Source organism: Vicugna pacos, chromosome 25, assembly GCF_048564905.1.
Source record: "Vicugna pacos chromosome 25, VicPac4, whole genome shotgun sequence".
Classification (NCBI taxonomy): Eukaryota; Metazoa; Chordata; class Mammalia; order Artiodactyla; family Camelidae; genus Vicugna; species Vicugna pacos.
The window spans coordinates 38,589,262-38,850,142 of NC_133011.1; the positions used below are offsets into that span (position 1 = coordinate 38,589,262).

General features: G+C 61.3%; 11 protein-coding genes and 3 long non-coding RNA genes across 27 annotated transcripts; 6 read left to right on the plus strand and 8 right to left on the minus strand.

The window, feature by feature from the left end:
• The first annotated feature begins 35,109 nt into the window (after window positions 1-35,109).
• Window positions 35,110-99,898, plus strand: ADGRB1 (adhesion G protein-coupled receptor B1). Of its 2 annotated transcripts, XM_072949834.1 has the most exons (30): window positions 35,110-35,920; window positions 44,759-44,920; window positions 45,839-45,952; window positions 46,430-46,594; window positions 46,694-46,858; window positions 47,194-47,358; window positions 47,685-47,849; window positions 48,056-48,157; window positions 49,507-49,613; window positions 49,821-50,015; window positions 50,188-50,256; window positions 50,962-51,070; window positions 54,031-54,174; window positions 54,651-54,726; window positions 54,833-54,935; window positions 55,828-55,871; window positions 70,868-71,009; window positions 77,042-77,145; window positions 79,059-79,161; window positions 79,749-79,899; window positions 80,384-80,453; window positions 81,800-81,866; window positions 84,115-84,200; window positions 89,321-89,492; window positions 92,676-92,771; window positions 94,297-94,336; window positions 96,405-97,120; window positions 98,216-98,251; window positions 98,434-98,538; window positions 99,102-99,898. In XM_072949834.1, exons 1-30 carry the CDS (start codon window positions 35,146-35,148, stop codon window positions 99,297-99,299), a joined length of 4,746 nt encoding a protein of 1,581 aa, XP_072805935.1. In that variant the 5' UTR covers window positions 35,110-35,145; the 3' UTR covers window positions 99,300-99,898. The 2 variants fall into 2 exon arrangements, with proteins under 2 accessions (XP_072805935.1, XP_072805934.1); XM_072949833.1 differs by lacking the exons at window positions 35,110-35,920; window positions 44,759-44,920; window positions 45,839-45,952; ... (11 more) ...; window positions 54,833-54,935; window positions 55,828-55,871 and adding an exon at window positions 70,610-70,772.
• An 11,661-nt stretch (window positions 99,899-111,559) lies between these two features.
• LOC107034264 (maestro heat-like repeat family member 5) lies at window positions 111,560-147,775 on the minus strand. 11 transcript variants are annotated; one of them, XM_072949837.1, is made up of 30 exons: window positions 147,634-147,773; window positions 146,873-146,963; window positions 146,229-146,315; window positions 143,732-143,983; window positions 141,518-141,666; window positions 140,422-140,496; window positions 139,725-139,841; window positions 139,228-139,347; window positions 138,627-138,773; window positions 137,811-137,933; window positions 137,646-137,722; window positions 136,882-137,017; window positions 131,207-131,302; window positions 130,474-130,578; window positions 126,987-127,122; window positions 126,717-126,814; window positions 125,301-125,450; window positions 124,458-124,612; window positions 123,276-123,420; window positions 122,881-123,065; window positions 122,408-122,545; window positions 122,091-122,202; window positions 121,703-121,846; window positions 121,002-121,178; window positions 119,606-119,761; window positions 117,409-117,531; window positions 112,423-112,704; window positions 112,204-112,306; window positions 111,981-112,055; window positions 111,560-111,729 (listed from the first exon to the last, which is right to left on the minus strand). In XM_072949837.1, exons 4-30 carry the CDS (start codon window positions 143,814-143,816, stop codon window positions 111,632-111,634), a joined length of 3,507 nt encoding a protein of 1,168 aa, XP_072805938.1. In that variant the 5' UTR covers window positions 143,817-143,983; window positions 146,229-146,315; window positions 146,873-146,963; window positions 147,634-147,773; the 3' UTR covers window positions 111,560-111,631. The 11 variants fall into 11 exon arrangements, with proteins under 11 accessions (XP_072805938.1, XP_072805940.1, XP_072805944.1 ...); XM_072949839.1 differs by having other exon boundaries at window positions 143,732-143,846; window positions 146,229-146,654; XM_072949843.1 differs by having other exon boundaries at window positions 140,422-140,490; window positions 146,229-146,654.
• LOC140689332 (uncharacterized) lies at window positions 113,135-114,310 on the plus strand. Its single transcript, XR_012064258.1, has 2 exons — window positions 113,135-113,306; window positions 113,556-114,310. It is a non-coding gene; the product is annotated as an uncharacterized lncRNA (long non-coding RNA).
• On the plus strand, window positions 147,720-153,757 carry LOC140689331 (uncharacterized). The gene is made up of 3 exons (XR_012064257.1): window positions 147,720-147,859; window positions 152,112-152,225; window positions 153,514-153,757. It is a non-coding gene; the product is annotated as an uncharacterized lncRNA (long non-coding RNA).
• A 10,607-nt stretch (window positions 153,758-164,364) lies between these two features.
• ARC (activity regulated cytoskeleton associated protein) lies at window positions 164,365-167,866 on the minus strand. Its single transcript, XM_072949403.1, has 3 exons — window positions 165,824-167,866; window positions 165,421-165,556; window positions 164,365-165,196 (listed from the first exon to the last, which is right to left on the minus strand). Exon 1 carries the CDS (start codon window positions 167,698-167,700, stop codon window positions 166,510-166,512), a length of 1,191 nt encoding a protein of 396 aa, XP_072805504.1. The 5' UTR covers window positions 167,701-167,866; the 3' UTR covers window positions 164,365-165,196; window positions 165,421-165,556; window positions 165,824-166,509.
• Window positions 167,867-189,113: 21,247 nt separating this feature from the next.
• Window positions 189,114-194,860, minus strand: JRK (Jrk helix-turn-helix protein). The gene is made up of 2 exons (XM_072949848.1): window positions 194,609-194,860; window positions 189,114-191,726 (listed from the first exon to the last, which is right to left on the minus strand). Exon 2 carries the CDS (start codon window positions 191,392-191,394, stop codon window positions 189,772-189,774), a length of 1,623 nt encoding a protein of 540 aa, XP_072805949.1. The 5' UTR covers window positions 191,395-191,726; window positions 194,609-194,860; the 3' UTR covers window positions 189,114-189,771.
• Window positions 194,861-201,379: 6,519 nt separating this feature from the next.
• PSCA (prostate stem cell antigen) lies at window positions 201,380-203,732 on the plus strand. Its single transcript, XM_031690360.2, is given in 4 exon segments — window positions 201,380-201,434; window positions 202,339-202,450; window positions 202,976-203,100; window positions 203,103-203,732. Coding segments are annotated over 4 exon segments (699 nt in total). The 3' UTR covers window positions 203,510-203,732.
• A 5,812-nt stretch (window positions 203,733-209,544) lies between these two features.
• On the plus strand, window positions 209,545-213,862 carry THEM6 (thioesterase superfamily member 6). The gene is made up of 2 exons (XM_006211219.4): window positions 209,545-210,294; window positions 212,347-213,862. The coding sequence occupies exons 1-2, from the start codon at window positions 209,782-209,784 to the stop codon at window positions 212,458-212,460; spliced, it is 627 nt and encodes a 208-aa protein (XP_006211281.2). The 5' UTR covers window positions 209,545-209,781; the 3' UTR covers window positions 212,461-213,862.
• A 1,656-nt stretch (window positions 213,863-215,518) lies between these two features.
• SLURP1 (secreted LY6/PLAUR domain containing 1) lies at window positions 215,519-217,460 on the minus strand. Its single transcript, XM_031690430.2, has 3 exons — window positions 216,947-217,460; window positions 216,424-216,543; window positions 215,519-216,146 (listed from the first exon to the last, which is right to left on the minus strand). Exons 1-3 carry the CDS (start codon window positions 217,008-217,010, stop codon window positions 215,947-215,949), a joined length of 384 nt encoding a protein of 127 aa, XP_031546290.1. The 5' UTR covers window positions 217,011-217,460; the 3' UTR covers window positions 215,519-215,946.
• Window positions 217,461-220,353: 2,893 nt separating this feature from the next.
• LYPD2 (LY6/PLAUR domain containing 2) lies at window positions 220,354-223,638 on the minus strand. Its single transcript, XM_072949851.1, is given in 3 exon segments — window positions 220,354-220,627; window positions 221,076-221,195; window positions 222,345-223,638. Coding segments are annotated over 3 exon segments (378 nt in total). The 5' UTR covers window positions 222,397-223,638; the 3' UTR covers window positions 220,354-220,421.
• A 3,130-nt stretch (window positions 223,639-226,768) lies between these two features.
• On the minus strand, window positions 226,769-230,259 carry SLURP2 (secreted LY6/PLAUR domain containing 2). Its single transcript, XM_031690432.2, has 3 exons — window positions 230,145-230,259; window positions 227,790-227,888; window positions 226,769-227,525 (listed from the first exon to the last, which is right to left on the minus strand). Exons 1-3 carry the CDS (start codon window positions 230,194-230,196, stop codon window positions 227,389-227,391), a joined length of 288 nt encoding a protein of 95 aa, XP_031546292.1. The 5' UTR covers window positions 230,197-230,259; the 3' UTR covers window positions 226,769-227,388.
• Window positions 230,260-231,878: 1,619 nt separating this feature from the next.
• Window positions 231,879-237,830, minus strand: LYNX1 (Ly6/neurotoxin 1). Of its 3 annotated transcripts, none has more exons than XM_072949849.1 (4): window positions 237,657-237,830; window positions 236,108-236,303; window positions 235,813-235,909; window positions 231,879-235,601 (listed from the first exon to the last, which is right to left on the minus strand). In XM_072949849.1, the coding sequence occupies exons 1-4, from the start codon at window positions 237,794-237,796 to the stop codon at window positions 235,405-235,407; spliced, it is 630 nt and encodes a 209-aa protein (XP_072805950.1). In that variant the 5' UTR covers window positions 237,797-237,830; the 3' UTR covers window positions 231,879-235,404. The 3 variants fall into 3 exon arrangements, with proteins under 3 accessions (XP_072805950.1, XP_072805951.1, XP_006211233.1); XM_072949850.1 differs by having other exon boundaries at window positions 237,554-237,676; XM_006211171.4 differs by lacking the exon at window positions 237,657-237,830 and adding an exon at window positions 237,324-237,476 and having other exon boundaries at window positions 235,813-235,914.
• Window positions 237,554-250,474, plus strand: LOC140689334 (uncharacterized). The gene is made up of 3 exons (XR_012064259.1): window positions 237,554-237,698; window positions 243,879-244,018; window positions 248,566-250,474. It is a non-coding gene; the product is annotated as an uncharacterized lncRNA (long non-coding RNA).
• Window positions 250,475-253,112: 2,638 nt separating this feature from the next.
• On the minus strand, window positions 253,113-254,879 carry LY6D (lymphocyte antigen 6 family member D). Its single transcript, XM_006211221.4, has 3 exons — window positions 254,740-254,879; window positions 253,879-253,977; window positions 253,113-253,661 (listed from the first exon to the last, which is right to left on the minus strand). The coding sequence occupies exons 1-3, from the start codon at window positions 254,789-254,791 to the stop codon at window positions 253,426-253,428; spliced, it is 387 nt and encodes a 128-aa protein (XP_006211283.1). The 5' UTR covers window positions 254,792-254,879; the 3' UTR covers window positions 253,113-253,425.
• Between the last annotated feature and the right edge of the window lie 6,002 nt (window positions 254,880-260,881).

Sequence of the window (260,881 nt, forward strand, 5' to 3'; positions counted from 1 at the left end):
TCACCGCCTTCCTGGAGCCTCCGGGGCCTCTCCGGGCCTCTGTCCTGTGAGGGTGAGAGTTCCTGGCCCCCGGCCTTCAGCCGGGCTCCGCACACTCAGTGCTGCCCGGCTGGGCTCCAGGAGCCTCCAGCTCTTGTCCCTCACTCGTCCCCTCCAGCATCCTGGGTTCCCACAACCCCCCGCAACACAGGAGCACACCCACCCCTCACAAGGCCCTGCTGGTGTCCGGGCACCGCTCCCTCCCCTGGAGGGGCTCCAGCCTGCCAGCCTCCCCTCCGAATGGGCCCAGGCACCTGGATCGGTGGGAGGTGCTCAGCCCGCTCACGCCATCTCCCCAGGCCCCCAAGGATGTGCAGAGCCCCCGCCCCAGACCAGGAGGAGCGGTGCAGATTGACGATGAGGCCCAGCCTCCGGGGGATGGGTCCCGCCTTGGCCTCAGCTCATCTTGGTGCCTCCTGACGCCGTCCGCCCCCCGGGCTGGCCCCGTAGCTCAAGCCCTGCCACGTGAGGCTGGTGGACTCCTGTCCACGGCTCTTCAGTGCAGAGGTCAGGGGAGGCTCGTGGGCCAGGCTGCAGGGCCCCACCCCCACACCGTCGCCCCAGCAAGGGGCTCTGCACCAATCACTCGCCTTCTCTGAGGTGTTTCCTCATGTAACGTGGGACCCAAAACCCAGCGCTTGGTCCTGGGCCTGCCTGAGCTGAGGGATCAGACTTTGGTGCTCTGGTGGGCTGCGCACAGCCAGGACCTCGGCTGCTGACCGCCTCGTCCCCGTCCCCAACCCAGACTGCGGAGGGGTCTCCCTGGGGAACTCCTGCGTCAGGGGGAGCCAGGAGGGGACGCAGGGAACAGAAGTCTTCACCTTCTAAGCGACAGCCCCGGGCGGCTTTAGGCCAAACTCCTGTCGGGTTCCCACACGCTAGACATGGCCACCGTCCAGCCTCCGCCATCAGACATCAGGTCGGGCTCACGCCCCAGGTGTGCAGTGACCGCGGGGACTCCTGCTGCGGGGCAGGTCCGAATGGTCACACCACTGTCAGCCATCGCCTTGGCTTCACCACTGGGCCACCATCCCTGCTGTCACCACTGGACCAGCGACACCTCCAACGTCACCTCCGGGCATGGCGCCAGTGCCACATCACTGTACGGTCACCCACACTCACCTCATCGCAGCCCCGTCCACCCCACCCTGGGGAGGCCCCACCAGCTCTCAGTCCTGGGAATTCTGTCCTTTACCTGATGGATGCTTTGATGACGAAAAAGGATGCAAAACTTTGGAATAAACATCTAATAGCACAGAGGCCAGCATCCCGTGGGAAGGTTAAGCTTTTTCTTTGGGGTCAAGGAGAGAGGTTTAGTCTTGGGCAGTGCAGGGAGAGTCCGGGGGCCTTCAGGAGGTCAGACAAGGATGCTCCACTCCACCCACCATTCCTGAATTCCAGATGATTCGGGAGACTGAGAGCAATGCTCAGACTGCGTTGCCAGCAATGGCTTTGGGGGAGGCCCAGCCCTCGCCTGCCCCATCACGGGGCTGGTTCACTTCGCTTGCCTTTGCACATGGGATGATGCTCTGCCTTGCGGGTCAAGTCTAGACCCTCCAGTGCCCCAGATAACTAAATGAGGGAACCCGACCCCTTTTGCCTTCTCCTCCCACTGGGAGACAGGTGGTGCCCCAGTGGTTGAAGCCATGTGGGGGGGAGGTTTGTCCCCTGGGGATCCGGCTCTAGGCAGGATGGTGCAGGCACACCCCCCCAACTTGCCGTGGCTGTGAAACCCGGCCAGAGCACACGGAGCAGCCACGTGAGGCCCCTGGCTAGTAAATGTTAGCAGGTGCCTGGGAGGAAGACTGGGCTTTGAAGCACCCTCAAATCACTGGCAAGTTTCCCCCTTTTCCCTCGCATCCTCCAGCTTGGACTCGGCAGCCTGAGGCCTGGAGTGGGCATTGGTGCCCCTAGAGAGAGTTAAAGGTAATCCCTCTAGTTCTGGCTCAAAGAAGAGGACTCCTAGCCCTGGAAGAGAGCGGGAGAAATGCCCGGTTTATGTTCCCTTTTCTCTGTTATCCCACACGCAGCCCCAGGCAGTCCTTGCAGTGGCCGTGAGCGCTCAGTCTGCTAAGGCGGGACAGACGCCCCTCTGATGGGGAGCTGTGCTCTCAAGGAGGCCAGGCGGAGGCGGACCTGCATTCCTTCTCTCTAACTCTGTCCTTACTCCACCTGGTCCTGGGTGTGGACACAGGCGTGGGAAGCACACAGCAGAGTGTCCTAGTGAGTACCCCAGCCTCTGGCGGAAGACCAAAGGGAGGCATCCCAGGAAACAGGAGGCATCAGGAGAGCACAGAGAGGGGCCTCGGGGAACAGATCCCTGACTTGCTCATGATTGCCAAACGTCAGCCCCCAGCTCAGCAGGCAGGGACCCTGAACAGTGGGCCAGAAATTCTGAGAGATTAGCCTCAGGGCAGTTACTGCCCAGTCCCAGAGTGCCCACTGCACCCTCACACAGCACGGACCTGACTGGCACTGAAAGGCTCTAAACTCCGACCTGACGTAGGACTCACAACCTGTGAGGACTACTAGAACTTGCAGCCAGGACCCAGCTGGGCTGATCACCTGCTAAGGTGTAAGCACGGACATCTCTGTAGGGCTGAGAACACATCCAGAGCCTTATGAAATAGGAGTCAAGATTTCTAGGGTCTCAAAGGGAGACAACACAGTGGGGAGGAGAAGAAAATATCTGAAGAAAGAATGGCTGACAATGTCCCAAATTTGATAAAATACGTAGACCTACAGATTCAGGAAGATCAGTGAACCAGAGAAATTCATTCTCAGATGCATTAGAATCAAATTGCTAAAAACTGAAGACAAAGAATTAACTCTCGGGAGCAGAAAGAAAAATAACGAATTGTTTATAAGGGGAAGGTTATCCAAATGACTTCGGTTGCCTCGTCAGAGACCACGGAGGCCAGACGGAAGCCGAACAAAGTTTCCCAAGCTCTGAGAGACAAGAGCTGCAGCCCGGACCTCTGCGTCCAGGGAGAGCAGCCTTCAGGAGCGACGAGACACTCCCAGACGAAGGGAGACTGAGCCAAGTCTGCGACCTCCTGTGAGCCTCTCACTGTTTTGAAATTAAAAGTTAAGGGAAAAAATGGCAAAAGACTTGAAAAGACACTTCACCGAAGAGGATGTTCAGATCATAAATGAGCACGTGGAAAAACATTCAACATCCTTAGTCATTAGGGAAATGCACATCCAGGCCATAATGAGATATCACTTCATGCCTATTAGAACCACAGAAATAAAGAATATCGACCGGGAATAAAAATAAAATTTAAAATACAAAAAATTAAAAATTACAAGAGAATTTTTTTAGGTTAAAAAATCAAAAAACAAAAACATTTTTTAAAACAAGAGTGTTGACCACACCGAGTGCTCTGACCCGGTGGAGCAGCAGGGGCTCTCGCCACTGTGAGAAGGCAAGACAGGGCGCGGTCCGACAGTTGCTTGTGAAGTGAGACGGCCGCGTACCCTGGGGCCCGTGAGACTCCCGGCAAACGGGCATCCGTCCTAGGCGCTTGCCCACGTGAAACAAAGACCTGTGTCCACAAAGCCCGCACACAAGTGTTCGTGCACCATTACTTGTAACAGCCCCGACAGGGGAAGCCCAGACGCCCGTCAAGGGGTGCTGGTTAAACAAGCCATGTGCCTCCGCGCAGGGGGCAGCCCGGCCTGAGAGACGCAACGGTGTGGGCGGGTTCCAACAGCCTCGTGCCGAGCAGAGGAGGCCAGCCTCAAAATGAGGCCTGCCGCATGATTCCACTGGCGTGCCATCTTTAAAAAGACGAAGCTGTGCTGATGGAGGACACACGCGTGGTGGCCGGGGCGAGGGCCAGGGGAGCGTGTGCCCACACGGGCGGCCTGGGGGAGTTTTCCGTGGGTGGGGAATGAGACTGTCCGTGTCCTGGTTGTAGTGGCGGACAAACAAGTACAAAATACATTAAAATTCACAGAGCTCATGTGTTAACTAGTTTCAATGCCTGGGATGAGGACCCAGGATGGTGGGGGATGGGGGGCAGCTCACAGGCTGGTGTTCTCATCAGGACCCCAGGACCAGTGGTGGCCCTGGGCCCCCAGCCCTGCCCTGCACACTGGCAACCGTCACCCCTCCATCTCTCACCTTTCCACCGCCTCCCTCTGGGTGTTCAGTTCCCCCCACTTCTAGCTCTCTGAGAGCAGCGACTCTCCCCCCCTCATCTGACTGGCAGCTCTCCGAAGGACACAAGATGTGGACACTGGTGTTAATCGGGTGCCTACCATGCGCTGGCCCCTGCCGGGTGCCGTGCACCCTGCACCCTTGAGATGGAGATGTTTGTCCCACTTTACAGGGAAGCATCGGGGGCCCAGCCGGAGGGCGGCGGTGGGTACGGGAGGCACTGGAATTTGAACCCAGGTCCACCTGAAACCAGTGGCCACCCCTCCCAGCACACAGCTGGTCTCGCCTCTGCTTCTGCCTTGCCCCCAGGCCAGTCTGCATCAACTCAGTTCACCATCAAAGGGCATCTGCAGAGTCTGGGCGGGGGCTGGAAACCGGTGCAGGAATTCCCATGGGCTCAGCAGGGCCCCACCACCACCACCACGCCACGCAGGGACTACAGGGGGCGGGGGTGGGGCGGCAGGGCAGCTGCAGGCCTCTGGGGTGGCGGCTGGGCCTGGGGTGGCGACCAGGCCTCCGGCGGCAGCTGCCAACCCCTCCAATTGCAGCAGTCAAACTGCGTTGTGCTAAAAACTGCCTCCTGCTGCCAGAGAGGACTTGTTAATTAATTAAATGACACTCTGGCTCCCAGCATGGCCAGTGAGTGAGAGCGGCCCACGGCTGGAGGGTCTGGGGTGAGGTGGGAGGGCAGGAGGCAGGCAGCGTGGGCGGCAGGCCAGGCTGCCGGGGGTTCACTGGGCGGGGGGGCCAGGAGGCCCAGCCTCCTCTGCGGGCCCTGTGGCCATGTCCAACCCACGGGCACCAGGCAGGAACAGGCACAGACACGGGGGACAAGCGCCCCACCCTGACCCTCCGCCTGCTCTCTCCTCTCTGCGGCAGCCCAACCCGTTTCAGCATCTGGACAGCACACCTCTGGGCTGCCGCTGCAGTGTGGCCATCAGATGGTCTGCCTAGTGCCCAGCCATGGGGGTCTTCTCGCCTTGACCCACCCCACCTCCTCCCTGCCCAGAACGTGCAAAGGGATCTCTTCCTCTGCACCTGACTGACCATCCCTTGTGCCCCTTGCCACCTCTGCTCTGAGTCCAAGGCTTGTCCCCCACTGGTCTATAGGTGGCCAAGGGGAGGTCAGTGTCTGGGTCACCCCCAAGTCCGTGGCCCCTGGAACAGGACGCGACTCTGCTGGCTGATGGGCGCTGAGGCCTGGGCCATGAGAGCAGCCCCCGTGCTGGGATCACCCCAGCGCTCCCAGTCCGTGGCGTGTGCGGCCACCTGCCCGAGGCCCCCGTTACCCGGGGCCCCTTCTTCCTTGGGGCTAGACCCCCGGGTCTTTAGCTGGGGGAGCAGCTTCACCACAAGGCAGTCTGCCTTCAGTCCGCACTCTGGCCAACGGGGTTCATGGGAAGGGATGTGAGCAACTTCTGGTAAGTGCCCGTACAGACCTTTCATCTCCCTTTCTCCTTCCTGCTGCCCAGAAGGCAGATGTGACAGCTGGAGCTCAGGCCGTTACCTTGGGCTATGAGGTATAAGACACACGATGAGGAAGGACTGTGTAGGGTGCAGGGGAGAGTGAGGGTGCGGAATTATCCTGCGCTGTGAAGGGAGCCATTGTGCAGACAAAGTCAACACCTGAGGACAAAGTGAAAGAGAGAATGACAGAGGAGCAGAGCTGGAGCCCTGATCACGCTTTGCCTGAATCTTGCTCCGTCCAGACTTTCTATTTACATGAATCAATCTATTCCCTTAATGGTTTAAGCCAGCTTAAGTTGGGGTTTCTAAGCCACTGAAGTCTTCCTGAAAGATACTGTGGGGGAGACGTGTGCTGTGAGAGAGGCACAGGGCTCAGTCGTCCTGTGTGGAGAGGGTCCTGAGGCACACAGGGCATGCTTCCTGGAGGAGGGGCACTGGAGGGGAGGGGATAAGGACACACATGGTGGGGCGAGGACGTGGGGGGCTGGGACATGGTGGGAGCCGTCCCTCAGACACTGCGGAGGGGCTGGTGTCCCCTGGACACAGCAGGCCTGGAGCTGAGAACCTGGCGACCCCTGCGTACCCACCGAGGACACTGTCAGTCTCCATTTGGCCCAATTTAAAATTCGCAGGTAGCACCTCACACCTTTGCTGGGACTGTGACAAGCACAGCATGACCTTTATACCATCCAAGTGCTTTATTCCTCGGGCCACCCAGAGGCTCCAGGGCAGAGGGATTTGCCGCTCCTCCCCCCTCCAGCCACACGCACACGCCAGGCTGGCATCACACACGTGAGAAACGCACGTGCCCATGCGCTCTACTGTGAGGGCTGTGCACACCTCGTGTGTTTGTGGTTACGTCCACATGCTTGAGCCCCCACCACGTGTGACAGCTTTGTGCATGCACCGTGCACGTGTCCCTGACCTGTGCGCATCCACGTGGTGCACACACATGCGCATGTGCGGTGGGCCTGGGCGTTTTTGTGCCTATGTGCCTGCATGCACACACATAGGATGAACCTGCACTGCACTATGTGTGTGCACACGAGATGTAGGTGCGCGTGTGTGCACATGTGCACACCAGCAGACACGTGTGCACGCACAGGTACATGCCAGTCACCTGCTTTCCCTCCAGATTTGGCAGTGACAGAAGCAGTAGGGGTGGCACGGGGGGAGTCTGGGCCCAGCCAAACCAGATGGGTGTCCTGCCCACCCCCAGACCTGCCACTGTGGCAGAGCTCAGGCCAGATCCTCAGACCGCATCACCACACCTAACTCATCTGCAAAATGGGCGTCCCTCCTCCCTCGCGGGCCCTTAGGAAGGCAGGAGACTCGGGGCAGTGGAGCCCTGGGGTCAGGGCCGACCCTGCCCCACCTCACCCGGTGCTGGGAAGCTGTCTGCTCCCCGCCTTCCTGATTTCTGAAGTGAGGCTTCCAGGGCCATGCAGACTTCCAGGACCTCGTGGTGCTGCAGCCCCCAGGGGAGCTCTGCCGTGGCCGCCCGGGGCCCCACCTGGGCTCTGGAGGAGGCCAGGCGGCTCCTCCCCAGGAGCCAGGGGACCGCAGGGAGCCCCGCCACCCCCCTTGCAGGAAGTCCGATTCAGCTCTTGGCCAGGGTGGGGCCGGGCCCCGCAGGCCGCACGGGGGTCGGGGCGTCTCACTTTAGGGGCCCACAGGCTGATGGTGAGGGAGCCGCCCGCCGCCTGCAGAGCTGCTCTCAGGCCAAAGGTGGGGGGAGGGGCGTCTTTTCTCTCTCTTTTTATTTGTTGGGAAATAGCCTCTCCACCTTCTCAGGTTTGGGGAGCTGCTGTTCTTCACGCATCTAAATCTGGGGCCAGCAGGTCGCCAATGCCACGGGCACTAAGGAGGTCAGCCTGGGAGGGACAGGTTCTACAGCCTTGGCCCCACTTGTGACGCACATCACCTGCCATCCCACTCAGAGCACCATGGGAGCGCACGCTGGGGTGTGATTCTAGGGTGAGGGCGGGTGCGTGCTGAGACCATCACCTCCTCACGCGCACACGTGCACACACACCCTGGGCTGCTGTCCTTGTAGAGGCCCTCCAGGGCATGCCCCTCAGCCCCCCCCACACACCCCATCTGAGAAGGTGGGCTCTGGGCCTGTCCTGGGCAGGAACCTGACCTGGGGTGACTGGCCCAGCACGGAGCCGCCAATTCATTACCTCTGCTGCCCTCTGCCCTCCAAGTCCACCAGCGACCCTGCCCCGCCTGCCACTTTCCCTCCCACCCCGAGGCCTGCAGGGAGCAATCTGACTGCATGAACAGGACCACAGCCAAGAGCACAGACGACAGAGACAGGAAGTGATTGACCTCAGGCCCCTTGGCCTGGAGGGGCCAGAGTTGGGATTGGAGCCTGCCCTACCCGGCAGAAGATGCGAACCAGGAACTCCCATCACCTGCCGGACATCAGCGCCATCCCAGCCCCCAAATGCCACCCTGTCCCCACCTCCAGCCTCCTTCCTTATCTGCAACGCGCCACCATCTCCCCAACACCATGCCTTCCCGCTCGTAACCAGTGCCCCGTCCCGGCCAGCCCCAGCACCACCTGCTTTACTTCTGCCTCATCGCTCGTCAGGGCACCGGGGAGAAGAGCACATGCCGCCAGAGGCTCACCTCTCCTGCCAGCTCTGCCCTCACCAGGGCCGCTGACGGCACCACACGCCCTAGCCGCTCGCTGTCTGCTGTGCACCCTCCCCGGGGACCTCAAGCTCTCCCTTGGAGAGCCCAGCCCTCAAGTACAGGATCACGCTCTTCGGAGCCAGGGGCCAGGTGAGCCTCATCCAGTCGCTGGCCGACTCCCACTGGTCCCCGCACAGTGCCCGGACCCCACTCAGGCCTGCTCGTCAGGCCGCCATGCCCCTTCCCAGAAGGAGCACTCACAGAACCCTCGGCTGGCTGGTTTGGGTCTTTGTTGTCTGTCTGTTTATTCTTCTCCTCTTTGCGTCTAACTCCTTTTTCCTCCCTGTAAATTGGCGCAGCGCGGGGAGCTCACAATCCACCCTCCCAGTTCCCATTCCTGCACACGCTCCTCTCTGCGGCCCTAATTATCTAATTTGTAATATTTCATCTCCCCTCCCTTTCATCTCGCTCCGAACACCCCAACCAGTTAAAATAAATATGTATTTTTAATTCTGAGGCGCCTAATTTAATCTGGCGGGCAACGTTCCGCCACTCACTGGCACACAGCTCCGGCTTAGTCACGTGTCAGACCGCCAGGCCCCCTGGCCCCCCACCCGTCTTGCCAGGGGGCTGTGTAGGAGAGGGCTCGGGGCGGTGTGCCCCAGGAGGCTGGTCCGGGTCGGATGCACTGTGCACTGGCCACAGTGGTGTCCTTTCCTGGAGAGGCCAGAGGACACCACAGTGGAATTCCATAGGAGGCTCCTGGCCCCAAGCACTGGAACTGAAAAGCCAGCCCGAGGCCTCCAGCGTCACCCATGTTCCTCTCTTCAGGACCTGGCCAGGAACACAGAGAGCGCCTGTCCGCGGGTGAGGAGGTGGAGGCCCCCTTCTTGCTCTCCATGGGTGTATTTCCAGCCCCTCCTCCCCTTTGCTGGAATCGGTCAGCAGAGTGGACCCTCACCCTAGGTGGCTCCTCTCAGACCACTCAAGGCCATGGTCACCTCCCTGGAGACCACCAAACCCCCCACGGCATCACCAACCTTGCACCTGGCCTGATGCTGGGTCTGCTTGGGGCAAGGGTGTCTGAGAGACCAGAGAGGCAGAGCCCAGGGGGACCTCAGACCGCCCCCTCGCCCAAAGATTTGTCAAAGCCTGTTACCTCTAACACCTGGAGGTGATTTGACATCCTTATGTCGGTAGACGTCTTGCCTCCTAAGTGAAGTCTTCCCCGGCTGTTGGTTTGTCTGTTCATTCATTCGTTCACTCATTCATTCGTTGGGTCATTTGCTCATTCATTAATCCAAAGTGTGTCTTGTTGGCCAGGTAGGAGGGACTCTGGGGATTCAGAAATGAGGAGTGTTGGAAGACGGGGTTCCAGAGTCTGGAAGGCTGTGTGCTGAGGGCTGGAGGCAGTAGGGTGAAGACAAGCCCCTCGTCCCCGGGGTCTCTCTCACAAGTCACAGCTGCCCCTCCCACCGATGCTCAGAGCGGGAACCAGAACCAGGGTTACGCCTGGACCAGGGCCTGTCCTGCACTGCCCTGGGCCTCTCTGCCACTCCCGAGGCCTCTGGGCAGCGGGTCTGAGGCCTCTCCTGGCCCTCTCCGATGGCCTGCTCCAGCGCCCCCATCCCTCGTCTCTGCCAGCTCAGCTTCCAGGCCAATGGGACACCAAAGGAGCAGAGGAAGATGAACAGAAACCATAGGACCTGCTCCCGTGCCCCCGACGCACGACCCGCTACGAGGTCAGGTAAAGTGACATCCAGCACCCCCGAGGGTGTGTGCGCCCCCACGGAGCATCCACGTGGAACAGCTCAAGCTGCACGTGCCCCTTGACCCGGGGCTTCTGTTCCTAGAGACGCGTCCTGGAGAAGACCGCCCCACGCGCCCCAGGACAGCCTGTGCAGCTTGCTGTGGAGAGAGCGGCCAGGCCCTGCTCAACGCCTGCCCCCGCGACGGCACCTGGGGAAGTGGGAGCTCCGGGAACGGGGTCGGGGACGGAGGACAGATGAAAGGGCTTGGCCCAGTCCACAGCAGAGCACCACACAGCCAGGAGGACTAGTGCGCTCAGCGCTACCAGTGTCACGCGAAGTCACCGCACAAACAGAGCCGCCTGCTGGAAGCGCACCCGGGATGCCGTTCACCTGCGCCTCGGGAACCCGCGGACCCGCCCGGTGGCCTCAAGAGAGAGGCACAGGAATGGCGGGCGCAAACACGGGCGGGGCCGCGTGTGGCCCGGGAGCGCCACGGAGAGCTCTCCCACGTGTGAGAGGCTTTCTCCCCTTGAAACCGGAAGAGATCTGAGGCAAAGCACGAAGCTCTGTTGAAACCGGGTCCTGGGCGGGGGTCCCGCGGTACATGACCGCCCCCCCAGCATGCTTGAAGAGTTATATAAGTTTTAAAAGAGAAAAATGCCTCCATTGACTTGGCACCAGAAAGATGTGAAATACTGACAAGCCAGCAGCCCTGCAGGCACAGGGCAGGCACAGCGTCCCCAAAAGGATCGGGTACATGGGGTACAGGGGCACCTCGGACATCTGGGGTAGCCAGCTCGGGGTGGAGCTCCTCCTGGACCCTCTGCAGACGTCCCAGCTGGCTGCTTCCCAGGGAGGCAGGGTCTCCACACCTAAGCCCCTCTTAAGAGGTCAGGAAACCAGCCTGCCGGGGAGAATGGGGCCCCTTCTCTCTCCCTGCAGCACCGACACCGCCGCTCCTGGGGGCTCTCCAGTTGGTCAGTTCTCAGAAAGGATCCTTCTGCAGCCATAGCTCCCTCCCTGGAGATGTCACTGGCTGGGTGACACCCATCAGGGGTCCTTGTGGAGGCTCAGGGGTGGCATTCAAGGCCACATGGGGTGCAGCTGGGTGAGCAGGACCCTGGGCTCAGAAGACCAGACCCCCCAGGCTGGGTCTGCCCTGCCTGGCTGTGCAATCCAGGCCTGTGTGCCAGGCCGTGTGCATGTGTGAGTGTGTGTTGGGGGGGGGGAAGTGGGCTTGGTGTCTGCATGTTTGTGTGCCAGTGTGTGTGCACCCAGGGCTGAGACCAGCAGAGACCCTGGGACACACGGAGCCCTAGCACGGGGGTGGAGAGGGACAAGAGCAGGTGCCTGCCTGGCCCGGGACATGGTGGTGGGCATGTGTGGAGAAGAAGGCCGCAGGGTGATGAGGGTTCTTGGGGTCTAAGGAGTGGCTCACCTGTCTTACTACATCTCCACATCTGGACTCGTTCGGGCATCCACTCTTCAGACATCAGCCGAGTAAGGCAGCTTCCAAGCTTGGGGCTGCGATGGACCCAGAAATAAGGATGCCAGGCCACGCCACCCGAGTGCTGAGAGACAGATGGCACAGCCAGCAGGGGGCTGCCTGGGAGAGCAGGCTGTGGGGAGAGCACCGAGGAGAGAGCATCCCCTCACCCTCCCAGAGCTCCAGATGAGGAGGGATGGTGGCCAAGCCACAGGCAGAAGGACGGAGGCATTAAAGAAGCCGCTGGCTCTGGAAACATTGAGGAAAGAGCCACACAGATTCCTGACCTTAGATTCCTGCGTCATCCACACCAGGCAGATCCATCCTCTTCAACATCATCAGAATCACTGTTGTCCTGACCACAGCCATCACCATCTTCATCACTGTCACCATCATCACTGTCACCATCACCACCATCTTTACCACCATCACCAACATCGTCATTGCCGCCACAACCATGGCCATCACCACCGCCATCACCATCACCACCGCCATTGCTGCCACCACCGCCACTGCCATCACCACTGCCACCGCCATCACCACCGCCATCACCATCACCACCGCCATTGCCATCACCACCACCATGGCCATCTCCACCACCATGGCCATCACCATTGCCATCGCCACTGCCATTGCCATCGCCACTGCCATCGCCATCGCCACCACCATCACCATCACCACCGCCACCACTACGACCACTGTCTTCTGCTGTGAGGTTCTGGGTAGAGGACCACATAAGTCAGGCCAGCAGGTGAACAGCCAAGTCTGCTGAACAGTGAGCTGGGAAGAGCAAGGAAGGCCTTGCAGGATCCAGACCCTGTGGGACTACTTCCTTGTCATGTGACCTTGCGCCACTGACTTACTGTCTCTCAGCCTTGGTTTCCCTCCTTTAAGAGTGGAATTGTGCTCCCTGACCTCTCTACTTTTCAGTGTTGTTTTGAGTGAAGTCATTTGAAATATTCGAAGGTGTTCTGTAAATTTTAAAGTGCTGAGCCAATGTTATGCATTCTTCTCAGCGTGTCAAGCCCGTTCCCAGTCAAGCCCCGCTCAGGGGCAAGGTCTTGGGAGAGCCGCAGTTCCAGGGGCCAACCCCAGGGGCTGATTCCACCTTTGACTGGAAAGCAGACAACATGCAAGTCAACGTGGGAATTCCCTCCGCTCCTTCCAGAGAGCTCTGCCTGGTCCTGGTCAGGCCGCCCCAGCCCGCCTCTGGGTCAGGACAGGCGGTGGAGGGCAGGACTGCCCAGGAGGGAGAGGAAGGCCTGGGAGCATCAGCACCAGACAGAGGCCCCAGCGGTCGCTGTGCTCACCGCGGCTCCGCGCTGCACGTTACCCACATGTCTCACAGAGCCACACGCCCCCGCCCTCATCTCCCGTGTGGCCTCTGTCCCGGTCATGCCCCTCCCGTCTCTCCTTCCCTGACTTGGACAGGAACGGGCAGGGAGGGGTGGGGAGAGATGAGCTCAGAATGAGGCAGGAGAGACAGTCAACTGAGCCAGGACAGGCGTCCAGGCTGGGATGGGGTTAGAGCTCCTTTGGGAGGAAGCAGGGAGACACTGAAGGCTTTGAAGCCCAAGTCAGACGCAGCCACGTCCGCTCTGCAGGATCTCAGCCCTGGCTGGAGGACAGGCTGGGGGAGGGCCAGACGGAGTCTGCCTCTCAGCCATGAGGATCTGACCCAACTTTCACTGAACCTTCAGGGAAACCGAGGCCCGGGCAGGGAAGGGACCTGCCCACAGCTGTGCTGCCAGTTCCCAGGTCCCTCCCGAGGCTGTCTGCCCATCCCCGAGGCTGAGGGTGCCTCCTAGGGGTGGGTGGGCTGTACCATTGGGCTCATTGCACAGAGAGATGGATGTGAAGACCCCTACTCGCTCTGTCCCTGTGGGGGCAGGGTTTGGTGTGTATGCCCCAGACCCGGGCCCTGTGCGGGACTCCAGTGTCCCACCTGCTGTGGCAGGCACAGGAGCAAAGAGGCCAAAGTTGGCGCCGCATCATCACCTGGGCCCCAAGCGAGGCTCCCTCTGTCACTATGGTGACAGCTCTACCAGCTACAGGAGCCCAGCCTCCGCTCGTGGGCGAGGGAGGCCCATGGAGGTGCCCTCACCCGTCCCAGGCCAGAGCTGCCCACCTACTGGGCAGCCCAGAAGGACCCCAAGCCTTGGAAGCCTCAGTCCCAGTCCGGATGGGGAGGGGCCCATCCCACACTCTCAGGGGTGGAATCTGTCAAACGCCACTGGTTCTCCCTAAAAATCTGTAGCTGTGGGGGGGAGCAGGACAGGCGGACCTTCAGTTACTCTAGGGCCAGGTCTGCTCTGCTGGGCTCCGGGCAGGGCGCCAGTGGGAGAGCTCAGGCCCCCTCCCTCAGACCAGCAAGTCTTGTGGGCTGAGAAAGGCGGGGCACACATGCGCACGTGCACACAAGCGTGTAACACGCCCTCACACGCATGCACACGGGCACTCTCGCAGCCACATGCTCACAATCGCACACTTGCACCCGCACGCCCTCACACTCACATGGGCACGCATGCTCCTCTTGTTGCCTGAATGTGAGCTGCTCGGCCTCCCCTTCTCCTCTGGGCCGCTGCATCCGTCCCTCTGTCCGTCTGTCTGGGTGGGCCCAGGTGCTGTAACAAGGGGCACAGCAGATGGGACCTGAGTTCCAGGGGTCGTCACCTGGGACCTGGGACCAGGTCCTCCTCCATGGGCCGCCAGCCCCCCTGGCCCCCACCTGGCCCCCACGGCCCGCTCTCCATCCGCTGGAGCCAGTCACATGGCACGGCTCACGCGGGGGCGCTGGGGCAGGCAGGCGCCCCGTTGGGTGCTGCTGCAGCGAGGCCAGCACCGCCGGCGCACACAGGACTGCCGCGGCCGAGGCCCTGCTGGGACGGGGTAGGTGGGATGGAGTGGCCCCCAGGGCGGGAGGGGTGGCCATGGAGGCTCAGGGCATGGAGTGGAGGATCCGTCTTCTGGTCCAGGCCCAGGCCCTGTTCTCCCCACGTGGACCCCTGGGACCCATCCCTGGAGTGTCACCCCATGGACCACTAGGGGTCTGAGGCTGCCCCTTTAGAAACCCTGGTCTGCAGTTGTGTCTGCTGCCCTCTGCGGGTCTGTCTGGTCACCCACCACCCAGGCCGGGCTGTGTCCTGGGTGCTCAGACCAGGCCCCCCACCCAACAACAGCTGGAGACAATGAGGCCACCTGGAGGGGCCGTGAGGATAGGACATCAGGGCCCTGGTGGGGTGGACAAGACCCACGGGGAGGCCACGTGGTGTCCAGGATCTCTGTGGACACCTGGAGCCTCTTTTGGTGGTGGAAGTGTGGGAGCATGTCTGTCTCGGGGGGCCTGGGCGAGGCGCCAGGTCTCGGGGAGATTTCCCCTGCACCCGTGAGGGGCCGGGGGCCACCTGGCCACGGTGCACCGGGCGCGGCAAGGGAGCCCACGGAGCCGGCGAGGCACCTCCGGCCCCGCTCCTGTTGGCGCCTTGGTCTCCCAGTCGGTGTTGGTGTCAGTTTTCACTGCGCTGTTGATTAAATGCTTAATCTCCCTGCGCTGACAGCTCCCAGAGCTCGCAGCGCCCGCACTCCTGAGGGCTCGCTGAGCCCAGGGAAGGCCTGGGGGCTGCTGGGCAGCTGTTCACACAGGCCCTGTGTTGGCACAGCCTCTGCTCGGGGAACCAGGGCAGTGAGGGTGGGATTGGCCTGGTGTGGGCAGGTGTCAGGCCCGCAGGAGGGGTGAAGGAAATGGGTCAAATGTCTGCAGCGGACGCCCAGCCTCAGGGTGTGAGCAGGCTGTGACGAGGGTCAGGGACCAGGGTATGTCCAGGATCAGGGCTCAGTCAGGATGTTGTGAGAACTGGAAAAGGTGCTTCGGAAGCATCTTGTGCGATTCCTGGCCCGAAGTAGGAACTACACCCAACCACCCAACTTCTTCCCTTTCTGCCCCGTCAATCTTGAAGACCCCCTCTGAAGAACAAGCCTGTGACTCTGGGTCCCACCTGCTGAGAGTGAAGGCTGTGTGAGCTCAGGCAAGTCACACCACCTCTCTGAGCTACAATATCTCTAGCTTCAGAATGGCCTCTGGTCGATGCCACGAGGGCAGAGTGAGTTGGGAATGGAGTCGGCCTGGCCGGCATGGCTGCTGTGGACACATCAGGGGGCTGCACCACTCTCGGGGGCCTCAAAGGTCCTGGGGCCCCGCAGTCAGCCCGCTCAGGACCCTGCAGCAGCAGCGGCCTTGCCGTGTGGGCTGGTGCCATCGGGCCTCTCCCCGACCTGCATTTCCTCTGCCCGGCCCCCAAGGGGTGTTAGGAAAACCCGCCAATCGCGCCCGGTTCTCACCCGGAGAGCTGTGAGAACAAGCGGTTGAAAATAGCCTGAAACTACCTGGCCTCCTCCTCCTCCTCCTCCGCAGGGCGGGCAGGGCCGCCCGGGTTACGGAGGCTCGCTGCCGCCCGCGCCCCGGGCTCCTCGGGAGAAGGCGGAGGCCTCGCAGCTCGTGGCCGGGAAGCCAGGTGTCCTGGGCGGCCACGGGTGGGCCGGGTGGTGCGGGCAGGGCCCATGGAAGGCAGTCAGCTTTGCAGACTCCCCCCGAGCCCAGGAGGAAGAACCTCCTTAAGCACCTGATCCTGCGTGCCCCGGAAAAGTGCCCCACTCCTCCTCTTCCTCCCAGAAGCCTGCTCGGGTCCTGCCCGACAGAGACTGGCTGTGTGGCCCCGGCCAGCGCCTTCCCCTCTCTGAGCCTTTCCCACAGAGCACAGAGAAAGCACGCTGCCAGGCAGGCGGAGCAGACACGGCCACAGCGTCCGGAGCAGGGCTGGCCACACTCCCCCTGCCTCTGCCTGTCTGCGCCCCCTCCAGCCTGCGGGCCAGCTCTCAGGGGGCGCGTCTCCCTCCTGGGTGCCCACATCCCACCCCGGTACCCCCACGGCTTCAGCCCCATCCATGGAGGCAAGCGCCCTGCAGAGTCGAAGGGACCTGAGTCGTTCCAAGCCTGGTGTCCTCCCCAGTGACCCCCTCAATCTGTGAGGTGAGGCGTTGCCCTGGGCAGGCTGGCACTCTCCAGGGCCTTAGGCAGAGGTGGTGAGAGGGAGCAGTGGAGGCCCCGGCGGAGGCTGCAGCAAGGGGGCTTAAGGTCAGGCGTAGGAGGAACTTCCAAGGGGCAAGGGTTGTAATTGCTGGAATCGTGTGAGAGCTCTTCCCTCCCGTTTCCTACCCTGCCAGCCCTGAGGCCATCACTCAGCCAGCCCGCCCAGGCGTGGGTGGTGGCAGGAGGGCCCACGGGGCCAGTGGGTCTGCAGGAAACTCGCTCCATGGCACTGGAGGAGCTCGTGGCCTTGGGGCCAGAAGAGGGACAGAGCCGTGAGTGGCTGACTGCCATCCGCTGCAGTCCTGCCTGCTGACCCAGAGGGGCTGGAGGAAGGGGATCCTGTCCTGTGGGCTGGGCTGAGTCAGTGCAGGGAGGCAGGAGTGGGGGCAGGAGCTGGGCCCCAGCCAGGTAGCTTGGCACGTGGCCTCAGGAGCACGGGGGCTGACGTGGAGCCCACATCTCCGCTGGTATTTGCCATCTGTGCCAGGCCTGCCTTGATTTACTCATTTAATCCTGACAAAGGCCTCATAGGTGGGTACTATTATTGTCTTCATTTACAGATGAAGCAGGCACCGAGCGGGTAAGTAAGTTGCCTGAGGTCACACGGATAGAAAGTGGAGCTGTCAGGACACGACCCAGCCTGTGGTCTGACTGCAGCCACTACATCAGTGCACCCTGAGGTCTCCCCACTCTCTCCTGGAGCCCCGAAGTGGGGAGGAGGCAGGTGCTGGGCGGCTCAGCAGCTCTGTGAACGAGCCTGGAGGCAGAGTCGAGTTAATGACAAGTCTTGGGCACACTCTGGGCTGAAGTCCCCCCACAGGAGGCCAGGACTTATGAAGCCTGGACCCCGGCTGGGATGTCGCCACAGCGGTACGCTGCAGTACTGCGAGGGGTCCAGCAGCCACGCGTGGCCCGCGGTGGCTGCGCTGGGCGGTGCAAACAAGGACCACGGCCACGTGCACTCCATCAGACAGCTCTGGGGAGCCATCTACAGCCTCTGTGGCCCTGGGCCTGAGGCTCAGGTCCTCTCTGCCCTTGGTCACCTCTGCTCCCTGCCCCAGGGGTGGGCAGCCTGAGAAGGGCGGCAGGGGAGGTTGGCCTTCCTAGGCCTTCTCACTGCTGCCTGTGCCCTCCTGGTCCTTCCTCCCCAGCCATCCCTCCCCTGTCCCCTCTCTTCACAGCTGCACATCCTGGAGGGACCAAGGGCCGAGGGGGCTGGGGGTGGGGGGTGGGGCGGAAGGCAGAGTGGGAACGGGGTGGGGGTCTCACTCCTGCAGGCTCTGTGTGCCCTGACTGGGAGGCTAATTGTGGCATGTTGCATCCACAATTAATTATGGTGCATGTGAATCAGCTAATTACTCACTGTGCTCAGCCCCCACCCCTCACCCTTCTGCCTCTGGCTTGCAAAGTTCACCAAGTGGTTGGAAGAGAACCCCACACATCCCCAGGCAGAGAATCCTGCGCTGTCCCCTTCTGCCAGCCCCCAGGTGGCCTCTGAAGTCCCTGAGAAGAGTTCCCAGATGCCAAGGGTTCTCACTCCACCTTGGTCCCAGGAGGCAGAATGGGAGACCAGGAGCCAGGAGGCCAGGAGTTTGGTTCCAAACCACCCAGCTCCCCATAGGACCTCAGATAACCCTCATTTCTCCCTCTGAGGATGGAATGGTCTTATGAAAATGGTTGGAAATAGGCAGGACTCTGAGGTATGCTGTTCCACTGGGGGGCTGGGATTCTCCTAGCCCCCCACCACAAAGTTCCTCTGTTTCTCACCTCTCAGGGATGCTTTAGAGGGTACACTCAGGCTTGGGACTAAAGAGCTGGACGTGCAAAACTGCCATGAGGTCAGGGCTCAGAGTGGGAGCAGGGTCAGGGCTCAGTAAGTCAACAGCTATGGTCAGGGATTGTTTCATGACCTTGAAGAGGACTTTCAGGGTGCCAAGTGCCACACTGCCTCTGGGGCTGGGTGAAGAGGCTCTAGGACTGTGCCCAGCTGGATAGGGTTGGCCCAGCAGGGGACCAACAGTTTCATCCTCCCGCGCTGAGCCCACCCTGGGGTGCTTCGAGCTGGGGCCCCGCCCCGAGGCGGCTGTGAGTGTGAGGTGGTCAGGGATTTGCACAAGCGTTCGTGGAGGTGCCTGGTGTAAGCTGGTACCCAAGCTCGGGGAAAGTGGCTGTTGGCTCAGAGCTCTAGAACCCTGGAATGTCTGAGCTGTAAGGAAGCCTCAAAAGCCTTCTGTCTTGGTACTCAGGCACCCATAGGGACACGGAGGGTGCAGCGTGCCAGTGCGAGTCTTCATTCCAAAACGGTCAGTCAGGCGCGGTCTGTAGGGGCGGGGGGCAGAATTCCCTGCATGGGAATTGCAGGGGCACTGTTGACTCTGCTCCCTTCTCCAGGAGGGGCTTGGTGGGGGGTGGGCCCTCTCTGCCCCAGGAGGGGAACTGTCTAGAGTCCGCACCAGGAACTGAGGTGAGGTCCACTGTTCTCAAGGGGGTGAGACTGGGAGGGAGGCAAGGAGTCCTTGGAGCAGGAAGGGGGAGGCGCTGGCCCTGCTGAGAAGCCCCTTCGGCGGGGACAGCACCTTGTGTGGGACGGCCTGGTTGTCCTGGGAACCCCAGGTGGGGTCCCAAAGCAGAGGAGCGGGATGGCTGCTACCCTCCCACGTTAGCAGGAGAAGGGCTGGCGGCAAAGCAGCAGCTGCAAGCAGCCTGCATGCTAGTAGCGGCCTTGGTGGCCTGATATCAGAGGCCCCCTGGTGGCCATGGGCTGCTAGTGCAGTGAGCAGATGGAAGCCAGGGCAGCTGCAGTAAGGACCTTGGCTAGGAAAGGTGGGCGGCCACCCAGGGGCACCACGTCCACCTCTTTCCCCAGTTCAAGGACTTCAGGAAGAAGGTCCTGTCCCCAGGAGGGATGGGGAGCAATAAGGCTGCACTGGAGGCTGACTGGGGAAAGGGCCCTTCCTGTCCTCTGGACTGCCTTGCGGTCTGGGTCTCCCTAGCTTCCCTGATCAGCCCCTCAGGACACCCCTAGGTTTTGGCCACAGGTTGGCCTAGTGAGAGGTACTGGTTTGGTTGGAGCTCTACCTGAAGAGGTGAGCAACGTGCCTGGGCACTCAGTCAACCTGAGGTGCCCTCCCCCTCCCCACTCCTCCCCCCCATGACTGGTGCTGGTGGTGGAGGTGCTGACCATGATGGTGATGTAGTGGCACTGTTTGGGTTATGGTGATGGTCATGGGGAGACTAGTGTGGAGGTGGATGCTGGCATTCGAGTTGAGAATGGTGACAATGATTGTGAATTAGTGTTTGATGGTGACAGTGATGCCCCTGCCAATGGAGCCTCCTGGGAAGAAACTGAGAAAAGCAGACAGTTGGATCAGATGTTGGGCTTGGGCAGCAAAGGCATTAGTGGACTGCTAAAATGATAAATGTGTACACTGTTGGATATTCAGGCAGAGCCAAGAAGGATCTTGCATTCAGAGTGGACCACAAGTTGTGAAAAAAGAAGCAAGGAACTGGGAGGCAGAAGCATCCTACTAGAAAAGGACCCTGAATTAATTTCCCTAAGGTCATTCCTCCAAGATTCTATACTTCATTCTAAAGAGGCCCCTTGTGGGTATCTGGCCAAAGGTCTCAGAAGAAGAGAGACTGTGGCTACTTTAAGATGAAGCAGCCAAAGAGGCCATCTCCATCAGCTTATGGAAAACAAAATCCAAATATGTGGCTGGAATCTCCCCACTGTCACCAAGTCAAAGGAGGATCAGTGGAAGATGTGAATGGGGAGAGAATGACTGAGGACAGCCCCACAGGGGACGGTCTGGACCTCACTTTCAAACCCTTTTGGCTCTTCTCCCAAGCCCTCCCTCAACATCTCTCAGAACAGGTGTCCCCCTGAGGAGAGACTGGACAAACCCAACTGTGCAGTTCGTGCTGGCTCTCCCTACCTCTGCCAACCTCTGGTCCTCTTGGATGGGGTCCAGAGTCTGTGCCTCTGACTCTGTCACCCATCACTCATTCCCTCTTCCATCCCACCTGCCCACCCACTCTTATCAACCTAACCACTCATCATCCTTCCAACTGCACAGCCCACCCAGTCTCTTCAGCCCTCCACTCGTGTGCCATCCGTCCATTTATGCACCCACCTATCCTGTCCATCTTCACCCGCCTCTTTCCTCCATCCATCCACCCACCCTCCACCCTTCCATCCAACATCCCACCCATCTCTCCAGGCATCTGTCCATTCATCCATCCTCCCGTGCCCCTCCTGGATCTACACCCACTTACCTCATCCATCCTTCCACCCATCCCATCCTCTCGTGCACCTTTGTTCATTGTCTATGCACAACCCCGTATAACTTACTTCCCTTCATCATTCTGCCCTCAGTCTGTCCATCCATCCACCCATCCACCCATCCATCAATTATCCAGCTAGCCAGCCGGCAGCCACTCCTTGGCTCTTGGAAGAGGCAGAGAGCTGAGGACCCAACTCTTGGTTTTCCTGCTGCATGGGGCAGGAGCTGGGCTTTCCTCGGTGTGGGCGCCCGTGTGCATTTTATCCGTACCCCCCCCACCCCGTTATCTCTCTCCCATCCCCCACACCCCTCCCCCCGCTCGCGCTCCCCTCTAATGTGTGATCTGGAAGCTCTATAAAGCCTGATGTAATCCGTAATGCAGTCTCTGGCTCCCGATTCGGGATCCAGTTTCAGAGAGCGAGAGATTGGGGAGCGCCGGCAGCCCGGTGGGGGGGAGCAGCTCGCCTCTCTCCTCCTCCTTCTCCCCGTCCTCGGCCTCCTCCTCCTCCTCCCCGCACCGCCCCGCCCCCGGCTCGGCTCGCCCCCCCCCCCCACCTCAGGAAGGGGAAAAAAGGCGAGAGGAGCGGGGCAGGCGAGAGGAGCGGAGCGGCGGCGGCGGCCGGAGAGGCAGCGGCGGGCGCAGGCGGCGGCGGGCGCGGCGTTGGCGGCGGCCCCGGCGGAGCGAGCGCGGAGCCGGCGAGCCGGGAGCACAGGCGGCCGCGCCGCGTCCTGGCCGAGCCGGGCCGCGCGCCCCGCATCGCCCGCAGCCCGGGCATCCGGACCTCCCCGGCGTCCGGGGGACGCCGTCAGGCGGGGGGGAGGGGAGGGGGCCTGCGTGCGCCGGCGGGTAGCTCCCGGGGGCGTCCCGGCTAGGCCTGGAGCGGGCCGGGGGCGGCGACGACAGGAGGAGCCCCCCCTCCGGTCGGGCGCCCGGCTCGGCCGCCGGCGACGTGGGGAGCTCCTGGCGATTTGCAACTCGCCGGATCAAGTCTTCGCCAGCGGGGCCGCTGCTGCTGGGGAAGGTAAGGAAGGCTCCGGCGGGGGGCTGGGGGAGCCGCGAGAGGGGGTGCGGCGAGGGTGGGAGGGGGTCGGGGGAGGGGCGGACGCCCGGACTTCCTAACTTCGCCGTTTGGGGCTTCGCAGCTCCGAGGTTTGCGCTCGGAGCTCGGGAGTTTGGACCCCCCCCCCACCGCCCCGGCCCCCTGCCTCCTCCAGCAGCGGCGACGGAATCTGCCAGCTCTCCGCGCGCCCGCTCCGGGCGCGCTGAGGAGGGGGCGACCTGGACGTGGGAGAGGCTCCTCGGCGCTGCTCACCTTCCCCTAATCCACACACACGCAGCCTGGCCAGGGTGGCAGGCTGGGCTGGGGAAGATACCCCCTCCCCATCACATGCACAGACCCAGGGCAGGCTGGGGAAGGCGTTCCCGTTGTGTCCCCAACACATACAGGCACTGTCAGGGGTCCTAGGGAGCCCCAGATGTGCCCCACAGCCACACACAGGCTCAGGTAGGTTCAGGAGAGACACCTCGGCGTGTCCCCTTACCCTCATCACACCCAGAGCCCCTACGGACCTTGTAGGGGCCGAGATGTGCCCCCCCCCCCACCCCCACGCACAGCTTCTCGCTTGCAGCCTCGCCGTGGACCCAGCCCTGGCGGTGGACGCTCCTCCGGGGTTGTTTTCGCCCAGACCGGGCGGAGGGCCGCCCCAGCGCTAGTCCGCCCCCTCCTCACACATGATCGCCCTGGCTCGTTCTGTTCTGCTCTTCTTTTCCGCTCGCTTGGACAGGCCGCGCGGATAAGCCGCTCCGAACTTTGCGTCGGCTCTGCGCCCTCTCGGCGCCAAGCACCGAGGCCAGGCGCTGGGCACTCCTCGGTCTCCACCCCCAGTGGGCAGAGGCCGCCGTCCCTCCGCGGCCGCCGCGCTCGCTTGGAGCCGCACAGAGCTGCCTCGAGGAATGAGCGTGTCCCTCGCCCCCTCCTGGGCAGGCTGGGACCCTGGGCCCGGCCAGGCGTCCTCTCCTCCTAGTCCCCGGCCCCCTGGGCAGGGCTGAGCGCGCCTCGGGCCTGCCTCGGGAGGGAGCGGCAGAGCTGAAAATCGCCGCGAAGCGAGGTGTCTGGGAGGGCTTGTCAGAGGCTGCGGCTTCCAGCCCCGGCACCTCTGCCGGGCCGCGGTGGTGCCTGCTGGGTCACTTCTCAGGCAGCCCAGAGGGAGCAACCAGTCAGACACCCAAACCCCGGCCCGCTAGTCACCTTACCCTTCCCACTTTTATTTTCAGCTTCCAAGTTTCTTGGAGCGCAGGGAGCCAGGATGGGACCGGACCAGTCCTAATCCACCCCTCCTTCAGCACCTTTTCCCTCCGCGCGCTCCCCATCACGTCCCATTCCCCCGGGTCTGGGCCGGCGATTCCTTAGCTGCAATTTCCGATTAGTGGAAAGGTGTGCCAGGTGTGTGGGTGGGCAGGGGGCGCGCACCCCCGCCCCAGAGGAGCTGCTTGGAGAACGTGCTGAGGAGGGGACTGGAAGGTCTGTGCTTCCCAACCCACCCTCGGGACCCAAGGAGACCCTCCGCCTGTGTCTTCCCCCAAGACAAACACACGCCCCCTCCGAGCAGCGGCCGCGCGGGTGGGGGCAGGGGGGACCTGGAGGCTAGGGTCCCTTTTCAGATCCGGGAGGTGGTGTATTATGCTTGGGGTCCGAAGAGGCAGCCATAGCGTCTGGTAGAACCAGAAGCCTTCCGTTCCTTGGAGGACCCCGCCGCCACAGAGGCCGCGAGGGAGGTCGAGGGAGGGGGCCGCTCCCTCCTCACCGCAGGCGGCAGCGAAACTCTGCCTCCGGACTCCCGGGTGCCGCCGGGTCCGGCTTTGAGCACCCAAGCAAGGTCAAGCAGGCGAAGGAAGGGGGCGGGAGCTCCTGGGCTCGCCCCTGCCCGCGCAGAGCCGGAACCTTGGGAGGGCGTGTGGGCTGCCCGCCGAGTCAGCCCCCAGCGCCCGCCGCCCGCGCCCCGTCCCCGGAGGCGGACGTTGCGCGCGTTCCGGGATCCCGGAGCGCCCTGCGCCCGGCCCCTCGCCCTTCCTCCCGGCTCGCTCGCTGTTGCTGGGCGCCGCTTTCAGACTTGTTGCGCCCGAACCTGGGGGGCAGCGGGCCGTCCTGGCACCTCCGGAGCCCGGGCGGCCGGGAGCCGAGCGTGAGGCCGGAGGGAATGCGCCAGGGCAGCGCGCGGCTCTGCAGGCGGGCGCGGCCCGGAGGCTGGAGCGGGGAGTTTGCCGCCTCCGATCCCGGAGAAGGGCGCTTGTTTCCGCCGCGCTCCCGCGCGGGGGCGGAAAAGACAATCGTCGCCCCTGGCATCACGCCGCACTCCTGGACCACGGGCCGGGAGGAGACACATTCAAGTTATCGAACCCTCCCTTGTCCGCAGGCTCCGGCCCCTCTCGGGCCTCGGTGGCCGCGTCCGTGAAATGGGGGCGAGGGTGAGGCTCTCGGAGCCTTTCCGGCTCAGGCCCTCGGCGCTCGTCCCGACATCCAAAGTGCTGGGCCCGCAGCGTGCTGGATCTGCAGCGTCCAGGCCGCCCGGGTCCGGAGGCAGCTGGGCGCCTGCGGACGCACGGCCGCAGGGGCCCGGCACAAGGCGGCCGCGGCAGGGCCCGCAGAGCTGCGGGGCGCGGGCAGCCTCCCCTGGCGTCCTCGCCCCCTGGCTGGCCCGCCCGGCCCGGCCCGGCCCGGCCCGGCCCCGCCTCCGGAGCGGGTCCTGGGGCCCGAGCCCGCCCCCTGGGGAAGCCTCCGGCTCCGGCCCGGGCCACGGGCGCCGGGCTGCGGCGGCGGTGGCGGAAGGCGGCGCGCTGCCTCGTTCAGCCGAGAGAGGGCGCCGGCGCCACCGGCCGCCTGCCCGCCCCTTCCGCCTCCTCGGCGGCCCAGGCGCCCGCCCCATCCTGGGCAGCCCCAGGCCCCCACCCTCTTGCCCGTCCCTGAGCTCCCCCGCCAGGGCCCAAGCGCCGTCCCAGTCTCTCCCCACACTCGCCTGCACCCGGGCCCCTGAGCCCCATGAATAGGCGAGAGCAAGCGCATTTGTGTACATGTGTGCCACGCGTGCACGTGCGTGTCCGCTGGCAGGTTGCGGGCATGTGTGGGCAGGCAAGCAAACTGCCACATATGTGTGCGTGGCATGGCTCAGGGCTTGTGTCAATGTGCGCCCTTGAAGGCAGTATTTAATCCAACCACGTTTTACCTGTGGCATGTCTGTGTCTGGCTGTGTGCAAGACTTGAAGACCTGGGAGCAAAGCTCTAACCCTCCCCAACCAAGGCCCTAAACCTGGAGGGTTTTGTCAACCCCATCCAACAGCAAACCCACACTATCCCATTGTCCTCTGGAACCCTTGGCCTCCAGCCTCTGTGGCTGCAGCTGTGCCATCGGACAGAGCTGTGATTTCTGGGCAAATACACGGCCTGATACCCTTGTGCACAGCCAGTGTGCACAGACTGAACATGTGGGTGCGTGTGTATACACACTGACCTGGGATGCAGCGTGGGAGAGGCAGAGGGCATGCCTCACCCAGTGTGAAGGCTGGTGGGAATTCAAGAGGAAAGAGACCCTGATTGGCTCAGTGAATGGGCCCTGGAGGTGGAAGACAGTGGCCTGAAGGAGTCCAGAGGTGGGGCTCCGTGAGAGTCCTGCACAGGGAAATGATAGCTAAGCCAGGACCCTCCAAAGAAGGATTGTGGTGAGGGTGAGGAGGGTCTCTGGAGTGAGCAGCCAAGCAAAGGCCCTGTGGCAGGTGAGATTACAGGTGTAAGGCGTAGACAGGAGCTGGAGAGGAGGTGAATGGCAGGACCATCCAGGGCTTCAGAGGGAGCCAGGCCAGACTACAGAGCCCTGTAGGCCTCTGGCTATGTCCTGGGAGTGGTGGGGGGCATGGACGGGGTGGTCTTAAACAGAGGTAGTGATTTAGCCTGATGGACATACCAAAGAGATGGTGGGGGCCCCCACAGTGGGGTGCACACCGAGTGGCCCAGGGCTGCCCTGACCCACACCTGCACTGGACTCCAGATTTCATTCACCACCACAGAATGGCCCCCGCCTTTCACCACCCACGACCCCCATCAGTGTGCACTGTGAACAGACGCACAACACAGCACACGTATCCCACAAAGGCAAGGATGCGTAGAACAGAACGCAGGTGTGCACTACCCTGGAATCTGGGCCCCATGGTGGATGCTCATGACCCAGGATGTGAGGTCTCTCCAAGGACACTGGGGCTGCAGGGCACTGAGAGAGCCCCTCTTCCCACCCACCGCCCATTTACAGTTGGAAAAGCAAGGCCTGAGGGGGGAAGAGCTTCAGCTGGATCTCCAGGTCCCCACCTCATCCTCAGCACAGCTGCAGGGGACAGAGGCACAAGCCCCTCTCCCCACAGGGAGACCCTAGGGCCCGTGGACGCAGCTGGATGTAAGCCCCTGGTTTCACATCTCCTTCTGCCACGGGACCACGCGGAACCTTCCCTGCGCCGCCCTCTGCTCCTGCCTCACAGGGGAGGGGCTCCCCAACAGAGCCTGGAGCACGCTAGGGGGCTCCTGGTGGCCTGCCCCGCCCCTACCCCTCCTTTGCTTTCCTATTTCACCTCTGCTAACTGAAAAGTGACAAGTGATGAGAGCAGCAGCAAGGGGCTTGAGTGCAAAGGGGGTCTCCTTCCCAGCCCAGACCCCAGGTCCTCCTGTAAATGGGTCCCGTTGTCTTTCCAGAATGTTCTGTGCCTCCGCAAGCAAACTGCGTTTGTTTTATAAGTGCTTTAGACGAATGGACGCGTTCTGTATGCAGCAGGGGTACCTGGCTCACCCCCCACCCCACCATTGCCCTACCCCCACACCCTCTCACCCCCAACACCATCTCACCCCCCACCATCTCATCCCCACCCCATTCCCCACTGTTGCCCTGTCCCCGACTCCCACCATTGCCCACCATCACCCACCCCCCACCAACTCACCCCCCACTGCCCCCACACCACCTCACCCTCACCTCCCATCTCCCCCAGCACCCTCACTCACCTCTGGCTCTCCATTATGTTCCTGCTGATCCCACCACCCACCTCCCTGCCCACGGGGTCTGTGGGCATCCTCGAGGGCTCACCTGGAGGGGGCACAGATGGGGTCCCCAAGGCCCACGGGGCCCTGCTGGGTGACTGTGGGTCCCAGAGAAGCCTCCAGGGCCTGTGATTTCCAGAGGCTCAGAGGCTCTGGCAGACGGTGCGCTGGGACCCCGGCTGCCCCCGTCCCCTCCCAGCCGTGGCAGCTCTGGGCTTACGGACTCTCAGTTGAGACTGGATGGGAAAAGAGCTGCAGTCAGGAGACCCGAGGCGCTGGCGAGCGGGGGCCTAGGAGCCCCGTGGCCATCCTGGCGGCCTGGCCGAGCCACCCATCCAAGCCTGGCCGGGGTGGAGGGGGCCCGCCGAGCCCCGGGCCCACCCCGTGGAGCCAGTGCCCCGAGCCCTCCCGAACCCCCTCCCGTTTGGCGCGGGGACTTGGGGCAGAGCTTCTCGGTGCCCAGAGGCTCGGAGGCGCAGGCCAGGGAGCGCTGCCGCCCTGCCGCAGAGTGCCGTGCTGGGAGCTGTTGGGGCCACCCGGGCCAGGTGCTGGTGATGCCCAGTTGTCCCAGTTGTCCCAGAGGAACGACAGGGGTTTCAGGACGTGAGAGAGAGCCCTCCACCACCTGCTGTCCCTGCTCCCGGCCCGAGCCCTGACTGTCCCAGTCCCCCCTGACGGGGGTCACCTTTAGAATGGTTTCCTCTCAACATCAGCACGCGCACACACTCACACACACACACACACACACCCTGCAATGCACTCTGCCGCCTGTGCACACACTCCCTCACTCCCACGCCGCCACACTCACACGCACACTCACACATACGTGTGCAGATGTGCACCAGCTCACTTACACGTGTCCCTCTGTCCCAGCCGAAGGCCCCCAGCTTTGCCCCTGGCTGCTGGGTGGGCCTCCACCCCCGAGCCCAGCCTGGGCTGTGGGTCCAGCTTGTCCTGTCTCCACCCTGCCCGGACTGGCACTTGGGACACAGCTGGTGGTGGCCCTGAGGCCCAGCTGGCCCACACTCTCTCTGCCAACCTCCCTCACCCCAGCTGTCCCGGGGAGAGGGGAGAGGGCACCCTACAGGTGTTGGGGAGGCCCAGGTCCGGAGCCTTGGTGCCTCTGGGTACCAGGGACTGGGGCCTTCCCTGCCTCTCTTGGGACGGGCAGTCCTAATGCAGCCACTGGTGCGGATGGGGCGGGTACAGGGGGCGGCGGGAGCCCAGAGACCTGGGCTCCATGAAGCACGTCCAGGCGAAATGCCTCCTTACTCCACGCTCACCCCGCCTCTACTGTCAGGCGCTCTGCCGTCTCCACCTGGCCAGGCCTGCACAGCTTCCCCGGGGCCTCAGTGCTGTCTGCTCAGCTGCCGGGCCCCTACCTGACCTCTGCTTCTCATCTTGCCACCGTCCTCACACCCTCCCCATGTGACCTTGGATGAGCCCCTCTTCCTGGGGACCTCAGGGACAGATCTAGGCATGGGGGGTAGCATCACTTATAGGCCAGGGGCTGGGCAGGCGTGGAAGCTGCATCTCCCTCTCAGGGCTCAAGGGCTTGACCTGGGAGCAGGGGGACACGGAGAGGAGGGCAGTGACCTATGTCACACCCAGAATTTCAGGAGCCTCCTGTCCTCATGAGAGTGCCCTGCTCCCACGGGATGCCCCAGCGGATGGGACAGACGCTCTCACTGTCCCCACCTGGGGCTCTCTCCCGAGAGCGTGTTGTGTGCATGCATGTGTGTGCACGCTCGGGGACACAGGACACCATGGGAGCTTGGAGGAGGAGAGCACGTCTGCTCTTGGGAGGCCCCGGCAGGCTCAGATAGGACTTTCTAGGGCAGCCCTGAGTCCTGAAGGACAGGTAGGTGTTTGCCAGGCAGAGGGTGGGGGAAGCCCAAGATGGGGCGTGGCCTGAGCAAAAGCCTGAGCGCATGGGTATCTTCAAGGCCTGCAGGTGTTTGGGGTGACAGGACCCTGAGCAAACAAAGGTGTGAGGAGGGTGAGGGTCTGTACGGGGGGCCTGGAGCAGAGCCAGCACAGGAAGAGGCCCCTCCCTCCACCCTCCAGCAGCTGACCTTCCGGGGTCCTTTCTCTCTCCTCCTGCACAGCTCCACCTGACTTCCAGCCAGATTCCCCTGAGGGCCCCTGTGCCCAGGCAGGCAGGCAGGGGAAGGGCGGGCAGGCATGGTGGGTGTGGTGGGCTTCTTGGGGGGCCTGGCCCTGCTGGCAACCTAGCCCTGCCAAGTGCCCTCTCCCTGCCTGCTGGGGATACCTCACTGGTCTGCCCCCACCTCTCTGTTGTGAGTGGAATATGGCCGGGGCCTCCTTAGGGCAGGCCTGGGACACCCCACAGTCAGCCAGGGGGTCAGGGGCCTGGTCGGCTGGCACAGGCTGGGAGTAGGGGCAGGTGGCGGCTGTGGAGATGGGGGCAGGCTGGTCTGGCGCCCCACCGGGCTCCGCGCTCATGAAGGGAGGCCTGCCTGGGCTTCCCGGCTCCTCCTCGCTACCGCAAGCCCCTTAGACAACTTAGACAGGTTGTGCTGGGCCTGTGATGGGTCTCTGGCCAGGGCTGCCTTTGCCTCCCGGAGATAAGCTGCCTCCCCTGTTACCGCCCAGGGAGGCTACCAAGCAGGGAGGGCAGGCTGCAGCGGGCAGGGTGGCCAGGGACCCCTGGGCCGCCTCTCCTGCTGGCTCTCCCAGCCCTGAGCACCCGCCAGCCCCCTGGGCCACCCTCAGGGCCGCGAGCGCCCACCCACCCCTCCCCCAGTGCAGCCTTCCCCAGACACACAGGCGGGTACTGTTCAGAGAGCCAGGCAGGACAACAGAGTGCCTTTTGTGGCTGGTGTCTGGGGATGCCATTGGCGGCCTGGGGTGGGTGGGGAGGGGACGGAGTCAGGGACTGGGTAGGGTCTGTGCTCTGGGCCAGGCCAGGGAAGGGTCCGACAAACTGAGGTGAGGCTGGAAAATCCTGGAGCCCAAGGGGCCAGTGTCCAGCCCACACCCTTGTTGTCCAGTGGAGAAACCGAGGCAGGGGGCACTGATTGTGTGCACGTGCATGGGTACATCTGGGATGGTGGTAGGAGGTGGGTGTGGCCTCCTGCTGCAGACGAGGCTCCTGCCAGCTGCAGCGTGGGGCCGATACGGCTCCTACTCCGCAGGAGCCCTGTGAGATCGGAGACCCGTCCTGGTGTGCAGTCTGCGCTCAGTAAACCAGTCATCGCCTCCCTCCCTCGTCGCTGTGGCTCCAGCTCCTTGTCCCCTCCTGGCAAGGCCGGCTTTCTGAGGTCCCCCACCCCACACCCTGCAGATTCTGGGAGGCTGTGTGGCAGGTTTGGGGCAGAGGCTGACCAAAGAGGGGGCTGGACACCTGGAGAGCCTCCTGGCTGCAGGACATTTTGGTCCTGAGAATGTGATGGGAGAGGCAAGGACCTGGGTGGGGGTGCTTGGGTGCTCATTGGTCACTGTCCTTGGGCACACAAGAGGGGCAGTGGGTGATGGACACTGCAGTGACCTATGTTGGCATATGGGAAACCAGGGACCAGACAAGGGGCCTGCGGCCTGCGGGGGGACAGCCACCCAGTGAGCAACTCTGGAGGGGAGTGCCCCGTGACCACGCTGAGCCCCGACCCCCAGTCAGAGCCCATGAGCCTCCTCCACCCCTCACCTTTGGTCAACAGGCTGGCAGAGTTTTGACCCCAGCAGGGGCCTGGGTGCTCGGTGTGGCTGAGGGGAGGGGGTGTGAGCCAGCTCGGGGAACCCAGCGCAGAGGACGCCACAGGGCAGATGCTGCGGGAGCTGCCGGAGGTCCCCCGCGCCGGGTGTGGAGCCAGCCAACCGCTGGCCTGGCCCTCCTTCTCTGAGGCCCTGCCTTGGGCTCCTTGGGGCTCCATCCTGGACATTGGGATCCCCCTAAACAGTCTTCTGCAGGCAAGCCCTCCTCTCCTGGGCCTGCTCCCTGTCCCACTGCCCCATACGTCCCAGTGAGCACACGCTGAGCCCAGCTCTCCTCCTGCCGTGAGCCTTGTACGGGTGTGCTGCACCTGTACACAGCACGTGCATACACAGAGACACGTACACCTACACATATGTGCTTGCACACGCAGTACACACATGTCTGCAGCTCAGCAAGGGTCCCCACCACCCATCGCCCACCTGCCTCATCCGAGTCAGAGGGATCCCCCAGTGAAGACCAGGTCCTGCCCTCCTCATCCTAGGATCCTGCCCAAGGAGTCAGGTGGGAGCAGGGGCTCCCCAACACGCCCTCACCCCATGCTAGCTCTGATTACCCAGGCCTGGGATGGACTCGACTTGTTAGCCTCCAGCACTGCTGTGTGGCCTGGGGCCTCACAGGGGTGTACCCTGGCCCAAGCCTTGGAGGGGCCTCTGAGGCGTTTATCCAAGGCCCTGCTGCGTGTTTCAGGAAGGCAGTTAATGGGGACGGAGAAGCTCAGCCCCTGGAAAGTGCTGTGGGTCTTTTTGGGGCGGGGCAGAGGGTGGGGTGTGGCAGGTGGAGGGTGAGTGACCGCTGGCAGGCACAGAAGGTGCAGGAGCTGTCCGTGCTGGCAGCTTGGGCCCCTGCCCAGCTCTGCCCCAAGATCCAGCCAGAAGGGGCAGGGCGGGCCAGTTCCGTGGCGCTCAGACTCACAGTGGGACACCTTCTGGCCAGCAGAGCCTGCCCCAGTGCCCAGGGCGTGGAGCGGCCCACGTTCTAGAGGACGGTCCCCGCTGGGGAGTCCCAGGGCTCCAAGGAACCCTGTTTGAGAACCTCACGGGTGGGCTATTCCGGGCTGTCCTCTGGTCCCAAGAGCAGCTGAAGTCTCACTCCAGAGCCTCAGTTCTGGGGGTGCGGCTGCCTGGCGGGGCTGTGCCCTGACCTGCCCCTAAACCCCCTCCCCATTGGAACCTCCCACCTCCTCAGGGTCCAGGCCAGAAATGCCCCCGCCAGGCCCCATGGCCCAGCGGGGCCTGGAGGTTCTCTCTTCTGTGTCCTGAGCGTCCCCCCGCTGCCTCCTTCCCACCCACAGGCCTGCCCCCGTGCGGCCAGGGCGGTCCCTCCGAGGGGCAGCTCTGACCGGGGTGCTGCCCTGCTTCTGATGCACACCGCCACCTCTTGTCCTCTGTGCAGGACAGAGAGGGGGCGCCTGGCTCCCCCGACAGGCGCTTGAGGAGCGGAGGGAGCTGGCGCAGACGAGGCCAGCCCCAGGGATGCCGGGAGGGCCTCGACTCGGCCTGGCTCCTACGGGCCCTGGGACAGGGGTGGGATTCAGGTCCGTTCCGCTTGGCCTGGGGCAGTGCCAGGCCGTGCATTGGGCAGGGACTTTGTCCAGCAGGCCTGGGCTTGGATCCTGGCCCTGGCGACCAGGACCTACAAACCCCCACCAGGCCATGTGCCCATCTGCAAAGTGGAGCTGCAGCAGGTGCCCCCCGGGACTGCTGCTGCGGGGGACCCAGTGCCCGGCACAGGATGGAGCCCAGCGGTGGTCCCCTCCTGTCGTGAGCCCTGCTCTTCCCTCCAGGCCCACAAGACCACAGCATGGTGGAGGCGGCCTGCTAGCACCTGCCTCCACCACCTTCTCACCCCCAGCACACGATCCTGAGCGTCTACTTTGGACAGGAGGGCTGTGGGGTGGGCTGCCGGGGCTGGGATTGGGGGGGAGCATGTGGGCCTAGCCTGGGCCATCTCAGACTGTGCAGGCCCCTCTGGGGGAAGGTGCTGGGCTTTGGGGTGGCCTTGACCCTGGGTCAACGGGGATAGGACAGAACGATGCGGCTGTCTTGTGGAGGGTGGTGGGGAGTGTGCAGGGAGGCACTGGACTGCGATCAGACGTTCCACTGGGGCTCTTCAGGACATCAGAGAGGGTCTGTCCCGGGGCTGGGACCCCAGGTTGGGGGCTGGCAGCTGCATTAGGTCCCAACTTGGGTGCAGGAGAGGGGGTGCTGCAGCTGGGGCGGGGGCTCAGGTGAGATTTCAGATCCCACCGCCACCCTGCAGTGAGGCCGGACGGGCAGCCTCCCAGATCTGGGGTTGGCGGTAGGACCTTGGCCTCGGTCTCTGTCCCCATATGTGAGGATGGGTGGCCAGGGCAGGTGGCTGTGCTACACCCACGTCCAAGACCACCCCTAGAATGGTCTAGAGGCAGGGCAAGACAAGGGGCCAAGCGCAGGTCTGCCCAGTTCTGCCTGGAGGGCCAGCATGAGGAGTTTGCGAGCTCCCTCCTCAGGGGACCTGAACGTTTGCCACTAAAGGGCCCCCACAGGGCCGCCCCTGGTGACCCAGCGTCCCCACCTGGCCTCTCTCCCTACTGCGGTCTCCTCCTGCCCCGCCTCCGGGTAAACCAGCAGGCCCAGCACTTAGCCTCACACTGAGAGCATGAGCCCCACCCTCACCTTGCAGGGGGGGTCTCTGAGGCTGGGAGGTGAGGGACGGGCCAGAGCCCACACAGCCATGAGAGGGGCAGCCCGAGTCCAGCTGTCCTGGCCCGGGCGGCCCAGAGCTGGAGGCCGCCCACACCCAGTGCTTGCTGTGCCTACAAGGCCCATCAGGAAGGACACCAGGAGGGGACTGCAGAGCAGTGACTGACCTTGTGTCCTGCCATCTGGGCCCAGGCAGCAAGAAGCAACGAGTCCCTGAGGGCAGGCGGCCGGCATGTGCACGGTCAGCAGAGCGGAGGTGCCGGCACCAGGAGGCCGGGCGGGCTCTGGGGCGCGGGCTGCAGTCTCCCTCCTCCACCCGCTGGCCCAGCTGCTGCGTGGGGCGATGGCCGGCCAGGGGCTGTGGGAAGGGTGGAAAACTGAGGCTTGGAGGCAGAAGGAACTTCCCAGGGTTCACGTGGGGGCGGGTCCAGGAATAGGCAGTGCTGGCTTCCTGAGCCCAGGACAGCTCTGCTGCGTCCCCCCTCACTCCAGCCGGGAGCTGCTCCCCTCCCCTGGGTGTGAGCGGGTGGCACACAGCCAGCACCCTCTCCTAGAGCAGGGCAGGTCTCCCCAGGGTCACGAGATTGGGGTCAATCTGGGAGGTTCAGGTGGGGGTACTCCCACCTCCTCACTTTGACCCTGTCTGAGCCATCGTTTCCTCACCATGAAAAGCGCGAGGGCAACAGTGCTGGCCTGGCCAAAGCGGGAGGCAGGGGTCAGTCCAGGCTGAAGCCTGGACACAGTGGCTCCAGGAGACTCCAGGGGAGAGGGGAAGGGGGGCTTCCTGGCAGGAGCACAGGTGGGAGGCTGAAGGGGGCACCTGGGGGACCATGTGACAGGCAGCAGGGTGAGTGGGGCAGAGAGAAAGCAGATGAATGTCAAGGTCACAGCCAGAGACCTGGGTCTGACTCCACCCTCATTCCCCAAAGAACTGGACACTCTTGCTGTGAGGAGGCAGAGGTGGGAGGGGTCTCTGCACCCACAGGGCTGAGGCTCAGAAGGCAGGGCTGCAGGGAGGCTGGGGGATGGCTGGGATGACCTTTCTCCTCCGCTCCCTCATCCTGCCTCCCCTCTTGCTGGGTTTGCAGATCCTTCCCTGAAAGATGGGGTTGGGGAGGGGTGAGGTCAGAGAGGCCCACAGAGGGAATGGCCCACAGAGGGAATAACCCCCATGGCCACCGTGGGCATGAGAGCAGGCCCGGAGCTCAGGGGCCGTGTCAGGCTGTCTGGCCAGATGGGCACAGCCGAGGCCCCTGTGGCCTGGGGCCCTGGCCAGCACTGCCCACTGCTCCTGCCGAGGCCTGGTTTGGGGAGGAGGTGCCCGAGTCCCTGGATCCCTACCCCTGCAGGTGGACACAATGGCAGGGGACAGACAGACAGGTGGACAGAACAGGTGCCTGAGAGCAGGGCCAGGGCCTGTGTCAGGGCCCCAAGCCCGAGATGGGCACTGCCCCCAGCGAGCCTGAGTCCCAGCCTCCCCAGGGGTGCTCACAGTCCCCTCTTCTGCTTTCTCTTCCAGCCGCTGCTGGCAGCCCCAGGCCGGCGTCGGGGCCCCTGAGGTTGGCAGCCACCGCTGCCCCCTCGATTGCCTGAAGCCCTTTCCTCCCCCTGCCCCCACTCAGAGCCCCTGCCCCCTGGCCCCAGCCCGGCCGGGCCCCGCTTGCCGCCGGACCCTGGCATGTCAAGGCCTGGCCCGCGCCTGCCTGCCCAGCCCGCGGAACCCCGGCGGCCCCGCGAGCTAGGATGAGGGGCCAGGCCGCCGCCCCGGGCGCCCTCTGGATCCTCGGTCCGCTGCTGCTGCTGCTGCTGGGGACCCAGGCGCGTGTGGCCGCGGGGGCCGACGTGGGGCCTGGGGCCGAACCGTGCGCCACGCTGGTGCAGGGCAAGTTCTTCGGGTACTTCTCGGCAGCCGCCGTCTTCCCCGCCAACGCCTCGCGCTGCTCCTGGACCCTGCGCAACCCGGACCCGCGCCGCTACACGCTCTACATGAAGGTGGCCAAGGCGCCCGCCTGCAGCAGCCCCGCCCGCGTCCACACCTACCAGTTCGACTCCTTCCTGGAGTCCACGCGCACCTACCTGGGTGTGGAGAGCTTTGACGAGGTGCTGCGGCTCTGCGACCCCTCTGCGCCCCTGGCCTTCCTGCAGGCCAGCAAGCAGTTCCTGCAGATGAAGAGACAGCAGCCGCCCCAGGACGGCCACCCCGGGCCCCAGGTCCAGCCCCTGGGACCCAGCGACGACTTCTCCGTGGAGTACCTGGTTGTGGGCAACCGTAACCCCAGCCGGGCCGCCTGCCAGATGCTGTGCCGCTGGCTGGATGCCTGTCTGGCCGGCAGCCGCAGCTCGCACCCCTGCGGCATCATGCAGACCCCCTGTGCCTGCCTGGGTGGGGACGCCAGCGACCCTGCCTCCAGCTCCCTGGTCCCCCGCGGGGATGTCTGCCTGAGGGACGGCGTTCCTGGTGGCCCTGAGAACTGCCTCACCAGCCTGACCCAGGACCGGGGCGGGGATGGCGCTCCAGGTGAGTGACCAGCGGGGAGAGGCCCTGGGGGTGGCTCTCTGGGCAGAGGGCAGGTGGGAGAGGGTGTCCTCTGCAGGGCCGCCCTGGCCACGCATCCCTGAGTACTCCCTTGGGAAGCCAGGTGCATTAAGAGAAGTTCTCTGCAGGCTCACTGAGATTAGGCAGCCTGGGGTGCTTGCCTCTGGCCCCCAGGGCCGGGTGGAGGTGCTTGCTGAGTGTTCAGGGAAGGATGGAGGGAAGGGGGGAGGGAAGGAGGCAAGGATGGATCTGGTTTCTCCCGGGATGGGGGAGTTTTTCATTTCTGGCTGGGGGGAGGCCCCTCCTCCTTTGCAGGTAGGATGATTCTGATGGGCCAGCAGGTGCCATGGCCTGTGGCCAGGGTCTGCAGGGGTTTCCTGGGACACGGGAGAAAAAGTGAGGAGAGCGGGCTGTCGGGCGATGTGGTCAGGAGATGCAGTTTGGGGTTTGCACGTGGTGTGGCCATATAAATCCTTATCCAGCCGCTAGTTACCCAGCGCCTGCCAGCTGTTCTGGCGGCAGGGAGGAGGCGCAGTGAAGAGGCACAGGAAGTTCTCCGTCTTGTAGAGCTGCCTTCTGGGTTGGGGGAGGGAGGAGGCGTCAGGTACGGGTGTCCCTGCTGTCGGGGTTGCGTGTCTCCCAGAGTGAGGGGCTCACTTGGTCAGGGGGCTGTGTTTGAGTCTCGGGGAGAGGTGCCGGCGAGCCCTGTGGGCATCAGAGGCAAAGGCGGGGGTGCATGTGTACTAGGCAGGTCCCAGCAGGGAGGGGCTGGGGCACCATCCACCTTCTTAGCAGTTTGGTTTCCTTGGTGAGAGGGGCACCTGCACAGGAGGGCATGATCAGTGAGCTGGGACACTGGTCGGGGCTCCGTGGCGGTGGGGCAGGCGAGGGTGGATGCAAAGGATGTGGGCATGGAGGAAGGAGGCGGCTGGACCTCTCCCAGATTTCTGGCCGGGACTGAGGACGTCAGCCAAGGTGGGGAAGCAGCGGGAGAAACAGGCTGGGAAGCAAGATCCAGAGGTCAGAGTGGGACTTGGGTGTGAGAGGCCCGTGCGTCATCCAGTGGGAATGTCGTTGGAGGAGGGAGTTTTGGGACCCGGCGCCCCGGGATAGGACCAGGTCAGGTTCAAATCCCAGCCTGACCCACACGCATTGAGTGTCCCCGAGCCCATCCCATCTGCTCTTCCATCCCCTCGGACCCCTTGTCTTTAAAATGGAAAGAGTAAAATCACCTTCTTCCTTGATTGTCATGAGGGTTGAGAACTAGGGGGAAAGTGTTTCTAAGCTGAAGCGATGTTACTGACGAATCGTCGGAACGTCGGTACCTTTGTTTGTTATCAGGTAGGGATCTGGAGAGCTGGGGCAGAGAGACAGATCAGAGGAGGGAGGTTGGGAGATGGGACTGGGCACCTTGGACGTGCACAGAGAATCTGAGAATGGGAACGTTTAGGGGTGGTGCCGGAAGGGGGCGGGCAGACCCATGCCTGTGTGTATGTACTGTGTGTTGTGCAAGCATGCCTGTGATCACGCATCCACGTGCACAGGTACTGTGCATGCATGTGTACATGGTATGTGTGCGTGTCCATACATGCGTTGCCAGCATGTGCTGTGCGCACATGAAGTGTGTGCATGTGTGCAGTGCACAGGGCACGTGTACGCACATGTTCATGCCTGCACGTGTCAGTATGTGCATGTGTGCATTGGGTTCCTGTGTGCATGGGAGTATGGTAGGTCCTCGCGTCCACCGTGTGTGAGTGTGTGTGTGTGAGTGGGTGTGTCGGATGGCTCCGTGCAGGCCGCTTTCAGCAGCTGTGACAAAGCGCATGTCGAGGCTGTGTGGCAGGGCTGGGGGCCTTCGGGGAAGGCAGCTTGCAGGGCCTGTGGGCAGGGGCAGCCACGATGTGAAGCGGGGAGCTTGGCTACGGGGCAGGAGGGGCAGGGCATGGTCACCCAGGCCCAGCAGCAGTGCAGACCCCGTGCACGTGCCTGGGACTCAGAAGGCCTTGATGCTCTGAGACCTTGGGAGTAGAAGTCATCTGGGTGGTGGTGACAGCAACCGCGTCTGAGTGTCTCTTTGTGCCGGGAGCACTGCCTAGTTTACTCCTCCCAGCAGCCCAGGAGATGGCTCCCCAGCGAGGTACCTGCCTGCACAGGGCCTTTGCATGAGCTGTTCCCTGGGCTGGAACACTCTTCCCCACACACCCACAGGACACCCTCCCTCAGCTTGCTCTTGCCCTGGCCCCCTGGCCCCCGACCACACTGCTTCAAGTGGCAGCAGCCCCCAGCTGTGCTCTCCCTGCACTCTGTCTCTTTTTCTCTTCCCACATGGCATCGCTTGTGAACACTGGATAATTTCCTGTGTCCTTACTCCCTGTCCTGCCAACAGGGCAGGGAAGTTGGCTGATGAAGCCCAATGTGTGTGACAGTGCCTGGCACACAGCAGGCCCTGGATCAATCCTTACTGAGTGGCATGAGGCACAGAGAGGTTAGGCAGTGGCCAGGGTCACACAGCTTGTAAGAGAGAGACAGAGGGCTGAGCCAGGTCTTGTCACCTGGTGGTCCCTAGGGCTTCTCCGCAAGGAGCTCTACTGGGAGGGTGTGCATGTGTGTATGCACGTGTGTCGGCGTGGGGTGGCACGTGGACCAGAGATCTAGCAGTCATTCAGAAGACACACAGCTGAGCCAGGCAGGTGCCGGGCCCCAGATCTCGCTGGCTGAGCATGTGCCCAAGGAGGTTCGCCCCTCACACTGGCCAGGCGAGGCTGGGTCACACGTGTCCCTCCATCCGCAGCCCAGCTGGGGGCCGGCAGGAGGCCCAGGCCAGCCCAGGGCCCACTTTCAGCCCCGCCCCCACCCGGCCTGTCCAAATGCCGCATGCCACACGGCCGCATCACGCGGCCGGCCGGCAAGTGTTCCTTGGGCCAAAGAAGCTGTCCCCTCTCCTCCATCCCCGCCTGGTCACCCCTCTGTGGCCACCTGCCCACTCTCCCGGCCTTTCAGCGCCGCCTCCCTGTCCCTGTTCCCGTGGTCTCTCTGCGTTTTCCTGCTTCTGGTGAGATGGGGCCATTTGTCTCAAGGGTTGTTTTAAATATTCATGTTTTAATTAAAGAATTTTATTGCAGCAGCGACATGTAAGATAATGAAAAAGTGGCATCCTGGGGGCTGGGGTTGCGCCTGTGTGTGTCCGTGTCTGTGTGTGTGAGTGCTGTATGTGGGAATCCCCTGTGCATATGTGTGTGTTCCTGTGTGTGTGTGCATGTGTGCCCCCCATGTGCCTGCACGGGGGTGGGGAGCTGGGCCGGAGCCTGACTGTGTGACATCCCGGGCACATGGGTCAGGAGGGGCGTGTGAGGCTGTGATGCTGGGCTGAGAGGCTGTGACCTGACCCAGGCTACACAGCTCATCTCAGGGCTCAGGGCCCCACCCTCGCCTCCAGATCTGTCACCACTCATCTGGGACGCCCCCTGCTGTGACACAGGGCTTGGAGTCCGACCCTAAGAACCCCACAACTTTCCTGGGGGAGGCCCCAGAGCCCCTCCCTGGGGCATCTGGGTGAGGAGAGAGGCTGGGCTTGGCATGGGGAGAGGGGAGCGGGGAATTCCAGGGGATGGGCGTGCCTCTGGAGTTTGGGGGTGACCAGAAGCAGCAGGGCAAGGGGAGTAGGAAAGGCCAGGGCCTCCTCGCCAGGACTGGCTTTGTCATCCCGGCCAGGGGGCCGCTCTTTTGCACAAGGGCCAGTTTGGAAAAATCTGGAAAACCAAACTTCGGGCTCCATGGTAGATAAGTCCCATCCCAGATGGAAATAGCAGGGTGGGACCCCGTAAAAACTGATAAGCGCGTGTGGGCCGTCGCCCCGCCCATAGAGGACTGCCCATGAGAGGCCAGAGCCCACCCCAGCCCTGCCCGGGGCCCTGGGAGGCTGGGAGCGGCGGTCCTACTGGGGTCCCACCTCCCAGAAAGATGGGGAGAAGGGCTATCGGTCGCACAGTTGAGGCCCGGGGTGGGGAAGAGACCTGTCCAGGTCACCCGGCACCAGGGGGCAGAGGCAGGTGGGGCCCCAGCCTTCACGGGCTTATCACAAGCCTCCTTCTTAGGACAGGAGCACTGGCCTGACTGGGAAAGAAGCACTGGGAAAGTGAATAGCCCTGCAGACAGGGCCAAGTCGGCTGGCTGGCCGAGCCTCAGTTTACCTTCTGTGAAACGGGGATGGGACGGTGCCTGCTCACAGGGTCTTTGCGAAGCTAGAGATGGCACCTCTGTGGTGCTGGGAGGAGCCCTCCTGGTCCTCCTCACCTGGGAAGTGGCCGGTGGACAGTCGGCGCGGCTCTCAGCCCTGTCCTGAGGGCCAATGGTACCTGTCGCAGCTGGGCGGGCTGCTCGTCCCTGGGGCCTTGAGAGTGGGGCTGCAGGCCTTGGTGAAGGATGGGCCAAGTCAGGACATGTGGGGTGGGGGCTAGGGGGGCACTTGAGGATTGGGGGCTGCTTCAGGGAGCAGTCCTGTCCCCTGTGGTCCTCATTTGCACATCCGTGCAGGAGGCTCAGAGGAGGAACCTGGATGCCCCAGGGTGGGCCCTAACTTCAGAGACGCTGGACCATGCCCTGGATGCCTGGGGAACCTGGCCTGGTGGGCAGGGCCGGGGCAGGAATGGGCAGGGGCTGACCACCCCACCCCCGCCCCCGCCGCCCCCACCTGCTGGACTGGGGAGACCTCTGCTGGAGGAGACATGAAGTGCACTGCTCACTCCCCTCCTCCAAAGGGGACCCAGGAAGCGGGAAGGCCCAGCAGGATGAGGACCTCTCCCAGCGCCCTCATCCTAGCCAACTGGGGCCACAGGGGCCAGGGAGGCCACAGCCTCCAAGCTGGAGCGCCAGGGTGGGAAGGAGGCTGGGGGCCCCCTCACCCTGTGCCCTCTCTCCTGGGTGGCCAAGGCTGCCTGGCCGCCATTAATTGGCTCTATTCATCTCGTAATGAGATGGAAATGAGGCTTCCAGACAGAGGGGGCATTGAGCCCCGGAAGAATGGCGGCTTCTTTCCGGGCCTGGAGGGGCAGCCCACCCCCCAGCCTTGCCCACTCCTCCGCTGCCCCCGCAAAGCCTACCCAGCCCAGGAGCCCTGTGGCCACCCAGCAAAGGGGGTCCTGAGAGCCTCTGCCCCGCACTGCGGGCCCCAGGCATCCTTGCGGGGAGTCCCCAGTCGTGGATACGTTGGCTTGACTGACATTTACCAGGTGTCATCTGTGTGTGGGACACATGTTAAATGTAACAGTGATAGCAGAAATAGCGCCACCACTAGCTGAGGGTCCCTCCGTGGTGGGAGCGTGGCCAAGGTCCAGGGGCAGCCTGTGACCGGGATCAGGGCTCGTCTGTGATGGGGGCCAGGCACCCTGTGTCCAGGATCAGAGGTTGCTCTGTGATGAAGATCAAGGCTCTGTGTGCTCAGGGTCAGGAATCGCCATGTGACCAGGGTCTGTCTAGGCCTGGGGGGCAGACTGTCCTCTGAACTGGCGGCCGCCTGCCTGACCTCTCCTGATCTGACCCCTTCTCTCCGCCCCCTCCGCCCACCACAGCCTCACCACCTGGTCACCAAGGTAACCAGCCCTGAAGTAGCGGGTGTTTTGGCAGCTGAGGCCTAACCTGAGTCTATCCTGAAAGACTTAGCTCTGCAGCAGTTGCCATGGGAACCAAGTGGCATCCTCCGATTAGCCTGGCTTGGACACCCTCTCTCTCCCACCCACTGCCAGTTTCCACGTCACTCGGGCTTCCGCGTTGGGGCTGGGCTGGGGCAGCAAGGGGGATGGGCAGGACATGCCCACCCTGGCCCGGCTGCCAGGCCTGTCTCCTGGACCCCAGGCTTCCGTCCCTTTGTCTCAGTGTGATGGGGTGGGATGGCTGAGCAGGGGAGACCACTGAAGCCTAGAGTGCCAGGCGGGGGGGCCCTGTGGTCGGTTTTGGCAGGCAGCCTTAGTCCGGGGGCCAGCGAGTGGAGCACTTGGAATCTGATCATGGGTTTCATCCCGGCTCCTCTCCTGCTCAACCTGGTGGATAACTTGGCCTCTCTGTCTGCATCCGCCACACGGGCGTGGTCACGGGGCTGTTGAGGTCACCCGAGCGAAGTGGCAGCAATGAAGGCCCCCTGTCTGGGCAGCCTCGGCTGTCATACCTTCAGAGCTGCTCACATGCCCTGTCCCAAGGGCATGGAGGCAGTCCTGGGGCTCCCCGCCTTCCCCCAGGCCCTGGTCTGCTCCCCTTCTCCTGGGCCCAGCCCCCAGGGTCCTTCCATGATGTTCCCGGTTCAGAGTGAAGTCTTATTTGTGCAGTATCCTTGAGACCCTGGCTTCACCTGCCTTCTGAGACTTGGGCCTCCACGCCGTCCCCCAGGGCAGACCCTCCTGGCTGTGTGGACCACGCCTCCTCGAGCCTCAGTTGTCTCTGCTGTACAGGGGGTGAACATTTGCCTCCTGGGTAGGCTGGGACTCAAGGCTTCTGTGTGCTGAGGTGACCAGCACAGAGCAGGAGCAGGGGGAGTCAGGACTCCCTTGCCCTTGCCCAGAGAGCCGACCTTGCAGGGAGCAGACCGCCTTGAAGAGAGTGAGGTCCAGTCCCACTTGGCCCCTCCCCCATGGGGGAAGCACAGCATGGCTTCATGTGGGCAGGCTCGCGGCTTCCCATCTGAACAGTGGGAGCAGAGAGGCCTCCCTTGTGGGAGCACAGGGCATCGTGCCCAGACCCAGGCCCCCCGGACCCCCAGAGTCAGGGTCCATGCAGAGCTCAGCCCTGCCCCCGCCCATGGCCCTCCCTGGCAAGTCCTCCCTGGGCCCCTGCTGCACAGCTGGGAGCTCCAGGGTTGAGCAGGGTCCACTCCCACCCCAGTAAGGTCGGAGCCACCCTTCCTACTGGTCCCTTTCCTGGCCGAGGTGCTCTGCCTCTCTGGGTTCAGGGGACAGTGGTACCCATGGGAGGGTGGGCTCAGTGAGGGGGCAGAAGTTTCTGCAAGGGCGTGGGGGTGTGGAATTCCTGGTTGCTACATACTCAGCAGGGGGAAGGAGCCCTGCCTCCCAAACTGGGGAGTTGGTGATTGAGGGTGTCCTCGTCCCCACCTCCAGTTCGTTTGCTTCTGGCGCCCCCTGCTGGCCAGCTCCTGGCACAGGGACCATTGGGAGGGGGCTCCGCACCTCTCCAGCCGCCCTCCCCAGAACAGAGCACCTGGACACCCAACCTGCTGTACATCAAAGCGGGTTCCCTGGGATCAGCTCCCACCCCAGTGACACGCCCACCCTGTTGTCTCCCAGCCGCCTCAGGCATCAGGCCGTCCTCAGATGAGGGGCACAGGCTAGGGCGGGATGTACTTGACCAGCCCACAGCAGTGGGTGGCGGGGCACCTGAGTGCACACTTCGGCCCTGGAGCCCACCCCCCAGAGTCCGCGCCGTCCTCACTCTCACCCCAGGAGGTGGGCCCGCTCCCCCAGGCCACAGAGAAGCCAGGCTCCGAGAGGCACTGGGGACCCTCTTGCCGGGCCAGGTGTCACCTGCTCTCGGTCCGCCCAGCTTCCCTGCTCCAGCCCCGGGGGAGTAGGTGGTGTGGGGCAGTGGCCCAGGTCTAGCATGGGTCCCACTGCTGGGCCTTGGCAGTGTCATCTCCAGGGTTCCTGGTACGCAGGTGTCATGTCACTGCATGCAGAGTGCCCAGACCAGCCTGAACCTGGCCCACAGTAGGTGCTTGGTGAGGCTGCCTGCCCTTGTTGAGTTCACCCTGACCCTGCTTTGCTGGGGGGCAGGGGCCTCAGGGAGACCTTGAGGATAAATGGGATGGCGGCACCAGGGTCCCTCGCAGAGGGAGTGATCTGGGCACCTTAAGTGTGGCCTTTGGACGGAAAGCCTGAGTGAAGCAGCTCCTTCCTGAGCCCATCACTGCGGCCACGAGTGCTGGCCCCAGACATGTGGGCTCTCCATTCCTCACCCCTCAGTGTCTCTGTACTTAGAGGCTGTCCCCGTAGTGTCCTTGCTGGCACTGGGGCTACCAAGGGGCTCAGGTCTTTGGGGGCATGAGGTCGTGACTGCTGGGGCGACAGGGCCAGGATGGAGGAGGCCCAGGAGAGGGCTGGAGGGTGGCTGGAGGGGCGTGGAGGCCCTCGGCAGCCAGTCTGTCGGGTTTGGGGGAGGCTCAGCCTGGTGCTCAGCCACCAGGTGTGAGACCTTGATCACTCCTGGTGTCCCTCCATGGGGTGGGAGAAAGAGCTCACAGGTCATGGCTGGGGAGGAGCAGGATGAGGAGGAGACTGACGCTCAGAGGAAACTGGACTGAGGACCACGGGGAGAGGGCAGCAGGGTGTGAGGACCTGTGCCCAGGAAAAGAGAGCCCGAGCAAGAGAACTACCCCCATCCTCAGCCCCATCACTGGGCCCCTGCGGTGCAAGACAGCGCTACGGTGGGCACGGGGCCTTCACTCATTCACTCATTCTTCAGATCCACCTGGGACTCCAGCTCTGTGTCCAGCCCCCACACTGGGGACCTAGATGCAAAGACAGAGCTGGAGGGCACTGAGCCTCCAGGGGGAAGTGGGGAGCACACCGGGCCCCACTTCCCCCGCATCTCTGCCCCTCCCTGCCCGGCTGGCCTTTGCATCACATTCCCTTACTAACCCCGTCTAGGCCCACACTCGCCTCCTAACTGACCCTCCAGGACTCTGTGCTGGTTCAGATGCGGGGGGGCCGCTGTGTCTCAGATCTCTGCTTGGCAGACCCCTAGAGGGCACCCTCTGAAAGACACCTCAGCCCTTTGCCCCCGCCCCGGGCCTGACCCCTGGCCTCTCGTTGCCACCAGGCGGCTGGAAGCTGTGGTCCCTGTGGGGCGAGTGCACGCGGGACTGCGGGGGAGGCCTGCAGACGCGGACGCGCACCTGCCTGCCGGCGCCGGGCATCGAGGGCGGTGGCTGCGAAGGGGTGCTGGAGGAGGGCCGCCTGTGCAACCGCAAGGCCTGCGGCCGTGAGTGCGCGGACCAGCGGGCCGGGGGCGCCCGGGGAAAAGCGGGGCCTGGGGCGAGCCCACATGGGAAAGAGCTGGGGGGTCAGGGCCTGCCCAGAGGAGGGGCTCCGGGCGGGGCCAGGCACAGTGGGGCCTGGGCCATAACGGGCGGGCGGGACCTGAGGGGGCGGGGTCAGGGATGGAGCCTGGCCAGGGGCGGGGCCGAGTCCTCGTCCCGCCGGTGGGGATCAGTAGAAGGAAGGGCCCAGGAGCGGGACGGGACCCAGCGTTAGGTGGAACTGGATGGGGGCTTTCTTCGCACTTGTGGATTGGGAACTTTTGCATGTGGACGGCTGGCTGCGGGGCTTGTGCTTCTACCCCCACCGCCTGCCGTGGCCAGACCCATCTGCCCCCAGCCCGAGCCTGCCTCCAGGATGTATTTCTCTAATAAGGCTCTCTAATGACCTCATGCATATTTTAGCTGCTTCCATAAAGTTAAATTAAGTTATAATGAGACTGTCATTCTTCGGATTGTTTTTTCCCTGATGAAACTTTCCTGGGGAGAGGCGCTCATCTCAGGAGCCTGGGGAGGGCCCTGGGGTGTCGGGCTGCGTGGTGGAAGGCACGGGCGCTGGTGGGATGCTGAGCAGAGGAGGGCAGCTGCCGTTCAGTCGTGCTGCCCTGCAGGTGACGCCTGCGGGCCCTGGAGGAAGAGAGAGGGCCCGCACAGGGGAGACTGGACCCACAGGACCCACAGGACCCACAGGGGTTGGTACAAGGCCAGGGCACCTGGTCCCAGGTTTCCCAACTGTCCAGTGGGGCCAAGCTGCCCTAGTGCTGGCAAGCCTGTCCCCACTGCGGCTGGGGACTGTAGGACCAAGGGCCAAGAGCGCCCCTCTTGAGCTGCAGGGTGGGAGCTTACCTGAACCCGCCCTGCAGCCGCTGCCGGGCGCACCAACTCCCGGAGCCAGTCCCTGCGGTCCACGGATGCCCGGCGGCGCGAGGAGCTGGGGGACGAGCTACAGCAGTTTGGGTTCCCCGCCCCGCAGACAGGTGAGTGGCCACAGCCGGGCGGGGTTGACAAGCAAACGCACTTAAGCCCCAGAAAGTGGGAAAAGTTGGTTCCAGGGGACTAGGTCTTTGGGCAAATATTATACGTTATCTATCGCTGTTGACTATAAGTAATGAGTGTAATAATTTACCACAATTAGACTAACCTCTTAGGTGCCAGGCGCTTGTCTCCAGCCACACTGGATTTAGGAGAACTAGTGTGAGGCAAAGAGGTCTGAGCCCAGGGACCCAGAAATGGCATAGACCACCCACAGGGGAAACCACAAGTCTCTGGGGTCAGCTCACAGTCAAATGCTTTTCAAACTCAAACAAGGAAAAAAAAAAGCCTCAAGGGCCTCCCTGCGGCCGCCCGTTGCCCAGCATGTCAGGCTCCTCCTGGGGAGTTCCTGAGGGTCTGAGTGGAGCCCCCGGTACAGGCACGGGCAGCAGGCCTGTGATGCTGCAGGTCTGGGCCCACAGGTGACCCTGCGGCCGAGGAGTGGTCCCCGTGGAGCGTGTGCTCCAGCACCTGCGGCGAGGGCTGGCAGACGCGCACGCGCTTCTGCGTGTCCTCCTCCTACAGCACGCAGTGCAGCGGGCCCCTGCGCGAGCAGCGCCTGTGCAACAACTCCGCCGTGTGTCCAGGTGGGCGGCGCGCGGGGCAGGAGCGGGGATGGGGCGGCAGGGGCGGGAGACTGGTCTGCTGCCGGGCAGGGGTCGCAGAGTGCTCTGTTCCCTCCGCAGTGCATGGCGCCTGGGATGAGTGGTCGCCTTGGAGCCTGTGCTCCAGCACCTGTGGCCGAGGCTTCCGGGACCGCACACGCACCTGCCGGCCGCCGCAGTTTGGAGGCAACCCCTGTGAGGGTCCTGAGAAACAAACCAAGTTCTGCAACATCGCCCTGTGCCCTGGTAGGTGAGGGGGAGGGCGCTGGGTGGGGTGCGGGCACTGGGGAGGGAAAAGAAGGGCCCAGCCGGTCCCTGGCCAGCCCCAGGGGCCCAGGTTTGCCACGCAGCCCCACCTGCTAGGGTGCTCAGAGGCGAGAACCTCAGGCTGTGATCAGGCTAGAGACCGGAGACTCTGGGGCATGCTACTCGTGCACCATGTGTGTTGAGATGGCGGGCCTGAGGCAAGAGTGTGGCACGTCCCCAGGGGTGCTGACGCCCGTGCCCCAGGCTGGGTGGTGGGGCAGCCTTGGGCGTTCACGCTGGCTTCCTGTCCCCTTCCTTCCCCCCGGGCCGGGCAGTGGACGGAAACTGGAACGAGTGGTCCAGCTGGAGCACGTGCTCTGCCAGCTGCTCCCAGGGCCGGCAGCAGCGCACGAGGGAGTGCAACGGGCCTTCGTACGGGGGTGCTGAATGCCAGGGCCACTGGGTGGAAACTCGAGACTGCTTCCTGCAGCAGTGCCCAGGTCAGGGCCGTGCCAGGACCTGTGGGTGGGGGACCTGGTGGGCATGAGTCATGAGGGAGGAGCGAGACCCCATGGGGGCTCACCACGGGACCTTGCAGTGTCCCTGGGGATGCAGGGGACAGTGAGGTGATGGTGGGGGACCCGTGCATGTGAGGCATGTGTTTTATCCTGTATCAAGCTGAGCTCTGGCTTCCCCTCCCGAGGTCTCAATTTCTTTCTTCTCATGGCTTCCTGCCCCTACGTCTCTGTGTCTGCACCCTGTGGCTCCTGTACCTGCACCCTCCTCATCCCGCCCCTTGGCCTCTGTGTGTGGCGGCATCCCACAGTGGATGGGAAGTGGCAGGCCTGGGCGTCGTGGGGCGGATGCAGTGTCACGTGTGGGGGTGGCACACAGCGGCGGGAGCGTGCCTGCTTGGGGCCCTTCTTTGGGGGAGCAGCCTGCCAGGGCCCCCAAGATGAGTACCGGCAATGCAGTGCCCAGCGGTGTCCTGGTGAGTGTCCCCCCACCCCACAACTGGACTCTGGGGAGGGGCACACTGAGAGACTGGGTGGGCTTGGCGCTTCACTCTCCTGGGGGAATGACTTCCCCTTGTGACGGTGGATTTCCTGGAGGGGTCTTGGCCTTCCTGGCCCTGCTGCCAGCTGTCCATCCCCCTTCCTGTCCCTACCCCCACTCATGTCCCCGGCCCCCTGGCAGAGCCCCATGAGATCTGTGGCGAGGACAGCTTCGGTGCTGTGCTCTGGAAGGAGACCCCGGCTGGAGAGGTGGCCGCAGTCCGGTGTCCTCGCAATGCCACAGGTGAGGACTGAGGGGCAGGTGTCGTGGGGGACTCCTGTCCTTGAGATGCCCATCCAAGGAGCTGTCGGCTCAGGGCACGCGCCCCAGACCGTGTTCAGGCAGTCCGTGCCCTAAAGCCAGGGCCACCGTGTCCTGAGCATTCAGCAGGAGCCAGCGCCTGCGTGAAGCCCTTTAGTGCGATGCCCCATGAAGCTGCCCATTGACACATGGGAAACTGAGGTGCGGAGAAGTTAGCACACTAGCCCTGACAGGGCCAGTGAGTGGGAAGTCAGCTTTGAACGTGGTGGCCTTAGTCCCCATGCAGCCCCGTGGAGTTACAGGGGCATGGCAAAGGCAGAGAGGGCTCCCAGAAGGGGCTTGGCGCCTCGGAGGGTTGGCTTCCTCTGCACCTCTTACTTGAGGAGTGCGTGCGGTTTTGGACGTTGGTTTGCTGTGCAACATTCGGGAAGTGGCCCTCTCTGAGCCTTTGTTTTCTTTCTGTAAAACAAGCATATTGTGGGCTCCCTGCCCCCCAGGGCCCCTGCCCCTGGTGGGGGCTGTGTGTTTGCAGCTGTGGACGCAGCACCCCTGCCATGTCTTGTTTATAAAGCAACCCATGTTCCAGGTAGCATTTTGCAAATCCCGGGAAGTAAAATGAAGGAAACCCGGGTCACAGGATGGTGTGACTTCTCTGGCCTTTTGTCGGATGTACCGTATTTTCCCTCGTTTTGATTCTACACCATGCGGTGGAGCAGGTGTCCTATCCTGCCCTGTGGCTCCTGTTGGGTGACAGGGTTGTGGCAGTCCCTTGGGGTCATCGCTGCCGTGTGTGTGCGCAGCTGTGCCTGGTTCCCTGGGAGTAAGTTCTGGGACACAGGCTGTGCCCATGTTTAAGGCAGTCGACACCTGACGTCAGTCGGCCCCGAGCTGCCCAGCGTCTGCGACACACCCAGGCCAGCGGGTCCCCTGTCCCCATGGGTGGAGCTGGGCACAGCCCGCCCGGCTGTTGGTTTTCCCCAGGGCTCTGAATAGGAAGGGGCTCCAGGAGAGGCCCTGGACTGAGTGCTGGAGCCCCTCACTTGGCCAAGGGCTCTGCCTCCACGCAGGCGTGTCCCTGAAGGTTTGGTTCCTGCCGGGTCCCAGGACCCGGCACAGTGCCTGACCTGGAGCATCTGCTCAGAAATGTTTCGAATGAAAGAAACCAAGGGAGGCCTGTCCCCTGGGCCGGCTCAGTTTAGAATGAGGCCACGGGCAACTTCCTGCTCCTGAGGCTGGAGGGTTCCATCCTGGGAGCCCTGGGTGGGACTCCTGTGCTGGAGGTGGGCACCACCTGAGAGTCGGGAGACAGAGCTGACCTTCCATCTCCCTAGGCCTCATCTTGCGACGTTGTGAGCTGGATGAGGAGGGTATTGCGTACTGGGAGCCCCCAACCTACATCCGCTGTGTCTCCATCGACTACCGAAACATCCAGATGATGGTGAGGCCGGGCCTGGAGTCTCCTACCCCGCCCCCGCCCATCTCTCCCTCCTCTGTCCCACGTCCCCGATAGAACCCTGTGTCCCCAGCGGCACACTCTGTGGACATGAGTCAGCCATGGCCATGACTGGGGGCTGCAGAGGACCTTCTGGGGGTGGGAGGTCCTTGATACCTGCAAGTCAGGCACCCACCCCCTCCATCTTCCCAGACCCGGGAGCACCTAGCAAAGGCTCAGCGCGGACTGCCCGGGGAGGGGGTCTCCGAGGTCATCCAGACGCTGGTGGAGATCTCCCAGGACGGGACCAGCTACAGTGGGGACTTGCTCTCCACCATCGATGTCCTGAGGAACATGACCGAGATCTTCCGGAGAGCGTACTACAGCCCCACCCCTGGGGACGTGCAGGTGGGCGCTCAGGAGGGCGGTCCTCCACCCCAGCCTTAGACTGAGCTCTGACCTTGGTCACACACTGAGCCCTGACGCTGCTCACGCTCTGAGACCCAACCCTGCCACACACTGAGCCCTGATTCTGGTGACTTATCCTTTGCCCACTGGCCCTCCTTCCTCTTCTTTCCAGAACTTTGTCCAGATCATCAGCAACCTGCTGGCGGAGGAGAACCGGGACAAGTGGGAGGAGGCCCAGCTGGTACGGACCCCAGCCTGGGGCCCTTGGAGTCGGAGTAGCAGGATGAAGACAGGCGTCCCTGGTGCTGCCCTGAGCCCCAGGCCAGACCAGAGTGGGATCTTGGGTGCAAATCCCAGCACGGCCTCGGCCAGTCTTGTGACTCTGAGGAAGTTCTTTGTCCTTCTGAGTCCCAGTGTCCCCATCTGTCTGAGGACAGTGGCTCACTGCGTGAGGCTCAGGGCAGGGTGTGAGAAAACATGTTGGCCATGTGGTGTGCATTGGGGTGACCGGGACGTGGCGGTTCCTTCTCATCTGGAGAGAGCCATCCACCTCCCTTCCTCCCAGACTGACCTGAAAGCTGCCATTGCTCCGGTGCCCAGGGCAGCACCCAGGGTGAGGGCTGTGGAGCCCAGAGACCTCCCCTCCCCTCCCCTCCCCGCCCCTCTGGGCTCCATGTTCTTGTCTGCAAAATGCCGATTGAGTCTCAGAGGTCCCGACTCTGCTCCCTGAGTCAGGTCCAGAGGCTTGCGACGCTAGGGAGGGAGCGACAGGACCCTGACAAAGAGGGACCAGATGAGAGGAGGAGGCAGGAGGAGGCAGGAGGAATGAGAGCATGTGTCTCCGCTGGGGTGCAGGCACCTCCAGTGGCACTCAGCTCTGGTGGTTGGCATTCTCGGTGGGGCTCCCCACTGTCTCCGAGGCTCCCTGACCCCCTCCTCTCCCCAGATGGGCCCCAACGCCAAGGAGCTGTTCCGGCTGGTGGAGGACTTCGTGGATGTCATCGGCTTCCGCATGAAGGACTTGCGGGACGCATACCAGGTGACAGACAACCTGGGTAAGCCCACCCCTCGCTCCACCAACCCCCACGCCCCTGTTTCGCAGCCCTGGGCAGGGCCCTTGGGCCTGTTTCCTCATCTTTAAACAGGCAGTGGCCAGACACCCTCTGCGGGCCCCCTGGACACAGTTCTAAGATGATCTCAGTGTTCTCAGGTGCACAGACCTGAGTCTCCTGACAGTGGTCCCATGTGACCCTCAGAGGGGTTGGTGTGGGGGCTCTTAGACTAAGAGAAGGTCCTGGAGACCTTGAATCATGGGGCGCACCAGGACCCCAGGCCACAGCCAGCCCCTTGCTTGCACCTCCCTGGGGCGGGACCCCACTTCCACGAGTCACCCCCAGTGCCCTCTCTGTGCTGGGCCGGCCGTGGAAATTTGAGGGCAGGACTGTGTCGCCCTCCACTCCCAGGGCACCTTGCCAGAGGAGCCTGGTCTCCACCCAGCTCTGGGGCACTGACCGTGTCTCTCACACGGGAAGGCGGCAGTGCTGGCCTCATGGTGGGTAGAGAGCAGGGCACGGGCTGGGGCCTGGGAGGTAAGCAGGGCGCGCGAGCACCTGCAACAACTGTATTTAATGGTGACCACCAGTGTCCCCTTAAATAGCTCTCTTGAGCCACATTTGTCAAGTCCTCCCTGTTTCAGGGCACCTCCCCAGGCTCCCTCCGTTGTCAGGGCTCCTCCTCATAGTGGGGAACCCAGTAGTGGGCACTGGACTGACTGTGGTCCACATGGCACCCAGGAGGGAGATGGCCACCTCCCTTGTAGAGACTCTTGGACCTCTAGTGACACGCCCTGTGTCAGCTGTGCTGTGTTAGCACACCCCTGGGGACGGGCCTGGGACGGGTCGGGGGTTTGCTAAGCTGGAGGTTCCCAGAGCCCTGGCCACTGCCTTTCTGCCTTAGCGCTCAGGAGCCCAGAGCTGGGTGAGAGCAGGGGAGGCCCCTGAGGCCAGGGGGTGGGCACAGCCGTCATCCCACAGCTGGGAGACTCGGACCGGGAGGTGTGGTGCTGTTGGAGGCCACCTGGCAAGTGGGGTCAGCGGTGGCTCCAGGCTGGCTTGGGGAGGCTTGCCCGCCCTTCCCTTCCCACTGGGCTGACTGGGCCCTTTTTCTAGGTGAGGTGGGGGTGGCCCAGAGAGGGGAGGGCTTTGTGCGGCTGCACAGGAGTGGCTGCTGCAGGCTCTCACTGTGGAGGTCGGCTCCCAGGACACCCGGCATCACCTACCGGCCCTGGAGGGGTGCTCAGGCCTGGGCTGCGTGCCCCCCACTGACCTCCTGCCTCCAGGGAACCTGTCCTGAACTGATTGTCATTCAGGGCCAGCTCTTTGTCACCAAAGGAAGCCCTGGACTCCTCCCCATCACCCCTCATGACCCATCCAACCCAGTACACCCCATACACCCCCTGCACCCCATACACTCCACATGCCCTCATGCCCCCACACACTGTGCACCCCACACACCCACACACTTCCTACATCCTGCTGCTGGAACACTTACGCCAGGAGTCCAAGCAGCCTGACCTCCAGGTCTGCCTCCAGAGGCCACCTCCTCAGGGCAGACTTCCTGACCATCTGTTTGGAAGTACGCCTCCCTAGGGGTCATCGCTGCCCCACAGACCACCTATTTTCTCCTCTGCTTGGGTCACTGTCTCCCCAGCTGCACATCAGCTCCGGGAGAGGGCCTGTCTCCCTCTCCTGCATCCACAGCATTAGAACCATCCCGGGCACACGGTCGGTGCTCGGAGACCTGCGGCGTGATGAATTTGCTCACCTGTTCTGTCACTGGTGAGGTGCTCAGCGACAGAGGGCCAGCCTCCTGCTGGGCTGGGCACCCAGAGAGGGGGCCCATCCCTGTCCCCAAGGCCTCTTGCAGGGAAGATGCCCTGGGCCCCAGCGCTGAGTACACGGGTGCGGGGGGGGCGTGGTCCGCAGGAGAAGGAGGGCGCCGCCAGGAGGCCAGGCCTGGAGGGGTGAGAAGGTGTGGGCCAGGCACTGCGTGAGCAAAGGCACCAAGGTGGGAGTCTGCTGGGGGATGGGATTTTGTCGAGGAGAGGCCCCAACGACGGGGGAGGGCCAGGTGACAGCGGGGCAGGTGAGGCTGGTTCCCGTGGTCTGCCCCCTTCACCCCACACCTGAGGCACCCACTGTGCGGACCTGGCCCCAGGCCGTGGGTTCTGGGTGAAGGGAGCAGAGTCTGCCTGGAGTGAAGGGGCTCAGAAACATTGAGGCCCCCACCGCATCTGTCTCCCCAGGCCGGTCTGCCACTTCGCCCTGGGGATGCCTCGGTCAGGGCCAGAGAGAGCCCACTGGGGCTGGGGTCTTCAGGAGGCCAGCCGGGCCCCCTCAGCGAGAGGGTGGGAGGAAGGACTGCGGACGCCGCTCGCTGTCTCTGCTCTGGCTGGTCCCCAAGCATGCTATGTCCCCACCAGCCCCTTCTCCACAGCCAGCACCTTCCTTCCCAGGTCCCCCTCGCATCCCCATCCCTCTGTTGTCCCCTTACAGTCCCCAGCCCTGTAAAGGGGGGGTCGTATCTGTCCCTTTTACAGATCAGAGCCGGGGGGACGGCTGGACTCCAGCTTCCCAGGGAGGGGCACTGAGGTGGACACCACTCCCTGTGGATGCGGACCTGATGGCAGAACCCGCCTCTGGCACCTTCTGGGGCTGAGTCCAGGCCTGGGTCCTCGCAGGGGCTGGGGACTCCTGCTTGGTTGGGGGAGTGTCATTTGAGGGCTTGGAAGGTACCAGGAAGTCTCTGTGGCCTTGGGCCTCGTAGGGAGGTTGGTGTCGGGCAGCCACATGACCGGGTGCCCCCAGGCCCCCTGCACTTGCTCTGAGCCACGAGCACACACGCATGATGGTTCTGGACTCCTGGGCCGCTCCCAGGCTCCTTGTCACCAAACCTCTTTCTGTCTCTGTCTCCCTCTCTCTGTCTGTCTCTCTGTCGCCCACTGCCCACCCACTAGTCCTCAGCATCCATAAGCTCCCGGCCAGTGGAGCCACAGACATCAGCTTCCCCATGAAGGGCTGGCGAGCCACGGGTGACTGGGCCAAAGTGCCAGAGGACAGGGTCACTGTGTCCAAGAGCGTCTTCTCCACGGGGCTGGCAGGTGAGGGACCTCGGGGTGTGGGAGGGGCCCCCCAGGGCTTGAGGCCCACTCCCCTGGGGTGTTTCTTCTGGAGTCTGGCCTGCTGCTTCAAGGGCTAGGGCGGCATCCATTTCTTCTCAGTAAAGAAGAGCTTGCCCCCTCCTCCAGGAAGCCCTCCCTGCCCTCCCTGTGTTGGGAGGCTCCCAGGCAACCCTGGCTGAATGGCCAGTGGACCAACTCATTGCAGGGAGCACAAGGGTCTCACCTGGAGTCACACAGCAGGTGACTCTGGTTCCCAAGAAGAGAAACTGTCCCCTCAGGAGTCACTGAGGGCACCCAGGCAGTCTCCCTAGCTCCACTGCAGGCTGCATCCACTGTCGGGGTGGATGTGACCCGGAGCCCGGGCCTCCTCTGGAGGACACGCACTGCCCTCACCGGAGCAGGGTCCTGGCCTAGGGGCAGGCTGGGAGGGGGCGACCAGCGGTGCTCTCTTCCAGAGGCTGACGACTCGTCCGTGTTCGTGGTGGGCACCGTGCTCTACCGGAACCTGGGCAGCTTCCTGGCCCTGCAGAGGTGGGCACCATGGGCACGTGGGGTGGGGGGACGCCAGGCCAGGGGGAGGTGGGGGGTTCATGCAGGGGTCCCCAGCCCCGACACAGCCCTCTGGCTCCCCCTCCAGGAACACGACTGTCCTGAACTCCAAGGTCATTTCCGTGACCGTGAAGCCCCCACCTCGCTCCCTGCTCACACCCCTGGAGATCGAGTTCGCCCACATGTACAACGTGAGTGCCCTCGTCTGCACGTCCACGTGCACGTGTCCCCTCCGCCTGATCCCACGTGTGGTGTGCATGCTCACGTGTCTCAGCCTCACGTCAGCCTTCAGAGAGAGTTCCTTTTACCCCCGGGTGACGGGTGGGGGACACTGAGGCTGGCGGAGGACTTGTCCAGGGTCACACAGCAGGGCCGCGTCCGATGCCACTGCTGCCCTGGCCCCGTCGGCCTGGCTGTTCCCTGGGAAAGAGGGAACCATCCTCTGCTGAGAAATGAGCCCGCCCCCGCCGTACGAGCCCCCCGCCCTGCTCCTGGGCAGCAGGCAGACAGATACTCCTGGGGCCAGGTGAGAGCCAGCAGCTGCCCGGCTGCCCGGCTGCCCGGCTGCCCGGCCGAGACTGGGCAGCGCCAGGCCTCGAGTCCTGGGACAGGGCTGTGGGAAGAGCCAGGCCTGCTCTTCCCCGCTCTGTGGCCTTGGGCCTTGCTCAACCTCCCTGTGCCTTGGCTCCCTCGCGTACCAAGTGGGAACCCCCACTGTTGTCACACCACAGCCTGAAGAACAGGGGCATTCTCTGAGGCCCTCCCTGTGCCCCCAGCCAGGCTCTCCCTGTTACCCCATTTTGCGTTAAGCTGGACCGGCCATTTGGGAATCTAGAACTGGGCTTCAGCCCCTGCTCCCCAGCCTGGCTCAGAGAGAGGACAGCAGCTGCCCAAGGCCGCACAGTAGGGCTTGGGGGTCTGAGCCAGTCCCTTCCCCGCACTGGGTCTCAGTTCCTCCTCCTCCAGCTCTGTCTCTGCGGGAATGGGGTAGGCAGAGCACCTGGCACAGGGTGGGCCCCGCAGTGATGGTCGGGTGTGGCTCACAGGGTGGCAGGTGGTCTGACTGCTCCCCCTTCCTTCCAGGGCACCACCAACCAGACCTGTATCCTCTGGGACGAGACTGATCTGTGAGTTCACCTGCGCTTTGTGGCCCCAGGGCCTCGGGCTTGGGGGAGGCCGACCCAGCAGGGGAGGGGTGCGGGCTTCAGGTCCGGGGGCCGCCGACTCCCCTGCTCCGTCTGTCCTGCACGGTCTCTCCCTGCCCAGGTCAGGCTCTGAGGCAACAGGGGGCCCACCCAGCCGGCCTCCCACCCCTCCCAGGGAAGTCCACGGTGCCCCCCAACTCCCACGCCAGACAGGTGACAGGCAGATGGTTTGGCTTTGCAGGAGCACCGCCAAGGACTGGGGCAGCGGGGTGAGACCCTGAGTGATCAGATGGGAAGCAGACATGGGGGCTCCCAGGGTCCTGTGCCCAGTCCCTTGTCCAGCGGTAGCACCAGCACGTCAGGTGCTGCAGCAGCAGGAACCAGTGGGCCCAGGGCACTGGGCTGGACTGGCCGGGCTGTGACTGGGAGTCACAGGGCCTGGCATGGGTGCCCAGAGCCAGGTGTCCTCCTGGACAAAGGGAGGCGAAGGGACAGGTGGGGTGCTCACATAGTCACAGGGCAGAGTTTGTGCAAAGGCCCCAAAGTGGGGGCAGCATCTAGATGTGAGGAAGTCAGAACTTGAGGCGACAGGGTGAGGAAAGCCTGGCGAACTGGTCCCATTGGGCCAGATGGGCCTGGTGGGGCCTGGGCCTTCCCCGCAGAGGTTTGGTGGGTGTCCTTTGGTGCGGGTGTGGTCAGAGAGCTGTGTCACTGTCACCACCTGCCTCCCTCAGCCCTGGCTCCGCCAGTCCCCAGGCCAGCCTGCAGGCCTGGGGGTTCTTGTGGCAAGTCCCTCATGCTGGGGGCGGTGCAGTGACAGAGGTGTGTCAGGGAGATCGGGGGGGCCCCCGCAGTGGCTGACCCTAGAGGAGGAGGTGGTTTTCTGGCAGAGAACGGGAGGGAGCAGTTTAGGCAGATGCACACTTTGAGCAAAAGTGTGGAAGTTGGAAGGTACAGGAGGAACGCCAGGCCAGGACGAGTAGGCAGCCGGAGAGGAGGCTGGTTGGGTGCAGGGGCGCTGGGGGAGGTGCGCGGGGCGTGGGGCCAGTCTGTAGGGCTGTGTCGGGCACTGCGGGAGCTGTCGGGGAGAGAAATGACTATCACCCATCCATCCTCCGTCCACCTGTCCATCCCCCATGCGTCTACCCACCCACTCAGCCATCCATCCACCCACCTTCTATCCATCCAGCCACTTGGCTATCCACCCATCCACTCACTCATCCACCTACCCACCCATCCATCCTTCTATCCTTCCATCCACCCACCATCCGGGCATCAGTGATTAGTGACCACCCACAAGGCATTGCTCTAGGAGGACTGCCTTGTCCGTGGTCAGTAATCACTCAAGACCTCAGCCTCCTCCAATCCCCAGGGAGGAGGAACAGGAAAGTGGGTGCATATGGATCCCTGTAAAACTGGCAGGTCATGCCACAGGCCGGGAAGTGGAGCCAGCGGACTACACGGCAGGTGGGGTGAGGAGCCTTGCAGGGGAGGTCACGGCAGCCTCTCTGGGGTGGTGCTTGAGCAGAGGCCTGACAGCACTGTGCATGTGGGTGTCTGGGGACAAGCATCTTGGCAGAAGGAACAGGCAGTGCAAGGGTTCTGTGGTGGGAGCATCCAGGGCCATGTGGCAGACTCCACGGCCCTTTCCAACTCTGGGGCTGGGGCTGGGGCTGGGGAAGAGCTGGGCGGACCCCAGTGCCTTGGAAAACTGGCCCTCTGGCTTTGTTTGCTGTCAACTGCCTTTCTCTGGGCTTTGCAAATGACCCAAGCTCTTTGTACAAAGTGGAGTATCAAAAAAGGATGAAAAAATAAAAAACAAGAAAGAGGGCCCGTGTGCTCTCAGGACCCAGGATGGCCCCTGTGGCCACCATGGGAAGTTACGCTGCAGCTACAGGTCCATCTTATCTGGCCCCTGATGTAGACACAAGCCTCTCCCCACAGCCCAGAAGCCCTCCCAGGGGCTGTACGGAGGCTTCCCACAGCCTCCCGAGGATGCCCGTTCACCCAGCAGCCCAGCACCCTTGCTTGGACAGCTCTGCCCACATTTCTGATTGTTTCTTTGGCATTGAGTCCCCTGGACAGTTTCAAGATCTTAGTGGTAAATTGCTTTCCAGAAAGGTGGACCCATCCCCTTGGACCCCCCACAAGGCAGCAGGCTGTGAGCGGTCTGGTCAGCCGAGTGAGTGTCAAGTTCGCGGTCCCAGGGCTGTGTGACCTGGGGCAGAGTCCACCCTCTGGGAGCCTCAGCCTCCCATCCTTGGGACCAGAGTCGGCCTGCTTGTGGGTGGGGACAGAGTCGGGGGCAGGGAGTGGTCTGCAACCAGGTCCAGGGGGTGCTCACCACTGGCCATAGCCTCCGCCTCAAGAGTAGGCGGCCCACCCGCTGCCCACCCCTGGTCACCCCTGAATGGATGGGACTGTTAGGGTCCCTATGCCTGGGCCCAGGGCTCTGAGGAGAGCGGGAAGGTGCCCTAGAACACATTTTGCCTGCAAACTCCCTGTTCAGTCCTAGGAGCCCAGCTAACTGTGCCTGTTACCTCTGGGGAAACTGAGGCTCCGAAAGGACTGTGGTCCAGTTCAGGATGGGGACTGTAGTATCTGATCCAGAACTGGGCAGCCTGAGGAAGGGCCAGAGGCCGAAAGCCGGGGCCAGGGAAGGGGCAGTGGAAGGGGAGGGAGGGGCTGTCTCTGCCTGTCCCCCACCATTCCCCCCTCTGCTCCTCCCTGTGCTGGACAGAACCTCCATCCATGCCCAGGTGGGGCCACTTCTCTCATAAGTGGGCTCAGAGGAGCCAAGCATTTCCTGAAATGGGGACCAGGGACAAGGCCCCAGGTCTGCTTCCACCAGTGAGCCCAGAGATTGGGTCTGTGCTGTCGTGTGCCTATGTTTGTGTGTGTTTGGATGAGAAACGTTCTCACATGTCTGCAGAATTCTGTGTTTGGGGGGCCACTGGGGGCTGAGAGCCATCAGTGACGTGACCATCATCTGAGTAGTAGTTGATCTTTTGATCTGTGACTGTGATCCATGACTCTGTCCCTGGTCACTGATGGAGCCTGGATTCCAGACTCAGACTGAGCCCTGGTCCTGGTCACTGGTCAGACTCTTGAGCCCTGACCCTGGTCACACATTGAGCCCTGATGCCGTGTCTCATTGGAGTCACTTGTGCACATTTGTGTGTAATTATGCACATGGTATGTGCTTGGAGGGCCACCCCCTCTTCCAGCCACATGCAGCCGTCTGCCATGTGACATGCTCGTCTTGGAAAGTGTGAGTCAGAGGTTTCCGCCCACAGCACAGACCCTCCACCTGCCTCGCCCCCAGTTGTATGCACACATTTGCACACATGCGCTCAACGTGTACACTTGGGGTGACTGCTCCCATCAGGGCCCAGGGCCCCATCCCCCACCCCACAGCCCTGCACCAGCCTGGTCAGCGGCAGTGAGGGCCTTGGGAGCGGGGCTGTCGGGGAGGGAAGGGGGTCTTTGCAGAGTTCCTGGGTGTTTGGGTTGGGGGGTGGAGGACGGGCCCAGGAGGGATGGGCTGGTGCCGGGGTCGAGGAGGGCCAGGGGCACACCCAGGGAGTTCCGTCCTGTGGTTCTGATCAGACAGCTCCCTGGGTCTTTCGCTCATGGCAGCTGCACGTGCTTTGCAGTTTCCATTTTAAAAATAAATAAAACAGAGTTACCTGGAGCGCAAAAGTCAGAGCTGGCGAGACCCTTAGAAGTCGCCTGCTCTTGCCCTCACTTGAACACGGTGGAGGTGAGGCCCAGCGTAGGGACCTCAGTACAGGCCAGGCCTGGGCCAGACACCCTCCACGGTGCTCCTCCTGCTGTGCCAGCGTCTCAGGGGGTGTTCTGCCTGACGCCAACCCCACGTGGGCTCCAGGAAACGCAGAGTTTCATACCCACCATGTCTGTGCTCCTGAGTCCATGTGCACAGCAACTATTAAGGCTCTGAGAAGTCCTGCACAGGCTCCTGTTCAGTCGGGTTAGGGTTTCCCTAATTAGTGGGCACTTGGCACCCTGACTGAGCTGGGAGAGCAGACACTGGGACTGGCTGGTGGAGGGTGTGATGTTCCCGCACAGTCTGTTGGGTCCTTTTCAAAGCCTGACCTCACTCCAGGCACCTTTAGACATGCCTGGTTTACTCACAGGCCCTGGGTCACCCCGTGGGTCATGCCAGTCTGTGCTCTCTCCCTGCCCAGGGAAGACCCCAGCCCTGCGGGGTGCAGCTGTCCTGGGGGACGCTCAGAACCCAGGCCCAGCCCCCTCCCTGGGATCCTTGCCCAAGTGCGTGTCCTGGTCCCTTTAAGAGCCTTGCCCCACCCCATCCCTGGTTTCCTTGGAGAGGCCAGTGAGGGGGCAGGCCAAGGGGGGCAAGCGGAAGGGAGAACTTGGCAGGGTCCCCAGGTCGCTGTCAGTGCCCGGATCCCAGCCGGATTTCTCCCACGCCTGCTAGTTCCTGATGGGGACAGAGGAGGCAAGCTGAGCTGCGGATGAGGAGGGGGATGGGGTGGGAGATGGATTTAACACAGAAGGCCTCTTTGGTGGGCTGGGAAGAGTCTCAGGACCCACCCCACCGGTGAGCATGGTTGGGGAGGAAGGTGGTCTTTTCCCCTCCGTCTGGATGGGGGGCTGGGACTGGGGGAGGGGCACAGTGCTGCTCTCAGAGGGGAGACCACCTAGATTCCTAGATTCCACTTCCCCTGTGCCCCTCCCTTCTCTGAGTTCCCCCCACTTTGTCCTTGGGGAACAGCAGGGCTGGCAGAGGCCCACCGTGGACCTGCCCTCCCCTCAAGGGGCGTCTGAGCCCAGACCTGCCTGTCCCCTGCCAGGTTTGGGTGGGAGCTGGAGAGGACAGTGAGTTTATGCCTTAGGGACAGCCTCTGTGCTCTGAGCCTGGGGCAGTGAGCGTCCCCCCTGCCCTGGCTGGCAGCCCTGCTCTTCCAGCCACTGCCCTCCGACCCATGGGGCCCCTTGCCACTTTCCTCCTAGTGTCAGCTGGAATGCTTGGTGCCTTTGTCCCTGGCCCCCATGCCCTCTTCTTCTCCAGCCTCAAAAGCCACCTGCTCTTGGAGGCCTTTCGGCCCAGTTTCCTACATCCCTGCCCTGTCCGATTTGCAGGAAGTCTGTGTATCCTCAAGTTTGCCCCTCCCCCCCAGCAGAGTGTGAGCCCCGTGTTCCCCCGCCAGGTACACAGCAAGCCCTCAAGAGATGAACAGAAGCCATTATAATGCGCCCCATGTGAAGGGAGTCTCTCATCCTCCAGGGACTGGGGACTTACCCATTCATTCATTCATTCATTAACTCACTCATTCATTCCCGGAACACACCGTTCCTGCATCCAGTCTGCCCATTGTGGTCTGACCATGATGACACTGTCCTGCCTCCAAGGTGCCCTCACACACCGCCCACCCAGCAGGACATCCACCACGGTGCCTGGCCCTGGTGAGCCCACACCCCCGACTCTCAGACGCAGGGTGAGGGCCCTTCTCAGGAGGCTGGAGACCAGGGAGCCTGGACTGGAGTGCCTACTTAAGTCTGTACATCCAAGGGCTTGGGCTCTGTGGGGTCCTTGGGTGGCTAGTCAGGTTGGTCCCTTCCTCCAGCTCAGGAGTCCTTGGCCCTGACCACTGATTGCACTGGCCTCACAAGCCCTGGCCTCAGTTTCCTTGACTGTACAATGGGACTAAGAAGGTGCGGCCCAGCCCCCTGGCCCACACCCGGCCTCCACCAGGAGTCTCCCAGGCAGCTGCAGAGAATGGCTGGCCAGTGCTGGCCTGGAGCTGCCCCTCCCGCCTGTTCCCCCTCTTCCTCATTCTGCAGGGGAGGAGCACAGCCGGCTGCTGCTTGGCCAGTGGTGGCCCTAGTGACGTGTGTCGGCGGGGTGGGGCGGGGTCCTGTGTGGTAGGACCATCACAGACATGTGCGTGAGGGTCAGGGTGCACTGATGTGACTGGGGCAGGGGGGCATCTGGGTGTGGGGAGCTTTCCCCGGGTGGAGTCGGGATGCAGGGGTCTCCCTTGGGACTGCGTCTCCTCCTTGTGTTTCCCCACCTCTGCAGGTGCCCGTGTGTTGGTGGTGGGGATGTGCAGTTCTAAGAGCATAGGGGCCGGGGCCAACAGTCAAGGGAGGCAGCAAGTGTGGACAACCCTGAGCTCACGGAATCTGCTGGACGAGATAAGGGTGTGGGGCTCAGGGCAGCCGCATGGTGGGGGCAGGTTGAGTCAGGTGCTGAGTGGTCCGGGGAGTGAGGCACCAGCAGGGGCCTGGGGCTTAGCGGAGCACCTCGAGGCCTCCTTTTCTCCCTGCCTCCTGGCCTCTGCCATCACCAAGCCAGAATCTGTGCAGCACTGATTTGGGGGGCGGGGTGGGACAAGAAGGAGGAGCCTGGAGTTGCCCTCAGCGAGGAGGGGGCACCCACTGGGGAGGTCAGTGCTGTGCCCTGAGTTCACTGGGCAGTGCCTGGAAGAGGGGAGGGCTCAGCCAGTGCTCACTCCCCGCCACCGTGAGACCTGAGGGCTTCATGAAGGGCTGCCTGAGGGCGGGGGCAGCTGCCTTACTGGGTGGGTCGCTTGGTGCAGGGAGGGTGCATGTGAGGACAGAGCAGGGGCCTCTCTGAGAAGGGCCTGGCCTGGCTGGAAGCAGGTACTCCAGGGCACTCCCGGCAAAGATTTCATCTGTCCATCTGTCCTGCTGTTTGCAATGTGCCTGAGCTCTGTGTCTTTGTAGTAACACTCGCCCCTGTTGAGTGCTCACCCATGCCCAGCACTTGGGCCCTCCTCACCCTCCCAGGAGGAGGGGGCAGTGTGGGGGCTGCCCCCTGTCCAGACCCTACCTGTTGCCTCCCACGGGGCCCTGTCTCTGACGATAACAGGGATGCTGTTTGTAACCTACCAGCGGTGTTGGTGTTGATGGTGGTGCTGGCGGTGGCAGTGGCAGTGAGGTAGCGGTGATGGTTTGATGATGTGGACGGCACTGGCGGTGAGGGTGATGGTAATGATTGTGGTGGTGGTGGTGGTGATGGTGGTGACATGGGAATCGTGCTGACGGTGATGTTGATGGTGTGGGTGGTGCTGATGATGGTGTTGGTAGTGGGGACGGTGGGGACGAAGTGGAAGTGGTAGTGGTGCCAGTGGTGGCAATGGCGGTGCTGTGGCAGGTAGGGATGGTCTGATGATGCTGACGGTGTCGGAAGCAGTGAAGGTGGTATTAATGACTGCGTTGCTGGCGTTAGCAGCCGTGGTGCTAACTGATGTAGCTGATGGCGGTGACTTGGCGGTGGCGGCGGCGGCAGCGGTGTGGTTGTGTCACTCTTGATGCTGGTGGTGGTGCCGGGGTGCCATTGATAATGTAATGCTGGTACTGATGGTGGTGGTGGCGGCGATGGTGCCGGCAGTGGTAACGATTGTGTCGTTGATGGTTTTGATGGTGTTGGTGGTGGTGGTGGTGGTTTCTGTGAGAGTGGAAGTTGTGGTGACAGTGAAGGTGGTGTTGAGGGTGGGCTCAGCTCTTCGGGGGATATGAAGCCCCCCTCCGCATGGGAGCCAGCGCACACCCGGGGCAGTGCGTGAGGCCGAGTAGGTGAGGGGGCTGGGTGGGAGGGCAGAGGGGAGCGCTCACAGGGCCAGTCAGTCCAGGAAGGTGTCTTGGAGGAGACCGAGCTGCGCTGGCGGGGGCGGGGAGGTTTGGGATCTGCTGGAGCCCATGGGCGTGCCCAGCACCCAGCATGGAGCCTGACCAGGCCTGCCAGGGGCGCACTTGCTGAGTGAGTGACCTATCAGCCTGACCTCCAGCTGCACCGGTGGCTGGAGCGTGAAGGATGTGGGTGCCAAGGGGCTGGCACCTCAGCTGACACAAGGAGGTGACAGGCCAGCAGAGCTGGGCCACAGGTGCCCCAGGTGAAGGTCTGAGTGAGGGGCAAAGGGCTCAGGCGGGGGTGCAAGCCTCTGAGCTAGGCGGAGTCGGCATGTGTCCGGGGGTTGGCAGGACCCTGGCCCTCCTAGTCCAGACCACTTCCTTGCGGGGCTGGAGAGCTCAGGGGCCCACCTTCTCCGGGGGCCCTGTTCCGCCTGGCAGGCTGCCCTGGGCCTCTGTGGCCCTGCAGGTGGGCGGGGTGGGTCAGGCAAAGAGCCACCAGATCCTGAGGATGGTCAGATTTCCAGCCTTGGGGTAGGCCTGCGCTGGAAGCTCTGACTCAGAGCCTGGCCAATGCCAGGTGTGATCCAGGAGACTGGCATCCTGGGGGAGCGCGAGAAGCCCCGGAGGCCCTGGGCACAGACGCGCAGATGCTAAGTGAGCCTTGGACTTTGTCAGTGCCTGGAGAGCCCGCCCTCCACGGGCAGGGACACAGGCCTGAGGAGGCCTGGGTCTCCCCTGGCCGCTCACTCAGCAAGACCCAGGTCAGGCAGGTCTCCACCCCCCAGGGTCCCCTCGGGTCGCAAGCATTGCCCCCAGACCCTCAAGAGAGGACATGGCCCTGATCTGGGGAAGCCGACATGGGCCTGCCCGGGGAGGGGGGTTCCCACAGGCTAGTGGTCAGAGGGGAGCTGGGCACAGAGTGGGAGGTTCCGGAGGCTTCCAGGAGATGCTAGGGCCTCGGGAGATCCCTGAAGGACAAAGCTGAGTCAGCCAGGGGACGGGGGGATGTGGTCAGAGGGAACAGCCAAGATCAATGCCTGGAGGCAGAAGAGGGCGCCTGTGTTCTGAGTCCCCGAGCGGCTCCATCCCAGGTGGCCTGTGTGGGCAGGGCCGCCGGGGCGGGGGACCTGAAAGCCCTGATGAGCTCCAGATGCTGGGCGAGGTGGGGCCCAGGCAGGGAGCCCCAGCACAGCAGCCGGGCAGGACCTGTAGGAGGAGCCAGGTGGCAGTGCTCAGGAACTCACAGCTGATCCGGGTGTGTTCCCTGGAGGAGGCAGCCCAGCACAAGCCTTGGTCTGTGGGTCAGAAGTCAATAGGCAGAAGCGGGAGGTCAGCATTCTGGACCTGTGAAGCGTAATTCAGTGGGGCTTGGACCTGGGATGAGGGGTTTGGCTTTCGGAGCACAAAGGCCCAGTTGAGGAGTTTTGAGGGGCTCCTAGAAGCCCCTGCCTGCAGAGACACCTTGCCCACTCCCTGTTCCCTCACCGAGGCGAGCTGTGCCCACTCTGGCTTCTTTTTTCTGTGTGGGAGGACACCTATGAGTCATTCTCACTCCAGTGTGAATTAGCCCATCAAACCCCAGGGGACCCTGATGCACACAGTCCCATAATAGCACCTGCGTCGTGGGCCGGCAGGAGGCATCCTGAATGCCATGAAGGCCTAGGCTCAGTGGGCGGGCAGGCAGGTGGGTGCTCTCCCTGCACCCTCTGTGTTACTGTCCCCTGATGTCCCACAAGCATGCCGGGCCCTGTGCTGGGGTCTGGGGCCCTGTGGTCTCCCTGAACAGTGTGTGGGGTGAGGATCTGTGTCCGCTTCACGGGGGAGGCAGCTCGGCCCTGTGGGGCCAGCAGTGGCCTTGGCTGCCCAGTTCACCCTCCTGGGGCTGGGCTGGACCAGCAATACCCCAGCTCTGCCGGGAGCAGGACGGCAGGGGAGCCACCGGCTGAGACTCCTTCCAGGGCCTCCAACAGACCTGGGCCCCAGGGCAGGTCCCCTGGGGAGGTGTTCTAAGCTGGGTGGGGCCAGGCTACTCCCCTCTGGCAGCTGGTGACAGGAACCAGGCTGCCTTCTCTGAGCCGCCTCACCTGGGACACCATGACAAGGCTGTGGCCCCGCACAGGGGCTGAAGTCGGGCTGAGGCAGGTCTCCCCAGGCGGGGTTGCAGGGAGCTGGGGTTCCCGTTTTGAGTGTGGCTGGAAGGGTGGGCTCATAAGGAGGGTCAGGGAAGGTGGGCCAGTCCCTGGGGCCTGTGGGGTCCCTGAGGGCAGCGTGACCTTTGCTCTGAGCGAAGAGGGGGCAGTGGGAAGGTTTTCAGCAGAGCGTGTGTCCTGGCATGTTTCAGATGACAGCGCTGTGCTGGGGACGGGCAGGGGCAGGCAGGGCGGAGGCCGGCAGTGGGTCCCGCCACGGTGGTGGCCGCGGGATGGAAGCAGCGGTGAGAGTCGCGGTGCATTTTGACAGGACGGCTGGTTGCTGATGGGCGTGTGGGTATGAGAGGGAGGGAGGAGGGAGGGGTCCTGGAGGTTGCTGCCAGGTTGAAGGACCTGCCATGCTGCTCAGCCACAGGGCCTCGCTTGTCCATCCATAGCAAGTCTTGGCTGGGCACTGCACCCCTACGGGGCGCAAGCAGCGGGGTGAGCAAGCCAGGTCCCAGTCCCACCCTCCCAGGGGAAGGTGCCAGCAGGAGCATAAGGTCATCACACGTGGTGGGAGAACCGGGCAGAGATGGGAGGACCCGCAGGTGGTATGCAGCCAGCAGGTGTGCAGGCCACAGACAGCCACCAGAGATGGCAGCTCACTGTGGCAGTGACTGGCCTAACACCCTCTCAAGGACCACCTGGGGCGGGGTGACGTGGGAGCAGGAGGCCAGCTGTCCAGGGAGCGAGGTGGGTGGATGGGGGTGGCTTGGGGTGGAAAGAGGTTGCCGGCTGTATGCAGGAGTGACCAAGGGGTCCAAAGGCTGGGGAGCGGCAGAGGAATCTTGGGTCCCAGCTCGGGGTCAGGCCCTGGGAGCCAGTACGCAGTGGGTGCTGACTCAAGGCAGCAGAGGAGCTCAGAAGTGGAGCAAAAGGGACAGGTGGTTGTCCCTGCGGTTTGGCGACATGAGGGCTTTGGCAGGAGCGGGGTGGGAGAAGCCCATGGTGAGGAACCTGTGGCCTACAGAGAGGTGGGCAGTGGCTGGGCCTTCCTGGAGACCCTGGTCTGACGGGGGAGGCACAGCCTCTTCTCTGGGAGCTCTGATTTGAGGGGCCCAGGGCCCCCTGCAACCGCCCTTCAACTCAGGCAGGGAGGGGCTCCCGGCTCCTGGTGCTGGAAAGGGCTACTGCCCCAGCTCCTTCTGTCACCCTGGACTTGGGGAGTGGGGAGGAGCAGGTGTCACTGACCCAGATTCCTCAGACCTGAGCCCAGGAGTGGGGGCCTGGCTCCGTGACCCAGATCTTCCAAGTTTCTGAAGCTCAGACAAGAGGCCGCAAATGGTCTCCCACGGGTGGGAGCGGTCGCTGTGTGCGCCAGGAAGGCAGGACCTGCTTGTGTTGCAGAGATGGTAACAGGTGTCCCCTGCAGCAGGAAGGATTTCAGTCAGACATGGGGAAGAACCTCCAGATGTTGTGGGTATAAGAAGATGCGTCCTAGAGATCTTACTGAGAGAAGGAGGGCCGAGGGACCCCTGCCCTTTGCCAGGTCAGGGTGTGCCTGAGATACAAGTGAGGGGCGTCGGGTTAGAGACCACCGCCCACCCGTCCTGCTTGGGGCCAGTCCTTGGCTGATGCCCAGCGCAGCCCAGAAGGCTCCGTCAACAACCTGGGAAACCTCCATTGACCGGGCTCTGCCCTGGTGTGGGATGGGCCTTCAGCAGACCCCCCCCTCCTCCTGATCTGAGTCTTAGGCCATCCTGGAAGGTCCCTTTCAGGTCTGTGTTTCAGATCCAGTGGCTCAGATGTAGGCCTTGTCGGGGGCGCCAGGTGGTCAGACAGATAAAAACTGGCATCCTGGCCCTCCTGCTGTCTTGCTGTGTGGTGTTGGGCAATCTTACCACCTCTCTGAGCCTCAGTTTCTATATCTACACAGCTGAGTTGAGGATTATTTCCGAGATGAAATGATAAAATGCACAGGAAGCTGTTAATGTTGAGATGGGGGAGGGGCAGGAGACGCTTCCTGTCCATGTGCTGGAGACCAGGAGCCCCCACATGCTCCCCTGCTCCCGGCTGCCAGGGCCTGCCAGACACTGGATGGGAGGAGAGGCCGAGGCCAAGGAGCCTGCACTGCAGTCCTGCAGGGTCTGGGTGAGCCCAGCAGCTGCCTGCGTCCTAGGCTGCCAGCCTGAGCAGCTGGTTCAATGGACCAGGGGCAGAGGCCTCCTGGTGCCCTCCGTGGCCTTAAGCTGCAGTGGTAGACCCTGGCCGAATCCCTCAGCAGAGTGCTCCTCGCCCTCCCCTCCACTGGGAGGCTGATAAGCTAATTAGTGCCCATAGCAGGAGCCCTGCGGGGCCAGCCACCAGCCTGGGCTGGCCTTCTCCCAGGAGGTGGCCGGCAGCTGTCAGCCTGGCGCCCGGCAGACCCGCCAGCGCTGCCTGGGAACCTGCCAGGCTGCTGGCCCCAGCCAGCCCGGCTCCCCTCACCCCAGGCCTTGGGGTGCCTTCCCCTCCCAACCCTCCCAGCAGCTTTCAGCAGGGAGAAAATCTGGGTTCTGTGTGCCTCCCTCCACTCAGAGGAGGAAAGCTGAGACAGTGTCCAGGCCTGGACCGTGAGAAGTTGAGCTGGGATTTGAACCTAGGACCGGCCGGCCACAGACTCCTGCTCTTGGGAGCAGGCATGTGGCTGATGTTGTGGACAAGCTGGTCAGCTTGAGAGAGGTACTGTCTCCAGACTGGAGTGGCCTGTATGACTCCTGGGGGCGCACCGGGTGTTGGTGACTTCTGGCCTGCACTGCGTCGGCTGTCTTGGTGTCCGGTCGGTGGCTTGCATGTGCGCCCCCAGGCATGAGGACAGGGCACTCCAGGGATGGAGGACAGAGGGCAGCTGGGCTCTGGGCTCCGTGCCCCGTCCTGTGGGGTGCTGGAGATGAAGGGAGGTGTGAGTGTGATGTGCCCTGGGCAGCCCAGGGAGGCCTTGATGGACCTCTGCTGAGGGTGCAGGAGGACCAGGCTGGAACTGGGTGTCACTGGGCACTCTGGAACTCTCTAGAGCCCCGCACTCCCTTTCCTGTTCCTTCCATCACCCAGGTCGTGTTTCTGGTTCTGTGGTGAGTGGAGTCTTCTTTCCCAGACAAAGAAAGGGGAAAAGGGGCCTCTACCAGGGCCTTAGGTTTTGACTTTGGTTCTGCTCCATGCCAGGGACTTGGGGCCTGCAGGGTGGTGGGCCAGGAGGGGGTGGGCCATGCCGGCAGCCGAGCCCCTGGCCTCTATCCCAGGAGCTGTGGTCAAGGCTGTAGCCTCAGCCCTAGCCCAGCCTGGGCTCTGCCATGCTGTGGAGCCAGGCACACCTCAGCTCTTCCTGGGCCCCCAGGGGTTCAGGTGGGCTGAGGATGGAAGGCACAGGTAGAGGAGTGTCCAGGAGCCAAAGAGGCTGAAGCCCTTGGGCCCTCCTGTGGCATTCTTTACGGCGGGTCCCTAAGAAGGATGAGCTTCGGGCCCCCCAAGCCCTGGCCCCCATGGGCTCAGGGCACAACGCCCATGGGGTGGACATCCCCCTCCCCTCGCTGCACTTCAGAGGGGACCGGGGTAGGGGGGAGGGTCTTCTGGGGCCACAGAGCCCTGATGTGCCCCGTGGAGCCAGGGCCTGGTCTCAACGCTCTGCCTCAGTATTACCCTGGGCCTCAGTTTTCCTCCCCTGTAAAACGGGACAGTCCTTCCCCATGGAGGAGAATGAAGAGAGAAAAGCAGATTCGAAGGAACTAGCCGGCCCAGAGTGTGTCCCTTCTCCCCTGGGGCCTGAAGCTCAGAAAGGAGGCTGTGTAACATCTCAAATTCAACAGAAGCCGCTCTGGGCTCTGGAATGCCTGCATCGGAGACCCTAAGCATCCCTAAGGATGCTAACACGTTCGTGCAGGCACTGTAGGGGGGCTTAACAGGTGTCCCATGTCATCCTCTGGACTGTCCTCTCTCCCCACTTTAGACAGGAGGAGACGGAAGCTAGGGCCAGTAGCTGACTTCCCAGGTGACACAGCCAGGAAGTAGCCAAGGCTGGTCGTTTGCAAATCCAGGTGTTGAACAGGGGCCTCCCAGTGTGTGCAGGTCACAGCTCCTCTGGGAAGGCACAGGGTGGGAATGGCTCAGCCCCCAGTCCACCTTCGATGCAGAGGAGCTGGGGTGAAGGAGGAGAGCTGAGGGCTCTGAAAGGCACCTGGCAGCTCCCTGGTGCTGGGGCTGGGGCTGGGGCTGTGTGAAGCTGCAGCTCGAGGGATCTAAGGTGGGAGTGGGCAGACCCTTGCCTCTAAGACCTGGAATTCTCCCCTGAAAGCCTGGGGCAGGTGCTGGGTCTGAGTTACTTGGTGGGGGGCTTTTCTGGCTTGGGGTGCAGAAGGAGACCCCACCACCACCACCACCGCCATGGCTCCTGGATTGCAGTTTCAGTCTTAAAGTCTTCAGGAGGCCTGCAGGCCCCCGGCCCTGCGGCAGACACTCCATGGCCACCTTCTACCTGGTGCCCGGCTGGACCCTGCCGGACATGCGGGCTGGCACGAAGTTGGGAGGGACTTGGATCAACAGTGGCCGGTTTGCAGAATACTTCAGGCCGGTGCACTGAGGCCCTAGCAAGTGCTTGTTTAAAGAGAACCAGAGCAAGCCCAGGCCGACAGACAGCGGAATGGACCTGGGTCAGACCGCAGGGGGCGCCTCTGGCTGCTTCCCCACCCCGCGGGAAGGCGGCTGCGGCCCCAGGCCCCCGGGGAGGGGGCTGTGGGGGCGGGGCGGCCCCAAGGTCACCAGCGCGGCGCGGGGGCTGGAGAGGCGGAGGCGCGGGGGCGCCCCTCACCCCGCCCCCGGCCCCGCAAGCGCACCGCAGGCTGCCGCGCCCACCGCCTGGCACCCCGCTCCACGTGCGCCCACGCGCCCCTCCCGGCCGGGCGCTGGGGCGGGGCGCTCTCCGGGCGCGGGGCCAGGGCTCGGCGCCCCGCCGGCCCCGCCGGCCCGCGCTCCCGCGAGTCGCTCTCCCGTGGCTCGGCGGCGGCGGCGGCGGCGGCGGCGGCCATGGGGCGCCGGGCTCCGGGGGCCGGCGGGGCGCGCGCGGCGGCGGGCGCAGGTGCGGGCGCGGGCCGGGGCCGCGGGGCCGGGGCGCGGCCGGCCGCCGCTCACGCCGCCCCTGTCTCCCCTCCCCCCGCGTGTGTCCCCCCGCAGACCCTCCTCCCCCGCCCCCCCGCAGCTCGGGCCCTGGTCGTGGCGCGGCTGCCGCACGGTGCCCCTCGACGCCCTCCGGACGCGCTGCCTCTGTGACCGGCTCTCCACCTTCGCCATCTTAGCCCAGCTCAGCGCTGACGCGGTGAGACCCCGGCCGGCCGGGCGCGCGGCGGGCGGGCGGGCGGGGGGCTCCCGGGGCGGACGGTCGCCTCCCGGGCCGGCGCGGGGAGGCCCGGACGATTCCCCGGCCCGAGGGGGTCGCTCTGCCCGGCAGCCCCACGGCGGCCTGGCCGGCGGGGCCCGGACCCCTGGAGAGGGCGGGTGGGAGCTGAGTGGGTGGTGGTGTGGAGTTGGGGACCGGCCTGGGAGGAGCCAGGCTGGGGTCCCCCGGAAGTGACTGATGGGTGAGTCTCCCCCACTCTCCTTGGGGGCCTAGGACCTTGGGGGCAGCCAGCCCTCAGGGGAGCCGGGCAGACTTGGCCTCAGGCACTAGGGGGCTGGAGGAGGGCTTGGCCTGGTGCAGCCTCGTGTACCCCTTCACTTGGTGGGGGGGTCCTTCCCCCAGCGCGTGGCAAGGGTCTAGCCCACGCGGGAGAGGGAGGGGGAGGAGCTGCAACCCCTCTTGGAGTCCTTCCCCACCCATCCCAAGTAGATCCTGGTCTTTGGAGGCAGCTGTGTCCCCAGGTAGGGGTCCTGGGGTGGTAAGGGTGCTGGGCTTGGCCCAGGTCGGCTGCAGCCTTCCCCAAAAAGGCCCCATCATCTCAGGGGCCTCCTTTTTGTTCTCGTTATTCTTGTGGGGGCTGCCTGTTCCTATGGCGACGGCATCTGGGGCCAGCTTGCTGGCTGGGGCCCTGGGTGCTGGGCCCAGCCAACTGGGGCTGGCGGGAGTTCTTGCCCAGGGCCAAGCTGCACTCACCAGACCCAGGAAGGCCTCGGCCCCTGGTGGGGTCACTGGGCCCCCTGAGGAGGGAAGGGCTAGGGGTCTTTGCTCACTGAGCCCCCAACCTGGGCCTAGTGTGGAAGCATCCTCAGGCAGCAGATACGGAGCACAGACTGGGAGCGGGGTGCTACTTTGGGGGTGTTCAAGATGGCTGGCCCTCATCGGGTGGGGACGGCACAGCTCTCCCCTCACGGAACCCCAGTTTCCCTGTGGAAGATGGCTCCAGGCCTCTCTAAGAACAGTCTGCCTTTTCTCCTTTGTCCTCTGGGACGTGGGTAGGGAGGGCGATGTTGTCAGCCAGGATCCCCCAGAGGCTCAGAGCTGCACCTTAGAGGTCATTGCTACTAGACCCTTCCGTTAACAGGCAGAGAAACCGAGGCTGGGGAAGGGGCTTTGCTCAAGGTCTTGGGGTGAGTCTGCTGGACAGGGGTCTGTGTTCTTGGCCCTGATCCCAGCACACCCTCCCCATCAGGCTGTCCCTGGGACTGGAGTGTTAGTGTTGCTGGTTCTGAGGGCAGGGCCCGAAGGCAGTAGCCCAGGGCCGTGCTGGGGACTCCCTGGAAGAGGTGGCCTACTACACAGGGGGAGTGACCAGTGGAGCTGGAGCTTCCTGGGTCCCCTTTGAGACTGGAGCAAACAGGGCAGGGCCCAGGTGGCTGCTCTCCCTTGGGTGGCGGGGGGTTTTGGAGTGGGGCTCCTTCCAGCTGAGGGTCTGTCCTGTAGGAGGTCAGCACTGGTTGAGTCTTGAAACACAGGCTTGTCCCTCACACGTGGTGGCCCTAGACTGGCTTTCCATCCCCCTGAGCCTCAGTTTCTTCACCTGTAAAATGGAAGCAATCCCCCGGGCTACTCAGGGTGGCTGCTCAGGGTTGGGCAGGAGCGTGGCAGCACTGGTGCAAGTCCGGGGGTGGAGGAGCTCCATGCCGAGGGGGCCCTTCCAGGAAGAGCTGACCTGTGCTGGTGCCTGCGAGGGCGAGCGGAGGGGGGCCCTGCGCCGGGCTGGGCAGACGGAGCACGAAGCTTCGGTCTGTGAAGGATTTGAGGCTTTGTTTGTTCGGGGGGTCAGAGCTGCAGTCAGGGGCTTCTGGTGTCTGCCTGACCCGACGTGTGAGTGCACAAAGGGCGGGGCACAGGCCGGCAGGTCAGAGCACCCCGTCCACATAGCCCAGGAGATGCAGCTGAGACCAGGAGTATGGGAGCGCTCAGGGGCCACATTCACCCACTGGCCATGGGACAAAGAGCTGGCTGCCTGGCTGCTGTGAGCCTCAGTTTTCACATCTGTAGGATGGAATAGTCATCAGCTCTGCCTGATTCTGCACCCCTCTGCAGGCCCGGGTGTGAGCTCAGAGGAGTTGCTGGAGGGCAGCATGCTAGGCTTGGCCTCCTCCCTTGTGCTCACCTGCCATCAGAGCCCATCTCCGCCTTCCTCTCCTTTCCTGGTCAGCTCTGACCTCAGTGAGGGGCGACCCCAGAGGTGCTGAGTAGGGACGGGCTGAGAGCGAGAGGGACACTGCTGTCCTGCAGCCTGTCACACTGTGCTGACTCCTCTGAATGCCTGGGGCTGGGACCTCAAGGGACATGGGGTCTGATGGGGAGACAGGCCTGGGGAAGCCTGGACTGGACGGAGGGGGTCCTCTGGGGCTTGGCAACAGCCCCCCACCCTCCCAAGTATGGTTTGGGAGACGTGCACGAGGAGGAGGTTTGGGGTAGGGCCTTGAGGGGTAAGCAGGAGTTTGAAGCCTAGCTTGGTGGGGAGGAGTGATGGTCACCCCAGGGAGGCTGACAAAGGTGAGAAGCGAGTGGGAGATAGGGTGGGGCTTGGAGGGTAGTCAGGGCAGGGGCGGGTGCTACGGCCAGGCCGGGGCCGGAGAAGGCTGGAGCTTCATCCCGAGGTCAGCAGAGCCAGGCAGCTAGGAGATCAGAGAGAATGGTGGTGGGGCTGGGGTCCTGGAGGCATCCCAGCAGGAGTAAGGGCAGAGTAACCCACCCAGCAGGTGGGGTGGTGGCAGAGGTGAGCTGGGCTGGGTGTGGGGAGACAGGTGCTGCCTGCCTCCCCTTGTGGGCTGGGTATGTGCCTTGGGCATGGGGTTTGGGTCTGAGGAGGCACAGGCGGCTGGCATTCTGGGGTATGGAGTGGTTTTGGGGGACTGGAGTTCCAGAACAAGGGCCCAAGAGAGGGCAGTAGACAAGGGATGCTGTGGTCGCACCCCAGGAGCCAGGGAGGGGCTAGATCCCCAGAGGCATGAAGTGAAGGGAGATGAGACTCAGATGTCCCCGCCCCCCCAGCCCTACGTGCAGCCAGAGTCAGGTCCCGGCGGTGCCACTGCGGGGCTGTGACCGCCGGAAGGTTGAGTAACTGCTCTGAGTCACGTCTGTGAGGGGGCGATGCCGCCTGCCTCGGAGCCGTGGGGGTACCGAACCTGGTGAGGTATTTGCAGCATCGGCATAGCCTGGCATGTAGTAAACAGTCTGAAGTCACAGTTGCTGTGGCGTTGTTTCTGCAATGTGCCCGAAGCTGTGTTACTAGTGTGACCAGGGTCACGGCTCAGAGTGGGACCAGGACCAGGAATCAGCCTCCGTTGGAGTCAGGACTAGTTTTTTGTGGGTAGCTGGGAACCATGTGTGGTGTTGGAGCAGGGGCAGGTTAAAGACAGTACTTCAAGGAAGAAAATTAGTGTTTAGGACACATAAGATGTGTGAAGGTTTGGGAGAAGGTTGGAAGTAGGGAATTCATGTGGTAGAAACTGACAATAACTATTTAAAAAAGAAACCAGTAAAGCCCTGGGTGGGTGAGGTGGGAGGGACAGGTACCCTGGAGAGCCTCAAGACAAGGTGATGGGCAAAGAGGTAAGGGGCTGGTTCAGACTGAATGTTCAGTGAGGACCTCTGCGAGATGACAGCTAAGCAGAGAGAAGAGCCAGCCATATGAAGGTCAGGGGAAGAGCACTGGATGGCGGGACCGGCATGTGCAAAGGCCCTGGGGCCGTGTGGAGCTTGGCTGGAGAGCCAGTCTCTTGCAGGAGGCTGGCCTGGTTCTGCCTGCTCTCCAGGTGGGTTGGGGCCAGTCCCTCGCCCTTGAGGGCTCTAGTCCAGCCCTCTCAGCGAGAGACCTGGAGTTCCTTGACACCTCTGCCCACCATTCTGTCACCTGTCCCCTCCCCACATTGTTCAGAATGTGGGTTGTCAGAAGTGACGGATGAGCACTTCAGAGGCAGAGAGGAGGAGGGAGCAGGCGGGCAGGTGGGCTAGCTGGCAGGCATGTGGCTGCCAGGCCTAATGAGGGCAGATGGAGGCAGATGGCCACAGAGGTCAGGGCCAGAGCCAGCCACGGAGCTGGCGTGAGCCAGTTACTCGGCCACCCGTGACTTTGTGTGGCTTGCCGGGGCTCTGAGGTTACCTAGTGAAGTTCAAGGGTGCAGACCGCAGCCCAGAGCCCCCTTCCCTGAGCCCCTCCCACTCCCCACAGGGAAACACAGAAATCTGTGTTGGAGCCTCACCACGCCATGCCCCCCGGGGCCACTGAATGCCTGGGTGACCTTGGACGGCTTCCTGGATTTTCCCAGAGCCTGCCTTCCCAGTCGCTGTTCATCCAGCCAGTCACATCCGCACCGGGCCTGGCCCAAGGGGGCTCCAGACTGTGAGAACCCTGAGCTGCAGGGACAGGCAGGCGTCCCCAGTAGTGGGGAAAGGCTGGGCAGAGTGACCGCAGAGGGGCCTGGGGGCAGGAGGTGGTGCTTCCGGTGTGGGGACGGACCGGAGGGAACAGCATGCTTGCGGAGAGCGCCGCAGCTGCCTGGGTGGGTGGCGGCAGTGGTGGCCGGTGGAGCGGGCCCTGGGTGCCCTGTGCAGGAGATCTGGGACTTGGGGGTCTGAGGGAGAGAAGGCCCCGTTCCAGGGCGGGAAGGGCTGGCGTGGCCTCAGGAGCCTGTGGGCGGGAGAATCTCACTCTGCAGCATGCCGGGGTCAGCACAGGTCAGCAAGAGTTGGGACAGGGTCAGGAGGGGGTCAGCTTCAGATGAGGGAGCCTACAAGAAGCCCCTCATCACCTGGCCTTGCTTTCTCTGTCATCTCCCAGACTCACCTCCTCCCTCCCTCCTGGAGGCGGCCGACGGGGGAGGGGCTGCGGACTAGTTCTCTCCAATCCCCTGATTTGTCTTTGGGTTCTGGACACAGAGGGGCCCTGACCACTCCCCAGTGGGTACACGTCGCCCACCTGCCGTGTGCTCTGGGCACTGGAGTGTCATGTGGCTGTGGGTCACGCAGTCACATGGGGGCACACATGTGTATTCATAAGCAAGGACCAACCAGTGCTCAGCGCTGTACTGGGTGGCATGGCGGGGAGCAGTGGGATCGGTTAGCCGGCCCCAGGTCCCTCTGAGAGGGGGCGAGCTGAGATGAGAACGGCCCGAGGCCCTGCCATGTGGCATCCAGGCACTGTGTCGCAGACAGACAGAAGGGCTGAGCCGGGCCCTGGGTGGGAGCAAGGGTGGTGGTCTTACCAGCTGGCGCGGCGGGGCCCGGCTCAGTGGCCTTTGGGCATTCGGACACAGCTTGGGCCGCAGTAGGGGCAGCATGGGGGACTCTGAGAGTGGCCAGGAATGCATTTTACAAAGTCCTCCGGGCCTCTGGGTGGGGTGAGGAGTGGCGGGCAGAGAACCGAGTGAGACATGGAGGGTGGCAGAAGGGACCTGGCGGAGGGAAGGGGTGGCGGAGCACGTGGTGCGGGCTGGGGCGGAGCAGGTGTCAGGGAGGGAGCACAGGTTTGGGTGGGTGAGGCTTCAGGTGCCCGTCAGATGCAGCTGGAGCTGTGGGGGCCTTGCAGAGAGTGGGGCTCTGCCCTCGGCTGGAATGCCAGAGCCACAGGGCCTAGGAGAGCTGTGTGGGCGCTGGGGCGCTGGGCCTGGTGCTTCCGTGACCTCACCTCCCACTTGGCGTGGGGGGCCCTTCCCCGGAATTGGGAGGGGGCGTTGCCAGGCTTGGCACCCGTGCAGCCAAGGGGTAGGGAGTGCAAAGACCTCCCCCTCAGCAAGAGATGAGACCCCTCCCAAGGGACAGCCAGACCCAAGATGCGTGGGGAGGGCAGGGGCACAGAGACTTGGAGCGCTGCAGGAGGGTGGCCGAGGGATGCTGGGCAGGAGGAGGCTCGTGGCGGGTGCTGGGGGCGGAGGGGAAAGGCTCACCCTCTGCACATCTGCCCGGCTGCCTCACTCGCCTCTCTGCCCCGAACCCGCCAGAACATGGAGAAGGTGATGGTGCCGTCGGTGACGCTCATCGTGGGCTGCGGCGTGTCGTCCCTCACCCTCCTACTGCTGATCATCATCTACGTCTCCGTGTGGAGGTGCTTCCCAGCGGTGCTGCGGGTGCAGGCGGGCTGCCGCGCCAGGAGCCTGGCCATGCTGGTTCCCAGGAGAGGGTGGCCGGGGTCACCTTCTCCCCTCGAGGCTGCCGTGCGGGTCAGGGGAGGCTGAGGAGACCCAGAGCGAGAACCTTCCTTCTCTCCTTCCACGTTAGCAGCAGCCAGCACCTCCATCGTCACCACCACCACCCCTAGCTCGGCCACCCCCGACCCCTGACCCCCCTCCCTCTCCCTGACTGCTGTTCCGTGGGGGCCAGGCCTTCCTACTCCTGCCTGGTGCTGTGCCCTCGCTGCCCACACAGGTGCAGCCCCCCACCCTCTGAGCATGATTCCTGGCTGGCGTGCCCTGAGCCCGCACCCCAGCCAAGCACCCTGCGCATGACCACAGAAGCCCCAAGGCCCTGATGCCTGTGGTCTGTTTTGTTACCTGGACGGGCAAGGCCACCGCCCTCCCAGAGCCCAGGGTCAGATGTCAGGATGGGAACCTCCGCTCACTGCCGGCCCCACACTCCCCTCCCCCAGGCCACAGGCCACGGGCAGTGTGGGGACAACCCCGTCCCAGCTGGCCAGCAGCCCTGGGTGAGGGCCATGTGTGCACTGAGGGGCCTGAGCCAAGTGCGGGTAGCCACAGGTGTGCCGGTGGGCTGGTCCTGACCCCCTTCTCCCAGCGCCCCTCTTTGGGCCCCCGAGAGCAGGAATTTGGGACAGTGGGGCAGGGAGGGTCAAGCCAAGGTCACCCGTCACCCACCTGGCAGCCAACTGCCTGATTCCCATTGTGTCAGCTCCACAGCAGTGAAATGTCAGCCCGAGGCCAGCAAAGAGGGGTCGATGTGGCCAGCAGGGGAGGGGCAGCCTGTGCTCTCCAGGGCCCCCTTCTCTGTCCTCTCCAAGGGCAGAGGCACTGGGAGGGTCAGTGACCCTGAAACACCAATATGCAGCGCCCCTCCCACCAGCCGCCCCTCAGACCACCTGTCCTGAATCCCCCAGGGGACTGTTTGGCCACTGACCCAGCCCCTCCCCCAAGGGCACCAGGGTTCTGAGGTCTTGGCCCATGGTTTTCAAAGCATCTCCTTCCTGAGCTCCTGGCAATCACTGCCCTGTGAGCTGTAGTCAGGACCCTATCCTGATGGTCCCCATAAGGAACTGGAGCCCCAGAGAGGGAATCTGACCCACCCAGGGTCACATGCCACATCGGCCGCAACACGGCCTCCCGAGGTTTGATCCTAAACCCTCTGCTGGACGCCTGCCTGGGTCTCAGCTCCCGTGGGCTGTTGGGGACACTGCCCTGGGAAGCGAAGGAGCAGGCATAATGACGGATGAGACCTCCTGCATCCTGACTCGGCAATCTCAGGTGCAGCTCCCCCCACCCCTCCTCACAGGTGGAGAGACCGGGACACAGCAGGCTGAGTCCCTGCCTGGGATGGTGCCACTGGGCCGCACTGAGCCATGGCAGGCACAGGCTCTGCACCCCGCTTGGAGCCTCTCCACCTTCTTGTCTCAAAGTTAGGATCAGGCAGGGTGGGTGGGGCAGGAGGAGCCAGGGGCTGTGCCTGAGGGACAGAGGGACAGGAGAGGGTCTTGCACAGCAAAGGAGGCATTTCTAAGAACAAACCATCCCCAGGAGAGCTCCCCAGGGCTCTCCCTGGCACCTGACTAGGTGCTGGAATTTGGTATGTGGTGGTGGTGGTGGTGGTGGTGATGATGGTGGTGATGGTGGTGGTGATGATGGTGGTGGTGGTGGTCGTGGTGGTCATGGTGGTGGTGGTCATGGTGGTCATGGTGGTGGTGGCGGCAGCGGCAGTGCCTGCAGGGAGGAGATGGTGCCCATGTCTTGGTGGCCACAGCACCCCGGTTCTGTTGGGCCCTGACCGTGGGCCTCCTGCCTTCTCCCACAGGTACATCCGCTCGGAGCGGTCCGTCATCCTCATCAACTTCTGCTTGTCCATCATCTCCTCCAACGCCCTCATCCTCATCGGGCAGACCCAGACTCGCAACAAGGTGGGTAGTGGTGGTGGTGACAGTGCCCAGCAGGGGCCTGGACCCTGGGGAAGTCAGGAGGGTGCCAGAGCCATGCAGAGCCCTTTGCCGTGCTCTGGCCGTGGAAGCCACGTGGGTCTGGCCCGAGGGAGCTGTCAGCTGGCCTGGCACTTTGAGATGGGCCAGCTCAGGCGCAGGCGCTGGCCCTGGCCCACTGTCGGGCACCCAGCTGACAGCTCGTCTGTGCCTTGCCCAGTGGCCTCTGGTGACCTGCCCTCTCTGGGCCTCGGGTTCACCAGCTCCAAGCTGGTGGGCTCAAACAGGGACTTTCGGATGGGCTCCAGCGGGTTTGGTGCATGAATGAGCGGGTGAGGAGGCTGGGGAGAGGGGTGTCTGTCCCTGGCGGTTTGTGGGCAGGGTCGTGCCAGCCCCTACCAGGGCCTCCGGGTTTAGCAGCTCATCTCCAGGCAGTGGAGCAGGTCAGCCCTCCGTGGCTCCCTGCCTGGGGCTCTGCCCTGGTCACCACCATGGATGCCGGGCTTGGGCCTCTCACGGGGGCAGGTGTGGGGCCAGCGAGCCAGCGCCTGCCCGGCCTCCACTTGGCGCAGGTGGTGTGCACGCTGGTGGCCGCCTTCCTGCACTTCTTCTTCCTGTCATCCTTCTGCTGGGTGCTCACCGAGGCCTGGCAGTCCTACATGGCTGTGACCGGCCGCCTCCGGAACCGGCTCATCCGCAAGCGCTTCCTGTGCCTGGGCTGGGGTGAGCACTGCGGGGTGGGCCTCGGGGTGGGGTGCTGTCCCTGTACCCCGCTGCTGTCCCTGGCCCTCACAGCCTGCCCTCCTCCCCGAGATTCCCTGCATGCCTCCACCCGCCATGGGGTTGCCAGAGAAAATACTGGTTTCAATTTCAGTTCAGAATGACTTTGTGGTATGAGTACGTCCCAGTCAATGTTTGGGGTATACTTATGATAGAAAATGTCTTCTTTTGTGCCTGTAATTCAGATGTGACCAGACATCCTGTTTTATTTGCTGATCTGGCAGCCCTCCCCCATCCCCAGTTCTGTGGGTCCTCATCCTTGTCCCCCTCCTGTCCCCCCTCTCACAGGCTCGGTGTCACCCTCTGTTCAGAGACTTCAAAGGTGCATTCTGCCCTCCCCCCCCCAGCCTGCAGGGCTGGAAGGAGGCGGAGGCAGTCAGGGCATGGAAGGTGGGGGCACCAACGTTCTTTTCTGCTCCTCCCTTAGGGCTCCCTGCACTGGTCGTGGCCATCTCTGTGGGATTTACCAAGGCCAGAGGGTACAGCACCATGAACTAGTGAGTCAGGGCGGGGTGGGATGTGGTGGAGGCCACGTGGCTCCCCCAGACCCTCCCACCGCCCTAGAAGGTGAGGGCTGGCTGGGCCCCCATCTCACAGATGAGAAAGCCAAGGCTGGGAGAGAGGGGGGCCCCAGGAGCTGGAGGGGCCATTGGAGCCCCTCACCTCCTCTTTCCATGGCCATGGACAGGTTCATTGGCCTCTGAGAGCCTCAGTTTCCCCATCTGCGTGACAGGGTACCCACTGCCTGCACAAGTGTAGGATAGGGGGACCGTGTTGCCCCCAGGGGGGCAGGTGGGGGGCCTGTTTTCACAGATGACGTCACTGAGGCCCTGAAGGGTCGGCTGGGCCAGGTCAGGAACCTTGAGTGCCAGGCCAGGAGGCTCAGGGCTGTCCTAGAGGCCATGTGGCTTCCCAAGCCTGGGGGAGAAGAACCGAGGCCGAGGGGCTGTGGCTGTGGGGGAGCACTGGGCCGAGAAAGGCAGAAGCAGGGACTGACAGGACTGTGCAGGCCTGGCTCACCGCAGAGCCCAGGGGCACCCCCATCCTGCACTCGAATGAGGACCCAGTTACTCAAAGTCCCCTGGGAGTGAGTACTGGAAGGAAAAATGGACACCATCCCCAGAACTGAGAGGAAGGAATACCCGGCCTGCTGGAGTCAGGGGTGGACCAGAAGGAAATGGGATGTTGCAGCGGGGTTCTGAAGGATGAAGAGTTTGTATGGCAGCCAGCATAACATAGATTCCTCGGGGTGAAGGAAACAGCACGTGCAGAAAGCAGCGTGGTCCTCACTGGGCTCAAGGCTCCCGTGAGCCTCCAGGGGTGGTGTCGAGGAGATATGGGGAAGTAAGTGTGGGGCTGGTGACCGAGGGTGGGGGTGGGGAGGGCCCAGCTCAGGTATGTGAGCAGAGGCCCTGATGCCCAGCCCGTGGGCCTGTGTTGAGTGGGCAGGTGGAAATCCAGGCCAGGGACCCAGCCCCCAATTTTGGCATTATATCAAGGAAGACGGTCTGCACATGAGATTGGAGAGGCTCTATGAGGAGAGCTGGATGCCCAGGCCTGGAGGGGCGAGTCAGGGAGGGGACAGTCAGCACACCTTCATCTGGCAGCCCGGCCTGTGCTGTGTGGTCCCCTGTGCTGGGCCTGCTCCTTCATCCATGAACTTCGTCTGTAAGCTGCCTGGGGGCTCCCATGGGTTCTAAAGGGAAAGAATCCATCGTGGGAGACTCCTGGCTCCCCTCTGCCACTTCTCAGAGTCCCGCCTGCCCTCCGGGGCAGTGGCGGTGCCCGCTCGGCCTGGGTGGGGCTCACCCCTGGCCACTAACCAGCCTGTCTCCTTCCCCAGCTGCTGGCTCTCCCTGGAGGGGGGGCTGCTGTACGCCTTCGTGGGACCCGCTGCGGCCGTGGTGCTGGTATTTACCCCTACTCCGTCGTCCTGGCCTGAGCCCCTCGCCTTCCCCTGAGCTGGGCCTCTGGCTGTCCCATCAGAGTCACCTTGGTCACCAGTGGGTGGGTGGTATCCGCAGGGGTGCAGAGGCTGGGCTGGGCTGGGCAGGGCTGGGCAGGGCTGGGCTGGTGGCCCTTTATTTCTCTGAGCACAGCTTACTGTCATCGGCTATGTACCTGCCAGATATGTGCGGGTTGGATGAGTGAGTGACCTTAGGGTGGGGACAGGTGAAGAGATGGATGCCTGGGACAGCGAGGGCGAGGGTCGGCCTGGACACGGGGCTTTTCCCTCCCCCGGGACGGCCCCTCCCCCACCGGGGGGAGGAAGCACCTCCCCGTACCCGGCCCTCAGTGCTTTCCTTTCTGCTGTTTCCTCCTCTGTTTGGTGAGGGATGAGAGTCAGGGCCATGTGCTCGTAGGGTTCTTGTTCCCGGGTTAGGGATGGGCAGGGGGAGGCTGCAGGGGAGGGGTCTGCCAAGGCCATTGGCCTCCGCCGGGCCTGGCTCTGAGCCCATCTCACCCTCCCCTCCCTCCTGCCCCCAGGAAAGGGCGCCACATCCGCAGAGTCCTGCTGTCTGGGCAGGACCACACTGCCTAGTTGTCAGGCCTGAGCGAGGCCTGGGCACAGGCTGGATGTGTAAAGTAAAGTGGAGCCCAGGGCACCCGGGGGGAGGCTGTGCCTGCAGGGGAGGAAGTGGGGGAGCTGGTGGGTGGGTGGAGTTGGTGGACAGAATCTGTGGGCAGCCCCAGACCCCTCCCCACACCCCCAGCCAGAACCAGCTCCTTTATTCCTAGAAGATGGGCAGGCAGGCGGCAGGCAGGGTGCGGTGCATTTCAACGTGGGGCCTTCTAAGGGCAGGCGCCCTAGGAGGGGCAGGAGGAGGGATGTCAGAGGCAGGACCCCTTCCTCCCATGTTCTTTCCCACAATGCATCTGGAGGGCAGGGGCCCCACACTCCTGCCTGGGGCCCTTCCTGCACCAGGGGGACACGCAGGTACAGGCAGGGCACAGAGCCTACTGCAGGCAGAGTGGTGGCAACCAGCGTCCTGCCCTTCCCTGCCCCGGCCACATCAGAAAAGGAGGTCACCCAGGAAAGCCGCTTCCACCCAGTGAGCAGGAGGCAGGGCCAGGCCAGCCTCTGGGTGTGTGGCCATGAGCGCTGAGAGCTGTGGGGCCACGGGGAGTTGGCTTCCTGGGCCTCTGGGCCCAGGGTCCCCTAGATGCAGGAGTGAGGCCAGGGGTCAGTAGTCTCTCTGTAGTGTAGAAGCCCAAGGGCAGGGCATTCAGGGAAGTGAGAATGTGAGCTGGGAGCCCCTTCGCCAGCAGGAAAGGGGAGACCAGGGTCTGCAGGGCCGCAGAGGAGGTGGATGGCGGGGACACCTGAGGACAGCTCCTCTTCGTTGTAGGTGGCAAGTCAAGCAGCAGATTTGCCTTAAGCCCTAGAAGCTCCTCCTGGGGGGCAGGTGCCCGGTGGGGGGGGGGGTTCAGGGAAGACCCCTGTAGGGTGGTGGCCCTGAGTTTAGGTCTCTGAAGGGCTGCCCGGTGAAGAGAAGAGTGTGGCCCTGGGCAGCACCAGGACACGGGGTGTCCCAAGATGGCACCAGGTCGGATTCAGGTTGGGAGACAGCTCCCTGTGTGGGAGGCATCCGAGGAACAGGGCTGCGGAGAAGGGAGCGCAGGGGCAGCCTGGGCCTGGGCGGCCCTGGACTGAGGGTCACCTGAGGTCCCTTCTGTGGTCTGAGCAGGGCATGTTCGCCAGCAGTGTGGTGGGCCAGCCTGCTCGTGCACTTGGGTGTTCTAGTCGGCCCCACTCTGGGCAGGGACAGGCCCGTTCTGACCCCAACCTGACCTCTGACCTCTGGACTCTGTCCCGGAGTCCCAGCTTCACAAACTGCTGCCAACCACAGCGGGCATGGTGAGGGGCCTCTGGGCTGTTCAGTGCCGCCCACCCCGGGGACCCTTCACTTGGGAGGCTGGAGCTTCATTGCCCAGCCTGTGGTGGACAGGCAGGCAGTGGGGACCATGTGGCTCGGAGAACCCCACCCAACAGCTGGGGCTCTAGAAGGAGATAGCGGGGTAGACGAGAGTTTGGACAGAGCCGGCAGAGGACCCGCCCAGCCCAGCCCCCGAGTGGCTTTGTCTCCTCCTCGAAGCCCCACCTCCTGGCCCCTTGGGCCGGCGCCCTGCCCACACCCACCCCTCCCTGCCCCGCAGGTGAACATGGTCATCGGGATCCTGGTGTTCAACAAGCTCGTGTCCAAAGACGGCATCACGGACAAGAAGTTGAAGGAGCGGGCAGGGTAGGACCGGGACAGCCGCGGCTCTCCCTACCTTGAGTTGGAAAGACCCGAGCCCGCCACCCCTGAGCCCCTGCCCCGCCAAGCAGGTGGGGAGACTGAGGCACAGAGGGTTGTGGGGCCAGCTCCAGCCTGGCCCTGTGTCTCAGTTTCTCTGTCTGGCCCATAACAGAGCAGGGAGCCCGTAAGTTCTCAGAAATGATGAAACTGATTGCTTTCAGAGACCCTGCCCCACTGGACCCACCTGAGTGGTGGGAGGGTGCCCCTGGCCTCGCCCTTCCCCTCCATGGGGTTGGGTGACCTCAAGCCAAGATGTGGCCTGCCTGTCCTGGTGATGCCTTCAGCTTCAGGACAGTGCAGGGGCTAGGGCCCGATGTTGCTCCTGCCTGGGGAATCTGAGCTCAGAGAGGGCAGGGTATGGCCAGAGAGCACACAGCCTGCAGGTGGGTGGTCCCGAGTGGCCGCGATGCCCGGCCCCAATGGAGGGTGTGCGTGGGAGAGCGCTGCTTCTCCCGCTGTCAGGGGCCTGGGGCTCCCAGGGCACGGGAGCCCTGAGATCTCAGACGAGGGCCGCCTGTGGGCCGGGACAGGCCCCCTCTCTCCTGCCCCAGCACTCTGAGCCCTCCTCACCCGCCTCTGCCTGCCATTCTGCTCTGTCTGTCTGTCTTCCCTGGCTGGTGTCTGCTGGGGTCCCCCCCCCTGCTCTGCCTCCCCCCGCGCCAGTCCTGCTCGGTCTCTGTCTCTCTTTCTCTCTGTGTCCCTCCCCCTCCCCCTCTTCCTGCTCTTGCTTCTCACCATGAACGAAAGCTCCAGGAAACCTTCCCCTTGGATCCCTGGTGGGTTCTGTCCTGGCTAGAAACTTGCTTTGGGGGAGGCATGTGACCCTGGAGAGCCCACAGTGGCTGGCAGCCTGGCCTGGCCATCTGTGGGCCTGGGTCCCCTGCGCCCTGGGCCTGTTCTCTGAGTCTGTGAAGTGGGGATTGGCAGGCCTCGCCCCAGCCAGTGCCAGAACACACTGTCACCCACACTGTCCCAGAGTAGTGTGTCACACACCAAGGAGTGCACGTGTGGTCGAGGCAGCAGGGAGGCGCGGTGCACCCACCTGGCTGTCCCTGTCTTGTCTGCTTCCTGTGGTGACCCCTGAGGCAGGGTCTGAGGCAGGGGCGTGGCTGGCAGAGCAGAGCCGGAGCTGGGCAGGTGCGGGCCGGAGCCCAGCAGGGCGGGGCGGCCGCCTGCTTCGAGGGGCCCACCCCTGAGCGCAGCAGTGCCACCACTGAGAAGCATACCCCGGACTCAGCCGTGTGACTGCACACAGCCTTGCGCGCGCGCGCGCACACACACGCAGTGGCGGGAGGCCCCAGCCCAGGTAGCTGGCAGATGCCCCCACTGACCGTCGGGCGAAGCCCTCACTCCGTGGCTGGGGCAGTGCGTGGTGAGACCAGACGTGGGGGAACCAGAGGGAAGAGACAGTGGCCTCATCCATGTGTCTTGCTGCTTCGTGTGAATGTGGGCAGATAGCACGGCCCTCAGCTGAGCGTGGAAGCACTCGGGGACCGGCCCTGCCCTCCCCTCAGGCCAGCCGCATCCAGCCCGGAGACCCGCCCCGGCTCTACCCCCAGGCCCTGGGTGCGGCAGGTGGAAAGGGGCCTGAGGACCCTGAGCCCCACCAGCAGCCCCTCAGGACCCGGGCCTCCCATCAGCGCCCCCACCCCTGGAGCCTGACCGCACCTGCCCTCCCCCTCGGACCCCACCCCGCCCGGGGAGGCTCGGGCTGGACCCTCCGGTTGGTTTTGCTGTCACCCGTCCTCCCCACCCTCCCCACACCGGTTTCTGCCAGAACAATTTTGCTTTTGTTTCAGTCTTTTGATTTCGCTTGCAGTCAGCTGCCCCCGGCCCGCCTCGGGCGCGCCCTCACACGTGCCGAGCGTGCAGTCGTCTCTGCGGCCGACGCCACCTCCGAAGCCGCCAGTAACGCCATGTTAGTGCCTCTCCCCACCCGCCCGCCCACCCGCCCGCCGGGCTCTGCTCTCCTGAGTTACATTTTGTTTGTTTTAAGCTTTTTCTTTCATTTCCGTCACCTTCGCCATCCACTCTGGGGTCCTAGACAGCCCCTGCCCGGCCTCCCCAAGCTCTGGCCACCTCGCTTCCTGTCCTGCCCCCTCCCCGGCCAGGCTCCCCACCCGTGCTCCAGGCCTCGGGCTGTGGGCGTGTGTGGCTGCAAGAACACGGTCAGCTGGTGGCCGTGGTCAGTGGTTGTGCTGGGGTCACAACGCTCTGAGTGTACAAGTGTGTGCGTGTGTCAGGACCATGAGTATGAGCGCAGGAGGCTGGGGAGTGTGTGCTGCTCATGACTGGACGTGAGTGTGAGAGAGGCAGGCCATGTGCTCAGGGCAGTGGCTCATTTGCTGACCCTGGGCTGCCACCAGGGGGCTGGGAGCAGGGCAGGGACAGCGCAGCTGGGGCCCAGGATGGGTGCTAAATCCCGAGGGACCTCGGCTCAGCTGACCTGAGTGTCCGTTGTCTTGTCCCGAGACACATGGGTCCCCCTCCTGTGTTTATGTCCCGATCTGGGCCCCAGGCCAGGACTTCAGAGGCCCCATGTAGAGGGTCCTCCTGGCCGTGGGGAGCGCGTGGGCAGAGGCGGACTTGCTTCCTGGGCAGAAATTTGTCCAGTGAACCCAGAAACCTCTGGGGAGAGGGTGAGCTGCTCCTTCAGTGCAGGGTCCGTGGGCCAGACGCCCCCGGGTCTCAGCTCAGCCCTTTCTTTGTTTCACAGGCAGGCTCTGTTGGGTGCACGCATGGCCTCACCTTGATGGGGGGTGCCAAGCCGAGAGCCTTGCGGGAACGTTACCTGTGAGGTCACACAGAAAGTTAGTCAGTGGCCCTGCCCCCGTCCCCATCCACACTCAAAGCCCCTCCCCCGGGGGCATCTGCTTTTCCAAAGGGGGCGGTTGGGGCAGCTGCCTCTGGCCTGTACCCCCCGCCCCCTAGCCTCCTCTCCTTCGGACAGTCATGCCTGGACCTGCACGGAGGTCCTTCCACGGGGCCCTCTGCAGAAATGTTTCAGAAGCTGCAGAGGCTGGGCTGCAGGAATTCGAGTAATTTAAGCGTCCCCAAGCCCCGGCCTTCTGCCAGCCGGCTGCAGCATCAGGCTGTAAATGCCAGGCCTCAGGCCCGAGGGAGAATGACTCACGGCAGGATGAGAAGTTTCGGTGGGGAGGCTCTGCCCCCTCCTGCTCAGAACATGGGTTGGTGGGGGCTGTGTCTGGGGATCCGGCTAGAGAAGACCTGCTTCAGACAGGAGAGACTACAGGGCCCCACCCATCACAGCGGGGAGACTGAGCCCCAGGCTGGGAGGGGACCACCATCGTGGGAGTATGAAGTTCTTGCGTGCCCCCCTCTTCCAGGCCCTTTGCCAGGCACAGGCATTACTGCTGCTGAGGGAAGGCAGCCTGCAGGGGCAGGCGCCCAGCCCCGGGGGCCTCTGCCTCGCCCGCTTGCCCGCAGTGCCAAGGGGCAGTGGGGCAAGGCTGGGGGGGCCCTGGGTGTGGAGGCGACGGGGTGGGGGGTGGTCCGTGAGCCCCTGTTCTGGACCCTTTGCTAAGCCCAGGGGAAGAGGGGTGGGCGCTTCAGGGCGACTCTTGGCTCTGGCCTGAGCCGCCAGGAAGGGGACCTGGGAGCCGTCCCCTGGCCTGGGCAAGGTCTTGGGTGGGAGCAGAATTAGAGGCTCCATCCTGGAGGAGACACAGGCTGGGGCTGGGATGGGGGACCTGGGTCCTAGAGAGGTCCTAGAGACAGGCTGAGGAGGAGATGGAGGAGGCAGGTGTGGCCTCTGTGCCAGGCCACGGAGAGCTGTCTAAGAGATGAGGACAGAGCTGTCTCTGCGGGGCTGGGCCCCTTACAGGTCGTCCACCGCGTGGGTGAAGTGGCTTCAGTGGGTGAGCCAGGCTGAAGGGAGTGGAGGAGCAAAGTGGGGTGAGCTCTGGCCCCCTGGCCAAGGCCCCGCTGTCTCCCTCCGGCCCTGGTGCCCTGCCCCACCTGCTCCCGCCTCTCCTTTCGACTCGGGTGACCAGTCAGGGAGGAGGGGAGCAGGGTACTAGTGCGTGGGGCAGGAAGCCCAGCAGCCTCCGGGGCCCTGCAGGCAGTCCCCGGCCCAGGGGCGGAGCTCGCCCTGGCTGCGGTCCTCGGGCCACGGTGGCCCTAAAAGTGGTGTAGTGTGTGGGGGTGGTCAGTCACATTTCCCAACACCTATCTCACTCCAGGCATCCTGCTGGCACTTTTTCTGCTGCCACAACAGCCTCTTGCTGTGGCATAGTGTCCCCACTGGGGATGGGGCGACAGGCTCACAGTGACCATACATGTAGCCTGTGGTGGTGCAGGGAGGGGCTGGGCTGCAGGGGGTGATGCCTGCCTCAGGGGTGCTCCTGGAGGACTCCCTGGAGGAGGGGGCGAGGGCTGCAGGCCGGAGGTAGCTCGTCCCCTGGGGAGAGCAGAGCAGGGCCCACCAGGAGGAAGAAGCACCTATCGTCTGTTCCTGTCTGTCTGTCTGTCTCCTCCCCTCACAGACCTCCTTACCTCTCCTGAAGAGTTCTCTGGTTCCCCACCTCCCTCTTTCTCTCTTTCTCTCTGTCCAGAGCTCAGAGGCCTGGTCAAACGCCCTCCCTGTGGCCATCTTGCAGTTCGAGCCCTGGACCCCTGGCTGGGGGCCTGAGGGACCTGGGAGGAGGGGCCTCCTCCCCAGCAGCCGTCCCTCTCCCTCCAGTGCGCCCCCCCTCCCCGGGGCCTCCTGGACAGCCAGGAACCTGCGTCTTCCAGAGACGTCCCGCCCTGACTGCTGCCCGGCCCCTCGGGACCGCCCTCCTGAGTCCCCGTTGCCCTGGAAGCCCTTGGGCTGGGGGTGTTGCTGGCCGAGCTCCGCGCCCCAGGAGAGGAGGCAGCAGGGCCGGGCAGGAGAGGTCTCTCAGAGGATGCGGCCCAGGGTCGGCGGGCCCAGGCTCCCCAGGTGGGATGGACAGGCGGCCAGGCCCCAGCCCCGGGGAGGGAGACGGGCTGAGGCCAGGCCCCGGCCCGGGCAGCAGGGCCTGGGACTGCGCTGACGCCGCCGCCCGCCGCGCTGTCCGCAGGGCCTCTCTGTGGAGCTCCTGCGTGGTGCTGCCGCTGCTGGCGCTCACCTGGATGTCGGCCGTGCTCGCTGTCACCGACCGCCGCTCCGCCCTCTTCCAGATCCTCTTCGCCGTCTTCGACTCACTGGAGGGCTTCGTCATCGTGATGGTGCACTGCATCCTGCGGAGAGAGGTGGGCCCCGGGTGGGCAGCTGGGCGGGCGCCGACCCTCACCGGGGCCCTCCGTCAGGGCCGGGGCCTGCAGTGTGCTCGGGCCGCGGGCGCTCAGCCTGCTCCAGGCGCCGAGACACCGCCTCCCCACGTGCCCTTGGTGGGCAGGTTCTGGGATGAGGCCAGGAAGTGGGGAAGGGTGGCCTCTTTGCCCTGGACGCCTCTATGAGTCTGGACTTGTGTCCAGCACACAGCAAGGGCTGTTGAGAACAGTCAGCTCTTCCCAGATGCATCCTGGTGCCCCATGCTGGCTCGGACCCGGGTCGGGGTGGGCCCGTGCCTCCAGGGCCCACGGGAAGGAGAGTCACTGGAGGTAGTGACGTGGCTGCATGGCAGCCGAGACTCCCGTTGTGGCACTTTCTGGACTTCTCCAAAGGTACAAGAGCAGGGTTTTTGCCAGATTGTCCCAACTGCCCCCTGGCTGGTAGCAGTGGTACAGGGGATGCGCTCCTGGCTTAGGGGGTGGAAATGGGAAAAACGTGCATCTGGACATAGGCAGACAGGCGCCCACTTTGAGGTTGTGTGGGGAGTGGCGAAGGGACCTGAGGGGCACGAGGCTGCAGCCTCCTTTGGCACCGGGACATCCCTGGGGCTGAAGGGGCAGAGTGGGTAGGCAGGTGTGGCGTCACCTCCACTCCCCCGGTACCTCCTGGAAAGAGGGCAGAGAGGATTTTAAAGCAGAGCAGTTCAAAAGGATGGAATGGGAGAGGAGGCAGCAGCAACAGAACCTGGGCGTTTGGAGGCAGAAGGACGCGTGGGCATGAACTGGGCCCACCAGGAAGCTTCTGGAAGTGGGGTCAGTGGGGCCCTGGACACCGGGGGCGGGGTCTGCAGTGGACGATCCGTCACCTGTCTGCTTTGGCAGTGCTGCCCACCCACCCTCCGCCACCTGGAGCACCCCCATCCAGGGGGCTGCACAGCTGAAGATGGGGGTGCCCCACTGGGAACAGCTGAGGCCCCCCAGCTTATACCTGGGGGAGATGTGAACACCCCTCTCCAGGGGCTCCAACCACAGGAAAGAGGAGGGTGAAGACTTAACGTTTCTGGTGTGGAAACAGCCCCCCACGGCCTGCAAACCAGAGCAGTCCAGTCGGTCCCGAGCGACCGCTCAAGCCCTAAGGACCTGGGGACAGTTTCCGCCAGAAGAGCCACAGGTCCACCAGCAGTGAAGCCACAGTGACAGCCCAGGAAGAGGCAGCTTTGCAGACCCCACATCGACACCCCGGAAGGAAAGCTGCGCTCCCTGGGCCCCCAGCGTACTTGCGTTAGAGATTCTCACGACAGCCCCACAGAGTAGCTGCTGCTTGCTCCCTGCTCCAGGCCAGCACAGAGCCAGACACCAAGGGGGTGTGACCCAGGCTCCTGGCCCTGGGCTGCCTGGCTTTTGTGAAGCGAGCATCGACTAGGACAAAGGAATGTCCTGAGAACAAAACAGAGAGGCTGTAGACACCAGAGGGGAAGCTGCAGGGCTCGGTGGGCGGGAAAACAGAGGCTGTGTCCCTGAAGGGCCAGAAGGCGGACCCTGGAAAACAGTTAGCAAGTGGGCTCTGACGGACCCCTTACTGAGAACAGGAGGCGCAGGGTGCGGGCAGGGATGGCAGGAAGGTCTGGGACACCACTCTACCGGAGCCAGGCGCCCTGAGGGCCCGCTCTTTCAGGAAACTAGAATGTGGGGTTAGACCCAGATCCCACGCACGTCCTTGGTGGCCAGGCCAGGCAGTCTCCGTCTGCCTCCCTCCATGAGCCCCGGGGTCCCACATGTGGGGTCCGGGCTGCAGGGGCCCTGCCACCGGGGGCAGGTCACGGCCGGGGGTGCTGTGCATGTGGAAGACGGGCCGGGGGGGCAGAGGCCAGGCCTTGGGCATGGACCACTCCAGCGGGTGGACGAGCAGGGTCTTCCTCTGTGCCGGTGTGGAGAGCGGAGTGGGTGAGGCAGGCCCCAACGGCCGTCCTGAAGAAGGGAACCCAAGGCATCTGGGAGTCCCAGCTCCTGTGCCGATGGAGAATGTACTTTCGTGTCTGCCGTCTCCTGGACCGTGGCCTGCCTCTGATGGGCACGCAGTAGGGCTTAGCAAACGTTTGCCGCCCGGGTCAGCAAGCGCAAGGGTGGAGGGAAGGTGCACCTGCAGGGGGAGGCCCAGGGGGCTGCCTGGTGTCAGTGGCTCTGAGGCCAGCAAGACCCTGACCTGCCTCTGCCCGGCTGTGTGGCCGTGGTGCACTGGACTTGGGCAGCCCCTCACAGCAGCACAAGCTCTGTGGCCAGGGTGGGTGGGGATGGGTCCATGCCCTCCTCCCAGCTCTCCCCGCCTCTGCTCGGGACACCTCCAGGAAGCCCTCTGTGCTTGTGCAGCCTGCACCACCGTTAACTTCCTTTGCTCGTCCTGGCCTGGAGGTGTCTGTTCCACGAGAACGGCACTCCGCTCACTGCTGCCCCCAGTGCCCAGCGCGTGGAGGTGCCAGCCAGGCTCCTCGCTCGCACTGACCAGCAGCGCCTCTGGACCAGTGGGTCCCCCCATCCTCCAGCACCTCCTCCTGTCTCCCGGAGCCATCCTCACCGTCCCTCCGCCGGGTCCGAGGCCGTGGTGGTCCAGTTCCCCTCAGCCGAACACGCTGCTCTCAGTAATGTGACACGGCACCCCGTCCCCCACCCAGGGGCCTCCCGGACACTCGGGCAGGGCCTCTTTGAAGGGAGTGAGGGCCTGACCCCAGCTTGCTCTGGGAATTCGAGGACATGGAGGTTGTGGCTCAGGACAAGTCTGGGCACCAAGTGACCCTTCTTAGCCTGACAGTGGGTTCTTACCGACAGATTCTAGCCAGGAGGGCCTGCAGCCTGTTCTCAGGGGCCCAGAGCGCCATGTTTTTACGTTTTCACCCCTAAAAGGCCATAGAGAGAATCTCGGGGTTCAGAGGGCCGGCTGCTGGCGAGGCCCCCTCCCCCAGGTCGCTGTCCCTTCTCCACCCCGCAGACAAGCCTGTGCCCTTGGGAGCAGGGCCCCAGCTGCTGCAGGCCCCTCCCCACCGCTCGGGGCCTGTGTGGGTCCGGGCGGGGCGTCCCTCACTGGGAGGCCGCTCTCGGCCTCGCCTTTCTGGCGGCACGACCGCGGGTGCTGGCTGGCCGCTGACCGCCTGTGCTCTCCCTCCCCAGGTCCAGGACGCTGTGAAGTGCCGCGTGGTGGATCGCCAGGAGGAGGGCAACGGGGACTCGGGGGGCTCCTTCCAGAACGGCCACGCCCAGCTCATGGTAGGGCTCGGGGCTGGGGCACAGGCTGCCCGCACTTGGCGCCCACACTGGTCGTCTCCACTAGGCCCCAGCAGCCCACTCGGAGGACCTCTGAGCCCCCTTTGAGGTTGGGAAAACTGAGGCCCGCTGAGGTGAAATCCTCACTCCAGGGTTTGGGGATGGGCAGGGTCAAACTGACCAGAAGTCTGGGTAGGGCTAGTGTCCCCCCCAAGCCCACCTCCTAGTACCAGCAGTGCCCTTTGGCCAGACCCCATTCCCTGGCTGGCTGATCCTCATCCTGGCACCTTCCGCACCTCTCTTTGCCCTCGAGCTCAGCCAGGAACGGAACTTGGCTCACTCGCCCTCCCCCTGGGACCAACCCCCCACCCCACCTTGGCCTTGTCCTCAACCAGCTCCTCTCAGGATCTGACTGCCTGGTCCTCTGGCATTATGCACACCATTCAGCCCCAAACACTGCACACCTCTGTCTGCTCCTGCTGCCACCTTGCAAGTGGCACCTCCTCCAAGGAGCCCTCCCTGACCCCCATCAGGCTGCCTTGCCTGTTCGGGCTCTGGTAGTGTCCTTGGTGAATTCTCCCTGCTGTCACTTGGTGCCTGCTGCCCGCTGGGTGCCCCTGGCAGGCAGGAGGTGCTCATTCAGTCTTTGGTGAGCCTGGCCACTTCACGGTGGTTGTGAGGGTCACAGACAGGGCCTCAGCAGAAGCAGGGGTGAGGCAGGGGCCCACAGTGGGAGGAAGCCACTCCTTGACACTTCTTCTGGCCTGATCTCTGATCCCTAGGGGAAGACTGTGTAGACTTCTTGCCAAGCTGATCTCTGCATTTGCCGGGAAGGAACTTCCAGGCTTGATTAAGGGCCTGGCCATCCCCTGGGGCCCCATAGTCCCTGGGGAAGGCCACAGCCCACCCTCGGGTGGCCTGAGCCGGGTTCTCCAACAGGCTGAGCTACCCGAGGACAGGGCCAAAGCCACCCTCCCGCCTCCCCCAGCTCCTAGCCTAGGACGGGGCGGGTGCTGCGGCAGAGACCACGGCCACTGCTCCAGGGGCAGCTGGTCCTGCCCTGGCACCAGACATCTGCCTCCCAACCCCGCTCTGCTCTCCTGGGCCAGCTGGCCTCCATTTCCTGGTCCCCTGGGCTGTGGTGAGGACTAAAGAGGTGACATGGGGCAGGCCCCCACTCCGGCACATCAGCGGTGGCGGCCTGGGCAGCGGGGGGCTCAGGTGTGAGGCCCTCCGTGTGTCCTCTCCTGTTGGAGGGACGGAGCAGGGGGGTTCTGGTACTGGGGGCCCAGGAGGCCGGGGTTGGGGGAACTGAGTCCAGAGGGACCAAGAGCGTGAGTGAGCTGTGGCTGATCTGCAGACGCCTTGGAGGAAGAAGGTACTCACGTGTGCATACGCACACCAACACACACGCCAGCACGCACACGGGAGCAGCTCCAGCACAGCCCCTTCCTCCCGGCGCTCAGGCAGCAGCCTGGCCCCGCCCACCCGCCCTTGGGCCCTCACTCTGCCCCTCCTCTCTCTGCAGACTGACTTTGAGAAGGACGTGGATCTGGCCTGTAGATCAGGTGAGCGCCTGACAGGTGAGAGCGACAGGTGGCCCTCGCCTGGGCCCACTTCCTTTTCTTTTTTCCGTGCATCTGCCCGCTCATTCGTCTGTCCTCATCCCACCCGCACACCATGAGGCTTGACCACAGGCCCTGGCCTGCGCTGGCCACCTCCATGCCTCCCATCCCCCACCCACTCCCTCAAGGCTGCCGGCAGGGTCTGCGGGGCATAAGCAGAAGCCTCCAGAAACCTGTCCTTGGGCTCAGTACCCAGCAGGTGCTGGTGGAGCTTTTAGCACTGGAGGGAACCGTGCGGGCCTCCGCTGCCCCGGCCCTGGCCCACTTCTCTCCCTCAGCACACGCCCAGTCCTCTGCATCCATGCATCTTTCTGATCTCTGCCCTCCATCCTTCTTGTAGGGGCCATGAGGCTGGGCCAGCTCAGGGAGACCCACTCCCGCCACCCTGCCTGCCCTCCCTCAAGGGCCCACGTTGTGTGTTGCCTTCATTTTTTCACTATTGGTCCAGCCGTGGAGTAGGGCCTGGTCGGGCTTTCAGACTTGGGGGACATTAGTGGGAGCAGGAGGAAAATGGTGAAAAGAACCAACTGTTGAGCCCTGGGTTAGCAGTGAGCTTCCTGGAAGCAAGTGCAAAAAGGGAACCAATTGCCCAGTAAAAGGAAGCTGTTCAAATGTCGTTGCTGAGAGCCAGGTGTTTGGGGCCAGTGGTAAGCAGTGGCTCTCTGGGCTGTGGAGGACCAACTAGTCTTGCTCCCTCTGGTCTGTAGATATTTGAGGAGCATCTTCTCTAGAGATAGCCATGCAGAGGGAATGGGAGAGCCCCAAGTCAGGAGTGTCAGCTGCTGCTGGGTAGACCCCAGGAGGGCTTCCTGAAGGGGGCAACCTCTGGGTTGGGCTAGACTGGAGGTGAACAGAGCAACCTTCCTGCCCTGTCTTAGCCTCATGTGCTCTAGCCAACCACTGGAGAGATGATTCCAAGACTTCAGGGCTTTTGGGCACTTGAGCTTAGCCCTATTTGTGTGGTGCTGGCCTCTCTGAGCCCGAAGTTCCTTCCTCAAAAAAAAAAGGAAAAAAAAAAAGCAGGGGTTCTGTGTGAACACATCAGCTCATGGACTGATGTGTTAAAAAAAAAAGTTTTTATTATTCATTAGTAGTGCAGCCTGATCTGTGGCCTCCAGAGCAGTGGAGTGGCTGATGCCTGGGGGTGGGACCAGAGACAGAGTCCCAGGCGCTGAGTGTAGGGAGGGCAGGGACCAGCCCAGGGTAGGTGGGAGCCCTGGCGAATGCAGGGGGGCCTGCTGCTGGATCTGTGCAAGGGAGGCCCACAGTTCTGTCCACGGGACTCGATACTGGCTCTGAGGTGGACAGCCAGGGGGAGGGACCTGCAAGGGAGGGGGGCTTTTCCTGACCACGGGGGCGGGCAGGTTTGGCCGGAAAGATGGCAGGTCTGTTGGGCCGCGTGGGGCAGGGGCAGGGCAGGACTGCAGACTTGGGTGTTGGTGTTGGCATCCAGAGTAGGGAAGAGAAGGGGTGCCGACCTGAGACTGTCAGGAGGGCAGAGGAGGACCGGGGTTGGGTGAGTGATGATCGGCCCGGGCAGCTGGGGGCTGGGCAAGGGTGTGGCATGGGAGCCTGATCACCTGGCCAGCGCCTGCGTGGGGAGGGCCCCGTGGTCAGATCTTGTTTCCAGAGGATGGGCTCCAAGTGGGCTGTGGGCAGCTGGGCCTGCAGCTTCGGGCTCTCTGTGGGCCTAAAGAGGCTAAGCGGACAGGCAGGAGCAAGGCAGGCAGTGGGCAAGCGGGAGCCCAGCGAGAGGCTGTGTCCCAGCACCTCCAGGCAGCACAGGCCACCCCTCACTTGCCCTTTCCAGCTGCTGTGGGTGGAGGTCATTTGTCCTCTTGTAGGGAGGAGAGGTACCCCTGCATCCCAGCCTTGTCTGAAAGGACAGAGGAGCCCCAGCAGCGGTAGCACCAAACCCGAAGGAGGCTGCCGAGACCAGCCAGCAGGTTGTTCCCAAGCGGGACCCAGCACCCCTCTCTGCCCTGACCGACCCCCTGGCCTGTCCCTGCAGTGCTGAACAAGGACATTGCAGCCTGCCGCACGGCCACCATCACAGGGACGCTCAAGCGGCCATCGCTGCCCGAGGAGGAGAAGCTGAAGCTGGCCCACGCCAAGGCGCCCCCCAACTTCAACAGCCTGCCAGCCAACGTGTCCAAGCTGCACCTGCATGGCTCGCCCCGCTGCCCGGGCGGCCCCCTGCCCGACTTCCCCAACCACTCGCTGACCCTCAAGAAAGACCGGGCGCCCAAGTCGTCCTTTGTCGGCGATGGGGACATCTTCAAGAAGCTGGACACGGAGCTGAGCCGGGCCCAGGAGAAGGCCCTGGACACGAGCTACGTGATCCTGCCCACGGCCACAGCCACGCTGCGGCCCAAGCCCCAGGAGGAACCCAAGTACAGCATCCACATCGACCAGATGCCCCAGACCCGCCTCATCCACCTCAGCATGGCGCCTGACGCTGGCCTCCCCGCCCGCAGCCCACCCTCCCGCCAGACCCCCGGAGGTGGGCCCCCCGAGGCGCCCCCCACCCAGCCCCCGCCGCCCCCACCTCCGCCCCCCCCACCCCCCCAGCAGCCCCTGCCTCCACCGCCCACCCTGGAGCCGGCACCCCCTAGCCTGAAAGAGCCCGGGGAGCCTGCTGCCCACCCGGGGCCCAGCACGGGGCCCAGCACGGGGCCCGGGACCAAGAATGAGAATGTCACCACCTTATCCGTGAGCTCCTTGGAGGTAAGGGCAGCCCAGGGGCAGGGAGGCAGGGGCCAGGTGGGCCCTAGCCGGCAATGGACAGGCACATTGTGGGCACTGTGGGTTTGGGCCGGGGCTCAGCAGATGGGACTGAGGGTGTAGGGCGTCCCAGGTGAGGCTGGCGGCCAGCTTCAGGGAGCCCAGGAGTGGGGTGCCTGGAGGCCAGCATCTTGGCTCACCCCTGCCGGAAGGAGTCCCATTGTTAAGAAGAGAGACTGAGAACTTGCCTTCGCCTGCTGGCAAGAGATAGGGCTTTCTGGGCCCTCATAACTGGGAGCTGGCGCCTGTGCTTAAACGGCCTCTTGTACCCTTGGTGGTGGTCTCACCCACTGCACAGGGGTTCAAGAGCCCACAGCCAGGACGCTGAGCTGGACTTGAACCAGCTTGAATCTAGCCCCTTCCGTGGTTGGGCGCTCATGCCAGCCAGTCCCTCCTTAGACCAGTCCAAAACCTGGAGTTGACCCCCAGGCCTTGGTCAGCCTGTGGAATGGGGACTCAGAGACAGGAAGGGTGGGGAGCAGTCAGGCCCAGCCCCCTTGAGGAGCCCCACCCTCCCCAGGCTGGGCTCCCACCTCCTGGATTATGGCCTCTGGTTATGCAGCCCTGGGTCCTGGTTCTGTGGCCACCCAGTCATGCCACGGCCCTGTGTCCAGACCTCTTTGTCCTGGGAGTGTGTCCTGGGCAGCCTGAGCTGGACACCCTTGCCCAGCCCTGGCACTGTCCTCGAGGTGGGACAGAAAGTAAGTCAGGGCTCATCACAGCCTGCCCTGCCTTCTAGGGCTTCTGGCTTCTGTTTCCTTAGGCCCAGTGACCCCTCATTCTGCCCACCGTCTTCCCCTAGAGCCCCCCGTCTGGGCTTCCTGTGTCTCCGGGCAGGGGTGACCTCCAAGGGGCCTGGGCACTGAGAGCCATAGCTTCAGTGCAACTAGAGGCGTGTCTCCCAGGACTTGGCTGGGACCGAGGGCAGGCATCCAGGTGAGGGGGTCCCTGGCCTCCTTTGTCCTCCGGCAAGGACTTGTGGTTGGGGGATTTGGGGGAATCTGGTTGTGAATGTGCGCAAACCCCTTCTCCCCACAGCGGCGGAAATCCCGATATGCGGAACTGGACTTTGAGGTGGGTCCTGGTTTCCCCTGCCCCAAACGCCTGGGCCCAGGCCTTCCAAAAGGCAGGGAGGGGTCTGGGGAGGAGGACCCAGCCCTGACCGGGAGGCCAGGCTCCAGGAGCCTGCCTTGGGCTGGGGCAGGGCAGGGCAGCCCCCTCCTGGCTCAGGACTTGCTCCCCTTCTGCCCCTGCAGAAAATCATGCACACTCGGAAGCGGCACCAGGACATGTTCCAGGACCTGAACAGGAAGCTGCAGCACTCGGAGAAGGACAAGGAGGTGCTGGGCCCTGACAGCAAGGTCTGGAGGAAGCGGGGCGGGGTGTGGGGTGGGCGGGGCTGAGGGCAGGGGCGGGGTGAGGCTGTGGGAAGCCCTGTAGGTAAGGCTGCCTTCTCTCCTTCCTTCCACCCTACTTCATTCATTCATTCGTTCAACCTTTTGGGAGGGCTGGCCTGACCCAGCCCATTCTACATACCCAGAGGAACAGGGCAGGCAGAGGGGTCTGTCCCAGGGGCCCCGTCTGGAAGGACAGGCGGTGCACTGGGCTGGGGAAGCCTGGGCAAGACTGCCTCCCAGAGGAGGGCGACAGCCAAGCGAGAGGCCCTGAGTGGGCAGGGGCTTCCAGCTGCCCTTCCCTGCAGCCCCCCACCACTCTTACCCAGTGGTGGGGGGCCTTAACCCTCGTGCGGTCTGGGAAGGGCTCTGCTCCTGCACTTCCCTGTCTGGGCTGGGGTCTCCCTGCCGCCCACACCTGCCTTTCTCACTGTCTGCCTCCTTGTCTCCACTCCCCACCTGCTCGGCATCTCCGTCTCTCGGTCTCTCCGTCTCGGGCCCCACCGCCTCCACCGCCCGCCGGCCAGCAGCCAGAAAAGCAGCAGACGCCCAACAAGCGGCCCTGGGAGAGCCTCCGGAAAGCCCACGGGACGCCCGCGTGGGCGAGGAAGGAGCTGGAGCCGCCGCCGCCGTCGCCGTTGGAGCTGCGGAGCGTGGAGTGGGAGAAGTCGGGAGCCACCATCCCGCTGGTGGGCCAGGACATCATCGACCTCCAGACCGAGGTCTGAGCGGCCGGGCAGCGGCCACGCACCGGGCTACAGAGGAGGGACGCTGCTCTGCCCGCTCCTGCCGGACGGGCACAGACACACTCGCGGGCGGCGGGCGAGGCCCGCGCCCCGGCCTCAGGGCGCTCGGACGGCGGCCAGGCAGAGGCCCGCAGTGCTGGGACCAGAGCCAGACGGGACAGGAGGCGGTGGCCCCCGTGGGCACAGGGCTCCTGAGGCCTGAAGGTGCCTCAGACTCTGCCCTCCTCGGGCCCGGCCCCGGTGGGCGGGCAGGCGGGCCGGTGGCCGTGGACAATGGCCAGGCCGGTGCGGCCAGCTTCCCCAGGATGCCCACCTGAGCTGCTGCAGCGGCGGACCAGCCTGCTCAGCCTGGCCGGCCTGGCACCGTTTTTTAGACACCCCCATCCCTCGGGAAGCAGCCAGCCCCACGTACCTTTCCAGGGCCCTGGGGCCGCTCCCCAGACCCAGGCGGAGAGCACGGCCCTCTCCCCTACGCCACCCCAGGGGCAGGACCAGAAGCCCACTCCGGGAAGAAGCAGGGGTGGGGAATCTATTTTTTCTCTCCTTTTCTTTTCTTCAATAAAAAGAATTAAAAACCCACATCCTCTCTGCGTGGCCATCCTCTGTGCAGCATGCAAGCCCGGATCCTGTGGGCTGGGGGTGGGCTTTGCTGGCCTTGGCCCCTCCACCCAGGTCAGGGACAGGAATTTGACCTCCCCGTGTGCCCAGAGTCATTGCTGGACAAAGACCAGAGGGTGCTTTTAAAAACAGTCTGAGACAGGAGAAAGAAACGTGGGGCAGAGGATCTGGAAAGGGGAGGAGCCTTGAGAACTTGGGACCCCCGTCCTTCCGCTGGCCTCAGTGGGCCTCCCCCAGGACCCCACCCTCTTCTGTATCATCCCTGTCCCACCTGCCTCCCCCCGTTGCTGGGCTGGACTGGCTGGACTTGGAACCAGGTGCCTGTTGCCCCCAGGCCTTGGTGGTCTCAGCTGTCAAGGCATGGGGATGACGGACAGATGTGAACACACCCAGAGCCGCCCCCATGCCTGCGGGTGCTGGGTACATGCCAGGACCCTTCCCCATCTCTCCAGCTCTCTGCCTCCTTCCAGCTCGGCCTGGCCCATGGCCCCTGCTGGTTTCTGGGTCTGAGCTGTGAAGTGCTCACCCAGCGAGTGGAAGTGCCGGGGCCTGTGTCTCCTCCATGCTTCCAGCAGGGGGCAGCCTGAGCCTCCCCACGGCGCTGGCTGGGGAGCCAGGAGCCTGGGAGAGGCGGTTAAGCAGGTTCCCTCCCCACCAAGCTGTGTTCCCCACCCCGGGAAGCCCCAGGGCCTCAGCCAGCCAGGAGGGCTGCGCTGGGCCCCAAGAGGCAGCAGAGGGGCCACCTGCCCAAGGAGGAGGTATACAGGTGGGTCATTTGGAGACCCACACCCGGAGATCATGGGCCCCCAACCAAGTCATGCAGAATGAAAACAATGCCAGCCCCAGCTGAGGGGCGGGGGGCTGCCCGGCTCGGGGTCCCCATGGCAGCCTTGCTCCCCAAGTCGGGGCTCAGCTTGTGGGAATCTTGCTGATGTGCCTGTGACCACCACTCCCCAACTCCAGGGTCCTCAGCAGCATGTGGAGATGGGCCTGGAGAGGGGCTTGGCAGGGGCTGCCACATATGTGAGTGACCGCAGTGACCACTGGTGACCACGAGTGACCGTGGATGGAGAGGGATCCTGGTGACCATGCATGGCTGGGAGGGGCTGAGTGACCACGACTGGCCTGAGTGAGTGGACACCAGCAAGGGAGGGGAGCGTGGCCACCAAGAGGACGCGCTGCAAATCCCCCCCAGTCGCACACAGCAGGGAGCCGGCGCCTCACGAGGGCGCGGTCGCCGAGCCCAATTCTGAACCCCTCAAAAAGCCAGCATTTGGGGTGAGATTTGGCGGCAAAACCGGACCCAGACTGAAGCTTGATACAGCTCACTTGTTACAGATCATTAACCACTAAATACACGTTTGCAGGTTTGAGAAGCCCCTGCCCTGGGGTCTCAGTGAAATCCCACACGTGCTCAGTGCTGGCTCTCTACACCCAGAGAGGCTTGAATTCCAAGCCCACCTGGCCCAGGGCGTTCAGATGAGGGCCATGTCCTGTGCTGGTCTCCGCTTCCTCTGGCTGTTACAGAAGGAAGCTGGAGGGCGCCTAGGAGCAGGGGGGTCCAAGTGGAGAAAGTCCTGAGCCCCCAGCAACTGTCCCCCACTTCCCCCGGCCGGCCCCCTCCGTGAAGGCAGCACAGGGCACTGGGCCAGGGTCTGGGAGGCTGGACTTCTGCAGAGGGCTCACCAGCATCTTCCTGGAGTGACCAGGCAGGGTCTTGCCAGCTCCCTGACCTCCCGTCCCATTCATGCCCAGGACCTCATGCGAAAGAAAACCTGAAAGAAAAAATTAAAAAGACAAGATGGACCCAAGCCACCCACTCCCTGTACGCAAGAGGAGTGCCTCAGATGGTGTGGGCCGCTGATGTCAGGGCTTGGTGTGGCACCAGGGTCCAGGCTCAGAGTGACCAGAGTTAGGGTCAGCCTGTGAACAGACTCCAGTTTTCCTCTGATCCTGGTTCTTCTGTCCAAGAAGGCTCTGTCTTTCTGGGAGAGGCCACACCTTCTGTTCTGCTTGGACCTGGTGTTCACTGCGCAGGCAGTGACTAGTCATAGAAATTTCTCTCTGCTCCCTTGCTTTCCATGCAAGAAGCCTGCCAGGGGTGTCCCTGCAAGACTCGTCAAAACCCTTGGGCCCTGCCCGGGTCTACCCTCCATCACCTTCTTGTGGTGAGCCCTGTCCCGAGCAGTGCTCCGGGCCACGGACCCCGAGGTGCTCAGCGCTGGGGCAGGACCTCTGCACTCATCCAGCGGTTTAGACTGCTGTGCTGCCAGCACGGGACAAGGCAGGGGTCCTGATGCCACCTGCAGAAGAGGAGACCAAGACTCAGAGTGGCGAAGGGATGCTGCCAGCGTCCCACGTGTAGTGAGGGAGGAGCTGAGTCTGCCCTTGGCTCTCCTGGCTCTGGTTCCTGGACCCTCCCCTCAGTGGGTCAGCTATGCAAGGGCAGCCTTGGCGTCTCCATCTCCATCAGCTCCCTCCACTAGAAGCCACTCCTTTCCAGAGCTGGCCAGGCCACTAGAAAGATCTTCCTGGACCTGTGGTCTCTTCGTTGTCTTGGCGTCTTTGCACACGTGCCATCTTCCCCTGCGGCCTGTCGCTGGCGAGGCTAAGAATGCCGCCTCTGCCGCCTTCATCTGCCGTCGGCGGCACCACCAAGCCCGACGGAGAGGACGGCGGTGGTCATGGTGGGCAGGGGTGTGCAGCCAAGGCTGTTGGTGACAGTTTTGTGGATGGAGCTGGAGGTCTCGGTGATGATGGCGGTGCTGCTGACAGTGGTGGAGCTGGTGGTGATGGTGGTGGTGATGGTGGTGGTGATGGTGGTGGAGGTGACGGTGATGATGGTGATGGTGCTGACGGTGGACGTGACAGTGATGATGGTGATGGTGCTGACGGTGGAGGTGACAGTGATGATGGTGATGGTGCTGACGGTGGTGGAGGTGGTGGTGATGGTGGTGGAGGTGACGGTGGTGGTGGTGATGGTGGTGATGGAGGTGGTGGTGATGGTGGAGGTGGTAGAGCTGGAGATGGAGACAGTGGCAGCAGTGGGGAGTGATTCTGGTGCTGGTGATGCCTAAGGTGGCAGCCACCATGATCCATGTTGCTGATGGCGGTACTTCTGGGATTGAAAATCAGAATCTGACCAGGTCACCTTGTCCCCCACTCCCACAGACGGGGAGCATCTGGAGGATGGACGGGTGGACAGGCAGAAAGAGGGAGGCATGAGGATGGTGACTGGAGCCTCTGAGTCACCTGGGGTTGGAGCTGCCAGGAGTGGCAGCCGCCAGGAGCTGTGTGTGTCACCAGCACCCACACCCCTGAGACTGGAGGCAGCTCCTCCTCACCTGGCTCCCACCTGTTTGTTCTCTTCCCTGTCACCTGCTCCAGCAGTGCAGGAGGCAAGGAGACCCAAGAAGCCCCCACTCTTACCCTGGGCGGCCCTGCCTCTGAGCGGTGGAGGCTTTTCTGGCAAGGTCTTCTCAACCACCTTTCCCACCTCGCTTCCTGGCCCCAACCCAGCCATAAACACACGCACTGTCAGGAAGTCCTTCCTCTGGTCTAACCTCATGCTGCAGCAGGAAGGGCTCCTGCCCCCATCAGCAGACCTGCTCTCAGTCCTTACGCGCCCCGAGCCTGGTAGACCACTCCCTCCACCGCTATCGGGGCTGCTTCTTGACCACCAGTTGGACACCTCCCAACCTCCTTCAGGTCTCATTCAAGGTGAAGGACAGACCCTCCCTAGGCTCTCACAGCAAATCCACTGTGTGCTTCATGCTCCAGAACTTGTTCCAGAACCTTCCAGACTGCTCTTCCCAACTCTGCTCCACCCACCCCCAGCTCACTGCAACCTCCTAAAACCAGGGCATGTGTCGCCGGAACACAGGCCTGGAGAGCTGCCACCTCCCTGTCCCATCCCCACGTGGCTCCCCAAGGTGACAGGACAGCTGGGGTCCCATGTAAGAAGCCCAGAAACTGCCACCCACCCCCATCTTGGCCATTCCACTGCCCTGGGAGATGACCAGGCCACCCTTTCTGACAGATGTAAAAACCTGGGGGCCTGGGCCGCTGTCCTCGGCAGGGCCCTGTTGGCATTTTGGCTCAAGGCCACCAAGGCCTGCCTGGAGCTGCCCGCAGACCTCAGAGTGCATGGGTCAGGGACGGGAAGGGAGGGGTCACAAGGACCCCCCTACAGTCCAGCTCTGCCATTGTTGCCTGTGGCCGGGGGAGGTCTCTGACCCCCCAGCAGAGTGGGGATCCCACAGTCCCCTCCCTGCAGACACCTGGGAGTTGGTGCAGGTGATTCTGGCCCCTGCAGGACCTCCTCCATGTCCCTGCCTGGTGTGCCCCTGCCCAGTTCTGCTTAGAGAGGCCCACAGCGGGGCCCCAAGGCAGTGAGAACCCCTCACAGGGTGAGACCCCCTCACAGGGTGAGCCAGTGGTGGCCCCGACCCCCGCTCCCTGGCCTCAGGGCTGGCTGGGGCAGGAGGCCTTGACCGCTCTGGGCCTCGGTCCCCCTGGGCGCCGGGGGAGCAGGACCTGGGGACTAAGATCGCTTCCAGGCCGGTCGTCTGACTCCACACCTCTCCAGGCGTGGGGAGCAGCGGGCTCCCCAGGTTACTTTGTCAGGCCCTAAAAATAACCAGGAGCGGAGGGGCGTCTCTGAATAGCTCTCAGACGTGCCAGGCACTGCCCCCCCGGAGCGGAAGGGCCTCCCAATAAGGCCTTGGCAGAGGCGGAAGCGAGCCAGACGGCACTGCTCACGTCAGCTCCCGGCTGTGCAGCCGGAGCCTCCCTCCCAGGGACGCCAGCCCCGGGCGGTGGGCCTGGGGCAGCGCACGGCCGGGGGCCTGGCAAGGTGGGCTCAGGCTGGATGCCCAGAGCCTGCCTGGGCTGGGGACAGCTTTTGACAAAAGAGCACTGGGGTTCCAGAATTTAGAAATACAGAACCTAAGATTTACTGGTCTGGAAACCTACATTTATACATATGGAATCTTAGGACAATCAAATTCAGAAGACCTCCTCCTCCAAGCTCAGGGGACCAGAGGGAAGGGCCTCCCCACCCCCTGCACCCCAAGCCTGGCCTCGGAACGAGGCAACACCCCGACTGGGGATGGGGCCAGCCAGCTGCAGTGGCGGCGGGGGGGGGGGCTGCCATCCCAGGAAGGCGGAGGAGGTGTTGCCAGGCTCAGATGGCTCCCTGGGAACACCATATGGACCCCACCCCAGAAGGGGAGTTGGGAGGGGAGGGAGGCCCCCTCCTCCCTCTGTCCCTGGGAGCTCCCTGGGAGGCAGATGGTGGGCGGGGATGGCCTGGAGGCCAGGGTTCCAGGACAGCTCTGCTGCCAGGACCTCGGGCCCTGTCCCCTGCTGGTTTTCCTGCCCCACCAGCCCCTGATCCCACCCCACCCCCACCCCCGTCTGTGTTCTTTGTACTCACTCTCAGATCATTTCCAGGCCCTGGGTCCCCCAGTCCTTAGAGGGGAAGCAGCTGACAGGCTTCTCCCCGGTCCCTCCTAAGGGCGACCTCCTGGATGGAGGAGGGTGGCCTGGAAGGAAAGGGACGGTCCTTACTTAGGCCTCACCCAGAAGGAATGAGGGGGCTTCTGAGGCCCAGAGAGGGCTCTGTGCCATCCCAGGGCACCACTGAGCTGCTAGGAGCAGGTGTGGCCAGGTCACAGGGCTGGGTCTGGACTGCTGCTGGCTCAGCCCCAGAAATCCCATGTCCCAGCCCTCACCGGGCCCTCGTCGGCCTCTCTCCTTCGGTCTCTGCCTTTGGCTGTCAGAGGCTCTCCTGGACCCAGTCTCACTGGAGTTTCCCGTCCTTGCCCCTCCTGGTCTCTTCAGAGTCACTGTGTCTTGCTTGCTTCAGGCTTTGGCCTGGGGGTCTGGTCCCCCTCAGGACAGGGGCCACCCCGAACCCCACAGTGCGCGTAAGGTCTGCTCTTCTGACAGCTGGGCGGGCCGAGAGGGACCCTGGGGAACAGGCCCAGCAGCACGCTGGGGAGGGCCACAGACTGCCTTCCCTGGCCTCCAGGTGCATGCAGGAATGTGGCCACTGCTGGAGGAGTGGGACAGAGGAGTGAGCAGGACGGGCAGAGGCCAGGGAGGAGGCCAGGCTGGGGCCCCGGCTGCAGAGTGGAAGTATGTGCCAAGGGCAGCAGGCCACTCGGACACTTGAGGCTGAGGCGGCCTCAGTCCAGTCTCATCGGTCTTGTTGGTCTCAGTGGCCCATCACTGCACACCCCCCAGGCATGCCAGGCCTGCAGGGACAGCGGTGGTGGGCCCCCAGGCTCCCGGCAGAGGCTCCCAGGGCAGGTGGACTTCAGTGAGGACCAGACCCATGGCAGGACCACCTGTGAGGACCCAGGGGGTGACGGCAGGCCTCTGCCCCGCCTTTATCATCATCACCTATCACAGAGGGGGCACTGGCGGACGAGAGGGGGCACGACCCGCCCAAAGCCGCGGAAGTCAGCCAGCCGAAGTCAGGCCCCCGGGCGCCGCAGCTGCGTTCCCACCACCACACTGGTCACCTGTGCACACGAGTTTTAGAAGTGACTGCATTTTCTACATATTTCCTTTACTCCACTTTTGTCATGCACTGGCCTATCAACTACACGGATTCCTCCTGCTCCTTTCCAGCTTGCCTTTGAAATGTAACCAGCTATTTCACTTAACAAGCACTAAAGTGTATCAGTGTATTGAGCCCCCTTCCAAACCAGCCATGGACCTCGGAACATGCTGACATTTTTCTTGGGGCTCACAGGGTGGTGTTCTCTATTATTTTAGTTACTTTTTACTGCCACTAATCAGACATTATCATCTTTTTTTAAAAATAGACAACATTTGGTTATATTCACTTATGTGTAACAGTTTCTTTGCTCACCGTTTAATTGGGTTCTGTGCCCAGCTCCACTTCGTGGGAGTGTAGGGGGGCTCCCCCCACCAACAGGCACTGCTCCAGACACCAGCTGGGTGCCCCACAGTTCACCTCAGTTCCGACTGTCTGCCTGGGACAGCAGACCCACGGGGTTAGGGGCTCAGTCCCACAAGACTCCCCCTAGCCCACATTTCAGACACCAGTCTCAAGGCCAGGTTGTCACCTGTGCTTTTGACCAAACTGTGACAGACCCGAGGCTCCCGGAGCCCCCACCGCAGGTTTGATTAATTTGCTCACAGAACTCAGAGAACCATTTTGCTTGCCGGATCACTGGTCTACCACGAAAGAACACAGCTCAGGAACACGGGGCAAGGATCGTGGGAAAAGAACTGGCGTTTCACGGTCTCTCTGAACACTTCTGTCTCCTTGAACCTCCACGTGGCCATCAATGCGGAAGCTCTCCGAACCCCGTCTTCTGGGGTCTATGGAGGGTTCATTACATAGACATAACTGATTAAGTCACTGGCCATTGACAGCTGATTCAGCCTGCAGCCCCGCTCCCCTCCAGGGAGGTCCGAGGGTGGGGCTGAAAGTTGCAACCCTCTAATCACATGGTTGGTTCTCCTGGCCACCAGCCCCAACCTACTTCTGGGTCCAAAAGTCACCTCCTTAACATAACAAAAGGCCCCTTTAAACTCTCACCACTTAGGACCTTACAAGGATTTCGGGGCTCTGTGCCAAGAAAAGGGAGGAAGATCAGAAATACACTTCGCATTGTAAATCACTGTCTCACGCCCTGCCACCTTAGGCTTCACACCTCCTTCCTTCCTCCTCCAAGTACGTTGCTCCTAAGTCCCCCAGCCTGTCGAGGGCGACACTGTCTTGAAGGTGGAGGTCTCCTACCCGCCTTGACCCAGGAGAGTCTAGTTCTGGTCTACTGACTTGTTTATTTATTCCCTCGTATCCGCATGACCCTCCCCACAACCTGTAAACAACCATTTTAATTTAGTCAATGTGCCTTTTTCTGCTTGTAAGTGCTCCTGGGGGGAAGAGGTGGGTTTTTTTAATCTTTTTATTCCGAAATCATCTTAGGCTTACAGAAGAGTTGTAGAGAGTGCAGAGAGGTTCTGTATACCCTCCACATGTTCCACCAACGTTAACATCTTCTTTGGCTACATTTAAACATGACTAATATTTCTTCCTACTACAGTATCTTTTTTATTTCCATTTTTTGTTATTGTTATTGGCATGTAGCTAATTTACCAAGCTGTGTTAGTTGCAGGTGCACGGCATAGTGATTCAGTTATGCATGTGTGTATTTCCTTTTCAGATTCTTTTCCATTATAGGTCATTACAAGATGTTTGATACAGCTCCCTGCACTGTACAGCAGGACCTTATCACCTACTTTATATATAGAGTAGAATGTATACGCCAACCCCAAACTCCTAGTTTACACACTCCTCTCTGCTTTCCCCTTTGGCAACCCTGAGTTTGTTTTCTACGTCTGTGAGTCTGTCTTATAAATAAGTTCGTTTGTACCATTTTTTTAGAGTCCACACATAAGCGATGCCACATGACATTGTCTTTCTCTGACTTCCCGCACTTAACATGATCATCTCTAGGGCCATCTATATTGTCCAAATGGCCTTATTTCGTTATTTTTTATGGCTGAGTAGTATTCCATTGTGTATTTATACCACATCATTTTTATCCATTCATCTGTCAATGGACATTTGGGTTGCTTCTGTGTCCCGGACATTGTAAATAGAGCTGCTATGAACATCGGGGTGCATGTATCTTTTCAAATTAGAGTTTTCTCTGGATAAATGCCTGGGAGTTGGGTTGCTGGATCATATGGTGACTATTTTTAGGTCTTTTTTTAAATGGAGATACTGGGGATTGAACCCAGGACCTCGTACATGCTACAACCGAGCTATACCCACCCCACTCCCCCATTTTTAGTTTTCTAAGGAAACTTTCTACTGTTTTCCATAGTGACTGCATCAACTTACGTTCCCGCCAGCAGTGTTGGAGGGTTCCTTTTTCTCCACACCTTCTCCAGCATTTATTCGTAGACTTTTTGATGATGGCTATTTTGACTAGTGTGAGGTGATACCTCATTGTAGCTTTGATTTGCATTTCTCTGATAGTGATGCTGAGCATCTTTCCATGTGCCTGTGGGCCATCTGTGTGTCTTCTTTGGAGAAATGTCTATTTAGGTCTCCTGCCTAATGGTAACATTTCACATAACTGTGGTATGACGATCAAAGTGTACGTATTTTAAATTTATTTAAATCATATCATTAGATATCTCGTTCGCTTTACTTTCTTCCATTAAGCACTTCTTTAAAAAAAAAGATCTATCTGGTTTGCTACGTGCGCATCTGATCTGTTATGTCTTTTTCTTTTTTCTTGACATGGTTTATTTTAATAAAAAGCACTGCTGAAGGTGTATCACAGGCTACACGAAGGCATACACAACACGCTCTCTGTGCGTCACAGCGCACACCAGTGCGCACCCTTGGATTTTACTTTTTCAGTCAGCGTTACTGCGGTACAATTTATACACAACAAGCTCCAGCCGGCGTGAGTGCTCGGTGAGTCTGACGGCGTCTAAGCCGCACAGCTGGGGGCGCCGGGCGCGGCCCGGGCTGGGCTCCCTGAGCCTCCCAGCAAGAGGGACAAGGCGCTGCTGCTTGTCTCGCGGCTGAGTTTGTGCAGAGCCCTGCGTATGTGGAGCAGCAGCCCTTTACCAGGTGTGTGTGAGGGCTTTTCCCCGGCCCCTCGCTGGCCTCTCAGTCTTCCAGGAGTACCTTTTGCACAGAAGGACTTTTCAAATTGAAAAACAGAACTCTAACCTCGTTTTTTCCTTCACGGGTTGTGCTTTTGTGCTGGTTCTTCCCCGAAAACCCACTGTGACTTCCAAGGTCGTCCGGATCTTCTCTTCCAGGAGTCTTGGAGGTTTGCATTTTACAGGTAACTACAAGCCCATTTGAAGTCACGTTGCGAACGGTGTAAGGACGGCGTCTGGGTTCTGTTTCTTTTTTGGCCACGGATTCTGATTGCTCCTGCACTATTTATTGAGAAGACTTTCATTTCTCTGTCAACTGACTCTTCTCCTTTGCCAAAGATCAGGTGACTCCGACTGGGCGGGTCTACTTCTGGGCCGGCCTTCCCATTCTATTGCCCTATTTGCGTATTCTTTTGCCAACGGCACACGGTCTTGGCATTTTATTCCATTTCTCTGTCCAGCTGTTCCAGCTTTCCATTCACTGCACTGCTTCTCAGACCATAATGACAACAGTTGCTTTAAAGCCTGACGATTTCGATGTCTGTGCCATCTCTTGGCTGGTATCTGTTGAATGCCTTTTCCCTTGCAACTGCGGTTTTCCTGATTTTTCATGTCCAGTGATTCGGGACTGCGTCCTGGACAGTGTGAACACCTGGTTGTGAGCCTCTGCCTCCTGTTTAAATCCCACAAAGACTGCTGACTGGGCTGCTTGTTCTGGCAGACAGTCAGCTGGGCCGGGCTCCCACCGCCGTCCCACCACCTGTGAGCCGTGGTTCTGGCGCCAGGCCGGTCTGAGGGCTTTCCCAGTGCGGCTCAGGCGTGTCTTGCATGGGCATCAAAAGACCCACGGACAAGTCTGGGGCCGGGCAGTGGTCTGCCCTTCAGACGACTTCTGAAAGCTTATGCTCTGCTGTTTAGGGTGGATGCTAACATACACAGGCTGCTCCCCTAAACATCCTCCTCTGCACGCTTTCCCTACTCTTTCCAGCTCTTAGGGGGCCCCCCATTCTGGCCTTCTGATTAGAAAGTTGGGCCTTTAGCCTCCCACCCTGCTGTACACCTTTGGTAAGTGGTTCTGTCTTGCACGCCAGGTGCCAAGACAATAGAAACAGAAAAACAAAAAAAGCAGTGGGCATCCTGTCCTCCTGCTCAGCTTGGTTTCAGGTGCCTTCTCCCGAAGCCCCTTCACTTCCCTGGCTGCAGGGGGGCGTCTCCAGGGCTCCTGGGCCGTGTCCGCCTGCGCCCGCACAGCTGTCTGTGTGCTCCTGTGCTCCTCCCAGGGGCCCTGGTGTTTCGCGAGGGCTTCAGCCGCATCCCGACACCGTTCTCATGCGTTCATTTGATTCACAGTGGCTCAGGGTTTACCACGTGCCTGGAGCTTTATAGATGCCACCCCCCGACCAGCCGTCTGGGCCCAGGGCAGGAGGGCAGGCCTGTCTGGAAAGGGCCAGGCGCCGCCCCCCAGGCCCAGGGAGGGTGAGGCAGGTGGGGAGGCAGAGCCGAGACCCCGGGCTGGAAAGCAGAGGAAGGTGGGGACCAGATGGCCAAGGGTCCCAGGGCCACAATCCAGATTCAGACACCATCCTGAGGGCAGGCCAGACGTGGGTGAGGTGTGCGTTATAAGTGGGCAGGGCAAAGGAGGGAGGTGGGGTCCTGGGCCAGGGTGGGGCACGTGGGAAGATTCTAGATGTTGGCGGGAAGCATCACAGATCTGGTCAGGCCTGGGAGGGCAGGGAGTAGGCGTCAAGGATGGCCCCCAGGCTCTGGGCCCAGCACCCTCCGGGGAGTTCTCAGCTCACAAGGCCACAGGAAACACCCGGCAGAGCCGCCGAGCACCTCGAGTTGCGAGGCTCTCTGGGCCCCGGGGCCGGTTAGCGTCGGGGTCTGAGGGGGCGGCCGCAGGGCCCAGCTGAGGAAGGGGCGGGGGAGGGGCGCGCGAGGCAAGGCCCGGGGGCCAGCGGGAATGCATCACTTTTAATAGGGAACTAAAAAAGCACAACACAACACAACACAATCAACTGCAGCTGTCAGGTGACATACTGGGACAGTTCGACGACGTCTTCAAAGAAGCTCTTGTAGAACTTCCGGCTCTCGGAGTCGGGGTCCTGCTCGAGAAGCTCCAAGTCTGCAGCAGAGACCGGGGCCTGACCGCGCGGCCCCTGGGGGGGGGGCGGCCTGCGCGGCGCTGCGGGCAGGCGCTCGGTGGGGTGGGGGGGAACGGGACCCTGCCCCGGGGAACACCGGTCTGTGGGAGACGCTGCCCTGCTGGGGGCTCCATCCGAGGGGTGGGCCCCAGGGGACCTGGCCCTGTCCCCCAAGCCCACGTGGGGTGCATGTGGGGAGGCCCAACCGGGCACAGGGCGGCCCTGTGCTCACACTTCCTGAGGGTGCTCACGTCGCCCTTCTTCAGGCAGAAGCAGAGGTCGGCGAAGTAGTCCTGCAGGAGTCCCCCTGCGCGGGAAGGAGGTGGGGCCGTGGGTGCCCGGCCACAGAGGGAGGCGGGGGTCTGGCTGAGGGGCCAGTGCTCCCAGCCGGAGGCCAGCACCACTGCCCCTTCTGGAGCGGACCTCAGGGTCGGGGCTGGCGGGCTGGCACCTACCAATGAACTTCATGGCCACGAGCTTCAGGTGCCTGTCAGGACTGACCAGATAAACCAGCGCCCGCATGAGAAACTGGTGGTAGTTGCCAAAGTTGCTCTCCACCTGGGGTGGAGAAGAGCTGAGTTGGTGGCAGGCTGGGGTCCATGTGGCCCTCCGGTCCTGCCTGAGGCCCCACGCTGCTCAGCGTTCCCAGCCTGGAAAGAGGAGGGCCACCACACCTGGGTCCAGGGCCAGGAAGCCGGGCCCCGGCACGGACGAGGCGGGGAGGGGCAGAGCCGTGGCTTTGCAGGACCAGCTCTCCTTCCACCCGTCAGGACGGGAGCCTGTGCGAAAGGACCTGGGACTTTGCAGACCAGCTGACTCTCCCTCCAGGGAGTCCTCCAGGAAGTCATCTCTGCCCCTCCCAGGATGGCTTCAGCAATGGGTCCAGGCCTGTCAGAGCCAATGGGATGTGGGCAGTCCGTGGGCTCCTCCATGCAGAGGGCGAGGAGACGGGGCACCTGCACCAGGGTTGGGGCACCATGCTTTTCTGCCACATGCACAACCACGAGTCCCGATGAATACATCCCAGTGCCTCGGGCCCCAAGGTCACCCCATTCCCCACACCTCCCAGAGAGACCAACCATGGGCCCACTGCCCGCTCCTGCCCCAGCCACGCTCTCCCCGGGTGAGGGGCACTCCTGCAGCAGGGGGCACCTTCCTTGCTCTGGCTCCTCGCTGGCCAGGATGACCCACAGGGCTGCCTTTCTACCCCTAGGACCTCACAATGGGACTTTACTGGGAGAGAAGGCCTTTAAAGGGGCAGTCAGCTCAGTGAGATCATACAGGTGGGCCCGGATCCAACACGCCTGGCACCCTCATACAAAGGGGTGGGCGTGGAGCAGGGGAGAGGCTTCCCTGAGGAGCTTCCCTGAGGAGCCTCTCCCCTGCTCCATGCCCCCGCTTTGTATGAGGGCAGGCCACAGTGATGCTGCTGCTGCTGCTGAGACCCAAGGGGCTACAGGAGCTGGAGAGGCACAGGACAGAGCTGTCCCCAGTGCCTTCGCAGGGAGCGCGGCCCTGCCAACGCCTCCACCTCGGACTCCAGATTCCAGACAGCGAGGTAACACACTTCCGCTGTGTAAGTCAGTTTGTGGCACTTTGTCACATGGCCCAGGAAACCAATACAGGCCAGAAATTCCTAAAGCTGCTCCAGAGAGAGGCGCTAATGCAGGGAAAACAGAAAGAGGGTTACGGCGTGAGAGCTGGGAAAGTGGAATTTAATGGGCTTCATTGGTGCTTGGTATTTAAACGTGGGGAAATGTTTAAATGTGGACATTTTGTTTCTTCTGTTCATGACTTTTGAAAATAGGGTGCTGACGTGCACCTGCTACCACACGTGGTGTCAGGAAACAATCGGGGAACCCACCTGGCCCCCGTGCGGGTCACAGGAGGCCATGGCCCGGGCGAGCCGGTGGGGAGAGGCTCAGCCCCGGCGCTGCGCGTTCGCAGGAGGACAGCTGCCCAGCGTGGAGCTGTGGACTTCCTGCATCAGACACCAGCGATGAACACGCAGCCCACAGGCCTCCACTGTGACAAAACCCCAGATTGAAGCAGCTTTCAGAAACGCTTACAGATTGGGTCGATGTGTGAGAACTCGACAGTGCGGCAGGAAAGGATGCTGGCCGTGCCGCTGAGAGACGGTGAGGGAGAGTTCTGGAAAGGGGCTGCCTTTTGCGGGCAGGGCCCCTGTCGTCGGCAGCACCCGGCAGAGTCCAGCCCGCGGCGCAAGGCAGCCTGCGGAGACCTGGTCCCGCAACCCTGGCCGACGGACGGCAACTGTTTCCCTTTGAATAAAACTGCAGAAATCCTAGGAAGCTGTGACAATGGCAAAACCACTGAAGCCCGGGGGTGTCTGGGTGGGGAGGGAAGATTCGTAAGAAAGGAAGGCGGTGAAGACTTAACGTTCAAACCTTCACCTTCTCGTCCTGGTGATGCTGGGTCTTCTCCACAGAGCGTGAAACAGGCAGGAGATAGACCTTCGCAGCTAACTAGGATTTTATTCCACATTCAGAGGTGTGTCAATAGTTTGTGACTGGTTTGTAAATAAACGTTCGGGGAAATGTTCTTTGTGAAATCCAGACGCTGCTGTCGGTGATGGGCGGACGTAATGGCAGTAATGCTGACCGCTGAACGTTTCCCAGGCGGACTGTGTAACAAGTCAACGAGATGAATGCACTGGGCACTAAACAGGCTGCAAATGGTAGTGCACGGACCTCCTCGTGGAGGAGGGGAGACCAGCTACCCCAGGGCAGAGGCGGCCAGGACACACCCTGAACGGCGGGCTCGGGGCTGGTGCTCTGGCGTCTCCCGTGGTGGGGGGGCGTCGGCCCGGGGAGCCTGGTGCAGCTCCCCAGGAGAAGAAGACTGACCCGCAGACCCAGGCAAGCAGGGATAGAAGGGGAGCCCTGGCCCCAAACAGGCACCTTGAGGACCTAGGGCAGGAGGACTCTGCAAGCAGGCAGAGTCAGACTGAGAGTCTCTCTCTATCTCGGCCCCAGTTAGGAGCAAGAGAAAAGGAACATTTCTTGAGAAACAGTAACCACGGCCCAGAGAAAGCCTCGTGAGGACCTGGGATTGGATTATGGTGTGGGCATCCTGGGACCCCAGCGCAGAGAAATGCAGGCGGAACCACCCCGGGCGGGGAGGACCTGGGACGCCCCGCAGCCCCAGACACCCCAGAGCAGGCCATCTCCAGCCCGACCCGACGGGACGCCTGTGGAGAAAGGGCCACAGTGCAAACGGCAAGCCCACGGAGGGGAGGCCACCGCAGCAGGAGTCAGGAAAGGCCTGGAGCCGCGGAGCTCCCGAGAAGCCGGCCACCAAGCAGAGGTCACACAGGGGTTCTTTAAACAATTACATTACTCATAAGAGAGAACAAGACTGAAGGAAGAGCAGGCAGGCTCGTGGAAGAGGCAACAGAGACAGCAAAGGGAACCCGTGGCCCCCGTGGGGGCGACGCGGACGGGCGTGTGAAGAGGCAGGGAGGCGGGGTGCGCGAGCTGGGAGACGACCTGGAAGAAAAACGGCCCGAACACAGCGTCAAGAGGAAAAGATGCAGACCGGGGGTGAGGTTCAGACAGCGGACAACAGGACCGTCCGACAGCAATCGAGTGTGGGAGGTTCACCACATTGTCCCCGTTACTGATTCCTTTTTGCCTCTCAGCTCCAGATCCACCCATGTTGGCTGCTCTGGAAAGCCGGACCTGGGCCCTCGGGCCCCAGAGTGCTGGCGGCAGGCACCACGGAGAGACCCGAGACGCTGCAGGTGGAAGGGACTTGCGCCCTGACTCTGGGTCCTCACTCGCCAGCTGTGGGGGGCGCCAGGCTCCCGGGTGGGCGGCGTCCACGCACCAGGGCATGGTGCACGTCGGCCCCTGCACGTGGGGTGCGGTGGCCAGCTCCTCGACGGGGCAGCACCTTCCTCTGGGCCCCTCTCCGGCAGCTTTGCGGTGAAGGTCCCGTGCCAGCTCCTGAGGCTCTTCCTGGGATCTCCGAGGGCTCATCTTCTGCACCACGTGGAGATGAACCTCTTCTCTGACACGGAGCAAGTCACGCGCATTCGAGGCCCGGCGCTCAGCCCATGGCAGGGGGGGCTCCCTTGGGTGCTCCCATCAGCCCTCAGGCAGCAGCCATTGCAGTGTCACCACGGCAAGGCGCGTGCCGCGCAGGAGGGTCCCTGCTGTCCCTGCGCCCTTCCCGCTCCCCTTGCCCTCCCTCCCAGCCTCCCCCTTGTCGCGCCGGGCCCCTGCTGCAGTTGGTGATCCTTCACATTACCCTCTCCCTGCTCAAATCGCCGTATGGAGTCTATCTCCCAAGTGGATCTGGACACAGAGCATTCACAGTCGTGATCGAGGCCAGAAGGGGCAAGTGTGGCAGCCCCTGGGCCTCCGAGGCCTGAGCCGCAGCCGGCACGTCACCATGGTGAACCCCAGGCGGCAGCCAGGAGCATGAACTGGGCCACCAGGGTCCCATCGCCCAGGGGCAAGGGGCCAGGCCCTGCACTAGAGCTGAAAGGCACTCCCAAGCCAGTCCCCGAGCCCCCTCTTGCTGGTCCTCCTGGACCCGTCGCAGTACCAGCGCTGTTCCACAGAGCGGGGAGGAACTTCTCAATCAGACCCAAAAGCACAAACCGTGGGAAAGTAATACACTCGGCTACATTAAAACTCCAAACTTCTGCCTAAGCAGAGACGCCGTTAGCAGAGTACAAGGCCGAGTCACACACTGGGCAGAATTAACAGCAATACAGGCAACTGGCCCAGGCCCCGCCCCCAGAGCTCAGAGAAGTCACACCTGACACGCATTTCTGAGCAAAAGACAAACAACGCCACGCGCGGTGGGTGAGGATCTGAGCAGGTGAGTCGGGTGGAGGCGCCCTGGCTGGCGGGCTCCCGACGGGGTCTGGCCCCACAAGACCCCTGTCACCCTGGGAGGGCGGTGCCCACTTGGAGCCCTGGCCCAGCCTCTCTCTCCCAGCCTCAGCAGGGTCCCCAGGTCGCCTCGGACACCTGGATGAGGTCCGGCATGGCCCAGGTGTGAGGCCCACAGGAGCCCTCGGCCAAGCTGTTCCCCTGGCAGCCAGGGGAGCCCCAGCAGGGCGGGCGCTGAGGGTCCGCTCGTCTCCCACTCTTAGGGCACAGAGAGCGACTGCAGTCAGAAATACACTGACCGCCAGGACACGGAGCTCTCCTCAGCCCGTTCACGCCCACCTCCGCACAGAGCTCCTCAGCAAGGGATGGGGTCCCAGGAACGTCTGCAGGGTCAAGGGTCTGGGAGCTAAAGCGCCCTCCCCACGTCTGCCCAGGGCCCCTTGATGGCAAAGCGGGGCGTGCCGCCAGGCGGGGCTCCCTGTCCCGGTCCAGGTGCACGGTGTGGGTGTGGCCTCCCACGCGGCCCACCTTGGAGGCCCCGAGCTCCATCACCGAGGAACCACACTTTCCTCCCAGAGGCTGAAGTCTCCGGCTCAGCATGCAGCAGGCACTAATAAACATGCCCAGGACCAAGTCAGACAGCACTGAGGGGGCCTCGGCATCTACACACCCCCACCTGGGTGCCCCTGAGAGGGGCTGGCGGTGAGCCGAGGACCAGAGGGCCCTGCCTGCACACAGCCGGTCTCCACCCTCCGGGCCTCCTGCTCCCCCTCCAGCAGGGCGCTGGCATCTTACCATGTAGATTAAAATGTCGTTCTCGGCGCCCAGGCCACGGCCCCAGGCCAATTTGCCAAACAGCTCCTTCCGAAACTCCCACTTCAGCAAGATGGCGCAACGCAGAAAGGTGAGCTTGGTCTTCTGCAGGCACCGAGAGAGATGTGTCACCACCCGCCCATCACGATGCCCCGCTCCGGGCAGACCCCTGAGGGTCCCCTGCCCAGCAAGCACCCCACTCACAGCTGCGCGGGCCAGAGGGGAGATGCACCGTGGGAGGAAGGGGCGCCCCCACAACACGGCCGTTACTCCAGGCCCCACGAGTGTCCTGCTCTCATTCACAGGAAGATCCCAGAAAGGCCAGTGGTAGCCTGGCCACTCAGTCCTTTCTCTGAGGGTCCAGGGGATGGGCACCCAAGGCAAGAGCACTGGCTCTTTGCTCAGCAGCCCCAGCACCACGGCCCCTGGGCTCACAGCTCCTTTAGAGGGTCCCTGTGTCCCTGTGGTGGGCAGAACCCATCGCCACACCCGCTCCGAGGCACATGGGTTGGAGCCCTGACCCCCAGGACTCCAGGACATGGACATACTTGGAGAAAAGGTCTTTAAAGGGGTGATTAAATTAAAACGAAGTCATGACAGTGGGCCCTAAGCCAGTATGGCCAGTGTCCTTATAAGAAGAGGAGATCCAGAATCAGACAGCCACAGAGAGACGACCAAGCGAGGACACAAGGAGAAGACAGCCGTCCACATGCCAAAGAGAGGCCTCAGGAGGAACCAGCCCTGCGACGCTCAGTCGCAGCCTCCCCACCTGCGGCAGTTTATCAAGGCAGCCCAAGCTGACTAGGACAGGCCCCGCTCCAGGCCTGGCCTCTCCTCCTTGCTGCGTCGGGAATGGCCTTCCTGGTATTCACTCCCCAAATCCCTTCGCCTCCCCTCCTGAGTACACACCGCAGGGGGCTCTGCGGCTCACACCTCTGTCCCTGGGGGGCTGGGCAACCTTCTTTCCGGCACCTCCTGACCACAAAGGAGGACCCTCTGTTCCTTCCTCCTCGACTCCCCCGCCCCCACTGGCCAGGCCATGCCTACCCTCGACTTCTTGTGCACCAGGCTCTCAGAGAACGAACCACGCTCCCTCAACTGGAGACCCTGGCCCCTGGGCAGCTTACCCTAAGATTATATCGCTTCAGAAGCCTGCTTAGAAGCCTGCCTCCCCCAGGGAGCCTCCCTGGTTATCTTAGCCCTCTTTTCCTTCTTAATTTATTGGCCGTGCCCCTCAGTCTCCCGCCCAGCCACATCGCTCCTTACACTCTTCACACACCGTGCCCATCCACCTTTCCTCTATCCACCTGTTGACCCTTCCATCCATCCATCCATCCATTTAGCTGAGCATTCACTCAGCTGCTGCCTCGCGTCAGGCTCTGGGCTGGGGGCTGACCTTAAAGATCCACCTCTGAGGCAGACCCTCTCCCTCACTTGAGGGGTTCCCAGCCCATCAGGGCCATCAGCAATGGGTCCAGAGGGCTCTTGGGTCTGATGGATCTGGGGCACGGGCAGAAAGAAGGCATGGAACTAGTTTGTAGTGAAGAGGCGGGAATTCAGGCAGCTCCCTGAGAGCTCAAGAGAGGGCTGGGAAGAAGGAGGAGGAGGCCCAAGCAGGCCCTGCCCACTGCCTTGCTGCTCAAGGCATGACCCACAGAGCTGGGTCCCTGTGGAATGGCTGGTAGCTTTGGGGCTGCCCCATGGATCTTTCGTGGGAGTTAAACATGGTGCCTCTTCCTAGGGCAGGTGCCCTTGAGCAGGGCATGGTCTAGACCAGCAGCCCCTCGGGGAGGGGGAGTGCGAAGGGCCCCGAATGCCAGGCTCCTGAGGCTGGTTTTATGTATGTGTGTGCTGGCAGGAGGCCTCTGAAGCCAGAGGAGGTTCACAGAGCCCTGGATCAGGGGAGAACCTGGGGGCAGGTGGAGCCCGGGAACGGCCACCCTGGATGGGTCTTTTCCTTTTTTCCGTCTGCATGTTAACCTACAGGGCCAGGCCTGGCCCTCCCTGTCTGGCCACCGTGGCCTCTCCAGGATGGCAGCCTTGCCCTGGCCCCACTTACTGAGGCTGAGTCCTGAGGTGCCCGATCTATCTGCAGGCAGATGGGTCCTCCCAGTCCTGCTCCCCAGGCTGCCCCCAGCTGGAGGATGCTGTCCAGCCAGAGGCACGCCGGGTCACTTACCATGACCACATCAGGGCAGGAGTCCGCCAGGTGGAAGAGCAGCGGCACCAGGGCCTGGAAGGCGTGGCTCTTGAGCGCCTGCCGAAACTTCTTGCCGCCACTGTAGATAACATCTCCGTACAGGAAGATGGCTCCTCCACGCACGCCTTCCTTTTCCTGGCAAGGCAGGCAGGCCTTCCCCTCAGTCAGGAAATATCCTGGAACCCTGGGCCCAGGACAGCCCCAGCCCCACAAGCCACGTGCCCAGCTAGCTGCCACCCATTCTCACCTTCCTTTCCACCCCAGTGACTTGCAGAGGCCAGTATCTGCCATCACATCTGCCCCTTGTCAGCACAGCACTAGCCAACTTTACCCCTCTACTCCACTGACCCTGCTGTCCAGGCCGCCCCTGATGCGCCAGCCGCCCCCGCCACACCAGCTGCACGGCCTTCTCTCCCGGCCGACCCTCTTCTCGCGTCTCCCCTCCGACGGCTGCAGCCTGACCTGCACTGACGTCTTCTCCTGCTTTCTTTCTTTGTTGTCTAGGGACCTCAGGCTGATAGGAGCCACCCCTCCGCTCCCAGGCAGACCAGGATGGGGGTTAGAGCACAGACCCTGGTGTCAGACCTGTCACCTTCTAACTCTGTGACCCTGAGTAAGGCTCCTTCTGTGTGTGACTCAGTTTCCCCTTTCGCAGGAAGGGATGGACAACAGTGCCTTTGTCCTTGGCCTGTGGTGAGGACTGAATCCAGCTGTCCTTTTATTCCTCCCGCCCCACCTCCTCTAGCCTTATCTGACCACCTCAGACAACAGCAGCTGAGGTCTCCAGGACACCGTCATGGAGGGCAGTGCCATCTGCCTTCCCGGCAGGCTCCATCTTCCTCTTCCTCACCTCCAGGAATGGCAGCATCAACTTCCCACCTGCCACCCCCAACTGGGGCTCAGCCCTAAGCCCTCATTCTGCCCTCTCCCCACAGTATGCCCTCAGTCCCTGAGGGCTGCCTTGCAGCCTGGCTGCCCTGCCTTGGTTTAAGCCTCACCACATTTACCTCACCTGATTTATTCAGAACCCCCGAAACCATGTACCCTGGCTCTACCTACTCATTTTCCACGTGGCGAACTTACGCTCGCCCTGCCCTCCACCCCGCCCGCAGCCTCTGGGTGGGGAAGGCACCTGGGTGGTTTGGGAGCACATAGTTATCTCTGAGGCAGCCTCGAGGCCGGGCGGAACCTTCCTTCCCTGGGGCCAGGTTCCCGCCGGAGCGCCAGCCCTGGACTCTACCCACAAGCCCGAGGGAAGCAGCTTAGGCTGCTCTGATTGGCGGGGGCAGGGGGGCGGGGTAGCCTCGGCTGCTCGGGGTGGGGGGGAGTTGGCGAGGGGCTGCGCAGGCGCAGGGGTTCGGAGCATTTGGCTCACATTCTCGAACAGCGGCAGCAGGTGCTGGGCCATTTTGAGGCTGATGGCGCCGACGCCCTGGGTACCCAGACGGTGCAGGATGTCGCCCAGGATCTCCATCAAGCCCAGGAGGTCTTTGGGCTCGGGCTTCAGGAAGCTGTCCAGCAGCACGGCCAGCCGGTTCCGGAGCAGGACCACCTGCAGGGAGATGCAGCCGCCCCCTGGCCTGCGCCGCTCCCTCCTAAACAGGCTTCCTGGCCCAGCCTCAGAGACTGCCTCTCCTCTCACTTACTGCCCCTCTTTAAGCTCAGCTGGGGACCTCGGTTCCAGCCCTTGACCGCATCTTGGGAGCACGGAGGCCCAAGAGGCAGGAGGAGGAAGGATGCCCCCGTGGAGTGAGGTGTGAGTTCTCCGTAGCCGGGTGCAGCATGAATTGGACCACCTGGCAGGAGTGCCTCAGGTAAGAAATCCCTGCCTGGGCAGGGGGCCAAAGTCGCTGACCTCAAAGTCACTGAGTTTACTCCAGTTCAGAAAGTGTCGGGTTCTCAGCGCTATGCAGTGCAGCAGGGTCTCCCAACATTCCTGCCCTCCCCTGTCCCGGGCCTTGGCTTGCCTTCCTCATCCAACCCTTGAGGTTTCACCTACCCTGGAGGCCCTTTTCAAGTGCACCCTCCTCCTCCCTAAAGCCTCCTCGAACAGGAGTGGGCGCACCTTCCTCTCACCTTCTTAGGCTGCAGGAGGATACTGCTGAGGCCCTTCAGGCTCATGGCCCTCACCAGCTGGTTGGGGTTGTTGAGGCCCAGGCTCAGGAAGTTGTCCATGGTTTTCCGAGACATGTACTGGGTGAGCTCTTGGCCATTGAGAAACTAGGTAGGGTTGGCACAGTCAGCCCCCCAGTTAATTATGGCTGTCAGGGGAAATCGACCTATAACCTAGCATGAGAGTGGGGTTAGACATAAGGAAGCACTTCCAGACAGCAGGTAGGTCTGATGTGGAAGGTGAAAGTTAGGATGCCTTTATATCGGGTAGGAATGGGGCTGCAGTTCTCTGACCTTCCTGAGGGCCAGAGGGCACCTGGAGGAGCAGAGGTGGGGGCCAGGAGGGACTGACCTCTGTTATGATGAGGATGGCCACGATGTTGTCCCGTTCTTCCGGGCTCTTCAGGAAGATGACTGCCTGCCCCAAGACAGCTTTGACCTCACAGTTGTAGTGGGCCATGGCCCTGTCAGATGGAAGAGGCAGACAGGGGGGCACTGAGGGCTCCATCCTTGGCCAGGAGGACCCCTCTCCCCCGGCAGACCTTGCTCACCAAGGGCGATGGCCCAGGCCACTCAGTCTGGAGCTCAGGGTCTGAATACGGGGTGCGGGAGGGGAGTCCCATCAGGGATGCAGTCTGGAGCCGGGCCCCTCCCAGGCTTGGTCCTTACCTGGCCAAGAGGGCCACCCCCTCTGTGTAGGTTTCCAGGCGCTCAAAGAGCTCCCAGCCCCTCAGCAGCTTGAGGTAGGCAAACACCTCCCAGTAATTGGTGGTCCAGAAGAGACCCTTCAGGGCCTCCAGGCATGTCCTAGGGGCAAGTGGGGGTATGTAGAGGGGTGAGTGAGGGCCTGGTTCTCCACCTGGAGCATGAGGTTGGCTTCTCCACCACAACCCACAGTCTCCCATCTGGGCCTGGGTGAGCTGCCTGCTGCCCTCTGAGCTTCCCCTCTGGCAGGAATTCCCTCCTAACAGGGGTTGGCTGTTCTGCCCCCTGCCCCCAACCCTGGTGGGACGAGAGTTCCTCCTTTTTGGGTCCCCAGCACTTAGCCCAAGGCTTGGTGCCTACCAGGGCTTCTGGGCATGTGTAGGAGGAACCAGAAAGAAGGTGTGGGCTGGGGGCCTCGGGCCCGTCGTACGTCTCACCTGCAGGGGCTGAGGGCCTGCGTCTCCAGGCTCTCCTCCTGGTGGTCTGCGATGCCCTCTACCACGTCCAGCTCAAACAGGTAGTGGAGCTGTGTCAGCAGGCCCAGGAGGATCCCCGCAAAGGCCCAGCGCACCGTGGCCTTGTACTCCCGGACGTAGAGGAGCTCATAAATGGCGCCCAGGGCCTGCAGCAGGACAGGGCACCACCCTTGGTCCCCACCTAGGACCTGGCACCGGTGAGCAGAGGAGCGGGGAGCAGCCACCACAGAGCTGCCCTGCCTGGAGCCAGCCCCACCCTGGGACTCAGCATCTGGGGAGCCCCTCTGCCAGGCCACGCTGGCGTCCCAGGGCCCTTGGATATTGATAGCCTTGTAGAGGGTGGCAGAGGGGCTCACCAGCAGGGACATGAGCTCAGCCTGCACAGGGAACCTGATGAGCTCGCGGTGGGGCCGCAGCTTCAGCTTCACATAGAGCAGCGTGACGACCTTGCGGGCCAGCCGGCTGTTGGCGGCCAGGGCCTTCCACAGGGGCATGACGTGCCTGGGGAGGCAGGGGCCAGTCCCACCAGCTGGCTGGCCACACAGGGTGAAAGGCCAGTGGGACATGACCCCAGGGCAGCAGGATGGCCTGCTGCATATGGGGCAGTGAAGGTGGCCAGGCCCCTTGGGAACAGCGGAGCTCTCCATCTGGGCGCGCCCAGGCGGCTGTATTGTGATGACCAGCGGGGCTGGGGCCCTGCTCAGAGCTCTGTACACAGGCAAGCCTTCCCTGCCGTTTGTGCTCAGCCCCACCTTGCACCCCATGGCCTGTGACGCAAGCAAACCCTGTCCTTCCCCAGCCTGTCTCCTCACTCACAAAGTGGGGGTCATACGCAGCAGGGCTTGCCCCTCAGGCAGCCTGGGGAACAAGTGAGCCCTGGGGTTGGAGGGTGCTCCCGCCTCCGCAGCCCCGGGAGCTCCCTGCTCCCTGTCAGAGGTGCCGTGGCCCCGTGGCAGGCTGCTGCTCCCTGAGGTGCTCCGGGAGGCACCATGGCCTCCAGCACCCCCCGGGCTTCAAAGGGCACACACACCACTCAGTTCTGGTTGGAATGCAGCTTCTGACTCGACTGGGCTGGGCCAGGCCTGAGGCTGTATTTCTAACGAGCTCTCAGATGTTGCTGTTCCTGCGTCTGCAGTCAGAATGGTGCAGCTTGGAGACGCCACAGTAGGGGCGACTGGGACTGTGAGCTTAGGGCCCAGAGGCAGCTGGCAGGAACTGTCTGGGGCTGTCCTGTAACCCCGCCGGCTGTTCTGCCGGTTGCCTCTGGGAGCTCTGAGTCCGAGGGACACTCCCACACCGAAAGCCCTCCTTCTGGGACTTCTGGAGCCTCCACCTTAACCCCTCAGCCAGCGGCATCTTCAGAGATCCCCCGGCCCTGGTCCTGGCATCTAGGAAGGAGGGCGGAATTGGGCCGGAGCTCCTGTACCCTTCTGCGTTCCCTAGAGTGGAGTCTGTCCAGAAAGGGTCCGTGGACTGGAGGGTGGACCACGGGGAACAGACAGGTATTCATGTCTGGGCCATGGGCGCAGGTGCCCTACCTCTCTGAGGGGTGGCACAGGGACAGCATCACCTCGACAGTCTGCTGCGTGTGCTGGGTCCCCAGCAGTGTCACAGCCTTCATCATGGTCTGCAGGACATCCCTGAAGATGATGCAGGGCAGCTCCTGGAACAGGCCCTGCAGGATCTCAGCCACCTGTGCCGGGAAGGGCGGGCCATGGGAGCCTCAGAGCAGTCCTCCAGCTTCAGCCTCCCTCCCCCACCGGGCCAGGGTCCACCTCCTCTGAGAGGGCATCTGTGGCCTCCTCAGCCCACAGTCTGACCCCTGTGTGGTCCCTGTGGCACGATGGGGCGTCTGGACATGTGCTCACAGCTGGTGCGGCCACTGACACTGACACTGCAACAGTTCCCCCCTAAACCTGTCCTGGTGGAAATGGGAATCAACTCAAGGGGCCAGTGGACCTGGCAGCCCCTGCAGAACGGTGCTTTCTGAGTGGGCTGCAGACTAGGTTGGCCAAGCCAGACCGAGGGCAGTTAAACCCTAGTGAGGCGACAGCGGTGCGGGTAGTGATTTCTCTCTTTCCTACTGAACGAGACTGTGATGGAGGCAGGGTGTCCCTCTGATTGCCCAGGGCAAGGCCTTAGGACCTTGAGAGGTCTGGCTCGACAGGGACCCTGGGCATCACAGGACGCAGCCCTGCTGACAGCCAGGGCCATGCTGTTTCAGGCAGCTGCAGGCATGCTGTCTACCACCAGTGGCCAGGAGCAGCCTCGGGACCTACTGCCTCCTGGGGCTCCACACACGCACGTGGCTGTCCTACACCCTGCACCCCACGCCCTCCCTGGCGGACCCTTGTGCTGCCGGGCCAGCACGCAGCGCCCACCTGCTCCGGCTTGACGCTCCAACCCTCGACGATCATCAGGAGCAGCTCCGCGGCCAGGTTGCAGCGCAGAATGTCGCGGCTGCAGAGCCCTTGCAGGAGCGTGAGGACCAGCTGTGTGTGCTGGGCCACCGTCAGGTTCCCATCCAAGGCCTGTGCCAGAGGGGCTGTGCTGAGGGGCCGTAGGGGGCCCTCCCGGGTCCTGTGGGCTGGGAGACAGGACTGCGGGGCACTGCTCTTCCCCAGGGACAGAACGAGCACCAGGTGCACAGACTTGCAGAGACCCCGGAAGGGCCCAGATTGAACCCCTGCCCCAGGAGGCTGTTGGAGCCTCACCCAGCTTGCCTCTGTGGGCAGCTGGAAGTGTAGCTGCTGCAGGCTCAGAGCAGCCCCTTCTCTGGAGAGTCGCTCTGGGGACAGTGGGAATGAGCAGCCTTGCCCAGGAGGTCGGAAGTCCCCACCCCCAGCCTGCAACCAGTGACTGACTTGGGGTACGGAGGGTGAGACCAACTCCATGGTGCAGTTCCCACTGCAGCACCGGGGGTCAGGCTGAGCCCGTGCCCCTGCTCAGCTCTTCTGGCCCTGTCTTGCTCTCTTCACTCCTTCCTCCTGAGAACACAGCCTGGTCCTCCGTAAACTGCACTGAAATTCCTGTCCCAGGGGCTGTCTCTAGGAGCCTCCACACCCCTCCCCTTCACCCCGAGACAACAGGCTTTAAAGCCCTGGGCTCTCTGGGAGGGATTCCCAAGGGACGTCCACGTGCCCAGGGGTGTTGTTGCTCCTGTTACAGCCTGTCCTGAGAGCAGGCTGCAGAAGATGATGAAACAGGCCGCAGAAGATGATGAAACAGGCATAGAAATTTTCAGTGAGCTACCAAGGGCCACTCAGCCCGTTAGGGGCAGAGCTTGGACTCAAACCTAAACCTTTGACCCCCAGTCTAACTCGAAGGGAGCACGCAGCCTGAGAAGAAGGTGTGCCTGGGGAGGGGGGAGCAGAGGGGATGGGAGAAGGGCGTCTGGCCATCCCGCTGCCAGAACAGTGGGGAAGTGCTAAGGCCTAGTGAGGGGCTGAAGGGGCCCGGGGGAGGGGGTTCTGAGAAGGGAGATTCCAAAGGTGTTCCCATTGGGGAACCTTAGACTCTGTGGTTCCAAATTGGCCCAATTGCAGAGTCAGAGGTGGGAGGGTGTGGGGGCAGGGTGCTAAAGGGAAGAAAAGCAGGTGCTTTCCCTGAAAGGAACTTCAAGGTTCTGGCTCTTCCTAACCTGCTCCCATGCACAGGTTGCCTGGGGCCTCCATTGGCCCATCTGTAAAATGGGCAGGGAGGTGGATAGAGTCCACGCTCTTGGGCAGTTGGGGGATTCTGTGTGAGCACAGAGCAGCTGTCGGCCCCTCCCTGCCTTCAACTCTGACAGGTCCCACCTTCACCAAATTGTAGAACTTCATCTCCGACTCCCTGCGGACCCTTGCTTCGAAATTCTTCATCTTATTCAAATTTATGAACTCCGCCGTGTTCCCTGCTGTGGGACACTTAGCCAGTCAGGAGGCCTGCCGCAGCCTGAGAAGGGACACCCTCCTCTCCAGACCACAAGGGAGGCGCAGAGAAGCCAAGCAGCCAGGCCAGTGCCCCAGGAGACGTGGGCCATATGGCCCCTGCTGGCCTCTCCCACCCCATCCCTGCTCACCACTCACTCTTCTGCTGGATCAGAAGCTGGAGGAGGAGGTAGACACACTGGCTGGAGTGGCTCTGGGTGATTTTGTCCTTGTCCCTCCACAGCAATGTCAGCAGGCCTACTTGGCGGCCCAGCATGGAGGGCAGGGCCTCTTCCTGGGGAGGGTGTGCAGTGAGCAAAGCCAAGCCCGGCCTCCTGGTGTCACGTCCGCTGTCCCTCCCAGCTTTCCAGCTCTCAACCTCTTCCTGTCTCGGCATCTTGTGGGCAAGGCACCGGCTCAGCCTCTGACAAGGGGCTCCCGTTCCAGGTCTGGGAAAGCCCTTCACCTCCCTGACCCTGGTCCCCTCATCTGTAAAAGCCAGTGGTCCTTTGCCTCTGACAGGAAGTTAGCGGCACTCCTACCATCACTTCCCTGTGTGCACGCCTGTATGTATGTGCTTATTCTAGGTGCTTCAAGACTTTTCCTGCTTACCGTTGTGTTTCAGCAGTTTTGGTTGTGATTTGCTTTGCTGTAATTTTCTTTGTGTCTGTCCTGTTTGGGGTCCGTTGATGTTCCTAAAGCCATGGGCTTGCATTTTTCATCAAATATGAAATATTTCAGCTTTTTATCTCCAATATCTCTGCCCGAATCCTGTCACTCTCCTTCCAGGCCTCAGGTACTCCCGACAGTGTCCCAGCAGTCGCTGGGGCTTTGCTCGTTTCTCCTCCAGCCTCCCTTGCTCCTGTGGATGCTTCAGTTTCAGTAGGTTCTGTCATCCTGTCTTCTAGTTCGCTGACACTTTCTTCTGCAGTGTTTGATCTTCTGTTAACCAACACAGTGAGGTTTTCATAGCAGATACTGTATTTTGCAATTTCTAGAATTTCCATTGGTTCTTTTTTCTAGTTATCATTTATCTATTGACACTTTATGTATATTCTTTCATTATGTTCATTTTTCCTTTAAGTTCTTGGACATTTATGATAGCTGTCTTAAAATTTCATCTTCTCGTTCCGTCATCTGTGTCATTTCTGGATCTGCTTGTAGCGACTGATTTCCACGGGTGGGCGTTCCCGTTTCTTCACCATCACGTGTGTGTTCTTTGCGTTTTGTTTTGGCAGGCATTTAATTGATCTTTTGGAGGCTTGGGGTTAATTTTTTCATCTGAGCACCTTGAGAGCAGCCTTTGCTCTAGGACTGAAATAAGCCTACTCATAAGGTGTGGCCTTTACGGGAGGTTCCAGGCGGCCATTTGTTCCTGGAATGGTCGGGAAGCGGTGTTGCCCAGCTCCTGTGAATTCCAGGAGTTTCCCTTTGCTTGGCCTCCATGTGCAGCTTCATATTCAGCTGAAGACCCAAGAGTACCCTCCAGATTCCTGGAGCTCCTTCTCTGCACAGCTGCCCCCTCTCTGGAGCTCGCCTGGGGGACCCAGCCCCTCTGTGTCCCTGAAGTCCCGTCTCTGTCTCCTCAGCGCAGCGGCATTAGGGAGCCGCCTCCTGGGGCTTCAGAGCAGAAGACGCCTTCAGGCAGGAACCTGGCACGGCTGTGGGGCCCTCCCCACCTGTTGTCCACCTCTCAGTGTTTTGTCCTGGGCCGCCTCTCGGCACCGTGTGGACCGGCTGTCTGTGTGTTCTGACCCACGTGACGGCGGTGCGCGATGGAAGGGCGGAGCTAGCGCCCGTTACCAGGCAGCGTCGGGGCGGTGCAGGGTGCCGGGAGGGCTTCCTGCAGGAGCTGTCTGAGATGCTGGAAATGCTGTAAATCTTGATGCCCGTATTTTTTAGAAGTCACTGAGCTGCATATGTACTATTTTCGCATTTTACTTCAGTAAAGTAGGGTAAAAATTTTACGTGTTCTTCACGCCCAAAGCAGGGGGTGGGGGGTTGCCCCTGCAGTGCTTCCTCTGAACCTTTGGCCTCAGAGACCCAGCGGGTGGATGGGGCTGGGCTTGGCTGGACGAGGACTGCCCCGAGGCTCAGATAGTTTAGGCTTGTAATTGGATGTGTTTTTGAAGTGTTAAACCGGCCCCACAGGCAAATTCGTGTGTCCAGTCTGGACCTCTCCACTCACCTCCCGGCGGGACTGTCCCCCTGCCTGCTCCCGTTTCTCTCGTCCAAAAGCTCAGGCCCTTACAAGGGCCTGCAAAACGTCCTCTGCAGCCGCAGCTGGCCCGCCGCCCCTCCTCCTCGGAGGCCACCCACGCCTCCCAGCCTTGTCTCTGCCAGATGCCACCTTCTCAGTGAGGACCGCCCCTACTCTGACCCCTTACCTTTTTTTTGGATAACTAAATTTTATTATGATTTTAAACTCAGAAAAATTGCAAGAATAGTTCAGAGAATTCCCATGTATCCTGTATGCAGGTTTTCTCATTATTTATATTCCCCACCCTCCATCCCTCCGTCTCCATCTCTCCCCAACTGGAGACGTTGGGGATTTGACCCCTAAATACTTCAGTGTGCGTTTCCTAAGAACAAGGACGTTTACTTAATGCAATCACAGTGCAGTTATCAAAGCCAGAAAATTTAACTCTGCTGCAGTGATGCACGTCTGCCCCCACCCCGAGGTCCAATTTGAAATCTCATCAGCAGTCCCAGTACCTCACACATGCGCACACAGACGTGTTTTCCCCCTGGCTTGGGGCTGTATATTACTTCTATTTTCCACACTAACTTTTCTTTAACATATCACGTGTAGTTGACATGTTTCTTTAATCTGAACTCATTCCTCAGCATTTGTCTTTCTCAGCTGTGACTGTTTGAAAAATGCGGACAGGTTATTTGGGTTTATCTGCTGCTTCCTCAGGACTAGATTTTGTATCCCCGTCTCCGGCTCTCAGTGGAAGTTTCTAGTTTTGATGAAGTCCTTTTTACCAGTATTTTATTTGTAGTTACTGCCATCCACACTCTGTCTAGAAGGTCTCTGTGTATCCCTAGTTCATGGAGAGATTCTGTTTTCCGCTTGTTTTTGACCTTGGCCCTGAGCCCGCGCTGCGTCTGGACCGACTGCTGTGCTGTGACGGGGGCTGGGCTTTGTCCCCACGCCGGGGGGCCTCTGCCTGCTGGAGCGCTCGTGTGGAAAGCGCTTTCCTCTCCCCCTTCAAGAGCTTCAGAGCCTCTGCTGACGATGGATTGGCTGTACAAGGGGGGGCCTGATTCTTGACCTCCTGTTCTTTTCCATCCATCTGGTCATCTGTCTTTTCTCCCGCACCACACTGGCTTGGTTCCGAGAGCTTCTTACTGTCCTGAAACTGGCAGTAGGTCCTCCAGCTGGTCCTTTTCTGAGCTCGTTCCGGCTGCCCGGGTCCTGCCAGCCCCGCCCGGGTGCTCTGGGCGGTCGCCTGGCCCCCTCCTTTCTTTCCAGTCTCCTGCTTCTCCCCACCCTATCTGAATTGCGACCTCCTCCCCAGGGCGTGGCCTTGTCCCCCGCACCTGCCAACCATCCAGGTGCTCAGTGGACACTGACTGCCCTAGCCAAGAGGGAGGCAGGGCAGCTGGTCCAGCATGGGCCGGGGCCCAGGCAGCCACTCACGGTGAGTCTCACGTAGTCCAGCACGTACTTCAGGAGCAGGAAGATGGACTGCACCACCCGCCTGCACTCGTGGCTCTTGTTTGACTTCAGCCAGGGTTCTGCGTGCTAGGGCGGAGAGAGGGACCCGTCAGCCCGTGGACCCACCCTTGCCCTCCAGCTCAGACCAGCCCTAGGTGGCTACGCGAAGTGGGCGGTGGGAGGGGTGGCTGTAGCCGGTCCCTCCCCACCAGACGGTTCAGCTTTCCCTGCCCATCCGCCAGCCCAGCAGCCTTGGGTGAGACTGGGTCTGCAGCCATGTGACAGCCTCCCTGGGCCATCGGAGCTCTGGGGGTGAGTGCTGTCCCACCAGGCTCTGAGTTGGCCTCTGTGGCCTGGGGGCAATGAAGGGGGAGCAGAGGGAGGCCCGCATTTGAAGGAGTCCCACAAACCACTCCTCAGACCTGTCCTCCTTGCCCCTGGGTACCCCAGGCGGTAAGGTCAGTGGGCCGCCCCGGGGTGCTCCTTGCAGGGCCCCTGGCCCCCAAGATGCCCACTGCAGCCCTTACAGCAGGTGAAAGCCCCGGCACTCGGGTCAGCGGTGTAGTGCACGCCTGCCGACCTGCCCCTCTTGGCGCCTCCTTTATGTGGGGGGCCTGCCCTGGGCGGGCCCTGGGGAATCTGAGTATGGGCGGGTGGGGGGCGGCCACTAGGAGCCCTCACGTCTGCACCCCGCGGCGCCCTCCCCAGGCCTCACCTGCAGGAGGAAGCAGATCTCATCCATGCTCTCGTTCTCCGAGACGAAGTTCTGAAGGAGCAGGTCCAGCGCCTGCGCGGACTTCTGGTACAGCACCTGACAGGGCAGACAGTGCCTGGTCCACCCCGGCCGGCCCCAGCGTCCCGGCCCTGGTGGGTGAGCACGGACTATGCGGGCTCCTCGGGGCAGACCTGCCCACAAGACCCCGCCAGGCGCGGGGCTCCGCGCACGCCGCCCACCCCTCCGGATCCGCGCCTTTGCCGAGCGGCTCCGTGGTCTGCCTCGAACGCCTCCCTCAGGGTTGGTCCTGCTCTATGTCCTTTCCCCTCCTGGGCTCTCCCAGGGACACATTTTGTGGGTATCGCCAGGTATTTGGCTCTCAGGCCCGAAGCCGCACGCAGAGCAGCTGCCCAGTACTCGCCCTGGTGGCGGATGGCAGACCAGCGCAGCGCTTGGCGCTGGGAGTCGCTGGGTTGAGTAGGTGGCTGTGTTACTGTGGTGCGGCGCCACACAGGCACTCGCAGGGCGTGGAGTGGCTGTGGCGTGTGTGCAGTAAGTCCTGGCTGTCTCTGCACGGCAGTGCTGTCACCTGCCCCCCTTGGCCTAGCTGAGGGTGGAAGCTTTCTCATATTCCAAGGAGACGGTGCGTGCTGTAAATGCAAATGAGAAGTGACTGCAGCCGGCGCCTCTCAGTGATGGCTCGCTAGCTGCACGGCCCTTCTCCTTCCGTGGATGTGTGCTGAGCCCGCGGTCTGCACCCCCTGTAGGAGCTGACGGTAGGAAGCAGGCCTGGCTCCCGATCACAAGAATCTCCCATCCAGTTGGAGAGAGGCAGGAAGAATATGTTGTAAAAATCTCAGAAGAATACGAATAAACATCTAAACAAGTTTGAGGTCATGTTGCTGCTGCTTGAAGTGCTGTAGAAGAGGACAGTCCCCTCGGACCCAGGGGACCCTGGGCCCAGCCCAGGCGGGCACGCCTGCCCTCTGCCCCGCCCTCCCATCCGTGGAATGTCGCTGAAGGCCAGGTGGCTGGCGCGCCCAGGACAGAGCTGCAGAGGAGAGGGGTGCAGGAGTGCTGCTCTGGCCCCACTGACAGTTCTCTGTAAGAAAGATCTGAAAAGGCTCCAGATGTTCACGAGTAATTTGACTGTGTTCCATAGCAAAGCCAGGAATAAGTGCAGGATACAGAAGTACATAGCACATGACAACGTTCACGTGTAGTCAATGTAAGAATTACCCGATGTGCAGAGAAGCAAGAGAGCATGGCCCGTGCCGAGAGGGAAGTGCCAGTCAGCCCAGACCAGCCCGTGTGTGACAGAGAGGAGGGTCAGTAGACAGGGGTGTGGAAGAGTCCCTGTCACTGTTGTCCATATGCTGATAAGCTGGAGGGAAGACTGAGTGTGAGACACAGAAGATACAACAAAATGATCCAACTGATGTTTGTTTGTACAGCACAGGGAACGATGTTCAATATCTTGTAATAACCTTTAATGAAAAAATGTGTAAATGAATAGATGTCTGTGTGTGCGGGGACATTGTGCTGTGCATCAGAGACGGACATACTGTGATTCACTGCACTTCAGTTTCAAACAGTGACCCAGCTAGAACTTCTAGAGATGGAGACCACAGGGTATAAACAGAAAGTACACAAAGGAATGAACGGCAGATTAGACTTCGAAGGAAGAAGGGATTAGTGAAGTTTACAGTACAGCCCCCGCCACGTGCGTCTCGCTCCAAAATGAAATGTAGAAGGAGGTGGGCAGAACGTTAGTGCCCTGTGGGACAACTGCAAGCAGCCTCACGCACTGGTACTGGAGTCCCCAGGGAGCTGGGAGCGGGGATGCGACAAAAAGTATGGAAATAATGGCCAGAATGTTTCCAAATTTGATGAAAAGTACAAACTCACAGTTCCAAGAAGTTCAACAAACTCCTAGCACTAGAAACATGAAGAAAATTACATGAAGGCATATCATACTGAATTCCTGAAACCAGTCTTAAAGAGAAATTATAAAAAAAAAGCAAAACCAAAAAGCCAAAAAAAAAAAAAAAAGCCAAAGGGAGGAAAGCTGTTGGTAGAGGAGCAAAAGTAAGGGTGGCAGTAGATTATTTTGAATGAAGCTGTGCAAGCGAGGAGTCCGTGGGTCCCGCACTTCTGGCACAAGAACAGAGTCTGTCAACTTAGGATTCTATTCGCAGTAACAGTGTCTTTCACTAACAAAAACTCAATAAAGACTCTTTCAGACGTCTGAAAACCGAGCTGCTAGAATGGTAAGGTCTGAAAGGACCATCTCCGGACAAAGGGCTAATATATACAAAAGTTGAGTGTATTTGGTTTACCAGAAATGAACAATTGGAAATTAAAATTTTTAAATGTCATTGGCAATGCCAAAAAAAAAGAAGAAATATATGGGAAAGGACCTGATAAAAGATATGTGAGAAGCTCGAGAAGCATCGAGGAAGCCTGGGTGACTGGAGAGAGAGGCTGTGCTCACAGGTCACAGGTAAAACAGTGTGGAGGCATCAGTCATCCCCAGACTGACCCAGAGACTGAACGTAATCCCAGCCAAAATTCCTGTGTGCTGTTCAGTAGAGGTTGACCTGCTGATTCTATGACCCATGAGGGGAAATTCAAAGAGCCTGGAATCGCATAAGCAACATTAAAAAGAGGAACAAAGTTGAAGGACTTCCACTACTCAACTTCAAGACTTGCTACCAAGCTATCAGAAGCAGTGTGGTGGTGACGTAAAGACAGATACACTGCTCAGTGGGGCAGAATAAAGAGATCAGAAATAGACCCAGATACATGGTCCACTGATTTCTGACACAGGTGCAGAGGTACTGCACTAGAGGAGGTGGTCTTTCAACAAGCGGTCCTAGAACAAAGAAACTTCAGCCCACACCATATGCCATATAAAAGCTAAAAACATGTTCAGAGCAGATCACAGGCCTGTGTATAAAACCTCAAACATAAAACTTCTAGGAGAAAATGTAGCATAGAAAACAGGGGAAATTGAGAAACACGTTTCTTCTGTACATTCAATATCTGGTAGTAACCTATAATGAAAAAGAATATGAAGATGAATACAGGTATGACTGAAGCATTATGCTGACCACTAGAAATTGACACATTATAAACTGACTATACTTCAATTAAAAAAATAAAAATAAAACATGGGAAAAATCTTCAAGGGCTTGGGTTGAGCAGAGATTTCCCAGAGAGTCGTCCCTCGGTACCCACGGGGGATTGGTTCCAGGACCCCCACAGATGCCACAGTCTGGATGCCCAAGTCCCTTCTCTAAGATGGTGTTGTATTTGCATATAACCTATATACACCCTCCTGCATACCTTAACTTGCCTCTAGATTAACTTATACTACCTAACACAGTGTAAATGCAGTGTACATCATTGTACATGCAATGTAATTTTTATGTGAATAGTTGTTGGCGTGGCAAATTCAAGTTTTGCTTATTGGAACTTTCTGGAAGTTACTTTCTGTCTGAGATTGGTTGAATCAGCAGACGTGGACTCTCTGGATGCAGAGGGTCAACGATAGGATACCAAAATCACTGTCCATAAAAGAACAAATAGATGAACTGACTTTCTTAAAATTAAGGAAGTTCTGCTCTTCAGAGAAGACTATTAAGAGAATGAAGACAAGCCACTAATTGGGAGAAAATACTTTCAAATCATGTCTGATTAAGGCTCACGTTGAGACTATAGCTAAACAAACAATGCAATTTAAAACTTAGGCATAAGATTTGAACAGATGCCTCAGCAAAGAGGACACAAGGTGAAAAGATGCTCCACACCTTGATCAGTAGAGAAACGAAGATTTAACCCACAAGTCACCACGACAGGCCCAACAGAAAGGCTGAAATGTAAAAGACCCACCATGTCATATCTTGGTGTGGACTTGGAGCAGTGGGAGGTCTCACCCGTGGCTGGTGGGAAGACAGCCTGGCAGTTGGTTAAAAACTTACACATGTACCTGCCTTGGGACCCGGCCATTTCACCACTAGGTATTCACCTGACCAAAACGAAAATGATGTCTATGTGGAGACCTTACACAAGTCTCATAGTGCCTTTGTGTGGAACAGCCCCAAACTGGGAATGAAACAGAAGCCCATCGTCTCGTGAGGAGTCAGCAGATGGTGGTCAGTCTGTGAAGTCAGACACTGCTAAGCAGTGGAAAGGGATGAGCTACTGACCCACGCTACAGTGTGGACGAGTCTCAGGACCATTATGCTGAGTGAGGAGAACCCAAATGAGGGAAACTCAACACCATGAGGTTCCGTTAGTACCGGAGTCTTGAAGATGCAACGCGTCGGTAGCGAGAGCAGTCAGGTGACGGTTTGAGTTGGGAGAGGGGAGGAGGAGGGTTCCATGGTGGCACAGGAAGCCTTTGGAATGACAGGTCTACTTGTTGTCTTGTTGCTGGCAATTTCGCAGTGACAGGTCAAAACATGTATAATTGTACGTTTCAAATATGTCCAGTCTGTGGTATGCCAGTTGTACTAGAGAAGCCAAGGCCAGTTTCTGTCCAGTGTCGTGTCCCCTGCCCTTACCTCCAATACCATGTACATATATGGATATGGATGGAATACTGCTCAGCTATAAAAAGAATGCAGTAATGCCATTTGCAGCACCATGGATGGATGGACCTAGAGATGATCATACTAAGTGAAGTAAGTCAGACAGAGAAAGACAAATATCGTATGATATTACATGTACAATCTGAAAATAATAAAAATGAATCTAAATATAAGCAGAAATAGACTCACAGACTTAGAAAGCAAACTTACGGTTACCAAAGAGGAAAGTGGGGGAGGGACAAATTAAAGCATGGGATTAACCGATGCAAAGTACTATGCACGGAGCAGGTCAGCGCTGAGCTATGTTCAGTACCTTGTGATAACTTACAATGGAAAACAATCTGAAAATATATGTATAAATAGCTATCACTTTCCTTTACACCTGAAACTAACACCATATCGTAGATCAAATGTACTTCAACTTATAAAATGTGGTGCTGGGGGAGGCAGGTAGGTTATAGTCGAGGTACTAGCTTCGGTTCTGGGGAAAAGTGTTTTGTTGTTATGAGAAACTAAACCAAGTGCAGTACGCGTGGACCAATGGCGGGAGTAGGTCATAATCGAGGATTGTGGTCACTTAGTTCTGTGTGCCTGGGGTCCCCTGGGGAAAAACACCAAGTAAAGATACTAAATGTTCAATTTCTAAACACTTCTAAATAAAATTTTTTTCAGAATTAAGAAAAGAAAAGTGGTGCTGGTGGCAGCCCGGATTCCGGGCCGGGCGTGGTGGCAGGCGTGGGTGAGCCCTGCAGGAGTGGGTGCAGGTGGGGAGCGGGGTCTTGGGAAGAGACACCACGCGGGTGGACCGGCGGCCTGGGGTGAGGGAGACGTGCTTCCTCCCCGTCACTCCTGACTCGCAAAGCTCTAGTGAGTGACATGGAGACCAGAACCCCACTTGAGGGGCAGAACCCTAAGATGCGGGGCTTTTCCAAGGTCAGAGCAAGTCTACAGTGAGTCCAGGTGAAACCCAAGAGGGACCGGAGCTCTCTGCTCTGCTCCTCTCACTCGCCCACGTGGCCCAGCCCCCAGAACCCCCCATCCAGAAAGACCAGAGAAGGGCCCTGGGGACAGGGCAGTCACCACAACGTCCGGCACGGGGTCCAGCGGCGGCAGGCTCGTCTTCAGCACCTCCGCTGGGGGCAGTGTGTACAGGCTCTGCATGCAGGTCTGCAGGATCCTGGACTTGAGCGTGGGCTTGAGCCTGGGCCGCAGGTGGCTGGAAGGGACAGAGAAGGCTCCAGACTTGTTTGCACAGCCACGCGCCTGGCAGTGAAAGGCTTGGCCGAAGCAGGTTCCCAGCAGGCAGAGGCTGTGGCCGTCGGTCTGGATTACAGACGGGCTCTGGACTGTGGCATGGGGTGAGGGGTGCTGTTGGGGACGTGGAGCTCGTTTGGACTGCGAGGGGCACCCCGACTCATTTATTCACTCCTCTTGGGCTCTTTGACTTCTATTGTGCAAAAACGTAGGAATTATTCTGGGGTTGGTTCCACACTGTGACCAGGATCGGAGCTCAGAGTGACCGGGGTCAGGACGGTGTGTGTCTAGGATCAGGGCTTGTATGTGAGCAGAGTCAAGGTTCGCTGTGTGACAGGCCGGGACGTGCTGTGTGACCAGGTCAGGGCTCAGTCTGTGCCCACGCTAACATCTTATCCCGGAGGAGAACAAAGGCAACCCCTCTGTCCCTGCCAGAGCTTGGCCCCGGGAGGCCCTGCGCTGTTTCAGTCCCTGGGCCAGCCCCTCCCGCTCCAGCCCTCCCCCGCCTCCTCCTGTCTCCTCACACACTGACCCCTACCCCATCCTCAGGGGCCTGGCCGGGCTCACTCCTGGGCCCCGAGGGCAGCTACCTCAGTTCTGTGATGACCAGTATGATCTTCTGCCGGAAGAGGTTGACCAGGATGTTGGGCTCATTCTCCAGGATGCACTGGGGGCAGAGAAGGAGCCGGCGTGGCGGTGGTGCCTGGCGGTCCCCGTGTGCACCTGCTGGGCAGGCCCCTCTGGGGGTCACTCACCAGGAGACACTGGATCAGCTCTGGTATCTGAGTGAACTTGTATCTCTGGGCACTGACCTCCCGACTGAGAGCCTTCACTAGCATGATGGACGCCGAGAGGAAGCTCGTTTTTAAGGTGTTGTCCTGTCCGGACACAGAGGGGCACCGAGGCCAAGTCAGGGGCCAGTCACTCAGCGCCGGCCCACCTGACCAGGGTGCAGGCAGTGCACACACAGCACAGGGCACGCCCAACAGCACGCGTGCAGCACACATCCAAACACAGCACCTTTACACACAGGTGTGCACGGAGCACGCACGCGCGGCACACAACACGTCTCCACGCAGCGTGTTCAGTCCCACGCAGCACACAGCACACACACATTGACAGCCCACGTGGCAACGCGCAGCACACACCCCCGTGCGCTCAGGCCGCGCCGCGCACGGACAGCGGACACGCGAGCCTAGCCCTGCGCTCACACAGGCCGACCTCAGAGGCCTGAAGCACTGACCCATCCTCTCACCCCCACTCAGGCCTGCCAGGCCCAGTGACATGTGTGTGAGAAGGAGGTGACGGTCTAAGAGTCACCCTGAGGTCAGAGGTCAGCCCCTGCTGAGGATTAGGACACAAAACCGTGGCCACGGAAGCCTCCGGTCACCCGGGTCCCATACTCGGCCCTGCCCCACCGTCTTCACAGCTGGCCCCCGCCCGGGCCCTGCTTGTCGGGCGCTGCTGTGAAACCCATCTGGCGGGCAAGGAGGTGGAACTTGCTGCCTGGACGTAGAAACACTTGTTCTGCACACGCGCACACCGCAGCTCGAGGGCTGGGCGGGGCTCACGTGGTCGCTGCACCAGAAGTAGTACACCATCCTGGAGGCGATGTTGTCCACCCAGGGCAGGATGTGCTTCCCGGCGTGCAGGGCCATCCGCCCGTAGCAGAGCAGGGTGGTGCTGCCGATCCACCTCCAGTGTGCGTCGGGGTCCGGCTGCCACGGCAGGAAGTGCAGTCGGGACCGGGACCGCTGGCCGCCAGAGCGCGGACTCGGCCCCGCCAGGCAGTGCCTCCCCTCTAAGCATCACTGCTGTGCGGTGCCCGGGACGGGGTGGCTTGCAAAATGGAGCCGCTCGACATGTCCCCCAGGTCAAGTGCACAGGTGAGGACATGGGCCTGGGCCACACACATCACTCTGGGTCAGGGCAGGCCCCACAGCCCCCGACCGTCAGTTCCGATGGAGGCTCTGGACCCCACATATAGGGCCCTGGGGACAAGGCTCACATCTGCCCAGCCACCCCAAGAACAGAGAAGGCCTGAGCCCCACACTCCAGCCTGCAGGGAAATGGGCCAAGCAGGGTCACCCCCAGGTTCCAGTGAACAGACTCAGAGCACACAAGTGACCCTCTCCAGGCCACCCACCCATCCGCCCCCACGCCACCCTCTACCTGGCTGTCTGAGGACACCAAGGCAGACCTCAAGAACTTGGTGCGGCCCAGGTGCTCCAGCATGGCCCACACCTGCTCCAGGTGCGAGGTGGACGTTATGCCGACGGCCAGCGCAATGCCCTGTGAGCCAGAGGACCCATGAGCCCAGCCCTGAGAGGCAGTGTTTTGTGGCCTGCCCGCCCCTCCAAAGGGCCCAGACACTGCCTGTCAAGCGTCCTGCAAAGCAGGCAGGCAGGGATGCCCCGCCCATCCCGCGTTCAAGGGCCTGCACTCCATGGGGCTTCCAGGCCAAGAGGGAGCCAGGACACAGCCCAGGCCCCTGCACCCGGGGCCCCACCTTGGCTGACAAAGGGCTGGGGTGCTGTGAGTGTCAAGTCACCACGTGAAGGATGGGAGCACGGTTGGCAGGAAACAGCAAGGCCAGCGGGAGGTGGGCTCAGGGCCTCGCAGGGCTGTGCGGGCCAGAGGGGCTGGGCTGGCTGAGGCCTCCAACCCACCTCCCGATGGCCAGACGACTGGTGGGACAGCTCCAGAAGCGCGGCCAGGTGCCTCCCCACCAGGTCCTCGCTGGCTGTCTCCCGGAGGATCAGCCCGTACAGGTGGAAGAGGAGGGTCTGGGGCAGGAGAGAGCGGTCTGTGTGGGGCCGGGCTAGGGCCACGGGGACGCCCTGTGCCGCCCCTCTGGCAACACCACCCTTCCCGCCCCGCCCAGCTCCGGGCTCCTCTGCACGCCAACCACAATTCAGAGGGGTGTGGAGCCTGCACTCAGAGTCTCCAAGAATCCCCGTTATTTCCCTCCTGATGAAAATGTGTACTTTCCGTGTTGGGCGGGGGTGTTTCCTGGTTCTCGTCGCTGACATCAGCATCTCGTGTGTCTCCCGCAATAGGGGGTAAGGCCCAGGGGGCAGGCACTGCTGTCCTGGCCAACCACAGCTCTACCCCTGGGGCTCGGGATGGCCCAGCAGGCATGTAGCCAGTGCAGAGGGGAGCTGGCGCCCCTGAGGCCCTTGTCCCCGCCAGACCATGCCTCTCACCCGCCCGCCTACCGGGTGTGAGTGTCCTGGAGCATCAAAGCTGTGAGCAGAGCCTCCCCTTGCTTTTCTAGGACATTCTGGGCCATGTTTGTTGCTTGGGGAGGGGAGGGGTCTGAGAGACCCCCGTGGGAAGCCCTGGCAGCCCTGCCCAGGCACTGACCTTACCCAGAGGTGACTTGAGGTCCAGGTTGAAGGGCTTCAGGAGATTCGGGATGCTGGCTTCGGGCACCTTCTCCTTCCCAATAAGCAGTGTCAGTGCTTGGCCCCGCCTGCCCCCCAAGGCTGGCGGGACAGAGCCCAGGGGGCACAGGACAGACAGGGCCCCACCAGGCTGGGGAGAGGGACCTGGAGGCCCAAGTCCACTGGGAATCTTCAGGGGAGGCTGCTGCCCCTTGGGCAAGCAGAGAGCACACAGCCCATTCTCCAAAAGGGCAATGAGAGGGTCAGGGTGCCACCCCTCGAGCAGCCCAGCAGGGGGCTTGTTCTAAGTGTGACTCTGACCACACTCACCCCTGCTTGACCCCTGGCAGCCCGCTACCCATAGGACAGAGGCTGAATTCTTTAACTTGGCTGGGAGCCCAGCCTGGCCCCGTAGTAGCTCCTAAGAGTGCTCCCCAACCCTTTTGTGCTGCTCTGTGGCCTCAGGGCCTTTGCATAGACAGTTCCCATGACTGGACAGCTCTCCACACCCCGGAGCCAGGATCTACCATACATGGTGGGCTGTCAACCAGGTTCCCGGCCCCTGAGAGTGAGTCGAGCTATGTGCTTGGAGAGTTTCTCCCTCTGTAAGTACACATGCCCTGCTCTGATCCCTCCTCACTGGTCCTGTCCTTCAGCCCCAAACCCCCAGAGAACCTGCAACAGGAGAGGAGCCAAGACAGCGCCCACCTCACCCGGGGCCTCAACTAACTACAGTGGCGGCTCAGGGCTTCACACTGGACGGAGTGCCGGAGCACACAGGGCATCAGGGAGGAGCTGGGGCAGGTCCCCCACACCAGCTGGAGGTCAGTCATGGGAGGCCTGAGCTGGGGAGTCTCCTGCATCCTGCAGAGGTGGGCCAGTGCCGCCCAGTCCTCGGGGGCCCCTGGGGTGGGTGATGCTGACGGACACTGATGTGTCGGGCTGTGTACCCACCTGCTCTCCACTAGTGCCCCGACTCCCTCCTACCTTTGGGAACCTTACGCCACACATCCAGGAGGTCAGGGGCTTTGGGGAGTGGGCCCTGAGGCCCCAGGAGGCCCCCCTCAGGGCCCCACCTGGCTGTCCTGCTGGACGCAGTGACGGACGGCCTCCAGCACCAGGCTCTTCTCCAAGGCCGATAAGGTCTTGATTTTGCTGACGAGCTCTTCCTCCCAGGGTGGGCTGCCACTCAGGGACCTGTGCGCCACCGCCCTGCCCAAGAGGTCTGCAGAGGACGGAGAAGCAGAGAAGCCGTGCGGGGCCCCTGCGGCCCTGTGCAGGGAGCCCCGGGGGGGAGCCCAGGCCTCCCGGCCCCAGCTCCTGCTGGGCCCCGAAGTCACAGCAGCTGGCTGCTTTCTGCCCAGGCCATCTGCGGGGGGGACGTGTGAATGTAGCTGAGCAACTCGGAAAACAGCCCCCCAAGCACAGAGGCCTCTTTGGATGCTGGGACTCAGTCTAGAGGTGCGGTGGCTAGTCAGAACGCAGCCTGGGACAGGGGGACGTGGTGCACAACAGAGACGTGACATTGTGGGCAAAGGGAAGAAGGGGGTGCCGAGGAACTGCTCATCATTTGGGACCAACAATTAACCTGTATCCCTACCCTGCTCCTTGCACCAAAGTAACAGCAGACAATTATGATATTTGAATTTCCAAACTACAACTGTAAAGTAGAGAAGACCGTGGGTTTTGTATTCTGAATCCTGGGACAGAGAGAAGCTTTCTAAATACAGCACAAAGCAGAAACCAAAGGGAGGGAACTTCTAGAGTTAGAGGCATGGACCTGGGGTACCAGCAAGCATTGCCACCAACCAGACACTGAAAAAATGCCTGCATCTTCTTCAGTGAAAGTTTACCATCAACACACAGAAGACTCCTGCCTGTAAGCCAGTCAGTAAGGATTTGCACCATCGATTCAAACACAGGCAAAAGGGATGAAGAGGCGGCTTCCAGCAGAAGCCCCATTGGACAATAATTAAACCAAAAGATGGTCCCCTCACCCGTTATGAAAGAAACGCAGACTGAAACCAGGAGATGAGATCTTTCATGTCAGTGAGACAAAGATGAACAAGATGGTGAAGACAGACATGGTCATGCTGCTGGTGGTGGGGGAGGTGGCGATTCGTCCTCTTTGAAAGATAATTTAGCAAAGGCTCTCAAATGCAAACAAAAAGCAGTTCAAACTGTGCAGATAACAAGATTCCTCTCTCATGGACAGAATGATGCCTGGAAGCTTTATGATAACAGAGAGGACCAGTTTCCAAATTGTCCCACAGTTTCACAAAGATAATCAGTACTCCTTTGACCAGCCCCCCAAAAAAGGCTGTGAAGCCCATGTCCCATGGGCACAGAAGCGAGTCCGGCACTGGGTCAGGTGGCCGGGGGCAGTGTGGGCCTGCCTGTCAGGCACTGCGGGTGGGTGTGGGGCCAGCATCACCTACCTCCTGCAGGCCCCCACTCTCACAGCCTAGCCCCAGAGCCTTGGGGCTCTCTGTCCTGTGCACCCGAGGGTGCCCCACGCCCAAGCCTGAGCCCTTGCTGGCCGAGACGAGGGTCTGCTCTGGGGAGCCCCCAGCTGCCACCACAGCCAGGGCCATGTCCCGCCGCGAGCGCGAGGCCCGGGCTTAAGACGGCTTGTTAGGTGGCCTCGCTGGCGGCTCTGACCTGCTGCCGGCTGGGGTCCCCCCACTGTCGTCCATCCATCCGTCCACTCACTCTGTCAGTGGACTCTTGCTGAGAACCTACTGCCTGACAGGCACTGGAACCCAAATAGATACAAAATGCTTGTGCTTGCTAGGCTCCTGGGGAGGCTCTGTGCCTGCCTCCGAGATCTGTGGGTGACTCCACCCTGTGCCTCCTTCTTGGCGGGTGAGGCTCCAGGACAGAAGGCAGCACAGAGGGAGGACAAGGTGTCTCACAGCCTGGGTGTCAGGCCCCTGGGCTCACATCCTGGGTGCAAGGACAGCTTTGGCCTTCATTGTGCTGAAATGGGGACGGGGGAGAGCGAGGCCCCCAAAGCCAACCTCGCCTGCTTTGTGAGAGCCCACTGGGGTAGCCCTGGTCCCTGGCGGATCACTGAAGCCCTTCCAGAAGTTTCTGTCTGCCGCCCCCATGCAGTATTAGGAGAGAATCCCAGAGGGGAGGATGTGGTAGAGCTGACATAAGATTACAGCGTCCTCCTGCTGACACAGAAGTAAGTGCTGATCGGAGCCAAGGCCTGGAAGGGGGCAGCTGCTCCGAGCCCCAAGCTGGCTCAGTGGGCCTCCCCGCAGCCCCACCCCAGCCCTGCTCACCAATGTCCAGCTCTTGCTCCTCTGGTGAGAGGCGGCTGGACCACCAGGAGGGACGGTGGGTGCCATCGCTGGGTGCGGCTACCATGGACAGCGGCACTTCCTGGGAGGACAGGTCCTGGGGCGAGGACGGGGCCAGCCACCGGGGCCCCACCTCAGTCAGTCACCTCAGACCTTACTGACCGCCCAGAGTCAGTCACTCCATTCTCACCAGGCCCCCCACAGTCAGCAAGCAGCTCCAAGGCCTCTGCGGACCTGGGGAAGGAGGGAAGGAGGTGGCTCCTAACTTGGGCTGACATTCAAGGTCCTCCTAGGCTCTGCCCGTCCTCCAAGGCTCCTCGGCCCCAGCCTGTGCCCCCCGCCCCCACCCTCACATCCACAGCTCAGGCATGGCCCCCACGTGAGGCTGCCGGCCATGTGGGTCTGCGAGGACTGGCCAAAGGAGCTCCTGAAGCTTCCAGAGGACCCACTGGGTCAGAGCCCAGGCATCCTAACTGCCCTTCTTGGACCCAGCTCTTGGACCCAGGTGGATGGGTCACATGCTCTGGGAGACCATGTGGCCCCAGGGAAACCTGGGGGCCCTCCTCTGTCCTCCCTCCTCCCAGACTGTCCATCCCTGCCCACGAGTCCACTGGGCCTCCCAGCATGAGGGGTTGGCAGGGACCTTTTGTCCAATGCACTTTCTAATTTGGCAGGTATGGGACAGGCCAGAATCTGCATTTCTAACGAGACTCCAAGTGACCACATTGCTACCAGTCTTGGCTTGGTGGCCACCTGGAGGCCCCACAAGTTCCCTGCTGAGCTGGACCCAGGTAGCAGCTGCAGACTCACACAGGTGTACCTCCCTCGGTGCGCTGACCCCGCAGTTCCTCCCCTGGGAGATGGTAGCTCCATGACCATCAGCCACTCCAGGGCCCTGGCCTCCTGACCCCCCTGCTCCCTTCTCACTTCCAACCTTAATTCCTAAGGACTCCCCAGAGCTGTCCATTCAGCACACTCCACAGCCCCCCTCTCTCCACAGGCCTCCAGAAGAGCCCTCATGCATCTCCTAACCTCCCTGCCCCATCAGTTCTTGGCCCTGACTTCTCAGTTCCAGTGCCCTGGCCTCTCTCTTGTCTCCACCTCTCTCCAGTTCCCCCAGTGGCTTGGTCCCCGTGTGGGGCAGGAGGCGGGGGCTGTCTGCTTCCCTACTGCCCTACTCGGCTCCCTTCTCCAGAGTGCAAGTGCCTGGGGGTGCCACTGCGTGCTGGGAGGGGGTGTGCAGTGAGAGCCTCCAGACTCCCACACCCTCCCTGCCCAGTGCCCTGGGTGGGTGGGGGCCACCCCCGTCCTCAGGGTCCCCGGTTTGATGGTTTGATGCACCTGACCTGTGTCTCAGGACCTCCTGCCAGCCTCGCAGGTCCCCTTCCCCCTCCCACCTTTCTTCCCTCACTCGACAAATGTCTGGTGAGCACCGGCCCAGCCTGGCCTTCCATCCGGCCTCACAGGCAGCCAACTGTCCTCCAAACCCAGACATCTGACCTGCCCTTCTTGCCCAGACCCTCTAGGTCCCCATCCCTTCAGGGCTCACACTCCAAGCCTGTCCAAGATGGCCCCACCATGGGCCAGGCCCTGCCCACCCTGTCGTCTCTCCCCTGCACACCTCCCCACCTCCCCTGAGCCGCGACTCCTGCCTCTGGTGCCAGCTCGGCTCTTCTGGGTCATTGCCGCCCAGCGGGCTCCACCCTCCCAGTGTCCCCTCAGCACCCCCTGCCCCTCACTGCCGCCGCGGAAGCACTCGCCTCCACAAAGACCCTCGTGACCAGCACTCTGGTTATTGCCTGCGACTTGGGGGCTGTTGCCCTGTTTAGAGGAGACAGTTTTCTCTGGAGGTTGAACCCCCTCATCTGTAAACTGGTCCCGAAAACCATTTTCATGGAGGATAGAAAGGCCTTGTCATTCTTTTCAAGCCTAGGGTGGGGCCAGGCTGTTGGAAGTGACAGTGGGAGAGAGTCTGAGGGGAGCTTCCTAGAGGAGGCGAGGCAAGACCAAAATCAGGGAAGGGGACAGTGAAGCCAAGGAGGTGATGTGAGAGTGGCCCAGGGTAATCAAACCCCAGTGAGGGCAGAGGTCAGCTGGGAAAGCAGCTGCGGGAGGGGAGAGCGTGGGCGCCTCGTGCTCCCCTGCTGTCACTGCCCCCGCCCCGCGTGCCTCCTCCACCTGCAAGGCCCTCCCCTCTGACTGCCCCTGCCCGGTGCAGCGGCCCACCCTGCCGGCTCTCGTCTGCTCGCGGGAGGGGCCGCCCAGCCCCGCGGGCTCTGCCGACCCTGAAGCCTTGCCTGCTGCTGGCCCCCCACAAACGGCCACAAAGGCCTTCTCTGCAGTTCCAGCCACTGCCCCTGCCACTGCCGCGGGGCCTTTGCACAAGCTACCCTAATGCCTGGAGCATTCCTGCCCCGCTGCCCCCGGCACCCCCACCTTCTGCCTTCCCCGTCCCCCCAAGCCTGGGGTTCCCTTTAACCTCCTTTACGGTGTCCTCTCAGTCTGTTTCCCCGAGGCTGCAGTTTCCCAGCAGGGAAGAGGCTCCCCAGACATGCAGGTCAGGAGCCTGAGGAGAGGACCCAGAAATGCACTCCAGGCTAAGCAGAGAAATTGGTACAGAAGCTGTTGTTCGTAAGTAAAGATTGTTTAAAAAGTTATAGAAGACAGCAGCCCCAAGAGGGGGAGCCTCTGGTAAGACCCCAGGAGCACACACTAGTTGGCCCAGAACCCCTCTTCTGGGAACTGAATCACTGGAAGAAATAAGAAATGCGTAAGAAACACACTGCTCCAGGATTCTTCACGGATTTCAAATAGCCACGCAGGTTCAAGAACACAGGAGGGACAGGCAGCGGCTAGAAACCGTGCTTCTGAAGACTAAGGACGTGGGAAGCGGCTGGGGACCCGCCTGCAATGCAAAAGGCATACGGTTCTAACGCACAACCCAGAGTTCCCTCTGGGTTTGGGGATTTGGGTGATTTATTTTTTCCTGTACCCTTTTCAAAAATTTCAAACTTGTCTGCAATGAGCATGGATTACCCTTATCAGAAAAAAAAAAAAGAAAGAAAGCTTATTTAAAACCAAAGATGACGTGAAGTTTAAGGAAAAAAGAAGACAAGTCGCTACCTTAGTCCCGGGGAGGGGTGGGCGGGGGGCCGGCACGGGGTGCGGGCTCTGCCAGCTCTGAGGTCCGGAGGGCCTGGCGGCCTTGGGGTTCCTGAGGAGAGGATGGAGAGGCCTCAGGCTGGGGAGGGGCTGGTGCTGGTGGGGAGAGGTTGGCCGGGGAGGACAGCAGCCCCTCTGGCCGAAGGCAAGCTCACTGCCCACCGTGTGGACATCTGAGGGGAAGAGGCATGCCCCGAGGTCGCTCAGGACCCGCAGGCTGCCTGGGTCCGTAAGGCCCTGGGCATTCGGCTTGGTGCTGGCGGCCACAGGCCAGCGAGGCGTGAATCTTCTGAAGGAGCCCAGTCCATGACTGAACTCCGCCAGGGAGGTGCTGAGGGCTTCCGTGAGCTCACAGGGTCGGAGCCAAGCCAGGCCGCGTGGCCCGAAGCCCAGCAGCTCTGGCCGGGAGCGGTGTATGGGGCCTCAAGGTTGTCTGGAGGGCAGGAGGGCCCACTGAGGGGAGCTGAAGTGGACAGACTGAGGCCGCCGTCAGAAATCACCAGCGGCAGCAAGCGGGAGTCACTCTCTGAGCAAAGCAGCCCAAAACGGCGGCTGGTGGTGGGGCCTGGCGATGCTGGGAGACCCGATGGGCAGTGAGCTTGCCTTCGGCCAGGGGGGCTGCTGTCCTCCCCGGCCAGCCTCTCCCCACCAGCACCAGCCCCTCCACAGCCAAAGGGGCAGGGGCTGGCGTGGGGACTTCAGGTGGTGAGGGTGGGGGGTACCTCCCAAAAGACCCCTCTGTGAGTCGATTTCTGTCCCAGGGCTCCTGAAGTCACCGCTGCTGCTTCCCAACGGCCGCCCCAGCCTAAGAATTCCACCTTCCAACCGCTGCTCGTGACAGTTGAGGGGACTTCCAGGGGTGTGGCCCCGACTTTGCTTCTCTGGGGCCCAGAAGGACCCTGTCTGGAGGCTGCAAGGACCCCTGCACACAGACAGGTCCCCAAGAAGGTGGTGGCCCGAGGACAGTCCCTGCCACCCTGGCTCCTCTCCCTGGAGCCCCACCCGCTCTTGTGGGCCAGCAGGAGGGTCTGGACGCATGTCCCCACCGCCAGCACTGGGTGCTGCCTGCCTGCATTCATTCCATGGGTTTGGGCTCGCTGGGTCCTTCCAGGGAGCACGGCCCCTCCCTCGCCTCCCTGACCCAGGGCTCAGGCTTCCAAGAGCCCAAGAGCAGAAAAGCAGCTGCTTCCCTCAGGGGTGGCGGCACCTCCACCAGCCAAACCGTGCAGGGCAATTGGGGGTGTGGCTACACCAACTGCCACCTCCTGGGGAGGGGCCTTGGCAGAAATAGCCCTGTTCCTGCATGTACTCCCTGAGGGATCTGGAAAATTAGGGGAACCCTCCTCCCTGCCCCGCACCCCTGACAGAGCTCTGGGACTGAAAGTCCCCTCCTCCCAGGAAGCTGCCTCCCTGGGGCTCGTGACAGTTCCTCCCAGGACAGGGCAGCTCCCTAATAGGGTCTATACCTCCTCGCCTTCTTTGTTGCAGTCTGAAGGGGTAGCTTCTCTGGGAACCCTCTGCCTGTCCACAGAGAGTGACCGCGGCTCCTAACTGGCGTCCAGACGCTGTGGAGAGAACCTCTGCCCAGCAGAGGGGTTCTCTGATTCTGGGGGCTGAGAAAACCTCAGAGCTGCACGTGGCTGAGATTAAACAGGGGCCCTACCTGTCCAAGGACAGAGGAGCCGCGTGGAGGTGGCCCTGTAGGTGGCTCAAGGCTGAGGGAGGCCGGTGGACAAAGAAGGAAGCAGAGAAGAATGACCCGTACACTCGGGCCCCGTGGACGCCAGCGAGAGGCACATGAGACGTGGCCCCGAGGGAGCCCATGAGAGGGTCACTTGGGAGGTTTCCACGATAAGTGCCCCCCCACGCCGGCAGCACCCTGGGGAGGTGAACTCCAGGCTCGGGGAGGACGGGAGGCGTGAGCCGCGGCCCCCAGTCTGTGCATGGAGAGACCCGGCACGCGGCTTCCAGGGGTGTGGCAGCAATGTGGGGGCCGTTTTGAAGGCTGCAGCCCTCAGGGTGAAGGCGTTTCGCTGTCCACTCTCTCCATGCGGGCCCTTTGCTCCCAGATGAGGCCCCGTGGGCTCACTGTGACCTCTGCGGGTATCTGGGGGAGGCTAAAGGACCCCGAAGCAGCCCACTCCAGGCTCTGGGACACTGCAGGGACACGCAGGTTTCCCGATATCCGCAAACCCTTTGGACCTGGTGGCATGACCATTCACCACTGTCAGGTGCATCTGGATGGGCCTGGGTGTGTGTCATGGGGGACTCGTGAAGACCCCCGACCCCCCCAGATCTCAGCGGGATAGAGCTAGACCTCCCAGGTCACAGTGGGGCCACATGACCCCGAAGGAAGCGTCATCTTTGGAGGTTCCAGATCTGAATCGGCACCCCAATCCTTGGGCCTCCTGGAGGCTGGTGTCATTTCCATGCTGACAGAGGCCACCTGAGACAGGGGCTGAGCTGAGGGCCCTGGTGATACGTGGGGACTGGGGACCTGTGCTCTGAATCTCTGAGCACCAGGGAAGGACGCGGGCAGGAGCAGCCCTTCTAAGGCAAAGCAAGTTGCCCGGTGGCTGGTTCAGGGCAGGGGGTGGGGGGGTCTGAATCAAAGGGTGCAGCCCTAGTGCTAATCAGAGGAGGCACTGGGGCCCCTTCCTGGAGGAGAGTTTAGAAGTTTCCCCCTGCCGAGTCCCCACCCAGGGGCCTGACTAGCCAGCTGAGCCCTGAGGGGCTTAAAGCCCCCAAGCCCTGCAGAGGCCCCACCCCTGCTTAGCTCAGTTCCCCTTCCAAGGCCAAGGAGAAGGCCATATCTGCCCCCCCGGGCTCCCAGACAGCTCTGCCCTACACCCTCAACCAACCTAGATGAATGGGTCCTGAGAGGAGGAAGGGAGGGGAAGTAGGGGAAACGGAGGCTCAGGGACCCTGGGATGGAGGTGACAGATGTTGGTGGGTAACTAGGGCATAAGGGGTGATTCTTAGGAGAGTCCAGATGCCTATGGTGGGGACCAGGGATAAAGGATCCAGAGGTCTGGGCAAGCTGGGGACAGCCCTCGCCATGGGGTGAGCACAGAGCTGGCACAGCCCAAGAAGGCTTCCTGGGGAAGGCAGGAGAGGGACAGAGGAGCCTGGAGCTCTCAGGGAAGTGACATGAGAGGAGCGGAGGGAGTGAGTGGAGGGCAGGCAGAGGGCGGATGGAGGACAGGCGTGAGGGGCAGTGTGGCCCGCTCCACGTCAGCGGCGGGGCAGGGGTGTCTCAGAGGCTGCGCTGGTGCGACCCAGAGGTGAGCGGGTGGCAGGACAAGCATGCTGAGGGGTGGGGACAAGCCACGCTGTGGCCAGCCGAGGACAAGCACTTCTGAGTGCCCGGGCAGGAGGCACTGCACCCCTGCAAGGGAGAAGCTGGGGTGGACCTAGTGTTTCTGGAAAGAGGCTCCATCTTTGGGCAGCTCGGGGCAAGACGAAGGGCAAAGACAGACTGAAGGGCGCAGGGAGACCGGAGGAGAGCCTCTCACCCCCCATGTCGCCAGGATCTCCTGCCCCAGAGCTGGGCTCTGACCCCTCCGTGTGCTCCTGTCGCCACGAGCTGGGACAGCTGGAGTTGGGTATGTGGAAATCTAGGTCTAGCACTGGGGAGAGTGCACGGGGGCATGGCCACCCGGACCCAGAGGTGTCCTGGGGGCCGAGGAAGTCCCTGAAGGATGAGAGCCCTTGGTCACCGAGCCGCAGTCCCTGCGGACGCTGGGGACCTGGGGGTCCAGTGTGCTCCCTTCACGGGGTGCCGGCTCTGCCCAAGGTCCCACCGTGCTCACCCTAACTGATTATTCTGCTCCTCGCAGCCCGTGGTCCTCACTGGGGGAGCTGGGGCAGGCAGGACGGCGGAGGCTGCCAGGAACTCAAGTTTCAAAAAGATCCCATCTTGGCGGCGAGACAGGATGGGCGAGACAGACTCTGCTGAGCCCGCTGCGGCCCGCGGCTCCCTGTGGCAGGCTGGCACCGTCTGACTCACTTATTCAAATGTGATCGCTGAGAGCCCGGAATGTACTGTCCCCATCGGCTTGGGAAACGGAGGAAAGGACGTGAGCGAGGCTGTCTGTGCCCCTCTGGGCCCACAGCCTGGGGGGGAGACAGACTCACAGACGGAAAGCCATTCAAAAAGGCAGGCTCCCAGTGGAACCAGTTTCTGCCTGAGAGATTCAGGTCAGGCCTTGCAGAGGAAGGAATATTTGAGCTGGGGTTTGAAGCGTAGGTAGGAGTTTGCCAGATGTTGAGGAAAGAAGAGGTACCACAGCAGAGGGAGCGGCGCACAAAGGCGTGGAGCTGGAAGACCCCGAGGGTCTCAGGGCAGGCAGGAGGGGGCAAGAGCCAGTCCCAGGGGCGGGGTGGACGTGTGTTTGCAAGGAGGTGCTTGGTGGGGTGGGAGGCACGTGGCCCACGTGGCAGAGGGTGTGCGTTGCTGGCCTTTTAAAATGCAGGGCTTGGGATTTAGGTTTTGTCTCTGGCCAGAGGGAGCCTCTGTGGTTTCAGAGCAGGGCGGTGGCAAACAGGGTTTTGATCTGGGGAGGGTCACATGGGACAGCCTGGCGGAGGCCGAGCCGGGCTGAAGCCACTGGGCCACCTTGCTTCCTTCCGCTCGATTCAGCTGGTCACTCGAGGTCACTCTGGGTGTCCATGAGGCCCAGGCCAGCAGACAGCACATGTGTCGAGGGGCCCCCACCAGATCCAGGCCTCTCCCACTCCTCGGAAGCACTTCTAAAGGACTTCCTCCCCTCGGCTCCCAGCCACACAGGCCCCAGCTGCTCCTGTGTCTGTCTCCTCAGAGCCCCCCCCAACTCCCACCCCACACCCCTCCTGTCTCACTCCCTCCCCTTGCCTCCTGATTCTCATCCCAAACCCCCAGGGCTGGATCAGCAGGGCAGGAATGGAGCCAGGTTGGGACAGGGAGGGAGAAGTTGGATGGGGCCACTCCAGGGGCTGCCAGGGGAAGCTAGGAAGGGACACGGGACGTAAGAGCTGGGGCACTCACGGCCAAGCGGCCCTGGTCCTGAGCTGGCGGCTCCTATGGTCAACCCAGTGGTGGTGCAGGCCCCCAGGGCCCCTTCTGCCCCGAGCTCAGACTCACATCTGCCCCTCCCACGTGCTGTGTGGCCTCGGGCAGGTTGCTGAGCCACTCTGCGCATCTGCCTCCCCACCGAAATAGCACCTGCCGCATGGGGCTGTGATGAAGACTGACTGAGCACTTGCAGCACCAGGACAGCACCGGGCACAGAAACATGACAGAAACCTGGAACCGTGAGAAGAGCATGGCTGTCAGGTAGGGGCTGGGAGGGTGGGGAGAAAAGGGCTGGGAGATGACGCAGCCACTGTCCTCGGAGTGGGGACATGGGAAAACGGCGACGTTCGGGCAGAAAAGAGGAAGGAGCAGGCTGAGCACAAGTTGGAGGGGCCCCAGGAGCATGGAGTTCCTGGCGGAGGCGAGCACAGGCCGAGCTCTTGGGAGCGCAGGCGCCCCTGGCTTTGCAGGAGCCGTGAGGCCTTAACCTCAGGACGAAGGAGGATTGGGGAGGGGTCTGCGCAGGGGAGCCGCACGGCCAGATCCAAGCCTGTTTTGGAGAAGGGTCTGTTTCCTCACTCCAAGCCTGTCTTCCTCCCTCCCTTCACTTAACAAACCTGAAAAGAGAGCCCAGCACAGCCAGGCTGAGCCGGGCCCCTGGAACACAGCGGACACGGGAGTGCTGTCTCCAGGGGCTCCTGGTCCGGCTGCTGCTGGTGGCCCGGGACAGGCCCCGTGCCGGCCGTCACAGCCAGCCTTCTGGTCCTTTGGCTGCAACCAAGCCAGCTACGGCTCAGGAGTCCCCGCGTCACTCTGCTGGGGAGGAAGTCCACCCTGAGAATGGACCACAGAGCCGGCCTGTCCTCACCTGTCCCTTCCCCCTGCAGCATCTCAGCGGGTCCCCACACAGGCCAACTGACGGAAGCCTAGTAGTAAAAGAGGGGTCCTGGACAAGGTTGGGGAGGGAAGATGCAAAGGGGTGAGTGAGCAGCAGGTGGAGAAGTGGGTACTGTCCACCTGGAACCTGCTTGGACCTCACCTGCTGCCCAGAGCCCACTGGAAGGAGCCCCACCAGGTGCTTGGCTCTGAGCTGGACACTGGGGTCACCTCTGGCTGGTCCTGTAGTGACCTGGGACACAGCACAAGAGTCTATGCCTGTTCCTGGTGAAGCGGGATTCCCCAGTGGGGCTGTGAAGATGACTGAGGGCCTGGCATGCACGTGGCAGTTGCCCAGTGAGGCCAGCGGCTCCCATTTAGGTGGGGCTGTGCACTGGGCAGCCAAGGAGGGCCTCCCCCAAGACGCCCCCCAGCCCAGGATGCAGGCAGGAAGGAGGCCTGGGAAGGGATGGGTGGGGAGCAGAGTCCAAGAGGCTGACCCCAGGAGGGAGAGGACATCTGGGAAACGGGCAGCTCTGTCCCTTTGGGCTGCAGGCCCTGGGAAGGGCCTCCCTCTGAGCCTGTGCATTCATCTGCCGTCACGTCACGTGGGAACTAAATAGGGCGAATGATGCGATGCCCGGCTGTCCTCAGACAGACTGTCCCTCCTCAGTGCATCCCGCAGCTGCATGGTGGCAGAGACTGTCCACCACCAGGACCCGTGCTGGCCAGGGGTGCTCAGTCTGTCGCACCATTGACCAGCGGCCACAGCTCAGGACCCGGACGAATGGCGCCCCCACTCTGTTTCTTTGCCCTTGTGGCCGAATCATCTGCTCCGCGAAGGCTCTCACCCCCTTTCTGGTCTCTCTCAAATGGAAGATTTGAAGAAGCTTGGAATAAAGTGGTACTTGTCTTAATTTCCTGGCACATTGTGATGCTCAGTAAGTGTTGAATGAATGAGCAAGCGAGGGGGTGGGTGGGTGAGTGGATGGAATGGTTAGAGCTGGTGTTTGCGTGGCCGCTGTGGCCAGGCCTGACACCTAGAGGGAGTCTCACCGTCAAGAGCAAGCCTGGCTCATGGGGAGTGGATGCCGGTGGGGAGTCTCCGCTCTGGACACTGCAGGAGGGGGGATGCTGCAGGAGGGGGGACACCCCAGGAGGAGGGGACACTGCAGGAGGGGAGACGACACTGCAAAGAGGGGGTGCCACATGAGAGGGACCATGAGCACGCTGCGAAGGCCTGACGCACCCCAGAGCTGTGCAGAACTTTGGGGCGGGGTGCGCTGGAGCCCTACGCCTGGTCCTGATGAGAGAGCGGGAGTTGAGGGAGGAATGAGGCGGTCCTGGAACACCCAAGACCCCACCCACCTCGGGGCGCCTGCGATCTGGGGCCACATCACGGAGCTGTGGCAGCAGCAGCAAACGGCCCAGGCAGGGGCTGCAGAGGCGTCCGGGATGAGAGGTGAGGGAGGGGCAGGAGCCGGGGAATGAGGACCCTGCAGGGAGGCCCCCCAGGGAGGCCTGGGGCCCCCGCGGGTGGGGTGCCAGGGAGGCTGAGGTTAAACAAGGCCAGGTCGCTGTGGGCGAAGGGAAGCCCACCCTCTGGATTTTTGGCCAATGATGAAACGTGCACAGGTCAGACCTCTTACTTCACTCACTGATGAGGGACCCAGGAAAACACTTCAACCAGCTCAAAGGGAAATCCAGGGAACATGCAGGGAGGGGGCAATGCTGCGATGGACTGACAGGCGCAGCAGGCACCTACTGACCGTGCGCCCCGTGGGCTGGACCGTCTGCCTCTTGGCGGCTTTCTGCAACTGTCAGCGCAAGCAGCTCCGAGGTGGTGGGGGGGCACCTGGGGCGGTGGGCCACCCTCTCTGGTGCCATGGGAGGTGGTCCCTGCAGAGAGAGGGTGGGGCTGGGGCCCAGGCACAGGGAACGTGGCAGCCCAACGCTGGGAGCTCTGAACAGCTGGCATCTTGGAGGTAGGCGTCTGGTTAGGAAGTCCCCTACAGGAGGGGTGGCAGAAGCCCTGCACCAGCCCTGGTGTCCAAGGCCCAGGGACAGGGAGCCCATGAGCAAGGGTCCCCTCTGTGGGCTGGGCCCCCAGACCTACCCCTCCCTGGACCCTTCCTGCTCAGATACAGGGGCACCTCTTTGGACCAAATGGTCACCATCCAGGTGGGCGCTAAAGGCATCCATGGCTCCTAGGCCAAGTCCCACAGGGGCCTCAGGGGAACAAAAAGACCACACACACCACCCCAGGGGAGAGAACGGCCCGACTGCCCACCAGGGCACCCCGGCCAAAGGCATGGGGTCATGTGGTTTCCTCCCTAGCAGGAGGGGAGGGCAGCCCCTCCGAGGGCCTGAAATTCAGGTGCCTCCTTTCTGCCCCGAAAAGAGTCATGTTGAGCCTGCCTGGGGCGAGGCCCCTGGATTTATATCTTTGACCCGAGCTCGGGGGGTGGTGGCCACGGGGGGGTGTCCCTGGATGTCTGGGGCAGGAAACACCACCCATGGCTCAGAGCCCCTGTGTCAGGGAGACTGCAGGGAACACTGAAGCCCAGGGTAGCTGAGGCCTGAGTAGGATGGGCCACTGGGGAAGCCATTCGGAGCCCAGGAGGCAGGAAGGAACAGGGAGGGAGAGCAGGGTGCAACAGGACGGCCCACCAGCAGAGCCCGGGCTGGGAACCCTCATGCAGGCAGGGAGGCACGGCAGGCGCGCACGGGGCTGCCAGAGCCCCATCCAGCCCCACACCACGGCTGCGACTTGGGAGGGAGGCCTCTGTCAGATGAGAGTGGAATTGGCCTCTGCTGCTGGGAGCCACCGCTGAGAGGGGAGAGGGTGGCCTGTCCTCAGCCACTCACCGGCAACGACTGCTCAGGGCCTCAGGCTCTGGAACAGCACCCTGCAGAGATTCTGGCCACCTCGGAGACCGGAGACCGGGTGGAGGATTTCCCAGAACTCGGAGTCCTCTGAGGTCCCCAGGGATCCCTGGTTGACAGGTGGGGATGTCAGAACTCCAGGGACCCCCAGTACTCAGCCTTCCCCCAGGGCGGTCAGCATCAGCAAACCAGCCCCCGCCACTGCCCCAGGTCCTCCCTGGACCAGCCCTGCTCCTGACCCATCCCAGCAGCCCCCGTGGTCCTCCCTCCCCCTCCCCTGGGCTGGTCCCCCTCCCCTCACTGGTCCCCCCTCCCCTGGGCTGGTCCCCCTCCCCTGGCTGGTCCTCCCTCCCCTGGGCTGGTGGGCAGCACTATACGCAGAAACAGAGTGGGCCGAAAATGTGATTTTCCATGTTCTAGTAGCTGCGATAAAAAAAATAAAGAGATGAATTAATTTTAATCAGATTTTATCTAACCCAATCTAACCAAAATATGACCCAGCACTGCAGATATTCCAGCCTCTGGGCAGGCGCCATCAGGATGACCCCTTGTCAGGTGTGCGGAGCCGGTGAGGGGAACAGGACTGATGGCACGGCCCTGCCCTGGAAGCCTCATCTGATGGGGGCCAGGGCCCTGCTGTGAGATGAGACCCCCATCTACTTTCTGGCTCTTCAACCCTCCCACCAGCCCCCTTGGCCCATATTCCGGCCCCAAGCACCAGCCCACCAGCCGGGCCGGAGGGGGAGGCGGGAGGAGGGCGGCCCAGCCCCCAGGCTCTCCTCTCCTGCCCACGCAGCTCATCGGGATTCCAGGCACGGAGCTCCCAGGTGGGCGGGAGGCTGGGTGACAGGCAAGGGCTGCTGTCAGCACTGCGGGCACAGAGCCAGTGATGCCAGCCCGCCCCTACCCTGGCTGGGAGCCCCTCTCCCCTCAGCTCCCGTGCGTCCTGTGTCCTGTGTCCCGAGAGAGGCTGGAGGGCTCTGGCAATTGACAAATCACCCCGTAACCAATGCTGCTGCCGCAGGGATGGGAGGAGCGGAGCCGAGGGGGCAGCAAGGACTGGTCCTCAGTGAATCTGAATCTGATCATGACCATGGCCTGCAGTCACCCCGTGTACTTCTGGGGAGACAGGCCAAACGTGGTCACAAAGCCACGAGAGGGAGGGGGAGTCAGCCAGGGCTGCGAGGCTTCCCCTAGAGGCCAGAGCGGGGATGGGGGGGTTCAGCATCAAGGGCGTGGGGACCCGAGGAGGCTGCTGCTGCAGCCTTCCCAGATGCCGATGACCTGGCCAGGGGCTGACAACTCGGAGTGAGAAAAGGGAGGGTCACAGTGATGGGGGTGCGCCCCTGATACGGGTGCTAGAATAGCACAAGAGTGTGGTTTCTAATAACCACCTCCCCTCTCCGGACCTCCTGATCCCAATCATGAGCCCTCAGGGCCCGTTCTCAAGCACCCCCAACCCTGCCACACGCACATGGAAGCAGACACGCACAGGTACACACACACTCGTACCGACACATATACACACATATACCGACACACACACACAGGTGCCCCTGAAACCCATCCATCAGTGATGCTGTGGGTACCACAGCCTGGTTCCCATGGCAACACTGAGATGGTGGGGGAGGGGAGAAGAGTAGAAATGCAGAGACACTAAATAAAGAACAACAACTTTAAAAAATGAGCATTCAGAGAGAAATAACCTTGGAGAGATGGCCCAGCCTTGGGCTGAGGGCACCTCTGTCCATCACTCACACAAACATGCACTGGCCAGCGCTGGCTGCAGAACGGCACTGCTGGCAGAGGACGGGCCTGCGGAGGGTGACTGAGTCCATCTTGGGGGTGGCCAGGCCAGGTGTGCGAGGAGAGCCCCACGGGGAGGGAGGGGTTAGCAGGTCTCGGAGGCCTGGAGAGCCAGTCTGGAAGGCCTTCTGCTGTCCCAGCAGGGGGAAGACGGGCAGGACGAGGGCAGGGCTGTGACGCAGGTGCCTTGTTGGGGGGACTGTCTTGCTTGGGCTCACCTGGATGAGAGGGGGCATCATGGGGAGCTTCTTGGAGGAGGCAGCCCAGGTCTCCACCTGCAGGTGATGGAAGGACTGGGGCTGTGATGGGAGCAGTTGGCAGGGGACAGGTGAAACCAAGCAAAGCCGCTGGGCAGCGTGTCAGAATCCTAGGTGTGGGTTGCCATGGGGATGGGGGGTGGGAGGTTGGGGTGAAACAGGTAAAGGGCCTTGAAAACCAGCCAAGGGGGGCAAAGAAGGCTCAGGAGCAGGGCTACCCAACAACCTCAGGAGTCAGATTTTAGGGGATGTGTTGTGGTCTGGGGGTTGAGAGCTGGAGTCCTGGGTGGGTCCTGGCCCCAGGTCCTCGGGTGTGTCACCTGCCCATCCCCACTGGTTGAGAAGCCTCATTCCATGTTCCCCTTCCCACAGGTGCCTACCTGCAGCATAAGAAGGACTTAGAATCCCAGTTCCAGGCTGTGCGGGTGCCCACACTCCATCTGTTCTCGACGGGGATGCCCTGCATAGCAATGGGTTTTCCTCCATGAGCTGAAAGAAGCAAATCCCAGGTAGGGTCTCTTCACAGGCTTCAAGGAGCACATGAACACAGGGTTCCTTCTTACCAAGGACAGAGCTCCAGGAGAGATAGGGGTCTGAGTGGACCACAAGCTCTTGCTTCATCCAGGAATCAGAGAGAAGTGATTCTGGTCCCCAAGGTCAGGTCTGAATTCTCACTAGTGCAAACAGTTCCAGTGCACCCCTTCCACCAGGTTGTTTCTGGGGCGGTGGGGGCACAAGGGGGGCCCACAGTCTGGAACTCCCAGCCACCCTCCCCATGCCCGGTCTCCTCTAGCTGGGAGATGTCAGAACTTCCTGTCAGGCCCTCCTGGCCTTTGTTAAGTAGTGCCTCTGTCTCCTGCAGTGGACAGGAGGATGTGATCAGAGGAGGGTCTCTGACCACCACGGCTGACAACCTCCCACTCCAGGGGTCCCCCTCATCCCTATTTCCCCTGAGTGCAGAGAGACAGGCTAACATTTTCTGGCAGAACTGTACCAAGCACCAGGGCAAAACAGAGACAAGATAATTACGGGGATAACAAAGACTAAAAATAGACTCCTTCACAGCCCAGACTCCTGGCACGGAAGACGCCAGACAAGCCAGCAGCAGGAGCATGGAGCCCAGGGCCTCTGGGGAGGCGTGGCCCCTGGCAGGCACAAGGGTAAGCAGGGGGCGCTGGGCTGACGTGGGAACCTCTGTCCTCAGGGAGCACCAGGCAACTGCTAGGATGAGAGCAGGGGAGGGTCCGAGAGGTGGCATCAAAAATGGGGGGCAGGGAGGTTTCCATGAAGGAGAGGACGAAAGCAAGGTTTTGAAGGATGAATAGGAGTTCGTCAGACAGTGGCCATTCCCTGCAGAAGGGTGGAGGTGGGAGTGTTGTGGGCAGCTTCGTGGCTCCCAGCAGGGCCTCCAGAGAGGTAGGCCAGGGTGGTGTCTGAGAGTGCCTTGAGGTCCCTGGTCTGAGCTATTTGGTTCCCCTCAAGATGGGGCTTCCTCCTCCACTCAAGAAGCTGCCATCTTTGGGGAACAACCTCTAAAGAAAAACTTTCCTTCCTCAGGCGCCCTGAGCCCCAGCTTGGCAAGCTCCGGCCGGGCCTACAGGTCAGAGACAGGACAGTGACCGGCACCTTGCTCTGCCCTTCCTGCCTGAGCCCCGGCTGCCTCCAAGGAGCCTCCTCGGTCGCAGTCGAGCTTGGGGCCCAGCTGTGGACATGGGAAGGGCTCAAGGACGGACATCAGGCAGCCTTGGCCCTTTCTGGCCCTGAGCTAAGGAGGTCGTGCTTGGAGGTCACTGAGGTGGGGCCTATGCGGCTCAGAGGGAGGAGCCATCCTGCAGCCGTGCTGGGTGGCCAGAGGTGGGGACAGGAAACAGCTGATGAGAGCCAGGCGGCGGGCAGGCGGGCAGGCATCGGGGAGAGAATTATGCAGGAGGCTTGCCTCTAAGGGATTCTGGAAGGACAGTGCCTGGCAGGATGAGGAGGGACCAGAGGGCTGGAGAGAGGAGGCAGAGGCAGAGGCAGGGGGTGGGTGTACAAGGAGGGGACAAGGTGGGTAGGACATCTGCAGGACTGGATCTGGGGAATGGGCGTCACCTTCCACTGCTGGGCCCTGGAAGCTGGCTTGGAATTTGGGCTTTACTCAGAGGCCGTGGGAGACATTTAGAGAGCAGGACCTAGCAGCATCCTGGTCAGAGATTTTGTTCTTAAAGATAATTATTCCAGGAAGGTGGGGTGGGGGATCTCCAGGAAACAAAGCAACACAAGCCAAACACAAAAGCGGACCCTGGCAGGACATCCTATACAGTGGCGCCTCTGGGAAGGGGGAGCAAGTGTGCGGTCGTGGTAAGTAGAGCAAGAGAAAGGCGCTATTTGGAATCCCAGGAAAACACAAAACATTGTATAAGAAAGGAAAAACAATCGCAGGCCTCTGGCCTGGAGGGTGCTGGGCCAGGAGAACTGAGCGCTGAATGCTGAGTGGGCAGAGACGCTAATCTGGCCTCCAGGAAGAGATCGGAGGAGTGTGGCTCCAGATGCCCACAGATGAGACCACCGGTTATCTGTGGCCCGCGTGCCCCGCGGGAGTGGGGCTGAGTGGGCAAGGCAGGCAGGGCTAGGGCAGTGGGGTCAGGGAGGCTAAGCCTTCCCAAGGGTCCCAGCTGGGATGGGGGCGGCATGAGAGGGGGGTGCCTGGGCTGGGGGCAGAGATGCAGCGTCAGGCGGATCCACGGGTGCAGAGAGACGACAGGACTGGCGAGCCAGGGAGGGGCTTGGGGAGAGCACCCCTGCCCTGCCCACAGCTCCCCACTTCCAGAAAGGCTGCACCCTGGCCACTCCACAGCCTTCAGGCCCGCCCCAGGGCCCTCGGCTTCAGGCCTGCCCCAGGCCACACTGCTCTCCCAACTTCCCCCTAGGTGGCCTGGGGTCAGCACTGGGGCTGTCAGGTCCTCTGTAGGGTCAGTTTGGAGCACTTAAGAGAGGGGTGCTAGTCTGGGTGGGTGGAGTGATGCCTGTTCAGGGCGACAGAGGGCATGTGGGACCCAGGGTTGGGGCTGGAGGAAGGAACCCCGGCTGCCTGATCAGCTTATCACCCGGCCCACGGGCTCAGCCTGAGGCCAGCACAGATGCAGAGGAAGTCCTTTGGTTCACCTGAGGACTCCCCACCTCTCTTGGTCCTCAGTTTCCCCATCCATAGGAGAGGCCACTCCAGCTCTGAGGCTCCAGCACAGAGAGGAGTGGTGGCTGAGGGCCAGAGGAGCCCCTGCAGCTGCCCCCAACCCCGCACAGCTGGGACCCCTGGAGCTGAAGGCTGGGCACTGGGACTGCCTGGCCTCCCTCCTGGAGGAAACAGGCTAATGTATGCGGTCCGCCCCAACTGCTGAGGAAGGAGGTGCCAGCTGGGAGCTCCGCAGGCAGCGTGGGAGAGCCCCTGAGCAGTGCTGGCGGGTCTGCAGGGGTGGGGGTGGCCTGGGGGGGCCGGAAGGGAGGAAGAGGCACGTGGGGAGCCTCATAATTCAGGCCGGCGGGCAGCCAGGGCCAGGGATCGGTGACTGGTCAGAAGCAGGGGGCATGAGTGGCCAAGGGGAGAGGTTAGTGGGGACAGGTCAGCGGGACCAGAAAGCACATTGTCCTCCTCTAGGCAGTCCTCTGACCCTCAGCAGGGCCACTGCAAACTCAGTACCTGCCTCTTCCTTTGTCCCCAACAGCAAGAAAAGCAGACTTAAAAGCAGCAGCCTCAGTGGGAGAGTCAGCGTGGATCTCAGAGTCAGACACCTGTGCTTCAGCAACATCCCTTCAAGCGAGTCATGATTTTAGCATCTTCCAGGAGGCGGGCGTGGAGGGCAGGTGTCTGGCTGGCTCACTACAGTCCTGGGCCGGGCCCCACACCTCCCGGAGCCTCCGTTTTGGCATTGGGAAGATGGGGTTGAGGAAGGGGGCCCATAGTGCGGGGGGCTTGTAGTGGGGGCTCCATCGTGGAGAGCCCTGGCAGCTCCCCTGTGCCTCCTCTCTGCAGGCAGAGTTGGGTGCTGCACCTCAGTGCTGGCAGTGGGGGAAATGCTTGGCCTGGAGGAGGGCAGTGTCCTGGGGGAGGGAAAACAGCAGATGTCCCAGGAGGGGCAGGGCCCTGCATCCCTGAGCCAGACCTGTCCCAACCCCCTGGGCTGGGCACACCTGGGGGCACCTAGGGCCTCACCACGGGGAGTGGCCTGCCTGCCTGTGAGTTAGGTGCCCCCAGCCGCCTGCTTCCTATCTCCTGTCTCTGGGACCAGAGCCCTAGACTGCTGGGTGTGGGTCATTGAAGCAGAGAAGGGAGGGAGCCATGGGGAGCCCAGGGCTGATGTCTGGGGCAGGCCTGGAGCGCACATCACACCTTGGACCCAGAGTCACTGTCACCCCAGTGAGATGGGCCTCTTGAGCCCTCAAGTGGGCGAGCGATTGACTCTGCCCCACCCCCACCCCCGGGCGCAGACAGTCTCTTACACCCCTGGGCTGCCAATCAGGTGACCCCCAATGAGACCTTTCCTGATGGGCCATGAAAGCCAGAGCCCTAGGACCTGGCTGAGCCTTGGAGGCAACAGCGGGTGACATCCTGAGCACCTGCTTGGCTGGCACCAGACTCTTACACCCTCACACCAGCTCTGTAGGCAGACTTGGTTTTGTAGAAAGGGGGCCCTGGGACTTGAGCCCAGCCCACCTGACTCAGAAGCCCCCCACCAAGTGGGGTCTGCAGGGTGAGCCCCTCGGGGCTTTCTGGCAGTCCCCCACCCCCAGTCCCAGCCCCTCTGTTGCCTCAGCTTCCCTGCCCTTTAGTGAGGAGATGAGACCCGGTGGTCTGTGGCATCTGGACGGGCAGGACAGGGAGGGGTGGAGGGAGGCCCGCGTCAGGGAGCGTCCTGTCCTGGGACCTGGGCTGTGGGATTCGTGACGTCAGCGGGGGTCTGGCCCCCAACCCCATGTGCCCCAACTCCACCCTCAGGCCTCTTTCTTGGGACACAAAGACTCAGAGCTGCCTCTCGCAACGGCTCGAAGTGTTCAGGTTGCCTTTTTCACAGTCACCCAATTACAGAGAGTAAATTTTTATTAGAAGGAAAAAGTGTCTCCAACTTCCAGCTTTCCATGTGAGGAGTAGTAGTTCTCCCGGAGAAACTGCTGCCTTTCCGGCATCACCATGGCGCCCGGCCTCCTGTTCCTGTCAACTTCCTTCCGTGTTCTTGTCAGCACTTCCATTATTTAAAAGAAATAAAGGAGAACAGGGAGGAGGCGGCCCGCCACCAGGGAGCGTCACACTCAGGCCGCCCTCTCTGCGTGGAGGGTGACGCTCTCCTGGCAGCAGGCGGTTCTCTCTGCATCCGCCTGTTTCCTTTCCCTGCAGGTTCCCCTCTCTGCATCCCAGCGGGCTCCATCCTCCTCCACCACAAATGGTGGTGGGGCAGAGGGCTGAGGGGTGACTCTCAGCAGGGGCAGCCCCACCGGGCAGGGCTGAACTGGCGCCTCCCGGCCTGGCACCCCACCTGCCAAGCAGAGCAGCCCCTTCTGAGGAGAGGATCTGGGTCAGGTGGTGGGCACCTGCGATGACCTCAGCCTGGTGAGGGCCCTTTCCCACGCCAGCCTGGCTAGGGTGCTGTCCCCAGGCTTTCCCTTAGACCCCTGTCTGGGTTTTGCTCTGCAGGTCTTCTGTGGGTGTGTCTGACCCTCAGCATCAGCTGACTTTAAGTAAAGATCATCCGAGGTAATCTGGGTGGGCCTGGCTCGATCAGCTGAGAGGCCTGAAGAGCAGAGCTGAGTCCTCACCAAGGAAGAAAAAATCCCACCAGCGGACAGCAGCTCAGCCCTGCCCAAGAGTTCCAGCCTGCCCAGCGGACTCGGACTGGCCCAGCCACCCCACAGTCAAGTGAGCCAGCTCCTTGTAACACATTCTCACTATCTGCCTCCCGGGGCCTGCTGCTCATTCAACACTAGCTGGTATAGGGGTCTGAGCCCCCTCCAGGCCCTCTCTCCCGCTCTCAGGGACCTCACATCCCCCACGAAGGCAGGGGAGGGCAACCCCTCACTGAGCACGGATGGTCCTCATTTTGGAGGTCGGGGGCCCACGCGTGGATTGTCTTAGTGCTGCTTCAGCCATTTTGCAGATGAGGAATCCGAGGCTCAGAGAGAGCAAGTGCACGATCTGCCTCCAGGACTCGCCAGGGCGCCCCCCCAGCAGGGACCTGGCCCAGAGCACCACGACCCCAGAACCTAAGAAGCCCCCTAGGCCGCAGGCCTCTGTGCAGGCCGAGTCCTGGCAGCAGAGGAGCTCCAGCGCCCCAGCTCACCCCTAGCAGCAGGGGCCGTCCTCGGCGCGGCGTGACCAACGGCCCTTCCCAGGCACTGCAGGCCCCCAGAGACATTTCAGTCTGCACTCCTCAGGTTTCAGGGGCCGGCCACCCTGAGCGGCCTCCCTTGACTGTGATATTGGATCATGAAAATGAGGATATAATTATGAATAGCTCTCCAATTAGGTAAATTGTGGGGGATAGCCCCACGCCAGCCAGCCCAGGCCGGCAGAGAAACAGCACTCACACGCCAAGAAGTTTCAGTGTTTTATTAAAAATCTTACAAAAAGGGTCTGTCTTCAGGTGAGGTGGCAGGGGTACACACAGCCTGGCCAGGCACTCAAGGCTTGATCCGTGGGGGGCACAAGGGCAAGCTTGGCCACGCCCTCTCGTGGACCCTGGGGCCTCCCTGCAGCCTGGGCCAGCCCGGGAGTATGGGTTATGGCTTATGCGCAAAAATAAAATCTGGGGCTGGAGGGCTGGCAGGGCACGGATGGAGGGGCTGGTAGAGTTCCCTGCAGATATCAGTCCCCCGAATCTGAGAACCCCCAGGGGACAGGCAGAAAGGGGGACCCCCAACCAAGGCCTGCTGGGGCTGCAGACATTAGTGGCCAGCCAGCACCAAGGTTTTGGTGCCGGCGGAGGTGGGGGTCCAGGCCTGGGCAAAAGAGAGCCCGAATGAGCCCCAGGAGCAAAGGCTTCTGGAACTCCTGGGGCTGGGCTTGGGGCCACCTGGTAGGGGCAGGGGCTGTGAGCTCAGCCCCAAGACTCTTGGAAAGCTCCGGCAGGACAGGATGGCCGCGCAGTAGGCAGGGATTCTTGGGCTGGAGCGGGAGTGAGACCAAGCCTGGGGTAGCCGACCTCAACTCCAGCCACAGTGGCCCTGGGGCGGGCAGGTGGGCGGCCAGCGGGGCAGGCACAGTGGCAGGCCCTGGCCCTCACGCTGGCCCATCTTCACCACCGGCTCCCTGCTGGGGCCCCGCCTCTCTGTGGCCACCTTCTCGCTGGCCTCGGACTTCTCCTCCCATGCTGGCAGCTTGCAGGGGGAGGAGGTGGGCAGTGCCCAGCACAGCAGCAAGGCTCTGGGGAGCCTGGAGACCTGAAAGGAAGATGCCAGACAGTCAGGAAGGGTGAGCACTGGGAGGAGCTCCACAGGTAGGACGTGTGGTAGCCACCACGGGGCTGCACTCCCAGGGCGGGGTCCCATGGGGTCTCAGTGGGCTGCGTCTCAGCTTGCCCAGAGCACTGGGGAGGAGTTCAAGGGCCCCTGATGAGGACGGAGGAGGGACGGGGTCTCAGGTGGGAGGGGTGAGGTGGCATTACCTGTTGTCACTATCCTGGCTCCAAGGGCCGGCCGCTGCCTCAGCCGGGTCTGAGGACTCAGGCCCTGTGGGACCTTCCGCCTGCCACAGTGAGTCATCGAGCAGGGCTCGGTCCCTCTGCAGGCTGGCGTGAATCACTGGTGCCGGGGCGAGAGAGAAAACACGGTCCATGTGAGAGCTGGCTCGGCAAACTCCCCCAGCCCTGCCTCCCATCCCAGCTCCCTCGCCCTGACCCTGGGGTCTCTGCTCCTTCCCAGCCTCCCCACCACACCACCCCCACCGCAGCTGGCCAGCTGCCTTGCTGGGGATGCCTCTGGTGGGCTTTCCTGGAAAGTGGGCTTGGCCCTGGGCCCTTGCAACTCTACGGTGCCCCCTGGTGGTGATGCCATGGGGCAGGGGCTCACCTGAGGGGCCAGGAGGCATCAGGACACCAGGTCTGTTGCTGCCGCTGCTGCTGCTGCTGCTGCCGCTGCTGCTGCTGCTGCTGCCGCTGCTGCCGCTGCTGCTGCTGCTGCTGCTGCTGCTGCTGCGTTTTCGGCTCTGGCTCTCCTCTAGAAGGAGGGAGCCACACTGCCTGAGGCTGGCCAGCTGCTGTGGGTGGCGGCAGGGGTGCCAGCCGGCTGCGCGGCGACTGCCAGGAGAGGGGGCATCCCCGAAGCCCAGGCCACCGGGGAACTGTTTCCAGCTGGGCTTCTGCTCTGGGGTGTCCCTTGAGCTTGGTGCCTGCCGGCCTGTTTCACCTGGACTCTTAGTTTCTCGGTGCCCAGAGGGCCTGGGCATTAAGCAGAATAAGGAAGCTGTCATGGCCTGAGAGTGTGGAGGGGGCGTCACCAGCTCAGGCCAGCCAGGGCCAGGGAAGACAGACAGAGGGAGGGTAAGGGGCAGGGCCCTGCAGGGAAGGGGGACTCCTTTGCTGTTTGGAGCACGCTGCCCACATCTGGATGACATGTGTCTGCGTGAGTCAGGCTGGGAGGCTGAGGTGGGTGCCCAGCTGGGCAAGGGTGAGGGTTCCTCCTTCAGGGTCAGCTGACTCTAAAGTCCTGGTGGGCAAAGGCCACAGTGGCCGGGGTGTGGAGGTATCCAGTGCCCTCTATTCGGGCTGGGTCCGGTCACTGGCTACGGACTCGCTGGTGGGGGCTGGTGTGAGGGCCTCGCTCTCCTCCTCAGGGGGCAGGTGGGGGCTGGAGGACTCGGTCGCCTGCTCCAGGCCATCCTGCACTTCCAGGCCCTTCTGAATGAGCTGCTCCAGGGTCTTGGGCAGCGGTGGGCGCAGGAACCGCTTGAGCTTGGGCTGCAGGGTGCCCACCACGTACTGGATGATCTCCTCCTCCTCCGCGTCCACGTGGAGCGTCTGGTACAGGTCCCGCTTGCGCCACAGGAACTGGTCCAGCGGCTCGCCCTGCTTCTGTGGCAGGTCCAGCTCCCGCTGGATGGCCTCTCGGGACAGCGTGCCCTCGCTGTACTGCAGGAATTCCTTCTTGAACTCCACCCAGTTCTTCACCGAGCCCTGCTTGTATTCCCACCACTTCTTGGCCGGCCCGTTCATGTGGTTCTGGATCTGTGAGAGCCAGTACTCCTCCGAGCCACCCACCTGCCGCAGGTACTCCTCCAGGTGGCTGAGGAACTCCCGCGGGTCCTCAAAGATCTGCGTGTCCACGCCAGGACTGGGCTGCGCGTCCTCTCCCGGACCCCAGGGCGGGTACTGCTGGGCCTCCGCGGCCTCCTGCCCCGGCAGCGCGCCCGCGGCCGGCGGCGAGGTGACAGCGTAGGGGCTGACCGTGTAATCGTAGGTGTCAGCCTCTTGGCCGTAGCTCTCGGGACCCCCGACGCCCACGGAGACGGTGTGGCGGGCAGGCTCGCTGCCCACCGGGTACTTGCCGCCCATGGACTCCAGGCGGTCAGCCCACCTCTCCAGCCGGTAGAAGACCTCGCGCCACACGTGCATCTCCCGCTTGACCCAGCGCTCCAGGTTAGCTATGGTCTCCTGGCAGCGGCACAGGCAGGCCTTGATGGACCTCTTCCAGCGCTGCGAGTCGCTGGTGGGCACGTAGCCGTCCAGGTTGTTCTCCAGCTTGCCCACCGACCTGTGCAGCCCCTTCAGCTCCCGCTCCACCTGCTTGGACACTTCCGTCAGCAGGTGCCGGTGGGTCCTCCGCACGTGCTCCAGCATCTCCGCTCGGCACTTACCGATCTGCAGGATCACGTTGGGCTTGGCCACCGGCCCGCCGCGGGGCCCAGGGTAGGTGTGGAGGCCGCCGGTGGTCCTGTGGTCCAGCTCCATCTGCTCGCAGGTGGCCTCAGCGTTCCGACAGGCGGGAGGCACAGGCTACAAAGTCCTCTTGGGGCCGGCCGTGCGGGGCTGCCGGTGGCGGTGGGTCCCGCGGAGGAGCGGCTGGGTCCCGGCTGCGTCCCGGCTCGTCTCCGCACAGCGGCGGCGCGGGAGGACCAGGCACCCGAGCTCTGCGCCGAGCCTCGGCCGCCGGCTCTTTATGCTGCCAGCGCGGCCCGTGGGCGGCCCCGTCGCCGAGCCCCGGCTCCCATTGGCCCAGGCGCAGGCTCCCCGCCCGCGCCCCCCCGCCCGCCGGCCCGCCTCCCCGCGCCCACGCGCGCTCCCGGGCGGAGGGAGGACCCACCCCCTGCACACGCGGCGGCGGCGGCCAGGGTGACTAACTCCCCACCGCCCCCTCCCCGGACTCATTCAGCCCCCCTGGACCGAGGGGCGATGCTGGAGACGGACCAGCGACACCCCCGCAGCCAGCGGTGGGCAGAGACCAGGTGTGTGCCGGAGCGTCCTGAGGCAGGTTGTTGCGCTGCCCCCACCCGAAGGTAAGGAGGAAGTCCCTCCCCCCAGCCTCAGGGGGGCTTCCTCCTGTGGCCTCTCTCCCTACCGGGGGTGGGGTGGTACTGGACTCTGCTCTCCTGGGCCCTCCCTGCTTCGGACCCCCACCCGTCCAGTCCGGGTTTGCAGGATACACAGCCACAGATGAGACCCCGGCAACCACCGGCATTCAGGCCTTTCCCTTGAGCTGAAGACTTCAAGGAGTCCTCGTGTGCAAACGAGCGAGTGCACATGCGTGTGCACACACAAGTGCTCCCCAGTGTCAGGTGTGACTTCCTGGACATGGCCTTGAACTCCTGTCTGTCCCTCCTCCCGGGCCCTGGAGTCCCCGCCCCGGGTGGGTCCTGCCCTGTGTGTGAGGGACACGCACCCCAGCCTCGGCTCTCCCCGGGCCCTTGGCATGGGTTTGGGTGTGTGACTGTGGCAAGAGCTGGACAGGACTGCCCGGTGTCCCACTCCCAGGTCCCCCACTCCCAGTTCTTTCCCGAGGCCTAAGACTTCTCCATTTAGTGCCTCCAGGGAAATCTGGTAGCTGCCCTCAGGGGAGGGGTATGTGGAGGAGGTGGAGGGTCCTGCCACCCCCTGCAGGGTATGGGCCCTGAACCCCCAATCCCTGGCCAAGCCCGTCAGAAGCTCCAAGACTTCTAAAAGGATGGGGAGGGGAGAGGGGAGAGGGGAGAGAGGTGCCGGCAGCCTGATGCAGTCAGGAGAGGCCAAGAAAAGCAAAACACCATATAAGGAACGGGGCTCCGGAAGCTGAGATTCCCCCCAGGGAGGGAGGCCCCTTCCGCCTCCCTGGCAACAGTGGCGAGGAAGGGACGCCCTCCTGGGTTCCCCGTGAAGGGTGGGGACAGGCCCCAGGTGCTCTACGATTATGTGGACACAGGTAGTGCAAGTCACTGCCCACGGCCACACACAGCCAACGCCAGTCCAGACACTTCAGCCCTGCTGCCTGCATCCCTCCCCATCACACACACACAGCACACTCATCCCCACTTGGAGCTCCCTCCTCGCACACTCATCCCCCCAACAGGCACTCATACCTCCCACCCACCCATTGTCCCCGCATGCAGTCACCCCCAACCCCCATCCACACCCACCTCCTCACACATAGGCCCACCGCCCCCCCCCCCGCCCCCATGTCTTGTTCACACTCAAGGACGTATAGGTGCCCACACTCTCTGGAATCCCCACTCCCTACTCCCCCTCGGAGGCCCCCTCCCTCCTGCTCTCCTGGGAGCACCCCACCCTGAGCCAATCTGTCACCTCCTTTTCCTCTCTGAGCATCCACCCTTGAGGGGGAACGTCTTTCTGGCAAAAAAACTCCCCCCAAATCGCTCTCCTGGTATTTCTAATTAAAGGCAGGTGGGTGGGCAGAGAGGGAAGGTAGAGGGCCGCTCAGAGCAGGGAGGGGGAGCCCGGCAGAGAAGCTGCCAGAACAGGAATCCCAGAGCAGGAGGCGGCTGCTGGCCTGGCCTGCGAGTGCCTGTGTGTAAGATGTCTGTGCCGTGTGAGCGCGGCCTGTCATCTCTGGGCCTGAGTGTAGCCCTGAGCCTGTGACCACGTCTGGGGTGAGCTCAGGCCTGCGTCTGAAGGCCTTTGTCAGGAAAGGCACTCAGTGAGCCGGCTTGGCAGGGCCCAAACTCAGGCACATGTGTGTATGCGTGTGTGTGTTTGTGCACGTGTGAGCGCATGCATGCAGTGGGGGTGCCAGAGCCAGCCCTTGAGTGATAGGGCCACCCCTCCCTGAGGGCAGCATTCAGACCCAGGTCCCCTGACCAGCTGGGTGGCCCCGGTCAGGAGATTGGAAGGGGGGCATTCCCTCTCTGGGTGGAGCAGGCAGGCGAGGGGATCTCAGGGCAGCCCAGCCGACAGGGCTGGGCTTGACCACCCAGACCCTTGGTGGACCCTCTGCAATGCCAGGGAAGCCTGACATGGATTTGGGGGAGCCCAGGCTGCACTGCACAGAGGCCACACTCACAGGGCTGCCGTGACAGGTGACAGGCCATAGCTGCTGCTCCAGGAACATTTAATCGCTGCCCAATTATCACCCTAGAAGCCCTCAGCAAACCCCCGCACTGCAGCCTTAGGCTCCATTCTTCTGCCTCCAGAAAAGAGGCCAGGCCAGCTCTTGTTCCTGGGATAGGGGGCCGCCCCCGCCCTGCTCCTCCATGCCCCCTCCCCCATGGGCAGGGGTGAAGGCGCAGAGGGTGGGCCTCCAGCCCCCAGCCTCACTCAGAGCAGGATGGCTCAGGGCTGCAGGTTGAGGAGGGGCAGGTGGTGCAGAGAGCTGGGCCTATGCAGGGAGGGGGACCCTGGGCCCCCCACCAACTCTCAGAGCCAAGCTAGTCTGCAGCTCCTCTGGCCTAACAGCTCCCTGAAGCCTCCTTGGGTGAGGAGGGGCCTTTACGGATGAGGGGGAATAGGCCACAGTGACCACAGGAGGCTCTGCCCAACGCCAGGATCCAGACAGCCGCCATTCAAGCCCCTCTGAGGTTCTGACTGTCTGCCCCTAGGGCTCCGGCACCCAGACCCAGGGGCTGCTCACGTGATGCCAAGATGCCTGTTTCAGGATGGGGTCTCCCCGACACCCACAGCCTCAGGGAGCCTTGCCCCTGCCCCTCCCCCACGTCAACCAGAGCCTTGGGCCTCTCCAGCCTCCCCAGACAGCCCCCTCCCTCCCACCTCACGGCTGCCCCAGCCACGCGGGGCTCCCTCTGCCTGATGTCCTGGGTTGTAGCAGCTCTTAGCGCCCAGCGCGTGGGTGCCAGCTCCCTCCTCTTCCCTCGGGGCAGAGCTCACAGCCCACCTCACACTCGTGCTCTCCAGGCACTCACTCCAGCTGCTCTGGGGCCCTGTTGCACCTGCTTGCGGGGTAAAAGCTGGGCCGTGGTCAGCCTCTCCCTTGCACCTGGCCCTTCCTGCCTGGCCTTGGCCTGTGGTCCAGGGGCCCACCCTCCATGTGTGCCCACTGCTGGTCCTGCCACCCTGTAGGGCCATCCTGGGTCCCGTGGCCTCACTCCATCTCCACGGCACTGGGTGGAGCCAGGAGAGAAGGACCAGGCTGACCCTGCCCTCCAGGAGTTGGCAGAGGACCAGTTCCTTGAGAGCCTCCAGGCCCTCCCGGCCAGGCGTCCCAGAGCTGCAGGCCCTGCTGCCCTCGCCCAAGGCTGCTCCCCACGCCCTGCCCCGCCCCGGGCTCCCTACCCCAGGCCGCTCCTTCCTTCTGTCCTATCCAGGCCTCCCTCTGCTGCTTCCTTCTCACATGGCAGCGTTTAAGGCTGGGTGCGACTCTAGCACCAGGGCCCATGTCTACACCGAGTCTCTGGAGCCTGGAGCTGGGCCTGGCCCAGAGCATGCATTCAGGACAGATCCTGGGACAGACAAAGGAATGGGCCCTTCTCCCTCCCTTTCTGATTGGGAACATTTGGCAGTTGCCCATCTGAGCCTCAACTTCCCATCTGTGAAATGGGGTAACAGTACCAGGACCTGGTGTCCAGCAAGGCTAAGGGCTGGTCCTCTTCCTTACCTGGTCCCGGCCTGAGGACCTCCCCAGCTCGTCCTGCTGCCAGCCTTCCTTCACTGTCACTTCTGGGCACTGGGCGGTGGGATGTGGTCAGGAGATCCTTCCTGTGGCCCCTCAGGAGGGGCTGTTTGCCGCTTCCTGGCTCTGTCTGCTTGCTCTGCCTCCCAAGGCAGCACTGGGGCCAGGGATGTGTGCCCTGGGGTGGCCGCACAGGCCCGGGTGATGTGGGGTGAGCAGAGGCACTGGGGGAGGCTGGCAGAAGGGCCTGGGGTCTCAGTCTAGGCAGCTGGAAGGACACCAGGGCCCCCATGGGCCCTGCCCTCACCACTGCCCATGTCCAGCCTCCATCCCTCCTCTGAGGCTGCCTGCAGTGGAGCTAGGCCACGGGGAGGTGGGGACAGGGACAGGGTTGGGGCGAGGACCTGGGCACTCAGGTTAGAGCTGAGATGGGAAAGGGCGCTGAGGTGGGAAACAGGTGGGCAGAGGCGGGAGGGGTGCCAGGGCTGGCGGTCTCCGGTCTTGGGAGACCTTCTCCCCATCTCACAGAGAGTCTTTGAGGTGTGGCCCTCCCCGGGCCCTGAGCCAGCCGATGACACAGGCCGGGCCCTCTGGCCACACCTGCCTGACGTGCTGCTGCAGCAGAGGGGCCTCTGAGACCGCGAGAGGCCTGGGCAGAACTGGGAGGGGTCTTGGGAGACCCGGCAGTGCCTGCCACACGCTGACCTGAGACAGCAGGTGACCCAGAGCCTCAGGGGCCATGGGAGGCGGCAGCGCTGGGCTGTGCAGGGGGCTTCAAGCACCGGAGCCACTGGAACATTTTCTTTCCAATCCTCCCCTCTTCTTCTGGGCGTCTCTCCCGGTTTGGCAGGGTGTGTGCTGCGTCCTGTCCCCGGAACAGGCAGCCTGTTCGTTCCGGGCCCCCACACACCAGACCCTCCTCCCCCCTCCCTCCTTCCTGCCTCCTGCCTCAGCGCCTCCTGGTCCCGTCTCCAAGGAAAGTTTTGTATTTTTCCAATGATCCTGGCATGGTGATGGCCGAGCCAGCTGCTCCTTGCACCCTCCAGGCCAGCAGGCCAAGCCTCAGGGCCACGGGGATGCGGGACAGGGGTGGAGAGCCCGTTCCGGAGGGACCTTCATTCCTCGCCGCCCCGAGCCGCTGCGGATGGAACCAAGGCCCCGAGAGGGCCTGGAGCTGGTCTAAACCCCGCAACAAGGAAGCCAGAGCCAGGAAGGGACAGCGCGGGGCGGCAGGCCTGCCGGTCCCTGGGTGTCTGTGAACACGGTTCGAGTCCTGTGTGACCGTGGGGGAGTCCCCTCAGCCTTGGTTTCCTCGACTGTAAAGTGGGTGCAGTCGTCTCTGCCCCACTCGGCTGGGAGGGCCACTCATCAGAAAGCAGCTCTGGACCCAGCTCGGCTGGCCCTGAGCACGGTGGGGTGCGGGGAGGTGCAGACCGCCCCAGAAAGCGGGGCCATCACCATGACCCCCTCACAGTCCCTGGAGGATGCTGGCTGCGTGTGGCCCTAGGCTGCCGCTGGCTGAGCCCCCGTCCTTGGCGCTGCAGCCACCAGCGGGCCATACTCTGCCCAGAGCCTCGAGCTCTTTGAGGAGCAGCCACAGCTCCTGGGTGCCCACTGGGGAGTGAGCAGGGTGGGGCGAGGAGGACAGGGAGGCCATTGCGGCACCATGGGTTGGGGGCACAGGGTGGGGGACCAGGAGGCAGGTGTGTGGGGCAGGAACACCGGATGGGGGCTTGGGCCGAGGACCCACTCATGGCTTTGGGAGCTAATGTCCCCTCGGCTGGGCGGGTACTCTGGCTGGGTCTGAGTGCCCACAGAGCACTGGACAGGAATCGGGCACCCCGCTTCTCCTCCAGGCACCTCCTGCAAATCACTTAGCCCCCTTGGCCCTACCACCCTCATCACATAACAGGCCGATGACAGTGGTGGGTGGTGAGGAGGATTGGGCTGGACCTCTGAGCACATGGTTCCCGCCATAGGAATGCCCTGTCCACCCTTTTGCCCGCCACCCTGTTCTGCTAACAAAGGCCTGACCAGTTTGAAAACCTAAGCATAACAGCTCAGCACAGTTCACCTTGTGTCTACATCTGAGCCCAGGATCACCACCTCCAGGAGGACTTCCAGGCCTCCCAGTGTGGTATTCACCGAGTCTTCTGTGAGGCTTGTGCTCCCTCGGGAGCCCCGAGCACAGCATCCTACTGCGTGTGCCAGTTTATGAGTGTGAGTGAGCGTGAGAGTTCGTGTGTGCGCGTCTGTGATCGTGTGTAGGTGTGAGTGCGTGTGCCCCTGCTCACTGGCTGAGCGGGCTCTGGGCATGCGGAGTGAACAGAACCCCCGCTTCCCGCCCCAAGGAGACTCCATCTGGGCAGAGGCGCCCTGACCCTCCCAGTGTGTGCTGGGACCAGCAGCACAGAGGGGCCCTACCAGGCAGGGCTGGCCAAGGGTGAGCAGGGGTGTGCTGAGTGCAGGGGAGGCTGAAGGGCCAGTGTGAGGGCTGTTTAGAGGGTCAGGGATGAGCGGAGAGCCGGGGTCCTCATATCCACTGTTGGCCCTGGTCATCAGCCGTGGGAGGAGCATGAGAAAGACTCACCAGCCCACCTGTGGGGACGGGAGCCGGGCGGCCGCCCCCTCCTATCTGTCCCCCTGGGCCCCCCCCCGGCCAGGCTGTGTGCTGGCCCCTACTGCCTCCCTGGACGCCCAGGAGGCCCCAGATCATGCAGCAGGGACCCCAAGGGTGACCGGCCCCTCAGCTAGACCGGGGTTCGCTGCCAGCTGGTCCCTGAAGGACGCCCCCGGAGCTGGGGGCTCAGGTTGCCTGCCCGTGCCAGGGAGGGGGTGGTGGCTGCCGTCCTGCTGTTCTCTGCATTTCCATTTAAATCTCCGATTGCAACACAGTGCGCCTCCTCGGCTCACTTCCGGAGCCATAAAAGGAGAGGGGCTGAGAATAGCTCAGTGTGACGGCGCCTCGGAGCTTCCCCACGCAGGCAGGCAGGCTCTGAGCCACACCGCCTGCGGGCCCTGCCCAGAGGGAGCCCTGCCCACAGGAAACGGTCCCTCCTCCATCCCCTCTGCTGCCTCTCCCTCCCATTCCTGGGCCCCTTGACCTACAGGCTGCTTGCCCCACCCGCGCATCTTGTCCACTGCCACAGGCCACCTGGTCCACCTGAGGCCTCTCTTCTGGGCTCCTGATCCCATGGCCCCGATCTGGATGCCCTGCCCAGCCGCAGGCTCCTCTGGGGCCCCAGGCTGGTGTCTCCCACTCCCCACTTTTGGACCTGGGCACCTCCCTGTCTGCTGCTGGCTGCTCAGATGCCAGGCATGGGCTATGATGATCCTTGGCCCTCAGGGGCCCACGTCTGCTGGGCCACAGCCTCTTGGTCCCCAGATCTCAGCTCAGTATGTCTCCAGCTGCACTGGCTGCCTCACAGGATGCTTTGATGGGCATCTGTCTGGGCGCCGCCAGTTCTCTGGCTCTGTGCTCCACCGTCACCACTGTGTGCGTCTTACTAACCCTGAACGAAGAGCTTGTGCTTCTGTTTCTCTGTGGACCCTGCTAGTTATGCAGCTGGTCCCTGCCAGTGTCCCCTTCCTGGCCCCAGGGCTGGGTGTCCACTGTTTCGTGTTCTCTCTGGGAAGAGGGTTGACCCAGAGGGCATGTGGGAGAAGGGGCCCCACTGTGTGTGGAGCATCGCCCTGGACCTTGGAACAGCGGGGCGGACAATCATCGTCACCGTTTTACAGATGAGGAACTTGAGGTGCAGAGAGGATGGGGATGTGCTTGGAGGACAGGCTGGTGAGTGAATGACCCAGACTCCTGACCCTGAGGCCCAGCCTGGCCCTACTGTCCGCTGCCATCAGCCACCGTCAATGTCCAGGGCTGGACTGCTCCAGATGCCCCCTGCGGTGGGGCTGGGGGCAGCACATCAGATGACAGGCTTCTCAGAGGGGCCCGGGCAGCCCGGCCAGGGGCTGGGGTCCAGGCTGGTTGGGCCTCGGAGAGAGGAAGGGTGGAGCCAGCCATCCCGGGGGCCGGTGCTGCCCTCCGGCTCTGGGAGCGCACTGTCCGCCCCCACCCCCACCTCCCCTTCCCTGCTGGCCCTGGCCTGTGACTGCCCTGGGCCGGGTGTCCTCCTTGGGGGAGCCACCCTGGCCCCTCATCTGGCAGGAAGTGGGATCTGGGAGCCCTCGGGTCTCAGGTGGAGGCAAGGGTGCGCTCCAGGACTTGTCCCCCACGGCCCCTGAGGCCTGGGCGCCACCTGCTGGCCGCGTGCGGCCTGGTGCTCTCTCTCGCCACCCTTCCCTCCCTCCCCGAGCCTGGGCCGCCTCCAGTCTCCCTGAATCCAGGTCTGGTGCCCACTGGCCCGGCTCCTCAGCCCTTCCTGAAGACAGTGGTCACTGCTGGCACTGTCCTTGTCCACCCAGAAGGAGTCCAGGCCCTCCCAGGGGCATCTGGTCTGGGACCAGGAACAAGCCACGAGGAGAGAGAGGAGGGCAAAAGCAGCAGGTGAGGAGCAGGGTCCAGATACGCCTCTGGGGGCAGTGGTCTGAGCCCCAGCCCGGAGGTCAGTCAGGGCACAGGGCCCTGGGGGCTGCCCCCCACCCACTCCAGCCTCAGCCCCACCACACCCACTGACATAGGCCCCCCAAGCTGAGAAACAGACCTTCCCATAGAGCTTTGGCCCCCCTAGCAGGCTTCCGCAGACCCCTGGACCCACCACTGCAAGGGCCCAGAACACCCCTCCTCCTGCTGGGGGTAGGGAGAGACACTGAGACCCGGGGGTATGAGCCAGCCCCCACCCCCACTGGGGGGTGCTCCCTCACCCTCTGCCCTGACGGCCTCACCCATCCCAGACCCTGGCTGTCCCCAGGGTGCTGTGTGCCCCCTGCAGGTGGGGCTCTGGGGCTTGGCTCCCCCAGACCTGGGTTTGGGCAGGGCCTGAGGATCCAGGGAAGAGTTCACACACCCCCAGACACTGGCCTTGCCCCTAGGGAGTCAGGAGTCCCAGTTGCTGTGCCCCCTCCCAGCCCTCCTCCCCATCCGAGCTGCCCAGGCCAGAGTGTGTACACTGGGGCTCAGGATGTACTGCCCACTGCCAGCCCCCTGGCCCACCTCCGTAGGCGGGGGCACCTCGGGGAGCTGTCCATCTCCTGCTGCCCCAGCACCTGCCGGGTTGGTGGGAAGCCAAGAGGAAACAGTCCCCAGGCTTACAGCCTCAGCACAGCACAAGGAAGCCACACTCCCTGAGCTGAGCAGGCCCGGTACGTTTTTAAACAAAAACAAAATGCCATGGCAGCAGCCCGCAGGAGCTCAGTGTCTGCCCTGGCAAGGTGAGAGTGAGCCAGGAAGGCAGGGACGTCATCCTGGTGCGACAGCACCCAGGAGGGATGTCCCAGGCAGGCCTGCAGGCTCACACGCTGCCTGTGGTCCCCAGTGCCACCCTCAGCAAGAGGCACTCGCATAAGACCCGTGGCCCACTGTCCAGGCTGTGACCTGAATTCCACATGTCCCACTTGCAAACTGCATAATCGTCACACCGCTTCCTCCACCCACCCAGCCACAGCCACGACCTCCATCACCTCCTGCCACCATCCAAAACCTCCACCACCGCCACCTCCGTCACCACCATCCCCACCATCTCAGGCAGCTCAGGCCCTGAAACAAAATACCACAGAGCCAGTGGCTTGAACAACAGACATTCATTTCTCACAGTCCTGGAGGCTGGGAAGTCCAAGACTAGGTACCAGCCAAACAGGTTGCTGGCGAGAGCCCTTCGGCTGTCTTCCCGATGCGTCCTCACAGGGCCTTCCGTGGTGGGTGCATGTGGAGAGAGATGGAGAGAGGTCTTCCTCTTCCTACACGGGCGTCAGTCCTTCAGATTAGGCCCCGCCCGTTCCATCTCACTTACCACAGTTACCTCCTAAAAGCCCTGTCTCCAAACACTGTCCCACTGGCGCTGGGCCTTCACCCTATGAATCTGGGGGACACAGTTCAGCCCATAACATCCCCCAGCCCCACCATCACCAGCATCATTAAAACCGCCACCTCTTGGGCCACCCAGGAGCTCCTCACTGCCCCGCCATCACCCCCGTCCCACCTCCATCCCTGCCTGAGTCCATCCAGACTTCTCTACCAGAACACCACAGACTGGGTGGCTTGCAAACAACAGACATTTTTCCCGCACTGTTCTGGGCGCCGGACATCCAGGACCAGGGCGCCGGCAGGCTGGGTGCTGCTGAGAGCCGTTTTCCTGGCCGCGGGCCGCAGGCTTCTCTCTGTGTCCTCGCACGACAGGGGCGGGTGAGGGAGCTCTCTGCGGTCGCTTTTTCCAGGGCATTAATCCCGTTCAAGGGGCTCCGCCCTATGACCTGATCACCTCTCAAAGCCCCTACCTCCAAAGGCCATCACCTTAGGGGTTAGGATTTCAACATTGACATTTGGGGGGTACACACCCAGCCCCTGGCAAAGCCCGTTGCCAGCTGCTTCATCTGCTACCACTGTGACCGTCTGCTCTACTTCCCACAGCCAAGGCGGAATTCCTCCTCCAGCTGAAGGGAGAAGCACACTGCGTGAAACAGGTGTCTGTACTGTGACCTGATGCCAACATCTTAGAAGCATTTTTTGTTTCTAATAGAAGTAATGGCTTTTTTTCAATCTCCCCCATGACCACTCTCATAACCATGATTTCCTCCATCACCACCATCACCACCACCACCACTGCCAGCACCACCAGCGTCATAGCTACTACCGCCTCCATCCCCGCCCTCCCCGCCCTCCCCGTCTTCTCCACCCCCACTCCGCTCTCCCCCATCAAAGCCACCGCCTCCGCTACCTACAACACATCACAACCATCACCACTGTCAAGGTTCACTGCCCTCTCTACCGGCACCCCAGCGTCATCATGGCCCTCCCCCTCGTCACAGACCTCCCCCCATCCCCACCCCCCTTGTTATTCACACAGCCATCCCGACCTTGCTTGCCTTCTGGCTGCCAGTGCGCTTCCCTGATGAAGAGTGAGGGCTCGCATTCCAATCATGCTCATTACTGCGGCTGCAGCACTTGGACCCACTTTCCCAATTTAGAGAAAAGGAATGAACTATCCAGTGCCAGACCTTTGCTCCCTATAACGACAGCTTTGCCCTCGGGGTGCAGTGGGTTTGCCTGTCTGTCCGGGTGGCCCCATCTCCCCACTCCAGCCCCCTGGAGAGTCCCATGGGAGGGTAGCTTGGCTGATCCAGTGGTCAGAAGGCCAGGTTATGCCCTGCTGTCAGGTCTCTGGAAGGTTCCGCTTTGTTGGCAGGATCAGAGGCAGCTGCAGCTGGTAAGCAGCTCAAAGACCCCAGGCAGGGCGTGGGGAGTGCTGTGCTCGCCCGCGAAGGAGCAGGAGCGTGGCTTCCAACCCCAGTTCCTGCAGACAAGCTGGGGGGACATTTCTACCCCTAAAGAGGAAAGTTCCCTTCCTGACAAAACCCGAGCTGAGGGGGTCATGAATTTCAAAGCATTTGCTAAAATACCCACTTTGTGTTCTGACCTCTGACCTCCAAGCCTCTCAGTGCGGAACTGCTAAACAAGGACTAGAGAAGTGGAGGTGACTCTGGGCCTCCCGGGGACGATGGGACCAGGACTGAACCGGGCAGGCCCAGCACAGCGTGCTCTAAACGTTACCTGCGGCGGCTGCCTTGACGGGCGTTACCGTGGGATGCAGGCTGCACGACCCTGGATGGGGTTCCTGCTGAGAAAACCCCACGGCCCATGGCTGGGCCTGGGCGTGGCACCAGCAGGGTGTGGGGCACTGCGGACCAGGCCTGTCCCCGAGGCTCCGCCGCCAAGGGCTGGCTCCAGATCCCCTTGTGCAGGACACCGTCCAACTCCAGGATGTGACTTGGGCGCCCTGAACACCCGTCATGCCTGGAGGTCAGTGTCTGTCCTGGCCCCCAGCCTGGCTGGCCCCAGAGGCAGGGACCACGCCCCGCCTGTGCCTGGCGCAGCCACCAGAAGTCAGCAGGCCCCCCAGTCTCCTCCAGGGGATGCAGCAGCTCCTTGCCCCACCTCGCCCGCCAGGCCGCTCCGCCAGCCTCATGCCCAGAGTCGGCTCCCTGGGAACCCAGGGCCACCGGGCCTGAGTCTCAGGGCCGAGGTCACTGCACCTCCTGGCTGGGCCCACCTTGGAGGACGCGGGGGGCCTGGATGCCCGCGGCCCGCGGCTGGCAGCGACTCGAGGCCTCAGGCAGTCCAGCGCGGAGCCTCCCAAGGGCGCCTCGACTCTCCTTTTTCCTAATGAGGAAGAACCGGTCAGCGGAGTGGCTCGCTGACCGAGTGCCAGTGACGTCACTGTTCCGCTTTATTAATAAAACAAGGGAACAGACTCTTACTCGCTGGAGACCACAGCTGAGCCTCCTTCTCAGAGGAGAATCCTGGGGCCCAAGCCACGTCCGAAACTAACCAGTTCCTCCTTAGACCCCTCTTCCGGGCCCCCCACCTCACCCTCCTCATCCGTTTCTCCATCTGCTACCGGCGGGCAGGAGGACCTCATCGGCCAGGCTGCAGGCTCGCTGCTCGTGGTGGAGGGAGAGGCTGAGAGCGAGCGGGGCGGCGGGGTGGGGCACAGGGCCACCTTGCCGTCGCTCCATGGGCCCTGATCGGAAGTGGGGAGCGGGGCCTCCTCCAAGACGTGGTGGGGTGCCGCAAGGAGACAGGCAGGCCAGGTCCAGAGTAAAGCCGGGCTCCACCGCATCCATCTTCTCCAACATGACGGGGCCTTGCCTGCCCTCGTGGAGGCCAGTGTCTCAGCATCTGGAGGCCTGAGCTCATGCAGGCGCCTTGTGGGACGAGGGCACCAGGCCTCTCCCCAGCCCCTCCCTCATCACCTCTGCCCCTCAACCTTATCTTCAAAGGCTCCCAACCGCAGTCAGGAGACCACAGCCCAGCAGAGGGGCCCCCACAGGCAGGTCCTGGCCTGCCCTCTGGACCTCAGTTCCACCCCTCCGAGGACGCTGGACCCACCCCCTGCAGGATGCTAGCCTGTTGCTCTCACCAGTCCCTTCTGCCCTCCCGGTGCTCCCCTCGGAAGCTCCCTCAGCCTCACGCCCTGCGGCCCCAGCCCGTGGGCTCCACCAGTGTCTGTCTGCGGGCCCTTGGAAGTAGGAGCTGCTTCTGGGCGAGCAGGGCCAAGCTGGACGGCTGCCCTCCCCACCCTGGGACCTACAACCCCATGACTCCTGCAGCCAGAGACCACTGGCCCCGGCTGGTGACTAGGAAGAGCCGGAGCCCAGGACCCTGGCAAGGGAGGGGCAGAGGCAGGGCAGGTGGCTGCTGGGCCTCAAGCCCCTTGGTTTCTGAGGCCTCTGAGGGTGGGACTGGCCTGGAGGGGTCTCTGCTCTGGCCCTGCCTACGCCTGCCCCCTGCATGACCTGGACTTCGCACAGCCCTGATGCTCCCCAAGGAGCCACCTGGACCGGCTGGGGTCTGCACTTGGGGGAGCCCAGGTCTGACACTCACACCTCCCCCACCCTGCAGTGAGTCAGCTACACAGTCACCCAGGGCCCAGAACCCACTGCAAGCTAGGGCAGAGGCGGAGGAGGGGGAGTGTGTGGCCATAGAGGGAGCACTGAGTCACACGGCGAGGAGGCGGGAGAAGGTCAGCAAAGGCTCCTGCCTCCCCGAGGATAAGCGTGAGACCCACGCCGGCTCCAGGCCCCCTGGTCTTGTCCTGCTTGTGAGCTGAAGGAACACAGGGGCCACGGCGACAGCTCAGAGTGGGACCAGGGTCAGGGCTCAGTGTGGGAGCAGGATCAGGGCTCAGTGTGGGAGCAGGATCAGGGCTCAGATTGGGACCAGGGTCAGGGCTCAGAGTGGGAGCAGGATCAGGGCTCAGAGTGGGACCAGGGTCAGGGCTCAGCGTGGGAGCAGGATCAGGGCTCAGAGTGGGACCAGGGTCAGGGCTCAGTGTGGGAGCAGGGTCAGGGCTCAGAGTGGGACCAGGGTCAGGGCTCAGTGTGGGAGCAGGATCCGGGCTCAGAGTGGGACCAGGGTTGGGGTTCCCCCAGGCACAGCAGATCCATGACTCCTGGCTGGCTGATCAGGGACTTTCAGCTAACTCCCAGGTTCTGGGTTTAGGCTGCCTGCACTCCCTCATCATTACAGCAGAGGGCACTGTGCAATCCCGGTGAGAGAACAAAGGAAGCTCCTGGAGGGTAAAGGTGTGTGGGGGTGTCACAGCCCCCTGCAGTCTCCCCACCCACACACCCCTTGTCCCCAGGATGGGAGACTGTCCCTGGAAAGGGTGTGAGAGAGAGGTGACAATCGCACCTCACAGCCTGGCCTCTGCCGAGGGGTGGTGGCAGCCACTGAAACCCAGATCCCAGGGGCTACCCTGGGGTCCCCACCCTGCTGAGCCTCTGGCTCTCTTTCCCACTGGGACTGCCCACAGCCAGAAAGGGGGACTCGGTCCTGGAGTCCATTTCCAGGGCTTTTGCCAGCATGATGGGCTTCTGCACCTGCCAACGCTGTCAGAGTTCCCCCACTGAGCCCCGGGTCCCCCGCCTGCCCAGTGATTCCTGCCCAAAGTCCAGAGAAGTGGGCACACTGGTCGGGCATCACACAGCAGAAAGTCTATAGACCGGGGGCCTCAGGAGCCCTCCATGAAATGGGGCAATTGTGGGGACAATCCCACGTCCACCTGCCTGGACTGGCCTCCACCTGCGAAGGCCTGTGCACCCAGAAGGCCTGGTCGGGTGGGAGAGGTGACCGGCAGTGGCTGTGACTCGGGAGGGTGTGGAAGTCCAGTCACATGCCCCAGCCGAGATGGAGGCCCAGGCTGCTGCTCCTGCCGCGTGCCTTGGTCTCCCGCTGTGGACAGTGGGCGAGGCTGCTCCGCGGTCCCAGGCAGGGAAGTCTGGAGACAGCTGGCTTTCTCCCGAGCTGGGTGGGGAGTGTTCCCAAACCCTGGGCTTCACTGCCCTCCAGAGCTGTGCGACCTTGGGCAAGGCCCTGTCCCTCAGTTTCTGAAGGGCATGGCGGAAACATCATCAGGGCTGTGTCCGCGCACAGGGTAGGCTGTTAGCAGGGGTCGTGGGAGGAGGAGCATGGGTGGGTCAGGAGACTGCAGGAGGACAGGGGGCCACGCAGCCGGGCACCCATCCCAGAGCAGACCCTCAAGTCAGGGCTGCAGGCCACTCCCATCATAGGGCCCCCATTCCAGGCTCTGCTTGTCTGAGGCCTGTGACCCCCACCCACCCACCAAATCTCCCGCTTGCCAAGTGGCCCAGCACAGCTCCCCACCCGACTGCAGCCAAGAACCTGGTCCTCCCCCATCCCTCCCTCCACATCTCAGGAGTGGGAGGAGGGGCTTGAGCACACTTGCCAGCAGCAGTGCTGACTCACCTCCCAGCTAGCTCTCCAGCCTCCGCTTCGGCGGAAGCAGGCCTTTGTGTCTGGGAGCAGAGCACGTCATGGATGGCCAGCGTGGAGCCAGCCAGGCGGGCAGTGGGGGAGGCCGTGTGCCAGGCCTGGGTGAGCTCAGGGCAACAGCAGACACTGGAGGGCCCGTCTGGCCGGGGCTCTGGTGGCCTGCTGCCCCCTCGGGCCTTTGTAGAAAGCATTTTCCTGCAAAGGCCGAGCAGGGAGAGCGAGATGAGGGCCACTCAGCTGTCCATCTCTTTCACAGCCCCTGTTTCTGCTTCGTCCCCCCTTTTCCTCCCCGAGTATCTCTGAGCCAATCCCACACCCCGAATCCTCTGCCCTGTGAAGACACCGTGTGTCTAAGACACCAGGGATGCTGGGAAGCATGACCAAACTCCCTAGGACTCTATAAACCCGCAGTCTGTGGTCTGCCCGCCCCACCAGCCCCCAAGGACGTTGCTTGTACCAGGAGAGGTCTGTCCACCACTCTTAAAGGACAGAACACACACACTTGGCGCGCGCACACAGACACACTCCTGCAGCTGAAACAATTAAGTCAGTAAAATGGCCTTTGTGTTAATCCAGCTCAAAGCATCCCATGAACTGCATCGTCGATGGCCGTACAGCTTCTCCACTGTTGGCATCCCCATCTTTGGTCCCTGCTCTAAGAGCCGTGGTGCCCCAGGTCGGGGAAGGCGGGAGTCCTGGGGTCAGAGCTAAGGGGGTGGGGAGCCCAGACTCGGCCCTTCAGGCAGAAGCCAGAGCGAGGCGGGGGCTGAGGCCCCCCGGATGGCGGGCCAGGGCCAACCCACAGGGCTGGAGCAGTGGGAGCTGCCCGTTCACTGTTGGGAGTGAAGCAAAGTTCTGGAAATAGTGCAGATGGCTGCACAGCAGTGTGAGTGTGGTCAGTGCCCCTGAACTCCACGTTCAAAACGGTAAAACGGTGAATTTTGTGTATGTTCGTTCCTACAGTCAAAAATAGCTAGAAGAAACAAACCCAAGGGGTTGATGGAGGGGACCTGATGACGCTGGGCTGAGGACTTGGGGGGCCTCAGAGGAGAGGCGAGGCCACCAGGAGGCCAGCACCTGCAGGAGGCCCCTGGAGGGATAGAGGCAGGTGCGATCGCCGGAGCCCAGGGCTGGGGCCACCCGGGGACCGCAGCCTGAGAATCGGCACAGCACAGGGGAGACCCCAGCCCATCCCGCCCACCTGTCTCCCCATCTCCTTTGGCAGCGGCCAGCCTGGGAATGCAGCGCGGTGCTCCGTGGCTGGGCTGCAGGAAGGGCGGGCCCAGGTGGGAGCCAATGTTTGCTGAGCACCTACTGTGGCCCAGGCATGGCCACATTCCATCACCTGGTCCATGGGTGGATTCAGGCCTGGAGAAACTGGGAGGAGCCAGGTCAGAGGGGCCTGGTCTGGGTCCTCGAGCCCAGTCTGCGTGGGGTTGGGAGCGCAGCCCCAGGCTAACCCCCCACTCCCGCTGTGTCTCTTCATCACACTTACTGAGCCGCACTGCGCTCGAGGGCAGCCTAGGGGGGCAGGCCTCCTTTCATGGGGACAGAGGGGGCTCCAAGGAAGAAGACAGGAATTAGCCAGGAGTGTGGCCCAGGGCGCGCAGGGACAGCGGCCCCCAGAGACAGCCCCGGCCCTGGCCTGCTTTCTCGGGCTGGGGCCTGAATGTATGTGAGGCCCCTTCCCAGTCGGTCTCTTTGTGCAGCCAGGAGCACACAGCCTCACAGCCACACAGGTGTGGGGCTCAGTCTCAGCTCTGCCACGAGTGGAACCATGGACAGCGTCCCCCACACCCCAGCGACCTGTCTTCCTCCAGGACACCCGTGAGGTTAAGTGAAATGCTCTGCGGCTTCGTGTCCATCACGGAGCTGGCTCTCAGCTGGGCTTGGCACACGGCCCTCCTTCCCTCATTCACTCACCCATCCAGGGACCCATCCTTCCATCCACCCAATCATCCACACACCCTTCTGTCCACCTACTCACCTGCCCACCCACCCAGCTCTTCCCCAACCCACCCCCTCCGCCGCCGTCCGATTGTCTGCGCGCCCCTCACTCCCTCACTGAGAGGCTCTTGTGATCGCTTCCTGTTGGAACCTGCTGGATGAGGCCTGTCTCACTCCTGAGGACGGCTGGGGCCAGCCTTTCCTGTACTCAGAGGAAGAGTTCACGGCGTGTTCCTTGTCAGCCACCCCCCGTTCACAGTCCCCCTGCAGACTCTCCGACCAGGGAGATGACCTGCTGCCCCACCCTCAAGACACCTTGTGAACGTGACCGCCCCTCACTGTCCCCCGAGGCCCCCGCAGCTCTCTGCAGGATCTAAGGCCTGACCATGTTCAGTTTTCCCCAAGTGACTAAAAAGCATCCTTTCCGTTGGTGTTTTCAAATTCAGAGTGAACGAGGTCCCACGTTGCCTGGTTGACTCCTGGTGGGCCTCCCGAGGTCCTGGCCTCAGGTCAGTTGGGAGATGTGCCCCTCTGTGCTGCATGGGGCAGTGAGGCAGACGCCGCCCCAGGAAACCTGTCACCACAGGTCCCAAGAGCAGTCTGGACTGAACAAGCGGCTGCCTGTGACCTGGCCCTCGGCATCGCGGGGCCACAGCAAAATCTTTGGCTGGGCAGTAAAACAGCTCAGGGACCCCGCACGCGCCCCGCCTTCCGGGCCTCCACCCCTCACATGCACAGCGGGTGTCCGGGGGCCAGGCACGCCCCCCAGGCCCGCACACGCCGACCCCTCCGCGCTTCCCGGCTTTCCGGGCCTCACTCGCTGCTTCCTTTCATGTTGTTTTTTCTAATGTAGCCTTTTAATTTCTGGGCTGGCCACATACCTCCAGTCAGAAGCTACTTGGGACGTGCACGCGGTCTCTCCCCGAGACAACACGTGGCTCCCAGGCGCCCTGCCGTTCCTGGGCTAGCGGGACACCCAGCGCAGCTGCGGGCGTTACAAAGCCACCGCCTGACGGAAGGCAACGCCTTCTGAAGCTGACAGACGAAAGGCTACATATCCACAGCCCTTGTTAATTAGCTTTCTGATCTACCATTTCTGGAAACTTCGTTTCCATGGATTCGAGTCACCACCTAGAACTGTTTCCTGAGCCCCAAAAGTTTGCTCCCACCCACCCCATTAGCGGCCCACACGGCACGTTTCTACACGTTTCTACACGCAACAGGCCCGGTGACACGCTCTGCCCACGCCGCCCTACACGACTGCTCCTCAGATCGGCTGAGAAAGGCGTGCGGACACTGACTCGGCCAAGATGCAGCCGCCTTCCCCGGCGCTGGCTCGTCCGGCTCGGAGTCGCCACCCGGGGTCGCCCGCTCTCAGCCTGGACTCTAGTACTTTTGTAAGGCAGGCCTGCTAGCAACACACTCTCAGTTTTGTTACCTGAAGCATCTTTAACCCACTCCCCTTTTGAGAGAGCGCTTTGCTGGCACAGGACTCTCGGGTGTGGGCTCCTCTGGAGAACGCAGGGTGTGCTGTGCCCCTCCCGTGGCCTCCTTTGTTTCTGACCCAGAGTCAGTGGTTAACCTTGCTGGGTTCCTCTTGTGACAATGGATCGTTTATCTCGCGCTGTTTTCGAGACTGTCTCTTTGTCTATTTGTGGATCTTTTTGTGTTTGTCCTCCTTGGAGTTCACTGAGCCTGCTGGATTTGTAGATTAAGGTTTTTCAATAAATTTAGGAATTTGAGTCACTGATTCTCTGAATTCAAGGATGTTTCAGTCCCTATTTGAGCATTTTGCTCTCCTTCCCTCGGTTCTCCCCTCGTGTGCGCTGTGCGCTCAGCGGTGCCCACGCTGCCTGGCAGCGTCTGTCATTCACCATTTTCACCCTGGTCTTTTCATTGCAAAATCTCTATCAACCTCTGTCTCCATCAAGATCAGTCTCTGCCAGCTCGTATCCCCTGCGGGGCCCTCCAGGGAACCCTTCGTGTTGTTACTTTTCAACTTGGCTTCCCGTGTTTTCTAAACGAGTTTTAATCAGCGGACACCCTCTACCTGACGCGCCGTTGTTATCGTATCTTCCTTTCTTCTTCCTCCCTTTGCTTCTTTAATTACTGTTTCCTTTAGCTCCTTGACCGTATTTGTAATGGCCGATTTGAAGTCTCTTCCTGTTAAATCCAACATCTCATTCTCACAGGCAGCTTCTGTTACCTGCTTTTTGGCAACAGTACATTATGCGGCCAAACTTCCCTGCTTCTTTGTATGACCAACATTTTTGTCTGGACACCCTGTAGGTAACAGACTGCACCAGTTCTGGGCACTGGTCACCCCTCACTGGGACTCGTTCCTGCCGTCTTCTCGTTTGCTTTGTTCAGTGGTTGACTGGCTGTGTCATCTCAGCGGCCCCCCTACAGCCCCTGACTGAACCCCTGATGCTGTGTCTCAGGGGTGCAGCCTTGGGAAGAACCCCACGTCACACCCCCAGGACCATGGTTTTGTCAAAAGCTCTGACTGTGCGGTCCCTGCCCACACCCGGCTCTCACACTCCACTCATTGCTGGCCAACTGCTCCGCTATTTTTCAACAGTGCCCTGGGCACAAACTGCTTCTCAGACCAGTCCTGTCCAATGTGGCTTCTTTGAAGGAACAGATCCTGAGACCAGCGTCCGAGTGGCTCCCTGACCCAGACAGCCGACAGTTTAGCTTGTTCACTGATAAATCTATCAGCCTCCTCCCACCGGCCTTTCTCCACAACGTCCAGCTGCTGAGAGCTCCCCTAGGCTCGGACTTCTCCCTGCTCTGCTGTGAATGAAGTCAGCTCCTTAGCAGAGGGTCTAGGAGCTCCCTGTCCCACAGCCCGCCTTCCCCTGAGAAAAACCTCGGAGCCCAGCTCTGGTGCTGGGAGTGGGCGACAGTTCTGCTCCAGGAGCTGATGGGGGCGGGGGGGCAATCCGATCCCAGGTCTGCTGGGCTGGCCTCTCAGTGTGGACCCCCATCCATGAGCTGAGGCCCACCCTCATTCGCCTGCCCCCTCATCCCCAGAAGGGGCTGCGATCTGGGAATGTGACTGCCTGGAGCGTGCGCTCCTGTCCTCTACAATCACGCTGTCCAGACCCCCGTGCAGCTGGCAGTGCCTGTGCACCTGGGACCTGGCCCAGGGGACGGGAGCAGCAGGGCCATGTGCTCAAAGGAAGCGGTGTGCCTCCCGCTCCCTGCAACCCCTGTGGCCAGGTGGACAGAGGGGCTGACCATAGTGGGAGAGGTTCTCACAAGGGCAGCCTCGTCTGCCCACCTCCACAGGAGGGCAGCCTCGCCTGCCTCCCAACAGCTAACCTTGTCACACCGGAGTGACAGAAATTGAGTCCAAAAGTGGCATAAAAGCCCACGGTGCACAGATGTTACCCCAGACATGTGACAGAAACGGGCAGAACAGCACAGCACAGGGGCAACCTGGCCCAAAGAATCGGCACAAAACTTAAACCAGCCCATGCATCATACGTGCGTTTAAAGCAGGAAACACACAGCCCACAGTGAGCCATGCCAGCCAGGACTGTCACCTCAATGCCTGGAAAAATGTAAAAATACCTGAGAAACTGGTGGCAAACCAAGCTGTCACCTCCCCTCGGACCTCACGGGGACAGGGGCTCTCGGTGGAATAAACAAAGGAACGAAAGCCCTGGGCCGATTCACGCGCCACGACGTGACTTCAAGAAGAGGGTGGAGTTCAGGGCAGAGCAGCGAAGAGCGCAGGGAAGCACAGCCACCTCACGCACACGCAGGCGGAGCTGCGGCCCACAGGGGCTCGGCCCCATGGCTCCGGGGGGACGGAGGGCCGAGAGCCAGCTGCCAGATCCAGAACAGCCACGTCTCCCTGCAACTGGCCTGTACAAATCCAACTGGCCTCCCCTGCACGTATCACTGAGACGTAAGTGAAAGTTCAAACACTGCTCGGCATCTCAGTAGCCTGTTTTACCGTTTTTATTCTACGACCCCAGACAAATTTTCGAACCTCTGGTCAAGGTTCATTAACACAAAAGCCGTAAATGCGAAATCCTGGGGAACGAGGGACAGTGGACTCTATACTGGACTTCAAGCCAAGATGCTAAAACGCCGGCAGTGCCCTGTGGTCCCGCACCGGGGGGACGGCACCGGGCTGCACGCTGCTGACGGCTATGTTGGAACAATCCCGCCACCTCAGCTCAGGGTGCAGCCCCTGGGCCTGGGGGCCCGAGCCCGCGGGGGAGACCTGCTGACGCCGCAGAGGAGTGCTGAGACTCGTACTGCGGAGTGTGATCGCGGCTGACGTGGGGACATGTGAGCACGGAGGGGGGACGGACACGTGGCTGCGAAGCCACAGGCGGGGCTACGCTGACTCTCATTTATAACTGAGTCCCGCCCTCAGTGACCTGCCTTCGGGACCAGCCTAACCCAGGGCTGGCCCCAGACGCGCAGACTGAGCCCTGGCAGGGACGGTAGTGGGCCTCGGGAAGTGCCGGCCTCGTCGGGTGGCAGCAGGCACTGCCATCAGTGGGCAAAGCCTTGGAGGGACGGGCTGCCCTGAGCAGTGGGCCACCGACACTGTGGCCCGGCCTCCCGGGAGAGCTCTGTGAGTGTGGCTACCTCAGTCCTTACCCGCCGTGGACGAGCCGGGCAAAGGGGAGCGAGCCCGGGGGACGCAGGCCCCAGAGCGCTCCTGGGGGGCCTCAAGCTTGACTGCGGCCCTGAGGGCCCCGCGCCGCCGCGACAACTGCCGCTGCCTGATGAACACGGAGCGCAGCGCACGCAGCTGCCCCACCTCCTGCGCTGTGAAGCAGGGCTGCCCCTCCGCGAAGCGGACCACGGCGTCAAAGGACGCGGCCGCCTGCTCCCAGGCCGCCTCATCCTCCTCCTCCGCAGACCCCAGACCCGCGGTGGCCACGCCTGGCCCCTCTTCGGCGGCCATGCTCCCCAGCAGGCCTCGGCTGGGGTGGGAAGGAGCATCTCCCCCAAGCCCGGGGATGTGTGCGAACGTCTGTTCGTGAGGTTTAGTCCTGAGACGCTCGGGCTCCTCCTCCGAAGACGAGCCTTCGATGAACGTGACCTCGGGCCACAGCTTCCTCCAGGCCCGGCTGAAGACAGCGCCTGGCACCGCGTTCCAGGCACAGGCCACGTTGATCACAGCATCGTTGACATTGTAGCGGGGGTGGAAGGCCTGCAGCGTGACGGGGGGGCTGATGAAGTTCCTCATGAAATCCCTCCGGATGCCCTGGTCCATGGGCTGAATCAGGGAGGTGACGCCGGCGGGCAGGAAGATGGTGAAAACGTTCTCTGACACCAGCTCGGACTCCCGCGGGTGGGCCCGGGAGCTGTCCAGCAGGAGGATGGCTTTGCTGTCTTCAGGCAAAGCCAGGGATCGGAAATGCTCCTTCACCGCGGGGACAAAGATGTGATGGAACCAATCAGAGAAAATCTCCTTGTCCACCCAGGCATTGCCCTGGGCCTTGTACGCTGCGGGCAGATGCTGGATGCCCTTGAAGGCCCTGGGGCCGCTGCACTTCCCCACCACCAAGGGCTTGATCCTGTGGGAGCCCGTGGCGTTGGCGCACATGAGGACGGTCAGCCTGTCCTTGTTCTGCCTGAGGCCGGGCCCCGCTCCACCCTCCATGCCAGGACCGGGCAGGCAGCGCCAGAAAAGGCCGGTCTCGTCGGCATTGTACACCTGCTCGGGGGACAGACCGTGCTCGGCAGTCAAGCTCCGGAAGAAGCCACAGAACTGCTCGGCTGCCTGGTGGTCGGCCGCCTGCTTCTCGCTGGATGCATCCAGCTTCTTGATGCCATGTCTGGCCTTAAAACGCCAGAGCCACCCGCCAGAAAACACGCAGGGCTCGGTCAGCTGCATCTGCTCGTAGAAGTCCTTGGCCTTCTCGATGAGCATGGGGCCCGAGACAGGCACGCCCTCGGCACGCTTCACCAGGAACCACTCGTACAGCACGCGGTCCAGGTGCTCAAGCTTGGGCGTGTGCAGCGTGCGCCGGTGCGCCAGGGCCTTGTCCGAGTCCGAGCTGGCGAAGAAGCGGAGCAGCTGGGCCTTGTGGGCCCGGATGTCGTACAGCGTGGACATGCCCACATTGTACTCCTGCATCAGCGCCCGCCTGCTCTCGCCCTCCTCTAGGCGCCGGCAGATGTCCATCTTCTCCTTCAGGGTCAGCACCACCCGCTTGCGCTTCTCCCCGGGGCTCCTCCCGGCAGCCGGCTTGGAGGCCATGAGGAGGGGGCTCGTCCCGGCCAACCTGACACTGGCCGCCTTCCCGCCCCTTCCTCTCGCCACCCGTGACCACCCGTCTTGCTGATGCGGGGCCCCAAGCCGCCGTCCCTCCCTCCAGCTCCAGCAGCCTCAGCCTCGGAGGGCCCAGGTCTTCCAGGCTCCTGCACTTCCCCACGGCTGGAATCTCAGGCCTTCTCTGCAGGGACGGCAGCAGCTTCTCCCCTCACACACGGACCAGAGAGGAGAGGGGCCCCGGGAGCTGTTTTCCAGCTAAATGATGTTTCACCGTCTGAGCTGCGGGTGCCTCTCTCACACGCATGGCACTTTAGAAACTGGAAATCAGAAGGGGGGAGAGAAAGATGTTATGGACTCATGTCCAGGAGCCTGTAAGCGCATCCTCATTACCCTCAGACACGCTGGGAGGAGGCAGGAGACGAAGAGTTGTAAGGATGATTAATGTGAGAGCTGGCCAGCAGGCGACGCAGGGAAGAGGCAGCCCAGATAGCTGGGCACTGGCTCTTCCCAGCCTCTACAAGTGACCTCTGTGTCACCTGCTATGTTTCCAAATTAAAAGCGGCTCTTGTAGGAACAACCTGGCCTTCTTGGGAAAATGCTGGGAGAGGCCAGCAAACGAAGCCAGGAAGTCTCAGGTGCTAGGCGACCTCAGAGCCACTTCCTACCTCCAGGATCAACTTTCCTGCTGTAACTGCTCATGGGGCCCCTAGACCTAACCACCTTCACAAACCCCTTGCTCCTTCCAGAGCAGCCAAGGCAGGGGATGGAGGTGCTACAGGCGGCAGGGATTCCTCCAGACTTCCAGGGCTGAGGACCCTGCAAACCCTTCTGAAACGAGGCCCCTCAAACCTTCTACTCAACAGCAGGCCCCAAACTGCTTCTAGAAAACCAGGAGTTGGTGGGCCTCGGGCTCCTGCCTCAGCTGGGAGGGATGGCCAGTCTCTCAACTAACTGGTCCTCACAGCCACGTGCTCGACACCCTGGACACACAGTCACATGTGAGCGTGCAAACTCACCCTCACACACACCTATGCACACAGGTCCGCAGAGGACCCAGGAAATGGCCAGGCCATGTGGGGCTTCCTAAGTACTTGCTAATCTGGAATGCTCTAGGAATAAATCACTAATTCATGCCGGAATCAGAAATATGAGAAGTGTCTTCTGGCCCCGCTGGGAGCAGGGTGGTCCTCCCACACCAGGTACGTCCTTGTAAGGGTTCAAGCTTACTTGCACATCTTGCTGAAAGCCAGTAAGGGAACGTGAAGGAAAGTGCCTTATGTGAGCCCCACAGCTCTGCTCCCACATGTCTTTTGTCACCTTCTCATCCTTCATCCTCATAAAGACCTGCGTTGTCATGGTCCCTTCCAGCGGGGCAATACCATTCCTTTCTGAAAACTTCCCCAAACGCCCCACACCCCTCCCCGCTCCGCAGAGCAGACTGCAGGACAGCAGGTGGTCCTCGCTGCCCTGGGCAGCCTGGGAGAGCCAAGCCCACCACACTCTGCCTGGTAAAAGGCCAGCGTGCTCCGTCCCCGAGGAGCAAAGAGCTGGTGTCTGGACACTGCAGCGTGCCTGCCACAGCAGCCCTGCTTCTCCCTCACGGCCAGCCATGTGCCTCACTGCCCTCTCATCGGAGGGGCTGCCGGTCACTGGGGCAGCAGCCAAGGGCCGCTTACCGGGCCTGTCACCACATCCCACAGCAGTCAGACAGGCAGTACTCACAGACGCATGTCTAGCAGCGACTCCCCACCCCTCCTCCCTCCCAAACCCTTACACTGGCGCTTTGTCCAACTGCCTGCTGTTGGCCACAGAACCACTCACGGGTGGAGCATAAAAAGGTAGCCCTTTGAGACCACAGTGCAACAAAAATGAACAGTTTATTCAAATATGGCAAGAGTCCCAAAGATAAGTCCTAGGCTGTCTGTCACCAGCCAGCTCCAGGAGCACCCTGCCGCCCTTCTGAGTCAGCCTGCTGGGCTGCAAAGTGAGGGTGCCAGTCCTCCAGGGACTGGTTTTCATCCTATTTACTGCATGACAATGTGACTGTGCACTATGTGGTCCTGTGGGAAGCAGAGGGAAAGGTCAAAATCCACCCTTAAGGAAGCATTTAATATGAAGCCACTGTAAAAACCAGGAGGAAACATGGACCCCCAGTGACTTGTGAAGGATTGACCCTAAGCACAATGGGAAGGAGGAGGAAGGGCCAGAAGAGGCACCGGAAGAGGCCCAGCGCCAGAAATGGAGATATGCTCTCGATGGGGACAGGTAAGGGTGCACAGCGTGATAAAGGGGAGCTGAAGACACCCAGGTCGCACCAGCGAGACCAAAACTTCCTGTAAAAGTGAAATTCAAATACTACCTCGGACACAATTTCTTGAACCAAAAGGTAACAACATGGCAAGAAAAATGAAGGCCGTTTCTAGCGTTGCCACGGATATCCTCTTGTGCCCTAGGGGGAGGGCAGAAGGAGCGGAGCGGCGGCAGGAGCGGAGAGCAGCGCGCCCCCCGCATTCTGCCCCTTTCTGCGTGCGGGGAGGTGCACTTCCTTAGAGAAGAGTCTGAGGAATTTAGAGAGAGGATGCGAGAAACTAGCACGCAAGGGAGCAGAGGTGGCATCGAGAGAAATACTCAAGAAACAAGCACCGTGGCTAGAGAAAGAGGTAGGTTGAGTCCTGAGGAGCAAGACGGACTGGGGTGGGGGTCCTCTGCTCAGCAGTGGAAACTTGGGGGCGCGCACCCCGCAGGGAGCGCCCTGGGAGCCAAGAGGCGTCCTCTAGGGGAGGCCGGTAGTTGCCAGCACAGACCCCTCCTTCGTGGGCACCCGAAGCAGGGAGGCGCCTCGGTTGCTGGAGACGCCTGGCGTTTCTATGCCGGGGACCACGTTTGTGACAGGAGGGCAAACACCGAAAGCCAAGAGAGAAGCGAAGCCTCAGGCCGGCTCCTTCCGGAGGAAGGGCCCTCGGGGGCCGGTCCTTCCTCGGGCGGAAGCCCGGAGGCTGGACCCGGCGCCGCGGCCAGGCTCGGGGGCGAGGCTGCGGAGGGACGAGCTCGGCTACGCGGAGCCCCCGGGACAAGCAGCTCGGCCCCGGGCCCCGGCCGCACGCGCGGCGGCTGCGGGGACACTGCCCCGCAGAGCGGGGACGCAGGCTGGGCCCCCAAGCGCCCCCCAAGCGCCCCCCAAGGCCCAGACCCCACTCACCTGCGGTCTCCGAGTCGCCGCCGCCGGCCGGAAACGCGCCGCCCCGCCTCCCTGGCCACTTCCGGGACGCTCTAGGCAGCCTGGAGGACTCGGCGTCTCGGTGCTCCGCGGGCGGCCCCGGGCGCTCCTCCAGCGAGGGTTCGCGGGTCCGCGGGTCCACGGGTTGGGCTCTCCGGGGCCGGATTCTCTGGTTGGGTGATGGGTGCAGCCCTGGGCCGAAGGGGCGGGGGCTCTTGTCCCGAGCGAGGGTGGTAGGAGGGCGGTTGGACTCGGCGTCCCGGCCAGGCCTTGGTGCGGACGTTCCTGATGGGGGAAGGCAGTGCTGGAGCGACGTCCTGCTGGCCAAGGCTGTTTCCCGGTAGGAACCGGCCTTCGCTAGAGCCTCATCCACACTTAATCTGGATGCCTTGGTTGATGAGATTGGGCACTTCTGAGCTAGGGAGGCTTGGAGGAGATTCAGACTTGAGTTGATGCTGTAATGAGTTGAGACGGGGGCACCTTGGGATGGAAATGAATATATTTTGCACGTAGGGCAGTCTGAATGTTGGGGACCTGAGGGCGGGCTCACTGTGGTGGGCTGAATAATGCTTCCCCCAAAGCAGGTCCAAGCCCGAGTCCCCAGAACCTGTGCCTGGGTCACCTCACGTGGCAACGGGGACTTTGACACAATCGAGTGAAGATTCTTTTGATGGGGTATTATCCTTATGATCAGGAGGCGGGCCCGTGTCACCACCAGGTCCTTATGAGAGTGTGAAGGAAAAGCTGGTCTGGTCTAACAAGATAGCTCACAAGTCTAGGAATGTGAAGGAGAGGCTGGGCTGGGCTAACAAGGTAACTCACAAATCTAAGTATCGGAATACTGATCTGAGTTCTGCTGGACTAACTTGTAAATCTTAGTTAGTGTTGGTTTGCTGTTCAAGTTTTTTGCTAGCCAGGTGGATTTTCAAAGATATATATCTGGCTTTGGAATGTTGGTTGCTGCCTCCCTGCCTCCACTTTTGTGATAATGATGCTGCTAAAGCTGTCCCATGCCTGTTGGCCGAATACCCCAAGCTTGTACTTTACCCTGAAAAACCTCATGCACACGTCTTGGAGGTGCTCAGAGCTTCGGAGGAGAAGCCCCTCTGAGCCCGCCGGCGTAATACATCTGAGTACTCCAACCGTCCAAGTGGTGCTTGTTTCTTGGCTGGACTGTCGTTTCCGTAACAAGAGGAGGAAGGAGGCAAGAGCAGCGGATGACGTGACGATGGAAGCAGAGAGACAAGAGGAGACACCAGCACAGGAGGGGATGTGTGCTTTGAAGATGGAGGAAGGGGCCCCAGGAGCCAGAAAGGCCAGGAGGTGTTCTCTCCTGGAGCCTGCAGAAGGAAACAGCTCTTTTGACACCTCAGTTTTAGCTCCGAAGACTCATCTCAGACTTTGGACCTCCAAGGACCTCGTTGTGCAACAGGAGCGCATCTGACTCCAGACTTTGGACCTCCAGAACTGCAAGGTAATAGATATGATGTTTTAAGCCAGGTTTGTGGTCATTTGTTACAGCAGCAACGGGAACGAGGACTTTGATAGCTCCTCCCCCTTGTAGATGCCTGCACCCTACCCAGTGTCTCCACGCAGGCCTCTGACAGGAGCCTCGAACCCAGCATTTCTACACCTGAGCTCGCACCCCCCCTGCCCGGCCTTGCTCCGACTCCGCCTGCCCCACCTCCCAATCACTCCGGCTGAAAACGCAGACAGTCCCTGACCCTCTGTGAACCGCACACTCATGCGGCCTCTGGCCTCTTCTCCCTCCCGCCAGCCCCTCTCCTCCTGCAGTTCCTACCCTGCCACCGCTCTGCTGCTTGCTTCTGTTCTCCTTCCCCTGTATCGGCCACATACAGCTGCAAGGCAGGGCACCCCAAAGTCTGGCGGCTGAAAACAGCAGCTGTTGTGCTGTGTGTGGTTCTGCGGGCTGGGGCTTTGGTTCTGCGGGCTGGGGCTTCGGGCCTGCTGGAGGAGACTAGGGCCGAGTGGAACACGCATGGTGGGACTGGGACCCAGACTCCCAGACTGGCGGGCCCTGAGCTAGCGGGGTCTCCTGGGACAGTGAGGTTGCCCCTAGGAAGGCTGGCTCTGTCCTAGTGTGACACTGCTTCCACCCCGTGGGCACAGGTCACACACACCTCGCAGAACGTGCACAGGGCTGGCCGCCTACAGGGGCTCAAACCCCAAGATGCACAGGGGCTCCCCTAGCTGCTCCCACCATCAAACTGGGACCCCCAGGCCTTGTCTCAAGGACCGAGTCCACTCTGTCAGAGAGGAGGGGGTCAGGAGGAGAGGAAGAGGAGGAGGGACATCCCCTGGTGTCCCATGATGCCTGGCACCGAGGGCCCCTCCCCCAAGTGTGCCCCCAGCACAGGGTCAGGCTCCCGACAGCACCTGATGGGTCACAGCCAGGTGGCCGTTGAGAGGGCGGGCTGAGCTGATCGCTTTCCCCCGCCCCCAGCTTCCCCAGGCTCCCTGAGGAAAGGTCCGCCTGGGCCACCAGCCTCGCCGGTCTGGCTTTCACTGTCCTCCGGGCCACAGGCCTCCCCTGCCCCCAACTCTTTGCCAGGGCAGCACTGGGCCCAGCAGAGCCCCTCACCCAGCTTCTGGAGACTTCCGGTGGGGAGACAGCGCCAACCACCCCCCTAGGCGATGGTCTCGGCAGAGAGGGGGGCTTACTTGGGGGGTGCGGAAGTGGAGGGTGTGAGAAGGGGCTTCTGCACTCGCTGACTTCGCTCAGGAGGAAGGAGTGGGCATGAGAAGTGGGACACGAGGGGCACAGCTCTGCCAGGCCCCCCGGGCAGGGGCCCTGACCAGAGCACAGCGAGTGAGGGCAGAGCCCATCTGTGAGACCCTGAAGGGGCACCTCCCTTGGGACCCAGAGCCCTTCTGGGATTTGAGACCCCTGAGGCCAGGATGGTGTGAGGCAGGTGGACTGAAGGACTCAGTGCATCCACCCCAACCGCCGCACACAGTCAGCTGGGGCACAGCATCCCCACATGCAATTTTCGCACACAAAGACACCTTCACAGTCTTGGAGCTTGCAAGACATGGCCTTAATTTTTAGAAAGCTAAGTGAGGAGTCTGGCCCTGTGAATGCTCTCCCCTCTCTGTCCATGTGTGACAGCATTACCCTCCCAAGTACAGATGCATATTTATATAAAAAAAATGTGTACAACATGTAGGGAAATTAGTTGTGGTTTTTAACATACCATTTTTATCTTTTTAACTTAATTTGGCATAAAATAATGAATTCATCTGAAAATGATGTCTGTTCAAGCACAGGACTGTGCGGCAGCCCCAGGAGGTTGTGGTGGTCTGTTGGCAAGGTCCCTCTGTGAGGCAGGGTCTGTCCCTGCCCACCCTGCCTCCCGCATAGCCTGGCCCCACTGCTGGTCCTACTGGCCCTGGCTGCACATCCTGGCAAGACAAGGGAAACTTCTGGACTGTGTGAACAGACGGGATCTCCAGGGAACCAAACTGGTCTGGGCCCGTGGGCGGGTCAGTGGAGGGCCAAGAGAGAACAGGAAAATCTGGAGTCCCAGGAGGTGACCGCAGAGCAGAGGACAGAAAGGGGGCTGAGGGCGAGCTGTATCAAAGCCATACGCAGACCCCGTCGGCTCGATGAGGGGCTGCAGGGAGCCGCGGCCCTTGGGGACAGCCCTCCCCAGGAAGGCGGGCCAGCGAAGGACTCGGGCTCAGAGTAGGGTCAGGGCAGTATTCTGTGCGCTCCTAAAGCGTGAGTGACAGGGGAGGGGCTCTGCGTGAGACCAGGGTCAGAGCTCAGGGTGTGGCCAGGACCGGGACTCAGAGTGTGACCAGAGTTGGAGCTCATATTTTGACCCTTGTGAGAGCTCAGTTTGGGGTGAGGTCAGAGGTCAAACTGATTAGGGGTAGAGCTTAATAGCTTTCTCTAGGGCACCATGACCATGGTCTTCAATATTTGAGCCATGGCCATTGGGCTATCAGTCTCAGTCAGCTTGGGCTGTCATAACACAAAACCACAGCTTGGGTGACATGAACAACAGAAATTTTTTCCTCCCATTTGTGGCTAGAAGTCTGAGATCAGGGTCCTGAATGGTCAGGTTCCAGTGAGGACTTACAGCCCAGTTGGCAGACGGCTCCCTTCTCACCAAGTCCTCACGTGGTGGAGAGAGCACTGGTGTCTCATCTCGTAAGGTCACTCAGTCCCACCTTGAGAGCCCCGATCATGACCTCACTGAGCCCTAATTACCTCCCAAAGGCCCATCTCTGAAAATCATCACATCGGGGGTTAGGGCTTCAACATATAAATTTGGAGAGGACACAATTCAGATCAAATTCAGACCACTGACCTCCTCAAAATTCACGTCCTCCGGACACACAAGGAACATTTGTTTCATCCCAACAACCCCCAAAGCCTTAACTCGTTAAGGTGTCAACACTCACAGACACAGCCCTGAGTCTCACCTGAACACTGTCTAAATCCGGTGTGGCTGAGAAGCCAGGTGTGGTTCCTCCTGGCGAATTCCCCTCTGGCTGTGAATCTATGAAACCAGACAAGTCATGTGTCTCCAAAATTCCACAGTGGGACAGACACAGGGTGGGCACTCCCATTCCCAGGAGAGAACTCGGAGGGAGGGGTGGCTCCCAACCCCCAACCCAGGAAAGCAGAGCTCATGAGCTCTCTAGGCTGGAGAACTGGGTATAATACTGTGCCGTCCATACCCCCTGGGGAAGCACCATCATCCCCGGGGCTCCGGGCAGTTCTGCCTGACACACCTGAGGTCCCTGTCGTGGGCCGTGGGTGTCCTGTGCACTGCAGGGTGTGGAGAGCGTTCCTGGCCTGCACCCCTGGGAGCCCATAGCACCCTGAGTTGGGACAACTGAAAATGTCTTTGGGCCCTGCCAAATATCCAGAAATGTGGGCACAGAGGACCCCTCCACAGTTTGAGAACTACTGCCTGAGCGAAATCCTTTCACATCAAGGGATATCAACAAGCATTAGGGCACCTGTCAGTATTTGAAGAATGAACGTTCCAGGCTGGTGCTAGGCACTGGGCGCCTTGGACACGCAGACGGATGAGAAAGGCCCCAGTCCAGGGCAGCACGGCCCCAGTAGACCAGGGTTGGGGCAGACAGGGCAGCCCCACATGGAAACAGTGAAGTCACAAAGGTTTTATTTCGTGTGAGGCACCTGAGCTGAGGGAACCGTGCAATGGAGTGGGTGTCAGGGAGGGCACACTGGTGGAGGGACCACACTCACCTCTGCGTGACCTTGAGCAAAGCCCTCCCCTCTCCTGGCCCCAGGCTATGGGGGACAGAGCCCAGTCTGGTAGAGGTCAGGGGGCTGGGCGGGGGCGATGTGGAGGCGCTGGATCTCAGCTGCCCCCTGGCCTACACCACCGTGTGGTCTGGATCCTGGGCTGCCCTGCACTGGAGGGGTCCACCTGCCCTGGGAGATGGGGCCCCTTTCCCCAGGGCTCACCCTCCTTATTTCCACCCCTGACCCTTTCCTGTGGATAAATCGAGGAAGGGGAGTAAGTTGTGGTCCACAAGGCCATCCACTGGGCCAGGAAGGAATCAGGGAAGGAAAGGCAACCCCTCCTGGTGGGAGGGGCTGGTGGCCCCCCAGATGCACTGGGGCCAGCAGGCAGTGGGTGTGGCCTGTACCCACCAGCACCTGCCTGGACCCTCCAGGGGGTCGCAGGGAGACTGTTTACAAAGGGACAGGTGGATTGAGAAGGACAACAGGGGCCACTAATTTCCTCAAGGCCGAGAGCAGCCGGAAGCCACTGGCCCCCTGGGTGTGGAGGGACAGGGGAAGGGACAGTTACCAGAGGCCTGCTGGAGCCGGTGTGATGGGACAAGACTGATGACAGGGATGGAGTCTCGGCCCCCGCAGCCCAGCCATCAGGGTGAGGCAGGAAAGATGACCTGACCTCTGACTCTCCCACCCTCAGGTCTCGGCCTGTGGAAGCCTTTATTGGATCCTCATGGGACCCAGGACACAAACAGGGTGAGAGTGGGTCTGCGCTGGAGATGGCCCAGCCCCTTCCAACCCCTCCTCCAGCAGACGCCACCCACATGGCCTTTCCCCGGCTCCCTTGCTCTAAAGCTCCCTGGTGCGCGGTGTGTGGGGATTAAGTCAGGAGGGTGAAGCCCGCAGGTGGCCTGCACACCCCAGAAGGCCCCCGAGACTCCCTCTCCGCAGCCCACATCTCGCTCCTGCTGATGGCCTGTGACGTCTAATCCAAGCTTGTCGCCCTTGCATTAGCCCCAGGGGTCAGTTTGGCTCCTGCCCAGAGCACAGTCGGGCTGGAGGGAGGCACCCCTCAACCTTGGCTCTGAGACTGAAGGCGTGAACAAGACTCGAGTAAGTGGCCTCCCTTCTCTGGCCTCACCGCCCGCTCTGAGATGCTGGAGTGGTGGCCTGGGGCCTCATCCTGGGTTGGCTGACAAATGGCCGCTGGAGGGGAGAGTGGCCCCTGCCTTCCAAAAATGGAGAGAAGGACAAAGGGGGGGTGCTGCAGCCCAGCAGGGCTCTGGAGATTGGGATCTGCCCTGCCCCCGGGGCCCTCTGGGCTGGGGAAGCAGTCAGTGTTGACCATGGGCAGTACCCACCCACCCCACCCGCTGGCAGAGCAGTTTAAAGCTGCCCATGGTTCCTCCACCGTGCCCACCTGCAACCATGAAGACTGTCATCTTCGCCCTGCTAGCTGCTGGCTTGGCCCTGCGGCCAGGGCCAGGGGAGCTGGGCTGAGGGTGGGGATGGCCAGAGGGCCAGAGAGAGTGGAGGAGGAAGGAGAAGAGGAGGTGGAAGAGGGTGAGGGAGGCCAAGGCAGGAAGAAGGGGCTCCGGTCCAGCCTGGTCCTCTCTGGGGCGGCTCAGTGAAGCTGGGATGCCCAGGGTTGGCTCCCGGCAGTCTCCCAAGGTGGAGGCAGGCAGGCAGTGCCAGGGGTCCCTCCTTCAGCACTGTGGGGCCCCACCTGGCTGCTGGAGTGGGGAATGGACAGAAGGATGAGCTGAGAGCCTGTGGGATGAGTAGGAGGCCCAGGGGCCAAGAGCCGCAAGTGAAGAAGGGCCATGGGGGAAGGAAAGTGGGAGAATGACCAGGTCCCACTCCCCAGGCCCAGCCTTGCCTTCAGACGTGGGCAGTCAGGGTGTCGGGTGCCCAGGCAGGGGTCCTCGGGTGGGAGGAGGGTGCAGGCCTGCACTGCTCTGGTCTGCACTCAGGCCTGGCTTGGGCTCCCCTGACCTAGGGTCCGGGAAGCTCTCAGAGCCTCAGCATCCTCTTCTGGGAAGTAGGGGTCACGACAGAGCTGTGAGGTCCCTGGGGTCGGCCAGTGGCCAGTGGGTGTGGGGCTGGAGCACAGGGCTGGCTACCTGGGGCCTGCAGAGACCTAATCATCATGACAGCTGGGGCCATGCCCCCCCCCATGGACTGAGCGGGGCCGTCCTTGGGCGCCCCCAGTGTCTCACAGCTCCCGGGAGGCTGAGTGCCTGGTGGCACAGGCAATTTCGGGATGGGTCCTATCCACTCTGCCCTCACCCGCCTGGTGCACGCGCCTCTCAGGAGCACGGGCATCTCATGGTAACAGAGCCCTGCTACCAAGGGGGGCGGGCACTCTCCACTTCATGTGACCGATAAGCAAATGAGGTTCCCCCCATCCTCCCCTCCCCACCCCGTGGGAAGGGGCTGGCCAGGCCCCCCCAGGCAGCCCCCCCAGGCTCCGCCCTGCAGTGCTGCTCCTGCCAGGCCCAGATCGGCAACAAGGACTGTCAGCAGGTGCAGAACTGCAGCCAATCTGAGACCCAGTGCCAGACCGAGCGCACCCGTGAGTGGCCCCGCTGTCCCCGCAGTTCTCCCTGTGACCCTGCCCCGCCCCCTGCACCATCCCCTTAGACCCCCTGCGCCTTCCCTCCATTGATAGGAACTCAAAGAATCTGGCATTAGGTCTCTGCCACTGAACTGTTCATCCTTCTGCCCGCCTGTCCCCCTGCCCACTGGTTCTTCTGTCCGCACGCGGATATAGCGCTCAGCCCCCATCTGCCCACCCCGCCTCCCACCCCTCATCTACCCATCCCCTCACTGGATATGCATCCATCCATCCATCAGCCGTCCATCACCCACCCTGATCCACTCATTCGTCACCCACTTCTAGTACCAGCAGGTCTGGGTGCCCTGGACACGTGGACAGGGACAAGACCAGATCCCTGCCCTCACTCTGCTTGCAGTCTCGATGTCCATCCAGGGTGAGTTTTAGAGTAGGGACAGTTGGGACCCCCTGGGAGCTGGGCAAGGCCAGGTGGGTGAGTCTCCAGGACCCGGCCCTAGCCTAGCAGTCCCCTGCCCTCCCCCACAAGCATCGTGGGCCTCGTGACCGTCATTAGCAAGGGCTGCAGCGTGCACTGCGTGGAGGACTCAGAGGCCTACTACGTGGGCAAGAAAAATGTCACATGCTGCTCCGCCGACCTGCGCAATGCTAGTGGGGCCACGCCCCGTGGCCAGCAGCCGTCACTCTGACGCTGCTCCCTGCTCTGAGTGGGCTGCCACTCTGGGGCCCCACAGCTGCAGCATCTGGGAGGGCCGCAGGCCCCATGCCTTGCAGTGGTGCCCAGAGTCCCTGGGCACTGATTACACACACCCAGACCCTGACTCAGGTCGGGCTATGGCCCTCTGTCCTCTGCAGCTCTCCTTTGCTCCCTCCAGGACTCCTGCCCAGCCCCTACTGCCCAGGAGGCTGGTCTCTAGTGACATGGAGCAGACTGCCGATGGCCTGTCAGACCCTTGGGCTCTGGGCTGCAGCCGTTTCCACTGCCCAGTATTCTTACCCACCCCTTAACCCTCACTTGGGCACCTCTTCCTCCAGGAAGCCTTCCCGCCTGCCCCCTCCATGAGCTAAGCCAGGTCCTGCCTGTCGTGCCCCCTGCACCCAGCATGGAGGAGGCTCTCACAAGGGCCCTGCTGAGATGAAAGGTTCTAAGTAGAAATGGAGTCCAGGGTGTGAGGTCCCGGGAACCTCAAGAGATGAAGCTCGGAGCGGGGACCAGCTCCCCGGGTTCACGGGGGAGCAGCAACCCAGCACACACCTTAATAAAGGCCCATTGGCTTGACTGCAAAGAGCCTCTGTCCTTGCATGCGCTCAGGTTGAGGTCAGGTTTGGGGTCCAGGGCTGCGTGGGGTCATCACCTGGGCCCACATCTGTGGCTGTGGCTGTGCCCTTGGCCGCATGGGGAGAGCTCTGGCCCAGGGAAGGTGCAAACGTCTGACTCCTGGAAGGAAAGACGTCGCTGCAGGAGGCAGGGCAGCGTCCCTGGGGCCTCCCGGCTCTTGCATGTTTCTCAAACTCTCGGAGCCTCAGATGCCCACTATGACCTCTCTCTGCTGTGAGGACTGACCCAGAGACTTCAAGGAGTGGAGAGATTTCCTAGTGGGAGAGGTTGCTAAGCCATGAGGCTCCCAGGGCACCTGCTCTGTCCTCCGCTTTCAGCTTGAGGAGACCCCTCTGTCTGTTTCTTTAATTTCTTATTTTGTTTGTTGTAAGTTCTCCACAGTCAAATAGTACAAAAAGGTCTCCAGTGTTGGGCTGGCCGCCATCCCGACCACAGGTCGCTCCCTCTCTCTAGGGTGCCACCATCACACTGCTTGGGGCTCCTTCTAGGGTAACTAACTGTGAGTCCAGGGGACCCCCCCCAGAGGACATGGCCCCTGCCTGGCCTTTTCCATCCTTGCGAAAGCCCCTTTGAAAACACAGCCTGCCCCCCTCCTTGGGGGGAGGGAGTGGTCTGGGCCAGCGCTGGGAGTCCTGGGCCAGGTTGGCACCGACCTGCACAGGACATTTCTGGCCCACATCAGGCACTGGGTGGTGGATGAGACAAGATTAGAGCCCTGTTCCTGGAGCTCTGGGGAGGGGGCAGGAACCCAGCAGCGGTGGGGGCAGGGTCACACTAACCAAAGAGTCCAGGCCAGGGGCCCAGCCATCCCCACGCAGCCGTGTCCCGGGTGGTGATGTCAGGAGGGTATTGTTCCCACTACCAGTGCCCAAGTCACCACAAGTGCTCTTGCCTACCTGCTCCCGCCTCCGGCCCAGCCCACCGTGCTCACCTATGCGCCCCTCTGGGGCCCAGGGCACATGCAGCACAGACCTAGCCCGACCCCAGTCCAGGGCTCAGGGTCCAGAGCTGGGTCTTTGTTTGCTGGGAGGGTGTGAAGAACTGGAGGCCCCCAGGCAGAGCTTCAGGCCCAGTAGTCAGAGGTCGGTGTGGGACCTGGGGCCTGAGGCTGGAGCTTGGGCCAGCAGTGGCCTGGTGACTGGACGACATGCAGGACTGGGCTTCCGGCAGTGCTCTGACCCCAGAAACTGCCCTCCCAGGCTTGCTGACCCTGCCTGGGTGACCGCAGAGGAAACCATGTGCTCTGTCCCCTTAGTAAATAGTCACAGGGCACCTGCTCATTCCAGGCACTGTTGCAGACACTGCAGAAACAGCTGTCACCCAGGCTTGGCTGAGTTCTCCCTGTTCCCTCTGACACCCTAGCGCCACCCCTAGGCCACGGAGCTTACAGGACAGTGGAGTCCGATGAACAGGATAAACACGGAAATGTGCAGCACGCCAGTGGTAAGAGCCAGTATCAAAAAACAAAGCAAGAGACAAGGATTGAAAACACTGGGCTGGCCGGGGAGGCCTCCGCAGGAGCCAAGGTCCAGAGGGAGGGACTGCGGTGATGACAAGCAGGGGTCGGAGCCCACGCAGCCCACGCAGTAGCCATGCCTGTGGTGAGATGCTCATTCTTGAGGCTCTGGCTCATGGAGGTGAAGTGGTGTCCTGGGCCCCTAGACCCTGTTTTGGGCTCCAGGTTTGAATTATTGGGGCCAGGCTGAGAGGAGAGAGCAGGCAGGCCCCGAGAGGCGGGCGTCCTGGCGGGGCTCCCCGCACCCTGCCACCTGGGGCATCATCTCACTTCCTGAGCTGTCCCTGAGGTCACACGTCCTCGAGCTGAGGGCCTGAGGGGGTTGGCCCTGCCCCTCCCTCACCCCAGGATGGAGGAAACACAGGAGTCTCTCCGCTCCAGACCCAGCACATCGGGGCAGAAGCCTCCCAGGGTCCCTCACTCGCGCCACACTGTCTCATCTTCAGAAACTGCGGGAAGGCAAGAAAGAAGACAGCACAGAACCCACTCCTCAAAGCCTAAAATGAGCTCTGTCACTGTTTTCCCCGTCTTTGTGGTGCTTCCTGGGCACAAATAAGCTGGTGCGTACTGTGAGTTTGCACATCTGGGTCACACTCTCTTCGGGAAACCGCTTTTTAAACGTCTATCTCCCCATAGTAAGGAACAGAGACCCCGTGGTGGTTGAGGCGCTCCTCCGGGCAGACTGACGTGGTTTTGTTTTCAAGACGCCATTTGCTGAGCATCCTCCACATGGAAGACACTGTCCTGACCCATCTGTATCTGTAATAATGGGTGACAGCAACAGCAGACACGCGTGCCCTCAGCCCGAGCCTGGCACTTGTCCGTGGGCCTCCCATGCGTCATACATCCATTCCTTACCACCCCCTTTGAGGTAGGGCTGCAAGAGGAGAACCTGAGGCACAGAGAGGTGAAGCCACTTACCCAAGATCACACAGCTGGTTAGAATTGCTGAGGGTGGAAGCTCCAACCCCAGTAGAAACAGGCTCAGAGAGGTGAAGAGCTGCCCTGAGGTCAAGAGCTGGCTCCTTCCACCCCAAACCAGGACTCCTGAGTGGATGTCTCCTGCCCTGGCCCCAGCTCCCAGCCACAGCCAGTCCCAGGCTGCCCTTCCCTGAGGACTCTGGCTCAGCCAGACCATCCATCTGGCCCCTCCAGGGCTCAGGTTGGTTGGCTCCCCCCAGGCTGATGACTCACTTGGCTCCCTGGGGATGCCCCCGCCTCCACCACTTGACTCCAGCTGCAGCGAGGAGTCAAGCTAGATGGACAGGGAGGAGTGTGGGTCTCCGGGTGGGGACAAGGAGGCCCTGGGGAATCCCAAGGGGCCCTTCCTAAGTCAAGAGAGACTCAGAGTTCCTGCCCAAGTGCCCACAGCTGCAGGGTGCAGAGCCGGGACCCCATCCATCTGTCCCACAAAGGCTGTGGGGCTGGATAGCCCCCAGGTGAGGGGTCCTCCTGTGCCCAGTGCCTGGACTGGTAATGGCCTGCTGCCTAAACAGCACCACGCATCCTCAGGGCCCAGGCCTGCGTCACCACCACCGCAGAGTGCTGGGGACGCCCTACCCCAGGGCAGACAGCACCCAGAAAAAAGCCCCAGCGAGCCGCCAGCCACTCTGGGAACAAATGGTTCAGTCTCCCTCAGAGTTATCTGGGGGAAAAGGAGTCGCCGGGTTCCGTCCCTGGGCTGTGGCAGAGCCATCACCTACTAGGGTGATCACCCCCTTTTTATGGACCGGAGTCTCAGGCCCACAGTGGGCTCACACTGCGGACAAAGAGGTCTGGCGCCTTCGCCACCCCGGCTCTGGCCCGCCCGCAGGCTACCCCTTCACGGCAACGGCAAGGTGATCAAGGTGTGCAGGGCCGCGCGCAAGCCCTGGAACCCGAACGGGCCGGGCCAGAGGAGCTGCCGAGCGGCTGCCGCCAGGCTCTGTGCGTCTCGCGCGGCGCTCCTGGGATCCTGGGCGGGGCCGGAGGCGGGTCTGGGGGCGGGGCGGAGCCTGGGTGGGGCCGGGTCCAGGGGCTGGGCCGCCGCTCTCCAGCTGCTCGCTCCGCTGCTCCTGTTCTAAGGGGCAGCATCCTGAGCCCCTGCTCCTCCTGGCTCTGCAGCCTCCAATCCAGGCGGCGGCCACTAGAACTTAGGCTCCGGACCTGCCTCTGGCAGCGATGTCCGGCGCTACCCATACATCAGGGTCCTCGAGGAACCAAGGAGACCCAGGAACATCCCTCCGCTGCTCCCCCACCCTGCTTGGTTCCGCAGGCTGGGATACTCCAAGCCAGGGCCGAGGGAGGGGATTCCAGGGCCGGTGCCCAGACTCCTTCCAATCCCCTGATAAACTGCCAATGACCCACCACAAGATATGTGCATCCATTGTATGAGACTGAAGCCGCAGGATGGCAGAGGATGGAGGAGGCGCTGGTCCCTACAGCATTCTTGGGTTCTGAGCGCCCTTAGTGCACCCGGCATCCTGCTGGCCCTAGGATTTGGCAATCAAAGAGGCAGACCAGGCCCTGGCCTCCTGGCCTCAAGGTCCAGCAGGGAGACAGCACCCCCTGCCTACGGAATCACATCCATGAGTAGTGAGACCGGGGCTCTGGGGATCCAGCCCAGTCTAGGCGTCAGGGAAGGGGAAGATGGGAGGGGAGGGTCCCCCGGCAGAGGGAACAGCATACGGCAGTGTGTGCATGTGTGTGCGCGCGTGCGCGTGTGTCCGTGCGCGCCCGTGTGTTGGGCAGCAGCCTGGATACAAGCTCAGGAGGAAGCAGGGGGAGGGAGTACTGGCTGTGAGGAGGGCGGGGCAGCGGTCTTGTACGTTCTGGGCTAGTTTCCCACTCCTTAGCCTTCACGGACATCTCCAGGTCTCTAGCCGCGAGGAGACTAGACGAGGTGGGTGACCAGGAGGCTGCATTCTCAGAGCAGCGGCCAAGGGGGCTCTGAGGACATTTCATTCCATTGGATCTGAGAAGTGAGCCCACCCCTGGTACGGACAGCTCAGGGCCGAGCCAGGCCAGGGAGAGCATTATGGGGACAAGTGTGCGCAGTGTGCCAGGGCTTTCCTAGCGCATCTGATGGGAATGAGCTCCCTGCCCCTGGGAGCGTCCAAGCAGATCCAGGGACTCAGGAAAAACCGGATCCCCCTCTGCGCAGCTGCCGGTCCCAGAAGCAAAGCCAGAAAAGCAAAAAACAGCCTCTGCCCCAAAGGTGACCAAGGTGCAGGAGGCTGCCCAGCCCCAGTGTGGACTGTGGGATGGGGCTGGCCCCGGGGCTCCTTCTTCCAAGAGTCCTTCGAGAACCCTGAAACCCCAGGCCCAGGCAGGTGTGGACTGAACTACAGCCTAGCTGGCTCGGTCCAGCTGCTGCCGAACCTGTTCTCAGAGCCACTGGTCCCCAGAAATCACTCAGTACCTCCTTAAACCCACCCATCCCCGGACTCCAGCACAGACCTAAGTAGGCAGCCTCTGCGGTCACAGACAGATGCAGTCGTTGGAGAGCCCTGGAGGCCAGCTGGGAGAGCTGGCGAGGCCTTCTCTGGGCCTTCCCCCTTTGGTCCTGCAGAGAAGAGGGGCAGGACACGTGACTGTGTGACACATTCTCCTGGACAGGCGTCCCAAGTGCCTAAGGCAAAAAGCCTTTGAATCCACTGCTGAGTCATTTACATTTATCAACTCCTCCCGCTCCATCCCAGTTTCTAAAGGGACAAAGGGTGGGAATGCTTGGTAATGATGGTTATCAGGATCCTGGGGGTGGAGGGGTGGGGAGGGATGAATGAGGGGGAAGGGTTAGTGAGGTTACAGGCTGGGACTGAAAAGGTGTATTGGGGCCAGGCTCTGATGAATCCGCCGCACAAGCGCTGGGGCTATAGCCCTGCGGGAGTCGGGAGCTCTGCAGGTTTTGGAGCAGAGGAGGGTTGGTTTCCTGTAGTCTCCAAGCAGCGCCACCGGGGACCGGGCTGAGTCCATTTCTAACCCTAACCCTAAGCCACGGAAGTGCTGGAGACTTTGACCCTCCCAGATTAGAGGCGGAATCTCTGGGGCCAGTCAGGCTCTACCGGGGCGGCTAGCGCTCCGAGCAAGGGCGCGACGCTGTGGGAGATCCGGGAAGCTCCTGCGCCTGCAGAGCGGGGCGTGGCCGCCAGAGGCCGCTGTGGCGCGCCGCCCCGTGCCCCGCCTGCCCCGGGGAAAAGCGAAAGCGGCGCTAGCGGCGGGGGATGGGACGGACCACTGAGAGTCGGGGGGGGGGGAAACAGGGCGGGGCTCCAGCCTGCGGCGCCGGCGACCTCTGGCGCTTTTCCCCCTCAGCCGGCCTCGCGAGGTGGTTCGCTCCGGCCGCGCCGCTCTCGCGGGTTCCCAGGCGGGACCGCGGGGCGCGGGTAGCAGCGCTCTGGCCACGGCGCCGCGCGCACAGCTGGCACCCGCGCTGAGGGCTTCGCCGCGCGCGTCGCCTGCCGCCGCCGCCGCCGCCGCCGCCGCCGCCGCCGCGGCCGCCATGCTGGAGCTGCTCGTGGCGGTGCTGGCTTTGGCGCTCGCCTACTTCGCGCTGCTGGATGGCTGGTACCTGGTGCGCGTGCCGTGCGCCGTGCTGCGCGCGCGCCTGCTGCAGCCGCGCGTCCGCGACCTGCTGGCTGAGCAGGGCTACGCGGGCCGCGTGCTGCCCTCGGACTTGGACCTGCTGCTGCACATGAACAACGCGCGCTACCTACGCGAGGCCGACGTGGCGCGCGCCGCGCACCTGGCCCGCTGCGGCGTGCTCGGGGCGTTGCGTTCTCTTGGGGCCCGGGCCGTGCTGGCCGCTTCGTGCGCGCGCTACCGCCGCTCGCTGCGCCTGCTCGAGCCGTTCGAGGTGCGCACCCGCTTGCTGGGCTGGGACGACCGCGCCTTCTACCTGGAGGCGCGCTTCATCAGTCTACGAGACGGCTTCGTGTGCGCGCTGGTGCGTTCTCGCCAGCACGTGCTGGGCACCTCCCCGGAGCGCGTCGTGCAGCACCTGTGCAAGCGCCGGGTGAGCATCCCCCGTCCCGAGTTCACTCCTTCCGCCGGACCCGGAGGACTCCTGATCCCTGCCCCCAGCCCTAGGAAGGCCCAGTGCCTACCCCTCCTTGAAGTGCCTCTGCCCTGCTAAGTAGTGCTCCAGCGCTTTCTTTTGGACCCAGGGCCTTTTTCACTGATGCTGTTCTTACTGGGACCTTCCCAGGTCCCCTGATCAACTTTTCATAGTCAGATTCAGTCGGAGTGTGGAGTCAGCCTCACCGGTCCTTGGTTCTGAATGGAGGATGGAGGAAGGAGGGGGAGGTTGTCCGTGGAGGAGGTTTCTGGGAGTTCTCAAGGACCTGGGATTCCCTTCACCTAGCTTAGAGCTAAGGGGCTGGGTCACCATCACCTAGGTGTGGGGTGGGGATTGAGTCCCAGAGAGTTGCAGGCCCTTCTGCCTTTTGCAGGTGGAGAGAAGAAGGCCACAGCATCTGCCTGAGGCTCAAGGCCTTTCCCCAGGCCCTGCTCCTCCTGGTACAGCATGGCCTGCTACTGCTGCATGGCAGCCGGGCCCTGGGGATGCCGCCATGGTGATGGCTGCTGGGGCAGGCTCCTGCCGCAAGCAGGTTCCTAAAATCGTGCCTGGAGCCTCCGTGCCAGAGCTAGGGACTCCCAGACCCATAGGTGCTCTCAGGCAGGGCAGTGCCATCTCTGGCCCTGGACCAGAGCAGAGGGACACAGCCTCACCTTAATCTAAGAGGCCAGCCTTTCCTTTATATCAGAGGGGGGAAACTGAGACTCAGAGAGGCGATGGGAGCTGCCCGAGGCTGCACAGCAGGCCACAGGCTTAGCCCCCTGGTTTTCTGTCTCTGTTGAGTCAGGAACACCCCCATAGGGCCTGGGTCTCTCCCCACCCCACACCCCCAGAGATGCTCTGTGTGTCCCTGCATGTGTCCGGAGGCCAGCAGGTGGCCATTGATGCCTTAAATTGATGAGCTGAGTGCTGTGACCGAAAGATGGAGGAGAGGGAGTCAAGACCACTTTCCCTCAGGGGAGGGTGCCACATGGTCAGGTGTGGGCTGATGCGTGAGGTCCACATGAGAAGTGAGGGGGTTCATACCGCAGCATGGCAGGGATGCCCCGACGATGCCCAGCCACAGATAGGAGGGCCAGGGCATGGCCAGGAGTCACCCAGCCTGAGCCCTTGGGGCGGGAGGGTCCCGGATGCGACCTGGGATTTAGTGTGGGGCAGGCTGAGTCCAGTGCCCAGGGATCCACATGGACAGTGTGGCCTTGTGGGGAGAGCTTGGCTGCAGCCGAGTCTGGCTCTGGTCGTTACAGCTGGGCTGGGAGGAGGATGCGTCCAAGAGCCAGGCCCAGCTCTGCCCAGACTCGCCCAGTAACCTGGCTCTGTGCACCTCTGCCCAGCCCCCCTGACGCTCCTTCCTCCCTGAGAGCCCCCAAAGCCCCACTTCAGGGCCTCAGACCCCTCCACCTGGCCCAGTCTCTCACCTGCCCCCATCACAAAATGGCCGGGTTGGCAGGGAAGTGGCAGGTGTGGCTGAGTAGGAGGGCGGGCAGTGGTGGTGGTCAGGCTCAGAGCCAACCTGGGAGGTGGAGTCCAGCTCCCGTTGGCGCACTGAAAACGAGAGGGGCTCAGACAAGCCCCTGCCCAGGGCTCTCCCAGCAGTCACTCTACTCTGGATTCTGTTCCCACAGGCCTCTGGTCACTCTGGGTCTCCTGCCATCTGCTGCTGGCCTCAGAGGGTTTTGCCCGGGTTCTGGGGATGTGCAGAGGGCGTGGGCTTGGGGAAGACAGGCCCAACAAAGGCAGGGTGGTGTCTCGAAAGCTAGGATGGGGGAGAGGAAGCACCAAGGGGCCTGGGAGGGTGTCAGGGAGGGGATACCTGGAAGGGGAGGAGGAGAACACCCCCTTGGGGCCGGGGAACAGCATTCAGGCAGAGGGAACAGCATGAGCAGAGGTGTGAGGGCAGCAACCTGGCTGGGTCCCCCTCCCCACAATGCTGCTCATCCACAGGGCAGCGGGTGGCCTATGGGAGTCTCACCCTGCTCTCCCCTGCAGGTGGAGCCCCCTGAGCTGCCGGAAGACCTGCAGCACTGGATTGCCTACAATGAGGCCAGCAGCCAGCTGCTCCGGGCCGAGAGTGGGCTCAGCGATGTCGTCAAGGACGAGTGACCACCGCAGCTGGCCTGCCCTGCCCACCAGCCTTGGCCTGGGGGCAACTGCCTATCCTTCCCCGCCTGCCGCCGGCAGAGAGTGGAAAATGGGCTGGCTGGGCTAGGCTCTCTCCAAACTGGAGTAGCCTGGCGACCAGCCGGGCCCCATTCACATGCTCAGGGCCCTCCCCCGCCCCCATTACCCATGCCCCTCTATGCCTCATCCTGCACTGAGCATGGGATGGGGGTGACAGAGGCACCCAGACCAGCTCTGCCCTCAGGGCAGTGCTGATGGGCAAAGTGGGGGCCCCTGGCCCTTGGCCTGCAGCCTGTGGGGGGTGGGGGATGGCCCGCCCTGCAGGTGAGCCAGGCTTCCAAGGGCCTGAGTGCTTGGAGCAGGGGACCACCTCGAGTTGCCCTGAGCCCTGCTGGAGCTTGGAGTCTGAGCTGCTGTTGGGGGCACAGCAGAGCTGAGGCTGGCCAGGCCAGGGCCTCGAGACCTGACTCAGGGACAGCCAGGAGCTGCAGGGGAGGGAGGGAGGGGGAGGGCCTGCAGCAGAGACTTGTGGCCCCAGAGAGTGTGCTGAGGCCAGTGCAGGTCCACTGGCGCAGGGGCCCCTGTGGAGGTGGGTAGCTCCCATAGCTGGGGGTGTCCTAATTGGGGCCTGCTGCTAAGGAGAGCTGGGAGGTGGGCATCTGCCTGGGTGCCTTCACCCTTCTGCACCCCTCAGCACCCATAAGGCCGTGCTTGTGATGCTGGGCGGGGCCCTGCTTTATCTGGGCCTGCAGCACCCCAGACTGTCCACCCACTGGGGCTGTCCTTGCCTGACATCTGGCCCCGCTATTGATTTTTTCTTTCCTGCTCTAAGAGCTGCCTCTCTTGATAGGCTGAGACTGGAGAGAGGTCTTCGTGGCTGCTGGGTCCTGGCAGCTGCTTTTGGGGCTCCCTGATGGGTTCACCAGCCTGCTGCAATGGTGGCTGAGGTCTCCCGCTCCTGCCCAGTCCCTTGCCTTGCAGCTGCAGAAAGGGAGGCCTGGAGAGAAGCAGGCATTGGCCCGGAGCCTCCAGGAGCACCAGGGGCAAAGTGAGGCGGGCCTTGGTCCCTGGCTGGCTGGGGACCCTGAGGTCAGGTCCCTGGGTGTAGGATTGCTGCTTGCCATGTGTGTGACTGCCCAGGGCAGGGTGCCTGCTTGCAGCTGCCCCCGCCGGCCCTCGGGACAGGGCAGAGCAGCTGGGGCCTGGAACTGCCTCCTTGCCGCCCCGTTCCAGAAACCCCATTGCCAGCTGGAGCCAAGAGCACAGCCACGCCCCGATCCCGCGCCATCCCCACGCTGTCGTCCACCTTACAGCTGCCATGGGAAAGCTGCAATATTGCCATTTTATTTAAAGGAAGCCCAAGATTAAAGGGTGTTAAATGTGAGTGTGCTGGGGAGTCCTCATTTCTGAGGCCCACCCCCGCCAGGGAAGTGGCGGGCCACTTACAGCTGTGGAGGGGGGTGTTGCCCAAATTGTTATATGAACTTTGGGGCCAGGCTGGCAGGGCAGGACTCGTCCCTGGTCCATGGAGCATGGGACCAAGGCCAGAAAGGAGTTGCCCAAAGCCTCTTACAGCCCCTGGCCCTCCTCATCCACAGTCCTCCACAGGGGCTTGTGAGGTTGTGCCCCAGATTCTGGGTCTGGGCCCCCAGGCCCCTGGGGGGGTCACTAGGCAGAGTCGGGGGAGGCACGTGGGGACACAGGTCAGTGGGCCTTCATGGGTGGGGGGGATGGGTGGGGGCGGAGTACAGGGATATTCTGCAGGGCCCCCTGAGAGGACACAGGGCAGGTGAGTGAGGGGGGTGTCTGTGCCCTGACCTTCTGCCCAGGAGGGCCCAGGCGGACTTGAGAAAGAGCAGTTGGAAGCAGCTGTGTTTGCAGCAGGCACTCAGGGATGCGGCAGCGGGAGTGGAGAAGCACGTGGCAGGTCAGTGGTCTGCTGCCCTTTCCGTCTCCCGCCAGGTCTGAGGGCCTTGGGGCCTGACAGGCTGTGCCTCACGCCTGCCCTGAGCCAGTGGCATCCGCATCAGATGTCTGTTTCTCTTCACTTAAGAGACGTTGGCACAGGTGCTGTGGGCCACGAGGCAGGGGGGTTGGGGGGGGTCATGGCAGTTGTCTGAGTTGAGCATTGTCAGCCGGGACAAGTTTACAAATGGGACTGCAGACAGGAAATGGTGCCCCCAGGTGGTCTAGGCCCAGGCAGGTCCAGCCAGTGGTTCTGAGTGGCTGGCTGGGACTCTGGAGCAGGGCAGGGGCTGGGGAGCCCGGCTGGGGGTGCCTGGCCGTAGTCTGCCCTGCTTGGCACCCTGTGTGTGGGAGGCGACCAGGGGGGTGTGGTTCAAGATGTTCAAGGGCATCTGGGCTGAGTGTGGCTGTTCCCCGGGGCATGGGGACTTCTCTGTCCACTTCAGGGAGATGCACCCCAGCTGAGGGGGCAGGGGGACAGGAGGACAGGAGGCTCTCAGTCTATGTTTGGAGGACAGACCATGGGGGGGTGTCTCAGTCCTGGGCAGGTGGCAGGGAGGGCCAGGGCAGAGGATGGGATGGAGAGGACCTGGTGGCCGATCTCTGGGTGTCTGGGGTATGAGACCCTGACCTGGCTGCCCCTGGGAGGAGCCTGAGGGGCGCACGCCCTCTGCTGGCCACGCTTGAGCAGAGCGGAGGCCTTGCAGGTGCCCCCGGCCGCCCACCAGCCTTCCTGGGGGATGGGCGGCTGCCAAGCCTCTCCCATCTGCCCTTCCCGCCTCAGAGACCTGAAGGCACCCTCCCTGTGGCTCTGCTGGTGAAGCTGAGGCGGAGTGACTTGGGCTTGCTCAGACCCCAAGGGGAGGCCGTAGCCCTGGCTTCTTGCCTCCAAATGCAGGGTCCAGTGGGGCTGTCTGGAGGTTTGGCCATACACAGAATCTGGAAAATGCCCGGCCCAGAAAGCCCAATGGAAACTTGTGCCTGGAGAGGGGCATTGACGCCCCTGGGGTAACTCAGGCTCCTGCCTCCACCTGCCTACAGTGGGGCTGGAGCAGGTCACACCCGGGGACAGCTGGGAGCCATGTGAGGGGGAAGCAGGAGCTTGAGGCGGGCTCTCCTGGGGCCCAAGGACCCTGGGCCCTGGGGGTGCTCAGCCCCCGAGGACACTCTTGCTGCTCCTCCGGCCGGCAGGCTGGCCCCTGGGAACCTCTCAGTAGCCCTGGGGGCCTGGGGGGAGCTGGACAGCCTTAGTATTCCGTGCACACAATCTCATGGAATCTCAGCTGTCCCCAGGGCCAAGGGTGTAACAGGCCCATTGTCAGAGGAGGGGACGAGGCCCGTGGAGATTGGTGGGTGCAGCACTTCACACCCTTTCCCACGCACTTGGGAAGACCCAGGCCCACCTGGGAAGCTCCCCTAGGGTCCCACGGGTAACCTGAGGCCCAGGGAGCTTGGGCCATGGAGGCGTGCCAGCAGTGGTGGCCACTGGCAGAGCCAGGCTCTTCAGGGAAGGAGGTGGCTGAGGAGTGTGGCCCCCAGAGTGGCCAGGGCCCCGGCACTGAGCCTGGCGGCCCCCACAGAATTGCAGAGATCACGGAAGCAGCAGAAGACAGGGTGTCTGACCCCAAAGCTGTCCGGGTCAGTGGCCGTGCAGGAGCTGGAGCAGGAGCGGGTCACCACAGGGCTCTGGCCGAAGGGGAACTCTGCCAGGGCGGGCAGGGGTCAGAGCCAGCCCCCCCACTGCCCAGCGCCGTCCCCGCCTCCATGCACCTCACCTTGACCTTCCCACCGCCTCCCACGCCACCTTGAGACCCTTGAACTAACAGCAGGCCTGGGAAGTCCTCCTTGCCCCCCAGTGCCCTGTCGGGGTCCGCGGTGTGGCCCTGGGACGGGAGCCCAGAGCCGAGGCCGATGCAGCCCTTGGGCAGCCCTTCAGAGCCAGCCTGCTGGACCCCCGCCCCCAACACCCCCCAGCCTCACCTGACTCCACCGCCACCAGCGTGGTCTTGCAGGCCGTGTGCTCTGGCTTGCAGCGAGTGATGTTCTTGCACAAAGAAATGGACGTGGGCTGCTTGCACGTGAAGCACCTGAAGGCCTCACCTGGGTGAAGGGTAGGGGCAGACCCTCATCACCTGACCTTGAGACCAGTCCTGGAGGCAGGAAGGAGGCTGGAGAAGAGATGGGGGTGGCCCTCCCCTGGGGCATCCCCACAGGTCTGCTTGGCAGGGCTCGCCTCGCTGAGACCCTTCAAGCCTGGGGCTGGGGGCGGCGGACCTGAACACTGCATCTCTCTACCCGAGCCTCAGTTTTCCTGCCTGGAGAACGGGCCGTGACCCCTGCCCCCGGTGAAGCCAGGCTCAGGACCAGGAGGCTCTTTTAGGGTGAGGGAGGTGAGCCCCCTGGGCCTAAGGAGGGCTTCCACTCAAAGCCCTTGGACACCCCCTCACCACTGAGGAGGTGGGCCAGGCGAGGACCCCTCCGCAGCCACCCCTGCCGCACTCACCAGAGTGTGCACCCAAGAGCGCAGCGAGCAGCAGCAGCGGTGGCAGGGCCCTGGGAGAGGCCATTCTTCGTGCTCAGGAGGCTAGAGAGGCCTCTGCCGGCCTCCCATGGGGATTTATACCCCGCGCTCAGGCTCCTACTCTGGGTGGTGGTGGGAGTGGCATGTGAGTCAGTCGGATGGCACAGGACAGAAGTGGGAGGCACTGGCGGGAGGCTGTGTGGGTGGCCACAGCACTCCTACGCCTTGGGGAACAGGACCCCTTGGTGCTGGAGCCCGCCTGGCACCCCTCCCTGCAGCCTGTCTGCGGTGCAGTGGGGCCACACGGGAAGCGCAGGCCCCTCTGGTGGGCCCTGGCCTGGACTCACGTCTATTTGAAACCTAACGAGGCCAAGGCCAATCTCCACACCCAGACATCCCCTCCTGGTGTAGACCTGACCCAGGGACCCTCCAGAGCAGAGGCCCAGAGGTGGGGTGTCATGCCAGGTGTGGAGGTGAGTGCCTGGGGGAGTGTGAGGGTGGTGTGGGCCCACCACACTCTTTTCAGGCTGATGAGTGTGGGACCCTGGACTGGCCCCCTCCTCACTGCCAGCCCCTTCCCCACAAATGGCTTTAGCCCAAGCCTGAGTTTCCTGATTCTGGGCCCCAGACAACAGGGCTCTACCCACCCCCACCCCCCGCCTCCTGGCCTGCCCGGCCCTCCCACTGCACTTCCCCAGGCCCATGGCCTTGCTGTGCTCCTCCTCTTGGTGGGATCTCTCATTTCCTGTCCGTAGGGCCCAGTCATCCAGAGTCCTTTCTGGTATCCCAGCCTCTCTGGTTTCTCTGTCCTCTGAGGGCTCAGTGAGTGGTTGTGTGGATGGGTGGATGGCTGGATGCATGGATGGATGGCTGGATGAAAGGATACATGGGCGGATGGATGAGTGGTTGAAAAGACTTGAGTGGATGGATGTTTGAGAGAGTGGGTGGGTGGAGAGAGGAATGAACGGATGGACAATGTATGAATGGAGGGCTGGCTGGTTGGGAAGGTGGGGGTAGGTGGTAGGTGAAGGGGTATATGCTGTATGGAGGGTGGGTGGCTGGGCCCTGCTGTTGGGTAGGGAGTCACGCCCCAATCTCAAGACAGGGTGACATACTGGGAGGAGCTCCAGCTGGCACCAGGAGGCCTAGGCTTTGTCTCGCCTTTTCTGCTGTCTCCGTGCGTGGCCTTGGGGTGGCTCTCTCATTCCTCCAGACTGGATTTCTGTTTGTATGACAGGACAAGGGCCCCAGGGCAGTTGCAAGGACAGAAGTGACCTGGCCTCGTGGCCTGAGAGGTGGATGCAAGGGAACAAAGGGAGGGCGTTGTTTGCAAAGGGAGAGACTGTGGTTACTGCAAATCAAACAATCGGGCAACACCCAGCAGGCGTGGGCACAGACAGCACTGCCCCTCCCCCGGGCTGAGTCCACGAACGCACCCAGGGTGTTGCGAGAGGAGCCAAGGAGCGTCTGGCCTGGAGCCTGATAGACGGACTGGCTCCTGGCTCCCCGGTCTCCTGTGTGGCCAGATCTGCTCATGAGACATCCTGACCCCCTTCTTCTGTGTGTAAACCAGGCCGAGGACCGTCAGCTCGCGGGTGAAGGTCACAGTGGAGGTGGACATGGAGCAGCGGCGGGGTGGGTGTGCCACACACAAAGCAGGCTGGTCTGGGCTCCAGGACAGGAGACACAGAGTACCACAGGGGGAGACCGCCTGGAAAGGGCCCTTGCCCTGGCTTTGAAGGGGCCGGAAGACCTCGGAGGTGGAGGACGGCAGGGAGGGTGCTCAGGGGGGCGGGTATCCAGGGGGGAACACAGCCTTCCCACGTTGGTAGGGTGGTCTGTGTGTTTCTTGAGTCTCAATCCAGGCTCCAAGGCCAAGTGACCCCCGCTCTCCACTTTTATGGGAGACAGGAGAAAAGCAGGCCTGAGGACAGTGTCTCCCCCTTCACAAGGTCAAAACTCTGAGTCGTAGCCCAAAACACGGCATCCGAGACAGTGCTTGTGCATCCCGGGCCCTTTCTGCACCGGGGGTCTGCCAAGGAGCTCTGCAGGCAGGCGGCCTGCGGGGGCCCTGGCCTCTGGGAGCCTGTTCAGACTGCAAGTCTTGCCCACAGGAAGCAGAGGTGTGGAGTCCCTGGGGCCCAAGGAACAGGGGACCTTCTAAGCCACCGGCCTCTTCTTCCGCAGGTGTGGGGTGCCCCCACGGGTGCCCAACCACGGGTCCTCACCCCAGGACTGGCCCGCCCCAGGTCCCGCTGCTGCCGGACTCCATCCAGGAGCAGGGAACGGCTGAAGGGGGTGAGGGCTGACAGAGGGGGCTCCCTAGACGCAGGGTTGTCGGCACCCCTGTGGTGCCAGAGGACAGCTCTGCAGCCCCGCCTCAGCCTGGCAGGAGATGCTGGGTGCCGCGCGCCCCTCCCAGCCCAGGGGGCCCCCTTGCCCAGTAGCTTAGGAGAAGCTTTCAGAGCAGGGAGGGGAGGGGGAAAGGGTGGGCCCCAGGTGCTAGGGGCCCATGTCTTGCTTGTCCTCAGTCTGTCCTTCCCCAGGTGCCTGAGCCTGTGCTGAGCATGTGTAGGACCACGTATGTGGCGGGGTGGGGGTCGGGGGCAGTTCAAGAGGCCCATCAGGCAGTGGGCCTCTGGGAGGTGGTCTGGAGGCTTTGGTGCTGGCCCAAGGCCAAGGTGAAATGAAGGTCCCTTCTGCATTGGAGCTTGGCGGCCCTGGGCACCAGGGAGTGGGGGTTGGTGAGGGTGGGGCCAGGTGGACTCTCCAGAGGAGCCCGCCTCCCCTTCTCCACACCCTCTGCCGCATGACACAGAGGCTGTGTCACCACAGGCCCGACCACAGGTCAGGCTTGTCTGGGGCCAGGCCAGAGAGCAGCGAGCACTTCACGGAGTAATCCCAGGTCCAGGGTCACTCTTGGCCCCATTGGACCTGCTGTTCACCTGGCCTGGCCTGCCTTCTTCGACCCAGCCAATCTCTCTTGTCATTCAAGTTCGGCCTTAATGCCCCCTCCTCTGAGAAGGGACCCCTGCCCCAGTCCTGGCGGACGTGGTGCTCCCCCTGCCCGTGGGGGCCTGCTTCCTGCCCTACCCCAGGCAGGCCCCCAGAGCTCCCAGGACCTGGAGGCAGGAGGGCAGAGCCCTGCCTGGTTTGTGTGGGTGTCCCAGGACTAGTGACCTTCCTCACTTACACACCAAGGGGAGACGGAGGGCAGATGGACAGACGGTGTGGCAATGTGGGCGAGGAGAGAGACAGCTCCAGAGAGAGCCTGGGTGGCGGGGCCGGGCAGAGGCCGACTGGGTGATGGAGCTGGAGATGAAGCGGGCGCTCCCCCCTCCCCCGCTAGCGGACAGCTCCCCACAGAAAAGAGATTCAAGGAGACCTGGTGCAGGTGAGGGCCCATATTCTTCAGTGGCACTCAGAGCGGGGCTGCTCGAGGCTGGAGGGCCGGGCTCTAGAAGCCAAGGCTCCAGAGGGGGATGAGCAGGAGGGTGAAGGCCAGGCCTTAGGGGCTGCCCAGCGCAGGCGCCCCATCCATGTTACACAGGTCAGTGTTGCAGCAGGACACGGGCTGGGTCAAGCCAATGCCGTCCACGTCCGAGGGCACTCACTTGCTGGCACAAGACTTGGTCACTGTGGAGTCCTCCGGGAAGGGGTACACTGGGGGCACAGGGGTACCAGTGTCAGGTTGGCCTGTGGCCACGTCCTCCATGGCCTCCAAGCCCCAGCCCGGCCACCTCGCACAGCGCCCACTCTGGGGCCGCCACACCGGTCTCAGCCCCTCCGTGACCCAGCCCCCTCTCCTCCCACCGCTGCAGGCTGAGCGCCTACTGTGCGCCGGGTGCCCGGCGACTTGCACAGGACACCTTGCTGGACGGGGCAGCTCCCTCCCGGTGACTCCCAAGCAAGACTGAAGATGTCCCCGTTATGGGAGGGAAGGGGGGGAGGGGGAGGGGGAGAGTCCCGGCTGCTTGGACCCAAAGCCCTTTGGAAATGACTAGGGTGATGGCTGCTCGCTGCCCACTGGGGGCCAGGGCTGGCCAGCAGTGCCTGGGTCGAGGCAGCCCTGCCCCTGGGACCCCAGCCCTGCCCCCCCAGCCCCACTAACCCATCTCCAGGGAGTAGAGTGTGGCCTTGCACATGGTTTCGTTGGCGTTGCAGGTGGCGGCAGTGACACAACCGGACAGGCTGCTGGGCTTGTGACAGGTGTAGCACTGCAGGGTGATGAGGGGTGGATCAGGCAGGCCCTGCCCCTCCCAAGCCCTCTGACCCAGAGACCCAGGCTGAGGGGGACAGTGCTGCTCAGGGTCCAGTCGCCTGCCGGCCAAAACTCCAGGAAGATTCAAGAGCTGCGTGTGAGCTGGGGCCCCCGGCCCTGAGGCAGAGTGTGCCCACCACGGCCAAGGGAGAGATGAAGCAGCTTCGGAAGTGCTGGGGAGGCACAGGGAAACCGAAGCACTGGTGCCCCCGTGGTGAAGGGCCTGGCGGGGTAGGGAGGCGGGCCACCCCCTCGGGGTCCGCGTCAGCAAAGTGCAGGACTCAAAGGGCTGCCGTGGGGATCAGGGATCAGGCAAGGGAGGTACATGGTGCCAGCCTAACAAGGGAGGGAGAAGAGCCACGCCCGGTGGGACCCAGGCGGGTCAGGGCACAGGCTGGCAGGGGCAGGGGGAGCAGGCTGGTCCTCTTTCCTCCAGCTCTGGTGCCCCAGCCCCACCATGGCAGCCCGAGCAGCCCCCCGCGCACAGCGAGGCCGCAGCTGCTCGGCCCCCGTTGAGTGCTGCCTCTCTTGGGATGACCTCAGTTTCCCCCTCTAGGAAATGGGCAGAACCGTCTGGCTGGGGCCTGCTCCACCCGGCCCCTTTTCTGATCGGGCGTGGGTCCCCAGGGGCCTGGGACACCTCCCCCAGGTGTTCTCCCAGACCCCAAGTCCCCCGATGTGTCTGGGTTTGCTTCCTTCTTCCCCATCTCCTGCTCCCCCTGCCCTCGGCACCTCCCGGGTGTCCCTGAGGCACCTCCTGAGACCGGCCTCAGCACCTCAGCCCTGGACCCAGGGAGCAGGATCCTGACCCTGCCTGCCCTTCCCAGCAGAAGGCCCTTCCTGGTGCCCACGCCCTCGATGAAGGGCGGCTCCCCAGCCGGCACCCAGGGTCCTGGCCACCAACCACCTGACCAGGCTCAGCCCTTCCTGCCGTGCTCCTCCGCACTCACACCTGGGCTGTGGGTGACCTGAATGCCCTGGGGCCCCGTGTCCCTGGCCCACCCCACCGCCTCTCTCCCTTCTCGCTCACCTCCCCCCAGCCTCCCTGCGCTCCTTCTCCCCCTGTCCCCCACCAGGTGCTGCCCCTCCGGCTACGCCTGCACCCCTCACCGAGCTCACCGCCTCCAGTAGCCAGCACCAGCGCCAGCAGCACCAGCCGTGTCCCCCGCATGGTCCAGTCCCCGCAGCTGGTGCTGGGCCTGCCTGGCAGGGATGACAAACACCCAGTGCAGCCACCTGACTGGTCAGCCAAATAGATTAGCGGGATCAGTTTTCCCGTGGGTGGCAGAGGTGCAGAGACCCGCCTACCCACCTACTGGGCCCCACCTGCCTGCACCTGGATGCCCCACTCCTCTGTGGTCCTCCCCCAGGCCCCTCCCTGCCCCTCCCTCACTCCTCCACCTCCTGCAGTCTGGGCCCCTCCCCACACCCTCAAGACCCCCCCCCCGCTTAGGGTTGGGGGGTCCTTACCCCCTTGTAACTCCCTCGGCCTGGGGCTCTCCGCCCTCCCCCTCCTCCCCTAACCTGGGACACCCTGGCCTTTGCATCTAGGGAAGACACTCCCCTCCAGAGGGTGGGGCTTCCCTGCACCCCAACTCCTGCCTCTGTCAGGCACCCCTTCCGCCTTGGGTCCCACTGCTATCTCCAGGGCAGGTTCCTGGTCTAGTGGTTCTGGGTTTGAATCCTTCCGGGGTGCCCCAGCTCCCAGCACCCAGCTTCTCTGGAGTGGTCATGTGGGGTGTAGTGACAGAGGCGCTGACTGCCTGGACAGCCAGCCAAAATGTGCTCTGAGGCTTAAGGGGACAGAGACAGGAAAAGTGCTGGGTCAACAGAAAGGTCTTGGATGGCGGGCAGTGGGGTAGGGGCAGGGTCAACTTGGGGACGCTAATCCTGGTGTCCCCTGCAGGGACAGGCACACCTTGATTGGTAATGGGGCTGAGGGGGCTGCCCCTCAGGCAGGGCTCACCTGGCCCCATTGCAGGGCAGGAAATTGACAGCAAGACCCTCGCCCAAGACTCAGAGAGGGTGTAAAGGAAAAGCCCAGCTGGGCTAACAAGCTAAGTCACAAATCTAAGTGCAACAAGTGTCGGATTACTGATCTGAGTTCTGCTGGGCTAACTCATAAATCTGAAGTTTAGTGTCAGTCTATTGGGCTAACGAGCTCAGTCACAAATCTAAGTGTGAGAAGTGTCGGTTTACTGATATAAGTTCTGCCGGGCTAACTTGTAAATCTAAAGTTTAGTGTCAGTTTACTGGGCTAACAAGTTAACTCGTAAATCCAAGCTCAACAAGTGTCAGTAACGTGATCTGTTCCAAATTGATAAGCTCCAGTGTACTGATTCCTTGCTTTTTGTTGTTTGAACCTTATTGGCTAATGGCCCCATACTTGTAATTAACCCTATAAAACCTCATGTGCACGTCTTGGAGGTGCTCAGAGCTTCGGAGCAGAAGCCCCTCTGAGCCCGCCGGCGTAATAAATCTGAGTGCTCCAGCCCTCCGAGTGGTGCTTGTTTCTTGGCTGGCCTGTCGTTTCCATAACAAGGGGAGAGGTGGATTTGGGTCCTGGGGTTGGAGTGTGGCCCCAGGCACTGCTCTCTCTAACCCCGACCCCCACACGGACCATGGGGCCTGCTCCTCAGCCTCTCCAAGGTGTCCCGCCTGTGACCCTCTCACCCCTCCTCCAGGCCTCACAGCTGCCAGAGCAAACCCTGGGTGGGCTGGGGACCGGTGCTGACAGGGCCCAGGTGTCAAGGCAGCGGTCTTGCTGGGCTGTGCCCTGGCTCACTCGGGGCTCCCCTGCGGCCCCATTCGACTCCTGCATCTTCTCCCCAAGGGTCCAAACCTCACCCCGCAAGACTGGTCCTGCTCTTCCCACCCCTGCCTCCTGAGGTTGAAATTCTGTCTGGGGACCCTTGACCCCACCCCATGGCCTCATATAGGTCCTGGGGGATCAGCTCCATTTGGGGTCTGGTCTTTAACCCTAGACTGAGCAGGCCTGTGTCTCCCTGGGCACTGGCTGGGGCTCCAGTGTGGGTGGGGGGCACCTAGCCTTCCCTTAATGCCCAGGCTGTGTCAGACACTCGGCCTGCTGGCTCCCATCTTCTCGCTACAGTGAACCACCGGGCACAGTGCCAACCACTGCTCTGGGGGCAGGATCGGAGGTTCCAGCAGCCAGCTGACAGGCAGGTCACCCGGCCAGGGCTGGCTGGAAGCCAAGGCAGCAGCCGGGCCTGTCGGAGTCTGCTCCTCAGCGGGCGGCCCGCTGCGGGGGGGGGGGGGATGCCGGATTAGACAGCGCCCCGCACACCCCGGCTCCTCCTTCAGCCCAGCCCAACTCCTCCTGCGGAGGCCGAGCCGACACCACACCTCCTGTCCTCAGGCGCAGGGGTCCCACCTCCGCTTTCCTTTCAGAACACACCTGGCCCCTGGGCATCTGCTCCTCCTAGAGTTTCCGCCAGGCCGCCACTGGGGAAGCCCAGGCTGAACCTGTCTGCAGAGCTGCTGCCGTCCGCTCAGGGCGAGCAGGAATGTGGCCCAGCCTAGGACGCTTCATGCTGAGAGGCCCACACCCTCCCCTCAGTTCCTCCGGCAGCCTCCAGGTCAGGGCTCAGCCTGTGACCAGGGTCAGAGTTCAGCCTGCGATGACGGTAAGGTCTAAATGTGTGACCAGAGTCAGTGTTCAGCATGTGGCCAGGACCAGGGCTGTGCTTCTCCGTCTGCTCGGCATGGCCTCCCCGCCAGCCTGCCTGTGGGGTGGTCTCCTCTGCACCTTCTCTAAGGACCCCCCAGGTGGCTGAGAGGGGTTCCCACCTGAGCTTCTGCCTACCAGTCCCCTTCTTGCGTCCGGCAGAGCAGACAGCAGACTGAGGGCTCTTAAAGCCACGTCTCTAGGTTGCAAAGAAAGTACAAGGACAGTGAGACGGCTCCCGGGGCAGCAGCTGTGACCCGCTTCTCCCTCCAGCAGGACCCAGCGGAGTGGCCCTGGGGCGTCACTCCCTGTACTAGTGGGCCCTCGGGGGACTCGGCTTCTGCTCAGAACACTGCAGTGAGCATCTTCCACTGCACGGTCTTCACGCCTCCTCTTTGCAGCAGTGGGGCACATGCACGGGGGCCGGTCATCCCTTCGAGCGCCCGGCTGGCTCCCGCGCGCAGGGCGCTGCTAGCGTCGGGTGATCAGGGCTTCTAACCCCGTCTCCCGCCCGCTCCAGGTGTTTGGGTGACATCTCGGGGGCCCGCATTCAACAAAACCCTAGGGACACCTTACAGCTTCAGAGATGGTGCCGACTGGCCCTCCAAGAGGCTGCAGGGATTCCCACAAGGTCACACAGACAGGGGACTCCCTGCCCTCGTGGCATCATTGTCTTGCCACTTTTTTGTCCGGCTCAAGATTTAAAATGCCGCTTCCTTTGCTTTGCTCCCCTCTGGCTGGGAGTATGGCTGCCGCTGAGCCCGCCGCCTGTGTGGGCTTGCGCGTATCCTTCATGTGGGAGAGAAATCCGCCTCGTTTGTCACCCACCTTCTGCTTTTTAGTTCGGTTTATGGCATTTTTTTCCCACGCACTTTGTTTTAAATTTTTACCGCCTCATGAATCTGCTCAGCCAGGATGTCGGGCCTTGTTTTTCTTGAAACCTTTTTTTTCTTACTAATTTTTAAGTTTTATTGGATCTACTTCACACACCCCGCAGTTCACCCGTGTGAAGCGTTTTGGGCCTATTTACAGGTATGATCGCCCATCAGGGTCAGGTTTGGAAAATTGTCATCATCTCAGAAGGAACCCCTTTGGCTGCCACCCCATCCCGCGTTTTCCTGCCGCCCCTGCGAACCGCTGATCTGCATTCTGTCTGTGGATTTGCCCGCTGTGGGCATTTCACGGAGACGAACCCCAGGACCTGTCGTTCCCTGAGTGTCATGCTCTCACCCGTGTCGTTGCTCGTCGGTACTTAGTTTCTTCTCGTGGCTGAAAAACAGTCCATTGTCTGGAGCGACCACGTTTGTTTATTCATTCGTCAGTTCAGGGGCCACCTTGTGACTGTGATGGACACGTTGCTGTGTCCCTTTCTCGGGTCGGTGCCTAGCGACAGGGCTGCTGGTCAGACAGTAACTCTGTGTTTAACCATTTGGAGGACGCGTCTCGCTTTCTATTCTGAACCATCATCTGAAAAGAATCTCTTTCTTTTGACGCTTACAACTTTGGTTCAGTTGGAAAGGCTTTCAGTGCAGCAGGCGTGCGGGTGGGAGCAGTCGGCTTGCCTTCTCCTCCATGGCGGTCAGCTCCCCACCTTCTGCACATTGTCCCCCTGACATGAAGGACCACCATTAGGGATGCCAGTCCGGCCCGCAGGGGGGCTGGTTGGGGCCTCCAGCCCTCTCTGTGTCTCCTGGTCAGGGCCCTCCATGTGCCTTGGTACTGGTCACCCTCGGCTGGGACATCGGTGCTCCCTGCCTGCCAGCTGCACAATTTCACTGGCCTGTCTGTGTTTTCTTCCGCGCGAACAAGGGCCCAAAAGAGGGCCAGGTGGGGTGCCTGGGGGTGACCTGGGGGGTCTCCTCCACCTTGCAGCCCAAGGCTGAGCCTGGGGCCTTGTTGCAGCTAGGATTAAACATTCACTCAGTGAGTGAGTGACCGTCACAGACATCAGCTTAAGGCCTCCTTGTGTCTACCATGAGGTGAACAGTCACAGGGCTGGAGGGACTCCTGTGGGGGGGCGGGGGAAAGGTTTCAGGGCAAGAGGGGCTTGGCAGAGAGGAGGGGGATCTGGGAGAAAGAAGCGAGGCAGGAGGGGAGGAGCAGCGGGGGCTGTGAAGAAGCTCAGATTCCCGGCCAAGGAGGAGCAGGTTTCTCTAGGAGCAGCTGCCCAGGTGCGTGTCCGCGCCTGGCTGCACATGTGCACATGTGTGTGCACGTGGTGGGGGCCGGCACACCTCTAGGGTATCTGTGTTCTCTCCTTCCATTCCCTGCCATGGCCTCCCTTCCTTCAACCCACCCCAGCATAGCCTCTGGGTCCCTGGGCTTCCTGGACTCCTGCCCTGAGTTGGGGCGCCCCTCCCGTGCCCCCAGCCCCAGTGCCCTCCCAGCTGCCTCAGGAGCAGCATCTGCTTGGGGCCGGACTGGCTGGGAGCTCTGTGAGGCGGGCGGGGGAGCAGCTGGGGGCAGCGGGGGCGGTCAGTCACGGTTGCAGAGGCTGGCCTGGCAGCAGACGATGGACACGTAGGGGCCCAGGCCCAGGGTGCTGATGTCAGGGCAGCCTCTGTAGCACATCTTGGTGATAAGAGGCAGGTCTGGGAAGTTGCTAGGGGCCCCTGGGGTGGACAGGAGAGAAATCCTGCAGACCACCCAAGGATCCGAGCTGCCCGTACCCCCTGCCCCACCTACCACCGAGACGTGGGTCAGCTCCCTCCTCCACCCCGGGTGGACCCGGCCTCCCGCTTTAGCTACTGGGTGAGGCTCTCCCTGCCCTGGGACTGACTTGCCCAACAGCTGGGTCAGTCTCCGCCCCCTCTGAGCCTGGGTCTCCCCGCTTGCTGAGGAGGGCGTGGCCAGCCTGCTCCTCATCCCCTACTCACGGGTGGCGATACTGATGCAGTGGCTGGACCTGGATGGGCATTTGGTCTTCTGGGCGCATCCTCCGAAGCCCTTGCACTGGTGGCACTGCAAGGCCTGGGCTACAGTTGCAGGCAGAGGGAAGGATGGACGGACACACACAGACAGGGACGGAGGTGGGGGTACCTCCCGCATGACAGCACTCTTTCTTCCCACCCAGCACCAATTCCCATTCTCGGGGGCCCCTGTCCTTCATCTTGGGGTGCCTCACCCCTCAAGACCTCCAAGACAGAGGGCTGGGGAGAAGGTCACCAGGTACCAAGCCTCAGCCCAGGGCCCTCTGCCCTGTTACCCTGTGGGACTGGTCATTGCAGGATACAAGTGATCACGCTCAGGGTGTAACGGGCCACCGCCCCGCTGGGGTCAGCGCTGCGGCTGGAGTCGGCTGGTCGGTGTCCCATTCCCCGCCCCCCACCAATGTGGGCAGCAGATGTCACAAGGCCCCAGAAAGATGATTGAAGCCACCCTCACGTCAAACCCGATGGTGCTTTGATAAGCTGCATAAGCACTTCTCTGACTCTGGCAGCGCTGATTGGGGTGGCAGATGGCAGGGACCCTCATGGACGGGCAGGGTGGTGTCACCGGAAAAACTGAGATATCTGTGCCCCGGGGATGCCCCGGTGAGATAACCGGTTCCTGCCTCCCTTCCTCTCTGCTCACCCTCCCAGATGCCTCCCTGCTTTGCCTCTGCTGTCCTGCCCTTCCAGGTGAAACAGGCCCCAGCTCAGATGCCGCCTCTTCTAAGAAGGCCCCCTGGGCTTCTAGGGCAGAGTTGATGTTGCCCCTTTGACCAGCCCACTCTGAGGTGCTGGCGATGTATCCTTGCTCCCACGTGACCTGGTCTCAGGGTTCCCTCCCCACCCCCACCGCCCCAGATGTGAAGGTGCCCCCCGAGCATCCACCACAATGCACCCCTCCTCTGTGCCTAGCAGGGCTCAGGGGAGCTTAGTGGAAGGAAGGGAGGGAGGGAGGGAGAGACGGAGGGACGGAGGACGGAGGATGGACAGAGGCGGCGGCTCTGGGGGCAGCAGACCAGGCTCCTGTCCTGCCCCACGCAGGCAGCTCACCTCCCACTTGGGTGCTGCTTGGTTAACTAAGCCTGGGCCAGTGTGAGGCCCGGGGAAGGCTGTGCTGCCCTGGGTGACAGGGAGAGGACACCAGCGACGATGAGGCTTATGGGGTCCCTGAAAGAGGGCCACAGGGCTCTGACCCCCCATTCTCCAACTGGAAAGGCAGTGACCCCAGCCTGAGGCCTGCTGTGTGTGGGAGCAGATGGGATTTCAGAGGCCAGCTGCTCAGGCAGGGCAGGGTCTCTGGTCAGTGATGTTTCCGTGGACACAGCACCTGGCAGGCTTCTGTGATCCCCCGGAACTGGACTGAGCCCAGGGACGGAGAGGAGGCCACCCAGTCCTTGTGACCCAGCCCTGGTGGTGACCAGGGCTTTCCCTGCCTTGAGCTCAGACTCCTGCAGGCATCCCCTCCTTGTCCATCCACCCTGATGACCTAGGGGCAGTTCTCAGGGGTCAGTGGTGAGGCCTGGCCCCTTTCCCACAGTCAGAGGCCCCTAGCAGTGTCCCTGCAGGTGGAGACAGTGGACAGATCCCAGAGACTGGGAGGGGGAGCGCTGTGCCTGGGCCAGGGACGTCCAGACGTTTCCTCTGGCCATCTCATTTAGGGCCACGTGGCTGGTGAGGGAGAGCTGACCCAGAAGGGGAAACAGGTGAGGGCTGGGAGAGCAGGGTCTGGTGGGGGTTGGATCAGGGGAGCCCAGCTGGCTCTATTCGGACATCTGGGAGGATGCCCTCAGGCCAACCTCTGAGCGAAGGGCTGGAAGCTGGGGCAGATGCAGCCAGCATCCACGGATGTGGGCGTAGCCAGGGAAGACTGAAGTGATGGCAGTGGGGAAGCTGCCCCTATAAGGAAGCCTGGAGTGGAGAGGGGAGAGGCCAGGATCCCACCTACAGGGGAGGTAGGAGGGAGCCAGGAGAGGGAGGACCCAGGAAACAGGGCAGGCCTTCAAACTCAGGTGTGGGGGGTCACTGCTGGAGTGGGGAGGCCTGTGGAGGTAGTGGGGGGAGGGCAGAGCCCTGAGAAGTGGGCAGCCCTTGCAGGGACAAGGACAGTGTGAGGCTCAGATGACTTCCCTGCAGGTCCAGGAGGTGCCTGGTGTCACAGGCAGAGGGGAGGGGCTGGTGGAGGGGGAAGGCTGGTGCCCCAGGAGATGGGGAGGGGACAGGAAGTGGGCTCCCCCAAGGTGGGAGTCACAGCCCAGTAAGAGATCTGGAAGGAAAGTGGTCCCGACCCCCGCCCCGACTTACCCAGCTCCAGGCTCAAGGCAGCTGCCAACAGGAGCCCAAGGAGCAGCCTCATGTTCTCCTGGGGAGAGGTCTGGCTCCCAGGGCGCCCGGCTGCTCTTATACCTGCAGCTGCTCCGCCCCGCCCAGTCCCCACACAGTCACCCCGCGGCCAGCTCAGCTGAGGAGCTGGACTGGGGCCTGGACAGCACTGGGGTCCAGCCTGGCCCCAAGGCTGATGGCTGTGTGGTCTCCGGAGAGCCTAGCTTAATCTCATGAACTTCTTTCCTGTCCCCAAAGTATAAAATTGGGGATCACATAAGACGGTTGGCACACAGCACACAGCCCCTGGTCTCCTTGGGGGAGCAGGAAGGAGAGCCTGGCACAGGCCAGCGAGCCCAGCCCCACCCCTAACTTGCAAAGGAGTTCAGAGCTGGGCCCACCCAGAGGCCTTCACCAGCACGCCCCCGGGGGTGAGCTAGGCGACCAGTTGCGTCCAGAGAGCCAGAATGTATGGTCCTCAGTTTCCCTGTTAAGTGGGCCTCCCTCTAAAAGGGGCGGTTGTGAGCTGCCTGCCTCTCTGGGAGCCACGAGGGACCTTGGTCCCTGGTTATTATCATGACCGTATTGCAGGGCCCAGGACCTGTGCGTGTTTGCCCAGTGCTGGGGGGTGGGGAGCAGAAAGGGCCCCGGTATTAAGAGAGTCCCTATGATGGGTGAGAGCCCAGAAGGGCCCTCCTGAGAGCAAGAGCCAGGCTTCATGGGAGCCAGGAACCAGCCACACAGTTCTGCCAAAAGCTGGGGGTTTAGGGGTGGGGTCTGGGGCACTGTGGGGGCCGTACAGTGGCCACCTCAAGGGGGTCAGCCCTTCTGGCCCAGGAGCTTTAATGTGTCTGCTCTGGCATCCCGAGTGGCTTTCGGCCACCCCTCGATCTGGTGGCTCCTGGGGCTGGGCAGAATCAGACCCTGCTCCTAGGCAGTTGGGAAGAACCAGGGTCAGGAGCCAGAAACCCAGGTGGTAGGGGGGGTTCCTGGGTTCCACCTCCCTCCCCAAGCTTTCCCAAGGAGCCGCTGGATGAGTTGGTAGGTCGGCCTCACTCCCACGACCAACCGGAAATGAGGCCGCGCCCAGTGAGCCTCCTGCCGCTCCCGCTGGCTCCCCTCCTGTGGGTCTTCCCCCGCCTTGGGTCAGGGCTGGCTCTGACGTCAAGGCTGGATGAGCCAGGGTGGACAGGAGTCAAAGACCGACAGAGCCAGCAGGACCAGCCAAACCAGACCACAAAGGCGGGGTGGAGCTCAGGCCGGTGGCTGGTGGGGACAGAAAGCAGATGCACGTACTCGCCAGTTCATTCACTGGCTCCAGGAGGTGCTCATGAGACTCTGCAGGGAGCAGTGTGAGTCAGGGTCAGGGTCAGGGTTTGGGGCTGGCATCAGCTGCTGGCAGGGGCACGGCCCTGGGAAGTAGTCGGATCTTGAGAAGTGGGATAGGAGGGAAAGGGCACCATCCATCCATTTGTCCATCCGTCCACCCATCAGTCTGTCCATCTGGGGCCTCTGGTGGGCCAGGCCCCGGGACAGGCCCTTATACCCACAGCCTCGTTGATGCTCAAGGGGCCCCAGCTTAGTGGGAACTATTTTATCAATGAGATAACTGAGGCTCAAAGATGTGATCAACCAGCCCCAGATCAGCCGGAGCTACAAGACCCAACAAGGCTTGCCGGGGGTGTGAGGGCATTAAAAATACAGAGGCCTCTCAGCTTCTTTTCACCTTTTGCAGAAGTTTAGAATCAGGAAGAAAACACACGTTCATCACCACATATCAGCCAGTACAAAGGCGGGTGGGGAAGCAGCTGGTCTGGCCTCCCCTCCAGCAGGGGCAGAGCGGCGAGCTCACACCTTCCTCATGCCGTCCTCACGCTACGGGGCCAGACCTGACCCGTCCCCAGGTCGAAGTTGCAGCACCACCTTCTCAGCTGCATCCCAGGTGAATGGACAACGCAAGAGTCCATGGGAGGTGCCGTTTGCCCAGTCAAGGAGCCACTCCTGAGACATGCAGGCTGCACAAGGAGCTACAAGGAGAGCTTGGGCACCTGCCTGTACTGCACAGGCTCTTGTTTTTGTTGGAGAGGTCCCCACAGGGACCCATGGTCCCGACACAGGTGGGGAATGGGTCCGGGCCAGGCAAGCCGGGGGTGCCTGGTGCCCCTCTGCCTCCTCTCTCTGCTTCTCCATCCCTGGCCCGGCATCCTGACATAGGTCTAGATGCCTGGGACTCTGGCCTGCACGGCTTCTCAAACCTCCTGTTTCCAATTTCTCCTTCTAAGCTTTCCTGACTCTAGGCTGTTTTGAGTACTTAACATGCTAAGAGTGTCTTAAATTCAGAAAGCCTCCTTCCCGTCCCTCCTCTCCTCTCCACAGTGGGGCTGGGGTGCAGTTGCGGGGCAAGGGGTCTGGCCTGCCTTGGGGGGCTGCCATCTTACCTCTCCGTGTCTCAGCTTCCTCGTCTGTGAAAGGGCCATGATATCGGCTTCTACCTTGCAGGGCTGTCGTGGAGGTGCTGAGATCCGTGAACGCAGGGAAACTGGGCAGGTGTTAGCTCCTACCCTTGTAGACACAGTCCACCTAAGTTTACTTGTTTGATTCTAAGTGCACTGCTGAGTCCCCTTATTTTGCAGTACCACGCACCTCCCACTAGGGGGCCTGGCCTGGGCATGAGCTAAACACCTGTGGGCTCTGTGCTGGCTTAGGAAGACAGCCAGGCCGCGAAGAACCCAGTCTACGGGGGAGGGGTGGGCCGCATGGTCCCAGGGGCTGGGGGCAGGGATGTGAGTGTTGGGATGGGATGGGTCAGGGTGGCGGAGGGATGGACAGACGGATGCAGGAGGCAGGTGTAAGATGCTCCCACAACACCACACCTGCCCAGCCCTTGCTGGGTCCCTGCTTTCAGCAACCCCAGAAGCCCGCAGGTGGCCAGGCAGGGGTCTACTCCAACACCCACTGGGACGGGGGGGAGGGAGGCAAGACCAGATCCAGAACAAAGTGCTTGCACAGGCAGGGCAGTAGCCATTCCCCAGGCCTCTCCCACTGAGTCAGGAGGGCAGTCTGCCCACGGCTGCCCTCCCTCCCCAACAGTGACTGGAGCTGAGCTGGCCCTGCAGCCAACTCAGCGGCCATTTCCCTCAGGCAGACCACTCCTGGGGGTCAGGGGTGGGCTCTAGCTTCCTCCCAACCCCCCTCCAGGGAGGGGCTCGCTCCTGTCGGGGCCTAAGGGGAGGAGACAGCTGGCCTGCTGTCAGCCATCCTTGGGGTGCAGCTCCTTCTGCCTCCTGGCCCCCTGGGAAGTCTAGCCCGGGCCTGCCGAGGGTACCCTGAGGTCTGGCAGTCCTGGAGGGAAGCTCTCAAGAGGGAATTTTCAGCACTGGTTCCCCTGACAGGGGCCATGCTTTGGGGCCAAAGGCTTCTGAGTTCCAGGGACAGCCCCCGACGTGGGCATCTGCCACCATCCTGCCCTCTTGGGCAAGGCCAGCTTCAAGGAGCTCCTCAGGTCCCTCAGTGGACACCGGAACTGGGGTCACTGGTCAAGTGAGGTGGCCTCAGGTGCTGTTTGACCCTGACACAACGCAGCACATCCTGCCGGGCCTCACTGGCAGGCCCCGGCTCCCTGGGCCACTCTTACCCAGAAGGGCAGATGCTGGGCAAACACATGCTTCCCCAACCTGGTGGGGGAGGGGGGCTCACCTGGGGTGGGTGCCCTTAAAATAATGCCCATTCTTGGGCCCTTGGGGGGTCCCAACTCCCGGCTGGATTGGGGGCGTATGAGAGCCACTCCCTGAGCTCCAGCTGGTGTGCTGCTCCCACCCTCTTCACTGGCAGGCAGAGGTCAAGCGGCCCACGGAAACCCTCACGTTGGCTGGCACGGCCTTCCAGGCCAAGGCCAAGGCCAGCGCACCTCGCACTCGCTCAGTCAGGATCCTGTTACCCGCCAGGCCCGCAGGCCAGACCAGAGGGGCCTGCCAGAAGCCAGGTGTGGACATTGGTCCTTCAGCGCAAGGATGCAGAGGAAATCCAGGCTGCGCGGGGAGGGAGTGGCCCTCAGCACCCTCCATCCACGAACCCAGTCCTCTTCCCTTCTTTCCTCAACCCCACATCTCCCTCCCCTCTTTCCTGGGACTCCACCTCCCCCTGCCCTCCTCCCCAGACCCCGTATTCCCTTCCGTCCCACGGGCCCAGCCCGCCCCTGCCGCCCACAGCCCAGAGTGTCCAGGAGAAGGCACCTCACACCGGGTCAAGGATACGCCTTGCCCACAGCCCCCCAACCCGGCTGTCTGACTTAGGTGGGCGTATCTCCTCCTTCCCTCAGCCAAGTTCCCTGCCTCTGTAAAGGGGTGCACTCTGCCACAGCCTGCTAGGGCCCAAGGCCAGGCCTCCAGTGGTCACCGCTCTGCACCCTTCCCTCTTGGCCCAAAATAGTCCTGGGATCAGCTCTCAGGCTCAGTCAAATATAGCCTGGCCTGTCCGGGCTCAGGCCCTGTGCATGCGCGCAGTGCCGGGAGGGGAGTGGCAAAGCTCAAGGATTTGGCTGAGCAGGAAGGGACAGAGCCCTCACAGGACCCAGAACCAGCTCCCGGGGCTGGAGGGGCCTCAGGGGCCTCTTTAGGCTGAGCTAACCCCTCCCCTGCCAAGGGCTGCCTGGACATGAGGGCCTGGGACCCCTCCCTGGGATGCTGACACGGACAAAGGCCTTCCTGGCTCAGTCCTCCATGCCTCATCTGCCCTGGGCAGCTCCTGGCCTCTGTCAGAGGCACAGAGACAGCCCTCCTGGGGCCCTGGAGAGCCCTCCTCCTAGGACTGTCCTCCACCCCCTGGGTCCCTCATCTCCTCTTTCCCTCCAGCACACCTTCAGGACAGAGCCTTGCTCCCATGGCTGCCAGGAAGGTGAGCATGTCTCCCTTCAAATCAGGGTTTTCTGGCCAACTGAAGACTCGTTAACAGCACACTTTGCTGATGCCCCGATCCTTGGACAGGGGCGGGGCGGGGCTGCCCCAGCAGGGCCAGATGCCTTGGGAAGTGTGGTCCCACAATAGCCTTTTGAAAATGGCAGGTCATGGCACCAGAAGCAGGCCCTGCGGCGGCCGGGGAGTCCGGAGTCCTCCTGCAGACAGTGCCAGGTGCGGCTGGGGGTCTCAGGTGGGCAGAGGGCGGGCGGGGTGTGCAGGCGGAGAGGACGGGGCCTCGCTGTGCGGAGTCTGTCCTTGAGCGGGTGTGCGGCAGACAGCACAGGGCTTCAGAGCAGACCCCAGAAGCTGGCCAGGAGAGTAAGAGCCAGGGCCAGGGTCGCGGGGGCAGCGAGGCTGGCGCCGTTACAGAGGTCGTACTGGCAGCAGGCCGTGGTGGACGCGTGCTTGGAGTAGCCGTCGTACACGGTCTCAAAGCAGCTGGTCACACATGACTTGCTCACCTTCATCCTAGTCGGGGTGTAGTCTGCAGAGGGGTAGAGGGGAAGGTCAGGACCCTGGGAGGGGCCAACCCCAGCTCGCACGGCCATTAGGCCAGGTTCCCCTCAGCCGGGGGCTCCCAGGGGATCCTGGGGCAGATGAGAGCCTCCCTCCTCAGCCTCCCCCACACTTCGCAGGGCAGAAGCAGGCCCCTGTGCTCCCCAGGGAGGGCTGTGCAGAGCAACCCACTGACTCACAAGTGCGTGTGGTCATGCAGTAGGTGACCATGGCCGGGCAGCGCGTGGGGTTGAAGCAGTTCTCTCCATTGTAGGCGCACACGTGGCAGTCCAGAGCCTGGGCTTGGGACCAGGGGATGGGGTCACAGAACAGGGAGAGGCCCTGCCTCTAGCCCATCACCCCTTGGTTCCATCACCCTCCCCAGAGCAGAACAGCTGGAAGGAGAGGTGGCCCCCAGGTATTCTGGCCTCCCTCCCCAGTTGCAGCCTGCCTGCCCCCGAAGGGGGTTGGTCCACTCCTCGTCTTCCATCTTACCCAGAGGCAGGCCAACCAGGGCCACCAGGAGCAGGGTGAGCAGGGGTGCCATGGCTGGAGGCGAGAGGGCAGAGTGGGCAAGTGGACAGCAGCTGGTCCTTGATTCAACTCAGGCCGGGGTTGGGGCAGGGCGCATAGTGGGCAGGGCCACCCCCTGCCCTCTGGAAGCTCCTGGTCTACTGGAGGCACTGCAGCCCTGCACAGAGGGGGACAAGGACCGGGGGTCACTGTGGGTCTGAGGGACCCACAAGGGGACTTGGGCAGGGGTGCTGGTGGCCAGAGCAGCCACCCAACTCAGCCTGGGAGTTGGGGAAGGCTTCCTGGAGCAGGAGACAAAATGAGATGAGAAGGAAGCAGGGGTGGGACTTTCCAACCAGAGAGAGCAGTGCCTGCAAAACTGAGGCCACGGAAAGAGGCACTGTCAGAGAAGGGGTGGGGTGGGGATGTCAAGGGGAGACTAGGGGGCTGGAGGGCCTTGAATGCCAGGCCAAAACCCACACTTTACCCAGGGGATGGTTGATTCAGGGGCCTTATGGGAGTTTGGCACACAGCCGTCTCACGGCCCAGGGCGGGGTACAGGGTGACCGGCCAGGGCAGGATGCCAGAGGAGTGGGTTTATCCCCACTGTTCCCCCTTCCCCTTGCTTCTGGCACGTGCCTGAGTGGGTTCCCCACTTCCTGCTACTTTCAGGTCCCAGCTTGGGCCCCTCTCCCAGGGAGACCTCCAGAGCCCTCCTGAGTCCTCCGCCACTGTGGAGCTCCAGGCAGCCATGGGCTCTGTCCAGCCTGTAGGGGGACGCGCTTCGAATGGCCCCCAGGAGGGCACTTGGGGAAGACAACAGAACGGCCCTGTCTGGATTTGGTGTTTGGGAAGGGAGATGCCCACTCTCTGGGAAGGGGCTGGGGGGAGGATCTGGACTACGACTCCCCTCCCCCGGCGGGGATATTTGAGCCTCGGTTCCTCGCCCTGGCGACTCAATTAGACTCTCTCCTTCCCGAGAACAACAAATCCATCTTCTATGACCCATTTTCCGGGCGTCATCCTCGGGATGTCCAAGGTCTGAGTAAGGCCGGGCCTGCGGCTCCAGCGCTTCCCGCCCCTTCCCGGTGAGCCCTGCCCGCGAGACTGCAGCCCCAAGTTGGGAGGGGAGGCTGCCGGGTGACCTCAGCTGCGGTGACCTTCACCGCACTGAGCCCCCGCTGCGCCCAGGACTCACCCGCGGCCGCGCCCGCCTGACAGCGCGTCCCTCCGAGCCCCGCAGTGGCAGCGCCGCAGCGCCGCCCCGGCAGAGCCGCCCGCCGCGCGTGACCGCCCCGCAAGCCCCGCCCCGCCCCGCCCCGCCCCCTGCCCGACGGCTCCGTCTCCCGCGGGCACCGCGGCTCCAGCCCCGGCGTCCCGACGCTTGGACACCGCGGACAGCCAACCATGCCCGGAAACCCACGCGACCTCAGAAGCAGGTGCACCATCCAGACGCGTCACGGGCCACCTGCACGGAGGGCCGAATCTTCTGCCCCTCCCTCCCTCCACCGGATGCACTTCGCCCACTCACCCCGCAGCGTTAGGTAGTCGGCCCCGCACCCCAGTTTTGCAGGTGGGTAACGTGGAGCTGCGGGGGTGGGAGGCGGGGCGCTGACGCTTCCTTTTCAGGCTTCTGGGTCCTGCTTTACCTGCTATGTGACCTCGGCACATTACCTGGCATCTCTGGGCTTCAGTTCCCACCTAACAAAGTGGAAAAGCAAGTCTTGAAAGGATCCCCTTATTTCACGGGCCCCTCCCACGGGAATAATGGTTAAGCCAAAATTTAAGATTTTCTGAGCCCTACATTTTTTTCTCCTAATGTGAGAAAGAAAAGGAAACATGCGGCGTTTTTCTTTGACCCTAAAAGTTTTTTTTTTCTTTAAAAGAGATGAACTATTTTGGGGGGCCCTAGGCAGTTAGCCTCCAGAGCTGAGTGGGCGCTCTTTCTGGACAGACCGGGATGGTTGCTCACCCTATTGCCAAATAGCTTCTGAGATGCAACGGGTGCCGGGAGTTGAGGATAAAACAGAAACTTTCCCAAATATTCTGGGTCTCATGAAGCTCACACTCTAACGGGGTGTGAAATAAACGTGTGGGCCAGAACCAGAGTGTTGTGGGCTTCAGCATCAGGTCAGTGTGAGTTCACGGGAACTGGCTTTACCGCCTTGCATTTAAACAGCTGGAAAATGGGGCAAAATGAATGAAACAGTGGTTCCCCGCTATTGCATAACAGGCAGCAGAGGGGTGGTCCTGCACCGCAGGGGGACAGATGAAGGAGGTCCCGCCACAGCGCAGGGGCGGGAGTACCCAAACCGAGCCCACGGTCTCCTGGACTGAGAAGACAGAGGAGGGTTCGTGGAGATCGAAGCAGCTAGATGTCACAGGACAGAGCTGCCCGGCGGGTGGGCTGTGGAGGCCTGAAGACGACTATACAGAAGTGGAAACATATCTATGCTTTTAGATTGGAAGGGTTAATATTATCAAAATGGCCAAACTACCCAAAGCAATCTACAGATTCACTGTGCTTCTTAGCAAATTAGCCAGGATATTTTTCACAGAACTAGAACAAGTAATCCTAACGTTTATATGGAATCACACAAGACTCAGATTTTGCAAAGCAATCCTGAGGAAAAAGAACAAAGCTGGAGGCACAACCCTCCCAGACTTCAGACAACACTACAGAGCTACAGTAATCAAAACAGTGTGGCAGTGGCATGCGCACACGCGCGCGCACACACACACACACACACACACACACACACACCCATATGGATCAATGGAAAAGAACAGAGAGCCCAGAAATAGACCCGCACACCGCTGGTCAGCTCATCTCCGATGAAGGAGGCAAGAATATGCAATGGAGAAAAGATGGTCTCTTTGACAAGTGGTGCTGGGAAAGCTGGACAGCTGCCTGTAAATCAAAGAAATTAGAACACTCCCTCACACCAGCCGCAAAAAATAAACTCAAAATAGCTTAAACATAAGGCAGGACACCATAAATCTCCTAAAAGAGACCATAGGTAAAACATTCCTTGACATAAATCATAGCAGTGTTGTCTTAGGTTAGTCTCCCAAGGCATTAGAAATAAAAGTAAAAATAAACAAACAGAACCTAAGTAAACTTATAAGCTTTTTAACAGCAAAGGAAACCTTAAACAACACAACGACAACCTATGGACTGGGAGAAAATATTTGCAAATGATGTGACTGATAACAGCTTAATTTCCAAAATATGCAAATATGCAAATAGCTCATACAACTCAATAACGACAATAAAAATTTAGAAAAGAGAAACAACCCATTCAAAAAAAAAGGCAGAAACCCTAAACGGATGCTTCTCCAAAACAGACATACGGATGGCCAATAGGCTCATGAAAAGATACTCAATATCACTAATTATCAGAGGGATACAAATCAAAACTACAATAAAGTATCACCTCATGCCAGTCAGAATGGCCATCATTAAAAAATCCACAAACAATAATACTGGAGCAGCTGTAGAGAAAAGGGAACCCTCCTACACTGCTGGTGGAGATGTAAATTGGTGCAGCCACTACAGAAAACAATATGGAGGTTCCTAAAAAACCAAAAATAGAGTTACCATATGATCCAGCAATCCCACTCCTGAGCATATATCCAGAGGTAACTCTAATTTGACAGCTTATTTGCTCCCCAGTTTTCATAGAAGCACTATTTACAATAGCTAAGACATGAACTCAAACTAAATGTCCATTGTCAGAGGAATGGATAAAGGAGATGTCACACACACACACACACACACACACACACACACACACACACAGAGGAATACTACTCAGCCATAAAAAAGAATGAAATAATACCATTTGCAGCAACATGGATGGACCCAGACACTATCATACTAAGTGAAGTAAGTCAGACAGAGGAAGACAAATAGTACATGATAGCACTTATATGTGGAATCTAAACAATGATTCAAATGAGCTTATTCATAACACAGAAACAGGCTCGCAGACATAGAAAACAAACTTATGGTTGCCAAAGGGGAAAGACGAAGAGGGATAAATTGGGAGTTTGGGATTAGCAGATACAAATCACCATGTATAGCATAGATAAACAACAAGGTCCTTCTGTACAGCACAGGGAACTATATTCAATACCTTGTAATAACTTATAGTGGAAAAGAATCTGAAAAAAAATTTGTATATATATAACTGAATAACTTTGCTATACACCAGAAACTGACACAACATTGTAAATCAACTCTACTTCAATAAAAAAAATATCAAAGTTAGTGGATGCAGCTAAAGCGATGTTTAGAAGGAAAATTTTGGCTCTAAATGACACAATGATCTGTGATCCCACCTTTAGAAACTAGAGCACATTAAACCACAAGTAACAAAATAAAGGAAATGATAAACATAAAAGGAAAAAACCCAATGAAATAGAAGAAGGAAATGAATAGAGATCAAACTGCGGAGTTTTGAGAATATCGAGATAATTTTTAAACCCCTAACCAGATTGTTCAGATGGAAAAGAGATGGAGCGGATCACTAACATCAGGAATGAGAAAGAGAGCTTTACGACAGGTCACAGCAATACTACAAGTATAATAAGGGAATATTATGAATGACACGATGCCAATAAATTCTATAAACTTAGATGAAATGGACGAGAACTATGTAGCCTGATTATCCCCCTGTCTTTTGAAGACACTGAACACGTTGTTAGAAATCTTCCCACAGAGAAAACGCATGTGCATTCTGCAAAGCACCTGAGGAAAGGACCATATCAACTCTATACAATCCCTCCTGAAAAATAAGAAATACGTCCCACTCACCTGGGTGGTGAGCATCATCACCCTGATACCAACCCCAGACACAGACATTACAGGGAAAAAACCCCAGCAACTACAGACCAGTATCCCTCATGAACACAGATGTAAAAATTATAAACAAAAGTGTGTTGAACAAATCCAACAATGCCGAAGCAGAAATACAAAATGACAAAGCGCGAGATTGGTTTAAAGTTCGAAAATCAATAAGTGTGATTCACAGTGTCACAAAGATGCTCATCTACATAGATGCAGAAAAAAATATTTGACAAAATGTAACATCCATTTCTGATTTAAAAAGAAACAAAACCTCTCAGCAGACTAGGACTAAAAGGGAACTTCCTCAGCCTGATAGAGGGCTTCTGCAAAAACCCTACGGCTAACATCATACTCAGCGTGTAAGACTGAATGCTTCCCCCTAATCTCAGGAACAGAGCAGCGACATCCTCTCCGGGCATCCTTACTCAGCATCGTACTCGGAGCCTGTCCGTGCAAGAAGGCAAGAAAAAGACACAAAGACAGAAAGAGAGGCAATGAAACTGCCCCTATTTTTTCAGAAGACAAGACGGAAATAAATAGAAAATTCCAGGAAATGCACAACAACAAAAAAGCCCTTCTGGAACTAAGTCGGTTTAGCAAGATTACACGGTAAAAAGTTAATATGCAAAAAATAATTGTATTTCTATATACTGACAACCAACAATGGATCCCTGAGAACTGCAGATAGCATCTATCAATAGCGTTCTGTGCTGTGAATTAGTTTGGGAGGCATCTTGACAAAAGCTGTGCAAGCCCTGTCTACTGCGAACTGAGAGACGTTGCTGAAATAAATTTCAAAAAGCCTTCGTGAGATGGAAAGGTGTGCTAAATTCATGGACCAGGATGCTCAGGGTTAAGATGTGAGTTCTCCCCTAACTGATCTACGGATTAGATGCAACCCCAATTAATGCCCCAAGGACTTTTTGTGTAGAGATTAACAAGCTGATTCTAAAATTTATATGGAAATGAGGAGTGTCGGAGCCAGCCGACAATCGATCAGGTCCAGAAATCTGTGCTGCAGGACTGAGAAAAGAAAGACAAGACTAAAAGGAAGACAAGACTAAAAGGTGGGGGAGAGGGTCTCACTCTAGCCCGCAAGACGCTAGGTCAAGAGTGGACCTCGTGTTTATTTCCAGCAGTTAATTTATATGCTTTTAACCCATAGGCAACAGTATCGTAGGTAACGGATTGTTTTTATGATCTCTTAACAATGTGTACTAAAATCAGTACCTTGTGCATAGTTACATACATCATTATTGTTTATATTTCTCATCAATCAAGACTAACCGTTCCCCATGAGCTAACATCATTGATAACTGTTATTGTTCCTCTAGGCTAACATCGTGATTTGTGTATTGGTAACTCAGGTGATTGTCACTAAGATCGCTAACTTATGTAACTTGTGTATTGGTAACTCAGGTGATTGTTACTAAGATCACTAACTTGTGTGACCTGTATCTCTCTTTCCAGAAGCCCCTGTTCTGAATAACTCAATGGCATCAAGATGTTTTTCCGACTCCAAATGCACCTGCTGTTTTTCTAACAAAGGGGTGGCGGGACAGAGATTGTCTTTGCTCAGTCAGCCTTAGAGCCTGACACCCCGCACTCTGGGAGTTTAGGCCCAGTTTCTGTGCTCGGCAGCCCTCAGGTCATGAGTGGTCCCCCGCAACTCCCCCTTTTTTAATTTTTAAATAATGACAGATGCATCCAGGTCCAGAACATCCAGCCATTATTGCCGATGAATTCGGCTAAACGCAAGCATCCGTTGTGTCAAGAATTCGGACAAACAGGAGAGTATACAAGGGGCCATACAAATCAGGATCAATATTATTATGACAATCACCAGAGCATGTTTCCACCAGTCACTTTTAAACCAATCAAACCATTGTGTCGGTAAGAAAGGTGTGGGAGAATCCATCTTTTTGATCTGTTCTTGCATATCTTCCACTGCCTGAGATATATTATTAGACAAATCCGGTATAAACACACAACATTCCACCTTAATAATAGCACAAGTCCCTCCCTGAGCTGCTGTAATTATATCAAGAGCCATTCTATTTTGAAGCACTGCTTTTCTCATAAGTTTTTGTTCAGCATTTAATGCTTCGACAGCATGCTTCACATCAGTTAAAGCTTGTTGCGTAAAATTAGTTAAAGCATTTACTTTTGTCATAACATCTACATTTCCTAATGAGGGAATAAAAATAGCAGCAAGATAATCATACCATTTGAAAACTGATCGGGTCCAACGAGCATGCAAATTAGGCATATTAGCAGGAATACCTTGTACTGATTTTACAATTCTGCCAGGTGCTATAACAAATCCTAAAGTACACCGCCCTACCCATCCACAAGGCAGCCATGGCCATACATTAGTCCCACAGATCCATTTTGTTCCATTGGGTGCAACCCAGCGATAGCCAGGATTTGTCCAATCAGAACCAGGCCATTTAAAAGGTTTTTTACATATAAATGTAACATCTATAGTCCATTTACAAAGTCTTTGAGATATGTATCCCAAATATTTCCAGTCCTTTTTTGTCAAGGTTTTTTCATTGAATCCGCATGGTTGTTCTCTTTGTTCCCAACAAATATCTGAAGGGTTTGTCAATTGTCCAGTTTCTGGGGTGATCCACATATATTGGTCCCATATTTGATAAAATTGTCCTGTAAGACGTCCAGAAATGTCCATGTCTAGTTGTTTTGCTTGTGGTGGGGCCTTATGATGTAAGTCCATAGCCTCTTTTTCTGTAGCGTTAAGATCAAAAAGGAATCCTGATTGCATAACTTTTACAGAACACCAAGTAAGTGCAGATATATTTTGAGAATATAACCCACCATATTTTTCTCGCTGTTGTAATAACAATTTACAAATTGCATGAAATTCATGTTTTGTTACAGGCATAACCCACCAGGGTAAACTACCAACAGATAAAGGCATAGCACTACATACCCAGCAATCAGATGAGTTATGGAAATTAGCATAAGCTTGAGCCCAGGACAAAAACACATTGGCGTGTGCACCAGGAAAAGATGACAAGGTAATAGAACATGCCAGGCTCACAATTAAGAACATCAGTGACACAGGTGGATTTTCAGTCGTCTTCGCTGTCTGATTCGCTTGTTGAACGAACTGCTGCACCTGTGTCTCTGTCGGCAGGGTCCGAAGTTGTAATCGTCGAAGTCTGGATAGCATCGTTCTTTTCCGCCTGGCGTACCAGCCTTTCCGGAAGCCTGCGCGGCGTATCGGCATCCTGCGGAAAAACACAAACATGGCCTCTTCCCCACATTAGAACTGGATCGGGGCCAGCCCATTGATTAGTTAGTGGATCCTTCCATCTCACCAAAGGGTGGTGAGAGGGTTGTTTATTCCAAAAACGTTGGGCGGCCGAATTGCCTTTTATGTCATAAGTTAAAAAATTTAAAATAAAAAGGGCATGGTGTAAATAGTTCTGTGGAGTAAGGGGATATAATTCCCCCTTCTTTAATTTATGAATTTGATTTTTAAGCGTTAGGTGGCAACGTTCCACAATTCCTTGCCCTTGAGGATTATAGGCAATTCCAGTCTTATGTTCAATTTTTAGTGTATGGCAGAAGCGTTGAAACATTCGGCTAGTATAGCCAGGGCCATTGTCGGCTTTTAGCACACGAGGTTGGCCCATGACAGAAAAACATTTTAAGAGATGATTAATACAATGTTTACTAGCTTCTCCAGTTGTAGAGTAGCATGGATAAATCCTGAGTAAGTATCAATGCTAACATGGACAAAAGGAGTGTTACGAAATTCTTTAAGATGAGTAACATCCATTTGCCAGAGATGATTAGGTAAAAGTCCCCGGGGATTAACCCCATAATGTGGGACAGAAAGTGCAGTAGGGCAGGTAGAACAGGATTTTACAATTTGACGAGCAGCTTCATGAGGAATTTTAAATTGCAATCGCAAGCTATGACTATTTTGATGATGAAGCGCATGAGATTGTTTAGCCGCTTCAAGAGCTGGGTAAAGCTGAGTAGCACGATCTACATTAGCATTACCTTCAGAAAGAGGGCCAGGTAAACTAGTATGTGCCCGGAGATGACCAAAATAGCAAGGGTGACGGCGACTGCGAATAAGAAGCTGCACGTCAAAAAACAAACGGTTGACGTAGGAATTAACAGTGCCAATAAAGGGAACAGTTTCTAAAATTTGTAAGGCACGAATGATATATTGGCTATCAGAAAAAAGATTACAGGGCACATGTTGCACTGCTATTAAAGCAGCTTGAACTGCTAATAGTTCTACTACTTGAGCAGAAGTTTGAGATGTTTGCCAAGAAACAGTTTTATCTTTAATCATATAGGCTGCAATACCATTAGATGATCCATCGGTAAATACCGTGGTAGCTGAGGAAAGGGGGGAGAGAACAGTATTTTTTGGGAAGAGAAATGGATGCAACTTTGCAAATTGAATTAGTTTATCAGCTGGATAATGGGTAGTAATGCGCCCTGTAAAATGGGCTAGAGCAAGAGCCCAAGAATCATTAAATTGTTGTAATTGGGCTTGTTGCTCTCTAGTATATGGAACTGTAATATAATGTGGGTCTCTGCCTAAATATAAAGTGGAGGCAGTACGTCCCTCTGCAATTAAAGAGCAAATTAAGTCAGGATAAGCAGCCAAAGCTTTTGAAGGGGATACATGCATATGTATCCAATACATAGGGCTATGTTGATAAAGCACTCCGGTTGGCATATGAGGAGTGGGTAAAATAAGTAAACCCCATTCTTGATTATAATCACAATAAGTACATTGCTGATTTTCAATGGCTTGTTCTACTTCACGTAAAGCCAAAGAAGCTTCAGCAGTCAATTTTCTAGGAGAACGAGGATTGGTGTCTCCTTTAAGAATGTCAAACAAGGGTTTTAACGTTCCAGTAGAAAGTTTTAAATAAGGACGAATCCAATTAATATCGCCCAGAAATTTCTGAAAGTCATTCAAGGTTAGCAGGGAATCCGTACGTAATTGAAGTTTTTGAGTTTGGAAAGTAAAATTATGTAAACGGAATCCCAAATAAGCATATGGACAAAATCTTTGGACTTTTTCATCCGCAATTTGAAGACCAGAAGCTTTCAGAGCAATCAGCATTTGATCGAATACGGTTAATAGATAACCTTCTTGAGAGTGAGCAATTAAAATATCATCCATATAATGAATCAGATAAACATCTGGATATTTTGAACGAATAGGTTGTAAAGCTTTAGCAACGAATTTTTGACATAAAGTGGGGCTGTTAGCCATACCTTGAGGTAAAACTAACCAATGATATCGTTGCATAGGTTCTTGAAAATTTGTAGAGGGAACACTAAATGCAAATCTCTTGCAATCATCAGGATATAGAGGAATAGTATAAAAACAGTCTTTTAAATCAATGATAATTTTATAAGTTCCATCAGGTATAGCCATGGGAGTAGGCAGACCGGGCTGTAAAGCACCCAGCAATTCTAAGGTTTCATTTACTTTGCGTAAATCTTGTAGTAATCTCCATTTTCCAGATTTTTTCTTTATGATAAATATAGGAGAATTCCAAGGTGAATTAGAGGGAGCAATATGCCCGCTGTCCAACTGTTCCTGCACCAATTGTTTTACAGCGGCTATTTTTTCTTGAGAAAGGGGCCATTGATCGACCCACACAGGTTGATCAGATTTCCATACAATAGGATCTGCGTGAGTCGCAGGACAGTCAAGGGCCCCCATTAAAAATAACCCAAACCTGTCTTATCCCTCTTTCCTTTTATTTGTAATGGTTGAGTAATTCCTTCATTATGTTTACCTAGGCCTTTATTTGGATACAATCCTTGTGATAACAACTGGTGAGAAACAGTGGGGTTGGGGCTATACAGAAAGACCCCCGTATTAGACATGATGTCTCTTCCCCATAGGTTAACAGGCAAACTAGGAAGCATATAAGGCTGAAATATTCCAGAATGTCCTTCCTCATCCTTCCAAGAGAGAAAGGAGAACTTTGTTCTGGATTATGCGATTGTCCAATTCCTTGTAGCATGGAAAGGCAATTTGTTTGGGCCACTTTTCAGGCCAGTGAGAGGCAGCAATTACAGAAATATCTGCTCCAGTATCTAGAATGCCTTTAAATGTTTTGCCTTGGATTTCCAAAGTCAGTGCAGGTCTCTGGCCGCTTATCTGCTGCATCCAATAAGCGTCAGAGGAGCCGAAACCTGCAGTACCTCTCTTATGATCAGTTTTATGTTTACCCACAGTGACAGTGGGCAACAAGATTAATTGAGCAATACGTTGGCCTGAAGGAATGGCTGTTATTGTTCTAGGAGAATGAGCCATCACTTTAATTTCTCCTTCAAAGTCAGAATCAATTACTCCAGGAGCAATAAGCAATCCTTTCAAAGTTGTGCTGCTACGTCCTAACAATAGTCCCACACTGCCGGAGGGCAAAGGCCCATAAATTCCAGTAGGAAGGGCTTGCATTCCCATTTCTGGGGTCAATACTGTATAGGTGGTGGCACAGAGGTCCAGTCCTGCACTTCCTGGGGTTGCTCCATAGAGGTCTGAAATATTTGGTCGGGAAGAAATAGATTGTGGCTGACCAGAGAGGTCTCCTGAATTGCCCCGTAACATTGTTTCGGGGCCTGGGGCTGGCCCCTCACCCAGTTTCCCTGGTTCAAAAGTTGTCCATTTATATCCGTTTTAGCTCAACAGTCCCTAGCCCAATGCATTCCTTTTTTACATTTAGGACATAAGCCTGGGTTTGTGACTAATGTATTTTGGCCCATTGGCTGTTTTCCCCGTTTAGGACATTGATTAGCTCGATGTCCTAATTGGCCACAAGCATAACAGCTGCCAGGGGCTCCAGCGGTTCTGGGAGTTCCCTGAAAATTGCGTTTGGGACGATTTTGCTGAAATAAAATCTCTTTTACTGTTTTTCCTTGTAGAGCAGCGGCTAAGGCTATTCCTTGAACGTAGGAGGGTCCTATATCAGCACAAATTCGTATAAAGTCAGCCAAATTGCTCTTTTTTCTATAAGGTCTAAGGGCTGCCTGGCAAGCAGAATTAGCATTTTCATAGGCCCTGTTCGGGCGCCACTTGTCGGAGCCAGCCGACAATCGATCAGGTCCAGAAATCTGTGCTGCAGGACTGAGAAAAGAAAGACAAGACTAAAAGGAAGACAAGACTAAAAGGTGGGGGAGAGGGTCTCACTCTAGCCCGCAAGACGCTAGGTCAAGAGTGGACCTCGTGTTTATTTCCAGCAGTTAATTTATATGCTTTTAACCCATAGGCAACAGTATCGTAGGTAACGGATTGTTTTTATGATCTCTTAACAATGTGTACTAAAATCAGTAACTTGTGCATAGTTACATACATCATTATTGTTTATATTTCTCATCAATCAAGACTAACCGTTCCCCATGAGCTAACATCATTGATAACTGTTATTGTTCCTCTAGGCTAACATCGTGATTTGTGTATTGGTAACTCAGGTGATTGTCACTAAGATCGCTAACTTATGTAACTTGTGTATTGGTAACTCAGGTGATTGTCACTAAGATCACTAACTTGTGTGACCTGTATCTCTCTTTCCAGAAGCCCCTGTTCTTAATAACTCAATGGCATCAAGATGTTTTTCCGACTCCAAATGCACCTGCTGTTTTTCTAACAAAAGGGTGGCGGGACAGAGATTGTCTTTGCTCAGGCAGCCTTAGAACCTGACACCCCGCACTCTGGGAGTTTAGGCCCAGTTTCTGTGCTCGGCAGCCCTCAGGTCATGAGTGGCCCCCCGCAGAGGAGGACCTGGAATAGCAAAACAATTTTGAAAAGAAAAAAAAAGATAAAATTTGGAGGCCTCATACTACCTGATTTTAGGTCTTAATATGATCACAACAGCATAGTTCTGGTGTCAAAATAGACATACAGACCTACGGAACAGAACAGAGATCCCAGAAATAGATTCCACGAATGAGGTCGCTGAGTTTTGATAAAGTACTAAGCCATTTCAACACAGAGAGGATAACTTCTTCAGCCAATGAGGGTGGACATAAGCAAAATTGAATTTCAAGCTGTACCTCACACCAGACATAAAAATGAACTCAGTGGATTGTGGACCTCACCGAAGAGCTAAACTTACAGAGAATCTATAAGAAAACATGAGGAAATCTTGGTGACCTTGGATGTGGCAAAAATTTCTTACAATCTACAAACTCTGCAAGAAGAAATCGATAAACTGGGCTTCATCAAAATAAAAAACTTCCACTCTCTACAAAATACTGTTATCAAAATGAAAAGGCAAGCCACGCTGGAAGAAAACAGTTGCAAAACATACATCCGCCTAAGAAGCTGTATCTAAAATGCATTTATCACTCTTACAAATAAGATGAACAGCCCAGAGGGAGCAAGGGAGTAGAAGGATCTGAACAGATGCCTGACTGAAGAAGCGCAAAGGCGTAAAAAACAGAGGATGCTCAGTATCTCCCGTTCATTAGGAACATGCAGACTAAAACAGCAGCGAGATACCACTACACACATGTTAGAATGTCTAAAGTTAAGGGCTGACACATTAAAAAGAATAACATAATGCCATTTGCAGCAACATGGATGGACCTGGAGTTGGTCATTCTAAGTGAAATAAGCCAGAAAGAGAAAGAAAATTGCCTTATGATGTTGCGTTTATGTGGAATCTTAAAAAAAAGGACACAAATGAACTAATTACTTATAACTTAGATGACTGATTTCTTGAATATGTGTAAGCACATGTGACTGTCCTTTATTGGATCACTTTATTGGATTGGATTACTGCATTCTGTTGATTCTTTAAAAAAATGAAAATAATAAAATAAAATTAAATTAAGGGCTGACGACAGCAAGTGTTGACGAGGATGTCGAGCAACTGGAATGCTCTGACACTGCTGGCAGGGGTGCAAAAGGAACAGCCACTTTGGAGAACAGCTGGCAGTCCTTCAAAACTGAGGTGCACATGAACCGTCTGACCCATTCGCTCCACTCCTAGGTTTTATACAAGGGAACTGAAAACATCTGTCCACGCGAAAACTTGAGCATGAATGTTCACAGCAACATGATTTGTGAGAGCTCAAACCTGGAAACACCCCGAATGTCCACCAACCGTGCATGAAGGAACCAGCCCTGTTGTGTGTGTACACCGAATACTACCAGCAACAGGACAGGGTGAACGATTGAGATGCGCCACAGTGCGGATGCATCTGGAGAGCACTCTGGGTGAAAGAAGATGGCAAAACACACAAACAGACAAAATGCTCACATGTTCTGAGAATCCATTTGTGTCAAATTCCAGAAAGTGTCAACTCATCTGTAGTTGGTGCGTCCCAGGTCTGAGCTGTCGTGAGTAGCACTGTGCACTGAGCAGTGGCGATGTGGGAGGGCAGAGGGACGCTCGGAGGGGCTGCAGGCGGCCTGGGGGTCATAGGTGTGCTCACTGTCTCGCTCTGATGACTGTTTCATGGGCATATAACGTGTTAAAACCCACCATGTTGTACACTTTAAATAAAAGTTAGAGTAGGGGTGTGGGGAGTGGGGGTGGGTGATCAGGGTAGGCCTCCATGCGTGGGCCACACTTGGGCAAAGACCTGAGGACATGGATGTGTCTGATCATGGCACCGTGTGAGGCCACTAATGTAGGTACTGGAGATGCAGACACAGGCTGGAGCAGTGGGGGGGAGGGGTCACCATCCAGCGGCTCTGGGAAGCAGCTCTGCCCTTCACCAGGTCCTCAGACCACATGGGGCCCCTACCCCTCCTGCTCCTGGCTGGACCCCTGGTCTCCACCGTCCCTCAGCCAAGTACCAGGCCGGGGCTCCTCCTCACCCCAGTTGAGCCCAAGTGACTGTCCAAGGCAGGTGTGGTCTCCCCTGAGAGGCCCCCATCCTTGTTTCCCTCCACACTGTGTCCCCTGGACCAGGCCTGGCACACACTGTTTCTGGGAGAGGGCAGAGGGTGGCCATCTGGACTGGGAGCTCCCCACCCCCAGCATCATGCAGGGTCCAGGACTCCGCTGCGCCCCTCTCCTCTCTGGACTCCCTCAATTCAGCAGGCAGGAGCCACATGGAAGGGAGAGACGTGGCCATCTTGGTCCCTCCTGGCTGCAGCCGTCCTAACAGCAGTGTGGCTAGGGAGTTGGTGACCTCCCCAGGAGCAGGGACCATGGCAACCCCTCCCCAGTCTTGCTTGTCCACGAAGGGCCAGAGAGAGTAAAGGTGGCTGGCCAGAGGAGTCACCTGCAAGCAGGTGCTGCCCCTCCACCTCCTCTGTGGAACTTGGGGGCCCAGTTGGCCCAAGGGAGGCCCCCAGTCATCTCCGCCCAAGGGTCCCTCTGACCCCAGGAGCTACTGCTCCTTCCTGGCTGGTGAGAAGTACAGGCCAAACCCAGCCGTGGCAACAGTAACTATTTTCAGCAGGTTGCAGGGAGGGGCTGGGCAGCCCTTCTCAGAAGGCACCATCAGTTGCTTTTGCAAAATCCCCTGAAAAACTACCTTTGTGCTTGACTGCTTTTAACATTTCCCTTAAAGAGAGACAGTTGCCTCTTGGTGTCCCAGCTGGGCCAGGAGACTCAACATTGGATCCATGATGAGGTCAGCACCTGCCCCCAGCCTCTCTGTCCAGTCACAGGGTCAGGGCAGCCCATCCTTCATCTTTGCAGACCCTGCCTCTGGCCTGTCACCTTGGAGCGAGAGCTAGGGTCAGGGTGGGGGTCAGGGTGGGGGGTCAGGTTGGGTCTAGGACAGTTGAAGGGGTGGGTGGGCTGCCCAGTGGGGTCACAGAGAGGCAGCCAGGAGGCTGGAAGACTGGGATGAGGACCTCGGGAGGATGGAGGCTGGAGGGCAGAGATAGGCTGGAAGCCTGGACAGTTCTTGGGACCCTGGAAGGTCCCTCTGCAACCTGTGACCTTCAGTCTGGGGTCCTGCCAGCTCATGGACACTGCTCTGGCCACAGGGGATGGCTGGCCCTCCCAGGAATTTGCAGGTGCCTCCCACCTCCCGGCTTCTCCTGGGGCCCACGTGGCCTCAGTTGTCCCGTTAGGGATGGCCACCCTGCAGAGCCTTCCCTGACCCCAGGTGGTGGCAGCCTCCTCTTACCCTACCCTGGGAGGGTTCTTCTCTGGCATCTGGCACCAGGAGGTACTTTCCTCCTTCCTGTCTTGAGCTGGACCTACACAGAGTGCCCTCCCCTCCCCTGAGACTGATGTCCCCCCCCCCCGCCAGTGGATTCAAATTCTAGCCACACAGCCAGCCTGCTCTGGGACCTCCGGAGGCTGTCGGATGGTAGGTCTGGGCACCCCTGCCCCTCTGCCCGACCTCCATGGCCTGCCTTTCCAACCCTGCCTTTCCGGGTGTCCGGGTGCCGAGGGCACAGAGTGGGCCCTCAACGAGAGGCGAGGCGTCTCGGTGGGCAGCTCCTCACAATGCCCAGCTCTCCTGTGGCCACGAGGGGGCGCGCTGGCACTCGGAATATTCCCACGGAGGCAGGAGCGACAGTGGGATCACAGCCCCTGGGAGCTTGGAGCAGGAGAGACTTGCAGCCTCTGACCTCCGCCTCAGGTGACTTTGGAGCGCGGTGGCTTCCTGGGGTGGGTGCCACGGTCATGCGTCGGAATCCCAGGCTCCTGAAGTGGAGCATCTTGCTCAAAATCACCTGATCAGGACATAATGGGACCGGGGCCACCCTAAGCAGGCGTGGCAGGTAGGGCTTGTTCATAGAGTAGTGGGGAGAGGCTGGCAGGGGAGCAGGGCCGCCTGCAGGGAGGGGTTCCACTGGGTGGTCCCAGGCAGGCAGAGTGCTGTGTGGTGAAAATTGAGTGGCCATCTCTGCTCCCCTGACAAACATCTGGAGGCTTCCCAGGGGCACTGCAGCTCAGTGCTCCCACTCAGGCCTCCCCCAGGCCTCCCCCAGGGAGGGCCTTTCTCTTCTGCGGCGGCAGAGGAGGTGCCTGGGGAGGGTCCTGTCTCCTGAAGGGTGAGGGTTGACACTGGCAGTTCAGGCATCATGCACACTGACAAGAATGGCCCTGGGTGATGAGCCCCAGGACTTGTGGGCTTGTGTATCTGGATGACCCCTGCAGCACACCCTCTACTCCTGAAACAGCGCAGACACGACCATACTGATTTTCAGTCATTTATTCCCATGCAGGGGTTTGAGTAGAAAAATAAATGGAAACCAAGCAGAATGAATATGAAATCAGGAAAGAGCAGAATTCCTTTTGTCCCACCCCCGTCCCGCATCCCTGGGGCTCAGGGCTGTGCGTCCTCCCCTGCCAGGCAAGGGGAGGCTCCAAGCGATCAGCTCTTCAGGCCGCGCGAGCCCCTGTCCCTAACCTTCGGAGGGAGCCCCCAGCCCCCAGCCCGGGGTGTATGAGCCTCCATCCTGGGCAGGGAGAAGGCCAGGGAGACGAAGGTGCGGGGCCATCAGCCCTGGGGATCACAGGCTGGGGGCCGAGATGAAGATGAGGAGGAAAAGGGCCAGCGCCAGGCCGAGGGTGGCGCTGGTGAGCAGGGCGCGGGCAGGCGCGGCGCTCTGCAGATTCTCGTTGCACAGGTCGCCTCGGCAGCACAGGGTGGCCGCCGTGCCGCTGCTGACCTGGCCCTGCATGCTGTTCGTGGGCGTGCACGACTCCACGCAGTCCTTCTCCACCAGGTTTCCAGACAGGGTCTCCACTGAGAATGGGTGGGCGTGGTCAGGACAGGCACCGCCTCCACCCCAGCCCCTCCCAGCCCCGCCCCGCAAGTCCCAGCTCCCAGCTTCCTTCGCCACCTTGACTGAACCATCACCGAGATCTCTCACCGATCTCCCCAGGGATGGCCCCCTGGGACACCTGGACAGAGGTCTAGGGTGTCCTGCAGGGGCCCGTCTCCCTTCCCCCTAGTCACTCACCGTTGGTCATGGTCCTGCAGAAGTTCGCGCTGGCTGGGCAGGTCTGAGGTTTCTTACAGTTGGAGGAGCTGGAGCACACGTGGCAGCGGAGAGCCTGGGCTGAGGGTGAGGGTGTCAGGGTTTCAACAGGCCCCAGGGAGGCCTCCCAGGGAGACAGGGAGACCTGGGTCCACTGCCTGAAAAGGCCCCTCCTGGACAGAGCCCTCTGCCACCCTTGCCCTAGGCCAGTCCCCTCTGAGGCCCCTGGGCTCTTCCAGAGCTCATGTCTTGCACACCGCCTCAGGCAGCGGGAGGTGACAGCCCCTGTCTGCTGGAGCTCGGGGGCCCCACCTAGAGGAGGTGTCCGGTGCGGGGCGTTTCTGGAGGAACAGTGAGGAGGCGGCTGCCATGGGCTGTGCTGGAGGCCCTTCTCCAGGGCCGTCAGAGAGCTCGGGCACTTCTGCTTGCAGGACCTGGCTGCTGTCCCCACCCCAAGGGCAGTCTCCAGGCAGGCCACCCATGGTGAGGAGCTGAGGCTGAGCTGGGGCCCTGGGAGCTGTCAGCTTGGCCACGCTGAGCCTGCGGGAGGAAGGGCTGGCCTGGGAGGGCCCTGGGGCCTGGAAGGGTCAGGGACTGGGTCCCAGGTATCTGTCTTTCCCCTGGGAGAGGCATCTCAAGACAACTCCCAGTGTCACTCCCTATCAAACATCAGATTCTCTGGGTTGATTCTAAGATTCTCTGATCCTGAAATATTGTAAGTCTGTGACCCCTCTAAGTCAAGATGCAGGGTTCCCTTTTTTCCAGCCCTCACAACGCTAGGGTTCTCCCAGCCTAGAGGTGAGCACTCCAGGCTTCCAGGGTCTGGCCCACCCAGCCCCTCACCTGGACCAGCAGCCACAGCCAAGGCAACAAGAAACAGCAGCACTGTCTTCATCTCGGGACGTCCCTGGGAGCAGTGGGGGCCCCTCCTCTCCGAAGGCCTTATAGCTGGGATAGGTGCTGGGGGGAGGGGCAGGGGCAGGGACCTGCCCCAACCTGGCTGGCCCACACCCTCCCAGCCCAGCACACTCCCGCCCTGCCCACTGGAGAGACTTCTGTCCCCAGCGGCCTCCCCGTCTCTGGGCTGTGGACAGAGGCCTCAGCTGGCTCTGCAGCTTGCTTTGGTGTCCTCCTCTCTCTGTCCTCTGCCTGGCACTGGTCACTTTGCCTCTGACCTAACACTCCCACCCTCAGATAGGGTCACAGAGTGCCAAGCTTGTGCTGATGCCCTGGGGTGCCCAGTGCTGTGTCCCGGGGCCCGGGGGCCCGAGGAGGCGCTGGCCCTGCATTTCTGGGCTTCGGGCTCAGGGTTGCTAGTTTGACCCCCAGGGGCCCTGGGAAAAGGATCCCAGGGAGGCGAAGTGCCCACTGAGATGTCTGGACCTGGGGGGCAGGGAGAAAGGAGGCCCTCAGGGCAGGGCTTGGGTGCTGGATGTGCCTGCAGAGACGTGAGCGCGGACCGGGCCGGCTGCAGGATGGGAAGTCCAGCAGGACCTCTCGGAGGAGGGGCAGGGGCTGGGTTGCTGGGGGTAGGGGCGGGGTGTGGAGGCAAAACCTCAAGCCCTTATCATATCACCAGCCATGCCTCCCAGCTTTCTGGGCCCCAGGACCCTCCCCATCAAGTGCTCCATCCTCGGTGCTCCAGCCCGGCCGCCCCCTAGCACCCTGCCTGCATTCTGCCTTGTGACCATTGCTCTCTGTGTCTGTTTTGTCAACAAAGGCTATGTGCTCTTCTAGGCGAGGCCAGGAGCGCAGAGTCCCGCCTGGTGTGGAGTCCGTCTGTGGGTGCTGGGAAGACCTCCCACCTTCCCCCCCTGCAGTGCTCACAGGAAGGACTTGGGCCTCTTAGCACAACATCCCTCCGCACCACCCTGCCCTTCTCCCTGCAGGTCTCCGTGTTGGCCCTGGGACTCTGACTGCTTTTCTGTTGTGCTGGGCAGAGCCTGTGGGTGGTGGGGTGGAACGCACGGAGGCCCTGACCTGTCCCTCCCCTGGGTCCCTGTCCCTGACCTGGTAGGCCGTGCTGATGGTGAGTGGGGCCGGAGCACAGACGGAGACCAGCCCTGGGCCTGCGCCAGTGGCCATCCCTGCCGATGGACACATCCCAGAAGGTTTGATGAGGCAGGATCTGCCACAGGGAGGGTGGCCCTGGGCTGGAGATTTGGGGTTGGCTCAGACTAAGGCTCTTTGGAGAACTGGCTCCATAGATCAGGTCTGGGCTCCAGACCCCCAGGCCTTTCCTCCTGGCAGGCTCCTGGGGAAGCAGCTCCAGAGGTGGGCCTCACCTCTCCCCACCGCATGGAGTCAGGTCAGGGCCGCCTCGTGGCGCTGGGGGTCCCAGGAGGTGCTGCCCTCCTTGAAGCAGTTACTGGACCAGTGGGACCTGCCCAAGGGTGGAAGGTGGAGCTGAGGTGCCTTCTGGGACCCTGGGAGGCAGAGTGAGGGGGACAGGCGGGAGTCCCTGAGGAGCCCCACAGCAGCCTTCCAAGCCCGGCGAGGCCACCTACCTGGCTGGCTAGTCCCAGGCTCCCTGGGGTTCGTTTAGGGCAGCTGGGGTCTGGATTGATAAGGCAGGTAATGTGGGGGTCCCCGGGCCCTCATCCACGGAGAGAGTCGCCCTGAGCTCCGAGGCCTCCCCACATTCTTCTGGCACAAGTCTCCTTGGCAGGTGACGGGGAGGTGCCCGCAAGGCCTTGGGAAGCAGCACACAGGGCTCTGTGACAGAGTGGTGACTGGAAAAGGGTAGGGGATGCCAGGTGGGGAGGGGTGACTCACTTGGGCTAAGGAGCATGGAAGCTGCTGGAAAAACAGGTTTGGGGGATTGGATTTCTTGTCGGCCCAGTGGAGCCACAGGACCCACGGGTGTCAGGCCAACTGGGAGCAGTGGTCTGGTGTGAGGCCCCGGGGCAGTGGGCTCCCCACTCGTGGGGCTGGACGAGGCCCCTGTACCCCTGGTCCACCTCCATGGGGCACCTCAGGCTTTATGGTGGCTGTGTGCCCTGGAAGCAGGTCTAGACACCAGAGCAGAGGTAGCAGCTGGGTTCTGTTTCGTGGGAAGGAGGCCTTTGCCCCTGGCAGGGCTGCCCACCAGGACGTGAGCTGCCTCTCCTGGGGGCTTCCTAGCAGAGGCATCAACCCCAAACACAATTTACTTGTGGAAGAAAGTGGGTGGTGCCAGTGGCAGGAGCTTCCAGAGAACTGCAGGTTATCAGGACAGTGCAGTCTGAGAGGGCTTCCTGCAGGCAGTGACCTGGCCATGGTCTTACAGGCAGGATTCAGGGGAGAGAGGAGCTTTTGTGGAGAGAGGAGCCCTGAAGTTGGCCCCTTCCAACACCTGTTATTAGTGAGGAAGTGGGGGCCAGTGGGGGCCGGGAGTGGTCACCCCAGGAGTGGGCAGGACCTGGGACTTTCTATCACCGCCAGCCTCTCCTTCCCTCCTCCTTCGCAGGCTGAGGAGAGCTCCTGCTTTCTGGAAACTGAGCCCTCCCAGCCAGCCCGAGGTCCCTAGGCCTGACTGTACCAGCAGGCGTGACGCCCAGGAGAGGACTTGAAGGGGTGCGGGGCTGAGAATACCACCACCCCTGCCCCCCAAACCCTGCCTGCCTCCTGAACTCGGCTGGCCAGGGAGCCAGGCGCGGGACAAGCCCAGGCCCTTGCCTGCAGCCCGGGTTCTCCTGCCCAGGCCCCCTCCCCTCCTCCTGCCCTCTCCCCCTGCTCTCAGCCCAGGGTGTGTGGAGGCAGAAGTGAGGCCCAGACCTCCCAGCTGTCAGGACCACCAGGGTTACGCGAAGTGGGAGCGTGGCCCAGAGAGGGAAGTGCCAGCACAGCGGCCACCCCAGGCCTTCAGAAAGTGCAGCCCTGGGAAGGCCCTGCCCTGGACTGAGGGTGGGCACCAGGGCGGGCAAGTCAGGCCCGGGTCAGGCACCCCAGCCATGGGCCGAGCCCGGCCTCTGCGGCCTCAGGTCACCATAGGGGCAGCGCTGGCCCAGGCTGCAGCCCGAGCACCTGAGTGTGCCCCCCGCCTCTGGCGCCCGCTCACCCCTCCCTCGTTCCACCAGCAGCGTCTGAGAAGGACCCACACGTGCCAGGCACGGAGGGTGTGATGGAGACTGAGAGACGCGGTCCAGCCCACTCTCAGGGCCCCTGACTAGGGAGATGGGGATGGACACATGACACGGTGTGAACCCTGCGTGGGCCGAGGGGCCTGGGGGAGCGCTCCCACGGTGGAGCAGGGCAGGGCCTCCGGCCACAGCAGCCAGGGCCTGGGTCAGAGGCCCTGCCTGGCCCTGAGGGCCCTACTCCTTTCCCGTATCTCCCTTCTTCCCTACCTGGGGTGAGGTGACTGCCCTGTGAGTCAGGCAGCCGAGGGATGCAGTGTCTCCCTCGGGCCTGTTCTGTCCCTTTTAGTCACACACAGGTGTGGGGCCTCCCTCCCTGACACAGAAAGGGCAGGGCCTCCCCAGGGTCACCCAGCCAGCTAGTGGGAGCCAGAGCTGGGCCTGGCCCCCCGCCTGGGGCGCTTCCCACACACCGAGGCCTCCCCTCTGTTCCCTCCTGACGCGTGAGAGTCACCTTCACACCCAGAGCCCCAGGCCTCAATATGGGTCTCTCACCTGCATCCCAGGGCCTGATGTGGCCCCCACCTATCCTAGATCAGCCCCTGGGACCTTGGCCGCCTGTGGGGCTTCTGGATGCAGTTGGTGTCCCTGGCCTGGGCTAGAGGCTGGAGTTCAAGGCTGGCTCTGCACCTCTGCGCTGGCCTCTCCTACCTGCGGGGCTCCTCTCTCCTGCTCTGCTAAATGGCAAATCCAAGGAGGAGCCACACAGGCAGCCCTTCCCTGCCTCGGGGCACAGCCTGTTCCTGGGAATGGCCAGACTGGAGCCCTAGGTTTCCGAGGGCCAAGAGAGACAAACTGTCCTGCGAAAGGCCCTACAGGGCCCCGGCACCTAGGACCAGCACCGGGCACCACTCCACAGGGCCCTGCAAGGGCACCGACTGCCAGCTTCTCTGGCCGTGTCCTCAGGAGACAGCGGGACCTGGGGAGCTGGTGATGAAGCCCTCAGGGTACAAGCTGTGCCCTTCCGTGGCAGCGCAGGCGTAGGCTCTGGGGCAGTGAGCACAGGCTCTTTTCACTTTCCTCCCTCGCTCCTCTGCCCTCACTTGCTCCCAACACCTGTCCACACCTCTATCCACCCACCTTCCACCCATCCATCCCTCATGCATGCAAACATCCATCCATCCATCCACCCATCATCCATCCATCCATCCATTCATGTATCCATGAACCCACCTATCCATCCATCCATCTACCCATCTGCCCATCCAACCACCCATCTACTCATCCACTCATACCACTTCTGTGTCCTCTGGGAGACAGTTACAGTCATGTTTCTCTCCCTCCTCTCTCCTCTTCCCTTTCTCATTTATCCCTTCTCTCACACCTGCCCCTGACAAGAGGAAACAGTAATTCTCAAAGACCATGGCGTGAAACCTGCAGGACTCTAGAGCCTGAGGTCTGCAGGCAGGCAGCTCTGGGATTTGCAACACTTGACGTGCAGACACTCTCTTTTACTTAAGATTATATGTGAAGGGAGGTGGGGGACATCGTTGAGCCTAACCCTTAAGAGGGAAATAAATACCTGAGGGTATCGTGGGCTCTGTCGGTTTGTCTGTCTGTCTTTGGCACCACTACCTTTCACACGGAGCAGTGTGAATTCCTCTCCTTGACAACCCCCCGCCCCAGTCACTTTGCCCCCTGCCCCTTGGTGCTGCCGCTCCTTACGCCCCACTAACACACTGCCAGGGCAGCCTGGAAGTTCTGAGAAAGGTTTTGCAGAAACACCGGATGAAACTCTTGGATTCGGACTATGGTTCCCCCAAGTATGTGTGGGAAAGGGCGTCTGTCTTCCAGTGAGACCCCGATTTCAGACGTGGACAACCTCTGTCCAAACCCTGCGTCTTACAGACAAGGTTCCTGATGCTCGTCTGGATACAGGACGACGAGAGCCGGCCTGGCTGCGTCTCCAGCAGCCACGGGGTGCTGTCCTCACGTGGCCGGGGAGCTGAGAGACCAGGTGTCTTCTCCTCCGGGCCTCGGGTGGCTGCCGAGATTGGAGTCTGGAGCAGCTCAGCTCAGCCGCTCTCTGCCAGCCTGGTGGCCCCAGGGACCCGACTCTGGCACCAGTCCCAGTCCATGGTTTGCATGTTGTGGCAGCCCGCTCTGGGTGTGGGGACAGGCCCCCAGGGCAGGGAGTCGGGGCCCAATCTGCCAGGAGCTCATTACTACAATCACAAGGGCTTAGGCGATCGAGGGGTTTGTGTCATCCCAACCTGGGCATGTTATGTAAGAAGGGAGCATGGGTGGCCCCCTGGGAAGCCGAGGTGCTGGCTGGAGGGAGGCCCAGGAACCCCCAGGCTGTGCCCGGAACAGATGAGGTGGCTCTGACTGGAGCCCCAGGGCAGGTGCAAGGGTTGGGGCTAAGGGTCCCTTTCTGACTGGCTTCCAGCCTTGGAGCTGCCATAGCTCCGTACATTTTGCATCTCAGCCCAACCCCCTGAGTTCAAGCCACTGCCTCCCTGCCCTCCCAGCCCGGCCTTCCCTCGGGTGTTTCAGGAATAACAGGTCGCAGCCTGAGCCCTCGATAGGCGGCCTCACCCCTACGCTACCCAAAAATGCTCCACCCTATACCGGCAGCAGGAGCAGGGGGCTCAGGGGCAGAGCCAGCCTCCCTGCCCCCCTGCTCTGCTGGTGCCTCCGCTGCCCATCCACGGCCTCCAGGAAGTCCCTCTAGCCCCTCCCTGCCTTGGGGCCTTTGCACCTGCTGTCCTGCTGCCCTCCCACGGCCAGATCACAGCCACAGTCTCGCCCTCAGGGAGGCAGGTGAGCCCTCCAGCACCCAGCTTGCTCCCCAGACCCCGGCAGACACCGCGGGCCTCTGCTGTCTTGTCGGTTGGCCAGCTGTGGTCCCCGTGTCTGCTCTGTCT

What these genes read in the sequence shown, in the direction of transcription:
- THEM6 (XM_006211219.4), top strand. Translation starts at nt 209,782, where the DNA reads ATGCTGGAGCTGCTCGTGGCGGTGCTGGCTTTGGCGCTCGCCTACTTC. An exon ending in AGCACCTGTGCAAGCGCCGG is followed by an intron (nt 210,295 to 212,346) that starts GTGAGCATCCCC and finishes TCTCCCCTGCAG; the next exon opens with GTGGAGCCCCCTGAGCTGCC.
- LYNX1 (XM_072949849.1), bottom strand. Translation starts at nt 237,796, where the DNA reads ATGTGCCGAGGTCACATAGCAGGTAAAGCAGGACCCAGAAGCCTGAAA. An exon ending in CGACTACCTAACGCTGCGGG is followed by an intron (nt 236,304 to 237,656) that starts GTGAGTGGGCGA and finishes CCCTCTGTGCAG; the next exon opens with GGCTGCAGTGCCTCCAGTAG. An exon ending in CTGCATGACCACACGCACTT is followed by an intron (nt 235,602 to 235,812) that starts GTGAGTCAGTGG and finishes ACCCCTCTGCAG; the next exon opens with ACTACACCCCGACTAGGATG.
- SLURP1 (XM_031690430.2), bottom strand. Translation starts at nt 217,010, where the DNA reads ATGGCCTCTCCCAGGGCCCTGCCACCGCTGCTGCTGCTCGCTGCGCTC. An exon ending in GCTCTTGGGTGCACACTCTG is followed by an intron (nt 216,544 to 216,946) that starts GTGAGTGCGGCA and finishes CCCTTCACCCAG; the next exon opens with GTGAGGCCTTCAGGTGCTTC. An exon ending in GCTGGTGGCGGTGGAGTCAG is followed by an intron (nt 216,147 to 216,423) that starts GTGAGGCTGGGG and finishes CCGCCCTGGCAG; the next exon opens with AGTTCCCCTTCGGCCAGAGC.
- LY6D (XM_006211221.4), bottom strand. Translation starts at nt 254,791, where the DNA reads ATGAAGACAGTGCTGCTGTTTCTTGTTGCCTTGGCTGTGGCTGCTGGT. An exon ending in GGCTGTGGCTGCTGGTCCAG is followed by an intron (nt 253,978 to 254,739) that starts GTGAGGGGCTGG and finishes CCTCACCCTCAG; the next exon opens with CCCAGGCTCTCCGCTGCCAC. An exon ending in CTGCAGGACCATGACCAACG is followed by an intron (nt 253,662 to 253,878) that starts GTGAGTGACTAG and finishes ACCCATTCTCAG; the next exon opens with TGGAGACCCTGTCTGGAAAC.
- LOC107034264 (XM_072949840.1), bottom strand. Translation starts at nt 143,816, where the DNA reads ATGGTAGCCGCACCCAGCGATGGCACCCACCGTCCCTCCTGGTGGTCC. An exon ending in CTGGTCATCACAGAACTGAG is followed by an intron (nt 137,018 to 137,645) that starts GTAGCTGCCCTC and finishes TGTCCCTTCCAG; the next exon opens with CCACCTGCGGCCCAGGCTCA. An exon ending in CCATCCTCATCATAACAGAG is followed by an intron (nt 121,847 to 122,090) that starts GTCAGTCCCTCC and finishes AACCCTACCTAG; the next exon opens with TTTCTCAATGGCCAAGAGCT.
- ADGRB1 (XM_072949834.1), top strand. Translation starts at nt 35,146, where the DNA reads ATGAGGGGCCAGGCCGCCGCCCCGGGCGCCCTCTGGATCCTCGGTCCG. An exon ending in GGGCGGGGATGGCGCTCCAG is followed by an intron (nt 35,921 to 44,758) that starts GTGAGTGACCAG and finishes CGTTGCCACCAG; the next exon opens with GCGGCTGGAAGCTGTGGTCC. An exon ending in CAACCGCAAGGCCTGCGGCC is followed by an intron (nt 44,921 to 45,838) that starts GTGAGTGCGCGG and finishes CCCGCCCTGCAG; the next exon opens with CCGCTGCCGGGCGCACCAAC.
- ARC (XM_072949403.1), bottom strand. Translation starts at nt 167,700, where the DNA reads ATGGAGCTGGACCACAGGACCACCGGCGGCCTCCACACCTACCCTGGG.
- JRK (XM_072949848.1), bottom strand. Translation starts at nt 191,394, where the DNA reads ATGGCCTCCAAGCCGGCTGCCGGGAGGAGCCCCGGGGAGAAGCGCAAG.
- SLURP2 (XM_031690432.2), bottom strand. Translation starts at nt 230,196, where the DNA reads ATGAGGCTGCTCCTTGGGCTCCTGTTGGCAGCTGCCTTGAGCCTGGAG. An exon ending in TGCCTTGAGCCTGGAGCTGG is followed by an intron (nt 227,889 to 230,144) that starts GTAAGTCGGGGC and finishes CTGCAACTGTAG; the next exon opens with CCCAGGCCTTGCAGTGCCAC. An exon ending in CTGCATCAGTATCGCCACCC is followed by an intron (nt 227,526 to 227,789) that starts GTGAGTAGGGGA and finishes TGTCCACCCCAG; the next exon opens with GGGCCCCTAGCAACTTCCCA.